The sequence below is a fragment of the Emydura macquarii genome, unplaced genomic scaffold, assembly GCF_026122565.2.
Source record: "Emydura macquarii macquarii isolate MOO-44397 ecotype Brisbane River unplaced genomic scaffold, CSIRO-AGI_Emac_v2 contig_1027, whole genome shotgun sequence".
Taxonomy (NCBI): Eukaryota; Metazoa; Chordata; order Testudines; family Chelidae; genus Emydura; species Emydura macquarii.
In genome coordinates this window covers 12,960,744-13,249,101 of record NW_027131164.1, presented here as the reverse complement: position 1 = coordinate 13,249,101, position 288,358 = coordinate 12,960,744, and the positions used below count along the sequence as shown (strand labels likewise).

The 288,358-nt window shown below is 42.6% G+C and overlaps 4 protein-coding genes and 1 long non-coding RNA gene across 9 annotated transcripts; 4 read left to right on the top strand and 1 right to left on the bottom strand.

The window, feature by feature from the left end:
* The first annotated feature begins 80,496 nt into the window (after positions 1 to 80,496).
* TAF1B (TATA-box binding protein associated factor, RNA polymerase I subunit B) lies at positions 80,497 to 129,473 on the top strand. Its single transcript, XM_067544782.1, has 15 exons — positions 80,497 to 80,702; positions 82,180 to 82,278; positions 84,969 to 85,056; positions 86,972 to 87,069; positions 87,397 to 87,492; positions 89,130 to 89,268; positions 92,550 to 92,712; positions 96,899 to 96,998; positions 114,649 to 114,796; positions 118,042 to 118,219; positions 118,623 to 118,669; positions 120,348 to 120,438; positions 120,887 to 120,957; positions 121,720 to 121,945; positions 126,833 to 129,473. The coding sequence occupies exons 1-15, from the start codon at positions 80,685 to 80,687 to the stop codon at positions 127,029 to 127,031; spliced, it is 1,761 nt and encodes a 586-aa protein (XP_067400883.1). The 5' UTR covers positions 80,497 to 80,684; the 3' UTR covers positions 127,032 to 129,473.
* An 8,243-nt stretch (positions 129,474 to 137,716) lies between these two features.
* On the top strand, positions 137,717 to 193,877 carry GRHL1 (grainyhead like transcription factor 1). 3 transcript variants are annotated; one of them, XM_067544780.1, is made up of 16 exons: positions 137,717 to 138,526; positions 144,090 to 144,276; positions 148,497 to 148,567; positions 149,781 to 150,165; positions 150,999 to 151,075; positions 151,952 to 152,108; positions 152,622 to 152,733; positions 153,704 to 153,798; positions 170,314 to 170,472; positions 177,231 to 177,282; positions 181,058 to 181,197; positions 182,268 to 182,305; positions 182,906 to 182,994; positions 185,210 to 185,295; positions 188,173 to 188,237; positions 191,235 to 193,877. In XM_067544780.1, the coding sequence occupies exons 1-16, from the start codon at positions 138,507 to 138,509 to the stop codon at positions 191,347 to 191,349; spliced, it is 1,848 nt and encodes a 615-aa protein (XP_067400881.1). In that variant the 5' UTR covers positions 137,717 to 138,506; the 3' UTR covers positions 191,350 to 193,877. The 3 variants fall into 3 exon arrangements, with proteins under 3 accessions (XP_067400881.1, XP_067400880.1, XP_067400882.1); XM_067544779.1 differs by having other exon boundaries at positions 177,231 to 177,318; XM_067544781.1 differs by lacking the exons at positions 185,210 to 185,295; positions 188,173 to 188,237; positions 191,235 to 193,877 and having other exon boundaries at positions 177,231 to 177,318; positions 182,906 to 183,041.
* Positions 193,878 to 209,265: 15,388 nt separating this feature from the next.
* LOC137150833 (uncharacterized) lies at positions 209,266 to 217,398 on the top strand. The gene is made up of 3 exons (XR_010919084.1): positions 209,266 to 209,371; positions 215,746 to 215,908; positions 217,045 to 217,398. It is a non-coding gene; the product is annotated as an uncharacterized lncRNA (long non-coding RNA).
* Positions 217,399 to 225,828: 8,430 nt separating this feature from the next.
* Positions 225,829 to 240,887, top strand: KLF11 (KLF transcription factor 11). Its single transcript, XM_067544778.1, has 4 exons — positions 225,829 to 226,178; positions 229,677 to 229,934; positions 231,279 to 232,275; positions 238,173 to 240,887. The coding sequence occupies exons 1-4, from the start codon at positions 226,146 to 226,148 to the stop codon at positions 238,466 to 238,468; spliced, it is 1,584 nt and encodes a 527-aa protein (XP_067400879.1). The 5' UTR covers positions 225,829 to 226,145; the 3' UTR covers positions 238,469 to 240,887.
* Positions 240,888 to 254,253: 13,366 nt separating this feature from the next.
* Positions 254,254 to 277,752, bottom strand: CYS1 (cystin 1). Of its 3 annotated transcripts, none has more exons than XM_067544775.1 (5): positions 277,651 to 277,752; positions 276,657 to 276,741; positions 275,225 to 276,023; positions 263,917 to 263,969; positions 254,254 to 255,706 (listed from the first exon to the last, which is right to left on the bottom strand). In XM_067544775.1, exons 3-5 carry the CDS (start codon positions 275,588 to 275,590, stop codon positions 255,601 to 255,603), a joined length of 525 nt encoding a protein of 174 aa, XP_067400876.1. In that variant the 5' UTR covers positions 275,591 to 276,023; positions 276,657 to 276,741; positions 277,651 to 277,752; the 3' UTR covers positions 254,254 to 255,600. The 3 variants fall into 3 exon arrangements, with proteins under 3 accessions (XP_067400876.1, XP_067400877.1, XP_067400878.1); XM_067544777.1 differs by having other exon boundaries at positions 255,577 to 255,706; positions 263,921 to 263,969; XM_067544776.1 differs by lacking the exons at positions 276,657 to 276,741; positions 277,651 to 277,752 and having other exon boundaries at positions 275,225 to 276,266.
* Between the last annotated feature and the right edge of the window lie 10,606 nt (positions 277,753 to 288,358).

Below are 288,358 nucleotides of genomic sequence, written 5' to 3'. Positions count from 1 at the left end.
CCCACACAAACTAAGATTCTTCCAGGGAACATGTTCAGGTCAGGACATCTGGACCCTGAACAGCAGAGTCTGCCTCAAATCTGTGTCTTAATGAAAACCCAATTCCATACACTCCCACCCACCAACACACCCATATGACTAGGCTCAGTGAAAGGGGAGGAAATGAGCTCCCTACATATAACAGTACTGCTAGTACTGCTTCTGATGCGTTTGAGAGATGCAAAGGTCACTCTTGCCTGGCCACCACTCCACAAAGTTTTCTGTCCAAGTGAGAATTTGCACTGGAATTTTCCAATTAATACTTTATAGGCCCATGAGACAATCCACTGGACATTTAGTAGCCTTTTTACATAGAAATAGTGAATGGAGGCCATTATTTCAGAACTCATACAATTATGTAAAAGTACAGCGTATTGCTTGAGGACGAGCAAAAGCTTTTTTTGTTGTTGCTTTTTGAAATATATTCATAATTCTGCATTTCATCTGTCCAATAATGATTACACAGTTAATTTAGCTTAGTTTATTGTGGTTTCGTAGCACCGAAACACACTTTCATCTCACCAGCCCTCTCTCCTAGCTAATCCTCCTTTAACTTCCTGTTCCTCCCACAGCATCTCCTTTCTGAACATTCCAGGGATCATGGGACATGTGGTTTGATGCAGGCTTTGGACCCTTTGCCCTGGAAGAAAGTGGGAAGGAACCTGGGGCTAGGTCAAACTGGTTGCATTTTAGCTAGAGTTTTGAGTACAGGTATGTACCCCTTCTGTTCCTGGAAAACAGGCCCCTGGTAGGAGGCCTGGGTATGGTCAGTAAAGCAGAAGCAATCCTTACTGTGTGAGAGGAGAATATGGAAAGCACCCATCAGGATTTGGTAAGTGTGGGAATGCTCGTTTTCTTGTTTTTTCCAAACTGGTGTGCCCCTTCTGTCTTTCTGTTGAGGTACGTACACAGCGACAGCGGCAAATTCGCTAACGTCAGATTGATCTTTCTGGATCAATAGAGCAGTCAGTGAAGACCTGGTCAATCGATCCGGAAGCTGACGCACTAAAACCATCCCCTCAAGTGGTGTAGTACTGTGTCGACAGGAACGCATATCCTGTCAGCGCAGCGCAGTGAAGACGCTGTGCACAACAGAAGTTAAGAAGTCAACGGGAGTTAAGAAGCTACGCAAGTTATGCAGGCTACTGCCGCCGAATTTTCAGGTAAGTGTAGACCTAGCCTTAGAGATGCGCCAAGGAGGTAGCCTTCAGATCTGGGCTATGGAGTTTGGGTTCAAGGATGAACCAAGGCTCGAGGTCAGTTTCAGGAGGCTCCAGCATCTCATGATTTTTTTCCAGAATCCACCACTGACTACCCATGTGACTTTGGGTATGTCACTTCACCTCTCCATTTCCCTAGCTATAAAATACAGACAATAATGCCGGCCTTTGCTAAGCACTTTGAGATCTGAGGATAAAAGAAAGCTATGTAATTCTAAGTATTTTTATGCTTATTATATTTATAAAGTCCACACAATTCTTTTTGTGCTTCTTTTCCGAACATATGCTTACGTTTAAAAAGAAAAACAACTCACAAACCCAAGATATCAACCCAAATTTAGCAGCCCTGCATTTGTGAGCAACCCAGTAATTACTAAACAATGTGTATGTGGGTATGCCTGACAGTGGAGAAAAGATACAGCATTAGTAAGAAAGAGATCTTTATTTCAACAAACAACTTGAATCAAACTGGCTATGCCCATCCAATTCTGTCTGGCCTGCTCTGCGAACTCGTCTGTTTCCTGGTGTAAACTGAAATAAGAAGTTAGGAGTTTCTTTAATTACGGTGCCTCCCACTGAGTTGCTTATGGACTGCTCCATGGGTCATAGAAGCAATGTGTATGATGACTCCCTGGCTTGACCCCGAATTTGGGACTTCCCAGAGGTGTGTAGGGCAGTTTATGGCCATCTTATATAGTTCCTGCACTGGAGGAATTCTCCTCTGGCTAGCTCAAAGGCTTTTACTGTTCCTGTATGCCACCACAGTGGCATTCAGGGGCCACAGGAGGAGGGAGAATATCTCTCTCTGACTTAAAAATGAGTGTTGCACATTGACAGTGTCTTTTAAAAAATGAATTCAAATTCCTCTTTAATCTAATTGATCCAAAACCCATCAATGGCACTTTACTGAATTATTTTAAAAATCCTGAGTGGTCTACACACATACCTGAGTTTCCCACTCCCACTTCTGAATCAGGTGGGAATGCCAAGGACTTCATTTCACTTCTCTTATCCCTTTAATCTCATTCTTCTATGATTTTTATTTCCTCTATGCCATTTCAAAGACAGGCAGAGTAATGTATTTTATTTTTTCTATTAAATGTAGTGGCCAATAATTTAATGGGCTAGCTTTGGAAGGAAGTGAGTCTTACACTGTGTCTTGAAGGCATTTAGGCTTATGTGGCCATCTTCATCTCTAAGCTGTGGAAGGGAGATCCACAACTGCAGGCCAGCTGGCAAAAAGACTTTGTTGCAGAGCCAGTGTTTGTAATTAGGTGGGGTGCTGCATTTTGCACTAGTAGGAGGAATTTTTAGGTGTTTTTGAATTCATTACCAAGTAAGTGGTTTCAGTAATGGAGCCTGCCTGGATCACTGTAGCTGGGGCTGTACCTGCTAGCATGTGGTCTAATCTGGCCAGCTGGGTGTGGAAAGAGGAATTTATTAGTTTCTATGGTTTAAGATACAAGATCCACTGAGTTAAGACTAGCAGAGTCACAGAGGTGACTGAGTACTAAACATTATAACTTAAGTAAAGTTTCCTATTCATATTCACTGCAAACCAGGTGGAAATTTAACATGAAATACACTTGATTTTTTATAAACTCAGTTACATGTTGCGGCAGTCAAATAGAGAAAAAAGGACATTGTAATACAATATCCTTATTGCACATGGAAACAACCCCTATATGCACTGTGATCTTAATTTTCCTGGTGCAAAGTCCAGTGCTGGCGATGGAGGTGCCAGATACTGATGGAGATGAAGGGTGTGTGTCACTGTTTTGCATAGATTGTAACATTGCTAAGGAATGAGCCCAGCATGGTAGTACTTTTTTTGTTTGTTGAAAGGGAGAAAGTTGTTTTGATGTAGCCACAGAGCGGCTGCAGACCAGTTCTGTGAAGGCTATTTCAGTTCAGTATTTCGACTAGCCTCTGCAGTTCCTTATGCGGCCCTCCTGTGAGGTTCCACATAGCAGCAGGTCCTCTTGCCATGCCTCCATGTGCTCGCTTGCATTCCAGAACCCTGGCTGCAGAGGCAGCAGCAGGATTTCCCCCAGTCCCGCCTCTCCCCTTTGCACAGCTTCCCAGCCCCCCTCAGCCCACCCTTTTCCAGCACCATCTTGGCTGCAGGCCAGTGCAAACACTGAGCAGCACTCAGACCCACTGAATACTGTTCAGTGTTTGCATTGGCCTGCAGCCAAAACACAGTGAGGAAACACCTTCTACAAGCAGCCTGATTTGAGCCTGCATAGATGACATCTGTAAAGAGCAGGTAAGCTGTCAGCTCTGAGTCTCCTGACCCCAAGATGGGTCAGAGGGACAACTTTACAGGCTGCTACGGCTTTCCTGCAGGGGGTCCCTCCCACTCATCTCCACAGAGTGAAGCATAGCAGTTGTGCTTTGAGGCTGGGGTTCCCCTGACGTGAACCTCGCTGGGTGCAACCCCCTGCAAGTCAGAACCACTAAAAACCGTCACCAGGCCCCTTTCAACTGGAAGCTCCATAGCTCCAAAGAGTTCTTACCTCACTGTAAACCCACTAACCAGGATGAATGTGAACTGCCCTGAGATTGTAAAGTGACGTGATCTAGCTACCTCTTGTACATCTGAAACTATTTCTTACCGGTGTTACTAATAATAACTTAAATAATTTAAATACATCTATCAGTACCTCTCTCAGCTTGTGCAATGATCACACTAGATTGGCTGCTTTTACTGACAATGTCCAACATTTGCTTCTATAGGTCTTTCCCTCCATAGCTTTCAAAGACCTTTACAAAGCTGAGTAAGAATTATTACTCCCATTTTCTGATCAGTTTCATTTTCTGGTTTTCAAACTCATGCCTTGGTTCACAGTCCTGCAATATTTGGGGTTCCAGCCCTGCAGGAAACTGATCAAGCTACAAAAGTCATGAAAGACTTTTTTAAAAATACTTGCTTATTTTCATTTTCACAGGAGTAGTTATGGGCAATAGGCAGACAAATATATATATACAACATACAGTTCAAACAAAATACACAGGTAGATGTAAAGGTTTTCATGGTGGTGCAGATAAGAACAAACATAACTGATGCCCTGACGTTATTATACATAGGTAAATCCACACGTAATTGTTGTGCGTATGCAGCAATAGGAATATGGATATTTGGTTATACTTGAGTAAGTATTCAGTATTTAAATAAGTAGTATAGTACCATATAGTTTTAGCTTGAGCTTGTTTGTTGCAAGTCACACTTGGCTGAAGCCCAGCTCTTCTGAGTGTGTCTAGCCCAAACTGTGATATTGCATGCTACACTGTACTCAATGGGATCTTTAGTGCCATCTTTTGTATTTTGTTTAACCATTTTCTAACTGAAGGGCGATTTGTCTTGGGAGCCTCAGAGCCAGATTCTGATCTCACATTGCAGTAAATCAAGAGTAATTCCATGGAAATCAATGGAGTGCACCAGTGTAAAACTGACATGAGATCAAAGTCAGCTGTAGCATGTGATTCATTTTCTTGCTGCTGCTGGGCCAGATTTGCTCAGCTGTTCTTGATCTGTGTACAAAGGAGAGGAAAGATGCAAGAAACCTCTCCTCTCTCTTTTGCCCCCATGTGAAGCAATTCCTGCACTCACCTTGGTGAACCTACATCAGTTTGTATACAAGAGGGAGATGGACCTATGTGAGAAATGTTGGATTCAGTCCTTGTTGTCTTTGATGATACTGTGCCGGTTGCTGCCTACCAGCATGGAAGGGTTGCCCTGAATTTTGGAATGCTCCCTGTAAGTAGCAGGGAGTTGTTTCAGTTAGGCAGACCCACCGACAGCAATTCTGGGCCCCAGAGCAGAACAGTCCTGTCCACCCTCTTCCAGCCACGGCCCCGCCCACAGTCCAACCCTGCCCCGCCCCCTCCCTAGCTCGGCCTGCTTGCTGCCATGTTCCTCCCCCCCTCCCGCTCGGTTCCCCTTCTCTCTTCCATGCTTCCCCTTCCCCCAGGTGAGTGACAGCCGGGCAGGAGGCTGATGGGGGATGGAGGGGGAAGGACATGACAAGCAGTGGTGGGGGGTAAGCAGGGAAGAAGAGGAGGGATGCAAGCAGAAAGCAACAACGGGGATGCTGAGTGGAGAGGGTGAAGGAGTGACACATGAGTGGCAGGACCAGGCGGGGCCTACGGTGGAGTGGGGCTGAAATGTGGGTGGGGCCAAGGGCAGAAGAGGCCTGGGCCCTTTTAAATTGCCAGGCCTCTGGGCAATTGCTCCCATGTTGGTGGGCCTCCAGTTAGGTCTTGTAGAAATCTGCCTTATAAACCTTTGGGCCTGGAATTTTGCATATTTTTAATACTGTGGACAACATCCTAATAGAGGGAGTGCTGTGTGGCCCACCTCCTTCCCATCTGCAGTAAGGTAGGAGACAGAATTTTCAGGGCTGGCCCCAGACTGCAGAACAAACTCCCATAAAAATGAAGAGTCATCACAAACCTCTTCATCTTCTGCTTCCACTGCAAGGTGCACTTTTCTTGACTTTGCCTTCTCTACCATCAACACACAGCAACTCGATTATTTGTGTTTTAGAAACCTACGAAAAGACTGCACCCAACTTACCCCTGAGAAGGTGAGATAGAAAACGAACCACACCTGACAGATGTTAGTGATGTTGCTTAATGCACTACTGGAGTGTGCCCAGATACAGTGATGAGAGCAGTATAAGAAGCAATGCAGTACAGAATAGTACATTTGTCTTTTTTTGAGAAAAGTTCATCATCTTGGGTAAAATTTTCAAAAGTGCCTAAATCCCATTTTCAAAAGTGTCTTGGGTATTTAGGCTCCTAAGTCTCATTGAAAGTCAGCTGCTCACATGAACAGTCCCATTGACTTCAGTGTGACTATTTGTGCAAGTGACTGCTCACCATTAGGAAGAAGGGACTCACAACCAGGCCCTGTGGGATCTTCTCACTCTCAGTGAGCCCCAATCAAATGGCACCACTCCATAGACCAGTTTGAGAACCTTTGAGCTAAGGGATTTAGTGACCTCTTCCTGTTTCTCTTTTTCCAGTTGTTCCGGGTGAGCTGCTGAGCAGATCAGTGAATTTGGCTGCTATCAGGAAATTCTCTATTTTGTGGGGAGATCAGGGTATTCCTCTTGCTCAGAGCAAAGGTTTTGGCAGTCTCATAGCTAACAAAGGTCATTTCTTTTGCTTTGTTGGCAGTTTCATTGTACCCTAGGTAGAAAATCTGGAGGAATGCTCTGTAACACTCTGCTGCTTCCTCATTTGGTATGCTAAACAATCTGCTTGTTCTAGTCTCATTGTCATAATAGTTTATATTACCAATCCTATTCTGAATAGTTTCATAAATTAAGTATTACACGTATTAGGATGAGGAGTGATTCATATTACTATGAACAGTTTATAATACTGTAGTTAATTATAATGATCCCACCCCACTTTAGGGACCTGGCAGATTTCATAACAACTTAAAATACAATTAGCATCTAATCATCTAAAGTAACAGGAGAAAATTTAAAAAGCCAAATGGTCTGTACAAAAATTGGGCAATAGAGTATTCAATTCAATTCAATTGTGTTGTGTTCTAGAGGTTTAGGTCTTTTGGAGTTGCATTTCTAAGAGTGGACATTGTGGGCCTCAGGGATTTAAGTGTTTCATTCTCTTGCTTTTACTCCTGAGGGCTACTTCTAGAATCTCCCACTCTATCTACCCCCTATTACTCTTAGTTTGGAGGATTTCTTGTCTCCATCTCTATGAAATGAGCATTTCTTAAAAGCCCGTACTCACACTGAGAGTAGAGCTATCCTTCCCATTGAATTTAATGAGACTGTTTGAGTGGTAAAGTTCTACTTAGCAAGGTAAGGGTAGCAAAATCTGGCCCTAGGAATATGTATCCTAAGAACTAAGCTAGGTGTTTCTTTTCAAACTTTTCATGTAAATGAACGAGCAAACAAAGTCATCCCTCAAACTGTTAGTTTCCTGAGTGCAGTTTGGCCAGCCAGAGAATCCATGCCAGGTCTCTTGACTCCTATTCCTGTTCCATATTGACTGCACCATGCTATTTCCTTGTTGTTCACTCGTAAAAAATACAATCTAGTCTCTGCTCTCATTTTTGTTCTGAACTTTGGGAGGTGTTATTCTGGGAGTCACTGCTATCTTTCCAAGGCTGCTGACGTACTTGATCAAACATCTTTTTCAATGAGGAACACAAAAACACTCAATTTTAGTGCTGACGGTGCATGTTTCTTCTGGTGCTGTCTGAACTGGCAGCATGTTAGGGGAAGCACCAGTCCCCTTTTTCCAAAGGAAAATCTCTTATTTGCCTGGGTAACAAAGCACAGTTCCTGGGTCTTTCAACTGACTTCATTTTCTGTCTGCTTTCACCCTTACAGATTTCTGTGTGTTTCACCATTACCCTGTTCAGCTTGACCCAGGCTGAGGGCCCCACTGGGTACCAGTGGAGAATCAGATGATGCATCATAGCAGTACCATATATCAGGTAACATAGCTCAAGGTTTGTTTGATAGAGTTCACCTGGAGATGTCAGCACTTATAGCTGGAGTTGATCTAACTCTTGGCTGCTTTCCCACCCAGAGAGGTTTGTAGCAGATACTCATTTGGAGTGAAGTAGTGTTTGATCATGGGAAAAAGGAGCATAACTAATATAAAGTATAATTAAATAGTGGATAATTGCCATTTTCATTTTCTGTATCTTACCACAGGCAGTAATTACAGCTTAGTCCATATCAAAATGCTTTTCAGTAGTTAAGCAACAAGGGAACAAAGCTTGTCTGCTTTCATACTTATAAAGTCATACGTCAGCAAGATACCCAAGTATTTGACATTTTGGAACATATTCTGGAAGGACTACTCCTTGAAATTGTTCAAGAACAATAATTTAACAGGCGCTATATGTCATCTTTGTCCCAATTCACTTTGGGCCAGGTTGTGAACCCCTAACTCCTCTTGGCAACCAATTACTCAGATGGGCAATCCCACTGACTTTAATGGGTCTACTTGTGAGACCAAGTGGGCATAAGGGGTTTCCAACCTGGCCTTTTATGGCCAATACAGAACAGATACTAATAAACTGATCTATTCCATCAACCAACAGGTGATGATGAAATAGGGCTCTGCACAGCAGAACTGATCAGATCAGACAGCTGATTATTTAAAACAGTACTAGTAGAGATATACACTGCACTTCACAACAGGCTGAGCCTGCTAAAGAAAACAGAACCCTTCCTTCAAGGGATTATATTCTGAAGAAACTATGCTCTAACAACGTAAGTGGGTAAAATACGATGGACAGGTAGCATCTAAGTAACCAGAGTGGCATGTGGTCATTTTAGTTATTTATGTTATCATCATTCATATTGCAGTGTGCCTAGAGGCCTGAGCTAATCACTGTACAACATATAACACAGAGATGGTCCCTTCCCCAAAAGAACTGAGTCTCATGATTTCCATTCCACTCTTTCAGCTTTTCCGTCATATTATTCTAGTTGAGCAAGAAACATTTTGTAATTCAACAGAATCATAGAAATGCAGGGCTGGAGGCGACCTCTAGAAGTCATCGAGTCCAGCCTCCCACACTGAGGCAGGACCAAATAAACTCAGACCATCCCTGACAGGTTTGTTTTTAAAAACCTCCAGTCATGGGGATTCTACAACCTGCCTTGAAAGCCTATTCCAAAGCTTAATACCCTTATAATTAGAAAGTTTTTCCTAATATCTAACCTAAATCCCCTTGCTGCAGATTAAGCCCAGTTCTTGTCCTACCTTCAGGTGACATGGAGAACCATTGATCACCATCCTCTTTATAACAGCCCCTAACATATTTGAAGACTTATCAGGTAATCTCCTCAGTCTTCTTTTCTCAAGACTAAACATGCCCTGCTTTTTTTAACCTTTCCTCATTGCTCAGGTTTTTTAAGCCTTTTGCCATTTTTGTTGTTCTCCTCTGGACTCTCTCCAACTTGTCCACATCTTTCCTAAAGTGTGGTGTTCAGAATTGGACACTGTATTCCAGCTGAGGCCTCACCAGTGCCAGGTAGAGTTGGACAACTACCGTCAGTGTCTTATATACAACACGCCTGTTAATACACCCCCAAATTATATTAACCTTTCCACAACTGCATCACATTGTTGACTCATTCAATTTGTGATCTGCTATAACTCCCAGATCCTTTTCAGCAGTACAGCAGTACAGCTGCCCAGCCAGTTAGTCCCCAATTTGTAGTTGTGCATTTGATTTTTCCTTCCTAATTGAAGTATTTTGCACTTGTCTTTATTGAATTTCGACTTGGTGATTTTAGACCATTCTCCAATTTATCAAGGTCATTTTGAATTCTAATCCTGTCCTGCAAAGTATTTGTCACTCCTTCCAACTTGGTTCATCCACAGACTTATAAGCATACGCTCCACTGGGACTTTGTTCTTGCAGTGAAAAGAAAGATGCTGGCCGTTCGGTCTTGTCAGTGCCCGTTCACTTTGAGCACCACTGCAATGGAAAATTGAATGTAGGCTCATAGTACATAAGGTTAAGTTTTTGTCACGGTTCTTTTTAGTAAAAGTCAGGGACAGATCACGGGAATAAAGAAAAATTCACAGAAACTTATGAGCTGTCCCTGACTTTTACTAAAACTAATTGTGACAACATGGGGTTGACTGGGGGAAGGAGAGGGAGAAGGATGGAAGCCCAAGCATGGGAGGGATGAGAGCCCCTGGCCCAGCTGCAGAAGATAGGTCGATTCAGCACCTGCTGCCCGTGGTGCATGGCTGGGAGCTATAGGGGTCCCCCTGCAGTTCATGGCTCAGAGCTCCGGTTCCCCCACCACTTGTGGCAACTGAGAGGTATGGATCCTCCTGCTGCCAGTGGTGGCTCGGATCTCCAGGACTGGTGACTGGGAGCTCTGGGTCCTCCCACAGCCCACGGCAGCTAAGAGATGTGGGGGCCTCCTGCTGCCTGAGCGGCTCAGAGCTCCAGGGCCCCCCACCTGCTGACAGCTCCGGCCTGCCACACTGGGGCTGGAAAATGTCACAGAGGGCTCCGAAAGTCACGGACTCCGTGACTTCCATGACGTAATCTTATCCTTAATGATACATAAAGATGGATGCCCATCCAAAGCTGAAAACTTGTTTTAACTATGAATGCTTAGGCCACTATAGAATGTCGCAGTCTGAGAGTGGTTATTCATTGATAAGAGTTAGCACAAAATAGATGTCTCTTGAAAATTCTGCCCATCTGGCTTGGTAGCTAATATTTTAATATATTGGTTAGTGTGTGTGAGTGTCATGCCCTCAACTGAATAGAATTAGTATTGATCAGATTTGGTTCCTAGGCCTTCTTACACTTTCAAAAGCTAATGAGGATTCTGCTTTCTGTAAACAGACAGGGCTTTGTGCTTTGGAACAGGAAGATCACCGGGCTATCCCCACCATTGCCATGAAGTTCCAAGTGGCCATGGTTTGTAACACAGCAACAATCATAGAGTTCAAGAAGGCCAAGGATTTGTTACAATGTTAATGAGCAAGAACATCAAATAAATGTCTTTAGCAAGAGATTCAGTATTGATTTTCTGCATTAACTGCAACTTGAGATAATAATTCAAGTTACGCTTGGTGCTACTGTTTTGCTGCAGATGCCCTAACCCATGGTGGTACTGACCCCACTATAATTGTGCTGTTGCTGCAGTTTAACAAAGTTTATACTGCAAAGGGCTTTGAGGGTATTGACTGTCACTTATGTTCAATTTTCTGCAGCTGTTTGAAGGAAGCTTTTACTGCAGTCATTTGAAAAGCCTGGGACTGTGCCTGCAATTTACTGCTGCATTTCTGGCAAGAGTCTGACTGAAGAGATTGGTATAGAACTGGCAATATCTGAGAGGAAAGGCTATCTGTGCTGACTCTTACGGCACCTGTAATGCTGCTGTTGACTGTGCTGGCCCAAACCAGTTAGAAATCAATGGGAGTTTTGACTGAACAAGGGCTATAAAACATGGGCCCTATATGGTTGTGTTCAGTCTACACTTGCCCTTGACAAGTGCTCTGCAGTTTCCCACATCTCTCCCAGTAAAGTCATGTGTCTTCTGGATGTGATCATTGTTCAGATTGCTGGCTTGCTCTTCCTTTCAGTGTGTAAAGCTGAGCAGTATAAGCAGAACAAAGCATCGATGGAGAATCTGGTTAAAATACTAGAGGAATACAGCAAAACAATTCTCTGTGTATTTGCTGCAATTAAAAAGAGACTTAAGTTTGGCCAGGCTCCCTCCCATTTTTCATGACTGTTGGAGCAAGCGACCTAAGGCTTGCAGAAAGTGGATTATAAATTAATGTCTGACTATTCATGCAGGAAAGGGTGTATTTTGTACGGGAGGGGACACTGCTACACACAGCAAGGAACAGCTTTCCTAAATCCTCTTGCTTGGTTCATATTACTCCTATTGTTTTACATTTTTGTCTATCCACAGTAATTTGTCTAGATGCAGTTATAAACATTAAAAACACCAAATCAATCCAAACCCCGTCAAAGAACATGGAACAAAGAGGGCTCCTAAAAGACCACCTTATCCCAGGCAAATAGTGAGGATCTTCTGAACATCTGCTCATGAAAATACCCAAGCCTGGCACCTTCATCTCACACATCTCCCAATCAGCCCCACTCCCCCAGAAAAAAATGGAAAAACAGGTGAGCCTTCCAGTTCTGTCCTGAAATCCACCAAACAGGAACAGGAAGGGAAGTAAATTCTGAAGCCAAGGACCCTGCACTGAAGATGAAATTGATACAGAAAAATTGGAGAGGGTGCAGAGAAAAGCTATAAAAAGGATTTGAGGGCGGGGAAAAAGTACCTTACAGTGACAGAGTTAAGGAGCTCAATTTGTTTAGCTGATCAAGAAGAGGACTGAGAAGTGACTTGATGATGGTGTACGGGTACATTCACAGGGAGAAAATACTATGTACAAGAGGGCTCTTTTTCTAAGTGGTGAAAGGCATAGCAAGAACCACTGGCTGGAAATTAAAACCAGACAAATTCAAATTACAAATAAGGCACTCATATTTAACCAAGAGGGTGATTAACTCTGGGAACAAACTACCGAGGGAAGTGATGAATTGTCCATTTCTTGAAGTCTTCAGCTCAAGACTGGATGCCTTTCTGTAATATATATTTTAGTCAAACCAAGTTATTGCGCTCAATACATGAGTAGCTATGGCCTGTGTTATACACGAGATCAGACTATATGATCCAATGTTTTTTTCTGGCTTCAAAACTCTCTAACCGTCCTGTCACTGGCATCATGCCATTTATACCAGGAAGAAGACGTTAGCTCCAGTGGCTCAGATGATCTCAGCTGCTGCAGTATCACAAGAAGCCAGGTCCCAAACCATCTAAGGCCTTAAAGGTCAAATCGCTACCTAAAACTTCTTGAAATCAACTGATGCCAGACCCAGTACAGATTCTGGGGCCCAGACATAATGTACTCTCTTCATGAATCAACAATTCATATGTAGGCTGCCGTGTTTTGCACTAGCTATGGTGCCATGTAAGCGTGCAGTACAGAAACATAATATTGAAATAACAAAAGCATGTTTCTAAGTTTATTCTGGTGCAAGCCCTCTTGCAACACCTCAGCAAGTTTGTGCTAAGCAGCCCAGCTGACCCGAAGATTGCAGAGCAAAGAAAGGCTAGCAGTGTGTGGCAGAACCAGGAAGAGAAGCCACGTTTCCTCAGGCCCAGGCTGTAATCATAAAAGCATCCTTCCTCTGCAGAAAATTATTTTTAATCCTATAAATAATTACTTTAGGTGAATTAAAAAGATGAGTCACCTGGGGCTACATTTTCAGAGATGCACCAGACTCTAATATGTGCTAAAGACACAATTGTATCCAAAATTCAATGCACAAAAGATAAGTACCACTTAAAAGTGCAAAACCTCTGTAACATGCTCAAATGAAAGAGCAAAAATAAGAGGACTGCTCCTGTTCGTGTTTTGAAGGGTCTGGTGTTGCAGTTTAGAACCAGATGGGCCTGAGACATGAAGGTCTAAATTCTCATTTACACTAATGCCCCATTACACACCACTTGGACGTAACATGACCCTAATGTAAATGAGAATCTGGCCTGAAAGTTCAGAGCTGGCTTTAATCCAAACAATTCCAAACTTTCTCAGAACTCAAGGGGGGTAATCTGTTGTTTTGATTCAGGCTCATCTTTAACGTAAGAGTGATGTGATCTTCAGGATTTCCAGCAGACAAAAAGAACTTGCACTTCTCATGTGGGGAGACTGATGGAAAACTCTCAATGTGATAATTCTGGGATTCCTAAAGGCTTTAGAAGGGAAAGAAAATAAAATGTTTTAAAAAGTAACATTACCCTGGACAAGGAACTAACTTTCTTTAAGGAAATTATAGAAGCAGCAGAATTAAAAAAAGCAATATAATTGAGAGTTCTCATCTCTATTAATTGTTTCCACCTAGGGGATTAAGCTGTTAAGATTGAAGATGAATCATATATTTCAGCCTCTGCATACATTTAAGTATTCTTTTGTTCAATTGGCAGTAAGATAGGGGTTCATCTTGTTGCTACGAGTGGAACTGTAGCCATCGCTGAAAGAACGAACACACACACACACACACACGAAAAGCAAGTTGGTCTTGGCATATGATGTATTACAGAGATGTTTCTATGCTTGGAAGCTGGCATGGTTGCCGAGGATAAACTGTTCAGACTGATAAAGCAAATATCAGGTCAGATTTGATTAGCCCACAGAAAGAGGGTGGTTTCCATGGTGATAAAGAACAGCAGTTATGGGAGGTACTGTGTGTAGGTGGCAGTGAAAGCCAGTTTAGCTCCATGCAAAAGGGCTTTAGTTGCTTTGGTGATTTTTCAGTCTGTGCACCAAAGCCGCTCTTATAAGAAATATAAGACAGAGATGGAAGGATCATTGGATATGAGATATTCTTTAAGTGAGCCAGGGAATAGATAACAAATAAGATAATGTCAAATGTGATGTATTTTGGTGATTAGAAAGGTGGTTTAATCCTTTTCTGTGCTAAACACCAGAACTGAAATCAGACAGCTTTATGACATAACTTGATGAAAGTCAGGAAATTCATGTCCAGGGCAGATTCTCCACTCTTGACTCACATACTTTGAAAAATAGAGGCAAATAGGTAGTCATGAGTTGAGATGAACTCTAGAGTTTTAATGTCAATCCACTTTTTTGGATTTTTTGCTGGACATCAGGCAGTGTGGGTTCAATGCAGAAGAGAGCTTATACCAGGGATGAGTATGAACTCTGAGATTCTGATCCACTTTTTGACACTGATATATAAAGAGAGAGAGAAAGAGAGGTCCATCTCAAAATTATATCAAAGATCTTGGTGAAGTGGTATATACAAAAAAGGCATCAGTAAATAAAAGTGCAAATGCTTGCATGAATAAAAATGACCTTTCAAAGTGGCATGTAAACAGCCTTAGTAAAACTGTCAGAGTGCTACTAAACCGATCAGCTGACCAAATCTGCAATAATTGACAATGCCTGTGCCTACTGAAGTCTTTGACAATATTTACTGACCTCCGTAGGAGCAGAAAATGGGCCTTCATGAGAATGTGGATAGGTGGGCACATAGGACTTGGGTACATGAACATTTAGTTTGCGGCAAGCTGGGCTGAGGATCTACCCCACATTAGCCTGCTGCACGCTAACTGTCCGGGTTGGCCCTGCTGACACGCACTAACAGTCTGTTAGTGCACTTTGAGCTACCCCGCTTGGAAATAGCAGGTTAGTGTGGAGTAGGGTCTCACCCCAGTTTGCTGCAAACTACACTTTTGTGTGGACAACCCCTACGGAGAGTAATTTCCACCCCATCGCCCTGCAAAAGACTTCAATCCAGCAAAGCACGTAAACAGATATTTAACTTAGCATTTCACCATCCCAGGGCCTCACCTAAAGAGACAAAACTCTAGCAGCAATGTTTTAAAGTATATATGGTATATAAAATAATGTAATTAATAAATTGGGGGTATCTGGTTTGGCTGAATATCCTGCAGGTCTTTTGGGGGTAAGGGTATTAAAGAGTCTGCTGAGATCATCTACTTGATGCTGGATCTACCCCTTTACTTGAAAAAAGAGGGATGTGGAGGAAGGAAAACAATGGGCTCTCTTGCACTCACACATCAAGCAAGACTCCTCTGTCTCTGTTTCTTCCCTCAGCTCAGATCTCAGCCCATGGAGCAAGTGGTCTTGTAGGTCTGGTGATGGGGAATAGAGCTGTGCAGGTAGCTGTACCCCACTTCTACACAGAAGCAGGGCGATCCACATATTGATGACCCTCCGTGCACAGATCCAGGAAGGCACAATATAGCACTTCAGACATAACTGATCCTTACAACACAAGCAGTAAGTATCATCGATCCCAGTTTACAATCAGGGGAAACTGAAGCAGAGAGATGAAGTGACTTGCTCAAGGATACCCAGCAAGTCACTTAGCAAAGCCAGGATTAGAACTCAGGAGTTTCTCACTTCCAGCGCCGTGATCAAATGTTTCCATTGCCATTTTGATTTTGGAGTACAGCTTTGCTCCCTGCCCTGAGGTGGAGTAGAATGCTCTGTGTCAGGCCAGAGCAGCAGACAGTGTTAATCTACTGATGTACAGAAATGAACTGCAACACCTGGTACACCTTGCAGGGCAAACGCTGAAGCCTGTGCCACTGTGTGTTCGCTGCTGTTTTTAGCTGTACTAACTAGATTAAATCTAGCACAGGTATACCTTCCTGAGCTGCAGTCACGTCTCTAAGCACAACGGTGTAGGCATACCATAAGTCTCCAGCTGCCTGACATACAGTCCCCGAGAAGGGATGGAGGGCCAGATTCTGAGCTCCCTTCCACTAACCCCACTGTTAGGTCACATAATCAAAGGGAGAGAGTAAGTACAGACCTGAAAGAGAATTTATCAAGGTATTTGCCTGTTAGATTTAACTTACAGGGGGAAGAAAAGAAGAGAAACTCCCCATCACCCCACCCTTATTTCTAGGCAAGAAGCAATAAACCTCTATGTTGATCAACAATGCTGCAATTAATTTGTGGCCATCAAGACTTCCCGTTATTATGCTGCAAAACAGGACCATTAAGAACTTCACATTGGCAGCCGGAATTGAACTGCGTCTTTCTTGTCTAAATTCACAGGCCCCTATGACTGGAGCTAATGGAAAATGTCCATTCATTGTTAGCATTACAGGACCTAATGACAGACAACTGAGCAGTCCTGATTCATGCAATAAAGGGCAATGGTGCACATACATCCCAGCTCAGTGGTTTTCAACCTGTGGCCCATGGAGGCCTGGGGGTCTGAAGACTATTTCTAAGATTTCCAACGAGATCTGCACCTCCATTAAAAATATTTTAGGGATCCGCAGACGAAAAAAGGTTGAACACCAGTGCCTTAGCTAGTTCGTTACATTTTCAAAAGGTAGCGAGATGAGTCTGAGAAATCCACATCTGTATTATAGGTGTGCATAGTGAGTTCAATTCAGAATAACTGCCTAGTCTGTTAGCAACATATTGCTGTATGTAAAGTCCTTTCAAACATTCATCTTCAATTTTATAAATCTTTCCTAATTTCAATAAACTAATAAAAGGGGGGGGGGGGGGGCACGCGAATGAGTCTTCAAAATCTTAAATGAGTCTTCAAAAAAGATCTCATTTGCAAACAGGTTACTGTGCATATATGAATGACAGTCAGGTCTTTTGAAAGTCAGAAAGCTTCCACCAACTGGGAGAGTTAAAAAATATGATTTTTTCCTAAATTGCTTATTAGAAAGAAAAAGGTGGAGATCTTTATTGTACGTAGTGTGGTTGTAGTTGTGTTGGTCTCAGGATATTAGAGGCAAGGTGAGTGAGATAATACCTTGGTCCAGTAAAAGATATTACCTCACACACCTTGTCTCTTTAGTTGATTTTATGCACTCTGGTAAACATGCAGCAGAGTGCACTGTACACACTGAGGTCGATACACCGATTCTTGAATTACATAAGTAGATTGACTAATACTATTTTCATTAAAAGGACTATTACTGCCACAAAAAAATGTATTGAACTTGTGTGCTGGCCCTGCCCAATGAACAGTTCCCATGTCCGTAGGCACTGGAGGTTTAAGTTCACTCTAGTTTTTTCTTGGGCATACTAATGACAGCAATCAGCAAAAATTACAACCAAACAAAAACAAACCAGTAATGAAAAGTTTTATCTTGGAAGCTTTCCAAATGATGTAACTTAGGTGAGATGTTTTCTTTAAAAAAATTATTGCTTTTGTGTTTTGTAATCAGAATAATTCTGTTCCAATACTATACTAGATATTGGTCATTTAATGACACGTGGTTCTCAGAGACTTCTCATGCAGACAGTCTGATACTGTGTGAGCTCATCATTGGACCATGACTGGTCATGGCTGCCTCACTAAGGAAGCTGGATTGTGTGGCAGACTGAGCCCAGGGTTAGAAGTCAGCATATCCTAAATTCTAAGCCTGTCTCTGCTAGAAACCTTCTCCATAGTTTTGGGTAGATCAGTTTGTCTCTCTGATTCTGTTTTTTGGTGACTGAGAAATTTGCTGTGATGTTTTTGAATTTCAAGCCTGAAGTCCTTGTAAAATGAAATTTGATCCCACAAAATGCTGACCAGTATAGATCCATGTGGGCCTAATTTCAACACCCATATTGAACCTGACTGATAACTCCACAGCTGACCCAAACCTCATCTGAGCATTCCTGTAGTATTAACAACAAAACAAAAGAAAAAAAAACAAACGGTAAACTAACCTAACCTAAACTCTGTCCTCTCCAGATGAGAAGTGGATAAAGTCCTAAAGTAAACCTCATATCCCCCTCTGTTTACCTTCAACTATAGCTCAGCCCAAGAGTGTCGACTAGAGTTGTTTTCAGACCTGACCTGAACCTGACACTTCCTCCTGAACCTGGGTCAAGTGCTGCAGCCCCTGCCTTGTCCTTGGAGTCTGGCATGTGGCGGCTTCCTGCTGCCCACACCCCATCCCCACAGTCCATGTCTGGCCATCTCCTGCCTGAGGGTGGCTACGTGCCTTGTTGTTGCCACCCACTGCTGCCGTGTGCCGAGCAGGGTGAGGTGCTGTGGCGTGTCAGTATACTCACCCCACAGCAGACACAGTGCAGTGAGGTGGCATCGGCCTGGAGAAGCAGGCCGCACAGCTGCCACTGTGCCAAGCCCTTATGTGGGAGGAGGTGATTGGAACTTACCTGACCTGAGGGCTGGGTTGTTCTCAGACCTTATCCACCCAAACCCAACACTTGTAGTTGGGTCCCGTTGTGTTCAGGTTGCGGTGCAAGGCTCTAGTGACCACCCTCCACTTCCAGTGACTTCAGATGCTCTGCATCTCACCCAAGGGAGCATGAGGCAAAGAATATCATGTGCCATTGAAACTATAGGAAGAATTCTAAGTATGCAGAATGTAAATGCCAGAACTGGCAAGTGGTCAGGGCGTGACAGTTGAATTAAAACATATCTACTGCTGTGGAAAGTACCACAAGATCGTTATGTGGCAAGTCCCATAGGTGGCAAGTATTTCCGTTCTGCATCACATTCAAAGGAAGATGTCTCCCAGAGCATAATTCTCACAAACTAGGGTGGAAATAAAAGTAACTTTTTAAAATTAGTTTTACTAATTTATGAAAGCAATTACCCACTGAAGTGAAAATTACAGTAATCTTGTTCCTGCAGCGTACATGGGGATGTGAACTACTTACTGACTGAGAAACAGTGTCATCAATTGAAGCCCTGATTCAGCATGTTACTAAGCAAGGGCATAACTAAGCATGTGACTAATCCAACGGAAGTGAATGGAACTACTTACATGCTTATAGATAGACATGTACGTAACTTGTTGAATCAGGACCTGAATGATCTCTTCCTGCAGCCTCTAGCTGTTCCCAGTCAACTATTGATGTGACTCAACCCTACTTAACTTGTGAGATTTAACAGGATAAGAAGATAAAGTGATCTAACTGTTGTGGTTCATAGAATGCTCCTTGTCCTATTCCAATTCCAGTAATGGTTTTATGAGATGTACAGTGTTTTCCCAGCTGCTTGTTTTGCATACTTCCTATATATATTATATATATATGTGTGTATTATTTATATATATATATATAGAGAGAGAGAGAGAGAGAGAGAGACACACACACACACATAGAGACCAAGTATACGGCAAACCCTGTGCAAATTGCCTACATCGCTGGTAGTTTGCTGGATTAAAATGTATGTTTTAATGTATAAGATGTTAGATACTCGAATGGAGAAAACTTTCTGGAGATATTAATATTAAACATGCACTATCAGGATGTCTTATAATGCAACAAGAGCTGTCTGTTTTGAATTATTATTCATGGACATAGAATATGTATTTTTTTAAGTAGCATTGTAGATTGTTAGCAAAATTTAATTTGTAATTTAAATGTAAATCAGAATTGACTCAGAATATAATTAAGCTTCAAACTAATAGGTAGTGTCTGCTAAGTGGACAAAATTTTGTATTTTGCATAAGACTTAAGAATGTATTATTCACTTTAAATGCCCCGATGTACATCACTTGTAGGAATGTGCCATAAAAATGTAAAGAGCACCAAAAGACTAGATTGCACACTGCTGTATTTGGATCAACTTGTTTCTGTGAGATTGAACAATTATTGTTCTATCAGAGTTAAATGGGATTCTATCTCAGTTTATACAGGCTTCAGGAGCTGCAAATATGCTAAGGGACTGTGAGAAAGAAACAAAATTAAGGTCACCATAGCAGCACTGTACAGACAGTCTGATCTTTGCTAGTAAAGAAGCATGTATAAAAATTCCCAGATTTGAAAGGCTATGTCCTGTACCTTGTGCTTGGTGAATTAAAGATCTAGGTCCAGACCTGTTCTTCAGTGAGACGCTATAAATAGAGGCATTTCAGGACAAAAAAAACATAGGCATCTACTAGATTAGGTGAGATATTAGAAGGACAGAATGGAAGACTTGCAAATATATTACTAAAGCATAGGATCTGTCACTCCATCTACAGTATGTAGGTCAAGCATCCTTACCCCACAGATTGATGAAGATTGTTGTCTGCTATCCTGGATGACTAGAGATCTGAAGTTGCCTCTAAACCCAGATCTACGAGACATCAAAATGAGCTGCCAGAACCACACATACGCAGCAGAGGCTGTTTTTTAAAGTGTAAAACTTATAAAGAGTCCTCCTCACATATCACGTGACTTGAGTGGTCACTGCTAATCATCCTCTACAAAGAAAATATTGAGACATCACAGGCAAATTCCGCCTTCAGACACACAGGCCCAATTCTCATTGAGAGGCAGAATTGAGCATCATTACTGAAAGCTGAAATTAAGATTTTAATAGTTACATGGGTTGTTCAATGCATAGACGCATAAGGAAAGCATCAGCGGCCTGATTTTGTGACATGGCAAGTGTCAGTCATTCCCCTTGAAGTGAAGTTTCTCAGTCCCTTATGAAAAATGCTCAGCAACTTTGAGGATTTGACCCTTGTTGTTTTCTTAATACAAATGATGGGCTGGATTTCAATAGGAAATTGGGTCTTGTACAGGCCTCTATGCAGGATACAGAACATGAGGGCTCTATATCCCTACACAGTATGCAGATGCAAAATGATGTATTGAACATTGTAAATGTGTGGTAGAGAGAGAGAGAAATCAGGTACACACAAGAGAGCAGGATATGTTTCAGGTGAATTTTAAACAGAGTTGGAGATTTGACAAGGTGGCTTTTCCCTTAACTGGGAATTTCCATGCGTGTATTCTTCTGTATAACTGTTTTACAATCAAAAGGGTCTTTTCAGTTTGGCCTCTAGGGGTTATACAATTTTAATAATCACGAAGATCTTGACTCAGTGCTTGCCTACACAGAGAAGTTTCACCTGTTTAGCTTAAATGTAAATTTAAACTGATTTAGTTAAACGGGTGTAAAAGGCTGTGTGGACACTCCTCTTTCAGTTGAAGAATGGTTTATTTTGATTTAGCTCAGTAGTTACCAAACTGTGGCTCACGGGCCAAAAGAGGCCAGCGGGGTCTTTCAGAGTGGCCCATGGATCCTCTCCCGCTGGCTGCAGAAGAGAGCTGCTGCCTAAGTACCCAGGCGGAGCATGTTGCTGGGGCAGGGTCAGCGCTCCCCTCCCCCTGGCTGTAGCAGGGAGCACTGCAAAGTGCTCTGCGTGGGTACCTAGCTGCTGGGGTCCGTGCTGGAGCCAGAGGGAGGGGAGCACTGATCTCTTATTCCCCTGGCTGCAGAAGGTAGTCACTGCCTAGGGACCCAGGTGAAGCGCACCATTTCCCTGCTGCATCTGCGGGATGGGAGATCCTCCTCACTGAACTCCTTCCCTCTGGCTGCAGTGGGGGAAGGGGAGAGGGGCTGCTGGCAGAGACTGATGGCCCTTCAGGGTTGTAAAAATGATATTATATATATATTACAATATAGATATATATCTATATATTTAAAAATTATATTAATATATATATATACATATACAAATAATAAAATTATATTTGTGGCCCTCAAGCCAAAAAGGTTGGGAACCACTGATTTAGCTTATGTTTACAAACCGGTTTAAGCTAAACTGCAAAAAAAGCCATTCTACTGAAATAAGTGTCCAAACAGCTTTTTGCACTGGTTTAACTAAATTGGTTTAAAACCAAACAGCTATTACTTTCCTGTGTAGACAAGCCCTGAGTTCAAACTCCCACTGACTTCAATAAGTGTTTTGCTTAAGCTAGGACTTCAGGTCTTGGCCTGAGGGAACACTATCTCTTCTGCAGATTGCAATAAAATAGTGAAGATGAAAAGTTAGTTAAAAATGCAAATGTTGCATGGCTGACTAAAATATAGGATTGGATTGTAGTTTTTGCAGCCCTAGTAACAAACATTAAGGGCAACTAATGATAGCTTGCATTGTTTGTGCTCGTTTATTACAGTTCTGAGCTCTATGGGGGAAGGGTTGCTGGAACACTGAATCAGATTCATTACCCAGCATGCAGCGTATGCTGTGCAACCTTTCTCACGGTTTGCACCTGCTAGAGAGTCTACAAGATAAAAGTGAAGAGCTCCAGAGAGCTTTGCTCACTTTCCCCTTCAAACTAGACCAGTGGGAATAATAATGTACTTATTGGAGCAGGAGTCCCTCTTCATGGGCTGACTATTACAGTCCACTTAACTTTGTGCACTACCTGGTACAGAAAGACAGGAGGAAGAAACAAGCTGAATCAACTGAAAAGCTTATTGAATATGCACAGAATACCATCCTCAGCCAAGCAGAAAATGTATCCCCTCTTTAATGTTGTGTGAACTCCCATGCTCTTATTTTTCTTTAATTAGCTAGTTAGTGGCTAGATTCTGTTTCAGTTTGTTTATTTATTAAAGAGGCATCTACAATACTCATATAGGCACTGATCCTGCAAGGTGCTGAGCACCTCCTACGAGGTACAGAACACCCTCAACTCCTATTGATGCCCTTGGTTAGTAGATGGAAGTGAAGGGTCCTCAGCAGGATTAAACCATCTCTCACAATCCAAATTTTATTCAAAATGCACTATTTCACCGATAGACTAAGCTACTTACATGCACTCTGATTGCTAATTGCATCCCATTATTTCAAAAAATTCAGGTAAAAGAAATTGGCAATTGCACATTTCTCATTCCTGTGTATTCTGAGCACCTAACCAATCATTTTGTCAGCTCAAATGGTCCCATCACCCTGGCTTGTCCTCAAGATAAGACTGGTGCTAATTAGGGGATGAAAATATGACACATTGAGAAGTGCTAAAAAATAGTTTCTCTAGGGAGATTTCCCATTCTGAAGGAATGAGTTGGCATGGGGAAGAGGGTCGGGGTGGGGGAAATCAGCCACCATAAACCATCTGAGGCTTAGTTAGTTTTTATATGCTGACAACATGCTTGGTGCTGTAGAAGACACAAAAAACACACACTTCCTGGAGGAAAAACAGGGTAGACGGCACACTGGGATACTCTGGGGAGGGAATAACAAATTTTTTAAAAATAGAAATTATATTACTATATGATTGACTCACTTGCTGATCACACTAAAGAAATGATTCTCTAGGAGGGATCTGAATAAAGGTAGGGTAGAAAAGCTAAATAGTTCAATGAAATAATATGGGCCACATTGCCCTTGGTCCTTGAATGACAGCATGGATGGGGAGAGGGCCTTGTGATTCTGATTTAACATTGATGCTGCAGGAAGATTGGCAGCCCATTGTGCCAGACACTGAACAGCCACCCACAGGGATGTGGATACCTTCCCGGAGAGCTCACAATTTAAGATAAGTGACATACAACCTCAAGTCCTACCTCTGCTGCAACACCCAGAGGAAATCAGGCAGTTTCTGATGGCCTGAAGAGTCGATGGGGTTAAAGTTTATCTACACTTATTAAATAAATATTTTTTGAAAACTTCATTGAATGGGATAGAAACTAATGGACTTACTAAAATAGATATTGACATTTGTATTAGATGTTTTGTATCTAGATGTCTGATAACTCCATAGCCAAGTGTCAGGGCCTTCAGAAGAGCATTTATGAGCAGTAATTATTTGGATGGGGGAGGAAATACGTTTGAAAATACCCTCAGCTTTCCTTGGGATGTTCCTCTTTTCTTTTTCTCTCCAAACGCACAATATTGAATGATGGCACACAATCCTGTACTGTACATGGTGTGAAATAATATAATCTTTTTAACATCTTAAAATCATTCCACTTTAGACCAGACATCTTTCAAAGAAGATGAATCTCTACCACTTCCAGGCTTCTGATGTCTGTTTCGTTTAAGGCTTCCAGTCTGTAGAGTAAGAGTGGTAGTACACTGGTTTGATACATTTTCACTTTCGTATCAAATAAGGTTTCTCGGTCCATAAGCTTGTCAGTTGATCAAGTGTTAATCTCTTTAGTTTATGCAGATGACATTGTACAAGTGGCAGACACCTTTGAATTAATGACACTCTTTGCTGCTTTGGAAAAATGGTGTTGTAATGGATGCATGCTACGCAACACTCTCTTGCCTCAGTCACTCGCTCTGCAGCTCCTTTCTTGCTGATCAGGAGCTACAGTGCTTCTCCTTTGTGGCTTAGCCCTCCAGCCAGATCACAATCATCCCTTTCCGGGGTCTCACCAGTGCCTCTCTCCACTCAGTCGCAGGCAGTCTCCATATATACTATGTCGACTGCACCACTCCCACCCTGGCTTGTAAGGGACCATGGGCCTGTCCTCTACACCGGGTTCTAATCCAGGGACCCTCGAACCAGCAGTACAGGTCTATTCTCTTAGCCCCCACTGCTCCTTCCTGGACTGCTTCTTACACTCCTATTACAGGCGCCTACTTTCCCCCCGTGAATCAGGGAGTGTGATTGCAGGCTTCCTCACTGCAGTCTTCTTCTCTTTCGCTGTTGCCAGCTCCCTGACTTTATGGAAGCCCTGCCCGTTTCTGCCCAGGTGAGCTTCATTCATTGCATCCTAACTCCCTTTCAGGTGCAGCCTATGCCTAATTGGCCTTTCTTGCTTCTATTCACCCTTCCAGGGCTAGTATGGGGGTGAGAGCTCCATTCCATCACAGGTGTAGTTGACTTGGACTTATAATAAATGCCAAAAAGACAATGTGGTTACATCTTGGAAAAGGGACAATAGAGAAAATGTTGAAAAGAAGCAGCGGTGAAGTCACAGTAATCTTAGGTGTACTTCAGAAGCTTGATCAGTGCTGAGAGTTCCATCAAAAATGAGGTTTAAAGGAGAAGTGCCTTAGCCACAAGTGCTGCACAGAAACTGTGAAATCACATACATTAATAATAATAACTTCCAGTGCTTTATATCTTCAAAGCGCTCTACAAACTTTAGTTAATTAATCTGTTCAACACCCCTGTGGGCTAAGTACAATTATTCTCATTTTATTCTCATTTTATTCTCATTTACCCTAGGCCAGACAGAAAGTTAGTGGTAGAGGAGGATTTAGAACTCAGGCGTTAGTAGCTTTCAGTCCCATGTTTTTTATTCCACTAGACCATTTTCTCACAGGCCAGGGATACAAATGTGTATGTAAAACTAATGAAAAGATTTCAGAAATACTCTAGGGGGAAAAAAAAAATCTAAAGCAACTTCCCTCAGAAATGTGGCAACAACAAAATATATGACATTGTATAGCTGCATAAAGGTTTCACTGGCCCTCATTTGGAATGACCCGAATAGCTCATGCTTTTGCCCTTTGTGCATAATGTGGGTATGCAAAACTCATGCCAATGAAACCATGACACAAGCCCATAACATCAGATAATACTGTGTATAGGAAACGGCAGCATGCCTCAAAGTTTGAATCAGAATCTGAGACGGTGGTTTGGATTTGGTGTTATGGTTTTAGTCTATTATAAAGACAGGTCTTAGCTCCAAAGGTCAGATTCAAATCTGAACTTTCCCAAAGTTTGGTGATAATGGGGTTTTGCACCAGGTATATATGCATCTTTATACATATAAGTACAGAATGTATTGTAACTTCACTTGCAGGAGACAGATCTGTCCTCATCGCTTCACCTGCGTGGATTATATCAATCTGTTTTATCTTTGGCATGTTGTCATATCTGTGCTTACGTATCAGTGGTCTGATTTTCAAAGATGCTGAATTCCTTGCCTTCACTGGCACTCAGCTCACTTTGACAATAAGCGCTCAAATGTATAAACAAATTAATAATTAGTGGATGAGTCATAAAATTCTCATTCCTTCGTGGCAGCATTAAAGCTGCTCAGTGAAGGGGGAAAAAGTAGCTATTATCTACCTCTAACTACATTTAATACATCAATCACAGTCACTTCAATCCTCAAGGAGGCATTAAGGTAACCAAACCAAGGAAGTTATAAACGGCTAACTATTATAGTAGTTTAGGCCACAGTTCAGCGGAGTCTTTAAGCATGTGCCTAACTTTAAGCATATTAACCTCAATGAGACCATTCGTGGGATTAAGTTAGGCCTGCGTTTAAATAGCTTGCTGAATTAGAGCCTTACAGACTTGGCATCAGCAAACTGCCAGATGATTAAATAACCAAGTCCAATGAAAGAAAACCCTGGTAACCTTTTTACCTACTAATAAACAAACACCTGCTGCATTTTGGGTTTGACTCTGATCTCACATCAATTTTACTCTGGTCAGAATCAGGCCCTTAAAGTGAAGTAATATATCACATGTAAGCATGTCATATTCCATGTTTATTGTTTCTTATGGATTCCTGATCAAATATATTCAGCTTAAAGTAATATGGCTGTTCTTATCGCCATCCCTGCAAACCTAGTATCTGTATGACAGCTTCTGTTTTTCTGTCCTTGTGCATTATCTCCAGTAACAGAGTTCCTATAATCAGAACAGATGCTAGCTTCCTTGTCCAGTCCTATGATGCTGTATGTATAATAAAAGGATACTGGAAACTTTCAGAAAATACTGCACCTATAACATTCTTTCTGGTTAGGCTGACTATTAAACATTATAGAATGAATCCATCCATGGTGTAACTCCAGAAAAGCCAGTGGTTTTATATCAGGAATAAACTTGACCCAGTATCTTGGATAACATCTTCTATCAAATCCTCAGAAGTTAAGTAAAAAAATACAGTGAAACATTCTCATTGGACAGTATAAATACTACCTTTCTGGTTAAAAATATTTCTTTGAGGATACAGAACTTTTCCCAAACATACCGGATCCGGGACAATGATACTTCCTCACTGCCAACTGTGTAACAGATTTTTGCCAGTAAAGGATGTGCTCTGCTTTGCAAAGGAAACTCATGTTGACAGATATCATCATAGAAATTTCAGTCCTGACTGTAAATAGACAAACTCACCTACTGTCAAATGTCCTTACCTTGGGAATAACAAAGAAACATACTTTTTTTTTTTCCTTTTTTTTTTTTTAAAGACGTTGGTAGGTCACATGAGAATTGGGCTTCCTGGCCTCCTCTGTTCAAAGTGAAAACAAAAACATAAATGCAGCGCCAGCTGCAGCAGTGCAAAAATAAAAACAAGTAAAAATAATTTCATCTTCTGTGTACTCTAAGTCTCCTGTTCCGCCATCTTTTGCTCTTATTAACCAGGCTGTGTACTCAGAGTGCCACAAGGAACACAGTCATCAGCCCTAACCTGTTGTATTATAGTTTACAGAAATTGGGTAGCACCCCTTTAGAATATGTTACAAGACCTCTAATGGAAATCACTGCATTCTCTGTTTCAGAAGCCACCAGAACCATGCTAGAGTAGCAGTGTGTATAGGTAGCTAGGCCTGGCATGTTGTATATAGTTAGTAAACATAGTTATTTGGACTCCACAAAGTCCGTGTGGTTCACTCATAATAAGTTTGTTGTATAAAAAGCAACACTACATATACCGCCCCTCCCCCAACCTGGCAACTATGGCTTCTGGGTAAAGGGATGGTGGTGGGGTGAGAAGGAATGATAGTTGCCATCTTCTATACTTCCTCTGTACCGGGGTTTGGCCACTGGACCATCTTAGTGGATCTGATCTGCTGGTGTAGGAAGGGCTGAAACCTAGCAGATTTTGCCAACTGGAAATTTTGCCTGTGTAAGCCACAAGGAGTGTGGTGAGAGAGAAAGGAAGCATAGCTGAAGCTTCTATTCCCAGCTGATGGAATTGTGCCATAGGCCCATAGGCAGGTAGGAATAAGTTAGAGCAGCCCAAGAGTGCTTTAAATTATGCAGTGTACTGAACTGTCTGACCTCTGGCTTCAGAACTGGGAAGTTTCAAAACTGGCAAAAAAAAACTACCTCCTCCTCATCCCAACCCCTTCAGATCCTGTGCCACACATAGCTTGGCCAGATCTGAGAATCATGTCCAAAGTCTCCTCCTTCACCTGCTGCCTTAAAAGCACTTCTTTCACCAAACTTTTCTACCTTTCTTTATTCAGAGATGGTATCTCCGACAGCAGCTTCTTGGGTTCAAACTATTGTTCAGGGCCCAGGAGTTAGACTAAGGATTCTTTGGAGAAGGAACACTGCATTTCTATGTGGTCTGCAAAGTGCTTTGTACATTTTCAAATATATTTCAATAGAAAGCCAAATCCTGCTCATCTGATTCATACAAGAGAGCTATTTAGTTTCAGTTGATGAGTGAAATATCTGCACTCTGAGGACGACTTGCCTTTTGTAAGGTATTTTACAGACTTTCAGGATGTTGCGTACCCCTGTGCAAGTGATTACTTTGACACATCTCTACATAGTTTCCAAAAATGAAAGGACACATAGTAATCCATTATGAATAATCAAATATTCTTGCCATCTCAGTGAGGCTGATGAAAGGCTAGTAGGACCTAACAGTTGCCAAATGCTTATTCTGAATTCTAAAGTTTTCTGCGTTCAAATAATAAATTCAGCCTACATTTTTGTCCCACTGTCTCAGTCAGACAGCGGTAATGAGGCGCTATGGGTGACAGACTGTTGAAGGCTGATGGCTATATACAGAATGAAAAATAGCACAGATAAGGCAAGATCAGTCACAATGACTAGAGAGTGGACATCTTGCTGATAAAACAGAGTCTATTAAAAATATGTATCATCCTCTATGTAGTGCCTTACACTCAGTCACTCAGAAGAGCTTTCCTCTACCACTCATGTCAGGGAAAAGATTTTCCCCTTTCACAATACTACACCCAATGTTGACTTAAGGTGAACTGAAAGACAATCTCACACAAATGTCTTACCCCATTTGTTTAAGGGGGGGGACAAAGTCTTCTTTTCTTTTTTATATTTGAGATCCATGTAACATCTCATTTTCCTAGTTTGCTAGAAGACCATGACATCATCTTTGAAAGATCTGAACAATGCTAGTACATGAACTGCTGCTCTCCATCTTCCGAGCTGAAGCAGATTGGGATGCTAAGCTCTTGACAGCAGTTAGGAAGAGGGAGAATTGCAGCGCAGCTCATAACCTCATGCAATATTACCATTCAAGTACACCAAGCATCTTGCCATAGTCTTCCAGGAAAAAAACAAAAAAATGAAGTGAGGACCCAATATTCATGATTTTTAATATAATTTGAAAAAAACCCTAAACCAACCCAATCCACAACAACAAGTAGAAAAAAATATTTTGAAAACGATGTGAGGGAGCAGCATAGGATAAGAACAAATATTTTCATCAATCTTTGTTCATGCATCTGACAAAGTGGGTTTCTGCCCACGAAAGCTTATGCCCAAATAAATTTGTTAGTCTTTAAGGTGCCACAGAACTCTCGTCATCTTGTTTTTGTTTCTCTCTTTAAGTTCTGGATTTGTTAGTGTAATTTTATCTTTTATATCTCAGGCAACATCCTTTATGCACAATATACACTGTACTGGCTGTTGTTGGGCCACATGGATACAGCTATAAATGCTTCTGATGCGCTAATGACCTTTATGCAACATAGAACCCTGTCTCCAAAATTATCTCAATTAATTTGGTCCAATAGTTGGCCTAGTTTTCAGCAAGTCCTCAAATCACCTCAACTTGTATACCCATGAGCAAGTTTGACCTCAAGACACACACCTGGGTTACACTTTCTGTGTATTAACACAGGCATGCAAGTGGCAGACTATTCCCATGCAAGACCATTGTGCATGATAGACTTTATCACTTATACAGGTGTTAGTGTATAAATGTTGTATACACAGATATGTGTACTCATGCACACACAAACTGAAGCCAGATGTAAGCAAGATCTAAGTGTCCGAGTGGCACTCAGCAGCTGAAAGGGGGGCACTTTATTTGCATGGGCTTTGTATTTGCATGAGTACAATTAAGTACTCAGCATATTGCATAAGCACACTAGGTGCTGAGCATGATGGGAAATGGTCAATGCATCTGAAATTGTGTTACAAATCACTTTTGTGTTAACTGCAGGGGTAGTGAAATGTTGTCCTTCGATTGTATGAACAAATGGCATCAGATCTGTGTTTAGCCTGTTCTGATGAAAAATTCACTCTCATCTAAACAGAGCCTAACAAGGGTTGTGGATGGATGTTTCAGCATGGTAAGGCATCAGGGAGAGGGTGAGAAGTTTCCTGTTCAGATTGCCCTAGCGAAGGGCTACCCTCACGTAGGGAGTGACAATCCTCTCCCACTGTTAAAAGGTAAAATTAAGAATTCCTCCTGGAATCTTTTGTTCTGCTAAAAGCAGGGATGTTGTTCCTGTGTCTGCAGAAGGTTTTCCCATAAGCTGAAATTCACTAGAGGAGCTGGGAAACCTTGACTGACAACTAGCTGTAAGAGCCAGGAGTGGTGGGTGCCAGCAGATGGTGGGAGCCAGGAGCAGGGACTTGGCAAGGCCCAGTGGTGGCAGGAGGCAGCAGCGGTGAGGTCCTGGTCAAGCTCACATCCAGCAGAAGCCTGCAGACGGGGACTGGCTGAGCCCTCAACTGTGAGGTGGACACTGCAACTATGATGGTCAGTACAGGGGAAAGCAAGAAGTGAGGGGAAGGATATGCCCATGTACTCTGGGGTGGGTTCAGCTCATTGAGTTCATAAATTCTGTTTGCACAGGTTTCAAAACCAGTGCTGTGTTACTTCCTTCCTTTCTACACTCAGACTCTGTGCTTGCGAGAGGGGAAGTATTGCCTTTTGGGAGCACCCAGGGGATAGTGTGTGATTTCCCAGGTGTCTGGGTGGGGGCTTGAGCTGGTTTGGTGTTGTATCATTGACAGGGACCCCTAGATATAGAACCTGGCACTTTGCTGCTGCTGGCTCTGCATGGCAGAAGGGTTACACATCCTTTAAAACATAGGCCCACTTTGTCTCCTGTATGTGCCAAAGCAGAGATTTGACTAGTGAATGGAATTGTGCCTGCTTCTCCAATGGTGAATTTGAGCTGTTGTCTGCTATAGCCCTTGGTTTCTCTTAGCATTACATACAGTTCCACTGAACGTTAAGATTTACAATGGGGCTTTATGCCTGACATGTATAACCCTTCTGGAACACACACAGCAGTGGTGTCTACTAATCTGTGAAACCCTTCAATACAGTGCATTGTGCAATGCCCCTCCCTAATCCACTGGCCAGCACAAAGGAGAGAAGAGGCAAGTTCTTGCCCTCGCCCCACCACTCCCTATCCCATGGACTATGGACTAGTGTTGCTGTGGATAATAGAGTCTTCCAGTTTTTGTGCATTAGGAATGTAAAGAACCAACACTGGCCTCTGCACAGGGATACAAGTGTGTGTATGTCTTTGTGAGAAATAGTTCCTTATACCCTGTGACAGGGTGAAACAGCCAGGAAAGGGTGATGGGTGACTTGCCTGTCATATGACTCAGCGGTGGATGTAAGGGAAGGATATCTCCTTTCTCTAGGGGCTGAGAGAGGCAAGAGGAAAGCCCTGGGGGCTGCAGCTTGTGCTGATCAGGAGAATGGCTTTGTTTTTTGTTATTTGTTAGTTCTTTGTTCTGAACAACAAATTGTGCAGTGAGGCAAGCACCTGAAATGGACTTGACATATACCGGTTGCGTTATGCAGCTGTTGAAACTAATAATTCTATCCACCCTCTACAGAAACTAAAACAAGGACTACTGAAGTCTCAATTATCTGTTACTGGTGCATTGCCTGCCTAGTACAAAAAAACCTATTCTCCCATGCTGAATATTCGAGTCTTGAAACTGAAACAAATGAACACTTCTCAGATTCAGACATCGCTTCAGTCCTAGTTTCTGGAGGGAAAAACACAGTTTAGATGCAGTCATTTCATGATATGGTCCTGTGGTCATAGCCTGGACAGTATTTATCAAATGAACTAAAGTGTTATGTTATTATATTTTTCATATTCCTCCACATTTTTGGTGCTTTCACTCAGTCATGTGTTCAGTCAGATTATATGTACTTTTTTTTGTCAGAAGTGCCTAGATTCCTTGGCTGCTGTATAGATAAATAATAATTCATGATATGATCATTTTATCACTTTACCAGTGAGAGCTAGACACTCAAAGAACTGGTACAGACTATTTTTTGAAAATAATTAAAATGTTAAATTGATTCGTTCTTATATTTGAATTTATTCTTGCAAATTAATAAAGTTTTAGCAAATCTACAATACAAATAAATAACCCCACACAAAACAGACATTCATCTGTATATGGAGATCATTAATCCCTCATAGAATCGAGCTCAAGAATGAGACCACGTTGTAAATCTTGGGATAATACTTACCTTTCCAATGTCATATGATATGACCTGGAACTTTAGATGGAGTTACATTCCAATAATTTTCCCATTCATTATACCCAAGTTATATTGATATGCAATATTTTAAGTTACTGTTTTTACAGGAAAAGTTTGGGTTTTTTGCTTTACTTTTGTGGTTGCTGTTTCCCAAAAAGTATTTACTTAGGCAAAAAAACCATCAAGACCCAATCAGATATCTACATTAGTCTGAAGTATTATCTGAAAAGTATCAAAAGGCAGGAGACCTGAAGTTCTGCAGTTCTCTGCTGAGCATCTTTGCTCTCCCTGGCTAATTGGCAAGTGCATTCAGTCCAGATAGGGGAGGAACTACAAAAATTATGCAGTAAATCATCAAATGTTTGCATCCTCTACATTGTAATGATCAGGATCTCAGTGTCCAATGCACAGAGGAACAGAATTCCACGAGCTCAGCAGTAGGCAAATTGCACTATATAGGGTAGTATGGAAATTACAAGCATTTTTGGCTACTTTTATAATGAGGCTGAGATATTTTAAAATCTCAGACCCACAAATTTGTTAATATATAATTTTATTGCTTGACTTTTTGCTTATGTGAGAAAGATAGATTTGAGTGATGCTGTAGAGAGGGAGGGAAATAGCTGTATTTTTATTAATAGCATAACTGTGCCTCAGTTTGACCTGTGTGATATTATCTTGCCTGAGTGCCAGAAGTTCAATCCAAGAAGACTGTTGGGGGAGGGGGGAAAGCAAACAGGAAATGAAAGGATGGTAAGGATAAGACACCTGGGATAGGTAAATCCAAAGGAGTTAAGATAAACATGACTGGGCCATGAATTGGGGCAATGTTATTTTCCAGGCAAAGCTCTACAGCTGTTTTGCCAAGATTGAGCCTGAAGTTCAAAAGACCATACATAGTTAAAATGAGCCCACTAGAACCAGTGAGTTATCAGCACCCAGGCAGGAGCTGATTCTCTAACAGAGAGCATAGAGCAGCAATGCAGTCTGTCTCTCCCAGCCCAGAGACAGAGAGATAACTGAAGTGAATGCCTCTTACCAAACCATGGAAGAAAAGATTAAGGTTTAGATAAGGAGAAATATGCATATAGGCCTTTATTGTTTTCACATTTTGCTCTGTACCTTTGGGTGAATAAATAATGCTCTGTTTTGAAGAAGCTGTTTTTGAGTCACTTTACACAGCTCCCCAGAGGAAAGGGGCTTACTAGTGCCAGATTCCAACACCCAGGGTGTTGGGTTGACATGGTTGGTAAAAGAGGTGTCTTGCAAGCCAGAGATTCAGTCTTAGTTCCACCCAGAGAGAAGAGTAGAAAGTCAGTCCTGTCCACATAGGGTGTAGCTAGGAACAACTAAAAAGAGTGTAAAGCACAGCTTGCTCTATAACAGAAGCCACTAGCTTCTCATTTAAGCCTCTTCTTAATACTCCCACCTTCTGCGATTCTTACAAGAAGCAGACTCATTAGAACTATTATCCAACTAATAAAAGCAATTAGCTGAACCATCTAGAAGTACATAGGACTAAACTGAATAACTGCATGATCTTACTGGTATAACTCTCACCCTTCCTAACTCCATCCCCTTCTCACTATTTGTCACCTTTATTAATCATGTCTTGCTTATACTGACAGATGCATGATACAGCTTCCTGCTGGATGCAACTGAGTAGTAAGTATTTCTTGGAATTGCCCCTTACATCATGAGTTCTTTCTAGTTGATATATAGAGTGGCTAAAAATAATGAACAGGGTAACTCATACTCAGAAGAAACTTTTTAGAGCATGGTGAAGAACTCTAGGTCAAATTCTGCAGTCTTTACTCAGAGCTAATTCTTCCTGTCCATGGGAAAAATGAAAATCCATCAAATATTTGAGTTTGAAATTGTCCTACTGTGGGCAGGCAAAATGATTGGCATGGGCAGCCTCAAAAGGTCCAGTTATTGGTAAAATGGTTTCTGTGCACTTGTTGGTTTAGGAGAAAGGAAGAGGAGAGAGACACTGGACACACTGAAGGACCTCATGACATCGTCAAATACCCAGGAGCCATGTTATCATGGGTACTCTGCCTTTGTTTGGCTGAAATCATTCATTAGGAATTTTTCATAAGAAGAAAGAGATTCTGTGCAAGCTAATGGTATTATATCATGTGTAGAAAATCCCTGAAGCTTCTGAGAGATGCCTAGTAAAGAGTAGGTGCTATTGTAATATCAATAACACCAGCCCCATTAGCTCCTTTCTATCCCTGAAACTGCAGAGTCACAAACCTTTCCTTCTAGAATTCAATAGAAAATAATAGGTTTAGTGTACGTTTTTTTGAACCATTTTATAGACGTTAATACAGAATAATGTCCTTGATATAATTCTAAAAACAAAAAGCTTACAGAAATATTAGAATTCTCTATTAAATTCCCTCACTTTTAGATTAATTTCTATACATTCCTAAAGAGTTCAATTATATAAGACATTTCCATAGGGGCTTCCATGAGGTTTAAGGGGATAAATCTGTTTCTGCACCATTCCCACCCCTCCTCATTGCAACCAGGGGTGCTGGAACAATTTTTATAGTGGGGGTGCTGAGAGGCATTGAACCAAACTGTAAACTCTGTATACAGTGGAATCTACTTCATGCCAGGGGGTGCAGCAGCTTCCCAGCATCCCTAGTCCCAGCACCTATACATGCCACAGCTGCTTTTGCCCTGCACTTGTTCAGTTTCTGGGTCCACTATGAACATATCCCATTGGGGATGATCTGACCTTTAGTGCTTACTTAAAGAAAGCTCCCAGTGAAGTCAGAGTGTGAAACATACAACTTAGCACTTTGGATTTCTGTAATAGAGCTGAATATTCACTAGATTTATAGTAGTGTATAGCTAAATAAATATCCCCAATTGTTTTCATCATGTCATATGCACACTCAAAACTTCGCTAGAAGCTGGAAGAAAATACTGGGGTAATTTAATCCAGTGGGGTTTGTAAATCATAGTGCTAACAATGATTTCCACAATATTTATTTGTTTGTTCACAGAATTAAGCCATCCTCACCCCCATGATTCTGGCAGCTGTACAAAACTTTTTCAGAATGCATAAATGAAAATGAAGCTGGGTGCAGTGTCACAGAGAGAAGCCACTTATCTGATAGAAGGACAAAGAAAAAACACAATAGCAAGAGAGCTTGTGGGGGAAGTGAGGATGAAATCGTTGAGATTAATTGCCCCAAACAAGAAGACCTTACGCCTTGCCTCTGAAGACAGTTGCTGGGGTACTCTAGCAGACACAGTTATAGGATAGATATATATAGGATCTCTGAACCAAAAATGCCCTGCCACTAACCCTAACCAGATAAAGCCACAGAACAAAAAACAAGGATAATGGAGCCAACCTCAGATTTGGAGTAATATCGAGGGACAGAGAACTGTCAAGGATTACATGAGCATTATATATCACCAAAATCTTAAATTGAATCTCTTGGCTGATCGTTGATTATGGATGTTTCCCATTGTTGGTCTTGGTCACTTCCTCTGGTTGGTGGAATATTATTTTGTAAAAATGCTGGTTACAGAGCATAATTCTTCAGTTACAGATGATGAAGATAATGAATTCTATTGTGCTCTGATTTTTAAGGACTGGTAAAAATGTTCTTGTTAATGATAAAAATATGCAGTTAGTCCCTTGTTGTCTAATAATCTCTTTTCTGAATGTGAGATTTTACCTTATGGCTTGTCAGAAACATTGTCCAGTTGTCTGTCTTTTTAAATGAAATGTTGTGGCGGGATTGGCTATCCGCTGATCATTTTCATGGATTGTACGTGAGGGTGGAGCCAAGCAGGGGAAAGGCAAGTAAAAGCAATTCTTTGATATGCTTACATCTAGAATCATAGAAATGTAGGACTGAAAGGACTGTGATAGGTCATCTAGTCCAGTCACATGCACTGAGGCAAGACTAAGTATTATCTAGACCATCCCTGACAGGTGTTTGGCTAATCTCTTCTTAAAACTTCCAGTGATGGAGATTCCCCAAACTCCCTAGGTAATTTGTTTCTCTTCTTAACTACCGTTTCAGTTAGGAAGCTTTTCCTAATGTCTAACCTAAGTCTCCCTTACTGCAATCTAAGCCCATTATGTCTTGTCCTATCCTCAATGGTTAAGTAGAACAATTTATCACCATCCTCTTTATAACAGTCTTTTATGTACACGAAGATTATTATCACGTCCCTCCTCACTCGTCTTTTCTTCAGACTAAACAAACACATTTTTTTCAATCTTTCTTCATAGGTCATGTTTCTAGACTTTTTATCATTGTTGTTGCTGTCTTCTGGACTTTCTCCAATTTGTCCACATCTTTCCTAAAGTGTGGTGCTTAGAACTGGACACAACACTCCAGCAGAGGCCTTATCAGTGCTGAGTAGAGAGGAAGAAGTGCTTCTTGTGTCTTGCATACAACACTCCTGCTAATAAATTCCAGAATGATGTTCACTTTTTTTGCAACAGTATTACACTGTTGACTTATATTTAATTTGTGATCCACTGTAACCCCCAGATCCATTTCTGCAGTACTCCTTCCTAGGCAGTCATTTCCCATTTGGTATCTGTGCAATTGATTATTCCTTCCTAAGAGTAGTACTTTGCATTTGTCATTATTGAATTTCATTCTATTTCTCCTGTTTGTCAAGATCATTTTAAATTCTAATACTGATTTTCTAACGTGCTTGGGTTTGGGATTATTTATGCTCTAGCGAGTTTTTTTCCTGGCCTTCTGTTATTGGTTTCTATCAGTAATAACTGACAGTATTTTCTCTGTTCTGTTCACTCCCTCTGAAGCATCTGGCACTGGCTACTGTTGGAAGACAGGATCTTGGCTAGACGGACCATTTGTCTGACCCAGCATAGCCGTTCTTATGTTCTTATGAACTGGGCAATTTATCAAGCAATAGCTTTTGAGGCACCTAATTCAATTGGTATTATTTTTGTTTCTGATTTACATTACACTACACTGAGCTGCCTATGCAGCTCCCCTACTCCTGTAGCCCTGCTCCTGGCTACTAATTTAAGTCTCCTCATCAATAGTGCTCATCCCTATGGTTAGGACTCCTGGGTTCAGTGGCAGCACATTCATCTACTTTCAGTAAACTGGCATCAGAATAATCTTTTCCAAATACAGCACCAGCAGTAGCTGATGCAAAGAAATTCAAGAGAAACAGAATTTTTGTGGCATCATTGCAAATCCTGAAAAGGGTCGCATTTAGAAAATTTAAATTTTTTGACTAATTTTTCAAAATGTTGTATGTATATCCTTTATTAATTATTTGAGTCATCCAGTTCACCACTGACAGAAGAAAATTATATATAACAACTGCTTGATGGCAGACCACACAATTTACAAACATGACCTATACTGTTTAAGCAAAAGGACTAACTCTTAACTAGAAGCAGGAGACTCACAACCTCTTATGAGGACCAGCCACTAGAAAGGAACAAAGACCCACACAGTATTAATGAGAGTTACATATACAAGGATTAAGATTTCTTGCACATCTCTACTTGGAATTACTTTAAAATAAAAAGTATATGCCATGGGAATTGAGAGGTATTTTAAGGTTGCAATGCAACCTTTAAATGTTCACATTAAATAACATTTTCCTGTAGGCATTTTTATACAGTCTGTTTGGTTGTGCTCACTGACTGTAAAATTTGGCAGGCATGTCCTAGTTTCCTGTGTCATGCTACCAGGACTAAAATTCAAGATGTTCCCTCTTATAGGTTGACTGCTGCTCACCTTATTCCCATGAGTCGTCCCACTAACTCTACTTGCCTGAAGGGGATATATATTGCAAAGATAGGCCAGGCTTGATTTTTTTCATAAAAAGAAAATGGACATGGACTGGCAAATCTCTTCTAGTGTTTAGTCCTGAATGGACCTTTTTGGAGCCAAATCCTGTACCTTCTTCAATAACGCCACAGAGGCAACTAAAATGGGGTAATTCCACATGCAGACAAAGGGACAAGGTTTGAAAAGCTGAATTCCTAGCTTCTATGCCACAGCACCCAGCACTGCAAAGGCTCCCTGCATTTCCCAGTCCAGTGAGATTCTGGGGAGGGATTGCCATCTGCTTCAACTTGGAGCCACTGACCATTGCCCCCCACCAAATGTGGTTGCAGAAGTGAGAGGAGCTATTTAATTTCTGGGCTGCAGTGGCATCCTTGGCATGGTTCCTCTCCTGTTCTACAGCCTCAGGGGGAGTCTAGCTACTTAGCTTGGTGCTGGAGACAGGATTTAGCCTCTGAGGACTGTGACCAATCCTTCCTAAACTATTTACTCAAGATCCTTCAGGAGAAGTAAAAGAAAACTCACCAGTGGCCCAGTCCTACTCCCAGTGAAACAAATGGCATAACTCCTATTGACTTCAATAAGCGCAGGAGCAGGCCCTGCAATATTGACTTCACTGGGAGTTTTAACTACAGAAGAACTCCAGGACTGGGCCTAGAATGACTAATGGGACATGGAATGGGGCCATTTTAACAGAAATTAATTGTATGAAGATTTATGGATTTTTACTGGGATTGAATATGTTAATGTTCATAATTATTAAAATGTATTTTATATAATAGTAAAAAAATACTGGCTCCCTCAGACATTTGCCCTAACTATCTACTTCTTGCTCAAATTCGTGAGTCAATTTGACCTACTTTCCCTTAACTCTAATTCCATCAAGATTACATTTTCTAGAGCACTGTTGTATGGGCCACATAATGAGTATCAATTAGGGTAAGTATTTATTAAATTCATGTCCAACTGATTCCCATACTCGAATTAAACATGCAAATGAAAACACTAAATAAAGGAATTACTTTTTCATGTTCTTGGGCAAAGTGTACACATTTAATTAATATGCACATATCAAAGAAGGCTCTAAATACTGACTCTTGGAAAGGGCTGTTAAGGAAGTTATAGAACAAACTGTTCATTTCAGTTTTTTCTTATTTAAATATAAAATATAGTAAGAATCAATATAGTAAAATATTCTGTCTTAAACATTTGACAAGAACTATTCAAAGCAACTTCATCTTTTCTGAATATATATTTAATTATGCTCATTTGTCATTTTAAGCAGTCATTGAAATATAAGCTTCATATCTTTAATGTTTTAAGAGTATTCCATTTGTCACAATTGCCACATTGTGCAAGTGAGTTACTCCTTTGATGGACCACGTCAGTTAAACAGCTATTACCAGCATAAACCCAAGCAGGACTTGGATAGATAACAATATTATTTACTGGAACAACATGTATAGAGACTGATTCTCATTTACATTTATTCACTGCTTGGTGTTAATTACATTTGTATCCATTTTAAGGCCTTTTTACACTGCCAGAGCAGAGAGTAAATTAGAATCAGACCATCTGAGGTTTTTTGTGGGTATCTCCTCCATATCTTATTCCACCTTCTGAAAGAGAATGACTTCATGAGGAGACTCTCAGAGACCATAAATTACAGGCAGGTGGTGCTTGACAACACAACAATATATTCTGAGAGAATGGACAAAAGACTGAGAGTCAGGGATTCCTGAACTTTAAGTGCAGCTTGGCTGCTCATATGGCTATGGCTGTGTGGCCTCAAGCAAGTCATTTAACTGTTCTGTGACTTTATTTTCTCCACTGTAGAACTGGGATAATCATTACCTGCCCCACAGGGAGGCTTTGAGTATTAATTAGTTAAGGCTTGAGCAGCACTCTGAAAATATAAACACATTGTAAGTGCGGAGGATAAATGACCCATAGGAATATAAAAGGCACCTCTATGGGCATATAATACAATGACAAATTAAAATAAAAGATGTTATGTTTTAATGTAACAGAATCACAGAAGTTAGAGATAGTAGAAGATTCTTGTGGTATGCAGTCCATCTCCTTGCCAATGCAAGATTGTTCTATATTGCAGATATAAATATAGTGACATTTACCAAAATTTTTGCCCAGGTTTGTTTTAAATGGCCCACATGAAGACTTGTCTACACTCGCATTTCTGCCGGCAAAATTTGTGTTGCTCAGGGGTGTAAAAAAACCCTTCCCTCTGAGAGACATAAGTTTTGCTGGCATAAGCACGAGTGTAGACAGCACTATATCAGTGGGAGAGGACATAGCTACCGCTGCTCGTTTAGGTGGTTTTACTATTATTAATTTTTATTTTAGGAGTGTTTTTTTCACACCCCTGAGCGACAAAAGTTTTGCCGGCATAAGCACAAGTGTAGACAAGCCCTGAGACATCCAGGAAAATCCATCTGAATTAACTAAAAGGTGGCAATTTGCAGTGGGTTCATTAAACTGCATTAAACCCTTGTGTTAACACCCTCATTCAGAATTAAATTCCAAAAAGAATTAAGATAAACCAAATTAAGTTCACTTTAATTCTAAATATCAGCACTCACACAGGGATTTAATGAGGTTTAACTAATCCACTAGAAAACTTAATTTGGATTAATTTTCCTGAGTGTCTCTGTGTAGACAACCCTCAGTGTAGCTGAGAGTGGTCTTTAGCCTTTTGTTTCAATCCCTGTTCTTGCCTCAGTCTCCTCTATCCCTTTAGACAATCTGACCACTGGTGGTGTAAGAGCTTCTCCTTATCAGCTCTTACCATCTGGAATAATCTTCCTGTATCTTTTAACTTTGTTGCCTTTCCATCGGTTTTCAAAATTCACTTAAAACATGTATCTGAATTCCCTTGCCTATGACTGGTGACCTACATCAGAGCATACTAATGAATGTTTACGGTGCACCAGCAGGGTTCACATGGGGGAGTTAGAGCACACCAGCACGTTTTACTGTACAAATCAGACCCCCATGGTCCAGACTGCGGAGTCATGTAAACAAGCCCTTAGGCTTGCTCCGCACACTGATTTTATACTGGTATAATTATTTTGGTTACAGGTCTGATTTTATTTTACTGAAATACTGTGCAACCCCTATCGTGGCACAGTTATATCAGTTGTGATGCTGGCAGGCCAGATACCCAGCTCTTGCCCAGGCTGTAGGCATTAGCTAAGAACTGACACACACATAGCTGGAGACCTGACCAGGTCACCTGTATGTTAGTTTTGCTCAAAATAGGTATTGGTCTCATAAGAATGTATTTAGTGTTTAGACTATGAAATTCTGGTATGTTGCTACATGCATGAGTCTCACTTATAATATCTATATCCCATATTATAAGGTTATATTTAAGTGTTTGCTCTGAAACTGTAAAACCCCACAGTCAGGAGAGAAACTCTACCAAGTGTGAAATACTAGTTCACCACAGGAGGTGTTATCTCCTGCCCAGCAAAAGAAGACCTATAGAAACCAGAGAAACCATTTTAGAACATCAAAGGACAAAAGACTTTGTTGATTGCTCCCCTCTCAATCATGAAGAGAAGATGTGCATGTGAACTTGTCCCATTATCTTGAATTTCTGGGAAAGGGAATACAAATCCCTGACAAGAAGAAACTGTGTCTTTTGGCTCTTTGAACTCTGAAGGGCCACAGATTCTAAACTGAAGCCAGAGATCCCAACTGCTGCATCCTGGGGCTGCCCAGAAAGACACTTTGACATGACACATCTTTACAACTCTGTCACTCTTAGGGTTTAGATGGTAACTCATTTGTGTGTATATGTTTGCTTGCTATAACCTGTAAATAACTCATTTCTTTTTCCTAGTTAATAAACCTTTAGATATTTTATTACAGAACTGATTACAGCCATTGTCTTTGGTGTAAGTACTAGGGTACCAATTGATCTGGGGGTAAGTGACTGGTCTTTTGGGACTGGAAGCAACCTGAATATGGTGTGATTTGTGGTGTAAGTGATCATTTATCACTGAGTCCAATTGGTTTGGGTGGCAAGATAGACTGGAGAGTCTCAGAAGACTGTCTGTGACTCCATGGTAAGACTGGTAGAACAATCCAGGAGTTCCCCTTGTTACCAGCTTCGTGAGGGTGTCTGTCCTGTTTTTGCACATGCCACGAGCGACCTGGGCCGAGAGCCGAGGTCAAGCTGGGGCCGGAGGCCAGGTCTGGAGCAGAGTTTGGGGCAGAGCAGGGCTGGATGGTGCTCTCTCCCTGCCCCCAATGGGGGCTGGCTCCAGGCTTGGCCACACCCCCTGAACATTCTAGGGGGGCACACCCCATAATTTGAAGACCTCTGCTACCCAGGAATAAGCTATACAGATATAATTGATGTGACCCTTCCGTGCCTAGGGCAGCCACCTGAGATTGCCAAGGTCAGGGCAGGCTGTAAAAGGAGAGCAGGTTCTCCCAACACTGGTGCGTGGCACTGAAGCCAGACTTCCCAACCAGCCACAAGCTGTGCTTTTGATTTCCCACACTGGTTATCAAGAAGCTAGTATACAAATACACACAGCCCCCTTTACTGCATTTCAACCTCTGGCTTCCAATCAGCCACTAGGTCCAGTAAAGAGACCAGTTATTTAAACTCTATGCTCTTTACTAAAAAGGTTCCCTCTGACCCCAAAGGGTCAGCCACAGTACCAGATCAAATAGAAGTTTGGATTTTACTCAAAATACCACACTGCCAGCCAATCCTTTAGTAATTAAAACAAAAGATTTATTATAAGAGAAATGTTAAAGGATTAAAGCCATCAGATACATACAAATGATTTGAAAGTCCATATACATCAGGTTTCTAGAAGAATTGTGGAGTGTGCAGGCTTGTATAGTCCCTCTGGTATACATCCAGTACCTGGATGGGTCTGAGTCCTTTGTTGCACAGCTTCAGCTGCAGATGGCTTGATCCAGAAGTAGATAGGTGCTGAAAACTGAACAGGAATGACAAGAAAAGGGATTCCAGGCTTTGCCTTATATATCCTCTGGTTGCCATGCTGCTTGTGGAATTTCACAGGAACCAAAATGGAGTCCAGAGTCACATGAGCAAGTCCTGATGACTCATCAGGTATATCCCTGGCTTCTCCTCCTGGGCTTCTTGCATCTGTGGATGTCTCACTGGGCCATTAAGCAGGCTATTGTCCCGCCGCCACCCTGTCTAGGGTGTGTCTCAGATAGCACAATTTGAAATACAGATATATCAAATATATCCATAACCTCCATTACACATATAACACATGAACATATGTATTATCATCTTACTCAGCATATCATAGCCTTTCTAACAGCACCTGACATGGCATATCTTACATTAATTATTATGATTTTGACATACTGATGTCACATAATAAATGTCCCCCTTTCCCCCCCCGCCAATCCAGCCAGCGTGACAACTGTATCAACACTCGGGGAGTGATACTGCTATAGTTATAAAGGTATAATTAAAGTGATATGACTTGTGTGTGTAGGCATGTTTATCTTCCTCAAATATTTTATTTAACTTTGTTCTCTGCATATTTGTGGGATACAGTTCGTAGGAAAGCCCCAGCTGAAGGTGTATCATATTCTATTTAGTGCTATCTGCTTTTGCTGGAAGCCATGAAAGAAACATGAGACTCCACAATCAAAACAACTAAAGTTACAATTATTTTCAAAGGAACAGTGTCTCAAATCCTTGCATATGAAATACTTTGTTCCACACACTGTATAGCATAGTTCACTGTGATCTCACATAAATATAGAAAACTATTGCTGTGGGCGGAGGCCTTCCTACAAGAATGCTATCAGGTAAATGTTATTGTACTGATTCACAGCATGACTAACTTTTTAGTCCTGTACAAACATCTTTTGGTTATGTGATTCTAGAAGTCAGGATGTTCCGCTGAGTACAGTATTCTTATGTAGTTAGTGACCCCTGTTGACAGACTGATTGCAATGACTAAAAACTGCCTTCCAGATCAACTTCATGATACTGTGGAGCATCCATAACCAAAATGAAGAGATGTAAATGCAAATACATAGACTTCTTCCCTTGAATTGTTGCTTTTACCTTAACTTATTCTTTTGCAAAAAGTGAGAATCAGATAAAAGTTGAGCATAACTTACCTTTATGGGATTTCTTTCCCTTACTTGCAATCCATGCAATCTCACAACAAATCAGAAGTCTAGTATATTGTAAAAGCTGGATATGCAAATGATGAAATTGATATTAAAAGATAGACAGCGAGTCCCTGGGGAAAGAGGATAGATCTGAGCTTTTGGGGTCCAGTCTCACAGGCTTCCAAGTACTTCCTAAAACATGCAGAGAATAGACTTGAGCTGGAGAATAGTTCTCCATAAGTCATGTGAGCTTTGTGTGTAACTCAAGGCTTTTCAAAATACTGAAAAAGGTCCATTTCATTCCACTATGAGAATGCTAAGGCAGTTCTGTTATTGGGTAAGGGAAGTTTCATGTAAGGAAGTGTCATTTAAGTTTTGTGTTTCATTCTTGTGAGATCACATTCAAGGAGTATTTGAATAATAAATAAAAAAATGGAATTGTGCCTAGTTATAAACTAAAGAAGAATACAGCTTAGTTGCAACAAGGAGAAATGTGAAATTTACAATTTGAGACAGTCAAATCCTCTTAGACAGCACATCTCGGTGGATTGCCTATCATCCTGATTAAGCTGCTTCCCAGAATAAGGGGAAAAAAGCAATTTAAAAAAAGCTTGTAAAGATTTTAAAGGAAATAAGATACTGTAGCAAGGTAAAATACAAGAATACAAACAATATTAACTCAGCAATTGCTACTGCACTTTCTTACTAACAGTTGAAATTTAATCTTAAATGTGGTGTTGGTTATTTATTTAGTTAGGCTGACATCCTGCACAGTGTGCAAAAAGGAGTGTAAAGAAAGGACCTACTAGGCACTTCAGTAATGCAAATTATTAATAATAGACATGAGGAGTGCCTTGGTCCCCTGCCCTCCATTCGGTTGAATTGTGCTTTGAGCCTGGGGTAATGTGTGTAGATCTGGAAGGGGGCAGGAGCTGCAGACCACATGAAGCCTGAGGAGCCAGGAGAAAAAAGCCCTGTAGATCTCAGCTCCCAGACCCTGGAAGCATGGCAGGTCCTGGAAACTACCATGTGCTCAGTGCCCTTCTGTGGCATGTTAAATCTGCAGAGGGAAAGTTGCTCACCACAGCAATAACTTGTGATCATACTGCTTTGTAAATGATGGTGCTCTCAGAGGGCAACATAGTGCATACAGCAGTCGTTCCCTGACTCTGTCTAGCTAGCACCACAGTGGTGAGCTCAATCAATTAACAGGAAGGGCTTTAGGCACTTCTCTAAAGGAATGGGAGCATACACTGCTTGTCCCCTCCCTGCAGCCTCCCACTGCCCTTTCCATGAGACTCCCTCCATACTGTGCTGTGGAGGGAGAACATACGGCTCTTGGTTCCCAAAGAAGCTCCCACTATCACTCACTCAAAACTCCCACTGACAAGCATCCTCAGTAAGTTATAAGCAGAAAGAACTGCAGATTTGGGTGCTTGTTCATGTTTGTTTTTAACTGATAACAATACCAAGGTGTTCGCAATGAATTCTGTAGAACAGTTATTGAACTCTTGTAATTAAATAATCCAGGGAGTCTAGAATATCTCTTTTAGGCTATGTCTGCACCAATGGCAATGTGTAGAGTACATACACTGTACGTCCCCTCACATGGGAATAAATAGCAGGATAGATGGAGAGGCACTGCTTAGGTGAGTAGACTAAAGACACACCAGAACCTTAGGGTATATTCCTACACGGCTCTCTACATGCCTAAGCAGTGTCTCTCCCACATCAACACTGCTATTTTTAGCAGTGTAGTGTCCCACTGCTCCCCCCCACGCCAACCAGAGCATTTCACTGCCATAGGTGAACACACATATTGCAGTGTGGACATAGCATGCTTTTCACTGAAGCAGGTAGCTTCACATACTGGTAGATAAGGCCTTACTTAAATACCCACAAAAGGATATTTAGCAATTATCTGCTCTGGTTAATCAGAGGCTAATTTCTTGTTTTATTTCTTTAGCTGTCAGCAGATGGTAATGATAGCACCTGGTCTTTTCCCCATCTACTTAGACAACATGTTAGCTTGTGAAAAGATGTTTTTCATGCACATTTACATTTATGTTTTATGCAATATTTTCTTTCAGTACTTGCAGATGCTTAAAAGCAGCCTGTTGCAAAGGCAAAATGATTTTCATGCATTTTAAAAAACAGTACAGGAAATAAAAATGTAAAGACTGAATTGCCAAACAATTCTGAATTGAGGCTTATGGGATCTACTGGAATTGGAATCATTTAAAAAAAGTAACAGGACAAATTTTGCCTTCAGACGTGCGTACACAACTCATATGAACATCAAATTCCAGCAAGAATCGAAGCAGTTTTCTTTCTACTCTTGGTTTTATCTTTATACACCATACACAGCAGGACTGTATCTCTAACCCAAGCCCTGCATTGTTGCTAGGAAACAAAAAATGTGTTGCAGTAACACTGCCCAAGTATTGGATTGTGTGGTTGTCTTTTCCCTATTTAGTTAGAAAGTTTTAAGTAAAACATATTTTACTGGGTCTGCAGTAATTAACAGAACCTATCCATCTGTCTGTGAAAACTGTGTGTAAACATACAACACATATACATTGTGTGGGTTTTGTTATTCATGTGGGGCTATGTACATAGACAGTGATTCTCTACTAAGCATAGTGCTTTGACAGCAAATGAGAGCAGACATGTTGCCCAGGGAATACCTCTTAAAGGACGGGGCTCCTTTTCCAGATCCCCCCAATGTAAGTGGCCCAGCAGGGAGAAGGATGTAATATAGCCACAGGGCCATGGTCCTCCAGCTATTCTAGACTCCCAATAGTCTATAGGAAGCAGAGTGTAAGTTATGAGACTGCTCTCACTTTTGCAGGAGGCTCAGCAGGCCATGGACAAAGTCCAGAAGAGTACAGGGAGTGCAATGATGGGTTAACCCCACTATTGCCTCTTCCTCCCCACCCACCTGCTTTTTCTTCCCCATGTTTCCACACCAAGTACAATTAAGCCTATGGTGACTTGTTCAGCTGGGAAGACCATGTTTTCAAAAAGAATTTACTGTGTATGTAATGATATAAATGCAATTTTAACAGAGTAAAATTACATTTTAAACATATGTATGATATAAAATATAAGATCAAATTATTCTGCAGTGTAACTTCACAGTTGTTGGAGTTCAAAGGATGAATTTAGCTCATCTCTAGAGGCCAAATTCTCATTTCAGTATACTGGTGTAAACCCAGAGTAACTTCAATAAAGTACAAGATGTTACTCCAGATTCACACCAATGTAGCTGAGATAACACTCTGGAGCTAGGACTTTACATGTTCCAAGTGAATGATATTGAATTGTTTTCTCTCAATTTTCTTTCTACTATCTAACATTTGGGGCAGAACTATTGTCTGCTGTCAAATGGTTTTGCTATGTACAGTAAACATGGTCAGCAGCACTGCAATCATGGAACCTAGGTAAACAGGCAGAGAAGATCTTATCGGAAGCCCAGGGAACAAAGATGAGCTAGTCAGTGTATTAAATCACTTGACTAAATGAGTAATTGTGGGTTTAAAAGAATTCTTGCTAATTAGCCCTGGGATTGAGATAATAACAGCTAGTACTGGTAGTGTAGTAAAGAGACAGTGTATTAGAAGCTCTCCTAGGTGATAGGAGCAAACAGATGGAAATGGAAAGTAAGACTCTGGATTATAAATCAGCATCAGTCCACAATTACTAGACTGAGAAGATGACAAAGCAATTGTTACATGCAGTGTAGTTGTAGCTTTGTCAGTCTCAGAATACTAGAGACAAGATGGGTGACAAACAGAAGTTGGTCTAATAAAAGATATTACTTCACCCACCTTGTCTCCCTAAGAAACTGTTAGACATATACGATAGCTCCCTAGGAAATAAAGTCATGCTGGTCAAAATCCTTCTGGTGCTGTGAAACTCCTGGGGAAGAAAGCTTTGAAAATAGTTAAAATTTTAATGGTTGTGGGTCCCCCCCCACACACACACACAGGAACTACAACACATACATTGTGTGATTAGGTAATAAACACAACATACTGATCTCTGATCTGGCCAAGAAATATCAGTAGGGGTAGGTAAATGCTGGAGGAAAAGGATCTCTAATCAACTTGCAAACCAGCTAATCAACCTGTGCTGTTCTAACTCCTCCAGTTCCAAAGGATTTATAACTAGAATTATCTTATTTTAGATTTTTTCCAATCAATTTTAAATGAGCATTTACTTTTCTACAGTAAATTATTTTTTTTTAAAAAGTCATATTTCTTAAACTATCACTTTGCACTGTGATCTCTAAGATAGTCAGCCTTACAGTGAAAATAAAAAGTAGCTATAACAGCTCAAGTTCATCATTTTCTGGTACATATTTTTAATGGGGCTTATTAGGGATTTTGTTAAAAGGTCCAGTTAAATATTAATTAAATGATTTACCAATGGTTGACAAGATCAAAGAAGTTATTCAGAGTGCTTCTATTCTCAGAACAACTAAAATCTTGACATCTTTGGAAGTCTAGTTCGCTCTTTATTTTTTGTAGCAGCCAGAACCACTGCATTACATTTTGCAAAAAGGCAATCATTATAGAAAGAGCAGGAGCAACCCCTATATTCAGGTTGTCTAATATTTTACATTATAAAAGATTTTTGGGAATGTTTTCTGAAGCGCTCTAACGTCTCAGTGGTTTGCAGCAGGATTTTGAAATTTGTCCCAAGGGTAGTCCTGGAGCCAGGAAAGTGCCTTTATATCTGGCCAAGTTATGAACTACTGAGAATCACCATTGCCTTTCTGTATTTCACATGCCAAAATCCCTCAACATTCCATTAGCAGGTCATACCCACGGTGGAAGCTCCATATGGGACAGACAAAATGGATTTCCCTCCTGCTTCGCCTCACCCATCAAAATATGGTAGTATAATGGAAGATGTACTGCCCTGGGAACCAGGAAACCGTGCAGTCTAGACACACTTCTACTACCTGATGTTAATAATCCTGTGCCCTTATTAACCCTTATCATCAATCAAGGCCTCACAGGTTACACAAACTGAATATAGAGCCCAGATTTCTAGCATGGCACACTGAAGACCAAGTGACACTGTCTCTCAAAAACAGTTGGTCTCATGTTTGTCCTTTATTATGCAGTCTGTAAAATGGAGCCATTCCTACATAGATAATCCACTAGTTCAGTGTATTATACATCCTCCTCTAGTGGCTGGTCCATTGATAATACTGTCTGGATCTGTCCCTTCTGACCTTAGAGTCTAGGAGATTGATATTATTGAGTGTCACTGGCTAATTCTCTGCATGCTATTGAGAATCGATCCCACAGAAACAGAATTAAACAGACACTAGTGAATTCTCTAGACAAGCAGGTCCTGATCAAATGAGGGGCTGAGCACCTTCTACGAAGTACTGAAGTGAATGGGAATTGAGAGAGCTCAGCACCTTACAGAATTATGCCTGCAGGCCAGCTAAGTGAACTAGCAAAGAGGAGACAAGTTACTTTGAATACAAGGGCTAATGAGGGCAGTAACACAGTACACAACTGTAGCAGGCTATACCTCTTTAGCACTCCCTTGGGGAGAGGCTAGGCACTGTTCCTGCCTCAGAGTCCAGTCCTCTCCAGCTGTGCTCTTCAGGGTATCTGCCCCTTTGCAGGGTGAGTTACAGTCGTCCAGACAAAAGATTTAGCATGCTTCCACAGCCCAAAAAAGGCAGAGTCCTAGGCCTTAGGGAAGCAAAAGAGGAAAAATAACAAAAAAGTCTCCTTTCTGAAAGGGCCCGGCAGCCAAGGCTCTCAAGCTGCTAGGTCTGCTGCCTCTGTTTCCAGGGAGCTCTGAGTTACAGCCGTAGTCCTTCAGGAGTACCCCTCTGCACTGAGCTGGGACCCTCCCTCTTAAGGACCTCCCAATCTCCAGGCTTGACAAAGTGTTGGGTTGAAGCTGATTGTGTCCAAAGAAACTCTTTAACCAGTTCCTGCCCGGGGGGGGGGGGGGGGGGGGGGGGGGGGGGGGCAGGGGGGCGATCTGAAGGCCTCTGGCTGCCTTAACAAAAGATCACTAAGGCATAATTAATACAACTAGGCTAATTGTTCAAATGCATCCAAGAGCAGGAGCACTGAAAAACCCAAATAAAATCACCTGCCACATGCCATTGACTCAAGACACCATAAGCAGACAATGCATAAGTGCAGACAACATAACATATGACCTACTATGGTGTTAAATCTTGACATACATATATATGTGGTGAATGACACTTCTAACAAAAAACTAGGAATCCTATTCAAAGAATGAAACACAGTACAATTCATTGAGTTGTATGTAAAGCTGATCCTGCACATCAAATTAAATCAACATAACCGGTGCAGCAATAGAATAAAAACAATTCTTTCTTTCTTTGCAGAACACATGTCCAAAATGTTATTCATTGCAGAAATCTTATTAAACAGCACTATGCGTAATGGAAGAATAATTTTTTTATTTCCAGCCATTCTAAATAAAAATCCACAAAGCAAACTCTTGATAAAGCCAAATTCTATGTGACCATTTACTATCATTATAAAAGAATCTTCACCTTTGTATTGTACTATTCAACCTGTGTGATAAATCTCACTAAGGAAACCCTGTTGTGAACCAGACCTTAGATATGAGCTTTAAAAAAGAGAACTCCTGCAGTGCTCTCCAAGTAATAAGAAGCTCAAACAAGACTCATCCTGGACATATAAAACTCAGAAAATGAGTTTACTTCAGTACCAGAAAACAAATCCCATTTTTTTTAAATCAAGAGGTTTTTGTGACAATTTATATTTTTCATATACAGTAATAGGTATGTCACAATTTACTTCATCTGAGCCAAAGGTGTCTTTACATCCATAATTTTAAAGCTCAGAAGTTGCTGCAATAGATCAAGCATGGGCCCCTGTGGCTACTGGAATAGTAGAGTCTACAAAGTCTACAAAGCTGCCAAAAGAGAAAAAAATATTAAACTTGACAATGACTTCATATTACTGCTGTTTGGCAAAAAAGGCAGAACTGGAGACTGACATTTGCCACACAACACATTTCAAATGCAAACAAATGTGAAAAATAGCTGGGAATGTGTGCAAATAATGAATCAAGAAATAAACCATTTCAATCCAACAGGAAGCCTCGAGAATGACATTACTGAGAAAGAAAACATGAGCACTGAGGCAGCCCTTTCTATCAATCATGCAAGTTATTCAGGGTGATGCCACTTGTCACAAGGCAAAATGACAGAGGGAGAAAAGTTCACCAGAGACTCAGCTCTAAACACAAGAACACCCTATCCAGGCAGGGTTTTATTGCATGGTTCCATGTTAATCCAGATTGACACCAATTTAACAAAAGTCTCTAGCTTGACTCTTTCCATGCAATTTTACAAGTAGTAAACTCAAAAATAAAAAACAAATGTACAAACTATGCATGGCAGCTTTCTGGGATTCCCCAGACCGCCCTATCCTGGCTTCTGATCAGCTCAACTCCCCCTTCTGGGACTACACTATGACATGTTAGTATGTCTGAACATAGCTATCAACAGGGGCTGACCATGGTTTAGTGGTCAGTGTAGACCACGACAAACCACGTTCAACACTGTCAGCCAAACCTCCTCAACTTAAGGGTTTTAGCATGGCTAGCTGACATGATGCTAAACACAGTTTGTCCTAGACTCCACTGACTGCTAAGTCACAGTCAGCCCTGGGTCAGCTAATGTGATTCTTAACACCTGTGTTCAGAAAGTAAAAATATTTGTAGTGTACACCAGAGCCGAGCAAACACCCTTCTTTTATAGTATTGAATTCTTCCCCCACAGGTAGTGCCTACCTGAACTTCCTCTGAGCTCTAGCTGGAAATTAATACCCCATGCCCCAAGCCATTGGCCTCCTCCTAAGGACACCACCAGCACAAGCCCTTCAGGGAGTGCCAAATATCCTGAACCCCCACAGAGGTTTTATTACCATCCTTCAAAAATCTAAAAGAAAAATAAAATTAGAAGCAATAGAAACCCCAGATGTCTGGAAACTCTGTAGGAAAATAAAACACATTTAGAGAAGTGGCTTCTTACAGCTGCACACTGAAGCAGAAGGTACACAAATACATTATTTTGCATCTGTTATAATTTATCCCTTGTCAAACTCTGGACTGCAATATAAATAAACCAATTATATGTTTAATGGGCCACTGGTGTGACAGTAATCTTGGGATTCTGCAAAAAACCAAGAGGAAAGTCACAGTAGAGAGCTCCACTTATGTTCACATTATATTGATGAATGATCGGGACATTTCCAAGGGGCTCCTGATCCATTACTATGTCAGAAAACAGAAATAAACTAGCCCTCAGAAACATATAATTATGAGTCCATGATCCTGCAAAAGGATGTGTATGAAGGAACCTTAAACTCATACAGACCCTTCACAGCTCTGGGCCTAAAGCTATATACATACACCTGGGTTTTTAAAATATATACGTGAGTTTAATGAGGAATATTTTAATTAAAAACAATGGGCCAAATTATTCTTTGTTGTAAGCTGTATGAAATCAATGACATTGCACCAGGGATGAATCCAGCCTAATTTAATCATTTGGACAGATAATGAGTAATTTATAACCTGTAGCTTTCTGCTTAAAAGCTCAATTAATAAAAACACTTATGCAGCTCTTGCTACTACATGTGGTTTATCAGTAGAACTTCAGTGTGCCTTGAACAATATGAACACATTCCTTTAAAATTACATATTCAAGGCAATACATATGTTTTGTGTGTGAATATATATATATAAATAAATAATAAATACATGAATGCCTACTAGTTTATTGGGCAGCAACCAGCTGCATGAATTTACTGAAAGTGTGAGGCTATATTTATTAATTTGTATTTAACAAAGTCTCATAAAAATTGGTGTTCTATATAAAAAAGTTAGAGTACATTAGTGCCTTGTAATCTTTTGGGTGTAAAAGAAGGCAAAAGTGTATGTGTGGAAATAAACAGATGCTGTTCCCCTTTCTTTACATTATTTTTTTAAATGTGAGATGTAAATTTTAGTATATTGTGGAATATTTTAATGGGTTTTAGTACTGATGCATCATACTATCTTAAAGGGATCTGAGTCTGGGACTGTATTACAGGGTGGCCAGTTCTAGCACCCCTACATAGGAATACAAGACTCTTCTGTTAAGCCATTGTGACAAAGTAGAAAGTCGCTCCACAAGCCCCAGAGCATAAGGGGTTAACAAGATCCCTCGCTTTCACAGGGGAGATGGAGCATGGGGATATAAAGTTTTTAGGGCTTGTCTTCGCTTGCGAGTTAACCTGAGATATAGCTCAAATGTTCCCATTAAGTCAACTCCCATCCACACACAAAAACCCATCACTCTTCTGTAATGGTAGTAATAATATGAGCTGACTCATATGACTGAGGAGTAGGGCAGATTTCAACTAAGCTTTCCTTGAGAGTCATAACTCAGCCTGTCTATAGACTAGATGCAGACTAGCGCTGCAACACTACAGTCAAGTGTTGCTAATCTTCCAATGCCTCCCCACAATTCTCTCAGACCAAGGCTTTTTCTTGCCATCTACTTATTCCCTCTTGCCTAACCAGAAGCCACCTACACCTGCAAATAGGCCTGCTCAGCCTTCTCTCCCCACAGTTGCACACAGCTTCCAGGACCTGCAACTGCGCTTTTTTTAAAATTTTTTTTGAGACTAGCCACTGTGACTCTACCAGCCCCTTTATGCCAACTGGCAAAGGATGTACCAACTGCTTTCAGACCATTTAGCCAAACAGTGTCTAGTACAGTATCACATGGAAACAGGTGATGCACCGATCATGAATATCGTGTGGTTAATGCTACAAGTCTGTCATGGAGATCATGGAGTCCTTGATTTTACAAGACCTCCACAACTTCCTGCAAATTCCAATCATTCAGCCCCGGGAGGCAGGGCTGGCTCTGGGCTTCTGCCCCAGGCAGTGGGATTGGGGCTTCCATGATTTATTGCCCGCCTCCTGTCTGTGACTTTTAATAAAAATACCCTGCCAGAATCTTAGCCTTACATGTGCTGTATGTACAGGTGGTGTAAAAAGTTAGGTATGTGCACTGGAAAAATGTTGATAAATCCACATTCCTTTGTCTAGGGCAGGTTTGTTAAATACCTATCTGCATGGATCAGCCTAACAGATGGATAAGAAAACAGCATGTCTTGATTACAAGCAGAACCAGTACTAAGCATAGCAGACTAAGCAATTGCTTAAGGCCCTGTGTAGCTCATGGCCCCCCCCTTCACTTTTTAATATAAGAACGGGCCTGTTTTAGTATTGGGGTGGGGGGAATATTCCTGCTTACAGCCCCCACTAATACTGGCTCTGATTACAAGCAAGGACAATGAAAGTACATTTGCTTTTAAGGTAAACAAAATGATCAAGCCAATTAAGAAAGCAAATTGACCAAAGAATGAAGAAGGGGCTGGGTCTGCACTAAAAATAAACAAAAAACAAAAAACAACCAACAAGCAGCAGGGGAGAGGAACTTTTTCTGGGTTCACTTTTCGAAGAATACATTTCAAACGCTTTCTGGACTATAAAAGGGGACTCCTTGTTTTCCATCCCTGCACTGTCTGTCTCCTGCCTGACGATGGTGATAGCTTGATGTAAGTGAAAAAGCTGTTTAGGCAACGATTGCAGCTTGCTAAAATTTTAGTCACTAGAAAGCATATTTTAAGCTATACCTGTCTCCTTTCTCTTGCTTAGTATCACTTCAATCTATGTTCTTTATTAATACATTTATTCTGGTTTTATTATAAATTCATTTCAGTGCTGTTATGCTAAAGTAAGGCATGAGTCTTCAGTTGAACCAACAGGCTGGTGTGTGTGTTCAGTCTCTGGAGACAGCAAACTTGATAATTTCTGTGAGTGTCCAGTAAGAGGGACTGGACACTGCAGATAGATGTCTCTGGGAAAGTGGGGTTCACTGAATGTTACCTGCAAGGCAAGGTTAAGACTGGCAGAGTCTCAAGGAGTTTGCTGGTAAGGTGAACAGACTGGTGGAGCAGGGATCTGATTTGCATTTAAGCTCCAGCAAATCTCTCTCTTGCTGAGGCAGAGGGGTAACAGTTGCTTATGGTTCTAGGAGCCTCAAGAGAGCATCACAGCCCCGCAAAGAGACATTGTGAGGGTGATCTAGGGGGAAGAGTGAGTTCTGTCCCCTTCACAGGGTTGCCAACCGTCTGTAAAGTTACAGACAGTCAGTAAAAAATATGTACAATTTTAGCACTTTCCATAAATCTGTAAATAAATGAAAATGTCCATGAAATTGGGTAGAAATAAAACATATTGTATTTTGACATTGATTGTCATTCAGAATCACTTCTTGTATCATAAAACTACACTGACCATGACTTTATCAATTTCCTGTTTCCTATTACTGCACACGCCCAAAGAACCCAATTGATTAATTAACTGCAGCCAAAACAATTGCGTAATTCCAAATTCTTGTGTACAGAATATCGCAAGTGAGTACACACATTTGTGACATTATTGTATATGGTATTTTTAGTGATATCAGTAAAACGTTTACAGTGTCAGTAAAACAAAACAAAAAAAAACCCAACTTCAGATCTTCATGTCAGTAAAAACTAAAATGCAATGTTAGCAACCCTGCGCTAGCTAAGAAGCTAGCAAGATCTCTGGCAACTAGGACCCACTGTTGTGAGTGACTTGGTTTTTGTTTGAGATCCTTTGTTTCTGAATTAAGAAAAGAAAACCCTGAAGAAAGGGATTGAAACTCTGCTGCTGGTGGAAAGCTCTGCCCACGGGCCTGCAGTCACCTTGAACTGAAGTGCTAGAACCCTGCATACTTAGGCACACAACGATTTCTGTTGACAGGTTAATCTTGCTAACTCCTGACTGGGTCCACACTAGGTCATGCAGGTTTGCCAGGGATACTAGCTGTGGAAGATGTAGTGTAGACAGGATTCCGGCATTACCACCAGCATTTTGTCAGAGCAGTAAATGCTTGTTAGTAGCAACATATCGGTGCCTTTTTGCTATGTTGCTCCTAAGCAGCTGTTGCTGTTATGGGGAGTGTTGTTTGTCCAAAAGCAGCCTACTTTTTCTGATATGTAAAACATACAGTACATGCACCCAATCTATAATAGTTACAATGCAACGTTTATTATGATTGCTACAGTATTACTGTTGTATATAGAGTGTACATTTTAAACATGTGCTCTGTTCTGCATTTGTAGCCTAGCATCATATTGTATCAAGAAAGTGGTTTTAATGGAGTTAACATTATAAAAGTATCAAGTTTTACTTTTATGTTTTAAAAACAAACACAACCTCCCGCTCTTACTTGGAAAGATTTTTTGTACTCACACTTAACTGTAATACTTTGTACGCACTTTAAGTCGCCTTGGATAAGGGTGTCTGCTAAGCAAATAATAATACTGTAATAACCTAAATTACACTTCGATGTGGAATAATACTTGAGTCAATTTATACAATGAATAGCAACTTGTAAATTAATTAAGAATGGATAAACTCACTCATTTTGGGTGAAAGGACTCTGTTAATTTGCTCTGCTTCTTCTCACTCACAGATTTTGTTTTGAAGATGGGATTTAGTGTCCCAAAGAGACCTGTAGATCCTGTCACCAAGTTCCTCAAGCTGTGAAAATTACCAAAGTGTGTTCAAAGCCTTCAACAGCTTGGAGTTTCTTGGCGGTGGAACTTCATCAAAATCATCCTCACTCTCGATTATGATGTTTCATCAACACAAGCTCGTTTCTCTGGCCTTGCAGCAGCTGCAGTGCTCGGCAATTCTTCATTGGCTAGCTCTCCAAACATGAGCAAATCCTCATCCATGGCAGCTACTAAGTCTTCTTTTTCCATGTTGACTGGCAGTGGAATGTTCAGGAGGCCATCAAACTCTTCAATATCCTCATCTTGCACGCCTTCCACTGGCGCAACAAATTTACCTTTCCTGAAACAGTTGGAAGTTGTCGACTTTGTATCTTGCCACGTCTCTGCAACAAGATGAAAGCAATCTAGCAAATTGACAGTTTTCAGGGCTGTCTGAACATCTGTGTTGGGGTCCGCATCAAGAGCGACAATCTGGTTTGCAATTTTTGATTGGTAATGTCCCTTCATGTTCTTAATCACACCTTGATCCATAGGTTACATCAAAGATGTAGCATTATGGGGTAAGAATTCGAGCTGAATGTTAGCAAGATGCACTCTGTGGGGGTGTGCAGAGCAGTTATCCAGTAAGAGGCATATCTTATGGCTGGGCTAGCGAAGCTGCTGATTAACCCACTTTTTTAGTCAGTTGATGAAAATCTCACCTGTCATCCACACATTCTCTGAACTGACATAATTGAGAGGAAATTTACTGTTATCATTCATAAAGCTTCTGGGTCATTTTGACTTCCCGATCATGAACAGCGGGTGTTTGTCCAGATGAACAAAAGTTACCCTGTCCATTGAAGCTTTCCCTCCTTCTAGCTTTTCATTTTTTCCCTAAATGTTCTGTATCACAGAGCTTTTTCAGATAAAGTCCTGTTTCATCAGCATTTTAGATATCAGCCAGGGAAAAGATTTCAAGAATGTGAAGAAGGTTTTCTAACTGCCATTGCTCAGCTGCTGGTTTGTCTGCTGACTGTTTTTCATCATGCTCTTTTTTTAAGTGACTTTGGTGTTTCTTCCTCTTAGTAAATCAACTGTCACTTGCCTTAAAATCACTCAGTACAAGTAAAGTGGCAAGATGAAGGGCTTTTTCCTTGATTGCAGAGCCAGCAAGCAGTTCTCTTTTTGCCCTCTTCTCCTTGAACCATATAAAGAGAGCCTGATTGACATCAGGGGCTTTTTCTTTATGCCTGCAATTACAGCAGCTATTTGACTGTCCATCTTCCTATTTGGCCAAAAGCTTATCCTTCTGCTTCCACATTCTGCACACAACCGACCTGTGCAACTCCTGATTGCAACTTCGTTTTGAGTAGCCCCTGGAGTTTGATAATCTCAGGTAATCTGTACTTTTTTTTTTCACTAAGAGATTTCTTGGCATTTTGTCTGTTTTTGCCACAAAAAAAGATGCAAGTAAGCGGAGGATGTGACAACATATCACAAACGTTGCTCTTATGTGGTGGCTATATTGCTATTACCAAGTAGACAATTCATGGTAGGGAGAGTGTTCCCAGGGGAAATGTTGCTCGTAAGCAGTGGTTGCTCTTAGAAGATGTTGATGCAAACAAGCATCTACTGTATTCTTTCCCACGTGGTCTCCAAGAGCAGGTTTGTAGGATTAGATAGGTACATAAGGAGTTAAATTAGCTTGGCTAACAAATATATATGCTTTGCAATTTGTGGAATGGGCAGGTGCTTAGCAGCTGTGGAAAGACCTTAAAAGATGGTATGCTTAATTGGAAACACTGGGCTTGGAATGTGGCTGATAAGATAGGAAGAACAGCTTTGAAGAAAAAGCCCCAATTATCAGGGATGGTTCTAACTAGTTTTAGCAAAGAAAGGAACCCAAGAAGCAGTGACTATAGTCATGTCGATTCTGATGAATAAGGTATAAAATGGTAAACTCTTCAGACTGTTCGTTGCTAGTACCTGTCTGTCCAGTTGGAGACAGCCAACATGGGTTTGAGATTCTTGGAGCTACTCCTGTTGTAAGTACCTGATCAATGCTTATAACTACATGTTACTGTATGGATGGGATGATTGCTTAGTCATTTAAGGCACCTTTGAAGTAGCTGTATAAATACCATTCAGACCATTGGATTTAATAAAGGAATTTATGGTTAAATTGGTGTAATGGCGGTATCCAAAGTTGTCAACTTCTGGGAGCTGTAGGGACCCCAGACCTCTCAGCCAGGTGGGGAGCAGTAGCTCTCAGCTACTGTGGGAACCCCCCATCTCCAAGCCATCATGGGCAGAAGAGACCCCGTGGCTCAGAGCTGCCGCAGATGGTGAAGGGGAACTGGCCCAGCTCCCAGCCACCTTCTTCCTCTCTACGCCGCCCCCCCCCCCCCCCATTATTTTTAGTAAAAGTCACAGACAGGTCACGGGCTTCCATGAATTTGTGTATATTGCCTGTGACCTGTTGGTTATTTTTAGTAACAATAACAGTGACAGAATCTTAACCTTAAAATATCATTTGTTGGGAAAGCTCCTAGTACTTTTGGGTGTAATGAAAATAATAAATATAATAACCTGAGACACTACAGTACAGATATTCTATTGATGTCAATCTGTGTTGTGCAATACATTCAGTCAAGCTCTGCCATGTGCATCTGTCTGGAGAATTTACTCCCTAAGGAGTAAGACCAACTCCCCCAAGCAACACCCATTGAAATTAATGGAAGTCCTACCATGGATGAAAAGCAGGAACATATAGCCCTGATTTTTTTGTAGCACATTAAGCTTTCTAATCTGTCTCTCTCAATTGTTGTGTCCTGCAAAGAGCTGAGATGAGAGTGCAAGGACGCATGATCAAAAACATCTTGTTGGGTAGCTAGCAGACTGATCCTCTTCACCCGCTCTCAAATTCCGGTCCTACTCTACCAGGTTAGAGGAACCACTATTACACAGCAGAATGCACATTTCCTTTTGTAGGGATAATTCTGCTGGACAGTGTTTTTTTTCTCATCTGCTGTTATAGTGCTAATTGCCTGTGTCTGTTTACCTCCACTCACATAAGTAATCTGTGCCATCTTAAACCTTTTGAAAAGAGGGGCTGTGCATGAATATTTACGTTTGTTAATATAAGTTTCACAGTGATTTTTAGACTTGTTTTCTGGGTGGGATTTTTCAACATACTTTATATAAATGTTGTGGGAAGGTTTCTTCTAACAAGTTTAAAATCAATCAGGAAAATTATTTCAATGTATGTTAACCCCATTGGGGTGTCTTAAAATGAATTGCACAAATAATTGTGCTTTGTGGGCACATTTTCAAAAAATGGCTGCCTAGACAGCACCTGTAATATTGGCATGCGCTCACACTGCATGTGCAGCAGTGCTTAACATATGCAGGACTACAACAGGTTATAAGATTTCTAAGGATCTAGCCATGTCACCGAGGGGTGTATGATTTTAGTACAGCCTGGGGAAAAACCCCTCTAATGGGCTGCTTTCCCCTCTTGCCCACTCAGAGCTGCTGCACGAAGCAGGCAGAGCTTTCCCGTCCCCTCAGGTGCCAACACCATTGTCACAGAAAGGGAGGGGGAATGGGAAAGAGGGAGCAGAAAGAGCCCAGCAGCTTGGAGCTGCTCTGGTCCCTCTTCCTACCTCTCTCCCTCTGCAGTACTTGACCTGGGATGCGGGAGTTGGGACCCCTCTGCATCTGCCCCCCAGGCCTGGGAGTGGGGTAAAGTCAACCCCTGAAACTGCAGGAACAGAGATGAGGCTGGGGTGGGGAAGAACTTAGGGTGAATTGGGGGGGGACAGGATTGATTTGAGAGCTGGGGAGCAGAATTAATTGTTGGGCAGGGGGACAAGCAGATGTGGGTATGATGATAGATCTCCTCCACACCACTACCATTTTTTCAGACCACTTTAAGCACTAGTGTGCAGATCCTGCATTTATAACATGTAATAATGCATTTGCTTATGAAAAACAGGCATATGCAGGCAATTTCCCTTCAGCATGCTAAAATGTGGGATATGTGCATGTAATGACACAGTTTTGTGGGCACAATTTCGGCAGCTGCTTCAGCATATTTATGCTACTAGGAAGTGAGAACTAACAATTTATTTGTGAAATTCATACTAGAGAAGTCACACAACAGTCTCAAAGCTGCTGAGTGATACACATCAGCCAGCATGTTGTAATAGTTAGCAGATGACTGTAAACTATATAGATGAGGGTGGAGAAGTATATTCCTAGGCTGGGAAAATACTGAATTTTCAGAGCCTGGGAACAGAGTCTGGGAAAGAAAGGAGGATGGAATATTTCTGACACTACCATCTACAAATAAACAATGCTGAGAACACAAACTTGTTCAGGGGAGTGTGAGTGGATAGACTAAAACAGTTGTACCCATTTGTGGTTACCTAATGCTGCTTCTGTGCATCATCTTACCTTTGTTTATTGTTCTAAACTGCTTAGATGGCATGAACTACTCTGGTGATGGGCAAACAAACACAAGCAAAGGCATACACTGTATATGCCCTTGCTTGTGTTTGTTTGCCTTTGTCCTATGTACATGGAAGACCGTTTTGACCCAACTTTCAGATCCTCTATTTTTCTCTCTAGTGATTACTATTGTTAATTGGGATATAAGGGGAAAAAAATGTCTGTGTGATCAGAAAAATTATGCTTTCCCCTGTATAAGTGGTACTTTTTGAATACACATACAGTGCCATACTGGCATGGCTTAGACTAAGGAATGAACATGTAGATGATGACAATGACCATAATTTGAGCACATATATATACTGTGTCCTTTCGCCACTCATTATTTTCATTGTAGAAAAACATTTAGGGCCCAGTCATCAATGATGAGATAGATTTGTTGGGTGAAAGCTTTGCCCGATTGAAGTCAATAGAAAACATCCCATTATCTTCAATGGATCCGTGATTTCACCCACTGACTACAGCCAGAATAGTGAGCTGCTCAAGAATGCCTTTTTTTACAAACAAATACTGGCCCTTTCCTTGTGGCTACAATTGAATGCTCAGAGTACACAATGTGCCACAGATTTGTATACTGTATCTGGTTCAAACACCTTTTTTCTGAAGCAGCTCATTTGAGAAAGATCCAAGTAGGTATCACTATTGGGAAGTGGAATTAATACATCTTCCAGCATCATCTACATTCACAAAAAGTGAACATCTTCCAATATTCAGAATTATACTGTGCAGTGACGGACACATGAGATGGGAAATGTAAAAGTCTTTGTTACAGATTAAGTTTTTCATATTGCAAGATTGCAAAAGATGAAGCAAGAAACTTCACCCTCCTCCTGAGGCAGGATTCGGTACACCCCAGCCCAACCCATTTGAAGTCCTGTGTAGCTCCAGGTGTCAGTCCCTGTGCTTCCATGAAGGCAAACATTGCAGCTGTCTGTGGCCCTTGAATGAAGTATGCAAGAAGGACTGGGAAACTCCTTACACCCAACCCTTGTGCAGCTGTACAAAGGCCCTGACCTTGAACTGAGAGGTTTAATTGATACAGATGCTCTATTGGGACCTCTGAAGGAACTGGTTTAGTTGAATGATAGTATATAGTAAATGGCAATGCTACTCAATCTGTACAGTATGAGCAAAACTTTGCTTAAGAGGATGCATGTAGCCAGTGACAAAGGATTAAGTGCTGTTTAACCAGGATGAGAAAGTCTAAAGGCCATTTGTTAATAGGGAAGTTACCAAATAAAGATGAGGAGAGCTCTAAAGGTGAATTATATATCATTTTTGTCCAGGACAGTGTTGTATTTTATTTTAAGACTTTTTAGACTGTTTTTAAATGGTGTTTTCTCTTTATAAGGATAGTGGCTTAATTAAGACAAAAAGCTGTCCATCTGTTGGCCTAATTAAAAGGGTTCTACTGTGTTTCAGTATTAGTTGTTTCACTGTTTTTTAACACCAAGTTATTTGGGCGCTCATTAAAGTAAAGGATTAAGGACCTGATCCAAAACCTATTGAATAACACAGAAAGATTCCCAGTGCTGTCAGCAGGCTTTGGCTCATGCCCTCTTACGTAGCATAGACTTGAACTAGATATTTTATTTATATGCTCTTCTGTAGTGCTTATCATTATAGTAATTGAGCACCTCACATATATTAATGAATTTAGTCTCAGATCACCCATAAAACAGAGGATTATCATTGTCCTCATTTACAGATGGATTCATTGCATTTCCACACTTGTAGTACTAGAGGCCAGGAGTTGTCTCAGCAATATATAAAATCATGCTTTTGGTGTGTTGCACATAAGTAACTTATAATTGTTCCAGGTGCCTCATTTCTTTCTTTTATCTCTGACATGAATCAGCAACGAAATGTGATTAAATAAAAGTATTTCTATGTGCTCTCTCTATTTCACAGTATTTTCATTAAAACCCTTTTGTCATAGCTCCCTTCTAAAACTGTCTGTGGCAGGGGTTCTCAAACTGGGAGTTAGGACCCTCAAGGGGTTGCCAGGGGGTCCCGAGCTGTCAGCCTCCATGCATGCCATGGCTGTGGCTGTCAGCTCCGTGCATGACTGACAGCCAGAGCTGGGTGGCTGGAGAGCAGCGGCTGCTGGCCAGGTGCTCGGCAGGCAACGCCACTCCCAGCAGCAGCGGAGAAGTATGAGTGGCATGGCATGGGGCGGCATCACTTTTTTTTTTTTGGGGGGGGGGGGGGGGGTTGTCATAGCCTGAAATATTTTCAAATGGGGTCCCAGCAAAAAAAGTTGAGAACCCCTGGTCTATGGACTTCACAGCTTCTAGAAACGAACCCATTTGACTTCACATTTCTGAATCCTGTTGTTAAAACAGTAATAATATGAACTCCTTCCCTTGGTAGGACTTTGGAGTCTAAAAGAATATTGATGAGAAAATTGGAAGCTATAATAATTGTGAAGTGGGTGGATAGCAAGAAAAGGATGTGTTTGTTACTTTGCTTTCCTTTCTGATTGGCAGCAAGAAAGATTTCCTAGTTTCTGGGTTTACTCATATCATCATAGAGGTAGCAGCTAGGAAGTCAGTCTGTTTTCTTTTCATTGCTTTTATCTTTTCAAGCTGCTCCTGGTTTAGAATAAGGTTTAATCTCATACTTTGTAAACCTGAGTGTGTGCGTGCGCATGCGAGTATGTTTAGGGGGGAGGGGGCCCTGTCCCGTGAGAGCTGTTCCTAGTGGGGTTTCACAGGTGATAGGCCTGAGTCATGAAAATCAGATCTGAATCCAAAATCTGGAAGTGTTCTGATACAGGATTTTGTTTCAAACCCATTTCTAGTCCCTGGATGTTCAGGATAATGATATTGGCCATTGAGCCAATTGTAATGAGGTTAAGATGAACCTACTGCCCAATGTCACCTTCTAAATAGCCCACTCAGGCTGTTTTGTTCCTTCTTAGACTGCTGCTTCATTTTCCGAGCTGGGCCCAGTGCTGCCGGCTTTATAGCACTGAATGACTTCGCAATACATGCTACATTCCAAATCTGACCTAAATGTACCATTTGAAATTATTTCACGTCTGTGCTGACTGATTTCCTGGCTCCTTTACAAGATAACCTTTTTAAATTGTCTATGGGCTCATCTCTTCCCAGAGCTGACTAGTGAGGGATAGGGACAAAGGAAGGCTGGAGAAACAATTCCATGAGGTGTAAGGCACCCTCAGGAAGGAGCTTTGCAGTCTTCTCCTGTAGGAACTGGATTCTTATCTTCCAAACACCCCGTTTATTGTCTCAAATGACATTACATATTCTTCTATCCTTTTTTAGTAGATTTGGCTCTCATTTATCTGCATTTATTTTAATTGTGCAATCACCTAGTATGTCTTTTAAAACTAATGTTGAGACACTGCCCATAGCACAGCGTATCACCTGTAGGTGATAACAGAATCAGGGTTGAATAGATTCCCTGCTATTGTATGGGAGGTGCTGTTCTCATCAAAGTCCCATCTTTTGGATGTCATTTTCCTACCACATTAAAGGAGCTGTCCCCACAGTCCTTGCCAAAGTCTGATTTTGAAGTACATTTTGCTTTCTAAACTCTCTTTTTTTTATTTCAACTGGCTACAGCATATCCTTAATTTCCTTGTCAGAAGCTGCTGTGTAGTGTTTCTATGTGCTATTCAACCATTGCCCCATTCCATCCTACAGGTGGCAAATGATTCTTGATACAGTGAAACTTGTCTGAAATGACCATTCAAGACACTGACAAACAGAGGTTGCTTAATGAGGTAACTACTAAAGGTTTAAAAAAAGCTGTACTCAATATGTTGGAGATGTTTTGAGGTAGTCTCTTGAGTCAAATCCTCTCAATAAGTGTGAGTGATTGTACAGATTTCACTACATATAGCTTGCAACATATAAATTGTTTTGTTGACAGTGATTTAGAATGTGCTGTCTTTCTTCAAGCAGTGCAAGTATGCCTTCTGAAATGCAATTTAACAGAGAACTCTGCTGATGTTTAGTTAGTTAGTTAGTTAGTAAAGGAAGCTCCTGGGGCTGAAATTTAGCTCATTGGAAGCGGAGTGAAAATGTACAAGCCTTGTTCATTATAGCATGATTGATTTCCTGCTGAGTTACAGTAGGCCCATTTATCTCAACATGAGCAAAGGTAACACCTGCACATTTGTGCCACACTTAAGCATTTCTTTGCCATGTCTCTGTAGATAGATGCCCAAGGGTTACCCTTAATAAAGGCATCTAATAGATATTATATACACAGAATATTTCTAAGACATAACAGGACAACCCTGTGTGCTGAAGGTAAAATAGATTCTACTTTAAAAATATTGAAGAAACTGAAATACTCTATTTAGGATGAGGCTATATATCAAACAGACAATCTACTGAATACTACTGTGCCAACCAAAGTGACCACAATTGGTGGAGTCTCACCAGATATCGTGTAGCAGAATTCCCAGATCTGGCTCAGTCCTGAAAATCCACTAGTCTCAGGAGTGGCCCCGTGGGCTGCACCAGGTAGGGTCAGGGCATGCACCCTTTCATGCATTGATGGAGAGTTTGAGAGCACAGTGTGTGGGGTTGGTTTTTCTCCATCCTCGCAACATGACCAAGAGCATGCAGCGCTGCTTTTGAATATAAATGAATGATTGAAGGGAGGCCAGATCTCGGCAACATTGTGACATTTCACACAAAGTCAAGCGACTTTATGCTCAGGATTTGGCACTGACAGCATCTATGGAATGCCTCTAGTCACTCCAAGTCTGCTTTAAGAGGGTTTAGGTTTCTGACCCATCTAGCAGTGCATGTAGTACTCAGGTTTGATAGATCCTGAAATCTGTCTCAGTGCAAAGATGTTTGTGTGCGAGACAGATTTCATGCAGGAAGCATGAGACATTTGTCAAAAAAGATCCAATTTGCTTGATTGTTTGAACTCTGCTTGCAGCCTATGAGGATGAACTTGTCAACACTCCCCACAATACTCAACCCCACTACACTGGGCATTCTACACTCCAAGGTTCTGGACCTTGGTGTTCTGCCATAAGACATTCAACCCCATAGTGCAGGTGGGATCTTGGAGCCCTTGAAGGGTGGGGCTGAAATTCTCCAACTTCTCCACAAGTAAGACCATCATTGGTCAGTAAACACTTCTTGACCAACCTTGATTCCAATCTGTGGAGTGGCAAGTCTTAATAGCCAATAGATAACTATATGCCAAGGTCCAAACCCTGGAACCATCACAAAGCTCAGATGGCTGGGGATATCTATGGGGAATGATAGGAGAAGAATCCTTTTAATCTAGGCTGCTGAACAATAGAGGAACCATTATGGAACTGCTATGGTATCCTAAAGATATCAGCCCCTTTGACTGGTTCTTCACTTCCCCTGAGAAGGACAGAATGGCTGGTGGATCCCTACAGTCATGGATCCAGTGATCTCATCTCAACTGTCCATGTGTACTGGGGCACAAGGAGTAAAGGAAGAAGGACCGTGGCTACATTCTTTGCATGACATACCGTGTGAGTACCACAAATTCTGTGCCTACCCTTCATACAGAGGAACAGCTTCAAGATACTCTAAAGTTACAGAGCATTTTAGGATTTGGCCCCTAGGAATTTCAATACTTAACTGTAACAAATGCAGTTACCATTTAAAATATAACAATGCAACTGAAGTCTACATATGACTAATTTTATATATTAAATCCACCACTGGATTTAAAAGACTGTTACATTTATTTATGCATTGGTGGCTGTTTCTAGCCTCACAAATAAAAACACTGAATTGCCATGGCTCATTAGGATACAGTTAATTCATCACCATGACTCCCTACATCTGCTACTTTCTGTATTAGTCCTCAGTGTTGTGCTCCGGCTCCCCATCATTCACAGATACATTCCTTTTAATTAATGGAGAAGCTGCGTGAGATGGAAACAAGTATGTGCTTTTGTACAAGATGAACTGTATACTTAGGACTTGAATTCACAGCAAAGCTTAAGTGCGCCTGCTGATATCCTGTTGTACTACCTAGTAACTCCCTACTCCACAAGGTGGCTCCCTATTCCTTTTTTAAAAGGGCTCTGTACTCATCTACCCTGCAGTGAGCACATACTGTCAGTGACTTCAAGACCCTGCATTAACACAATGCAGTGTTTGAAATGTAAATCCTCTCCAGTAGAACTTGTTTAACTCAGTTTTCTTACTCTAAAAAGCCTGAGACCAAACAGAATCTGACACAACTAGGATTATATTTATGAAGCTACACTTCACCTTATTGTTCATTCAAATCAATACAAAGCCAAGACTGTTTTCCAATTTTAGTGCCACATTTTGCTTTTAGAGACACACACATAAACATAGCATTCCTATTCAATCCGTATAAAATGAAGCCACTAAGGTAATCTTCCTTGCCTATCAATGTCACTCCTCTCTTCAAATCTGTCCTTTCCAGTCCCATCCACTAGCTCTCAGCCCAGATTAACATAACCATAGGGGCTATGTCTACATTGCAATTAAAATCCCATAGCTGAACCATGCCAGCTAACTTGGGCTAAGGAGCTCTAAACTAAGGAGTTTAACTGTGTATCAATGTTCTGGCTTGGATCGCAGTCTGAACTCTGGGACCCCACCTCGCCAGGTCTTAGAGCCTGGGTGCCAGACTGAACAGCTACATGGCAATGATTCAGTCCCTTAGCCCGAGTCAGCTGCCACAGGCCAGCCACAGGTTTTTAATTGAAGTGAAGACATATTCTATAAATCCACACCTAGGTTCTCACTCCTGGAATCATGAACCCCAACTTTCATTTAAAACAGTTTTAGCCCTTATGGTTGCAAAGAACATCTTGAAAATAAGAACGGAGAATAGCTGGTACAGTGATATCTGCCTGAGCCTGCAGACAGCCTGAAACAGTAGTTCAGAGACATGTGAAATGCTCCATGCATCTCAACAGGGTGTTGACTACATACAGAAGCAGAATGGGGCCTCACTGATGCCACCCTAGCAGAGAACTGTGTGTGTGACAGGAAGAGAAAAGTGTAGTATGCTCAAGCCTTCCCCACAAAAAGATATCTCAACTGCTGGCCTACATAGTGGGTGGGGGCTCTACTGTCACCCTCACATCTCTAGGGCTATGTTCACACTGCAGCACTAATTCGAATGAGCTTAATTCGACTTTCAGCAGCTGATTTAAAGAAATAGCAGCAGACTGTTCACACTACGCTGTTTGAGCTGGTCTCTTGCATTCACACTGGCCAGCCTTAATTCGAATTAGAAAGCAATGCAATGTGGGTAGCTATCCCACAGTGCAACTACCTATAGAGGCTGTTGGGACGAGTGTCATTGTCCCAGGATGCAGCACTGCTTCACCCACCCTTCCCCCACCCCAAACAAACAGGAAAAGGATTTTTGCGCAGTTTTTTTTTTTTTTTTGCTCCCTGCGATCGCCATTGATTCAGAGACATGGAGCCAGCTCAACTCTGCACTATAATTGTGAGCGTGACAAACACATCACAGCTTATCATAGAGTACTTTAGAAATAGAGCAAGAAGGTGAAGCACATACTACATCTACACCATTGAGGCTGCCCTGCTTCAAGACACGCAGCAGAACAATTCCCAATTCCTGCAGGCAATGAGTGATGCATTAGTGATTTCTGTTCCTGTATGTTGTTTGCCTTTGACTATCCGCCAACCCCCACTCCCCTGTATGTTGCTTGCCTTTGATGCAAGCCTGATTTCGGTTCCTGTATGTTGTTTTCCTTTGATGATACCCACTCCTCCCACCACCCTTCCAGATCTGTGCCCGACAAATCCCTCATGAACAAGATTTTATTTAATAAAATGTTTTGGAAAGATGCAAAAGTTTATTTTTGAACAGTCATGTCTTGGGGGGGGAAGGTTCCTTCACTGTATCCAGGGGTAGGGAGTTAGCTTGCTGGCCAGCTATCAGAATGGCCACCACAGCTTTCTGCTCCCCTCCCCTGTCCACAATAAGCCAGAGCAAGTCTGCCTGGTCCCACAGTAGTCTCAACATCTCCTGCGTGGTACTGCGATCATGTTCCTGCATTTGGCCCATGTTCTTGGACAAAGTCATCCTCCACACTCTTTGATCTGTCTCTGCGGCTGCCGAGGCGTTCATGAGCTCCAAAAACATGTCATCTTTGTTTAGTTTTTTCCTTTTCCTAATCTGAGACAGTCTGTCAGCAGCACTACTTAATGGTCGGCCACTGGCAAAGTGTCTACAGAACGAAAGAAAAATAAGATAGCCACAGCTAGATTAGTGAAGAACAAGATTTTTATGTAACAGTTTCAGATAACGATGCCTTGATAAAATGTAGCCATAGTTTGTAAAGTTAGGAAGAAGAAATATATGTATCAATTTTAACAATGATGGCTTGATAAAATGTAGCCATACTTTGTTTATTGAGGAAGAAGATACATATGTTTCAGTTTCCATAATTATGCCTTGATAAAATGTAGCAAGTAACTTTCTCTCTGTGCTTGTATTTAAGTGCCTTACAAACTGCAACTGCGGACCACGTGGTGGTGGGAGGTGTGTGTGTGTGTGTGGGGGGGTAATCTGCTGGCATCCTGAAACCACACAGACAGGAACTGATTAGGGTGGGGGTGGGTGGGAATCTCTGCTTGCATTCCAAACCCTCACAGATAGGAAAAGTGGGGGTCATGGGAGGGTGTATATCTCTACTTGCATTCAGAATCCACACAGACAGGATCGGGGAGGGAGCGTGTGGGGGTGGATTTCTCTGTTTGCATTCCAAACCCTTACAGACTGCAACTGCGGACCGCGTGGTGGTGGTGGGGTAATCAGCTGGCATCCCAAAACCATACAGACAGGAACTGAAGAAAGAAAACTCACCAGATGTGCCTTCCCCGGGATCATTAGTGCTGTCCTGTGTCCCTCTTGTGTCCCTTCTCCAGCATGCTCTAAGATATCTTCCCATAAACGTCCAGATTCCTTTTGCTGGCTCTGAGCTGAGCCAGAACTGACTCCTAGCCCCACAGCCCGATGAGGTCTAAGACCTCTGGTCAAGTCCATGCTGGAGTGCATTTGGGCTTTGCAGTAGCCATGCTGAGAACAGTGGCAAGCCTCTCTCCATGCTGGCAGCAAGCACAGGAAATGGAAATTCAAATCTTCCCAGGGCTTGAGAGGAGGAGACTTTTTCTGCTATTGTGACCACAGAGCAGCACAGCGTGATTGGCCAGAGAGGTGAAAATGGGGCATAATGGGATACATTCCGGAGGGCAATTAAGTCGAATTAAGTTCCATTATGTTCACACTGACACTAATTCGAATTAACAAATTTGAATTAGGCACTACGCCACTTGCAGGCGTGGTCTTATTAATTCGATTTTACAGACACCTTAATTCGAATTAACAGCAATGCCAGTGTAAACGCGGGAGTAATTAATTTGAATTTAAGGGACTTTAAATCGAACTAAGTCCCCAGTGTGAACCAGGCCTAGGAATGAGAAGACAGGGGGGACCCTGCTGCCATTTTTGGGAGGAGTCCCCAAGCTGGTGCCCTCCCCTTCTCTGTGAGGAAGAACCTTCCAGCACACCACTTCAAGCAAAGGGCCTGCCAAGACATTAGGCACCCCACATCATGATGTGCAGTAGCCAACCCCAAGCATTCAAAATCATGAATCAGCTGCTCCCCTGTCAAAAAACAAATCAAAGTTTAGCAGAAAAATAATAAGATTTAAAAGAAATAATGAACAGGGACTCTTGTTACTTGCTGTCTGCTGTTTGAACCATTAGAGTTCATGTTTTCAAGCTTTTCCATAACCACAAGAGCTAGAAACCTAATTATGGTTTAATAAAAATCTGGGATTGTCACATAAATCTAGGATGTAGGGCCTTAAGGAAAACACCAAATAGCACACAATTCTTGAGGGGGGAAAAAAATCACAAGGCTGTGCCTAAAATTCTGGATTGCTGTAATCCAGTCCTGGCTATAGCATCATATTCAAACTACTTGTCACTACCTTCAAAGCTCTGTACAACTCTGCCCCTCCCTTCTTATCTGCTCCTCCCATGGGTCAGGGACCATGCCCTGGGCAGTTTTGCCTAATGGTTGGAGCAGGAGTCAATAGCCAGGAATTGGAGCCAAGGCCCAAGGGTCAGACCTGGAGTCAAGAGTCAGAGCCAAAGTAAGAGGTTAAGAATCAGAGCCAGGTTACCTGGAGTGAGGCAAAGCAGGAGCAAAGGCTGAAGCAGGAACTATTAGAGCCATAGGTAAATGTTTCAAGCAGCCAGCACCCTATTACTGCTAGTTTTAAGAGCAGGTCTGCTGATCCCCTCAGCCAATCAGACCATTTGGCCAATCAGACAATGGCAGCTTAGCTGGGGCCCAGCTGCACTCATTAGATTGCCTGAATGGTACTATTTGAGTACCAGGATGTGGGCAGGCACAAGCCCGCCCACAGCTAAAAGCCCCTCCCCTAGCCTAAGGGGAGGAGCTACTGAACCTGGACTCAGCTAATTATGGAGGACAACAAATGAAAAAACAGGGGTAGGCATGAAAGTCAAAGGGCTAAATGGAAAGAACCTGAAGGGAACACCAAGCAGAGAACCCCAGACAGTGTCACTGCTCCTCAAAAGTAGCCAAGGAGTCAGTGGATGCGACCCAGAGGAACTCTGCTCGGAGACGTGATTGAACAGAGGAACGGAAGTACGCCCCACAGTCGCAGAGCATGTCCTTGGCCATCCTCCTCTCTCTGGTGTTGTAGATGGCCACCTTGGCCAAGGCGAGGAGGAGGTTGATGAGGAGGTCCCGTGACTTTGAGGGGCCGCGGATGGGGTACGTGTAGATCAGAAGTGCAGCCAGAACCTCAAGAGAAGATTCTGGAGGAGCTGGAATAGGGGCTGAAACCTGGTGCATTCCAAATATACATGTGCCAGGGTCTCCCTCATGTCACAAAAGGGACAGGCTTCGGGATGGGGGGTTAACCACACTAGGTACATGCCCATGCTCACGTCTCCGTGAAGGAGCCACCAGCCGACATCCCCAGCGGGCCGTGGAACCAGGTTGGAATACAGACTGGCCCACCTGGGGTCTCTCACCCTCGACAGGTGGTAAGAGGTCCCGCCACTTGGTGTCAGGGCAGGACACGAGGGTGAGAGGATGGAGAGTGTGGAGCATGAGCATGTGGTGATGTGCCCATGGCATGGTTCAGAAGTCAGTGTGCGGAGGCGGTGGTCAGGGGAGCTCACGGGGCAGGAGCCCGATAAAGAGGTCTGGAGGCCCGGGGTGAGGGGTGGGCGGGGAGCACCCCCCCTCAGGACCCGCTCGAGATAGGCCCGAGTAGAGGAGGCAAGGCTGCCCTCACCTCCTGAAGTACACACCAGAGGTTTCGAAGGGTGGAGAGCCCCATGCGCCGCCCCAGTGCTTGGAGATCCTCCTAGTATCCCTGGTCGTAGTCCAGGAGGTCTCCAATCTTGGTGACGCCTGCCAGGACCAGCCTCTGGTGCACCAAATAGGACTCCACCACCTGCACACTGAGATGTGGGTTGTGTGGCACGGGCTCAGCGAGGAGATCCACCCCCGCACGGCCGCCATGGACATGAGACCAGCCTCCAGGTCCAGAGGAAGTCCTGGGTAGAAGACTGGCAGCTTGGAGAGGTCTCGCAGAAGACCCCTGCCTGAAGGGTAAGCTAGCAGGTAAGCAAGCTATTTGCAGATCATAGAATCATAGAGTTGAAAGGGACCTCAGGAGGTCATCTAGTCCAACCCCCTGCTCAAAGTAGGACTAACCTCAGCTAAATAATCCCAGTGAGAGTTTTGTCAAGCCGCAGCTTAAAAACCTCTAAAGATGGAGATTCCACCACCTCCCTAGGTAACCCATTCCAGTGCTTCACCACCCTCCTAGTGAAAAACTTTCCTAATGTCCAACCTAGACCTCCCCCACTGCAACTTGAGACCGTTGCTCCTTGTTCTGTCATCTGCCACCACTGAGAACAGCCTAGCTCCATCCTCCCTGGAACCCCCTTTCAGGTAGTTAAAGGCTGCTATCAAATCCCCCCTCATTCTTCTCTTCTGCAGACTAAACAAGCCTAGTTCCCTCAGACTCTCCTCATAAGTCTTGTGCTCCAGCCCCCTAATCATTTTTGTTGCCCTCCGCTGGACTCTCTCCAACTTCTCCACATCCTTTTTGTAGTGGAGGGCCCAAAACTGGACACAATACTTCAAATGCAGTCTCACCAATGCCGAATAGAGGGGAATAATCACTTCCCACGATCTGCTGGCTTGATCCTTACTCCTGGCACCTGGCTGAGCTTGCCATCACCCCTTATGCTTAACCAATGTTCCCATCCACCTGTCAGCTTCTTGCATGATTGCCTCCCTGTGGTTTCTTCCATGTAGCCCCATCTGCATGATACACCCTCCCTGAGTTCATCATCCACAAACAAACTATGCTTTTACAATGCTGCTTACAGTGAAGCTAGCTGACCTGGATAAAAATACACGTTTCCTGTTCCCCTAATCCTAACCTCTGCCTACTTGTCATCCTACCCTTAGAATGAGACCTGTTCTGGATAGGGACTGTCCCTTGCTGTATGTCTGAAAAGCACCTATCACGATCTGTGTGCTACCATAATCAAAACAAGCAACGATAGTAAAATACATTTTTTTCGAGTCAGAGACCACGCAGTGGCAGCTCTAAAGCTTGGCCATTGTCTCTTTATACTTTTTAGAATTGTTGAGGTTAAATATCTGCACAAACCCTTCATAGTTGGTTCTAACATGGAATTATATTCATGCTGATTTTGGACTTGTGGGAGAAACTCTGTTAAAAATTTCTGGAAAGCTTTTCACATCCTGACGCCCATGTCATGACATTACCTATACTTTAAGAATAGGCTAAGGTAAATTTGCTTCATTTCAAAATATATATATTTGTTCAGCTGCACAAGATCTGGAGTTAAGAACCAGAACTGTGATGCTAGCAATGGAACCCCATTCATTAAAAATTCAAACTGATGGAAACAACAGGACACGGTATTTATCTGAGTTGTGCATCAATCTGACTGCTCTGCATAAATGATCTTAATTAGAAAAATGAATTGAAGCATGAAGACAGTCTGTCTCCTACCTCTGAAATTATCATACCCCATATCATTAGTATGCTTGGGTAACTTGTAATCAGGGATAAAGGTTATACATAATTTTACATGTTGAATAACCGGTTTTATACATATCATTTTGAAATTATTTAAAGACAAGTTACAGAACTTGCCTTCCCCAGTATGCCTGTAATTTTGTAACTCAGCTATCAGGCTGCACTAATTAGTGGATGAGCTTAATAAATAATGAATAATAATAAAAGGTGCAGCCTTTCATAATAATCATATAATATAATAATAATGAATGTGTAACTTTTCATCTGTAGCTCTCAGATCACTTTCCAAAGTTTGGTAAACTCTAATATCCCTATTTTACTGACAGAAGAAGTGAACCACCAGAAAGTGGAGTGATTTGTTCCAAGTCACAGAGTAAAGTCTTGTCTACATGGAGCAATTTACTAGTATATGGGTCTACTGTGTAGACACTCTTATTTTGGAGTAAAAGTGCATGTTCCTGATTTAGCTTATATCACTTTCAAAGTCACGCATGCTCAACCAGAAAAAAAGGCAAATCCTGCCTGGGTTCTGTCAGAACTTTGCTGAAATTGAACTGTCTCCATGAAACATTTCTATTTGGATGTGTTGGCAAATTCTGATATAAAAATGTTTTGTTGAATTTTTCTGACAGCTCTAATTAGAACTTAGAAGTCCTGAGTTAAGCAGGTGCTTAAAATCAAGCATATAAATTTAATTAACTTTATGTACATTGAGCAGTCCCACATATTTACATAGTGTGTAAAGTTAAGCAACAAGTCTTCACATTTGATCATATTTCTGTACATTACTTCCACCTGATTTCTCTGTGATGTTACTTCATCTTACAGATTCATTGAAAAAGTATCACCTCTTTCAGGCAAATGATATGGCCTCATTGTCCCAGACTAGGATTTACACATATTAAAAATATGGAAATTGAAATAACAAGTGGGATCTGTTTCATTAAAGTATTTGCTACATTTCTACAGGGTTGATGATCATCTTTTTAATATGCAAGGAATTTATGGGTGTTACAAGTGTGAATCCCACAGACACTGAGAAAAAGATGAAATCCTTAGAGCTGGTACATAAATTGAACATAAATTGTTCCCCTCTAGCTCCGGGCCCATCCCCCAAAATCGGTGAAACCACAGCTGTCAAAGGAGCTGTTTCACCTGTTTCTGCATAAATGTTTTCATTTTTTCTCATGTTTTCACTTTATGGGCCATTTTTTAAAAGGGGCCTAAACCTGGTTCAGTTTTAATTGCCAGCATAGATCCTGGTATTTAGACATCTAAACATTATCATTGGTAAACACAATATTGGAGACCATTTTCAGACCTCTGTCCCTAATGTTTTTTTAAGTTAAAATGGATTTCAAAAGCAATGTAATATTAATACTGTATACTTCTATAGCTCCTTTCATTCAAGGATCTCAAAGCTCTTCACAGATATGAATGAATTAAGTTCCACAGCACCTTGCATAAAGGAAATAATAGCGCTTGCCCTTCTATACAACCCTGGTACAACCTCACTGGAATACTGTGTGCATACCTGGACACCACATTGCCAGGAAAATTTTGACAAACTGTAGGAAGCTCAGAGACGAGCAACACTAGTGATTAAGAACTAGAGGGACTGATTCAGGAGGAATGATCAAATACATATAGTTTGATTAAGTGACAGCTAAGTGGGTTATAATACTCTACAGATATCATTAGACAACTAGGGCCAGATTGTGACTGACACATGCACAAGAGGAAGGATACACGGAGCCTCCTTTCCCTGCTTGAGCCCTCAATAAAAGGGCTAATCATGGGTCACAAATACAGTCCTGACTGCTCCCTCCTTAGCACCCCAGCTGTGTAAATCACCCCAAAGAGGGTGGGGAGAAGGTAGGGCTATGAGTCTATCCTCTTCCAACTCAGTCAGCTGAGTTTGTGAGACACAGAGATGGGAACACAATGCACCATCCTAAAGGATGGCACAAGACGTGCACTTCCAATGTATGCCTGGAGGCTCAGGGTGGCATTTTACCTCCATGAGGCATGTCTCCTGCTGCTCTTGCTGAGGTGGTGCAGCTTTATGTATAAATTACATGATCTGGCCCTCTGGATAAATAACATAACATTTAGCTCTTATATAACACTTTTCATCAGTATATCTCAAAGTGCTTTACAAAGGAGGTCAGTATCATTATCTTCATTTCATAGACAGGGAAAGAAGCTGGAAAGCAGGGAATTATTGGAGTAATGGAATGCAACTAATAAAAGGAAAATTTAGGCTAAATATAAGGAAAAACTTTGACAGCAAGATGTTAAGCTGGAACAGGCTATCCAGGGATGTTGTGGGAACCTTATCTCTTGGGGTAAGAAACTAGACTGGACATAATACTAGAAAATGTACTGTGGTAAACAATTATGCATTGGCTATAGTGATGGAGTAGATATAACAACCTTGAGGCGGTTTACCCTCCTCTCCCACAGATCCTCTCTTTATTCTCAGGATAACATCATTCTGGGATGTATCAACAGGCGTGTTGTATGTGAGATATGGGAGGTAATCGTCCCACTCTACTCAGCACTGGTGAGGCCTCAGCTGGAGTATTAAATCCAGATTTGGGCACTACACTTTAAGAAGATGTGGACAAATTGAAGAATCCAGAGGAGAGCAACAAAAATGATAAAAGTTTAGAAAACCTGACCTATGCAGAGAGACTAAAAAATCTGGGGATGTTTAGCCTTGAGAAAAGAAGACTGAGTGAAGACCTGATAGCAATCTTCAAATGCATTAAGGGCTGTTATAAAGAGGATGGAGATCAATTGTTCTCCATGTCCACTGAAGATAGGGCAAGAAGTAATCAACTTAATCTGCAGCAAGGGACGTTAGGAAAAACTTTCCAACTATAAGGATAATAGCAATAGGCTTCCAAGGGAGGTTGTGGAATCCATGTCATTGAAGGTTAGACCAACACCTGTCAGGGATAGTATAAGCATAATTAATCCTGCCTGAATGCAGGGGAATGGACTACATGACTTCTTGAGGCCCCTTCCAGCCGAACATTTCTATCATTTTATAGCATCCACTATGTACGGAACACCCATCCGGAGCCACAACAGCAGGCTTCTGTCATCTCTATGTTCAACTCCCTCAACTGAAAAAATATACTTAGCATTTATATATCACTATACATGTTCAAAGCATTGTATAGAGATTAACTACATTAATCCTGACAAGACCCCTGTGCTGTAGGAACACAGGAATTGCCCCGCCAGATTGAAACAGTGGCCTGTCTTTGACTACAGCCAGTACCAGAGGCTTTAGAGACAGGCGCAAGAAACTCTGCAGTAGAAATTTATGGGATAACCTGTTCATAGAGTTTCTTTATAACTCCCAGCAGTTAGATGCTGGTTTATGCCCTGAAGCATGAGGGTTTATAGCTCTCCCAAACTTTGTTTTTTTAAAGCCCTAATTGTTGTAACTCTGAGTGTTTTCCTCATTGTATACATTTCCCAATTTTTTATTCTTTTTTAATCCTGCCACGTCCTTGGCCTCAGTGATACTTTGTGCTAATGAACTCCACAGACTATATGCATATTGTATTACTGCACTCATGTACAGATCAGAAAACTGAGACAGCAAAGCACTGGCAGATACAGGATTGGAACCCAAGGTCAGGTCAGGATTGTGACCTCTTGACACAACCCTACCACTCCAACAAAACACCCATTGCTCATCATATTGTGCGTCAGCCTTGCTAAGTATCCACATAATCCTACTCCTATAACTTCTGCCCTTCTTCTCCTACCCTCTCTGTACAGGGATGCAACCACATACAAATTTAACAGGGATTAGGAAGAACAAAATTAAAGAGGAGGAGGCTCTAGGGTTTCTTCCAGAATAAATGAAATAGCAGAGGCAATTTATGTCCCACAAGAATTTCTCCCTTATGCCATTCATCCTCAGCTTCTGGGAGGTCCAGGCCTTCTTATGCCCCAGGAGCATCCTGTAAAGCTCAGATTTCCGCTTCGTATTCCGGCAGTCCTGGTTTCCAGAAACTCCATCCCCACACACCCCAAATCTCTCCCGCCCTTTCCCCCATTAGTACCCAGGAATTTCTCCCTCCTTCTTACTCTCCATCACTTCTGACCTTCCTCTTCTGGGACCTGCTTGGGCTGCTGCTTCCGTGATCAGAAAAGAGAGAAGATCTTTATGTCACTATTCCTGGCTTCTCTCTACTTCACACCCCACTGCTGGGGGAGAGAAGAAACCATAAACTGAAGGAACCTTGCAGGCCAGCTACCTGATCTAGGCTTGCTGTTGTTGGCTGTAGTTCTGTCCACTGCTGTTGTGCTCAGTTGCCTGGCCCATGGGTGACTGGAGGCCATCATGGCAACAGAGAAGAAGCAAATGCTGCAGACAGAGCCAGCCAGAGTTAAAGGATGGACCTAATGTCAAAGGGAGGCAAAAATGTTGCAGGGATCGTGTCTCCCACAGTGATTATATCTATGCCATTGTAAGACTGTGACAGTGTCATGGCTTCGTGTGTGAAATTAGTTTGGAAGCCCTTTGGGGCATAGACCAAGTCTGCTGATGGGCACTATGAGGCACCTAGTTCATTTTTGGGTGCTGTTAAATAATTAGTAAGAGTAATAGACCTTTTCCATCTCTAATATGGTCCTATGATCATTTTAAAAGGCACTCCATGGTATGGACTGTTGAACAGAATGACAGAAGCATTTCTCAGGTGGCTGTAGAATCCTTAGGCCTTGTGCCACATGGCCCTGCAAAGGCATGTGATTATAATTTATGGTACAACAGTCCATTGCCTATCACGGTATTGCTCAGATACTAGACAAACAAACATTAATAGAATGTTTCAGAATAGTGCCCTGTTTATGGACATGGCATAAAACTGAGCCCTTGACAATTAAAAAGCAAAAGATTTAAAACTTGATAAACAGAAAATCTTTTTTACACAATGCATAATTAACCCATGGGACTCATTGCCACACTATATCATTGAGGACAAGATCTTAGCAGGATTTTAACAGGGATTAGACCCTTACATGGCTAGGGATGACATCCACAGTTACACTGCATAGAAGAAGGACTATAAACTGTCATGGTTCAGGATATAAACCAACCATTAACTGACAAAGGTTAGGAAGAAATTTCTCCTTCATGTTGGTTATATCATGATGTGATTTCTTGCATCTTCTTCGGATACGCTTGGTACAGCCGTCACTCGTTACCTTTAAAACGATTTTTTTTGTTTGGAATGTCACTGAAATAATGGAATTGAAATTTCCATAATATCATTGAGGTAATTTAAGAAATGAACAGAATACCTGTAACCTACATTAGGAGGGAGCGGCGCTGACCTCCGCCAGCGTGGCCTAGAAACAGGTTTACACGGACTAGGTATTCCCTTAGCTCAGGCAGTCGGGTCGCCTGCTTTTTGCACGGCAGGTCCCCGGGTTCAGTTCTCACTGGCGGAATAAGGGTTAAATATTGACGGTAACGGCAGGCACTGGCTGATACTCCGTTCTGTACGGCGGCAGAGCCCCGGCACGGGCCCCGCCTCGGCTGTGCAAAGGCAACTGAAATCGGCTCCATCATCTCCCCGCCCACGGCCTAAACCCTAAAGGAACCCCGGCGCGGGGGCGGGGCTGGAAGGGGGCGGGGCTAGGCAGGCGAGGTTACACGTACACCGTACCGAGCGCCGCCGCGCGGTGGGCGGGGCCAAGGCGGAAGCGGCTCGAGGACGCAGCGCGTGTGTGGCGCGCGTCAGGCGGCACCATCCGTTGGCGGAAGCCGAGCGCGCGCGGCGCCGGTTTCCCCGGCAGCGCTGCGCTGCTGTCTCCGCGGCGGGCTGAGCCTGCTGCTATGGCTCCGGGCCCGAGGCGGCGCGCGGGGTGAGAGGAGGCGGCGCGCGTGGGCCCCAGCCATGGATGAAGAGGACACGGTGAGAGGCGGCCATTCCTCCCGCCAGCAGGCAGCGGCCGGAGCGCCTCCATTGGGGGTTGACTCCCCGCGGGGGGAGGACAGGGAGCGGGGAGGAGAGTGAGGGTAGGTAGTGGGGGGAGGGTGTGAGTTGTGAGGGAGGTGGGGGTAGGTAATGGGATGGTGGGGGGAGGGGTTTGAGGGCATCGGTAATGGATGGGGTGGTTGTGGTGGAAGGGGTGTGAGGGCCTGGGGTGTGTGTGAGGTGGTGGGGGTAGGTAATGGGGTGGTTGTGGGGGGGAGGGGTTTGAGTGCATGGGGTGTGCTTAAGAAAATGTAATGCTTCCCAGGGGTCATTGAAATAGCAACTTTGTGTTTTGCATAACGAAAGGTTATTGACAGATTTAAAATCTACTGTGGGCAAAAGCAGTGCAAGTGACTTTTGGGGGGATCCATGATCCTGCCCTGACTGGGCAGATCATGGGTTAGCTTGTTGTTCTTCTGGTACCTGGACAAGACCACTTGGTTTAACTTGTTTTTACACCCTGTAAATCATGCAGCTGACACTGAGTAAACTAAATTTTTCAGACAGGATTTTATGGTGTCTTTTCCCCATTGATGTTCTCCCATCCTCCCATTTCCTCATTCCTTCCTTTTAATGAGACCTTAATTTTTTAAATCTTCTCTTTTCATGGGTTTCTCTATTCACTTCTTATACTTGCAGGCTTTCTTCCATTCCTTGTGTTCTCTAATTTTTTTTAGTGCTCAAAAACTTAATTTTACCAAAGTTTCCCTTTGCTTCCTTTTTTCACTGTCATCTATAGTTCTCTTCCGTTCCTAATGTTTTCATTAATGCCCTGTGGTGTCATGTATTCTAGGCATAAGATACGGTTTTCCCTTATGATAATATTGCCATGTACAAAAGTTAACACAGGTCAGCTAAAGAATTGGAAAACATACATTACAGTGGTGGATAGACCCAAGGATCTCAAATCTATAGAGAAAGCTAAAGAAAAAGGTCTGATGTCTGGAAATTTAAGTTAGACAAATTAAGGCTGGAAATAAGGTGCAATTTTTTATCAGTGAGGATAACCATTGGAACAATTTACCAAAGGTTGTGGTGGATTCTTGATCACTGGAAACTTTTGAATCAAGGTTGGGAGCTTTTCTAAAAGATGTACCCTAGTTCAAACAAAATTTAATTCAGGGAAGGCCTATGGTGTGTGTCATACAGGAGGTCAAACTAGATCATTACCATGGTCCTATCTGGCTTTATAATCTATGAATTGAAGAAGGGATTGAATGATCCTAAATTTTATGTAACTGTTGAGCCTGTAATTGGTATGATCACTTTGTTGTCTACTAAAATGTTTTGTTAACTACATTTTGTTCTGTAAATATTTCAATCCCAACAGTTTACCTGGTAAGAGAAATTATTTGGTCTCATTCCTTGACTGTAAGTGAAACACTAAAACAACCTTTGCTTTTATTTCCCTTAGAGAGATTACAGTGAACCGTGTGTACAGTGTTCTGAGGTAAACTGGGGTCTTACTGATGAAGGCAAATTTTATTGCAAGTCTTGCCACAATGTTATAGAGGTAAGTAAGTATTAATCTTTTTTTTCCTTTTACATTTCAAAGTGGTGCTGAAAGGTACAGGCAGTTTTGTGGGTATTCTATGTGCATATCTCGCTTATGTTGTGTAAAATAGTGTACCTTCAAATGATGAAGTATGGGGATGGGCAAGAAGCTCAAGAATTCAGTTCAAAACCCAATATATGTAATCTCCTTTATATTTCCTTCACTTACCCTCTCTGTGTGTCAGTCCACAAAAAGGAGTTGACATTTAGCCTTGTTTGTAAAGCACTTCATATATGTGGAAGAAAAGTATTGTATTAGTGCTAAGTAATTTATTCTTTATGTATTTTAGAATTACATTATTTTCTGTCTTTAAATATTTGATCCATAGAACTGTTATTTTGTGTCTTATCCTGTGCATTATGTTAGGATAAGCAACTTTTCAGTATTTCTAGAAAAAAAAAGCAACATTATAACTGGCTAGGCAGTCGTATTGCTGAAAAGATCTGGGGGTTACAGTGGATCACAAATTAAATATGAGTCAACACTGTGATGCAGTTGAGAAACAAGACTAACATCATTCTGGGGTATATTAGCAGAAGTGTCATGTGAGGCACAGGAGGTAATTGTTCCTCTCTACTTGACACTGGTAAGGCCTTATCTGGAGTACTGTTCAGTTCTGGGTTCCATGCTGCAAGAAAAGTGTGGACAAATTGGAGAGTCCAAAAGAGAGCAACAAAAATGATAAAAGACCTAGAAAACCTGACCTCTGAGGAAGGGTTAAAAAAGTTCTGCATGTTTATTCTTGGGAAAAGAAGGCTGGGGAAGGGGGGACCTGATAAGTCCTCGAATATGTTAAGGGCTGTTATAAAGAGGGCAGTGATCAATTGTTCTCCATGTCCACTGAAGGTAGGACAAGAAGTACAAGGCCTAATCTACAACAAGGCAGATTTAGGTTAGATGTTAGGAAAAGCTTTTTAACTATAAGGATACTTGAGCACTGGAATAGGGTTCCAAGGGATGTTGTGGCATCCCCATCACTGGAGGTTTTTAAGAACATCACTGGAGGTTTAAGACCAACACATGTCAGGGATGGTCTACATACTTGGTCCTGCCTCAGTGCAGGGGGCTGGACTAGGTAATCTCTCAAAGTCTCTTCCAGCCCCACATTTCTGTGATTCTATAACTATTGAAATACATCTGTACGAATAATGATAAAAGCCTCAATCCTGCATTCAGCTTTGCATAGGTGGACCCTTCAGCTCTGTAGTTAAGCCCATTGACTTCATACCTTTACTAGTCTCTTGACTTAATCTTGAGCAGATACTGTTTGGAACAGTTACTCCAATCCTATTTAGTTAACAGGCCCGTCTCCTTGTTGGAGTACTAGAATATGTGCTATTTAATCTTCGATGTGAGGGTCTATGATGACTGTTCAGGAAGAAGAAAAGAGATTTTTACCTTTTGCAGATCCTATCTGGGAAATAAGGATACTTCCTTGGAGTCATGCTGAGCATCCCTTCTCTCAAAGTCCTGCAACAATTCCTACTTCTTGAGCTAGTCAGGAACTGCAGGAGTGGGGTTCTTTATATTCTTAACCCAAATTGGGGGGAGGCTTGAGGAGGCAAGTGCTTGTCACTTACTGTGACTTTCATAAAAAAAGATGGACCAATAAAGATAAGAGTCACATTAGATTATTTTTTATTCCTTCCCGTCCCTCAAACCTTGTTCCAGAGAGCATCCCTTCCTGGTTACCTGCCTGCTGAACAGGTCAACATTAGGCAAGATAGATTCTTGAATAATTAGGCTGGTTCTAAAAGGTGCATTGACAATTATCCATATGTTTCAGATGCCCTTCAGACTGTTGAGGTTGCACTGTATTTACATTTTTTTTAAATCCTTTTTTCCTTAACTGTACTGATAATTCTTTAGGATTTTTTTTAAACCTAATAGATTTAAAGAATTATTTCTCTTCTTCATTTATGCTTGTTTTTCTTTCTTGCATTTCACTAATTTTGGAGATTGAAAACAGACTAGTCAGTTCTGCTGTCGTTCTCCTTTGATATACAACATTGCCAAGTTTAAATCCAAGCAAGTGTCTTTGTTCAGTGATACTGCTGGGATTTGTCAAACATAAACTTTTATTTATTTTTTATTTACAGTCCTAAACCTTGGGTTAAAAGTGTCTACTTTTAACTTTAATGTATACACATTTTGGTGATCTAAAAAAGGTGGAAAATTCCAGTGTTTTGTTGAAGCTTAAATATTTACTACATAACTGATTACATGTCTGGTGTATAGCTGTATGTAGATAATTTCACTATACAAACATTTTAAAAAAAATTTTCAAGCATACTTGTCATTACTTCAGTATCTTGATTTAGTGCATGGATCTTTTGTCTCTACATGTAACTGCATATTTTTAAAAAATTGCAGTATTTATCTTACAATAACTTTGACACTTTGATTTCCAATATCTTCCAGCGTTGAAATCTATTTAATTTTTTCACTACATCATCCAGCTGTTCCTGTTTTGCTTGTCATTCTTAAATTTAAGGTTCACAATTTTTTGAGATTTATTCTTTTCTAAGTAAGGTGTAATGATTAGATTAAGTTCTCTAATTAAGTTATACAGCAGAAGCAGCCCATACATGCAAGGAGCTATTGCTCTTTTTTTTGCAAACATTACACTTTTATTAATTATCTTGCAGAGGACTAAAGAGGTTTTAACTTCTGATGTTGTTACCAACACAAAGATCCAGTCCATCTCCAAAGGATTTAGAAAGAGAAAAAAAATTGGTATGTGTACTTTTGTCTATATCTCACTTCTAAGTTTTGTGTAACATTATATCTTACATATAAGTTGAAAAACTAGCAACTGTGTACTAACATTCTGGTACTACTTGTCAACTTGGTTCGTGTGAGCAAATGTTTTTTTCTACAGGACCATACAAACTGAACTGAGCTGAAGATAGCCCTTTTGTTCTTGCTGGGCCTGCTCTAGTCACAAGTTGCACTGGTTTAACTAAAGGTGTGACGTTAAACAGGTCCAGTTTTGTGTTTGTACATTCTTATATAGGTTTAAATCTGGTTTACATTGTGTTTGCTTGCATCTGTAATTTAAGTGAGGCACTAAACAATGCAAGTCAGGTTTAAGCCAGTGGAAAAGAATTTCCATGCACAAAGTTGCACCAGTTCAACTGATTTAAAGTGGTGCAACTTCTGTGTGTTAAGTCTCTAGTCTCATGATGAAAAGCGCTTTCAACAGCAGATGTAGGGATAGTAATTGTTAGTGCCTTTAAGTAATGCTTTTCAGGTCCCTTCCAGTCCTATGATTCTATGCTGTTATACCTATTGTAAAGCTATTGCTGAAACTTGGGTAGGCATACTGTGAAGGTTGTGATAGTCATTTGTTCTGTTGTCTTGGCCACTTACACTGAAATACCTAAAAAATTATCTGATTTTTAAAAGAATCTTAGTGCACCTTTTACCCTATGATATGCTGGCCTGTCTACTTGTGCCAGCTCTTGGTGCTGCTATACTGTCTGCTGTGCCAGTGGTGGTAGAATACTGTGTTCAGAATGAAGTGCTGAAGATTAGGAAAGGGAACAAACAACCCTTGTGGCTCCTAAGGCCTGATCGACACACAATTTTCGTACCAATTTAACTATTTCTGTTAGGGGTACGGTTTAAAAAAAAAAGGGTTGTTATAGCCCCTACTGTGGATGCAGTTATACCAGAATAAAGGGACCTTATGCCGATACAGTTTATTCCCCTAAATTTACAGGAGTATGCCATATTGCTATAAACACCTTGAAATTATGGTAGTTAGTGGTACAATCCTGGGATAAAACTGACATAGTTAAAGTAGTATAAAAATTACGTTTAGATAAGCCCTAAGTATGGGTTGTGGAGTAAGGGAAGCTGTTGGAAGGGAGAAGCATTTCTAGGTGAAGTACATGATAAAGAGGAAACTGAGGCAGACTCCTGCCCTTTCTTTCATCTATATGTCATTTACATAGCACTAATGTGGAAGAAAATAAAAAAGTGACCGGCATAGGTGGAATGAGAGAGTGGATAAATACAGAGCAAATTCAGACGAACAAACTCAGTGTAGGAGGAATGAGTGCATACAAAAGTAAAGGAGCAATGAAAATATGTAAGATTTGAATTCAGGAGATAATGAAAAGAGAAAACTATACAGAACGTACAAAGTAGGATAACGTGGGAGAGAGTCATACAAAGTGGGATAATGTGTGAGAGAATCGTACAGAACAAACAGAATGAATACTGTTTTCTACCCCATTCACACCTGCAGTGAGTTCTCGTTTTTTCATGCTGAAAAAGGGAGAGGAGTAAGCACACCTTCTTTTCTTCATGACTGGTATCTTGTGTTTTATTTTAAAACTCAGATCACCTAACAAACACCATATTGATAACTCTCACTTTACTGTAACTGTTCTAGTTCTTGAGAAATGTATGGGAAAACTGTTATAGTTTGGCTGTTTGGTTTTTCTTAATTTAAGATTCTAAACGTCACTGATTTATTGAGGTTCTTTCATTTAATTTAGTATGTTTTTGGCCATTGGCTCCAGCATTTGGGATTTCCCAAATTAAAACAATGTCTTAATCCCTGCACCAAGCGATTAATATATTAAAGTGCAGGTATGTAAAACCAGAACAACCAACACAATATTTATTTGTTGCTATTTAGATAAAGGCTGGGAATGGTATGTTTGTGAAGGTTTTCAGTACATACTCCAGAAGCAAGCTGAAGCTCTGCAAACTTTAGGAGTGTGTCCACAGATGAAGGTATGTTGTCCTGATAAGGTTTTTTATTGGTACCTATAGTCTATATGATTTGTACTTCAAGAATATAATTATTTTAAGGTAGATAGAATAATTCCCTCTTAAAAACTGACAGGAGATGGGCCAATAATGAGGGGCAGAGGAAGAGAACCTATGCAAATAAAATCTACCAGATACAGTAGAAGTAATTTATAATATTATAAACAGGGTTTTCGTGAAAACAGGCACAGAACATTTTTCGATAGTCTTGAATTTTAAAGTCACAACTTGTTTTTTCAGACATATGATTTTATCAGATATAGACTAATAATTCCTTTTTGTGTTTATCAGGATGAAATTCTGTGCAATTTTTGGAGACGTTACCTTCAGAAGAGCAAACAAGCATATTGTGCCACACCAATTAGTTATGCTAGCAAGGCATTATCAGTACGTGAAATTCATAGCTGATAAGCAAGTGATTTTTCATTGATCTTTCAAAACGTTGTTGTTCAAGCCATACATGAACTTGCTCATTTAATGTCTTAATATGTTTTCCTATTTTAAGAAAATATCTGCTGTTGTGCTGATGGAAAATTGTTCATTTTTAATATCTTGCTTTGCTATTATATAGCCAGCCAGCAGATGGAGTACAAATTACAATGCACTATATTTCTAGAGCTGAGTTGACACTGACATAATTCACAAATGATGGCATAGAAGCAAGTATGTTATGGGTATGTCTACACTTCAGTACATCATCTGCGGCTGGTCTGTGTCAGCTGCCTTGGGTTCGGGCTACAGGACTGCTTAATTGAGGTGTAGATGTTGGGACTCAGGGTGGTGCCCAGGCTCTGGCACCCTCCCCGCTTATGTGATTTAGCAGACCCTGGGTTTGCTAATCTATGGCTTGAGCATCTACACTCTCTTGTAACCCAAAGTTAGCAATTGTTGAACCCTGGAGCTCCACCTTGGGCCCCAGTATCTATACTTCCAGAGGAGTAGCCGTGTTAGTCTGTATACAGCAAAAACAACGAGAGTTCTGTAGCAGGTACCTCTGTATCTGATGAAGTGAGCTGAGTCTCACGAAAGCTTATGCCTACAAAAATTAAATTTGTTAGTCTTTAAAGTGCCACAGAACTCTCGTTGTTTTTGCAGTATCTATACTGCATTATGCAGGCCCGAATCCAGACACCCATATCCCAGATTTCCTAGTGCACCCTCAGTATGTGGCTGCTCTAACCCTTTGTTCATGGTACAGAGTGGGAAAACTTGAGTGTCCACCACACTTGACTATCCAGAGGACAAAGAAAATCAGCCTATAGGATGCTTTTGGCGGACTCCTAGACTGCAAGTCCAGTGATGCTGTGTGTACACTACAGTGTAGTAGGGCTTGGACCCTCAGTCTTGGCTTGATTCAGGCTCAGACCCTTCCCCCCTGTGGGGTCCTGAGATCCTGGGTCCAAACCCTGGGTTAACATGACTTGTGTTTCGATAGAAGGGGGTTAAGCTTGTGCCTGAGTTTGAACCCTGGTGCAGACATACCCTAAAGGGCTATCTTAGCTTGTGATGCATAGGAGAGACTGTGTACAGATATGAACCCCAGTGGGCGGGCAGGTATTTTCTGTGGAGAGAGGACCAAAAAGAACCAATCTTTGAAATTCTGTTCAGAAGAGCCACTCCTGTGGAGTTAACTGATTTCACATAGGTTATAGAACTGGTCAAAAAATTATATATAGAATTTTCCTGTCAGCTCCAAATTGAATGGTCTTCCTCCACTCAAATTGCATATTTCATGAATATTTATGTTTCTATGTATTGGATACCTCCTGGGTAGTATGGGAATTTGGGATGGCTAAATGATCACTGGAATTATTTTGTTCTTCATTTTAACAGAGTGTTTGTCAGAGTTTTTTGAAAGGGTGGTTCCTAATTGTATGAATTTATGTGATTAAAAGAAAAAACATTTTGGGTATGACTTGCTTAAGCTTGCACCTAGATTGTCAATCTCATGTTTGCTACCTGAGACATTGAGGTTTTTCTATTACATTAGAACTAACATAGGATAAACTTATTTACAAAAATAGATATCTGACGGCAGTACAGATGTTGATGACAATCCAGAGAGAATAAATCTTCATGGCTTGTCATCTTTCTCTGAAAGCGATGGAGATTTACAGACAGAAAGCAGCTTTGGATATGTTTCTTCCATTGGCAAAGCCTCAGGTAGGAGCAAATATAATTACTTGAAGTCACTGTTCCATAGCATTAGGACATGTTTTAAAAATGACTGTTCATTAAGTGCTAATCAGAAGGATTCATTGCTTATGTAGAGGTAGAAAATGTAGATGGAGGATTTCCCTCTTATTTATCAACTGTATATTTTGCACTGTACTAGTCATAGAAATAGTCATGGTTCCTCTCCAAGGATTTAAAGGTTAGACAGGCACATGAAACATGAGGGTCTCTGAAGAAAGTTCTATTTTTACAGTATGTTTCTGTGGGGTTTTGTTGGTGGTGGTGTGGGAGGGGGTTGGATGGTGGTGGTGGTGGTTATGGAGAGGGTTAAACTTTATCTGATGACTGCTACTCAAGATAGAAAAATAATGAGCTACCATGCCCCTCAAGGCCATGCCTTCAAAAGCACTGCAGTTTTAAGATATAAAAATTTTGTGTAGTTAATGACAAGATTCTCAATCATATTTCTGTTAAGTTTGATATTTATAGCTTTTTGTGTGCCTTATTTCTGTTATACCTTCTTTCAATTTCTGGCTTTAGTTAGCTTTTTTTCTTTCCTGTAGGCATGGAATTTGTTGGTTTCAGTGTTTATCTTTCCCATTTTCCCTCTACATTATGCTCTCTGATCTGTCTTCTATATTTTCTGTCTCTGTGTTCTTTTCCCCCCTCCCCCCAACTTCTCTCTATCATAATTCATTTTTTAACATCCTATCAATCTCCCCTATCCATCCACAAATTCATAGACTTGGACATTTCACCAGACAGTTAGTAGCCAGAGTACCAACCCTCCTAACGAAAACCTGATACAAAATTGGAGGGGTGGGGGCACTGTCTAGATAGAAGCCAGGAATACCACAGTATCTGATGCTGGACAGATAGGTAGATTTGAACTCTTACGTCAACTTCAAGCTTGTCCATAAACTATCTTCATGTATCTCTTTGCTTGCATTTCGTTTTGCTTCCTCAGTATCAGCTCTGTTTTGCCCATGTGACATAATACTGCCCTGTTTGTTCTTGCTCCCATTCGCATTTTTGTCTCCTTTTTACACAACCTTTTATTCCTGGAATCTCATTCTTTCCTCTGCTATTCCATCTGATCTTCTCCTAAAATGCAGTTCTTCTGAAACTTATAAACGCTAGTGCTCACCTCAATGAAGAATACCAAGAATAACAAACTTAAAGAAAAAATCCAAACAAAAATAATGGAAACAGTTAAACATGTGCTTAGCTTCCACCTTCAGTAATTCCCTGTCCTTCATCTGTATATTCTCTACTTAGATTGCAACATCTTCAGAGCAGGGATTCTTATCTTCTTGTGAATTCACATATACACAATAGCATACTGGAAAATACAAATAATATGCAGGGCAAATGTTGTTTTTTTTTTTTTTTTTTAAGTGAACATTTCCTGTTATAAATCTTCCATCAAGTTGTTTTACAATTCACATTGATTATAATGCTTTTTTATCCATTTAAGATGGGTCCTTTCTGCAGTAATATTTGTCTTTTGTAGCAGTTGTGGCGTAACCGATATAATCTTAGGAAAGGCAAGTAATTAATCCTAGCCTATCATTGTTTCACACTGTGGATTACAAAAACTGAATCCCAGATTTTTTTAAGGGATTGCACCTGTTTTAGTAAAAGCACTTTTAAAATCAACACTGTTGAATTCAGCAACCTGAAATTACCTGTGCATTTTGGACATCTGTGTCTATGAGATCATATGGACAGAGTAGCTGCCATTTGTATAATAAAAGTTGGTGCAAATGAGCAGTGCTGCATTTTTTCTATCCATTGGCTACTCATAAATTATATATAAATACATTTTTTTTCTGTGTTGTTTCATTGAATTTTTGATGGCTTGCTAAGGGGGATTTTAAATGCTTTTCTAATTAATAAACATTTGATCATTGTTATGTTTATCTGGGGATAATAGCTAATTATTCATCAAGCTAGTAGGCTAACAAATTCCATTTAGTATAGTATAAAAACATTGTTTGAGAAGCCTATTAAATTCTTAAGTTGTTATGATGTTTAATTGTATGTTGTGTCAGGTTTAGTGCTGGCTGAGTAATGTCCTGTATAACCTGGAACAAATGAAAGGAAAGTTGCTATGTCATCAAGAGAGCTACAAATAGAACAAGAAGATTATTTTAAATCAAGCATATATAAAGTTAGCTATGAAGCTTCAATCATGAGGCCTCCTTTTGTCACAACCTATACATATAAAAGGTGAAGCTGGTGATTGAAAGGATTACCTGACATTCATACTTTTGTTTTGTGACTCGCATGTGCACAGTAGATGTTCTAGAATGGCTTTTGTGTTGACTTCTCAATGCATGCATAGCAAAAAAAATTGGAGGAGTGAGTTCCTTGATAACTCTATTGTTAATGTCTTCGCCTTGTCTTTAATGCCAGTGATAGGCATTTGTGGACCAGTATGTGCCGTCAGAGACCAGTGCTGGTTCAGGAGTCTAATATTTGTAGTTTCACACTGGATAATATAGATTAGTGTGTTTTCAATTTTTCAGATTGAGAACAATTTGATTAATTGGAGTTTGAAAGCCAATACAGAATTATGGCCAGTGTTTTACATGTTATTGCTTTTGTTATAACGTGACAACATATCACCTCCTTTTCTTGTCCTGGCTGCTGAGGTGGGGAAAGAGAATCGTTCTTTTTTTTCTCCCAGCATTCTTAGTGCTGAGAAGGTTCTCATCTCAAAGAGAAGAGTTAATTTCCCCACCTATCCCATGCTCTCTCCATCTTGACTGATGGGGTGAGAAGAAGGGAGCATTCTTTTATCCCTTGTTTCCTCTCATTATCTTGGCTGCTACGTAGTGTTGTTTTTTTCATCCTTCCTTGCCCTCCATCCCCTGGGTGCTACATTTCTGCTTTGTTTGAACCAAGTACATATGCATAGAGAAATATTCTAAATTGAGTCTTATACCTTTACGAGTTATGTTAGTTTGTTTGGTAAAGCCCTGGCTACACTGAGATTTAAAACTTCATTAGCCTGAGAAAAAGTGTAATCCTCTAGTATGAGGACACTTCTGAAAGCCAGGAACTGCTGAGTTCTAATCCCCAGCTCTAATACATGTAGTTTTGGCAAATCTCATATTCTTTCTTCCTTGATATCCCATGTATAAAATGATTTGATTTGAAACAACCAGTAATAGCTAAACACAGCTTGTTGAATGATCAGTTTCTCTTGGTCTGTATATATTTTATTTAAAAAGTTACTTTATATGTAATTTTTTTATCATCAGCAAAAGAAACCACATCTGTGTGCTCTGGATCAGTAGATGGTGGCTCATATTTACTTAAGAGGAAAAAAGGGAATTTGAGGATGTCTATGCCAATGACCCTTTCATTCTGCTATATGGCATTACTCTGGCTGAGGGAACCTATGACATTATCAGATCTCTTAAGGTATGAATAGTCTCTCTGAAATATTTGCTGCTGCTGTTGTAAGTAAGGAATATTTTTAATTTGCATTTTACCACTGCTTGCTTATTAATTAGTTGAATCATAGGTAGAGTTGGTAGTAATCCTGTACTTAGGTTGCCTCGCACTTTCCGAGATAGAAGATTCTTGTAACTATTTATTTTTTTTAAGAGTCTGATAGCTCCATTGTTTGTAGCAAGTGTTTGAAATTTGTCACGGAGAAAGTCTTAGTGTTAGAGAAGTGCCTTTGTTTGTCCCATGAAATTATTTTCAGATTTAATTGAGTTGCAAATAGATAAATATTGCAGTTTCACTTCACTCATTTGTGTTCCTCAGGAGAGTGTTGGTAGCCTGCCTAATAACTGAATGAATACTCTAAAGATCCTGGCTTGTGCCACTGCCAGAACATCAACAGCAATACAAACCATTTTCTAGCTTCCATCTGCCTGGCTTATATAATTGTCTTTTTAACACATTTTTGTATGCAATAAAATATAGGCATCAACTCAATGACAGCCCAAATTGAGAAGAAAAAAATGGGAATTGTGATAATATTCAGCCTTGCCATTTCGGTTCTTTATAGGTAGTTAATGAATATTTAAAACAATACAATTCTAGTTACGCTGAATGCCCCACCTTTTTTTTTTTCTTTTTGGTTTTCCACCAAAGTAATGGTCACCTGACTGACTACTGCTTCTCCTCTGTGATACATTCTTGGGCACCAGCCAGTTTCTAAGGGATTTATATTACATACCAAAAATATTCTGGTTGTTGCTAATTGGCACATGCAGCACATCTTGCAATTAGCTCAACTTAAAGGGACGCTGTGGTTAAATATTTTTAAAAGATTTTACATATGTTTCAAATAGCACAATATATTTTTCTAGTGTCATTAAATTAACATTCAGTGTGCTGTTTTTGTTTTTGTTTTTGTTTTTTTGGTATTCCTCTCATAGTAAGACTACAGTTTCAAAATGGTAGCCTTCACATGGCTGTTGAAGGATACAGTAATGCGGTCCAAACAAGGCTAATTCTAGCTTTGCTGGCAAGACCAAAATTGTAACCAGTTTGTGGCAATACTGTGTTGTGGCCTTGGCATATTATATTTTTTCATAGTATACATGGGATCTAGGGCTTATCCACACTTGGATAACCATATTTAAAAGGACAGAGACTAGAAGCCCCATCTGTTTTTGTAATAGGAAAGTGTTTGAAAACCTTGTTTAAACACTGCTTATTCTAAATTGGGTACAAACGACACTTTATAACGTGAGTGTGGATGAGCCAAAAGATATTAGAACTGCTTTTAAAAATGTTCTTGAATCTGGGCGAGTAGGGATCCTAAGAAAATTTGATGTTTTTCAACAAAATGTTTACCTTCTTAGAGAATTCTTTAAAAACAGTTGTAGCATAATTTAATCTGGTAGAACCAAGTTTAGTGAGTACTGTGTTTAAACTGTATCAAAATACATCTTGCCCCATGCAAATAGATTGGTCCTGTAGTTCAGTTATTTAACACAGCTCTCCGGGGGGATAGGGTAATTACTTTCCACACTGGTTAGGAAAACTATGCTATGCAGCATGCCAACCCCAATGTAGACAGGACCTTTCAGTTCCATTTTTAATTCCTTATTTGTGAATAATTGATATCAAATTGAGGGAACAGTGCACAGAGCAAGATATCTTTCTAAAATCATGTAAAAACTGTTACAAATGTTGAGATAATTCTAATTTAGAGGAACACATTTTTAATGTATCTCCATTTAAAAATCACTTTGAATCTAGTATTTCTATAAGCATTCAGCATAAACTTATAACATACTGTAGTTCTAACTAAACTTTGAATTTAAATTCCAGATCTCAAAAGTCAGAGTGCAGTCATAGGAAGTGATTGACGTTCTTCTTAAATTGAATGTTTATCAAAATTGATAAACAGCAAATAATATACAATAGGTAGCTTCTTTTCTATGACTTAAATCTTCTTAAGGATTGCCTGTTTAGTAATTTCTCTAATTTTTTCACTTATAAAAGTGAGTTGAAGGGGGGATATTTTGTCTCTGCCCTCTAGTATGTGGTGTTTCTTTTACTTCCTTGACACTGTCTGCCAGGGCCTGTCTGCCAGGGCCTAAACAAAAAGAAGTACTGCATGTTTGTTCAGGGAAATTTTGCAAACAGGCACTGACTTTTTAGGAATATGTCATCTGAATATTGGGCCATCCAAGTTCCTGGTGCACTTGCCTAAAATCAACTTTGCATTTTCTGCTACAACAGTGACTTTAATTTCCTTTTTTTTTTTTTCTTCAAAGCCACTGCTGTTTGCTGTTTTTGTTCTTGCTTATTGAATTAAGGTAACTGCCCAGATATTTAGGTATATCTTGTATGACTCCAACTCCTCTCTAGAGAGACTAAGGGCTTGTCTACAGTACAGGTTATGTTGGTATAACTTATGTTGCTCAGGGGTGTGAAAAAGCCACCCCACAGAGAGGTCGGTGTAATTTATGTCAAAGTGCCTGTGTGGACAGGATTATGTTGGTGAGAGAGCTTATTCCGCTGAAACAGCTACCGCCTCTTGTGGAGATGGTTTTATTATGCTGACTGGAGAGCTCTCACCCGTTGGCATAGTGTCTTCACCAGATGCACTACAGCGGCGGAGCTGCGCTGCTGTAGCGCTTCTAGTGTAGACTAGCTCTTAGTATGTCTTATGTACTTGGTACTGGTATATTTTTAAAATAAACAAAAAATCTCCCCTCACCCCACAGCCAAAACCTATGCTATATCTTACTATGTCTTAAACCAGTGGTTCTCAACCTGTGGTCCGTGGACCATGTCTAAGGGATCCATGGAAGACGAGTGTAGAAAACTGACTGAACAGAATTAAACTATATATTCAGACAATAAGCTTGCAAAGGGGTTTGCACCTCCATTTGAAATATCCAGAGGGGTCCGCAAATGAAAAAAGATTGAGAACCACTGTCTTAAACCTCCTACAGAAAATTTAATCTTTTTACAAAGAGAAAAACAACAAACATATTGCAACACTCATACCAACCACAATATTACTTTCTACCAGAAATCCTATTTTAAAAATCCTGGGATTTTAAAAAAGGGTAGTGAATGTAGGACTAGAAACGTCTTGGCTTGATAGCCTTCTAGGTTGAAGGTTGCTGTCTATCCTCAGTATGGGCAGTATAAAGTTTCCCACTAACATGTCTTAATTCCTCCCTGGAGGGGCCACCTCTTAGAGTGAGGATAATTCCGTCTCCCTGTCGATTCAGAACCTGATTTCTTTGCTGATAATGTCAAGCAAGGTGCCAAATATTGGTATGTGTTATGGTGTTTCTTGTGATGTAAACACCTGCCTGCTAAGAGCTAGACTGAGACCACAACTCATTTCATGTGAGCTATTGAATAGCCAGCAGATGATGCTATTGCAATGGGCTGGATTTTAACTGGTAATCTGTACGTGAAAAGGCCCATGTTATTACCACTCTCACTCCCAGCTGTGTTTTTAAAAAATAAAAATTTGAAGTATGTGTTGACTAGACATTAATATAAAATAAATGCATTTTATATATTGATGAATACATAATTGTATGGTTTTCTGATTTGGTTACATAAAAGCTAAGCTAACAGTTCTGACCCTGGTTGCACTAGCTCTGTATACTTACTGTGAAAATATTAAAGCCTTTCATGTTTAGTTAAGTTTGTTATGGATTTGAGGAACAAAATGCCATAACCCTTTAACCGAGTTTTATCATAAGTGTACTGTCTCTTTAAGAGCATAGCCCAATATTGAAAATATTCTTCAAATATATTCAATATTCTACCTATTTGAAAGGATTGACTATATAGAGAACGTCCAGCTTTCCATGCACATAAACGTGTCTAGAATAAACTTAGTGCCCTAAGTTTATCTGTGAGTCACATTTGAGCTTGAATTTTAATAATCTAATATTCTCATGATAAAAAACAGGCAGCTTTTTAGTATTAAAGCAGCATTTTAAAGGACACAGCGTTAGCTGGAATTATTTGAGCATTTCAATTCTGATGCTGTTTTAACTTTGAAATTAAGACGTCAATCTTGATTTTTTTTTTAATGCAGTTTTTTTTAAAAGTACATAATGGTTTAGTTAAATTAAATGTTGATGTGACTTAACTTTCTTTTATTTAGGTTTGTTATAGATGGTCACATTCCTTACTTGAATGCTTTTCAGTATTTTCCAGAGGAGATGAAATTGTATGGAGTTGATCTCAAGATCTTTCGTGTAGAGGTAACATTTATCCTTTCATTTTTATTTAATTAGCTACATACTTTATGGTATATTCTACCCCTTGGTTATGGTATTGAGATTTTGGTTGAATCTACCTTTTGTTATGACATTATTATTTTCCTTCCTGGTAGTCATCTAGGTAGGAGTCAGTGAGCAAATTACTCTGATTACTTTTATATTTAAATTAGAATTATTAGGTTAATAACTTGATAAGTACTGAACAGGTTTTTCTCATAGAGAAAGGGCTAGGAGGGACCATTGTTATCATCTATTCTGACCTCCTATAACACAGGCCATAGAACTTTGTTTGTTTGTTTTGAAATCAGCTCTAGACACTGCAGTGCATACTTTCATTTACAGTGTATTTGTGCTTCTAGTTCCATATCATTTCAGAGAGTGAGTAATGTGCTCAAGACCTTGATTTGTATCCTCATTTGGCAGCACCAGTTGCTGGGCTATCTCCCTCCTAGTTTCTAAATGGTTTATATAAGTTAAATGCCATTCAAATGTCTACAAGATAATGGACAACACTTAGATATACACCACAAACACATGGCCAAACTCATCCATTTCATTCTCACCCATGACAGTTTTACATTCAACAACAAACACTTTGTCAAAACCCTGGGAACAGCCCTGAGTACTAGGCTGGCTCCCCAATATGCCATCTTCTTTCTGGGGTATCTTGAGGATGAATTTCTGGACAAATGCAGTACAAAACCTGTGATACATAGATTAAATTTTCATCTTCTGGACAGACCTAAATTCCCTCGTGGATTTCTACTCAACTTCAACAACCACCACCCCATCCATCAAACTCTCTTTAGAACACTCCTAGACCACAATCAGCTTCAACAAAGGAACCCTACAGACCACTATATACAAGAAACCACAGATCTCCGCATTTATCCACAGGTCCACTAACCACCCCAGACACATCAAGAAATTCATTACATACAGCCAGGCAGTCAGATAGCACAGAATATGCTCTGAGGAAATAGTCTGGGATGTACATCATAACATATTCAAATCCACCTTCACCAAACAAGAACACTTCACCAGAGAAGCGGATTGCATCATTGAATGGGCCACCCAAATATCCTGAGGGAATCTGCTTCGATACTGGAAAAAACCCTCTGACCACACACCCCTGCTTGTCACCTACCACCCCACACAAGAAACCCTGCAGAGTATCATTAAATAGCTACAGCCCATACACAATGGGGACCACATCCTGAAAGACATTTTTTCCAAAGCCCCTTCTTCTGGCCTTCAAGCAACACCCTGCAACCGTGTCAAGCTCATCATCAGAAGCAAGGTCTCCCTACAGACCAGGATACACCAATTCAAAGTGGCACCAGACCCTGACAGAACAACAGATGCAAAACCTGCAGACATATCTGCACAGCTACAATGATCAGTGCCCTCCACAACAAACTTTTAAAGATTCTATCCTTTTAAAGATCCTATGGTCCTATATATGCCTATCTCAATATGTGGCGTACCTCATCCAGTGCACTAAATGCTCCAATAACAATTGTGTGGGTGAAAACACAACCATTACGCTCTCAAACCCTCATGGAAAAATGATAAAAGTCAAAAACACCATATGGACAAACACATTTCACAAAGTGATAACTCCATGTCCAACCTCAGTCCTTGTCCTCAAAGTAAACCTGTGCAGCACCTTCAAAAGACGAGCCTGGGAACTTCAATTCATATCTCTGCTAGCCACTGAAAATCATGGATTTAATAACACTGGATTTATGTCTCCTTTAAGCAGTCTGTAACCCACTACCCCTCCTTTATTCTAGCATGGTAGATGTGTTAACTGCCCATTTCATCTTGAATGGTCTCTTGCAACACATTATCTCTTTATCTGTTCGACCTTGCATTTAGCTGTGGCACTCTGAGGGTATGTCTACACAGTGTGATTAGACATGTGACTGGTCCATGTCAGCTGATTTGGGCTCACGGGGTTGTTTAATTGTAGTGTAGACATTCAGGCTCAGGCTGTAGCCCTTGCTTTAGGACACTGTGAGTTGGGAGGGTCCCAAAGACGTCCCTGAATGTCTACACTGTAGTTAAACAGCCCTTTAGCCTGATCCCCAAGAGCACAAGTCAGCTGGCAAGGGCCAGCCAGCCACAGGTGTCTAGTTACAATGTAGACATGCCCATAGTATCTTTCTCAGACCTGAAGAAGAGCTCTGTGTAAGCTTGAAAGCTTGTCTCTTTCAGTAACAAGAATTGGTCTAATACAAGGTATCTCACCCACCTTGTCTCATTCATATTACGAATAGGGCTGCTTTGCAAAATATCACTGGGTTTTCCAAAGTTTTGAGTGTTCAGAGGTCTGCCCTTGGATTTTGCGTATCTCTAATTTACATATTTGTAGTCAAAAGTACAGTTGAAAGATTGCTGTGATGATTGTGGCCTGTGAATATTTACTTTCTTTTCTTGTGACCACCTAATACCTTGATTGCTCAATAAAAATGGCTTGCATTAAACAGATGCATGCCACAAATATGCAGCAGAATCAATTCAGCATTGTTCAAACAAAACAAAAGACGTAAAAGCCATTTTGTTTTGTAAAGCTAATGGTCAAGTTTTAGTATGGTTTAAAAAAAAAAAGCAGTGGGAGTCTTATTTTCCTTGTGAGTTTTGGGTGCAGAATAATTGCTAGTTAGCCTGAAAGAAAATATAAAATCAGAAAAATTCCAGTGGATTATGAAGAGAGACTTCCACAACAATTTTGATAACGTCTTGCCATCCATGTCAGAAACAAAGATTGGACTGTGGGCCTACATGTTATGGTTATGGGCTAAATTTTAGAAATTATTATCTTATATCAAATCTTTAGTGATTTCTAATAATTTGTTCCTTTGGTCATTATAAAATTTTGTTAGATGATTGTCAATAAATCTCCTGTTAGGATTAGATTTGCTGTACCTAATTAATCCAACGAGTAGTAATAGCTCTTCTACACACTCCTTCAAAAAATAGTTTGTTGCAGTTGCAGCACTGAATCTACTTTATAGAAAACTACATTAATGTGACTAATAATGAAAACTGATCAGTTTTTTAGTGTATTCTGGCTTTCTATCTGAACAAGTTTTGTTTTTCTTTTTAGACATTTTTAAAAGGTTGCATTGTTTTTTGTCCAGTGCTTGCAATAGGCATGTATTTCAATTAGATTTTAAAAATACTTGAATGCAAAGCATTTTGAGTTTCTAAAAATCATCCATAATCTTATTGCTTTTCTTTCACTTCGTTAGCACACATTCCTTAGCTAACCTTACCTACGTTAGTCTGTATTTAAGATAAACGGATTACTCTGTCCTAACAAAAGAAAATGATCACTGTAATACACTAGTAAAGATGACTTAAGGTTTTTAAAGTGACAATTTTCTAACTACAAGGATAGTTAAGCTCTGGAATAGACTTCAAAGGGAGGTTGTGGAATCCCTGTCACTGGAGTTTTTTAAGAAGAGGTTGGACAAACACTTGGCAGAGATGGTCAAGGTTTACTTGGTCCCTGCTTCAGTGCAAGGGGCTGGAATTAATGACCTCTTGAGGTCACTTTCAGCTCTACATTTCTATGATTCTATAAAACAATATTGAACTGCTGTTTGGTGGCTCAATCCTACAAAGATATGTATGTGAGTAGTCTCATTGAAATAAATGAGAACAATTCATGGGGGGAGAGATACTAACATGCGTAAGTCTTTGTAGCATCAGGGCAAGTCTACACTACAACATTGTCGACTTAAGTTATGTTGACGTGCAGCCACTGCAGTAATTAAATTGTTTTTTCATATCCATTCTACACTCCTTTCTGTTGGCCATGCGTATCCTCAGTAGGAGTGCTTCCACTGATTTAACTGACATTGTGGGGCACTGTCAACCCCAGATGGTGGGGCTCTGGGCTGTCAGCGACCAGTGGTGGAACAGTCAGCGCAGTGTCTACACTGACACTGCGTTGACCTAACTACATTGACCTAAGTGCTACATCTCTCGTGGAGGTAGAGTTATTAGGTCAGTGTAGGGGTGATTTACATCAATGGAAGCAATATTACACTTAGACACTTGCAGAGTTAGGTTGACGTAAGCTGCTTTATGTTGACCTAACTCTGTAGTGTAGATCAGGCCTCAGTCTCTTAAAGTCTGTTATTAAATAGAGCTCTGAGGTGTTCCCTTCAAGTCAGGTTTGAGGCACGGGAACAGAGCATTATGGGGCAGTTTGCTAATGCTGTTCTGTGGATTAGAGGATTAAGGTTCCTAGCTCCTACTTCCCTCAGTCTACTAGAACACTCTGCCTCTCCTGGTGGTGACTCAGAGGGGGGGGAAAAAAGTGAGAAAAAGACCTACTGAGTCTTACTGAATCAGTGCCCTAGCAAGGTGTCAGTTGGCACTGATTTGCTGGAGTTTGCATCTTTAGGTGTATGTCTCTACTGCAGAGTTATCTTGGGCTCTTACTTGGCTGATGCCCCAACCTCCTTCCCCCTCCATATACAAAGCCATCGTACCCAAGTTTGGCGATACTTTAATCCCAGGCTGTTTGGCCTGTTTGGGAGTATAGGCTAGAACTTGGGTGTTGCTTTCACTTAGGCTGGTAACCCATGTACCTTGCAGTGAGGAGACAGGCCAAATCACTTGAGTGCTGATCATCCAGTGCTTTCCCAAAATTCCCTCTGTGCCCAGAAGGACGGACACATTGTCCTACAATTCACTGGCGAAAGCATCAGAGCAGCTCAGCTTATTGCAGCACAAAGAACCAGGGATGCATTTATGTGTGCTGCACCAATGATGACAGTAACAGCATGTAGGTGTGAGCAGCCACTGTGCAAAGACACAGCCAAGTTAAACAGCTACCATGTTTCATCTAAGAAATGGGTGCATTTCAGTAATGGTCTAAGTCAGCGGTTCTCAACCGGTGGTACGCGCGCCGCTGAATCCGCCGCCGCCGGAAGGGCCCTCCCTCCCACCCGCCCGTGCGAAACCGTGCCGCCGAAAATGGGGAAACGGCGGAAGGGTTTCGGCGGCGGGCATTGTTTCCGCCGCGAAACCCCACTGCCCGTCTCTTCCCGCCGCCGCGAAACCCCACCGCCGCGAAACCCCGCCGCAAATCCCTCCCGCCGCCGCCGCGCAACCCTGCCACAAGTCTCCTCCCTTTTTTTTCCCGAGTGGTATTCGGGTCAGGTACAGACGGGTCAAGTGGTACTTGACCTGACTGTACCTGGCCCGAGTGGTACTCGGGAGAAAAAAAGGTTGAGAACCGCTGGTCTAAGTGATTTCTGTATATGTAGTTTATCTGGGATCTTTTGAAAGAAAAGATTCTGTATAAATGTATTATTTCCTCAACTTCAATAGCAGAAAAGTTAGGAGCTGCTTAACATTCACTGTTTGGGCAAGCTGTGAAAGTTTATAAACTAGATCATATTTCTTTAGTTGTAGGTGTGGATTTATTCTTCCTAATTATAGTACTTTCTAGGAGGGGCTGATAAAATGAATCACTCAGTTTTAGAACTGTACTTACCTACCTTGTTACGCCTACTAAAGAAGAATAACATTCCTTTTTATTTCTGGTGTTCTGTTTGACTCTATTGAAATTCTTACCTTCAGTTTGACTGAAATAACTTAGCTAAATGACACAGATGTAGGCTACTGATTTACTGGATTTTGAAATATGAAAAATGAACACCCTAACATGCTAAACCATTTCCTTATCTTTTTGGAGATTTTAATATGTAATAAGTTCCCCTGTTTTTAACTTAGACTTGTAAAATACTCATTGGGTTGACTAGTGCTTGCATATTTGCATATGTCATTTGCTATTACTTCATAAAATAGCTTGGGGTGAAGATCTGAATTTCTCAATCCATGTTTCTGAGTAAATTTGTAACCGCTGGTCAGAGAGCACATGTCCACATCCCTCCATCCCCTTCTGTTCCCAAACAGCTTGTGAGTCTGTTAGCTTATGCTGAAGAAACTCAAGCATTTTAGCTCTGGATGTCCCTAGTTCAAGCCCCAGTGTTGGCCAAGATGCTGACTGTCAGATATACACATGTTGAGACCATAGAGCTGCATCATTAACTAGATCATTTACAGAAATTGGATGTAGTGAAGTATTTAAATATTCAGGATATTTAGTTTCCTTTAATTCCTGGTCTGTCGGGTCAGAAGTAAGTAAACAAGTCCTATAAAGTATGGCACTGCAAAAATGTCATGGTCATGGTGTAAGACTTGAGATTGTTTTCAGCTAAAAAGTTGTTGGTCGAAAATCCTTTAAATGGCTAACGAGCATACCTGATCCTCAAGGCCAATGGCTAGTGTAAGCCTCCAATGGCTCAGGAAGCCAGATGTCCTCTTAATGATTTTAATTCTAATGAGAATAGCACATTTGCTTTTAGAATTTGTCTCATCTGCCACCTATCTGTAAGGACCCTCCCCCCCTTCTTCCTCCACCCTACCCCTGCCCCGAGTGTAGCCCTAGGATCCTTGATGTAAGTAGAGTGATTAAAGTGTCTCTGCATGTATGCAACGACCATTATTACTGTTGTTCTCTCCAGATGGGACAATGTCTGTATGTGTAAGTGAATAGATAAAAAATTTAAAACGTACTATGTAATCGATAAGAGAGCCTATATAATTGACCACTGTAACACCATGAAGTTGAAGCTGCTTTGTCAGACTTCCCAGTATCATGAATAAACCTCTTCGATATTGTCTGTGCTGCCTGATTCTTGGAGAAAGAATCCTTCATGCTTTACAGTTTGGCGCAGCGAGCAAGGTGTGACTGGGGTCCTCAGAGTGCTTCCCACGACCGGGCGGTGGGGAGGGAGAAGAGGCAGAGCAGGAGTGGGGAAGGTTCCGGCACTCTGTCCAGTTTTCACAAATTAGAAAATTGGCTACCTACCCTGCACCACCCACTCAGCCACCCTTCCTCCTCCCCATCCCCATTTCTTCCTGCCCCTGTCCCTGTATGGCCCTGCACCTCCACTCAGCCACCCCTTCTCCTCCTCCCTGCTCCTGTGTGGGAGCAGCTGCTTTCTGTTCTGGCTCCACAGCAACTCCTGGTGGATGAAAGGCGTAACTGCAGCATTTCTCCAACAGAATGTATTTTCTGTGGGGGGGGTGGCATGGGGAAAGAGGGTTTAAAAAGGAGTTGAGTTACAGACAATGTTATTTTCTATATGGAATATTTTTTGGAATTAGTATTACAGTAAAAAGTTTTCATTTGGTTTATTTTTTAACAAATCATTTTATGAAGATTCATTGTTCTAACACAGAAAGGGGGAGTGTTTTTTCTGACAGTTACATGCCTTATGCTGCAGCACACTGCGAAGTGCATATGTTAACAAGTGAACAGGCACAAACTATTGCATGGTGTTTGCTTACATGTTCTTTGGTTTTTAGTTACTGAATTTTATTCTGTCGGCATGCCCTATTACCAGGTCTGTAGAGTTGACCAAAAAATGGAAATTCCTTCCCACAAAAAATGTAGTGGTAAGAGATTTCCTGAAAACCTATGATTCAGGAGAATCAAAATAAATTTTTCAGCTTCTGGCTGCCTGCCTGGGTGAAAGTGAAATTGACAAAAAGATTTTGAGATGGGCAACCTAGGAGCCATCATTTCAATATTTCTGACAGAAAAGACATTTTTCAGCAGAAATTGAAATTTTCCTATGGAAAACTTTAATTTTGTAACACAGGCATTTGCTGTTTGGAAAATCATTATAATGGAAATTTCCTGACGAGCTCTACTTGCCTGCTGCTTTTTTATCATTTAACCAATTTTACCAGTAAACAAGTACTTTACTGAATGATCCTAGTCATGACAGTGTCATTGTAAAATCAGTAGCTGGCTCTGTATCACTGTTTGATTTGTTCAGTTAAGAATGTACAGTAGTAAACAATGCATTAGAAGAATAACCATGCTCTTTAGTCTACTCCTTTTATGCTGAGTATCTTTTCCTCAAAACATAGAACTGTGGACTCTGAAAATGTAGTATCTCATTTGAATGTTTTATGCTGTGAAAGGCAGAGGATAAGTATTCAGAGACCCTTGAATTGTTCATGTATATATTTCATTTGTGTAATTCAGAACAATGCTTAAATATACTTTAAACCTATCTCAAGCGTCCAGCTAAGACTTGTGCTGTCCTCTGAAAGACAGAGTTGCATGAGAACATGTTAATATATAAATCTTACACAAAGAGCTCTGCTTGGCCTTAACTATGGTAGGTGCTACTGCTCCTCCATAATATTATTTTAGAAATGAAAATAAACATGCAGGTGTTGCACCTCTGTTTACTAAAGATGACTCAGAATTTGTTTGCTGTCAGTGGTAAAAGATTTAACAGAACACTTAAATCTAAAACTCTTATAACTGCAAAATGGTTAGATGAATCTTTTTTCCCAAAAGGCGTGGAGGCTGTGTACATTGGATATAGCTTAATGTCATCTTTCTAGGATTTCAAGTGGACATTATGACTTAATGTTTCTTCTCTTCAGATATATATTTTTAAAAAGTGTGTCTTTGTTGAGGGGAGACCTAAGTTACTTTACCATGGGCTAAAAGTGGCCCCATTAAAAATAGATGTATGCTAAATCTTTGCTTAAATGTTTCTCAGGTTTTTTTGCTTTGGAGGATGAGTTGTTAGGACAGCTTGCTATGAAAGTTTATCTCTTCAGTATGGCTCACCTTTTCATCTTGACTACCAAGTCTCTCCCATTGGTGAATAGTGTTGGCACCCAGCACCAGCAGAGGGAAGGAAAATTCACAAAAAGTCTGATGGGCAAAAATGCAGTAAAAGCAGAAGCCTAACAATTAATGTTAGGTTAATGGAAAGAGCATATGGTAGCCACCCTGGAATAGAAGACATGACAAACATGAATTATTCAGTTTATTTCTTCCTAATATTCCGATTCTTCTTTCACATGAAACAGATTGTTTACCTGTGTATTTCCAGACAGTTTGAAGGAGATTTCTGAGCATTGTTTTGTTCAGCTCTTACAGAAAAAGCAGGGCTTTGATTCATAGGTAAGTTAACCCAATATAACTTGTATACAAAAAAAGCAACATTTAGAAGTTATTTTGTTTGCAAAGTTAAGCCCTTAAAAGTTAGGAAAGCCAGAATGGAGGTTTTCTTATAAGCTTTAATTTGATTCTCTTGTGTGTATGCATTATGATGCAATCTTTAATTACTTGGTCACATATTGTTTTTAATACAGGACCCATTTTTAGTGCATAGGATTGATGGTGTTGGGGAATGAAGCAGCTGTTCAATATTTATTTTTATCCTCAATTCCAATGTGTGGTTCCATGCCTTATTTGCTATATGCAATCCAACCCCTGTACTGATAACAGAATGATTCAGTTCCTCATTGTCTCCTCTTTGGCTCTCATCGTTATAATATCAGCATGCCTCTGTGGATTAGTGAATTTATCTTTACAACTTCCCTGTGAAAAGAATATTATGATCATTGTACAGTGGGGAAACTATGACAGTGACTTGCCCACAGCTACACAATGAATCAGTGGCAGAGGCGGGATTGGAACTGGGAACAACCTCCTCCTCCCATTGGGACTTGTGCTTCTAAATCTCTTTGGTGTTTTTTGAAAATCTCTCACTTTCTTTTTTTAAAATTAATTTTGAAAAATTAATTTCAGGACATATAATTTAAGGGCACTCTCTTGAAATTAGACAATAACAAATAATTCCAGTTGTCAGCATCCCTTACAGGAAACTGCCAGCATTTAAAATATCCCAGTCTCCCAGGTTTGTTGGATTGAACATTTGGATTTTTATTGTAGGCGGCTTCCTGATTGTAGGTAAATCTGTTAACTAACCCTTTAAGACTGAGCTGTTGGGAATTAAATTGAAATATTCGTTCTAGTTCTACAAAATATTCCCCACTCCAGTGACAACTGTACATCACTCTCCACTTCCATGGAATTTGTATCAATCCCTTTGTGAGTCTTTAGGCCCTGTTGCATAGTTGGATCTGCACAGCACAGGCAGATTCTTGCATCCACAGAGAGCTCTATTGAAATCAGTATCAGGGTCTTAGTTTGTAAACTTGATGGAGTAGGGATCCTCTTCTTTGCCTGGCAAGTTGGCCCAAATTTAAAGTGCTATGCACGCTTTTTAAGGTAAAATTTTGTATTATGTAATATTATGGTAAAATTATGTATTGATTACTGAAGAATGCATTGTTTTTCTTTGAAGGATAGTGTGACATGCATATTGTGGAGGTGCCACAATTAAGATTACATTGTGTTTAAAGCACATATTACATCTTTTTAAACATTTATGGTTTGCAAGAAGCAAACTTGATTGGGCAGTGAATAAGAGACTATTAGTATTCTTTTTGGAGTTATAAATTTTAGAATCAAATAAACTGGTTTACACCATAAAAAGTAAGCACAGAACAGAGATGGCTACATAGTGATAGTTTCTAAGAATGATGGCAAGTGAGCTGCCTCTTATTTTTCTGGCTACTGCAGTTTGGATGTGGGCCAGTGGGAATCCACTGAGTGACATTTCATAAGACCCTTACCTCTGTTCCCCTTCCCCAAAGATGTTAGAATTGGCACAGAAGCTAGTTAAGGCTGTGTTCATTTTTTTAGAGCTTAGCAAAAAATATAAATAGAGCATATAAGTTCTGCAAATCAACTCTGCTGCCTTCATTTTTTCATTCCAAACCATAAACACCAGTTCCCTCCTCAGTCCTGTTAATGTTTTGAGGTACTTTTTAACCCTTCTATTTGGTGGGATTTTTTGTTTCTTTCTTGTTAAAGTTCATTGCAGATATGAAATTTACAGGTGCCAACAGCCCATCTTTCTCTTCTGAAACTACTTCAGAATGACATTAAGCAAGGGTGAGGCTTTTTAAAAAGAGCTGAGGAGGAAGTTCACCTCTGACAGGGTTATGGTAATCAGGTTTATCACGGGAGCCTGCTGTTGTGTAACAGAAACTCTAGCTTGTCTCTACCTGTCTTAAAGCATTGCTTAATGAAGAAGGAAAACAAGCCTAATGAAATATTTGTGAAATTCAATAAAACTTGTTCGCAAGCTTTAAATTTTAATACTTGTTAGACAATTCAACACAACACTGGTTAGCCTTTTAAAACATATTAGACTTAAGTGTTGTAATAATAGAGATCATTATCGCTCAGATTTGCCTTGTGAGCATGTGCAGAGCAACACTCAACTATGTCTCTGCCAGTTTAATAATATATTAGAAATCATTGATCCAGAACTTTCCTATCCAAAAACTATTCAATAATCAAAGTCATGTTATGCACCCCCAAGAAGTATTGGATTGAAAAGTCCTCCAGATAGAATGGAGACATGGAATGTATTTGGTTATCTAGCAAAGCAGGGTTCTTCTGTATTCAGTATTCATCCTCTGATCCCTGTCTTTTTATTCCTTGCGTGTGGACAGACAGCAACCAGTTCTGCACTCTTCAAATAGATGTGTGATTGACTGCCTAATGGTGCAATCATTTCTCAATAGCATATCAAGGATTTGCTCAGAAAAGTTCATTGATCATTTTCTATATGTTGAAGCTTTTTAAATAAAACTTTTTCTGAATAAAGAACATTTCTTTGACCTCCAGCACAGCCCTCTGGAGTAAGTTTTGGCTTCTGTAGCAACATTGGTAGCTTTAACTGAGAGTTTAAAAAATGTAGTTATTATAGGTGGTGGACAGAGTGCCAGTGTTGCTTTTCATGTGATTTGATAAAGACGATCTTGGCTGCATTTTTTAATATCCATGGAGTTTAGGAAATGACCTCAACAACACACGTGCCAGCCTTTTCAAGGTGAACAAGTCTAATGCTTTGTTCCTGTGGAATCTTGTAAAAACTATTATTTTAAATGTGACCTTGATCACTGTATTTCTTTTTTTTTTTTTATTTTGGTGGAGGAATCCTCACAAATGTTTTGTCTTCCTTGGATATTGAACAGTTATCTAAATGGAGGTGTAGGATTTTCACCCTTTGTTCTTTCCCGCCATTTGTTCGCCTTTAGTAATCTCAGGCAAGCCCCTCCATTATTATATCAGCAGCAACATGTGATTGATAGATATTAGGGTTGGAAGAGATGTATGCAGTCATCTAGTCCAGTGTTTTTAATGACTGGTCCATGGACTAGCACTGGTTCCTGAGATCTCCCTGATAGAGTATAGTAAGCCTGAGGTCTCCCTGACACAGTATAGGAAGCTGGTCCCTGGTATCAAAAAGGTTGAGAAACACTGATCTAGTCCATCCATTACATGACTGCTCTATAGTTCCTAAATGTTCCTTATAGACCCAGTACTTTTTTTGGTGAAGTCTTTTGCTGTGGAAAATGTAAGCACGACACATTAGAAACAATTACAAAACAAAAGTAGCTATGCTATTTTCACTGCCCAAGTTGAATGTGGTGCAAAAATTAAAAAATGTGATTGGTGGAAAGTAAATTGGATTTTAAAAATCTTTTACTTTTAATAATCTACAGTGTTAAAAACATATTTTATATGATGATTGCTTAATTGCTTTGATGACATTTCAGAAGGATGGTCCTTATGCAAATGAACTGGCAGTCTGACAGGTGGATAGAGATTGGGGAACTGGAAAAAATATTTCATATACAAATTAACAAAGCTCACAATAGATAGCATTGGCAGAAGGCGGTTTCTAAGATGTACTTAAAATGGGGAAAATAAGGGTCTTGTGGATGATCTCAAGGAGATAGAACCACAATGGAGGCTGCATGGAAGAAGGCTAAGATGATTGTTTGAGAGGCTGATAAATGGGTAGAGAAGGGTGAGAGGACTGACTCATCTGAAAGCAACACAAAGCAAGTAAGGAAATTCATTTTTAATACAGGAATTTTAAAGCTGACAGTCTTATTAAGGTCATCTGTCTAATATAAAGTACTGAGTCACCAGTTTATTCCGATTCAGTTTCAAATATCAGTTTAGCTGTAAATTTCTCAGCTGGCACTGTTATTGGAACTAGTTTCAGCTCTGTTATGAAACCAGCTAGTGGTTTCTAATGAACTTCTACATCACCCAGCAGCTACTGCTCCTGACTGCACCACATGTCAAATTAGACACATGCAGGTTATTCTAGTTTACAAAGTTGGTTTACTAGTTCTTTTACAATAAATAGCTTACTTTGTTTTGTATTTATATCTGCCTTTATAAGGCATATATAAATTTTGTACCAACTTTTGGGTGTTATAATTTTTTTTAAATCCCCCAAAATCATAGCTTGATCTCCTAAGCTTTCATGTTGGAGTAATCAATATCCTATCTAGTCAGTGGTACTTGTCAGCCTACCACATTTTTCCAAACTGGAGTCTGGGGAGAGCTGACTGGTCATAGGCTGCTTCAGATAGGTCACAGTCTTTTCCGATAGATCCACAAGCATTGAATCTCTTCATTACAAAGAGGCATCTGGACACATGTAAAAGCAAGTAGCAACTAGGAGGTAGGATCAGCCCCTCCCAGGTACACTTCTACAGAGGAGATGGAAAATCCTCTCAGTAACAAGATAGCCAGTCAATGTACTTGGAGGAGCATGGGAAGAAGATATCATGGTATCTAGACTGCATGTCCAGGAACGAAGGACTAGGTGGAAGCAAAGCATTGTCAAGAGGAAAAGTACAAAGCAGTACAAAAATATACCGGGGGAGAGAGGAATAAAACAGAAGAATAGATCCTTATTACATTCAAGTTGATGACATATATGCAAAACAGTTGCTACTGGAATGTTATGTAATCACAAATGAGAGAAGTGTTCTGTACAATCGTGAGAGAGAAGTGGTCCATCAGCTTTCTCTATTGAGATGTGATCCATGGTAATAAAAAGTTTGATAACCCTCAGTCTAGCAGAAACAGGCAGAAAATGAATATGAAAAGTTAGCCAATGTGTTCTCAGTTTTCTACATGCTGATCAGCAACATTCTGATACTGTCATAACAAGTATGAGAGGATGCAATCTGGGCTCACCCCAAACAATTACCTGTTTCTATGCCCTGATTATTCATGTTAACAATTTAGATCCAGCTACTTTTTGGAAACTAGTTTGTCCTCTTCTATTACAGGGAAAAAAATTCTCCCAGAGAGCTCTGAATGATAAAAGAATTAGCTTGTTGAAACAACCCAACAAGTAGCAATCTGGATACCATATTCCAGGTGCTAATTTTCTAATTTAACAGTGAGAGATGAAAGTATATAGGTATTCTCATGTTCTATTAAATTCCCTTATGACCTTCTAGATTCAAAGTATCTTGAAGACATTTCAGTGCGTGTTTTATAATATGTGGGGACAGGAGATAAAGGACCTTTCAAAGACCAAAAGAGCTGCAAAGAAAAGAGCTCTCCAACAGCAGACACATCCACATCCAGATAAGTCACTGAATCTTCCACAACAACTTGTAACTGAGAATTACAAACTGTTTGGGTGACTCCCAAGGGCTGGGAACAGCAAAATAAAAGCGCCATAATTCCTGAAAGAGATGGACAGGGGAGCCATTGTAAATATTTAGCACAAATACATCTGAAAATATGTAATGTGAAGATACATTTTGAGATTAGGTAACAAAAACAATTATATATTAGGTAATCTGAGACATATGATCTAACATCATCTCCTCCTACCCATCCACTTCTTCCCTGAATTTAATCATGAAGTGCTGGAGGCAGGACATTCTCAGTTGGGAGGGCGGTGACTCCAAAACTTGCTTCCCTTGTTGGTTAATCGAAGCTTATCTTGGTTGACTTTCAGGATGACTTGTTCTATCAGGCTTTTTCTGGGGAGGGACGGATAAGTAGACGGATGGAAGGTGATGAGTTTTGAGGCAGGGCAGTTTGTTTGACATTTGCTATAAGTTTGTCTAGATTGAATACGTGAACCCAGATATGGGAATGTATTTTAACAACTGAATGAAATAAAAACCCTCCTCTACTGCCATAATATGAATACATTCTTTGTGCGGTAGACTTTGCAGAAATAGGAATGAAACTTTTCACATGAAGACTCTATTGCAAAAGCGAACAGCTCTTTTGGAATTAAACCGTGTGTAAAATGTTTGCTGCGGTTGTTAAGACATTTCAGTGCTTTCTGAATGATAGAGTTCTCTACAGTCATTGCCACTGCCAACTAACTAGGGTAGTTCCCAGTAGAAAATGATCTTGTATGTTATTTAACTTTAACTTCTACCTGCTATTTACAGACAAGAAGAAAACAGAATCCCTAGTATGTGCTTTTGACAATTCTTAAGTCAATCAATCTAGCATTGTGGTTATCTATCCCTTTGCAATAGAAAAAACACTTGAGTGTTATAGGAAATATAGACAGGCTGTTAGGGTATAAATCGAAGGAGGAACTAGGAGAAGGATTTGGTTGGGGAGGCCTTGTCATAAATTAGTGTGTCCCTCTCAGTGTATTGCAAGTCCCAATTCTGCTAAATCCATTGTGAATACATACGTAGGTAGAGCACTCCTGTCTATTTATACACAAAAACATCCTTAAAAAGATACAGTAGTATTTTATATTTGCAATGAAAAAAAACAACAACAAACAAAATACCATTGTGTGTAGGGAGTAATATTTTACCTTACTTAACTCAAGCGGGTAAAGATCAGATTTTTATCATAACATTAAACCTTGAATTTGGTTTTAAAAAGCTGAACTAAAGCTATTTATAACCTTTTGTGAACTACCGTGAATGCTTAAGTAATGGTGGTGTTAGTGTAGTGACTGAAAAATAATGCATTTAAGCTGCTATGAATTCCTTATGTACCTCACTTTTAATCTTCGACACGGGGCCTGATTGATATTTAGCAGATCAGTATTTGCATTTCTTATTCTCATGGGAAAGTTCCCACTCCAGTATATCTTATTAAGTATATTATTTGTGCACTATATTTATTTGCATTATCTGTTGAGTTTCCAGTGTGCTCTTTCAGGGCATCGGAAATTATGCATAAATTTCAAAATCAGTGGAATATCATAGTAATTTCAAGCTTGAAATCCTGACTGTTTGAATTTTGTTCCAAGTTTATGCTGTTGTAAAGCTTATGAATTGCTTTTTAGAATAATTGGAGGGGACTGTAAACCTTGATTTTCTGGTAACACACACATTTCTTGTTTCTCAAGATAAGTCTTCCAAGTGAGTAGGTTACTTTTCATCACTGTGTAGAAAAATAATGAACTATAATAGAACTTGTAAACAGTTACTAAAAGTTACTCTGTGTAACTTTTAAGTGACTTTGATAAAACTATTCACATGCTCATTCTTAACAGTTTTCAGGCTTGGGCCACCTTTTTAAAAAATGGAAATATTGTTAGCAATCATTCAAAACAGTTAAATGTGAATGACAGTTGAATTGCCTATATTCAAAGAGTTAAAGATCATCTAATGGAACAAAAAGAGACTATCTGAATTTCTGTTGTAATTGATAGCATAATTATTGGGCTTTTTTTAGCCTGAGTTATAAGAATTCAAAAATAGAGGCCCAGTTCAGCAGTTCATTCCTATTTAGCAAACCAATAAAGCCTGCACTGAATTAAGCAAGTACTTAAAATTGACACTAAAGTAATGTATGAGCTTAAATGCTTTGCTAAATACAAATAGACATAAGCACATGCTTTACTAACTTTCCAGAATTGGGGCCAGAAACATTAAGTAGCCAAAATTATTACTACTGCATTTAACTTAAAAACTGAAATTCCACCGGAAGCTTGATTGTCTGAAAATCACCTAATTTATGAGTAAAATTCAAATAGTTATTTAAAATTTTATAACTTAAGAAATAGTAAGTGGAATCTAATTTCTAAGACAATCTGAATTACTAATGCCTCAAGAAATGACGTGTGAGGTGGTTTTGTAGCTCTCTCCAATCGGCATAACGCAGCTACACAGTCTGTTTCACTTTTTTTTTTAGCTGTTACACTTGGCGTAATTTTCTCAGACCTGAAGAAGAGAGCTGTGTAAACTCGAAAGCTCATCTATCTCACCAAGAGAAGTTGGTCCAATAAAAGATAATACCTCACCCACCTTGTGTCTCTGGAGAAACGAGGTCTCATTCTGCTGCTCTTTATGTTCTTTATTCCTTAGGTAATCCTGTTGAGTTCATTGTGAATTAGCAACACAGAATCTTACCATAATTCTGAATGAAAACATTACTTAATGTTACAATGGAGGCTTGGAGGTCTTTCTTCATGTGGTTAATAGATTTGAAAGGAGATAGTTGCAAGATTATTTCCATGAATTAGTATGGAAATTTGAAAGGGGCTTTTGCATGAAGTTACGTTACAGAGCTAAAAATTCATCTATTTATCTGTCTGTCTTTGAGATTTCATGTTCCATTTGCAGTGATTTAGTTTTTTTTTTTTTTTGAGAAATCAAAAATATGCTTGTTGCTTCACAAATATAAGTCATGAACAAGGTTCCAGCTCCAAAGAGCATCCTGCATAATACCAATGCTTGTATAGGTGGTAAAAGAAGGGTGTGAACTTTTCTATATAATAATAATAATAATAATAATAATAATAATGTGGAATTTGAATTTAAAAACTGATAGCTAAAGATGTTGGCGTAAAGTAGAAAAACAAAACAAAAGAAACATTAAAATTATTTTGTCTTTTAGTCATGGCCTGTGTATGAAGATGTACATAACAAGATGTCTGAACTTGCAACATTTTTAGATTTGCCTCGTTTTCCAGCTATAACTGATAGCTGCTTTCTTCATCCAAACATCTTGTGCATAAAGTATCAGATGGAAGCCAATTTACCTGGTAAATACTCTCTAAAACTGACTGTCTAATTAAATCTTAGTTATTGCATTCTATAAATCTGGTAAGGCTTTAGGAAAGGAACTGATGAACTATTCACATAATTTTCTTAGTCTTATCATAATGATATGACAGGCTTTCCCTCTTCCTTCTAAGTTGCTTTACATTTAGATATGTACCCATTTACTATAATTACTACAGAAATAATTTAATAAATTGGCTGAACATTTAAATAAGTATTATGGGCTCGATCCTGCAAGGTTCTGAGCACTCTGGCCGCGACTCAGCAAAGCACTTAACCATGTGCTTACTTTAAGCATGAAAATAGTTGTGCCAATGTCCTTAGGACTATTCACATTCTTAAAGTTAATCATGTGTTTAAGTATTTTGCTGCGTTAGGGGACAGCGCTTTGCAGAATCGAGCCCCGTGTGTGGTACTCATTTTTAATTTAGGAGACTAGATGTTCATTCTATATATGAATTTTTAGCATAAGGTTGTTCTTGAGTGCCACGGTAGTTAACGGACACTTCATGATTTCTACTTTAAACTTTTGTTTTTAGGGAGTTCATATCGCAACTGCTTCTATTGCTTTATCTCAATATAAACATGTTTTGACATACATTTGAATAGCTAGTATTCATTTTAAAAAGTGACTTTTGAAACTCTTATTTTCTATGCAAAGTTGTAACTAATTTGTGAGTTTTGAGTTGAAGCTATATTAAAAATATATAAAATCTGGTCACAGAATTTAAAAAAAAAATCCCATTTCTTAGTTGTATACAACTATCTGAAGCTCATCTAGAGACATCTCAATATGTACAAACTAAAATGAAAAATACCTTGTGATCCTAGTACTCTGGGGTCACAGTGTCAGGGAAGTAAACCAGTTTTTGACCTGCTCAATTTCTGAGTTAACATCAGAATTACTGCTGTGTAAACATTACATATTTTTTGTTTAAATAGTAAACGTTCAAGATTATCTAACAATGACTATAGAAACTAGTATATATGCTATATATATTGGGCTTCCATGCTGCAGGTAACTCAAATGTTCCAGTTAGTCAAAATGGCTGTTTCCACCAAATAGCTTAGAAATGGTAATTTAATTTTTTTCATATACAAGATATTTTATTAGTATGCAATTCTTCTCACTGTGTAAGCTTGCAGTTCTTATTTAAGGTCACATTTGAATGTGTAAAGGGAAAAAACTCATATTTAGGGCTAAAATTCCAGACTGTTTATTCCATCTTTTAATCATTCTGCGCCTGTGTAGCAGTACGCTATGTGTAATCTCACATTGTTTTGAAATCTTGAAATATCAACTAAGTGACTGAGGAAGGTCTGTAGGTCTGCAGTTTTCAGATTTACTACAAAGAAATTCAAAGTTGTCAGACCTTTTTAAATTATTACAAAAGAAGAATAGTTACAAAGGAACAACAAATGGAACCTAAAATAAAACTTAGTTACTAATTTTTTTTTATGTTGTCATCTGAAAAGGAATAATAGGATGGGAGAGGGATTTGGACAAAGAAATTGATCTGAATGATTGTCTCTCTGTATGGGAAAGGAGATATACATCTTCAATTGTGTAGCTCATAAAGAAAATTCTTATAAATTACTGTATAGGTGGCATTTGACTCCAAATCAGACCCATTCTGTTTTTGCTACTAAGAAAGCACTCTGTTGGAGGGGCTGCAGGCAAAGGGGAGCATACTTGCACATGTGATTGTGTCCAGGAATTAGACTTTTTTGGGAGGAAATTGTTAAATAAATTGATTCTATGACAGAATGCTGGCTTCTTAGGATCCCCTGGTCTGCTAATTTATTGCTCCAGTAAAGGATCTACATTTTAAACAGAACGACAAAATTATTTATTTGATTGTTAGCAGCTAGACTTTGTGTTGCACATTATTGTAAATAGGTGACGCTTCCTCCTTTTGGAATATGGTATAGTAAAATATGGACTGCCCTTGTAATGGAAAAGCTTTTGTACCACGTATATACACAAGAATCGCCAAAAAGAGGGATAGGTATTTAGAAATTTGGTCTCCCTTTCTAGCATTCTCAGAGGAGGAGGGCTTTCCAATCTGGAATCCAGAAGCTTTAGTCAGGTTCTTTGAATATTAACCTGATCCTGAATGAGTAATGTATGCGGTAATATGTTAACATTTTATTGTAACTTTGCCTTAATAAAAAACTTGACCAACCAAAAAAACAAAAACAAAAAACGTAGTTGGGAATAATATATTATGTGACAACAGTGAATTGATAATATCCCCTTGGAACAGTGTTGAATTAGGAGAAGTCATTTTTCTTTTATTATTCACTATTTAAATATATTAATGAAACTTTCTTGTGTAAGAGATGGTATTGTTGGAAAAATTTTATTTTCAAAGATATTAGTGGTTTGATACATACATATTCTTTGTTGTAATTTTTAGTATTCTGTATGAGGGTGAGGATTGGAAAGTTAAGATCAGGTCTTGTACTAATTTAACTCCTTGCAAGCAATAGCTGCTTTGGGAATAGAAGGTATAGCTGGACTAGTGTTGTACTTAGTCAGAATATAGCAATATATTGCTAACCTTTCTGGAATCTGATGATGTAATCAGTTCAAGAGTTTCTTGCTAAACTGGAAAGGTAAGAAATTTGGGGATTTTGTACCAGTGAAAATAAGTATACAGTAATATAAGACTGTTCAGGTGCAGTCTAACTGGTGTTGGAATAATATTTGTGTCTTTGAATTTCTTTCCTTCTGTGGTTTAAAGAAAGAGTAAAGTTTATAATGCTATTCTTAACTAAACAATGAAGCTTCAGGCCCTGTTTCTGCAAACACTTATACACATTTAATTTTATTACCCGAGTAGTCCTATTTAAATCAACAGGACTATTTGTAGTAGTAACTTTAGACCCTGATCCTGCAAATGAGTTAGTTTGTACAACGTATAAGATCTGCCATACCTAGGATATGACCAGGCTGGCTTAGCAACATTATCATTATTACATCCAAAGGATCTGATGAGTATTTTATTCAAAGTGTAATTTTTCTTCCCTATTTCATTGTATATATTTAAAATCATACTGGCCTAGGTCATAGGAGTGTTCTGAGGGTTTGTTTAATTAATATGGGTAAAAAGTCTTTCTGTGGATTTATAAGGTGTTAGAAACTGGCACGTTGCTAACCAGTGTATTTAGCATATGTGAACAGATTATTTCATAATATTTTACTTTACTTTTTCTTAATTAGATGAATTACATAATTGGACTTGCAGAGTGGTAAAAAAGATCAATGTTGGAGAAATAGACTTTCTGACACTTGATCCTGTGAATAAATCAGCGAGGAAAGTAAAATATGATGTTCTTGCTGCAGCTATCATTATAGTGGTGCTCAAAGTACTGTTTTTACTAGATGATCAATATGAATGGTAAGTATGTATTATGGATAAATTTTAACTTCAGAAGGGCCCATATTTTCTAACACATTGCACTAAAACGTTTTTTAAACTACTAACTCAGGCCCGAAGAATGGAAAGCAGATTCAATAATAGGAAATGTCAGTTTCTTGTTACAACTCCTGATCTATTACATAACACTATTGACTGTTAGCAAATTAATAATTTTAGTTTAAAAGTAAGCAGTAGTTCACATCTCAGCTGACTAAATTGACAACCAAATCTGATTTTTTTGAAGTTAAGATTAAGGTTAAAATGGGTGGAATTTTTGGTGTCAGCAGTTTTGTTTTTAAATACATTTTAAAAAGTTTCAGAAGTGGAAAGTATGATTCTAAAAACAATCCATCTGATTAAAAATATATATATATATTTTCAGGTTGCATGCAAACTTTGCTGGAGAAAGAAATCAAAAGAACAAAGAAGGTACTTAATATGTCAGCAGAAAGAATCTAATATAATTTTTAAAAAGAAATTTTGTAATTAAACTAAGTAGGGCATGGACTTATTGATCTTAAGAATGTGGTTTTCGGCTTTCATCAGTTTTTATGGTGCATCAGTTATTCCTTTGCGGTAAATTTAAAAATCTAGAAACCGCTTCGCACACATTTGTTGCATCTGTATTAGCATGTGCATTTGCAGTATTAACTGTTTACTAGATTTTAAATGTTAAATATTTTGTAATGTTGAGCTAGACTAGATGGAAATGTTTTAAATTTCTACTTAAGACAAAACATATATAAATTTCTTTCTGTATTTTTCTGAAAATTTTTTGAAGTTTGAATAGCTTCTGTTATTTCTGCTCTTGCATCCTTTGAATACAACTCAAAATTTTTTGCTATATCATGCATATTTGTTCTTTGTGGAATATACACATCACTGCTTTTTGAGTAAAAATATCCTGTGTGTTCAAAAATGAGTTATTTAGGCAAGTTTTATTGAAAATATACTCCACACCTTGGTTCTGTTTGGAATTCTTATAATTATTGTACAATGCTTTTTTACTAAAGTCATACTTATGCCTCTCATCTTGGGACAGCAGGTGCTAGGTGTGTTGCTTAAATGCATATGTGATATAGTTCAGGCATAAATAGAGAGGTACTTTATTTTCAAATCACAGAACAGGCTTTTTTGTGCTTTGTTTCATTACTCTGTTTGCTCAGAAATATGGAAGGATGATATGAGTCTTGGAGGGGCAGGCGGAATATGCTTGGCATTTCGTTTGCAGGATGCCCAGCAAGGAAGGCTATTTTTCATTGTTCTGGGAGCTGATTATACATTTCAGAATCCCATGACTGAGATTTTAAAAGAATACCCTAAAAGTAGCTAAAATTCTTGACTGTCAACCTTCATCATTCTTTTGAACAGTTCATCTTCCAAATGTATGGAAGCCAATTCACATTGTAAAGGTGACTAAATCAAACCACCTCTTTGAGAATAAATTATGGAGCTTGGGGGGGGGAGGAGGAGGAGGAGGAGGAGGAGGAGAAGGCCTTATTTACTCCTACTATCCTTAGTGGCAGGGTAAGGGCCAAAGAAGTGGAAAGTGTTTAGATGAGCTGAGCTAAAGACACGCAATTCACTTCCACTTAGGTGGTTCCTCCATATCTCTGGTGGTTAAGGATATGATTTGGTCACAGAGGTTACAGATTCTGTGACTTTCTGAGACCTCCGTAACTTCTTGGGCAGGGCTGGAGCATCTGATCGGCCTGGACCACTGCTGAACAGCGGATTGGTCAGGTAGCGATGGAGCAGCTGCAAGCTCTGTCAGCTCTTCCCCGGGTATTTTTAGTAACAGTCAGGGACAGGTCATGGCTTCTGTGAATTTTTGTTTATTGCCCGCGACCTGTCCTTGACTCTTACTAAAAATACCTGTGACAAAATCTTAACCTTACTGATGATATCCTATAGGTTTCTTCACTGCCTGCTGTTTTTCATTCCTTTGTATGATTTGTTTTTAAGGTACCTAGAATCTAGGATATGCACTTTAATACACTTGTTTAAAAATAAAGCTAAGGGTCTAACTGCTGCTACCTTTCCAACATTCTGTACTTTATTGTGTTCTATCACTTTTCCTAAAACTAAATTTTGGATTTTACTTTAGGCTGCTTGTGGTTTGATTTCAAAAAGTGGTACAAGGTTATAAAGAAGACTATGGATGTGGAGCAAAAGAAATTAGATGAAGAAAGAGCCCGGTATGCTATTGTTCAACATTTTTTAAAAAATGAGATACTGAAGATCTTGGGTGAAATCCTGGCCTTATATGAGCATAGAGGAGTAAAGCAAATTAATAAATCCTTATGCTCTTTCTCCTATCACACTTAGAATTTTGGCCTGACATATTAATTAAATGGCAACTTTTTGTGACCAGTGACTGAATTACTAAAGCTGTCAAAACTGATTACAATAAATAGTGAAAAATTGATGAAGAGCAGTTTTACCTCCAGTTTGAAGAGACTTTTCTGATGCATGGTGGAAATAGTGGTACTAGGCACTTGCCAATTTGAGGTTATTCCTAAAATGTTAGATACTTTTAGTAACAATTCTGAGAAATGATTGCTTTTTCTTGTTTATTTGGCTATGATTGTGCTCGGGTATTTTTTTTTTTTTTTTTTTACCAGGTTGTATTTCTTTCACTGGTAGGTGTCTGTGGAAATGTGAAAAACCACTATTCTACTCAGCCAGGGAAAAATCTGTAGTTCTTAAGAAAAGACGTGAGTAAAATTTTCTTTGGCCAACAATATGAGCAATGCAATACTAATATTTTCTTGTCTTTTTTTTTCTCTGTTCAAGTTTTTGTTTGTCAAAGGGGGCTAGAATGAGAGTACCAAAATATATTGTTTATATTAAAAGGGATTTGAAATGGATTTTTTAGTAATTTAATTTTTCTCTTTTTATGCTATTTTATTATGTATAAAGGCAGACTGTATTTTTTTAAGCTTTCTTTTTACTGGATTTTTGTCATGAAGATATTGGGTAAGTCTGTTTGGTCTTCACTTATTTTGCTGGAGGACCTCTTGGGAGTCTTAGAGCATGTGTATTGTGAGCTCTGATAGCATAACTGGAGGGGTAGTGGTGTTTGAATTCTTAAAACAGCCTTTCTCCAAAATGTTCAATAGACAAAGGCATTGAATGTGATTTTTAAAAAGAGCTCTAAACAGTCTGATTTAAAATTACTTCCCCCTCAGGTCCTCTTTAACTTTGTCTCTTTACTTATGTGGGGTCAGAACTTTACTAATAGTTTCAGTCACCCATAGAGGTTTTTAGAATAGACAGACTGGAATTTCAAATGTAAAAAGGATGAAGAAAAATAAACATTTCAGGCTTTCTCTGTATATCATGCAGAGGTAGAAAAAAGCACAAATTCAAATTACCCTTTAAAAACAGGATTTTAATGTACTATGTAGAGAAAGGTAAACTGGGGGAAAATGTGATGATACATTGTGACTTAGGTGTTTGTTCCTCTGTTTGTACAGAAATGGTGGTAGACTTACAGAGACAGTTCCGTGCACTGTCTGGTTCAGTGCAAGCTGCTGAAAAGCAAAGCCCTTCAAGTTTCCAGTTAAATTGGGCTGAAGAAAACACAAATGGGGATTGTTTTCATGGACATAGCCTAGAGGGAATTTTGCAAGAAAAAGGCAATTCACTTACAATCATGAACACCGAGTATTGGCTGGGTACAGTTAAACTATGTAATGAGAAGTGAGTATTTGACTCTTGTTGGAAACGTTGAATATTCATGAAAAAGGTTCTCCTTAAAATTAAATTTTTGTAAGATATTTTATTTTTGTTAAACGAGATATTGAGTGTGCAAGCTGTGCACTGAGGCTGGGCATTGGCTGGTGGCTTAGGTTTGCTGAGCTCGTGTGTGTATTTGGTCTTGGGTTGGAAAAGCCATATTATTGTATGCAATAGATGCTGTCAAACTAACTTGATTAAATTGGGACAGAATTAGTTTGGTTGATAAAGTTAATTGTGTTGATGTAATATACTTAGACTTCTGTAAGGCATTTGACTTGTAGCACAAAATATTTTGATTAAAAAATTAGAATGATATAAAATTTAAAATGGCACACATTGTGGATTGAAAGCTGGCTAACTGATAGATCTCAAAATGTAATTGTTAACACAGAATCATCATTGAGTGGATGTGTTTCTAGTGGGATACTGCAGGGATTGGTTCTTGGCCTTATGCTATGTACTATTTTTATCAATGACTTAGAAGGTAAGTAAAATCATCATGGATAAAGTTTTCAGATTAACCAAAATTTGTAGGAATAGTAAATAATGAAGCGGACAAGGCACTGACAAAGCTTGGTAAACTGGGCACAAGCAAACAATATACATTTGAATATGGTTATATGTAAATGTATATTTCTAGGAGCAAAGAACATAGGCCATACTTACACGATGGGGGATTCTATCTTGGAAGCAGTGACTCTGAAAAAGAGTTGAGGGGGAGAATGGATAATCAGATGCACATGAGTTCCTAGTGCAATGCTGTGGCAAAAAGGGCTAATGCAGTCCTTGGATGCATACAGACGGGAATCTCAAGTAGGTGTAGAGAGGTTATTTTACCCCTGCATTTGGCATTGGTGCGACTGCCGCCAGAATATTGTGTCTAGTTCTGGTGTTCACAATTCAAGAAGGATGTTGATAAATTGGAGAGGATTCAGAGAAGAGCCATGAGAATAATTAAATGATTAGGAAACATACCTTATTAGCTGTAGACTCAGGTAGCTCTGTCTATTTAGCTAACAAAGAACGTTAAGGGGTGACTTGATTACAGTCTGTAAGTACCTACATGGGGAACAAATTTACTAATGGACTCTCCAGTCTAGCAAACAAGAATATACCAGGATCCAATGACAAAAAACTAGACAAATCCAGGTGGAAATAAAGATTTAATTTTTTAACAGTGAAGGTAATCATTGGAACAGTTTAACAAGGGTCATGGTGGATTTTCAGTTACGTGCAATTTTTAAATCAAGACTACATGTTTTTTCTAAAAGACGTGCTCTGGGGATTATTTTGGGGGAGGGTCAGACTAGATGATCACAATGATCCATTCTGGTCTCAGAATCTATGAAAAGTGACTGAACTGAGTTTTCCAAAAGGTAAAAAGATAGCAGATGAAACACAATCAACATCTGGAATCTCATGGTGACAGAAGAGGGTAAATAGAAATGTTCACTCTCGTGTTTATAGTGTCCTGGACTAAACCATCACATAACCATCAACAGAATGGATGTTTTTAAAAAAGTATTTAAAAAACAACACTGAAAACCTGTTCTTGATGCAACATGCTTCAGTTGTGCCCTTAAATCAAACAGCAGTATTAATTTTAACAATTGGAAATAATTAATGCTTCCAAAGGATATTTCAGAACAACAGAGCAGGGGGGAAACTGAGTTTAACAACAAGCAGAGCCTGTTTATGAACTAAGTAATATCAGTCATGACATCTCTTGCAAGTCAGTTGGAAAGCTAAAAGAAGAGATCAGGGAAAAGGAAATACTTAAATCCTACTGAGAGCCAAGCTTTTAATGTCTGTCTTTACTGTTCCCAAATCCTGTCTTTGGTCACAAGTGAAAATGAATTTGTTCTCCTTTTAGTTTCCATTTCAGGAAATTCCAAAACAGCCACACAACTGTTGGTATCATTTCACAAACTGAAAGTATAAAGGGTGTTATAGTTCAAATCTGGGATGCATTGGCTAAGATATTTATGGGTGATTAGTGTGTGCACACATTGTGAGACACAGGCCAGTTGTGCTAATGGTTCACAAAGGTCTGATCTCTACTTAAAGATCTGCTATTTTGGATCCCTTCACCTGTATATTTTCCTATTAAAGTCAGTGTGGACTCTGCATGGATGCAGTCTACCCTGGTGGATGCTGATGCAGGATCAGGGCCAATATGTTTAAATGAAAGATGAGGGCTAAATTTCATCTGACTGCAGAAGACTACTCAGGAGAATGTAAGAGCATTTACCTCTTGGGGGGGGAGGGGGCAGGAAGAGGAATTTACATCTTAAATGATATTTCTCTCTAGCCCTCCATAATCCTGATTCTTTAGACAAGGTGCCTGGCCTAAGGCCAGTTTACTGTCCTACCACTGGGTCATGCCATGAAAAACAAACCCAGCTCTTGTTCAGCGAATGGATTTAGGTGGGGTGGGGAAAGGACACTGAGAGATTGAAGATCATCTTGGATTCACACTGCGTTTAAGAAAACAAACACTACAATACAAGCAATATTATTTTGATTTTTAAGTTTAATTTATTTAATATTCGGTTTGAAAATGACTGAGTGTAAAGTGTGTGCACACTTTGTTGTTTTTCCCATGTACTTACTTACTTCACCTACCTCTTTTCCTTTTCACTTTGCCTTTTATACATTCACCATGACAGCAATGGGTTGGAATAATGTAAACACAGTATCATATCACAAGAGCCTTTGTTCTGTAGGTTTTTTCTCTTGTATGAACAAGAAACTTTTAAAGTAGGTGGGGGAAGAATCCTCTTTACTCATATATACATAAATCTTACAGACACATTGGATAAGTGTTTTTTTTCCATGTATGTTTGCAAGAACTATGTAAGCATGTATTTACATATGTAATTCATTAAAACATAATGTGAAATGCAAATAATATAGCCATCAGAAGTCAAGGATTGAGTTTAAATTCTTATTCTTTAGATTTCCTATTGTATCCTCTATAGTGCAAGTAGTTAATGTAGTTACAAATATGGCCATTTGTTTAATCTTTTGAAAATCTGAAAAGAGCATTCATTCCCTCAGGTATGATAGTTTGTGCAATAGACAGAGATTCCATAGAGCTAAAAACAAACCCCAAAAATGTTTCTTTAAAAATCAGTTTATCTGGGACCGCTGAAATGCCTTATATATATATGGGTATTTCATGGCCTCACTACTGAGCAGAGTTAAGGTTGCTTTGAATTTCCATATGTTAAAATGTTTGGACTTTTTAAGCTTATCTTAACCAAATTTATTGTGTTTTAAAACACATTGTTTTTGAGATAATTATAATATACCTTTAATTAATTTTACCCTACACTTTTGAGATGTACACTCCATTTTAATGTAATTTTTGTCTGGGAATTATTTTAAAAGCACAAGGTCCAGAAGTCTTATCTCCTTTTAGCTATTCTTGGGGAGTAGATAATAAGAAAAATTGCCTTTGGACAAGAAAATGCAAATTCTGTGTATTTGATGTCTGTATGAAAACTCTCTCTCATTAAAATAGGTGTCCTGCAATGTCACTTGAACACCTATTTGCATCAAATCATTAGTTTTAGTTGACAAAATACATTTGAAAAGAAGTGTTACTTCATGGGGCTTTGTATTTCCAAGAACCAGCCCCATAAAAAATACCTGAGGAGTATCTTTCCTTCAGCTCCATTGATGTGTGTAAACATGATGTTTTGATCTCCTACCAGTTCTGAATGCAGATTTGAATTTTTTTTTAATGATCACGGTCAATCTTTTCTAGTCCATACCACTTTGTATGTTTCTCCCTTACAAATGTTTTTATTCATGAGCACTGAATTACAATAAAATTTTTGTGTAACACTATAGAATAATTTTTCATAAAATTCAAATGCCATGTAATCCTGATTTAAATTCTTCCTATTTTAAACACTTGAGGCTAATGCTTCCTAAAAACAAAAAGAAGTGCTAAAAATGTCAATGGAGTTTTGTTTTAAGTAGAAAGCTATTGTAAAATATTGATCCCAGGAAGAAGAATTTAAGGAAAATTCATGTAAAGATAAAATGCAATGTACAGTAAAGGTCCAATCAGTGTGCACAAGGGCAGAGGTGGCTTGACATTTGTTTTTTATACTGAAAAATATAGTTCTCCACTGCAACAACATTTGATAGCAGGAAGCTTGCCCCAGTACCCTCCACAGTAACTACCCCGGCAGCTATTGACAGTGGAATAAGTGCACTAGGTGAATGTTTCTGCTAAAAATGAATAGTAATGAAATAGTTTAATAAAGCTGATATTTAAGTTGTCATCAGCAGATTCAGAATTACATCAGTTGTGATGAATAAGAGCAAGTCACACGCCTTGGAGCTATTGTCCCAGGTAGTCTGCAGACTCTGGAAGACATCATGACTGTACCTGATACATTCTGTTCACATTTAAAAGGTTTTGCTCCTCATAAGCAGGGAGGGGGGGAATATTTTCTTAAGCAATACCTTAGATTTGACAGCCAAATTGTCTCAATCTGCAGCAGCAGAATCATGGAAAATACAGGGTTTTAGTTAACACCAGTGTGTACCTGGTTTTGGGAAACATGGACAGGAGGATACCATCTTCCTTATCCCTAGAACTGCAACCTAGCCTAATCTGTTTGTGGCCCCAATCTTGCAAAGGAATACTCCGTGGAGGTTCTGTGTGCGTGGGTCCGTAGATTGCAGCCGTAGATCAGTGAAGATACTTATGATAAAACACTCAAAAAGAAATTAGAGGAAAACCTGAGTATGTTTTAATATGAACAAGATAAATATGTGATTTAGGACATACTTATCCTGGCTGTTTTTTTTGTTTTTGTTCTTTTGTAGATTGTGTGGGCATCTGACACACTATAAAGAATCTGACTTTCCTCAGAGCTATCAGTTTGTGTTAACCCTGTTCTCCTTCCTCCTGAGGGTACCGGCCTCTCTCATCCATGAAGAGGTGTGTTTAATAGAACATAAACTGTTTAAAACAAAACTCCACAGAAAGCAACACAAAACAAAACATTCATGTCCAAGAAAATAGAAAATCCTAAAGATCATGGAACTACCAGAGGGTAAATGAAAAAATTAAGAACTGTGGCCCCAGTCTGCAACTGGATCCATGCATACAGATTCTTATGCTTGCATGAAGCTCCCTGATGCTGCATAGGGGGATCTGCCACTGCCAATCTGACTGCCAGATCCATGGTTTCAATGTATCTACATTATAAAGAACAATGTGAAACTACTTGAAGGAAGAGTTACTGAAGCAACTGCTTAGCAAAGTTTACTTTGTTGTATTAAAGGTAATGGGAAGTTATTAAAGTAATAGTTTTTTGGCATTCATACATACATACTTGTGTGTATCTTGAGTGCAAAGTGCAGCAAATAGGCATCTAGATTATATTAATTGTTTTGCTGAAGGGTTTGCAGTTCAAAATAGTCTGTATCTTGTTGGTTTTTTTAACTTGTATAAAAGTAAATGTTACCTATTTCTAAAAAAACCCTATTTGTTTACATTAAAAATAAAAAAAATCTGCTAAAGAATAACTGGGAAAAGTTGTTTAACAGAGGGTTTTATGAGGGTGATCTGACAGTTTGGTGGCAACTCACAATTCTGAAATATCAGACTGAGTGGAAGGAACCTTGCGATATTCTCTCTTGGACCTCTTTACATTTCTTCTCTTCCTACTTCTCCTCACCCTTTGCTATGCCCAGCTTCTTACCTAGCCATTATTTTGTATTCTTCTCCCATTCCAGCCTTCATGGTTTTTGTGCTCCCCTTTAAACCCTGGAACTCTTCCCTCTCTTTCCTGGTACACCAAGTGCTGGGTTATCTCCATCTTTCTTCTATGAGGCTAACTGACAGCGACCATGATAATTAAATTATGCCACTCTTCACCTGATGATGTGTTGCGCCTCAGCCATCTAGTAGCTGTTCAAGTCCTAGCTTCATTCGTGCACTGAGTAAGTTGCTCAACTACACCAGCCAGAACAGACAAGGTGGAGAAAAAGCAGGGTGCCAACACCATCATAGCCCATGTTTTCTTATTATGCTTCCTAATGGCCTTAATACATTTGAACAGTAGCTACCGCGTAGATGAGAACTTTTGTGGCAGATAAATGATCACCTAACACCATTCTTTGGGCTCTCAGCTAAAATTAATAAAAGCCAGTACTTCCAATCCCTAATAAGGAGCACAAATGTTACCAAACTCGATGCTAAAGTCAGCTGACAGATCTAGAAGGATTACCAGGGACAGCATGTCCCTTCTGGGAAGGATGGGCAGGGAGGCTCTTGAGGTTTGTCTGTACAGCAAAGAAAAACCTGCAATTGGCCTGTGTTAGCCGACTCGGACTTCCAGGGCTCAGGCTGTGGGGCTGTTTCATTGCTGTGTAAACTTCAGGGATGGGGCTGGAGCTCCAGATCTGGGAACCTCCCACCCCACCAGGTCCTAGAGCCTGGGTGTCAGCCTGAGCCCAGAAGTCTACACAGCAATGAAATAATAGCCTCATAGCCTGAGCCCAAGTCAGCTAGCATGGGTCAGCTGTGGATGTCTAATTGCTGTGTAGACCTACCCTTAAAGAGCTTCCAACTTCTCCAATGAGCAAGAAGCCCAGGCGTCAGTGGTGCCGTAATCCCAGAAGGTGGCAAGCGCAGTGGAGCCTCTCTGAATATGGTGGTCAGGTCCCTTGTTAAAGGGTTTTTAAAATCAGTCATAGCTTAAAGAAAATTATAAAGTTGAGATATGAAGATTGAGAATGGATTTTGTGGGTTGCAGGAATGGAGAGATACCGCCATAACTGTCTGGAACCAAGTGAGAAAGCAACACTCAAACTGTGAAGATCACAGGGAGAGGAGCCCAGTGATGGTTAGGAAGTCAGAGCTAGGTCATAGAAAGCACCTGGAAAAGGTTGCACACCAAGAGGGACACTGATTCAAAACTGAGCAGAAAGTCAATGAAGGTGATGTCCTGCTACCTACAGACAAAAATCTGAGATTTTTGCACTAAAATTTTTGAAAGTTAAAACAGGGAATCCAAGCAGTCGGTGTGTGATTGTGACATGCTCCAATACTTGGGAGATTATATAGTGCCAACAACAACAAAAACAAGTGTATGTTGAGGGGAAGGGTGGAGACTGAGATGTGACTTTTGTGTTCATGCTCAATGATTCATAACGCTTGTATAGTGCTTGCATGCCTTAGGCATATCTAAGACCTAAATAGAAATTGTACTGGGCACTTCAGACAGGTATGAAGAGAAAACCCTATCCTGATGATCTTATTATCTAAATTGACTCAAAGATGTAAACTTCATGCATGTGTTTTTAGTTCTCCAATTTTTCTGATTTTAAGATTTGTTATCTATGTTGACCCTTCCTCAAGGCCAGGACTAGAGTTTTTAGGTCTTTTGGAAGAAATGTCTGACGTGGTTACAAGTTACGCAGCCTCAATTGCTATTTTTATCAGCAATTAAAATTCTCATTAAAGAATAATGTACATTTCCTTGTCACTTTTTTAAAAGTTTGCAAAGACCTTCTCTTTTTATACACTGCCTTAATTGTAAACTACTTATCCCTTTATTAGTGGAAATGCCTTATTCCTGTTACTATAGTATTTATCATTTGTTTCAAGTTCACTCGCTAAAAGACACCTTATTATATACAGTCATAGTATTTAAAGTAATTCAAAAGGCTGTATTTAACTTCATTTGAAAGACTACATACACTTAATTACAGGCACAGCTTTCTTTTAAAACTACTGTAGTGGTAAAAATACTGTGTTATACTCAAGTCTACGAGTGTAACAATGCTCCTTTAGATGTTGGAATAAATTAAAGTTGTGCTTTAATAAACAGGAATAAAGCTTGCAATTCATCACCAAGCAGTTTGTGCCTCCTGGACATACAAGGTAAGAGTCAGATTTAAAAGTAAAGGGTGGGTCTCTAATGTGCTTGATGTCAGTCCCATCCAGTTTAATCAATCAACATTTACCTTGGTGTAATGATAGTTAACAACAAGCTGATGAACCACAGGGTGACTTATCTTCACTCAAGTGTAGTTGTGCTCTCTTGGGACACAACTGCTTTGAGTCCAGTCAACATTGCACTGAGGTGGAGCCACATTTCTTAAGTACACAGCTGCGGCTGGATAGCCCAAGGCTAGGGTGTCCACCTGAGCCCAAAAGTTTTAACTATCCTCTCTGCTTTTAAGTTACAACGTCTTTTTATAATCATTTGCTGACAACATTCAAGGAAGGTCAACATTTTTGCATTGCTGTTTACTTTAAAGGGGTAAATTATACAAATGAAAATATTTGATACCTGCTTTTGACCTTTCTCATTAAAAGATCATTTTACAGTACATAGATTAAAAATGCACAAAGAATATTTAGCAATTTTAAATATTTCACAACGTGAGGTTATTAATTATTGATCTGCATGAGCTTGTGAGTACTTTAAAACTTATTTCCTCTTTCCTTATAGTGCATAAGTATAACCTGGTTTTGTGTATTGTTGTATATTAATGCATGTTTCCAGCTCCAGGAACACAAATACAACCTCATGATTTAGAAGAATTCACAGAACTCAACTTGCCCTTCTGTTGACTTAACTAAGAAAGAAAGGACAAACGAATACACAAAAGTATTACCCTTTCTGCTGAGCCTCTTTCAATATTTAGTTGGAAACATTATATAATAGGAAATCTTTTATTTTTTGAGTGGAACTTTTTGACTTTAGAAAATTTGAATTGTACCTCCACTTAATTGCCCGTCTCCATTCAAACACTTGACAGTATGTTAAACCAATAGTCATTCATTACACACAAACCCATTGAAAGCAATTTATTAATTGAACTTTTAAAAAAAAACTTTTGCCATCCTCTAGATATAGTCATAAAGATTGACTCCATCCTCTTCTGCCTCTAGAGTGGTCTACTCTAGAGAATTGAACTGGGGGGTTAGTATGTGTCAATGGTGCAGTGTGCTGGTTCAGGATGGTTTGGATTTGTTGATTACACATCAGTGGTGGTCTTCACAGTTGTAGTAGCATTTTTCATAACCCACAGTCCCCAGCACAGCTTCCTAAAGCAGTGGCTTGTGGAAGATTTTTGGAAAGCTGCTTGGCAGAACTTGAGAATAAATCAAACTTCCTTAATCCCCCAGAAAACTCCCCTAAATTCCATTTCCAAAATGGAGGGCTAAATAAACACTGCTGTTTCCTTACTTGGCAAATAAAGTTTCTGCTGAAGCTCCCAAAAAGTACTTGTGAGGCATCTCCAGGAATAGTGATGATTTGGTGGAGGGCAGTACTGGTGGAGATCCATAGACTAACTGGAGTAGCTGGGGCAAATTAAGGCCTGGAATTATTAGATATCTCAGATTGTCTTTTTCCTACCACTCTCTGCCTGGGTGAGTCACCCATCAGCTGGATTATTAAACGTCTTGTGTTGCTTTAAAAATACTAAGACTGAATTTGTTTAGGATATTTTTATGCATCTTTCATTTCAAGATGGAATGAAATATGTTTTCAGGTAGGTAAGGGTCATGTACTATATAAGTGAGTAGGCTTGTGTGTGGGCCAACAGATGAAATGTAATTTACCCTTTGGCCATAGTATCCCATATGGAATTTCTTGCAATAGAACTCACCTGTTTGCTCCTGTTTCAGCTTCTGTGTTGTTTTCTGATTTCCCCAACCCTTCATTTGTCCACCATTCTGGACTGTGACATAGCTCAGCCAGCCACTGCATGCTGAGTGCGGCACTTCTGCCCTAACTGAGAACACTGACTTTGCAGTCGAAGGGGAGAGCTGAAGGAGATGCAAGAATTTGAAAATTGAAATGGTAGTGCAGGAACCAGTTCTTGTCACCGCTGCTTGTGCTGGTACTATTTGGGTTCCTGCCTGCCTAGGGCTAAAAGCCCTCCCCCAGCCTAAGGGGAGGAGCTATTGAGCCTGGGACTCAATTGATTATGAGGGACAACAAATGTAAAAACAGGAACAGGCATGAAGGTCAAAGGGCTAAACAGAGAGAACCTGAAGGGGACACCGAGCAGAGAACCCTGGACAGCACCCACTGCTCCTTAAAAGTAGCTAAGGAGTCAGCAGCCGCAGCCCAGAGGAACTCTGATTGGATGTGATCAAACAGAGGAACAGAAATAGGCCCTACAGTCACAGAGCAGCACCACCTCCTCAGCCACCATCCTTTCCCTGGTGTGCTTGGGCTGGTGAGAGGTAGAAATAAGGGGCAGAGTGAGGTTAGCAGAGCAGAGAAGAGGTGAATGCTTCTGTCCTCATATGACCCTGTAGCTGCCCTTTTTACAAATGCTAATGGCAACATTCATAAGAACCAAGAAAACTCTTCCCCTGCCCGCCAAATCTGAAAAATTAGCTCCTAGCAGTATATTAGATAATGAAAAGCCACATACCTGCTCATCCCAGAGTTCTTTCTCCTTCTGTTAAACCAGCTCAGCTGCTGTAGGCAGGGTTGTGGGTCTGTACAGTTGGCAGCTCTCTCAAAATTTTGGATCTGCCCAGAGATCCTACGAATGCAGCAGTGTAAGGAGCATCATCTATTCTGGCTCGTTATACACCTGGGCTGCCCATCCCTCATTACCACACCACCAGGTGCTTCCATAGGGTATCTGACTGAATGGAGAGCTGGGTACTGGGGTTTAATGCAGCGTCTCAAACAGTGGATAAGTTTCAGACTTTGAATCAGACTGATTGATTATTATAGTCCTGAGCTGGACTTCAGCTCCTCATAGAATCATAAAATCATAGAAATATAGGACTGGAGGGGACCTCAAGGTCATGAAGTCGAAACCCTTTTGGTCTTCTTAGAGCCTGGCTTGATGCTCCTGATGATGCCCATTTCTGCCAATTGCTTGGCTAACTGGGTCCCACACCAGGGTATTGAGCATTACTTTGTTGAACTGGCTGTGAATCCTCCCCTCTCTAGATTGACCCTAGTTCCTGAACATCAGCCTAATAAGATGAGCCATCCCTATATAAGATTGTGGTAGGAGTTGTTCACCACAAAAATGAATTACAACTGAGATTTGTAGTGTGCATCGCTGTGTGTACAAGAAAGTAGCCTCTGGCCAACTTAACCCTGTGTGGTGTAGTGCAGAAAATAGATCAGGCAGGAACACTAAATAGTGACTAGTGTGCTGTGAAAAGATGGAGCAGTCCCAATGGTACAAACAATCTCCATCCACACTGACACTGCAATGATGGAGATTGACGCAGTGGAGGACCACATGGTAGTTAAATTTGCACAAAGCAAGTTTAATCCTAAGTGCAGTTGAAACACCAATACAAAGGTGGGAGCACTTTTATGGGTGCATGGGAAGAGTGTGTTCATAGTGACTGCCAGAGAGGTAGTGTGCCAAATTCTTTCCTAGAGACAGCGCTCTAGACTGTAAGTTGCATTAACAAAATATCAGTAAATAAAAGGTGTGCCAATGAACATCAGATAACTTTGTATTACACCCCTTTTCAGTATCATATCTAATTTAGACTGTTGGAGCCTGGCCTCCTAGCCCCTGACTCAGTCTGGAATAAAGTGTCAACCATCCAAAGCTGTGGGTGAGTGAACACATATTTAAAACAACAGATCAGCGCCTTAAAGGATGCCCATAAAACACAAGTTAGCATGTAGGGATATAAATGAAGTGAAAAGTAAATTTATTACTCTACTACTTTCCCATTCTTTCTTTCATACTTTCCATATTTTCCTTTTCTTCTTTTATCTACATTTGTCTCTTTTCTCCCCTTTATTATTTTCTCCTCTCCCCTTTTTCCTCAGGTACTCTCTACCTCCCATCCCATCCACCCTCTCCACATTCCCTGGGTCTCCTTCCTTATTCACTTTTAATTTATCCTCTTTCTTTTTCTCTTTACACTCACTTATTACCCAGTGCCTTTCTTTTCCAATTCTTTGCCTTGGGGCTAGATATGAGGGAAATTGGGATCCAAACTCAGGGTCTTCCTCTTCCAAACCCATGCTCCAGGAGCCACAGGGAACCTTTTGGGCCTGTTGAACGAAGAAGAAGGAAGCTTTTACTAAAGGGTTTGGGAGACAGACTGTACAGAGTGCTGAAATCCTTCCTGTGTTCTCTGTTGTCATACAGACTATATATAAAGCTCCTTGAGCTTCATGCTCCACTGCCTTGTACCTTGTGGAGGCATTTATGCCTTTCCAAAGTTGGTGTAACATTTTATTATTTTTTGTTTATTAGGGTAGTGCCCCATTGTGATAGGCACTGTACAAACACAGTAGTAGACATTCCCTACCCAGAAGATCTTACAATCTAAATAGGCAAAGACAGATAATGGGTTGATCAGTTTATGCACAAGCAGAATGGTCAGTGTGATGGTGGCAAATGGCAAATTCCACAATTTTTCTTTTTTTTTCCTTTTGGGTGGGGTTCAGTTCAGAGGGGATTTTCTAAATAGAAAAACAAGGGAAGAGAGAAGGAAAAGTGAAGCAAGGGGGTGAAAAGGACAGGACAGCGGAGAACAGAGAGGAGAAATAAAGAAGGTATGAAGGGCAAGAGTGGAATGAGGGTGACATGCCGGGAATATGTGAGAGAGGAGGCTGGAGCAAACAGCCAATCAACACAGGGCAAAAAGTGTCCTGTCAAAATGCTATCCAGTCAAAGTGGTATAGCTATGCACCACTTTGCACAGGTGTAAATGGCTCTAAGATTCAAGGTAGTGGAGAACCAGAACTATGTCTCCAGGATCTCACCCCATCGCAAACAAATCCACTTGAGCCTCTTGCATTCAGTGATTATGCAGTCCTGTTAGTGACACTGCAGATATATTTACAGTGGTTTTACAAAGTCTAGGTTCTGACTGGCAGGTTAGTCAATAGGTTATGTGTACACTTGGAGCGAGGGGTGTGATTCCCAGCTCCAGTAGACATACATGTGCTAGCTATGACTGAACAAGTGTGCTTAAAAATAGTAGTGTAGGTGCAGTAGCATGGGCAGTGGCCTCAAAGGCTAGCCATTGTGAGTATAAATCTGTCTGAACCTCATGGATATGTATTTGGGACAGCTAACCTATGCCACCATTGCCATGGTCCTGCAGCTACACTACTATATTTAGTGTGCTCGCTCAATGAGAGCTAGTGCCAATGTCTATTTGAGCTGGGAATCAGACCCCAGGCTCTAAGTGTAGACATAGCTAAAGTGGACTGTCATCAGTGAATCAATCGGGCAAGAAGAGCAGTTCCATTTAAAAAGCAGTAACTTCTATTTAAAGTTTTAAAAATAAACATAATTCTTTTTGGAAAGAAATGAAGAACATATATGACACTTGAATGGGATTTTATCAATTCAGACCAAGTGTAAAGAAGGGTGACTCCTGACTTCAGGAGTGTGACTCCCACTTACACCATGCCTGAATTGAACCCATATAAAGTCTGCCAAGTATGGTGGTATTTATTCTTATTAACGATTATGCATAAACACCACAGGGAGAATAAACTCAAATGAAATTTGCATCTGTGCACCCCCTGGCACTTCGAGATAGAACAAAAATGAGGAGTGTGAGAATATACAACACCTAAGAAAATTGGAAATCTCTCCCTATCCTTTTAATTTTGAGTTGCTTTTGTGATCTATATAAGAAACCAACCAACACAGATTTTCAGAGAAATATCCAGCATTGTATTATATAGTTAGGTCTTCCGTTATATAGAGAGAATAAGGAATTATCTTCTGTTTTTTTCTGGGCTGCAAAAGAGGAATATTTTTCTATGTATTTTTTTTAAATAAAGCAGACATCTATTTTGTGGCATAAAAGACCATCTGAAGCAGTTTATAGTTCACTTTGATAAGGCAGGGTCTAAGTTAGATTACAGTATTTAATATTGTCTTGAAGTTTACCAGTCACAAAAATGTTGGTTGCTAGAGTGCTAGTTTCAAAAGAGCCAATGGAAGCATAGGATGCTAAACACATTTCAGAGGCAGGCCCTTAGTGAGGATTTGTTCCCTTTTGTTTAATATTTCCTTTGGTTGGTTGAATTGCCTTTCTATAGGTTTTATGAAGTAGTGTAGGGATTTTTACCTGGGAGAGAGGCCTTCTTAATGTACATTTTTAAAATTCCATTAGCTATCAGAAGCATCTTGACCCATAGCATTGTCGCTCCATGTGTTTGGTTAACCCAAGCAAGCAGCCTCCCCACCTTTACTCCTCCAGGACAGCTTTATGGTGTTTCAGAGGTGAAGTTTGTATGCATCTTTTGGGGGTATATCAATGTATTTGGTAGTTTGCATCAGTGGTGGAACCCAGAAGACTTTGAACCTATGACTACTGCAGTTCTAGTTCTGTCTTAAACCTTCCCTTCCTCTGTGCCAAAAAAGTTCTGTTATCAATGGTCTGTGATGAGGAGTGTAATTGCATTTGGATACAGTGTGATTTGACAGCATGTGCAGGATTCACACACATTTCTTGTCTTCTAGATCTCCTCTAGACTAAATTTTTTTAAACATGGAAGTAATGCAGAAAAACAAATTACTATGAGGCTAAGGTGGCGTGAGGGGGGAGAATGGGAACCAGTGTGCAATGAGAGAAATGTATTTATCAGTAACTGCAATAGTGTCTTAGGAACCTTATCCAGTCAGGGACTGTCTTTGTATAAGGGGCTCCATTATACACAAAACCAACAGTCCCTTTCCCAAAGAGCTATATATTCTCTTGTCTTTTTTATGACAATATCAATGAGTTTGGCTTAGGGTAGGGAGTGCATAGGTGTGCACGCATACCTATGTATAATTAGACTCAGCTTCATACTGGTAAAGTGTCTAACATTAAAGGGTTTCTTGCCATTATCCACCAGGGACATTAAGTGATACCATCTCCAAAAGCTCTCTGATGGATCAACCTGCCACTCCAGAGCTCTTCAGCATTACTTCTGGGTTTGCTGAAAGGGGTTGCTGGAGGGGGAGAGAAGACTTTACCTCCCCACCCAGGCAGTGTGGGTGCTGCCTCTGTGGAGAGTGAGATGCCATGTAACAGGTTGTTCCTGTCCCATCTCATTTACACCACTGTAAATCTGAAATTACTACACTGAAAGCTAAGGCAAAATGCTAGGTTGATACTAGTAGAGGAGATCAAAATAACCCTCTTTTTAAAACAAAGATGGTCCACTGCTTCCTTATATCCAATTATGCTGTATTTTCACCAAATATTTTCCATAATTTACCTACTATTACTTGTCCTACTGAAATAGTTGATAAAATGTAGGTGGTGTTCACGGTTCAAAGTTTGTGGTAGACAGGAGCCCAGCAGGATTTACCCAGTACTGGCTGACATGAAGATTCCTGTCCACACAGACTGTAACATTGTCTTTAGCATAGTGTTAGAAGAGGACCTTAAAGAGGTGTGCTAGGTAATACAATTTAACATTCTACTAAAGACAAGAAGATTCATTCTGTTCAGACCAGACCTGAGCTACATGAGTGCTCTGGTGGGAAATTTTCAGAAGACTGTCAATAAGCTTGTGAAATTATTCACAATGAAATAGAGCGATGTGCCCAAAGGCTTACTATGCTTTGTAACATGCAGATTATAAAGTGGTCTAAAGCAAGCTTCTACTTCAGGGTTTGTTTGGGGGGGGAGACGGCAGGGGGAAATGACTTGCCCAGAGGAGCGTCACCCTGAATAAGAGGTGTGATCCTAGTGTTCAGAGGAAACAGGAAAGGTGGCCCCTAAGGAATTATATGCCATTTGCTGTCCAGGGCCAGGTGTTACAGTAAACTGAACTATTCCTGGAAAACAGCTTTCAGCTGTGACTGGACCAAGTCCTAGGCCCGGTACTGCAGAGGCCAATGCGAGTCTAGCAGGCCGAGGACCTAGATGACTTCCCCTTCCAGCTGTGTCATAGGTAGCTAGCCTTTCCCCGGTGTTGTAACATAAGCCTACAAGACCCGCATCATCCGCTTTCCTCCAGCTCGGGCCTGGGCGCTGCTGATGTTGTAGCGGAAGCAGCTGGGGGGCAAACGGGGAGGGAGAGTCTCTGGGGGTCTGTGTGGTGCGGCCGGCCACATGCAGCATCCCATGGGTGCTGCTGCCGTGGGAGGGGGCAGGAGGCGTGTCTGGGACACCCGAGGTTGGTGGTCGCCCGAGGCTCTAGAGGCACCTGCCCCGCCAGCTTGGTCTCAGCCTCTAGCCGCCGAGATTCTATTTAGAAGCCTGTAACGTTGCCAAACCCCGCCCTTCCCTCGAGCCGCCCAATGGGGCGTCTCCCTGGGAGTTGAGCGGCTGAGGCCCCGCCCCCAAGGGAGTTCTGCGAGCCAATGGGAAGCGGGCGGCGGGTGCGATCCACCTGCGGATCCTGGAGCCGGGGAGTGAGCCGAGCTAGCCAGAAAAGCCGACAAAACCCGTTTGTGTGGCACTGGCAGCCTGCGCTGCGCGCTGCTCTGCGCCCCCTCCCCAGTGCCCGGGCCGCCGCCAGCCACCGTCCCAACCCGCCGGGCCAGTTCTGCCGCCCGCTGGCTGCCAGACATGACACAAGACTACGACAAGTAAGTGAGCGAGCGAGCGAGCGGGGAGAGTCGGGCCCGGCCGGGCCGGTGCTGCTGCCCGCATCTTTCCACCACCGCAGGACGGGTGCACGGCGGGGAACGCGAGGGAGCAGCGGCTGACTGGGGCTTTTCGTGCCGGCGCTGCCGGCTCCCTAGCAGGGGTGGCCGCGGAAGGCGGCAGCTGCCGGGGCTCCTGCTGTGACCCGCGGCTGGCTAGTGTCAGCCCCTCCCTGCCGGCGGTTCGGGGCGAGTGTCCCGTCGCCGGCCCGGGCGCCTCACCCCTCTCGGCCCTTGGTGGAACAGCCCCGTTCCTGCCCGGCGGCCCGGCCCGACGCAGCCAGGGAGGCTCTTCTGGGCGCTGGGCAGAGCCCTCGGGGGCGGGGTGGGGGTGCGTGTTCCCCGGGCAGACTCCGTAGCACCTGTTCCTGCGGCTGCCGGGAGCCAGGTACGGAAACTTCAGCCAGTCCAGCGCCGCCTGCGCTCCGTCCACCCCGCCGCCTGCCCGGTGCAGCGCGGGCCTCCGACCGGCAGCTGGACCCGGGATCAGGCTCTCGCATCTCCGGGCTGCCTGCGGCAAATCCGCCAAGACCCCCCGCTTATCACCACCTTTCCCGCCCCTTCTCTAAATAATGCGCTCTCCGGGTCACAGCCCGGCGACTTTAACCGCGAATCACGCGCTGATTTCTGGCCGGGGGAAAGCTCGTGTCTTCCGCCTGGGCTGGGCTGGGCTGGGAGGAGAACTTCTGACTTAGCCATAGGTTTCTGCAGGGGCCTCCCAGCTTTAGCACGCATCTTTGGGACTCATCCGTCCCCCGCCCCTCTCTGCGTGCAGCCCTGGCTGGGATCTCGACTGGCCCGCTTGCTGCTGGGGGAAGCTGGGAGGAAGGATCAGCTGGTCTCCAGGATCAGCCTGTGTCTGAAGTTTAGCGCACTTCTTTTTTTTGGAATCTCTTCCCCCCCCATCAAACTATCGAGAAGACAGCCCGACTTTGAAACTCGACACCTGTTCTGAGGCGTTGGTCACCGTCTTCCTCCTCCTCCTCCTCCTCCCGTTCTCTTTAAATGCTGAGGGCTGCAACAATCAGTCCGCGTCTGTCAGGAGGAGCCAGGCTCTCAGCCTTCAGAAGTGCACAGGGGACTCTGGCCGTTCACCTGGCCCACAGCACTTGTTTCGATGGTCTTTTCTAATGCAGGATCTTATGGAATCGCTGTGTGGGCCGCTTTTTTCTCCTTTTCTTGAAGATTTAAGGACAAAGGCTGGGAACTGAGAGCAGCATTAACTGGGGCGTCGTTATTTGAGGCACACCTAGCTTTTTTAATGACTGGAACATTGTTGCTCTAATTTAAAGAGATTTACTGGGTTTGGTCTTTGGCAATATTTGACTTTGATGCACGGATTTGTCAAAACTGTCTTTTAAAACACTAGGAGCTGCTTATATACTGTAGATCCAAGATCTCATGGATTTTTATGAAACTCACCCTACTGGAAAAATGGACTTCTCCAGGTAATCTGGTGTTTTTAGCAGTCAGCTGGAGAATCTATCAAAAATCTTTACCATAATCAGAAGTCCAAAATATTAGATTGTAAACTCTTTGGGAGCAGGGACCTTGTCTTTGTGCCTACATGTTATAAAGTCACAGTTGCTATTTGCTCTTTGCAAGTAGGTGCTTTGGTGGAGCTCTGGTAGCCTTGTATATAGGCAGACTCTTGGACCGGTCTTTGCTGTATGTGTAATATGCAAATATTAAATACAAATAAGTGTTAGTTACAATGAAATATTTCAGAATTACTTGATTTCTTGTAGCATTTGCAGCATGGATAATGTAGGTTGTTTTCCATTCAAGAATATGGAATACTGGGCAATACCTAAAAATTACATTTAAAATGCCTTTTTTCCCCCCACCAAGACCTATTTTACATGTTCATAACTTTTACAAACTTTTAAAAGATAATGTGTGCTTTAAATCTGTCATCTCAAATTTGGAATGTATGCTTGATATTTGAAACAGTGCTTTTTATTACATGTGGAATGCCCCTGGTTTCTGAGAGAGAAATGTGCATGTATGTATAATGTCAGAAGTTTCAAAACTAATCTGATGCTTAATCTCTGCATGGTGGTTTGGCCAATTAATTTTACTGGGATGTATAACAATCATCAAAGAGACCCTGTACATATTTGCAGAATATTTTGAGGTTCCTGTTAGTGCTTTGAGATCCATCAGTCATTCAATTACTACTAGCTCTAGATCTGACACTCTATCTGTTTAAACAGGAATAAGATCGCACTTCAAAAGAGAGTATTTAGCAAAAACTTATGTTCAGATGTCTGGGGTTTTTTAGAGTATATTTTATAAACAACACAATATAGTGGTGCAAAATGTAAATGTTTCTATTAGAACATATTTGTGCTTAAAGTGTTGGATGCTAGTAGTTTAACTGCAAATCAGTTTGAGTTCAATTGGCAACTTTTATCATTGTTTGTGTATCTAGGTGTGTGTCCTGGTTCATGACTAGGGCTCTTGGTGCAATGATAATACAAACAATAATACTTATTCAAAATGTTCAAGGTGCTCAAATAATAGGATGATGGGTGCCAGATAAATACAGAAAGAGAGAGAGAACCTTGTCAGTTCTCAAGATTGACCTGGAGACTCATTACAAATGACTACATTTTTTGACTTGATAAACCAGCAGCAAATGTAAATCAATGCATCATAAAATATGCTTTGTTCATTTACTTGGACAATTGTAGGCTGGGTCTTTTATAAGTTGTCCTATTATTCTAGTAAGTGGACTGTATGCTATTTTGTAAAAGGAATAGTCTAAAAAATGGGAGGCCTCACTAAGGCCCTCTGTGTCACAGGGAATCTTGTTGAGCATTTCTCTAAGATAGACGAGGCCTAACAGTCCCCCCATGTCTAAACCTCACTCTGTCTTCTGGACTGTAAACTCATTGGGACAGAGACTGCCTTTATCTCTCTGTTTGTTTGCTACAGCACCAAGCACACATTCTGTGTAAAACAAATAATAAAAAGCACTCTTCTGTTGAGAGTGTGCTAGCAAATGGATTGTGACAATGAGTTTTTTTTTTTTCTTTTGAGAGTGAGAATTATTGGTTTTGCAGATTAGCAGAATCAGAAATAATAGGTTCTAGTGCATGAACAAATTGCACACACAAAAAAAGTAGAAAAATATTACAAAAATAATAGATCAGGACTGTGCTATTGTTACACCATCACTACAGTACAGAGAACACGCACGTTCCTGTAATGTTTTCCCACTTTTTTGCAATTCGGTCAAGCAGAAAACAAACCAACTCATTTGAAGTATTTAAATGAACAATAGAAGATTTATTTCCAAAACTTGCTAATAGCATCCAATACTTTATGCACAGATCACTGTGCCAATAGACATATCGAAATCTAAAACTCATCGCAGGTCAATCGTCAGAAAAACACATGTCTGACTGTCTTTTATAAAAATGTTCTCTTTTTTCCTAAAAGAACCTGTAATCCTGTTAAGGGATTGAGTTACTGCCAAACCCTACACTTTGTTGATAATTCTAAAGATAATTCTTTCTACACTCCTTTTAGAGGAGGTAGGTTACCTTTAGGGCAATTGTGCATTTTATTTGGGTGTTGCAACGAGAGACGAGGCTTACAAAAAACATGTAGTTTCTGAGTTTACTGGATTTCAGATAGTAGGCTGCTCAGTTTGTTCTGAATGTTTTTGCGTTTAGATTAATTTTCCTTCCATGTGAATCTTCTCACCTTGCTGAAGGGGACTGAACATCACATTTAAATGCCAAGCGAGGTTGACTCAGCCCTTAGTTCAACTTCCAGAAGGTGGATAAGATGAGTTACTACAGGTGACTCAATCTGATCCATTCTGTGTGGACATCTAAAAATCCCTTGTCATTTCCATATGAGTGAGTGGGTGTTTGTCCTGTGTCCTTGGAGAAAATTCAAACTTTTCCCATTGTTGGGCAATTTGCATTGTGCCAATTTGCGACTCTACACCAGAGATGGCTCCTTTTTAGTGGCTGTATGTCAGTCTATGTATATGTATCTGTATAAATCCCCCTTCATCCAGAACCTGCAAACCCTTACTCACATGAGTTGCCCTTAAAACATGCAAGTGGTCCCCATGACGTCAGTATGCCCACTTGAGTGAGTAAGGGTTTACAGATTCAAATCCATAGTTTGCAAAGTACTTAGTAATTTTCCTAGATGGAAGGAGTTATAAATGCGGGATATTTATTAAGATGTCAGTAATGTTTCACTTCTTCAATATTCTAATATGTTTCAATCTCTGCATAGTCCTGGGAGTAAGATTGAGAAAAAAAGTTGTTCCTTTTTCTTAGTTGGGGTGTGTGTGTGTGTGTGTGTGTGTGTGTGTGTTTGTGTGAGGGGGGGGATTCTTTTAAAAAAAAAAAAAATTGATGGTATCTTTCTTTTCTTTCAACTTCTGAAAAACAAAGAGTCCAAAGTCTGTAGTAAACATCAACTAGGGCTCCGTGCACATTGCGGGTGGAAGAACTGTTTGAACTGGTTTTAAACCAGTTCAGGCTAACTTGGTTTAAACACTGTTTGCTTGACCAATGTGGATGGAACCTAAATTTTAAAAACTGAGTTTTAAAATGTTAACTTATCTAGACTCATAAAACTGTGTGCTGCAAACACCATCTTTCCCCTCTTCCACCCATGTGTGCTTGGAGTTTTCTCCTTCACAATAAGAACAAAATGTTTTGAACAAATCTAATTATTTTTCATTATTTTCCAAAGTGTGGGTCTGTGGTGGGTTTTTTTTCTTATCTTTCCTGGTAGCCCACTGGGGTTGTGTCTCAAGACATTGTCCCAGGTTATTTCAATGGTAAACATACAATAAATAGCTGGGCTTCTATTGCCAGAAATTTGCACTGCCTTGTTGATCTGTGGTCTCCTTTGGCTACATTCCATGTATAGCATACAGGTAATCAGCAGCTTTTCATAACTTTCAGATATACCCCAAGGATTAAATAAGGTGTCTTTGAGGGAATTGTAAGACATAGAAAAGCAGAGTTAACTCTGTCTTGCAACATGACTGAGGTATTTGTTAATACAAACTCTCTAGTCCTGCATGACAAAGCATGAAGAGAGAGCTTGAATGAATCAGTAGCAAGCGACTGCTTTACAATACCCTAACCATTTTGTTTAGTAATATGCTAATAGTCCTGTGGCTATTAGGCTAATAAATTCAAAATAATTTTAGCGTTCTATGTTGGATTCCAAATATTTGCTCGCAGGGCAGTTATCATCTTCAACAGTTTTGTGATCTCACTTAGAGTCATGTAAATCCATTGAGTTCAGTGAGGTTACTCCTGATTTCTGCTGACATACATGAGATCAGAATCGGATTCCTAGTATTGATCTGTTGACTAACCATTGTGTCACATTAAATCATAATATTAACACAGTGAAAACCTGACTGCTAATTCTAAAGAGTTACAGAATTTGTGAAACTTGCTTATTATATACTTTTTGGATGCATTGTAACAAAGATTCATATTTTTTATGACCAAAGCAAAAGACCCGTGTTGGTTCTTCAGAATGACTCTCTCTACTCCCAGAGGCGTCCATACACCAGCGAAGATGAAGCCTGGAAGTCCTTTCTTGAAAATCCCCTTACAGCGGCCACCAAAGCCATGATGAGCATCAATGGTGACGAAGACAGTGCAGCTGCCTTGGGATTGCTGTATGACTATTACAAGGTAGTTTGGCACCAGTAACACTTCACAGCCAAAGGTGCACTTGTTTTGCCTGCATATAAAACAATAATTTGCTAGGGAATGTAAAGTAGCTGTTTGTGTAGTTGCTATTGATAGTGCAATTGAGGAGTCTGAGTTTCTGGTTCTAACTCTTCTTTTAAAAAAAAAAAAAATTAAAAACTTTGATTTTTCCAACAATAGATTTATTTTAAGCTAAGTAGAAATCAGTTCTGGAATTTTTTGTAATAGCTCAGGGTACTTGTGTAGCCTACCGACTCACATTTTTCAGGATGCAGTTTTTAATAGTTACTGGTTGAAATGCTGGAGTGTGTGTATATGAATATAAATATGTGAAGCAAGGATTGTCTTTGTGTTCTGTTAATACCGTGCCTAGTCCTATGGGATTCTGGACCACAACTGGGCCTCACAGGTGCTACCATAATATAAATAATATGAATAGAGATTTTAGGCTGGGATTTTCTAAGGAGCCTAAGAAAGCCAGGTGCCTGAATCCCATTTACTTTCACTGAGAACTGGATGCCTTACTCCTTTATCTCAGTCTGGTATCCCATTCTTGTTCATCAGATCACACTCCCTCTGCTCTCAAAGTCCCTCCCCAAGACTTACCCCTCCCAGGATGCACACAACAAGTGAACCAAAACAAATTCTTCCTTTCCCTGGATTTTGCTATCTTTTCTATTTCTGTCTTTATGGAACCGATGTAGCAGGAGTAAGTTCCTGCTTTGATCCTCCAAATAGATCCTGTCTTCATTTGGTGTCTGGAAGAGCACTGAGAGCATTGTTAATTATTGACAATCACAAATATATTCTCCAGCCTTTAGAACTACTACACTTGTCATATACAAAGAACATGCTTATTATTAAGAGTTGAACTGATTTTTCAAGCTTTACAGTAATATAAAACTGCATGGTGTGTATCTGTAAGTATTTTGTAATCTCTGATGCGGAGCTTAGTTTAGTCTGTAATGCCTGTGACACAATAATTGGTGTAAATATAATTATAACTGAGACACTTGTAGGAAAGCTTGCTTTCTGCCTTAAAAAGCTAAACCCCTCTGTGCTTCTTGTAATGGCACTGAAAAGGCTTTCCTGTCAGAGGACTTTAATCTGCTAAATCCATTTTTAAATGTGAAAAATTGTAAAGAGAAATTTGATGGAGGCTGTAGTGAAGAGCTTTTAGTGAAGTGCAAAGAATTTGCTGACATTGGTATTTTATTCAGGGTTTCCTTCCCTATACAGGGTTTCTGTGGACTATATGAAACATTTGGGGAAGGCGGATGTTCATGTGAAAAAAGTATAAAATGTTGGAAGACTTCATCTGTCATTTTCTGAGGTGAAGTTAAAGGGGCAGGTGGGAGCTTCTGATGTCTGGAGTAGAAAATTAAAGCCTAGTGGGGCTTCCACCCATAAAGGTTTTTGTAGAAAAATTTAAATTTTTTTCTTCTGAGCCAAGACTAGCCTAACTCTGAAAATGCTGCTAAGAAAGCCTTACAGCAAGAGTTTCAAAAGTTACTAGTGCTTTTTGGGTGCTCAACTTGACACCTATAAAGGGCTTCATTTTCAGAAAGTGCTGAGCACCTGCCTTCTGAAAATTGGACCCCTTTTTAGCACGTCTTAAAGTAGGCACCCAAAAATGGAGGTTCTCAAAATGACTAGTCACTCCAGAAAATCTTGACCTGTGTTCTTCTGGGGCTCTCTTATATCTCTATGCTACTTAAAAACCACTGGATTTTGAAGATTTTAATTGGAAGCAATTTAGAAAAGTACTGCTTTTACTAGGGTTTTCTGTCATCAGTCTATAATTACTATTACAAAAAATTAGGCGTTTCCAATATAATTTAAATAGCTTGCATTTGTCAGGTAAAGGTGCAGTATATCATCATGCTTACGCAGCATGTTTCAGTGCTGTGAGGTGTGGTGCTGGACGGAATTGTCCTTCTAATGTATGAATGCATTAGTTCTTTATCATTTAAATAGTATGAGCTAGGAGTGTCTCGTAGCTTTCATGTTTTATCAAAGTAGCTTGAGCCTCAGAATAAATAAAATTTAATGACCAAATAACAAGTAAGGTGTCTCCATTTGTATTTTTTTAAACAATTTATTTAGGAAGTTTTAACAAGTTTACAAATCCTTGCCATGTAAATATCAGAAACAAAATAATAATCATTACTATATTCCTGTATAATCTCTAAACAAAAGCTCACTGTTGTAATCTGATCTCTCTTTAAGAGTGTGTGACTCACTCTGTAATATGGTATCATTACACTACCCATGACATGTTGTCTCTAGGGATTTTTATTAAATTGAATGAACTCTCATGGATCTGTATTTGTAAGACCAAGTGGTGCAGTGCGCTAAGATGATATCTTCCAAATATAAAAAGGGGCTATATTTTTATATTTCACCTTCCTCTGCAGCATGTGACATAGATCAGTTGCAAGTTTAAACTAGTGTAAATGGCTGATTCTACATAACTTGAAGTCTTTTAAATCAGAATTTGAGGACTTCAGTAGTTCAGCCCGAGGTTCGAGGTCTATTACAGGAGTAGGTGGGTGAGTTCAGTGGCCTGCAATGTGCAGGAGGTCAGACTAGATAATCATGATGGTTCCTTCTGACCTGAAAGTCTATGAGATTGAAGGCAAATATCATCCTGTTCACAAGTATCCTGACTTTAGCAGATCTGTTTAATTCCTAATGCACATCATATCTCCCTCACAGCTTTATAAAACTGTCATTCTCAACTCTGGAATACTGGTTGGGGCTTTGCAGGTTAGGATGATAATGAGGCTTTATTTTTAAATAGTAAGATGTTGTGAAGTGGAGAACTAGATGGCTCAGATGGTTGGTAATAATGGAATATAGAGCATTTTTTCTCTCTCCAGGTTGCTGCTTCATATCTGGTCCAAATCAGTAATTGACAAACTATTACTGAGAACTGATCAGTGACTTATGTCAGAGGCATCATGGTCTAGTGCATAGAGAATCATCCTTTATGTTAAGGGTATATTTAAAAATGTATTAAAATATCTTACTCCTGTATTAACTCATTATAAACTTAATAGAGTCCAAAGGGTCAATAGGTTGCTTATAACCATGGTTTATAGTCATCTATAACACCTTCTACTGATGTGGATATAGCTATCTATTAATCATGCTTACTCTTTCATAACTGATAAATATACCATTAATATAATATATATAATATAGCTAATATAAAGTGTGACTGAACAGAATATGGGACTGCCTGTTAGGAACTCATCCAAGATCTGCTGCTGTTTTTTTGTTTTTTGTTTTTTTTTCTGTGGTTTGGACAAATTGCTCAGGGCCTGATTTTTTCAGAGGTATTAAATATTCACTAACTTCACTTGGAGTTGTGGGAGCTCAGATCCCCTGAAGAGCAAGCCATCAGCCTCTCTGTCTGCTTCCCCAGGCATAGAATGGGGATATCATCTACCTTATAGGGACACAGTGAGAATTAGCTAATGTTTGCATATTGCTTTGTGAAAATAAAAGGCTCTATAAAGGCCAAATATTGTCATTATTAAACAAGCTTAGTGGTTTCATTCTAGTTCCCAGGGAAAGTGTCCAGGACCAGTCCCAAAAAATACCCTACTAAAAGTCTCCGCAGAGGCAAGGTGTGAATGGGCAAGAAGAAACTGATCTACGGAACCCCTGTGGGTAGACGGAGGACGTCACTCTTCAGAGCTGTTGAGCTGATCACTTTCCCAAGCAATAAAGTCACCACACAAATTGAACCTGTTAGTTTTCTCTTTATCGGAGCTGTTAGTTTACAACTCTGTATTTTCCCTCCAGTTCCATTATTCCAGTTGCTGACACTTGATAAGAGGAGATGATCTTTCCAGTCAGGTTGGAAAGTTGTCCCTCTCCAAGGTTTAAGCAGTTTCTATCTTAACTTTCTATGCAGGAATCTAAATTCCAAAGCACCTCCCCATTGTATTAGTTTGGGTTCCTTTTAGCAGTGTATGGAACAAACTTGATTGCCTAAAACAACAGTGGGGCTGATACATTTTGGCATTGTAAAGACTTACTGATGTTAACTGTGCTTTAAATAATTGATATGTAACAGAGTGATACTTAGCTTGCCAAACCGGGGAGAGGGGGAGAATGGCACATTCTTTTGGATGAGCTAACTTTGTTTGGATAGGAACAGTTAAATTCTCCACATATGTCTTAACCTCCAGGTTCCCAGAGAAAGAAGGACTTCAACAGCAAAACCAGATGTAGATCACCCTGACCAAGATCATGGCAAAAGGTACTGGATTCTACTGTTGCATGTTTGCTTTAACTGACATCCTGATACACCACTCAGGCTGCTTAAATGAAGTTTGCTGCCATACCTGCAGCAGCGCGCCTGCATTTGTAATGGAGGTTGAAGTCTCTTCTGCTGCACTGTCAAGGCACAGCAACTCTTGAAACAACCCGAGGGCTAGATTGTGGAGTTATCACAGGTTTCGGAGTCCAGGAGAGCAGGTAGTTGAGCTGCCCCAGGATCAGACTAGGGAGTGAATTTTGACTTGGAAAGTCAAAGTTCCGCCCACTTCTCATGTCTGTCCATTTGTGCAAGAGCCGGAGTAGTAGTACAGTGGAACTGGTCTCTTTCCCCCTCCCACACCTGTGTGAACTAGTGACAATACTCCTTTCAGGGCAGTAAGGAGGTGGCTGATAACCCTTTACTCCCCAGTGTTTGCACAAGGTTGATTGAGCCTTAATGGGCGGGTCCTGATCCTCCAAGCACCCTCAGGATTAGGTCCTTACATAAATCCCATCAGTTACTAGGCGCTACAGCACTGGATGCATTGGAATATGTAGTCAGGACTAATTTGAATGGGGTGCCATAAAATGTTGCAAGGTATTTGTTGTTTGCAGAACCTGTGGTTCTGATTCATTAGTTTCATTTGCATACATTTTGTGGGCTTTCTTTTATTCGAGGGAGGGGGGAACACCAACAAAACCATGGGCTCATAAAACATCATAAATATAAATTAACCTTAAGTCCCACTCCTTACTGCCCTCTTTCTGTAACTCTAAGCTGAGCAAGACAGGTTTAAATTGCTCCAGTTCTCCTAACAAGCTGATGCAGTCTGTCAAGGGAGACAGAAATCAGTGTGGTGGTGTAGTATGTAAACTTGTATATAAGCTAATCACGTGACTCCCTCAATGCTTGATGCCCTGACAGCAGGGCCCCTGGTGTATTGCATTTTGGGTGGCTGAGTTTGTGGGCTGCTAATGTTTTAAGGCCAGGTGTGTAGTATTCTAGCTGAGAATTAGGGTCATAGTAATCAGAAATGGAAAAGATTTTTATAAATTCTAGAGCCCTCATCCCTGGATATAATTGATCATCACCAATACAGGAAGCTGTTATTCTGCTTCACCTTAGCCAAAAGCCCAATAAACATTTCTAGTCCTGCTTAACCAGAGAAAGGACTGTTCAATGCTGTTTATTTTGAGCCTTTTTTCTCTTAAAGGAACAGCATCCCGACGGAACAATCGCTCATTTCTGCTGGGGAAAACAGAGTGCAGGTTCTGAAAAATGTGCCTTTCAATATCGTTCTTCCACATGCTACCCAAATGGGCATGGACAAGAGAGGCCACCTGACGACCCCCGACACCACTGTCACTGTTTCCATTGCAACAATGCCCACGCATTCGATTAAAACAGAAACGCAGCCCCATGGCTTCACTGTGGGCATCCCTCCCACTGCCTACCACCCTGAGCCCCCCGAACGGGTGGTGGTTTTTGACCGAAATCTCAACCCTGATCAATTTAGTTCCAGTGCTCCACCTCAGAACTCCCAGAGGCGCACGCCAGACTCCACCTTCTCAGAGACCTTCAAAGAAGGAGTGCAAGAGGTACAGGGATCACCCGCCATCTTCTCTGTGCATGCGTGTGTGTGTTTGCGCAACCCCGTCAGTGCATGGATATCATGTTGCATCTCAAATTGTTATGTAAACCTGAAATCTCAGTCCAGTGGATTAGAAATAGAAGACTTTCCCAGAAAGGTCCATAGGTATAATTTAGTGAATTCAATCTATAAAACAAGAAATCGTTTTCAAAAGCAAATGGCTAATCTTACAAATGACGGATGCTTTGGCTAAATAGCTTGTGGCAATAATCATCTGTCAGCAGCAACAGTGAAATTAACAGTGTGCCAAATTTTCAAGAGCTCTACACCCGAAAGCTCCTATTTAGACACCTAAATAAAATGGCTAGATTTTTCACAAGTGCTCGGCTTCCATTATCAGTGGGAGCAATTGGGTGCTATGCACTTGTGAAAATCTGGCCACTTTCTCTAGGTGCCTAAATGAGAGCTCAGCGCTCACCAAAATCTGTTTTTGTTTTTAATTTGTTTGATTGTATCTATTGAAATCTACAGGGTCACCAAAGCTTCCTTTTAAATTCTCAGTCCATATTAGTGAGGGGCATAGCTTCCATCCATTGGCAAGCTTCTGGAAGGCTTGATTTTAAAAAGTTACCACAAACTGGCCCAGAGTGGGGTTGCTAGATCTGGTGCTTAACTGGCATATAAAGCATCATTTGACGGGGGCCCATAAAGAGTATACTCTATGTGCTCACCACAATCCCTAGTTGTCAGATATTCAAGACATCTGCCTGAAACAGGGCTGTAACCTGGCAATTGTTCAATCTTGATTCTGTTGCCTGAATAAATTATCGGTATTTTCAGGTTTTCTTTCCTGCTGAACTAAATCTGCGGATGGCCAGCATGGGTTCGGAGGACTACGTTTTTGACAGCATTGCTGGGTAATACTTTAACTGCCAATTTGTTCATGACTAATGGGTGTGGCTTGCTCATGAATTCTCTTTTGCATTGACTTTCTTTAGGCTTGATTCTCAGAGGTGCTGAGTGCACCTGCTACTCCCATTGATTCTCAGAGGTGCTGAGTGCACCTGCTACTCCCATTGATTTCAGCGGGAGTTGTGCCCAACAACCTGGAAAGTCATGTCTGCAATTTTTTAGGATAACTACCTTTGTTGGGTTGATAATGGCACTGTACTGCCCTCTGGAAGTGTTACCTTGGCTTCTAACTGAGTTTGTTAGGGTGAGATCCATCCAGTCACTTAAGAGAAGAATAATTATTGCAGAACCCTCCTGGGGCTGGCTGCCAAGTGCCTTACTCCAATAGACAGCCAGAGATGTTTGCTTGCCCTCTCCATGCTGAGAATCTGTAGCAGGCACAGGAAGTTTGCTGTGTGTGGATTTTGTGTATGGAGACTTACAATGGGGAATGGGTGTGGGGGTTGTGTTTTTTTTTTTTTGGGTTGGAAATGAAACACTGGGAGGTGGGGCAGAGCCTAGCAGCCTTAACAGCAAATCAGTTTATTTTATTCATTGATACAAACTTTCCTATTAGATAAAGGCAACATGTTGCAGTAAGTCTACATAGGCAGCCTCCGATCCTACATGCTGTCTGTCTGTGGACTTCAAGAGCAAAGAGCTTTTCTAAACATTTTCTCATGAGGGGAAATGATGGTCAACAAATGGGCTAGTCTTGCTTCTCCTTCCCTTTTGAGGGTTTAGGATCTCAACTAAGAAGTCTGGAATTTCTCCAAATTAAATGTAAAACACTTAGCTTCCTGGCAAACTCTTTAGCGATCAATGTCCTTTTTGTCTCCTAGGAATAACTTTGAATACACCCTAGAAGCTTCCAAGTCACTTCGTCAGAAGCCAGGGGACAGCACAATGACATACCTAAACAAGGGTCAGTTTTATCCAATCACCCTTAAAGAAGTCAGCAGCAGTGAAGGAGTTCACCACCCAATCAGCAAAGTCAGAGTGAGTGGCAACTCTTACTGCTTCTCGGAAGAAGTGTTGTGGGTAGTATTGCTTATTGGAGGTGCTGGCCTGACTGCCTGAAATCCCCTAGTCACACAACAGTCCAAACTGAAGCTCACACCAGCAGGCCCAGCTTTTCCACTCTGTCATGCCAACGAAGAAGGTTAAGTCGGTTTCCAGGCCTGTTTGCTCGCTGGTGTCTCTGAGCCTGCCAAGCAAGCGAGTCAGTAGTGATGATGGGATTTATGCGATGTGGACATCTGAAAGGAGGGCATCCAACTCTCTTTGTGGGGGCGACTTCTGACCGCCTTGTTCCTTTATGGCCTTGAAGAACATTAGCGTATTTGTTTCCATTCTAAAGAGAATTCTGCATTGCCAGGCACAACTTGGCTTTTCCTAAGCTTTGAAAGCCAAATGCAGGAAACCTAATACCAAGTAAAAGCTTCCAAAACAAATTTACTCTGTGGCCTTTAAAGTTTTTTCTCTCTCCCTACCCCCTTCCTCTTCATGAAGAGCGTCATCTTGGTTGTGTTTGCCGAAGACAAAACAAGAGAAGATCAGCACAGGCACTGGAAGTACTGGCACTCAAGACAACATACGGCCAAACAAAGATGCATTGACATTGGTAAGAAATGCTCGAGTTACGGGTGTGAAGCTCTAAACCTGATTTCCTTGGCAGGGTTTGGCCTTCTACTGGTACTTCATTTTTAAAGGAAACCTTCAGACCAGGCTGACCACTCTTCTTAGCTTTGTGGCAAAACCAAAGGGATGTTTTTTGGCCAAGATATTTTCAGAAGGGACTAGGGATTTTGGTGGCCTCAATTCGAGGGGGGAAGGGGTGGCTAAGGTTAGATGCCTTGAAGAGGCCAGATTTTCAGAAAATGCCACGTGGCCCCTGAAAGAAATGGCCATTTTGGGGTGTCTCAAATTGGGGCATCCAAAAATTTGAGGTGGCCCCCAATCACTAGTTGTGTTTAAAAAGCTTGGCTCATATAGCTAAACTGCACTTGGGGGGCTTTGCGAGTTTTCTAAACAGTCAGTGTATTCAGGGGACAAACTCCAGCGCTCCTTGGTTTCTCCTTCCTTCTGCTGCCCTTGCAGTGAGTCCTCAGTTCACTTAAAAAGAAAACACTGCAAATTTCCACTTGCCTACAGACAAGGCTGTGACTGGCCGGCTTCCAGATTTCCTTAGTTGAAGGCTGGGTTGTGCTCTCAGCCTTCTCCTTCTGTGAATAAAGGCAGGGATTAAGCACTTGGCACTTAAAGCTGACGTGCATGCAAATCTTCATTTATTATTGAAGGAGATTTATTGAGAGCTTATACCCTCGTCATGCAATATGACATTTCTCATACGTAACTATAGGTATGGCACAGACACATACCATGCTTGGCATTGCTGCTTTTCCCGCTTCAGTTTTTGGTTTAATTCTCCTCTGTCTCTCTCTTTTTTAATAATGCACTGCTTTCAACCTTTATTAATGATCCATTCCTGAAAGCCTTTCAAAGTCTTTAACCCTTAGCGTACTATGGGAGCGCTGCAGTTGCTATTCAGTTTGCTTTGTATGATTAAGATGCTCTCCTCTCCCTCCCACCAGCTGACTATAAGGAGAGCGTCAACACAATCAGTAACATTGAAGAGATTGCATACAATGCCGTATCCTTCACTTGGGATATTAATGACGAAGCAAAGGTATGTGACCCAGCTTATGTTTCCTGCTCTTTCAGCATATGGGGAAAGAAAGGCGGTGTGTGTGACCTGATTAGCATGTAATGAGTTTGTTTACAGTCTTGTGTTAAGAAATAGGCAAAATCTTGCTGGCTAAGAGTGTTTGTGTGACCAAATATTAAAAGCTGTGCAGTGACTAAGATTCTGAGCAGGGAGATCTGTCCTGCTGGGCAAATACTGACACATGGAAGCACCAAACTTCTTCCTAATTAGTGCTAGAGATGAGATTTAGTGTCATTGGGAACCAATATGTAGAACACTAGTAGTTGCCAGTAATTTTTTGGGGTGCTCCAACAGAAGGGTCAATTTGGCAATTTGCCAGGAACCTAGACTGCTGCACCTACATTGCATTAAACAGAGTAGATTGCAGCTGCCCTTATTTGTAGAGAGAGGTATGTTCCACTGAGACTACAGATTCTAGCGTGCAATGGTGCATTTTAATCTGAGTGGCATCCAGGTGAACTCACTGAGCCACCATCTGATCCTCAGTGGACCACTGTGTTAGGTAGTGGATGTACAGTGTCAGCAACTTTGCCAGCTGGTATGTTCGTTAATTGCAGCTGTTGCTGTTTGAAGCCATAACCCAAGTAGGGAGGATTTGTGCATCTTCAAAGGGCTAGAAAACCTGGCTAAAGAGAGCAAAGAGGGTCCAGTTTTGTTTGGATTATACCACTGCTAAGATAATATAATTGCAGCTTGCAAAGTGTTGTTAGAGGATTTTCTGTAGTTTGCTGACTCTTGCTGGTGTATTGTGTAATTCACCAAGGTTCGCCCCCATGCTGGTGGCACAGGGCTTTCTCTGTAAACTGGAGACTCCGTTTTCCTTCCTGTTTGAGACCAGCTGATCATATCCATTCACATCCTGTTTGATGCTGTAACTAACAAAATGGAGATGACTACAGATGCATACATCTAACATCCAGAATGACTTCCAAGTGCTGCGCCTGGAAGTAGTACTAATGGGGAAATGGCAGAACTCCACACTGCAAAGCATTTGACTGTTGTCTGTCTGGGGCTTTAAATGTCACAGTGCTTTACAGAACACACAGAAGACAAGGCCACTGCCCTGCTCAGTGTGTCAGAGAGACACTGGATGACCAGTGGGGATGTGTGAAGACATTGGGAAGGAAACCGCGTTGGGCAGCTTAATGACAGTGGGTTGTGGAGACTTAGGGGATGGGCAATGCGAAGCTGTTCCAAGTATTCTACTGCTAAATAAAGTAAATAATATCTACTCCTCACTGCCTAGCCATGATGGTTTTTATGCCTCCAACCTGAATAGTTTTGTAGCAGCATGTGTTCTCTGAAGCGACGTTACCAGTGAGGCTGGTATCAGATGCCAGTCTTTAACATTCATTGAACTGGGAACTTGCTGTCCTGGCTTTGTTCATGCCAAAAGAGATGGTTTTCCATTTTACCCTGGAATTGGGCAACAGGATGCCTTTTCCATGCAAATGTGCTGAAAGGTTTTGAATGTGTTTTGGGTCATGGAAGTGCTGGACTGTTCAGGCAGCTGGATGGAATAAGAGCTCCCATCAGTAGATTGTACAGGATCCAAGAGTAGAGAGCTACACACCATCTCACTGCTGCAGAATAGATTAATAATATTTCTCCCCAATGAACTCTGTTCTTTACAAAGACGAATTAACTGAGCTTCACAACAACCAGGAGATGTAGATAAGAACTTTTTCTGTTCAGACTGGGAAATTAAGACAATCTGTTTCACTGTTATGAAAAGGCTAGTTTAGTTCCTGAGGCAGCTGTAGCTGGTAAAGGCACAAACAGGAGAGCAGACAAAGATATGAACTAAAGGTTCGGTGTTGATCTTGGATACGTAAGTGAGTTTTATTACAATCCTGTGAAATCTGCTGTGCACCTGCGTGAGCAGAGAGGGGGAGAGTATTTTCTGGAACAGTGATGTGCATCCTGGGTTTATGAAAGTGGGATTGAGACCTCAATGTCTAAAAATAATTTTGGAGGGTTAGGTGGCTCAGGGAATTAATTAGTAGAAAGGGGAACAATTCTCCTCTAAGTCACTGATTCATATCCAGTGCAGGATAGTAGAGACTAAAGTCATTACTGTCGAATGGGTCTATGACGTCCTGTGTGAAATAAACAGGTGGTCTGGATCCATTTTTCAAATGCATGGGTGTTCACGTCAAAATTACCACTGACATAATTGGCACCCTTATTTGGCAATCTGAGCAGAGAGTCCAGGGACTGAATGCAGAAAGAGAGAGAGAGTGTAAAGTACCTTCTCTCTCCCCCCTCTGCCACCACTATGTATGGTTCCTCCAGGTGGGGTTGCGGCCACATGTTGGAGGAATTGTGCGGGGAAGCTTGTTCTATGCTTGCTCTGTGGGTAAATGGAGAATGGCAGCTTGAACCAGGGGTGTCAGCTTAGCATTAAATCTACACACGCAAGTAGCTTGAGCTGTAGGTTAGACAAACCCCCAAACTGGTGCTTTTGAGCCTGAGTCCTGACTACTGGAAACTTACAAAAACAAGTGAAACTGGAAGTCTAAAAAACTTCAATGCAGAATGAAGGAAGCAGGGGACATGTTGGCCTGAGTCTGGTGTTAGGCCTGTGCTTATCACTCTGTGGCTATGTCTACACTGCACTTGGGGGTGAGTCTCCCAGCTATCACTCTAAAAACAGTAGTGGGGAGATGGCAGCTCCAGCAGAGTCTTGCGCTAGCTACTCAAGCTCAGACCCAGTGCAGCCTCCGCATAGCTACTTGTACTTCACTAGTTTAAGCCCTGCTAGCTTGAGTCTGTCCACCATGGCTGCGAGGCTCATTTCTAGCTGCCACATACCCTGAGGTTTTACACAGCGGCAGATACACAAAGGGTTGCCTTTGTAGCAAGCACACTGGGTTTCTAAATCTCCTCCTATTTAAACCTTTAGTGTTTTTTTTTTTTTTTTTCCTTTGAGCAAATGCATTTGACAGTGAATCTTGATCAGCTTACTCATTGCCGGAGCTGTAGCTCTTTCTCAACTCTATGATCTTATCAGGAGGAGACTGAGCCAATTTCAACAATTTTTATTGCATGGTTCATTTACCTCACATTTTTTGACAAAAGCTTGTGTGGTGCAGTGTATGGAGAGGGTGGGGAAATGAGGCAAGAGTTGAGATTCCCATAATACAGGGAAGTTCTTCAAAGCAATAAGTACAAAGCTTTGTTTTTAATAATGACAGTGATCTTACATTGATAAAGTGTTTAACGAACTGATGTACAGTGGAGCCTTGATTATCTAGAGGGTGCTTACTCTGCCCTTCTCTTATCTGGAATAGTAGGCCCACAGCCAAGGGATTCGTCCTGCGATACTGGTTTTTCTTTTATTTCTTTTTCTTTCTCCCCACTGATTCTGGTTTCTAGTTACCTGTGAGAATGGCTAGGGCCGTTGCTGAATGTTAGAGATTTTCCTGCACTAGAGAAAGTGGTGGCAAACGGTGGGTGCTGGGCATTCATACCAGCGGTCGTGGCAAGCTCAGGCCTTTGTTCATGTGTATGATGTAACTTATGGGATAGGCACCCCGAGCACTGGATTGACGCCCATGTGTCTGTGTTTTAAAATTGTTAAGGTTAAAGTAAAAATCATCCCATGATACTGCTTCCATCTACTGTGATTCCAGTTCATTGTCGGTACATAGCTTTCCTTCTCAGCACAAATCCTTGAAGCAGGGTTTCTCGGAGTAACAATCCACAGCTGGGGAGAGGCTTTGGAACCCCCCCCCCCCCCCAAAAAAAAAAAAAGGGGGAGGGGGAAGAAAAGTCAGCCATGTAAATGAACATTTTCAAATGGAGTTTGTGTAATGAGTTTTGTAAAATATAATGGCACTGTTTTAGGTCATGAAAATATTCCTTTCTCTTAAACATGAAAATTGCTGCACTGCAGCTTATAAAACAGAAAACTCCTATTTCCTGAAACTGAAGTAGCTTGAAATGAAATCAGGAGTTTAGGAGACAGTGTGCATTGCATAGAGTGGTTCTCAGCAGTATTCTGCTGGGAGAATGCCCTGCCTCTGTGCAGCTTCAACCCTAGAGCTTTCCATGTGCATTGGCACTGATGCATCAGTAACCTGATGCAGGATATAGTGGTGCCAAGTCTCGCTTTGAGCGAGTACAGTGACAATGCAGCTGACCGTGTTTGTGCACTGTCTGTGCACCCATGTATGTAAACGTGTGAGAGGAGCCACTCCAAAATCAAATAGTGTAGACAAGGTTTAGAAGCAGTGCCCTGGTACTGTACAGCTATCCCTGCAGCAGCTCCCTGATGCCCCCTGCTGGCTACTCTGAGACAGCACAGGAGTTGGAGGGTAGGTGGGTCAGTATTTGCTGGGCTGGGCTGTGCAGGGGATAGTTAAATCCTATAAGGGCTGGGAACTGCTTTCCCCTAAGATGGGGAGAGCTGAGGGTGTTCCAAAAGGGTAGGAGGAAGCCTGGTCTGAGGGGGAGGGGAGAATCTGTTCATAGCAATTTCCTTTTTGGAGTCAGGAAGAGAGTGGGGATTTGGGAGGAGGGGGTGGAATGAAGGAAGATTGAAAGATGTCACGGAAAATGCATTGATACCGGAGAAGGGGAGAGGAAAATACTGAAATGGGGGCGGGTGGATAATGCCGAAGATGGCGCTCTCAGTTTGTATGAGCCAGTGATAAATGTAAGGTGTATGACTAAGTCATTCAGAAGTGCAGACAGGGAAATATTTAATTTGGGAGGTGGTATGGGAGAGGAAGAGAGTGACACGGATGGGGAAAGATGAACGTGGCTTAACCAGTGCAGCTGCTTGGCAGTGCTCGAGGTTTGGAGCATTGGGGGTGGCCTGGTGGGGATGGGTGAGTGGGCAGAGTGCTGGTGAGGGCATCAGATCACGATGGATGCCATAGATCGCATGGGAGGAGTGGATGGTCTCATGATTCACCTGCTGGGCTAGGACTCGGCAGATGGGGGGGGGGGTCCAGCTCTTTGTTCTGCCCCAGATTGCCTGTCACCTTGGACGAGTGGCTTACTCTCTTTGCCTGTGTTCCCTGTCTGTCAGTAAGGATAATAGTACTTCCTTGCTCCTTACCTTTTCTGTGCCTTATCTACTTACACAGTAAGCTATTTGGGCTAGGTCCCCTTTCTTCTTCTGCATTAGGCACTGCACATGTACATAATCGGGCTCTGCTCTCAGGTACAGCATCTAGTTGCTGGTTTAATAACAATAATGAAGATCACCACTAGCGCTGTCTCACTCTCAAAAATATGGTGTCTGTCTATATAAACATTTTATGGCCTCGCCCCAGCGATCTCCTCCTTTTTTCCATCCGTAACAAGCACCACTGTCCCATCACCTCTACTGGTGTGATAACAGACCTGCAGAACAAACCTGCTGTCCCTTAAATTTTGGGGACATGGCCTGGTTTCGTGTTAGTGAGAGTTGGATAATGCAACCAGCCTGGCTTCCTCAAGGTTGGCTGGCTGAGTGCAGATTCAGCGTTGCACTCCAGCTGAGATGATGCTTGAGTCCCTGCTCTGCTGGTATCTGAGACCCGAATTCAGCTGAGCTCGGTGTCTAATCAGGATTAGCCACTATGCTTTGAAATCTGGAATCTAAGGGCTCTGAAGTGGCTCCCCTGATTTATTCAAATCTTCCATTATCCATAAATTGTACTGTGTAAGCCTGTGACAGTATCCAGGAATCATTTCCCACACATGGAAATGTGGCTACGTGTGGAAAGATGATAATGTTTAATAGTACTAGCCAGCAATTTGGGAGAAGGAGGTGAAGGGCAAGGGAGCCTGCTCAGCTCATACTGTGGGCGGGGGAGATGTAGCTAGACAGAATGGTCTCACCTAGTTTGGAACATGATGAGGATATAGATATTAACACTCCATCTTATAAAGATTCCCTGGGACACTTCAATGAACACAAGTGATTTTTACCTGGATTTCATATCCTGTACAAATGCTATCTGTCTCCCTAGAGAGAGAGGTCAAGTGTGAAAAATCGGGATGGGGGTGGGGGTAATAGGTGTCTATGTATAGGACAAAGCCCCAAATATGAGGACTGTCACTATAAAATTGGGACATCTGGTCACCCTACCTCTCTAGCAGCACAGTGCCTCAGTGCGATTTTGTGCTGGCTAAAGAGACCCACCTACTGACTCAACAGCATAGCATCCTGCAGTTCCTAGGTAGATCCTTAAGGGACATGTCTACATTGCAGTTGAACACCCATGGCTGGCCCATATCAGCTGACTTGTGCTTGCTGGACTTGGGCTTGCAGGGCTGTAAAACTAAGGTGTAGGCAACTGGGCTCACACTAGAGCCCAACTCTGGGACGCTGGGCTCCAGCCCAAGCCAAATGTCGCACCTCAGTTTGTCTGTCTGAGCCCCATGAGCCAGTCAGCTGACCCAGGCCAACCATGGGCGTTCAACTGCAGAGTGGACATACCCTCACTTGTGTTCATTAAAGCTAGGGTATAGAAGGAAATAAAATGTATAGCACTGACATTCGGTGCCAGAGGACCTTACAGGAGTGATCCCTAAAACTGGAGATAGCTCTGGGATTTTTTTTTTTCTCACTCTTTCCTGCCTAGGAAAGTTGATGGGAAACCTGCCTTCAGAGACCTCTTAAATGACAGACAATCAGCTGTTTAATTGCTCTACTAAAGGTGGTGAAGAATTGTACCCAAACCCTTGGTAGATACAGGAGACTGCCTAAGAAGAGTGGTCTCTATACAGCGGAACCTGCCCCTGTATTGCAATCTTTATTAATGATCTGGAGGATGGGGTAGATTGTACCCTCAGCAAGTTTGCGGACGACAGTAAGCTGGGGGGAGTGGTAGATACCCTGCAAGGTAGGGATAGGATACAGAGTGACCTAAACAAACTGGAGGATTGGGCCAAAAGAAATCTAATGAGGTTCAACAAGGACAAGTGCAGAGTCCTCCACTTAAGAAGGAAGAATCCCATGCACAGCTATAGACTGGGGACCGACGAGCTGGGCAGCAGCTCTGCAGAAAAGGACCTGGGGGTAACAGTGGATAAAAAGCTGGATATGAGTCAGCAGTGTGCCCTGGTTGTCAAGAAGGCTAATGGCATATTGGGCTGCATTAGGAGGGGCATTGCCAGCAGGTCACGGGAAGTGATTATTCCCCTCTATTCGGCATTGGTGAGGCCGCATTTAGAATATTGTGTCCAGTTTTGGGCCCCCCACTACAAAAAGGATGTGGACAAGTTGGAGAGAGTGCAGCGGAGGGCAACCAAAATGATTAGGGGGCTGGAGCACAGGACTTATGAGGAGAGGCTGAGGGAACTGGGCTTGTTTAGTCTGCAAAAGAGAAGAGTGAGGGGGGATTTGATAGCGGCCTTTAACTACCTGAAAGGGGGTTCCAGGGAGGATGGGGCTAGGCTGTTCTCGGTGGTGGCAGATGACAGAACAAGGAGCAACGGTCTCAAGTTGCAGTGGGGGAGGTCTAGGTTGGACATTAGGAAAAAGTTTTTTACTAGGAGGGTGGTGAAGCACTGGAATGGGTTACCTAGGGAGGTGGTGGAATCTCCATCCTTAGAGGTTTTTAAGCTGAGGCTTGACAAAGCCCTGGTTGGGATGATATAGCTGAGGTTAGTCCTGCTTTGAGCAGGGGGTTGGACTAGATGACCTCCTGAGGTCCCTTCCAACTCTAATATTCTATGATTCTATGATAAGCAGGAGTCTCTGCTTTCACTGAACTGACTTTTCTGAAGAGGGTGGATCATTTACTGTGATTTGAAGCAAGAGTTATTTTTGTCTGGGTGGTTCTGAGATACTATTTTAATAAGTTCTAGCATAATTTTTGTTTGGTATTCACTGTAGGAACAATGTTAACTTTCTCTGTGTGAATATTGCATGTATTTATATGGATGCCAGTCTAATGAACCATCAGTCATGTCTCATTAAAATAAGGTGTTGCCATCTTTAGTTGCACTAAGAAGGTACAGGTTTGGTTAGTTGGAAATGAAACCGTGAAATATGAATGGGTGGGTTGTGAGTCAAATGTGTATTTGCATTGCCAATAAAAGAGAGGTGTCAGGTTGAAGCAAAGGCTGTAGAACCACAAATACGTAGGGCATAGGTGAATGCAGCATATGAAGTGTGGAGAGGAAGTCATATGAAGGTATACGTTAACGAGAAATGGATTTTTAAATAAATCATCCTGGAATTCCGGAGCACAAACCCAAGTTTCACTTATTCTTAACCACTGCAAGCGAGAAGCAAATTCTTGACTTCTGTTCCAATGCATCAGACCCTATCCTGTGAAATAGAACATGGACTCAAAGTTTGAAACTTCTTGTTTCTATTGGAGATGTTACCTTGTGCTGTTCAGTGTTTATAGTCAAATACAGGTACCCACAGCCTTTCGGATGCTCCATTAGAGGAGGAACTAATGGAATGCCTTGAAATACCTACTTTTACTGTGGAATATCAACTGTTTTCCCCCTCCCCAATCCATTGCTGTCACACTTCAGCTAACCCACTCCATTCTATGGCAAGATTTCAAGCTTTGGAAATATCCTTATGTTTCCGTCTCATGCTCTTGCTGGAAACTCGGTCCTTTTGGGTTTTTTTCCTGTTGCCATTTTCACCAGTCCTAGCACTATGGATTCTGGATAGGCTGGTGCTTCAGATATACAAATTGGAGCCATAGCACATGCAATAGGTCTGCACATCTACCAAACAATCCATATTTTGGGTGTTGGAGCCCACGGATGCATGTATTGCCCAACTTTTATCTCCATGCCTGCTCCCATGGCTCCCCACCCTGTGATACAAAAAACCATGAAGCATGTGGGAGGTAAAAGAATGAGTATTGTGACAGCATCAAAATTGGCTACACCTTGTTTGATCTTCATCAAGCACCGTCTTTTTAGAAGTGAAAATGTTCCCAGCAAGAGTTGTCCGTTTGTCTTTAGAGATTTCCCTTTTTGTTTTCCCAACCCTTACTGAAGGTGGTCTTAGGAAAACAATGTACTTTGGGCTGTCTGTATTAAATTAAAAACCTCTTTGCTTTAATGCAGCTCTTCTCTGGCAGACAATGAATGACTTGGATGTAATCCAGGCCCAGAGCTGCTTAGTCAATCTTTCATCAAGAGAAGTTGTGGTAGAACCTTTTGGCGAGTCCTTGAGTTGACTCCATGAATGGAAGGCAAAGCTACCACTGCTCTCTCTGTTGGAATCTCACTTCCGTTCCCAGAATACCTCTTTTTGTGTCAGGATGCTGGCAGAATGTCTCAAAGTTGTGGTGTTGTCAGACTAGACACGTGTATGTCTTCCATCTCTGTGTAGTGAGAGCTATCATGTACTACGATCACAAACATGGTAATCTTATGAGTGAACCAGTGGAAGTAGAATAAGAAATTGGTTGGAGTACCCGTACCTAAATAGTCCTCAAACTCTTTTATTTGGACTGGACAAATCCTTTTCCTATTGGCTGTGCTGGCTCCCGTTTCAAAAGTGACGAGGGGCTCTAACAGCTTTTTTCTGCATCCTCTGCTGTACCCTTTTAAATTTGGCCCAATCTGGGGTTTGCCATTGAGTTTGCATCCCATAGTAGCATGGCAAGAAATGTACTGCAGGCATCCTAGATACGTTTGTGCTTATCCATTGAGCCATGCATATCTGCAGATATCCACAGACCATTTTTTGCAGATCTCAAAGGCGGGGAAGCAGCTGGCTGCAGCTCATAGCCTTTGGGGCTGCTTTCCTGCCTTCAAGATTGGGGGGAGAGGGCTGACTGCCAATCAGCTGTTCAGTGGGGGTTGAGGGATAGCCACAGAGCAGCTGATTGGGGGTGGAACAGCTGGTCAGCGGGGGATGGGGAGCTGGCCTACAAACAGCTGATTGGGGGCCTCTGGCCTGTGGGGCAGTGCAGATGCCTATAGACTTAAAAGACTATGGATCGCAGGTTGCATACAAGTTGATTCTGGCAGATGAGGATCAACATTTTTGTATTCACACAGGGCTCTACTTATCCAGGGATGGCTTTAGTGTGTTGAAAGCCTCTTTCTGCAGCCCAGCAAAGAGACAATATAAACTAGTGCAATGCCTCCAGAGAAGGCAAGTGAAGGCCTCCTAAGCAAGCTAAGTTAAGGCAAGCTAAGGCCCAGTGGGCCCCTCCTTATTCAAAGACAGTGTCTGAGGCTTAGCTTTGTTCCTGTGAGCAGTATTTGGTGTGGAGACCAATCCAAACAGAAGCTGTGGTGGCTTGTGTTAGAGACAGGATTGGCAGAATTCAAATTGTTTTACATAATTTTGACAGATAATTTCAATGTTTGTTGAAGCACTTTTAAAATGGATAAAAATACAAATTTTCACAGTTGCAGGATGTTATGGGAGTCAAATTTGTTTAATGACAGACGGTGAGATTCAAAAGTTAGCTTTATAAACTGTTAAAGCACAAATTGTCAACATCACGTGTCAAAATACCCCAAGTAAATATCCTTAAATCAACAAATCAGACCTGGTTTTACTATTCATTTGCTAGTTCATTTGTAACGGGCCCAATTCAAAAGTCTAAATCACTGGATTTTGACTCTAGGTTCTCAAGCAACATTTTTGCTACTTTGCTGATCTGTACAATATGATGAAAATATTTTTTGGTTGGTTTGTGTGTGTGACGAAACCAACATTTACCAATAAAAATCTGATCCTTCCAAGCTTAGCTATAGAGACTGTCCACCCAGAGGATCCCAAGATACTATGTCAGGTATACACAGGAGTTCTTTAACCCCCACTGAAACAGTCATTTAAGAAGGCTTAGGAACAGCCCCTAACGTTTTAGGACTGGAAGTTAAGAAGAATAAAACATTCCAACAAAATCCTTAAGAAGGTGCTTGTTACAGTTGAACCTGCCTCTAGCTAATGTGCTAGAAATGGCATAAACTCTATCACATGAACTTCAGCTACTTCTGCGTTGTTGCAAGAAGACTGAATCAAGCCAAGAACTGAAAGCGTCATGGGTGAGTGGCATGTAACCAGTGATGGCTGGGCCCTGGGCACAGGTGGTGCATTGTGTGGCGCCACACAGCTGAGCCCAGGAAGTGAACTGGTTGCCTGTGTGCATTCCTGTGTGCAGGCTGACCCAGCGTGTGGCATCTGCTGCCCCTCCCCTCACTTAGTGCTCGCTGCTGCAGCCAGCCCTGCTGCAAGAGTGTCCTCGCTGTGTGAAATGTGCTCGGAGCACAATAAAACACTGACTAGACAGATCAGCTGCTAGGGGAGGGTGCTTTGCCTTCAGGTATTATAGAACTGGAGATTTATCTGAATGCTGACGATAAAAACAGTACCCAATGTGTTTCTGAATTGTTGGACTGAGTTATAGTCCTCTGGGTACAAGAATAATGTAGCACGAATGGAGATAATAGGATTTGATTTATCTGTAGTATTTCAAAAAATAAAACCATAGTGAACATTAGAAGCATAGGAATTGCCACACTGGATCAGGCCCCGAGGTCCACCTGACCAATACCCATGTGGAATAATCTGCTCCCCACACTAGGTCCATATATCTATCGCATGAACTCCAGATACAAAACTGATTCAAACCAAGAACTGAAAACATTATGTGAGGTCCACCTAGTCCAATACCATTTCTCTGATGGGGGCCAGCTCCAGATGCTTCAGAGGAAAGTGCAAGAACCCCATAGTAGGCAGATGTGGAATAATCTGCCCTCCCACACTACGTCTATCCTGGCCTCTTATGGTTAGAGATTGATTTAAACCCTGAAGCACAAGGTTTAATAGCCCTTCCAAAATTTGAGTTGTTCGTTATGTCAACCCTGCATATTCTTTATATTCATATAAATATCTCTAAACCCATTTTGTTTGTTGCTTTTCAGTGACTCCTGCTTTTTAATATTATGTAAACAGTGAACATAACTTACCTTCATTTGAAAGCTCCAGTGTTTAGGCATCTGAGTAAATTAAATTGCAGCTATCACATGTGGTGCCAAGATAAACCTGGAGAGAAGGGATTTGAGTACACAGGGCTTCATTAAGAAGCCATCCTTCACCTCAATGACAGGGAAGTTTCTGCAGTACTTTGATTGTGCTTTAATTATACTGTCTCATTTTTCCTGGTTTTGTTTGAGAAGCGAGTCTTGTTAGAAAAAGCTGCTGTGTGGAAAAGTTCTTGGTTGCATCTGCTGCTCTTCCTTGAGGGCACATCGCAGATCTTCTGGCTTGATTTCTCTTAGCTTTTCTTTTTAAAGATCCCTGCGTGTATTAAAATTAAAGATGAGCTTCTTGTAGACTTTAAGGTAGGTACAGCGAGTTTCCTTAAATTATGAGAGAGGGGAATGGATGGTCTTATGGTTAAAGTACAGACTGAGAGTAATCAGATCCAGATTCTCTTCCCTTCTCTGCCACAGACTTCCTCTCTGACCTTGGAGAAGTCACTTTAATCACTTTGCTGCAGTTTTCCACTTCTGTAAAATAGAATAATACTTAAGGACCTCAGAGGGGCATTTGGAGGCTAAATTAACTAGTGTTGGTAATGTTCTTTGAGAATCTCTAATGTAAAGGAGTATAGAAGGGTAAAGTATTAGAAAAAAAGTTAACACATGCATGCCCCTTTGTTACCAAATTGTATGTGTAGTATTGCCAACACTTATGAGTCTTTCAATATTTGGTATTATTTTCCCTCAAATCCCTAGCTCCAGAGCCAAATGATTAGGGGAGAATTTCAGCTTTCATTTAAAAAGAAAAGTAAGTTACTGGCCCTCTTGGTTGTGGGGAAAAGCTTTAAAAAGTGACTCATATAACCTAAAGTCTGAAAACCAGAAAGCAAAAATAACCCAAAATGTGTATCTTTTTTCAGTAACAATCTCACGCTTTTTAAGCCAGGCTCATGGCTTTTTTGGGGCCTGACCCATGAGTCTTGAACATTTGGGGTTGATGATACTGTGTGTGTTTTAAGTGCCATCTCTTTTTAAAGCTGAATCCTGGGAAATAAGATAAAAATGAAAAGTTTTAGAAAAGTAACAAGCAAATCTTAATATAGCCAAGAATGCGGAACTACCCTTAGAAAAATAGGTTGAACATTTGAAGAGGAATCTTGCTCAACAGGCTAAAGATGCTGAGTGACTTTTGTGGTTGCATATTTCTTCTGAAAATGTTGGGGTGGGGATGTGCCTGAGTCAGTCACTCACCCTTATGTTTCTTTAAGAACTTGATTCAAATCTGTCCTGAACAAAGTGACTGAAAGAAATCAAGTTTACAGTGAACTGGAAAAACATTTCCCAAGAACAGAGCCATAGACTCGATTCAGGTGGGTTTTAAAGTAGTCTGTTTGGCATCAGAGGTAGGGTAATGCCATGGAAAGGGTGAAACTCTCACACTGGGATTGGACGCATCATGTTGAATTTAGGCTGATGCCTGTTGTATCCCAGAGAGGTAGAGAGAAAAGACTAGATTAGGATTTACACCTCTCTCCCCCTCTTCTAGAATGCAGAATCCTGAATGATAGTATTTAACTTAGAAATGAATTCAGCTTGTAAAGCCAAATCTAATCAGATGAAGGCTATTTTCAAGTGGAATAAGAATTCTTGCCACCTGCTAGATGAACAATTCCAAATTCACATGGAACTTGTAGATTAAATAGGGGGATGCATATATTGAAGTCCCTCAGTGTTGTAAATGTCTAGCATCTAGGCAGAAACTTCTAATTTCAGAGTACGGCATTGGGGAGGCTCTGCATGGCTAGTCAATTAGAATTTATATAAACCTTTCTCTCCCCTGCAAATGCAAAGATGACCTGAGATAGAAGATGCCAAGATCTCCCAACCAAAGGGAAATGTCACAAAGGACTAAGGAATGCCTGCCTATTCTAAAGACTTCCTCCCCCACTTTGGAGCTTAGAGGTGTAATATAAAATGAGACAGATTTTCAAAAGTTCCAAGTCTCTGTTAAACCAGTCGTGTTGGTTATATCTGCACATGTATTCTTGAGGGAAAAGTCCTTGCTTTCTTTTAAAGATTCTTACTTTGTTAAAGTGATACAGGCACCAGGGACATACACAAATAAACATTCAGCGTTGTCTGACCATAATGAATACATACAACCAATAAGAGACAGTACTAATAAAAAACCAAAACCACGCTTCTACTCATAAGGCAACATTATCCATTATACAAATCCAAAACCAGAGAGAAGTCCTCACTCACTCCTGTATGCAATGCAGAATGTGTCTCCGGTGTCCCAAGACAAAACACCTACTTGAAGTCAGAGCATTCTACCTGAGTACAGTCTGCATGATCAGGCCCCAGATCTACATTACACTAACTTTCTTATAAATAGCTTGATACTGACTATGTTGATAAGTTTATACCATCCTGTGGGGGGGAGGTGAGTGATTTAGAAACTGGCAAACCATCCTGGTCAATTTATTTTAGGCTATTTACTTTTAAAACTCTTAAGACTTTTTTTTTTCTAGCAATGCTCTAATGGTTTTAGCTACATATTTGCCACCTTTTAATCAAAGACTTGAAGCATTGTTGCTTTAGAATATTGCACAAAAGTATATAGAATCAATTTGACAGGACCATAGGGCTTTAGATGCTGCTTCCATGCAAAATCCTTTCAATGCATTTCCAGGTGCCAGCTGCACAGCCTAAAATGTCAGGTAGCCCTCGTTTGTTTGTTCTTATAAAATTCTCAATACAATAGTGGGACTAGTTGCTGCCATAGTGATTCATAGGTATTTATTGAAAAATGTGCAAACAGTTCACACACAGCTAGATCTTTTCCCAGAGATTGGGGGCAACCAAATAGACAGACATTAAGGGACTAACTCTCAAAATTACCTGGATTTGTGTGCTCAGTTAGAGTGATATTGCAATAGTCTGGTAAGTGTGCATGCCATTAGCTACCTTCATAACTGGCCATTGGCATGAAACACTCCTGACTCTGTCACGTTCACTGTGCATCTTAATTGTGCATGCAGTTGTTTATATTAATTGCTATGCATTTTTTGAAAATTATGCTTTAATAAATAACAGTTTAATCAGGCAACTCAAATCTAGTGCAAATATGCACCTTCTTTCATAATAATTAATCTACCTTCTCAGTACTGCAGACACTATTCTGATTAAAAAAAAATCTCTTGGAAACAGGAATAACGTGTGTCTCTAACCTGTAATACTTACTAGTTTCCCCCTTTTTATGATACTTGTAGAGCATGTTGCAACACCTATGCAAAAGATACTGCACAAAAACACCTTTATTTTTTTAAACATCGTAAGCTGTTGAGAACTTAACTTGCAAGTTGTAGTACTAGTCAAATACCAGCAGGGGTCCCTCCCTCACTACTGGTATTTGGAACTTCAGTTTAGTATTATAAGAAGCAAAACCCACTAGCGGTTAAGTGTTGGAGCAATATTTCTCAGTCTTGGTTAAGGTACCCGTTGTGGCTTCTGGATCTGAAATCTTTGTTTTCTTTAGGGGATGGGAAGGGATTCCTATCTTTTCTTCTTGAAAGGAAGAAGAGAGGAATCCACTCTAATGCTTTGGCTGATCTTGATCCATAACTTACTGGTTTTCATTGCTTCTAAGACTTCATGGTAATGAGGACTATCCTAATATAAGGGCCTGGTATTTGAGTAGGTGCACATTTTGGGGAAGTAATACTTTTGTTGTCCTGTCCTTTTTAGAAGCACACTGGGGAATTCTCTTCCTCTGTTACTACTAAGATCTTACATTATGAAACTGAAAGTGTTTATAAAAAATCTAATTTACTTTTCCCATTAACGTTTTCATTCTTAGTTTGAACTTCCTTCTTTTGAGCGTTAACAGGATGTTGTAAACCCTGCTGGGAAGCGTTCAAGACCCTGATCCCATAAAGACTTAAGCACGTGCTCAACTTTAAGACCCATAAGTAATCTCACTAAAGTCAATAGGATTGCTTGCATGCTTAAAGTTAAGTATGTTTTTAGGTCTTTGCTGGATTGGAACCTGTATTAAATATAGATATTTAAAAAGTGAGTAATCTCAAAGGTAGAATTTGATTGTGGAGCTAACATGGTTTTGTCACTGTCCAAACTGATATAAATTGGGCTTGCTGCAAGTTTTAAGTAAGGTTTTCAAACACTGTTCTTTGGGCAATGAAAATGGGGCCTGAAAGGATTTCTGTCCCTGAAGAAGGGTTACAATAGGCGATATATCACTTGGGACATAAAAACCTTGAAGTTATTTAGAGTCTGCATAAGGATTGATATTTGTTGCTATAATCCACACTAGAAGGATGGGTCTTTCTACCCCCATTAGTGGCTGGTCTGCGTAAGAGATCTGCTACTGCTTCATGAGAATGTAGTCCTTTAGCTTAAGTAGTAGAAGCTCAGAGTTTTAGTTCTGAGGATCTAAGATTCAAATCCTACTGTCAACCCAAGTGGAGTAGTTACATTGTGACGCAGTGTGGCTGGCTGAAGCAACCACTAAGAAGCTTTTTCCTTCTTTTGCAGGTTTTTATTTCTGTAAACTGCCTCAGCACAGATTTCTCATCTCAGAAAGGAGTTAAAGGGCTGCCCTTGAACATTCAGATTGACACCTACAGCTACAATAACAGGAGTAACAAGCCCATCCACAGGGCCTACTGCCAGATTAAAGTCTTCTGTGACAAGGTAAGGTCAGACCAGTCTGCAAACGATGGCTGCTCGGGCAAGGCTGTCCCTCCAGCTCTGTTTAGTATAAATGACCTTGTCTAAAATTGCATGACACAATTGCAAACAGCAAATAACTCTATATACTTGGTCTTCAGTTCAAACTTGAAATTCTATAGAAGCAGGGGACAAACAAGTCTGTTTTTTACCAAAATCACTAAATGGATTTTTATTTCTTTGTGTGATTTCTTATTGTGCTCCATTATCAAAATATCTGAGCATTTCAGAAGACAGTAATGCATTTATTGTTTTCCTACTGCCCTCTTGAGATAGGGAAGTACCATTAATATCATTTTATAGATGGGAAACTGAGGCACAGATTTTAAGACTAAAATTTTTATGTCGCCACTGCTTTTGGATGCCTCAGTGTGAGCGCTCCACTTGACATACCTGGTTTGGTTTTCCCCAGAGGTGTAGAGCACCTAAAGCTGTGAATGCAGCATTGTAGGAGGTGGAATAGTGCCTGAAACTGTGTGAAGTTTTAAAAACTCGACCACATTTTCACAAATGACAATTTCCCGTGGCTTACGTCTCATCCAAATCAGGCTAGACTTTCACAGGAATGGTGAAAAGCACATCTTTGAGCTCAGGGCTTCTCCCAGCCAAATTCAGAACTCTCAACCACAAAAGTTTAGGCCACAGTAAAAACTTAAACATGCAGTGTTAGGCAACCTTAATGTGTCCAGTTATAGTGCAGGCATGGATACTTACCCAGCGTTCTTCTGCCCTGCTGCAGGGTCTGTACTGTAAGCAGGGCCAGAATAGTGTCTTAGGGTAAAATTTTCACAAGTCCCTGAGTGACTTAGACTCCCAAATCGCACAGACTTTCCGAAGCACATAAGTTACTTTTTAAAATGGGACTTTTGGCATTTACGAAAATTATACCTTTGGTAAAAATTACAGAGGGTTTGCAGACTTCCTGAGAGTTTCTTTTGCTTGCTCTTTAATCAATAATTAAAAAAAAAAAATTAAAAATAGATTCTCTTAGAATGCTTCTGCTGTATAAAAGTGTTTCGCAATCTTTAATATATTTATCCCTCCCCAACACCTGCGTGAGGTAGTGAAGTGCTGTTATCCTCGTTTTACAGAAGGGCAACTGAGGCATAGAGGATATGTCTACACTGCACACTAAGCCTGGGTCTCTGAGATCTGGACTTGTGGACTCTGTGCTTCCAAGTTGCACTTGAGCATCCACACTGCATTGTAAATCTGGGTTTACAATTGCTGGACCCAGGTCTCACAGCCATGCTAGCATGTCCATACTGCACTGTGCGGATCTTCTGACTCGGATCTGCAGCTTGACCTGTGTCCAAATTGGACAGGACATGGACCAGAGTCCCAGCAGGACTTGGGTTCTGACCCACCCCCATACCAGGGTCTTAGGACATGGGTCCTGAGTGCTTGCAGACCCAAGTCAGACTGTTTTATGTGTGAATGGAAGGTATGGTTGGGCTCAAACCTGAGTCAGCGCCCAGGCTTCGTGTGCAGTGTAGACATAGCCAGAGAGGATAAATGACTTGCCCATGGTCACATAGGAAGTCCTTGGCAGAGAAGAGAATTGAACCCAGGCTAGTGCCCTAACCCCCAGACCATCCTTCCTCAATTAGTTACAAGCTTAAAAAACCAGACTTCCAAACCCCCTTGCTTTTAATAAACCAGTTGTTAATAATATGGCAAATCCACACTCATTTGATTGGTTCAGAGGAAAGTGTTTGTCTGCAAATTTCAGCAGAATCAGCAAATCTAGTTAAACAGTTGCCCCATTTATATCATTTTATTTCACTTTGCATTTTGTCTTGTGTCTGTCTTTGCATGACTCTCCCTGTACATCTCAAACTTGACCTGCATTGTGGGGAAAAATATATTTGTCGGATTTAATCTCTGAGCACCTCTTTGCACCCCAAAAATATTGTCAAGTTGAGGATGCAATTCCCTAGCATGATTCTTGCACGTAGACTGTCCCTCAGCCAGATTCTGAAGTGGGACTCACACATGGAACAAGTCTATAATACAGTTCACCCAAATATTGACTCAAGCTCTGTTTAAATAGTATAAAAATTGACTTGACCAGACACCTCTATTGGTTGTGTGTCCCAACCTGCAGCAGTGCCTCCATCTGACTGCACAGAATGACTCATCTGTCATCTTACCTCTCCTCCTATCAGTACATCCCTAAGAACTATTTGTAAACAATGGCCAAGGCTTGAATCTTAAGTGATCCATCTATTTGTCTTCAGTACTTAAGAGGTCACTTTTACCATAGTTTCTGAGTGCCTCACAATCTTTAATATGAGAGACAAGGTAAGTGAGGTAATATCTTTTATTGGACCAACTTCTGTTGGTAAGAGACAAGCTTTCGAGAATACACAGAGCTCTTCTTCAGTCTGGGAAACTTACGCTGAGTATCACAGCTAAATACGAGGTGGAACACATTGTTTAGCATAAGTGTAAACACATTTCAAGATATTACCTCTCCCACCTTGTCCTTTTTAATATCCAAGGACCAACATGGCTACAACTGCACTACGTACAGTCTTTAATGTTTTATCCTCACAACACCCCTGTGAATAGGGAAGTTCCCCATTTTACAGATGGTGAGCAGAGGCGGAGAGACTAAGCAATGCACAGGAAGCCTGTGGTGGAGCAGGAAGTTGAACCTGGGTCTCCCAGGCTGGTGGTCTAACCACCGTATGCAGTGAGGGGTGCTGTTGGCATTTTGGGGGGTTTGTGGGTAGATGGGGACAGAGTGAGAGGAGAGGTTCATGAAATGCTAACTTTTCTGTAAAGACCTGCTTCCCAGATCCCCCACTTACTCTGCTTACTGGGTCAGTCCATGAAAGAAGCGCCTGGAATGTGTTGCACGTGGGTAGCCCCACTGACTTCAGTGGGGCTCTGCATAGGCACCCAAGTCTGCCTGTGTGCAGCATGTCGCCGGATGAGGGCCTAAACTGTCAGGGTGTGGGGAGGGGGAGTTAGGCTCCTACTAGGTCTGTGTGTAACAGAATAGAGAAGAACCCTCTTCTGTCCCCAGTTACACAGATCTTTTAGCCCTCGATTACTTCAATTCAAGGAGGACATTTACAGTGGATCTTACCTGCAGCGAAACATCACTGTGAAACGAATGCTCCCATGCAGATGCATTGCATTGCCAAAGGTTCAAACTGGGCTTCCAGCCAGAGGGAAGCTCTTCCATGCAGAGAGAGCTTGGATCTGTGTAGTCCACTATAATTAACCATCTGTTTGGAAGTCTGGGCAGTCTAGAATAGTAACAACTCACTTCATAGCTGAAATGAGCTGTCCATAAACTTCAGAAGGACTGGGAGCACAGCCTTGCAACACACACATGCCCTGTCTTGTTGCTTGCTTGCTAGATGCTCATTATCTCATTATTTAATTCACATTTAATGAGACTTAACACAGCAAGGCTGCATCACACACACCATGCAAGATTGTTCTATTACCTCTGAATGGAGAAAAATCATCCTACTCAGACGATCAGAAAAAAAACTCTAGGCAGTTGCTGGCGGTGTACAAGAATTGCTAATAATGAAGAGATGACAGGTCTTATAATTCACACTGGGCAAATAGTTTGTTTGCTGAAAACTGCAGTTTTGGTTGACTCCATGTTATTTGCAAATTTGACACACCTAGCGTCAACCATTCACAAAATGGCCAAAGGAGGCGGAAGTGCTGCTGCCCTCTACTTCTAACCTTGGGCCTAACACTCAGCTACTCACCTGGCATATGGGGGAGACAGGTTTGAATCTCTGCTCAGGAACAGACTTGACATTTTCATTTAGCTGAAAAGTCTGAAAAAGTTCCAATTCAGTCCGACCCAAGACATTGCAATTCCAAATATTGCCTTTGAATAACAGTAAGTACTTGACTTAACCCTGTGTGAACAAGAAAATGGAGGGCTGAGGCAAAATCTGAACTGACCCCTCTGCCTTTCACGGACTCTACTGCTGATGCATTCTAACACTTCTGGTATGTTAAAGTTGCAGGCTTATGTTGTGCCCTTTCAATCTGAAGTTACAGTGGTTTGTGTTAATGGTGGCATGGCAGCCTGGATATTTATTTAAATTCCATCTCTGAATTCCCATTCTTTAGGGGACAAAGTCACACCATTAACATAAGCAGGTGTTACCCATGATAGAATATCAGCGTATCCATGCCCCACTTATTGTTTTCACAGCATCAAAACGTTTAGGTGCCTTACAACAAAGATGTTGGTTGCAGCCTTGAAGAGCTGAAAATCTAATATTAGCTGATCTCTTTCCCCCTTTGGACTGATTATTTCTGAAGCTGGCTGGTCTCCGTTTCTAATTTCCTCTCTCCTCTTCTCCTTGTGGTGTCTGCTCTGCCATTCCCCCCTCCCATCATCTCTGGTGAGATCGACCTTTACTCTTGCCACCTAGCCAAACAGTCATTCTGCCTCTCTGATTCCACGTCCCATCTTTATTAAGGAACATACACTGGTCTCCCTCACTGAGACACTTATTAATCAAAAAGCCCACTGCTTGTTAATAAAAAAGCTCGCTACCTGTTACAAAGGTTGATCTTAAGCCTCCCTAAACAGACAGGTCTCATAACCCACAGCTCAAAAGCCCTCTTTCCTATGCTACTGGCCAGTTCCGCATCTTGGTGCTCACTATCTCCAATCCCTTGAATTTACTTACAGTGACACTAGAATGCGTGGCGCCATGTATAGCTGTATATCTTCAAAGTGCCACGTAACCATTAATGAATCCTGATCAGAACTCAGGAGTGCGTGCATTCTGATCAGTAGACAATACTGCCTCATGTCAGAGCCTCGTTGTAGCTGTGATGTGTCGAGGGTTGTCTGAATGAACACCGTTATTAACCAACATTACATTGTGTAATTGTTTCTTAATTTATCAGATTTCTAGTATTATGATTTTTTTTTTTAAGTGATTGCTCATTTGTCAAGCCCAAAAGCTCTTTGTTGGTTCTGCTACAATGGCTTAGCCCAGCAGATGAAGTTATGCTATTGGCTGTCAGTACTGCAAGGGAATTGATTTGTGACTCGCTGAACTGGGATGGGAAGAGTCAGCACTTTGAATTCTGGCCTGAAATCCAGTCATTTGGAAGTGACTCTCTTTGCTTAGCCTGCATGTTTTCTTACACCGTTTTTTGTGGGTGAGAATAACAGGAGGATTCTAGATGACTGCAGCTAGCTCTCATCAGAGTTGCTTTAACACCATGTGCAGATAATCCCCCAGCGTTACAGAGGTTTGCTGTTTGCGAGAAGCTGGGAATGAGTGATGGGATAGATCACTTGATTACCTGTTCTGTTCATTCCCCTCTGAAATACCTAGCATGGACCACTGTCAGAAGACAGGATACTAAGCTAGATGGACCCTTGGTCTGACCAAGTATAGCTGTTCTTTTGGTGTTTACAAGCCAATCAAAGTTTTCCTTTTACAAAGCAAACCATCAAATTTTCCTCCCAACACATACATTTACCAGTGCACCCTCTGTTCTGGGCAGGCCATCAGCTGTTTGGCACATGCAGATGAGCATAGGGATATTGCCACTTTGTCTAGCCAGTTCTTTGGTTATGATTGCTCTGAATCCAAAGTTGATAGTCAGGCCTATATGTGGCTTACTCCTAGGGTTTAGACTAATATAAGGAGACTCCAATACTGTTTCACTTTGGATTACTGCAATAGAACCTAGAGGCCCTGTAGAAGCACCACCTACGCACTCTGTGACGGGCTCCAACTGAAATTAGGGCCCTGTTGTACTAGGTCCTGTACAATTATGCATTAAGGAACTCCCTGCATCACAGAGCTTACTGTCTAAATAGACAAGACAGCCAAAGTCTGGGAGAAAGTAAAGGGTTACTATCGCCGTTCCACAGAACTGAAACACAAACTAAGTGACTTGCCTTGAGGTCACACAGGAAGTCTATGGCAGAATTGGGAAATGAATCCAAATCTCCCTGAGTCCTGGGCCCAGGGCCTTACACCATCCTTCATCCTGAGATATCTGCATACTTTATATATCATAGAAACGTTACTATCTACTTTTTTTGGTCACTTTTTTTGGGGGGGGAGGAATAGAATTCTGTAAACATGAAGTAGGTTCTGCTTCCATCTAATCTGTATTAGCTGTGTGTTGAGCCCATAGCAGCTAGCACTACTGTGAAGGATGAAAAGTGATGCTTATATTATTTTAGTTCTGTGAAAGCTGGCACAGTCATTGCTGACCAAGACTCTTTGACATGCTAGTATGTCTTGCTCCATCCTTGTAAAACTCTAGATGATCTGCATGTAGCTTGATTATAGAATACAGAATATTTTTAATTAAAATTTCAGTAAATATTAACATCAGAGGAAAAAATTCAGTGATCACTGATTAGCAGTGTCTAAGATACAATTCTTTTAAGTGTATGGCAATAACTGTAGTAACAGTGTGGTAACTTGCCAGTTTACCTCAGTCCCATGCTTAAAACAAATTCAGGTGCTTATGATACTTTCATTAAATTTGATTTGATAGTACTTCAGAATAAATACTGGACAGATTTCAAGAGAGGTATTTTCTGGCTGACCTGATGAAGCAGTTAGTGTGAGACTGACCTCCACGTGTTCTACTTTGTGAAGATGAGTGCCGCTGACCTGAAGGTAGACAAACAAACAACTGAGGATACTATTTTTATTTCTTTCTCCCTTCCTCCCCAATCTCTCAACTGACAGGGAGCAGAGAGGAAGATCAGGGATGAAGAACGAAAACAAAGCAAAAGAAAAGGCAAGTGCAATGACCCCAGCTCCCAGTTGAATGCCTGTAAGTAGAAATTATTCCACCAAGTGTTTAAATCTTAGATGTCATTTCACTTACATGGTATAGGTTGTTTTCAGTACAATGGAACTCTCCTATAAATGATTCATTGCTTGCTTTTTTCCCCCTCTCATAGAATAGCTTCACTTTAAACCACTGTGTATGGGATTGTGAACTATATTTTGCAGTGCCCAGGATCAGTTAGGGACTTTAATTTTTCTTCACTTGAAGAGAAACTATGTATGTTCGCTAAGAGTGGGCTACACTGTAGATCCAGTCACTTCATGGCTTTTAGCAGCCAGATAGAGCAGAGGGGAGTAGGCAGTGCTATTTGGATCCAGCATGGAATCACTCTTGGCACTTGCAATCTAAGATGAAAAGTGTTGTGCAAGGTATTTTACAAAGCTGGGTAAACATTATTATCCCTGTTTTACATGGGTAACTGAATGTTAAGGGCCTGGTGTTGAGAACTGTTGGAGCACCTACAACTCCACCTGAAGTTAATAGGAGCTGGAGATACCCAGAACCTCTGCAAATCAGACCTAAATGACTCCCCAGGGCTATGCAGCTAGTCACTGGCAGAGTCTGCAATACAAACCCAGATCTCCTGATTCCCAGCCCTCATACTCAGCCACTAGAGCTGAGATGTCCCTTTTAGTTAATAGTCTAGTTAGACATTGTTTCTGTGCATGTAAAAGTAAGTGCGAGGCGCTTGGCGTGGGAGTGAGCAAAAGGCATTCTATCTATATCCTTCCAAATGTGTTGGTTTCTCATTCTTCATTCTCTCCTGAAGATCATATTTTTATGTTGATTCCTAGAGAGCCAGTGTTTTGATCGTCAGTTATATGTAGGGCCCTACCAAATTCATGGTCCATTCTGGCCAGTTTCACAGCGATAGGATTTGACAATTAGTCACTTTCAGGTTTGCAGATGGTTTACATCTGAAATTTCAGTGTTGTAGCCATGGAGGTCCTGATCCAAGATGGGGGAGAAGGGGGTGTCACGGGATTGCCACCCTCTCTTCTGTGTTGCCTTCAGAGCTGGGCTCTGAGGCCTGCCGCCTCAGGAGGCTCCTGGAGGTAGGTCTGATCTCCCATGTGCTGCTGGGAGTGCCCCAGCTGGGAGCTCCTAGCTGCTAATCTCAACTGGCCTGGGGAGGAACAGGACTTGCTCTTCCCCTGCACGGCCATTCTTGGGGACAGATCAGACCCGCTTCTGGGTACCTCCCCCTGCTGCAGGAAGTCTTGTGCTGCCGGGGAGATCAGACCCACCTCTATCTCTGGGAACCTCCTGCGGCTGCAGGAAGTGAGAGGTACCCGGAGCTGGATCTGATCTCCCCTGGAGAGCACTCTGCAAGGGAAGAGCAAGTCCTGTCCTCTGCAGCCCAAGGACTAGCATCTGGAGCCCAGGGAATAGTAGGAGCCCCTGGCAGGGGCACTCTTAGCCCTGTCCCTCCCTCTCCTTCAATAGCTGGATTTCATGTAGATGTCTGATTTCATGTTCCAGGACATGTTTTTCACAGCAGTGAATTTAGTAGGGCACTAGTTATGTTAACAGAGTTGTTTGGTATAAAGTTTATATCCTTGTTTCGCTTTCACATTGTGCAGCAAGGAGAAGTGTGTTCCTTTTCTCTCCCCAGTGCCGTTTGAAGATAACGTTACCTCCACTTGATGTGCTTGTCAGAAGCTGTGCTTTTAACAGACTGACTGTTTCAACAAGCATTAACCTCACAGCGTGTTAAACAGGATTTCCTGACATAGCAAGTGCAGGCTGGTGGTATGACTTCAGAGGAAGGCAATGACACCGGGAACCCCAGTTGCTCAAGGGCAGTTACGGGGAGGGCAGAGTTTTTAAATGTATCATAAAAAGAAGGCTCAAGTCTTTGCTAGCATTTAACAAATGTGAGGGGGGGAGTGTCTCCTATCCCAAGTACATTAGCCCAAGCAGGATCCAGAAAGCACTATGTACTGTACTAGAGTTAATGGCTGAGAAGGGCAATCACATGCTAAACCCCCCATTTGTAGCGGCTCATAACTTTCTTCACAAATGCTGCTTTTGGGGCTAAACTTCCCATGTTTGCCCTTTATTTCCCCAGTAAGTTTGAACAAATATTGTTTGGCTGTTTTTCAGTTGTAAGCATTACACCCACTTCCAGATCTACAATTGTATATACGTGGATTGCTCCATAGTAGAGCTGGTTGGCCATTTTTGGTTGAAGGTTTTTTTATTATAGAAAATGTAGTTGCTGCAAAATCAGTTTTCCTGCAGAAAATTTTGATTTTTGATTAAATGCTTTGAAATGTTTCAACTTTTTTCAGTGGGAAACTCAACATGAAATATTTCATTTTGGGCAGGCTTAACCCAAACCAAAACACTTCAGTTTGTCAACCAAAATTAAAATCTTTAATTCTGGGTCAGTTTGACATTAATCTCTGTTCATCAGAGCTGCTACAGTGCCTCATGGGAGCTGTAGTTTGGGTGCCTCATACCCCATTCACTGTAGGCGAAGCTTCCTGGCTGAACTACTCCTCCCAAGATGCACTGTGGTCTCCTCACTGGTTGAATTGATGTGCTGCTTTGTGGGAGTCATGTGACCACCGTGCTTTATAGTAGATATGGTCTACCCCAGAAGCATAGCTCATGGGGGAGAACGGGGCATGAGACACCTAAACTACAACTCCATGAGGCACACAGTGGCTCACAGGGGCACAGGTTAATTTTGGACTAGACTGAAATGTTTTGTTTCCGTTCAGAATGGTGAACCAAAATTTTTCACAGAACTTTCTGTTCTGCAAAAATGTTGGTCTCTTGATGAACTCTACTCCAGAGTAGTAGCAGTACTTCTGTAGTGCTTTCCATCTGAGGATCTCCAAATGCTTTTCAATACTCAGTGACAACAAGCCTCACTAAGCCCCTGTGAGGTTGAAGTACTCCCCCATTGTGCAGAAAAAGACTCTGAAGTACAGCGAGTTACACAGGAAGTCCTGTGGCAGAGGAGGGACTAGACCCTATATGTGACTCTCCCAGTCCTGTGCAGTGGCCATAAGACCTTCCTTCAGAAATGTTTGCACATGTGAAACAAATGTTCGTCAGCTCTGTGTGCTTTTAAGTGGTGATATGCTATCAATATTGAAACAAGGGGCTCCCACAAATATTCCCCCCCTGCAGTTTGTGAGCCCCACATCCCAGGGTGCATGAGCTCACAGGGAAGGGGTGAACTACTGGGGGGAAATCTATTAATTCATTTGTTTACCTGTTTAAACAAAAGCCCTTTCTCATAACCCCAGCCAAGGGGAAGCCACTTGGCAAATGCTTCCTGCCACTCACTGAAAAGGCAGGAGTGTATGGAAAGTATAGCACAGTGTTCATGCTCTGCCACTTGAAATTGGGGTTTGTGCAATGAACCAAATGGATCTTAGTTATCCTTTAGGAAGATTTTACTGAAACATGGGACACATTCCAAAAGGAGATGCAACCTAAGAATAAACATCTCTGGCAAAGGTGATTTAGTGGCCCATAGAGTAGATGATTCCATCAGATGCTGGGAAACCGCCATTTCCCTCTACTCTTCCCAAAAAAAACTTGGCTGAGAAATTTTAACAGTGGGGTCCCAAGACCCTTCGCTTCACACCCACCCCAGCACATCACTGCTTAACAGCAATACATAGCTCTTAAGGAGTAAGGCTACAACCATGTCATTGTTTTAAATATCCATATGTTACTCTCTTTGATGTCTCTTTTACAGTTCCGGATGTTAAAGTGCCAATGCTTCCTTCCCACAAGCGGACAGATGTCACTGTCTTCAAGCCGTGCCTAGATCTCGACACTCAGCCAGTTCTCTTTATCCCCGACCTTCTCTATCCCAGTCTTCAGCGTGGGGCTCATGTATGTGAGGCCACTGTGTGCCCATAATATAAAATTGGGTCATTGTTTGTCTGTGTGATGATACCGTACATAGCCATTGGGCTGGTTCTTAACTGTGTAACCACTGGGAGCAAGAAGTTACTATCAAGTGTGATGATATAAAACTTCATGTTTCATGGCATAAGCCAAGCTCTAATAAATAGGGATTAGGAAGAAAACTTATTTTGTGGGCTAGCATTTGGTGCAGGTCACAGTCTGGAGACAGGATACTGTTCTAGGAGTCCTGCTCTCATCAGTATGTTCCTGTTGTTGGCTTTTCAGGTCCACCTTAGCGTCTTTTCCACCACCGTATATATAATGTATTAGGATTTTGGAAGCACAAACTTCAGTGAGACTAGAAACTAGGCAGCTGTTAAGCATCTCTCTGGGTATGAAGGGGAAGAGGAGGAAATGAATTTCAGCTCCTAAACCAGGAGAACTGGATAAAATTCACACACCTTTTTGAAGATTCTAAGCAAAGTGTGCTCATTTGTTGATTTAACAAAGGTACAACTATTTTGTGGGCTGGACCTTGGTGTTTATTCTTAACACATTATTGCCATCCTGCCTGGCTACCTATTTCATAGCTTCTCTGCCCTGCACCTTAAGGGTGAGCTGTTGTCAATGTCACTTAGGCAGGCAGAGGTGGAAGATCCACCTATCCCTGGCTCCATCTGAAAATGGCTCCATGCATTGGGCCCCATCCCCTTTAGCACTAATTTGATACCACTAGAGTTTTGCTGGAGGTGATCACGTTAAACCCCTTACTGCTGAATTAATCACTAATGCAATCAGAGCCATTATTAACCAATTCACTTCAGGCAAATATCCTACAGAAAGGGAGGGGAACAAGACTGGTAGGGCCATATTGCAAGTGCTGATGGGGCTGTCTTGACATTCTTCCTGGTGCAATTGGTGCCTGGCTGATATTTTAGAGAATTAAACACCGTGGTAGATTCCAGTTAAGGGTCCCATGTCATTTACTATCCAGTAGTCTAATTTAGAGCACCTTTCTCTGTACACTCAAAATCTTTTCTTGTTTTGCTTTAAAGGTCTTGCCAGTTGCATCAGAAGAACTGGAGGGTGAAAGGTAAGAGACTTGCTATTTCATCCATTCTGTAACACCATTGCATTGCATGGTGCTGTAAAATCAACTAGGAAGGGGAGATCCCTGCCCCAAAGAGCTTGTAGTGTATTGTAAATACGAAGTGTTTTACTCCTCCCCTTATATAAGCCCCAGACCTGTAAGCTGGCAGTGCTGTCTTCTGGAAGAATTGCACCGCAGGTACTACCCATCACCATGCAGCCAGCTTAACACTCAGGTTTGCTGCTGTGGGCTTCCAGTGTGTGCCCCAAAATACTCCCATTCCAAAAGGTCTTGCCCAGAATCTCCAGGTAAATAGCTGATTTGGAGTTGTGCTTAGCAGCACAAGATGGCTCCATGTTGGAGAGAGACAGAGAAGCAGCGTATGTACAGAATCAAAGCACCTGGACAATTTTTTTAATAATGTGTCTTGACTTGTGTAAAGAGTAATGCCCATTGTAATTAAAGTAATCGTTACCCAGGTCCTGAAATGATGTTCATCCTAATATCCTCATGTGGTGGTTTCCCTGCTTCTAGGCAAGCAGGCTGCTCCTGCTGATGGTGCTACTGCTGCTAATACATTTTTTTTATTTTGCCCTATTACAGCTCTAATATGAAGAGGGGGCCTTATATAACTGAAGATGATTTTATTGCATCTCCTAATAAGCTGGCCAGAATAGAGGAACCAAAACGAGGTATTTTTTTTGTTTTTTTTTTTTAAGTCACATGTGTTGGATTGCCAGGTCATGAAAGAAAGCCAGGTCGGATAGGAATGTTTTTCTGTGGGTGAGTGGGGAAGAGTAGTGTGTGCTCCTTTTCAATGTGCCCAGCTGATTCCCATCAGTGCTAGCAGGAGACATGCCTGTTTTGAAAGGAAAATACTCCCTTTTGTGCCTCAGCAGGGGGGAGCCAACTAAACTTGCAAATGCATGAGTTTGGTTGTAATAACAGTCTGAGAGTTTTGTCTCATGGTTAGGACTCCTGGGTTCTATTCCCAGCTCAGACACTGACTTGCTGAGTAAACTTTGGCAAGTCACTTAGCTTCCCTTTGTCTGTTTCCCCCATCTAGAATGCACCACTTTCTCAGGGGTGGGATTTTTTTTTTTTTTTTTTTTTTTTGAGGAATAATTTAAGTTTTGAAAAGCTTTGCGATCCTGTAATAACTTGCATTTCTGTAGCACCTTTTATTTAATGTCAAGAACTGGTTCTGTGTATAAAATTATTTCCTGTCTCCAGCTTTCCATTTCTTACATCTCCCGTGATGGCAAATAAACCATTCTCCAATGAATGGCTCTCCCGTGAGTGTCAGGTTCAGTGAATAGTCGTCTTTTATATTAAACCTGTCGATCTTCAGTACTGGAGATGGCCCTCATCTTTTTTAACACGTGTATCCTCTCAGCCCCCTGTTGAATAGAGAAGTACCATCATCCCGTTTTGTAGATGGAGAAGTGGGGCACGGAAGGATTAAATGACCTGTCTGGGCCACTCAGGAAGTTTGTAGCAGATGAGGAGCTGAACCCGTGTCTCTGGAGTTACAACCCAGTTACAACCTAAACCACATGGCTGTCATTCCCCTCTGGCTGCAATAAACTAATGAAGAGAAATATGTTTGCTGAAGGGAAAATGAGAATTAATGGGAGCTTGGTTTCTTTCATTATAGTAAATCATAAAATGGGAACTTTATTCTATGAGTAGCTGCCATAGCATCATATCTGTGCTCTATAATAATACCTGGCTTTTAGATAGCACTTTTCATCCGTAGATCTCCAAGCACTTGACAGAGGCGGCCAATATAATTAACTTCATTATACAGATGGGGAAACTGAGGCACGGGGGTGAAGTGACTTGCCCAAGGTCATCCATTCAGTCAGTGCTCTGTGCTCGAGACCATACTGCCGTGTCTGTATATTGCTGTGTTCACTTTTAAATCCACCCTCCTCCTCCTGCCTTCATTTGTAAACCCTCCTACATCAAAGGAAAATTTCCAAGCTTCTGAATATCCTTTAATTCACCCTACTTGACCTAGATGTTACAGTATTCTGTTCTAAATCACAGGTGTGTCAGAGAAGTGAGTTGTCAAAACAGTAAACTATATGTGCCGCAATACCTAGTTATTAGAGGGTGAAGCTGTTACAAGTCCACATTTCCCTGCTTTCATTGCTCAGCCTTAATGTAGTTTTTAATGGGGCTGTTTTTCTGCGTAATGGCTCCATCTCTATGAGCTTGAGGACGCTGTGGATGATTAGGTTGTCTGGCTTCTCATTCTTTCCGTCTGGTCTTTGGAGGGCGGAAGGGGAGGAATCAAATTGATATCCTACTAGATGGAGCAACATGATTGCTAATAAATATTACTGAACAATAGCAAGGAAGTAAAACTGGGAAACAAAAAGGGAGAGAGACCAGGCTAAAATGGGGGGAAAGTATAGACAGTTGCAAGAAACTAAAGAGAATAAATATAAGGAAATTGCAAGTTCAGCATGAGAAACTACACTGGTATCTGCTGCATTATTTTATTTAACAGTTTTCGTGGCCACTGGATAGCATGGGCCATAGCCGCCAAGACACTCTGAAAGATCTGTGTTTTACTTGCTCACCTATTCTGACTTCTCTAAAAGCATTTTAGCATTCTCTAAAATGCTTCTCTAAAAGCATTTCCAGTGTAGCATTTTATCTCCTTAACAAATGGAGACAAATGCAGGACGGTTCAAAGGTAAAGGTGTTTAGCAACTGAGTTTGGGACACTTCTGCCTGCCCCTCTTTCAACAAGCAAAGGTACATTTTTTGATTGAGCTAAGTTTATGTACATCTTTGCTGCATTATTTTAATGTATGTTACTCTGTGCTTATTTATGGCTGTTCCTCAAGGAACAAATGTATATTAAACCACTCTCTGTCTCTGATTTGCATTCAGTATTGTTGTATGTCCGAAAGGAGTCGGAAGAAGTCTTTGATGCACTTATGCTAAAGACACCATCTCTGAAAGGTCTAATGGAAGCTGTAAGTACCAGGACAGTTTAGAGAACTTTGTGTCTGGTCTGTGAAACAATGAATATGATACCTGGTGCCCTAGTGTTGGACACAAAATACTTATTGCATGGCTGAGCTTGAATCATAGCAGCAGGCAGGTTCATCTAAATATTTCTGTTGCCTCTAGTTAAAAAGGTGGGGAACCAGTACCTTTGATTAAGGGGGAGAACACTGCAGTTAACTCCTTAGCTTCTATTTAAAGCTGACTTTTAAAAATAAAGCAAGCAAAAATTTATGGGCATCCTTCGTTGGTGCTGTGGTGGACTTAGCTAAGTCAGTGGTGGGCTCCATTCTAAGTAGTGATCTCTCCATCAAGAATAGCTGGAGTCCAGAAATATTAAGCATGTTTGTTCAACCTCTGAATTCTTAAGTGTAGAAAAGTAAATCCCAGGCAAATAAGAAAGCAGCTGAAGCTCAGGGCTTAAATTTTCAAGTAACTAGTTATTTTGGGAGCCTCTGTTTTTGTGTGTCCAACTTTGAGACCTCTTAAAGGGGCTTGATTTTTGAAGCGTGAGTGCTGCTCAGCACTTTCTGAACGCCATTTAGGTGTCTCAGACTGGATGTCCAAAACCTTGAGGCACCCAAAATCATTGGTCACACTTGAAAATACACATTCCTAGGTTTATTTTTCATGCAGGTCCTTTCTTCGCTGAGCTGCAGAAGAAGCTTTTTAAGGTGGTTCCACTGGTATCAAAACTAATCAGTAGGGTCCTACTTTGTGTCTGTTTTTTGTTTTTGAAGGTAGTGTTTTAATTAATTGCTGGAGTGGTTTCTGTAGCATGCTGAAGTGACTTATGTTTTTGTCAGTCTCTTATTACTTTGTTTTCCCTTCATGCCTAGCAAATTATATCCTCCTTCCCAGTGACTATTTTAATGTCAGATTACAAAGTGTCTTTGAACAGAGTTGCAGCAAAAATATCTGGTTTTGCAATGGGAAAAATGCTTGCGCCTTTTTTTTAAATGGCTGGCGGGATTTTGTTTTAACTTTATATAGACGTGCCCACATGCACACACACACAAAATTCTTCTTCAGTCAGAGACCAAGCCTGGAAAATGTAAATTTAAAAAAAAAAGTGAATATTCAGGAAGTTGTGAGCATGTGAAAACAGGGAGGTTAGAATGCAAACTGCTGTGCACACTAAACTGTAGCTATCGCTACTGGCTACTGCTACAATCGTGTGATTTTTAAGCTATGTCTACATTGCACCACAGTGTGGATTACAAGGGTGTTAATTGCAGATCACACCAAAATTTCGTGCTCTAATTGCTCTGTGTGGATGCTGCTGGCACAAACTAAAAAAGTACCTGGTTTCAAACAGACTAAGTTAACACGAGCTAGGTACCTTTTCAGTTTGCACCAGCAGCATCCACGCAGGGCAGTTAGAACATGAAATATTGCAGTGCAATATAGACAAGCCCTTTAATTGCAAAATATCTCCCACTACGTCAGTTGCCTGCGTGGGTGCCGGGAAAGTGTAGAGGCTAACTTTGGGGAGTGCCTGTTGAATTGACAACAAACATTGAAACTCTTGGTCATTTGATTTTTGCTTGCTTGATCTTTGTCCAACTAGTGTCTGGTTAAGCTTGAAGGGTTTAGGGCGGTATAAGTGATAGCACTCATTAGCCATAGTCTTGGGATCTAAAATCCATTCCCTTATCTGAGATTCCATCATGGCTGTTGTGACTAGCACTTACGATGTGTTACAAGGCACCTGCATCTAATCTTTGGGGGTAGAGGAGGGGAAGAAGAGGAGTTTATTGACCCAATAGTATGGTTGTAGCATGTTCCATTCAGACCCTAATGTAGGAGCAAGCAGAATGTCTGAACTAGAACAGATCTAAAGCTGGGAATCCCCCAACTGTTACTATTTAACAAAAACAAAAGTGTAGATTAAGCAGCTTGCCAAAGAAGATTGAACCCAGCACAATAACAACCACTTGATGGGTTTTATGGTGATTTATGTAATAAAATACTGAATGAGGTGACTGCTGTTTTATACTGAGCTTGTTTTGCCAGTTACTCTAGGATTTTTGCATTTGGCTTCTTTCCTTAGCATAGCATGCAAGTTCCTCTCCTCTTAGCCCCCCTCCCCCCACACCTCTGAGGAGCGATCATGTCTCTTTCTTCTCCCCAGAAGCTCCTCCATTTATGCTTCCCCTCTTCTAGAACATGCCCACCCACTCTGAAACTGAAGTTAACACGTATCTATTAATGGACTGGTTGGGGTGCCCAATCCCTTTCTCTTGCACTGACAAAGAGCAACACTAACTTCCACTGGTGGGCTGTAAAGTAGCTCCTGAAATTGGGAGTCTTGTGCAAACCGTATGTAAAAACCAGTTCAGCTGGCAGTGTTTTATCTTGAGTGCAAAGAGGGCCAAAGCATGATCAATGCGAGTTTTCTTTAAAGCCCATTCTGCAATACATAAAGCTACCATGGTGTGGAACCCAGTTACTACTTAGCAGATGCAGTCATGGTTAAAACATGATTTGGTTGTCATTGAAGTCTGAGGGCTTAGTCCCTCAGCAGATGAGAGCACTTCTATTTAGTGGCTTGAATATGGCTGTTTTAAAAATTGGGCCAGAAACGTCAAAGTGAAAATAAGAAAATTAAGCATTGAAACCGATTGACTGCATGCCTGTATTAGTAAACTGGCAATCACAATGATTATAAAGATAGGCATGTCCTATTGATGGGGCTACATTTTAGGAATGTCCGTATCAGTCTTGCAGGGCAGGGTTTTTGTTTGATTTACGTCATTGTATCGTTCCTCTGAATAAAAGTGAAATACAAACAGTGGCCTGCAGTCTCCCTGATTTAGGGACTGAGTTTTCTCTTTATATTCTAGATATCCGACAAGTATGATGTTCCTTTTGATAAAATTGGAAAAATCTTCAAGAAATGTAAAAAAGGGTGAGTATGTCTCACGTAGCGTCTACAGCAGCTTTCCAAAGAAAGGGTGATATCTTGTTGTATTATCAGGCCTTCAGAAAAAACCAACACATTATAACCCCCAATACACACACATGCTCCCTTCGTACACAGCACAGATGCTAAATCTTCCCAAATTCATAGATTACAAAACCAAAAGGGACCGCTGTGATCATCTAGTCCAACCTCAGGCATAACACAGGCCACAGAACCTCCCTGAATTCATTCCTGTTTGAACTAGAGCATAGCTTTTTCTCTCCCCCCTCCCCCCCTATTTAAAAAAAAAATTTTTTTTTGAAGTTGCTAGTAATGGCAAATCCATCACAACCCTTAATTCCCTCACTGGTTTTAAAAAAAACTCTGCACTTTATTTCTAGTCTGAATTTGTCTAGCTTCAGCTTCCAGCCATTGGATCTTGTTTATATCTCTGTCTGCTAGATTGATGAGCCCTCTACTGTCAAATTTCTGTTCCCCATGTAGGTATTTTACAGACTGTAATCAAGTCACTCCTTAACTTTCTCTCTGGCCTTGTCTACACTAGAAAAATAAGTCAAGCTAACATAGGTTGACTTACAGCCACTACTGCAGTAATTACTGCATTGGCTGTTGTCCATACTGACCTCCTTAGGTCGGTGGAGTATGTCCTCATGGATACTTCCACTGACCTAAGAGGGGCAGTGTGGGGAGCTGAGAGCCCAGTCACTCAGCCAGCTCCTCCCCTTTCCGGCCAGGAGCCAGTCCCAGGCTGAGCCTGAAATTGACGAGGCCACCTGGCTCCCAATAGAGAGTGGGGGGCAGAAGCAGCCAACCCCAACCCTTCTCGCTGCCAGGAGTGAGAGGAAGTCACTTTGGCCTTCTCAGTTCCCCCCTCTCCGCTGGCACGGGCAGCCATGTCAGCTGTGAAATTGACATGGCTGCCTGGTTCCCTGTGGAGAAGTCCTCAGGGGTTCAGCTCTCAGGGGGGCTTTCTTCTCAATTTCACAAGAAATTGACAAGAATGACAGCCCCACAGCCAATGTAAGGGACGCAGTGTCTACATTAACACCGTGTCGCCCTACTTAAGCTGACATAATCCCTACGCCGCTCGTTGAGGTGGCTTTATTATGTTGGCGTAGCAGGGGAGTTACATCGGTGGGAGGAGCATTTCAGTGTGTACACCTCCACTGTTTTGTCTACCCCCTCCTCTGTTAAGCTCCTTGACTCTTTCACGATAAGGTTAATGCATGTTTTCCAACCTTTTAATCATTTTGTAGCTCTTCTCTGAACCCTCTCCAATTTTTTATCATCCTTCTTAAATTGTGGACACCAGAACTAGACACAGTATTCAATCCTTCAATTTTGTGTGCCTTTGGAATGTGCTGTAAAGAGCTGTCTTCACTGGAGTAGAAGTACTAAAGCAATACTGCCTGGGAAAGCTTGAATTGAAGGCCTTGTGTTTTGCTGACCAAACCATCTTCTAGGGCTCTTCCATTTATGCAGGCATCTGTATCCATAAAGACCAATTCAGCAAAAGAAGAAGTGGTCTGATGTGTCTGGATTGCAGCAATTGAACTGCCATCCCTGTTGTGTTTTGTTGTCCCTTACATAATTGTCAGGTTGTGTGCAGTGTTGTTCCAGCTGTGTTAACTGGCCACTTCACCCAGAATGGTCCCATGAAATATGTGTTAACTATTTATGCTGAACAGTGTGTTCCACCTTGAATTTAGCCGTGTCACTCTAGGTGTGTCTACACAGTAAAGAAAAACCCACGGCTGGCCTGTGCCGGCTGACTCAGACTTGGACTGTGGCGCTGTTTCACTGCAGTGTAGACTTCTGGGCTCAGACTGGAGCCTGAGCTCTGGGACCTCCCACCTTGCAAATCCTAGAATCCAGGCTCAGTACAAGACCCATTTTCTACAGAGCAGTGAAATAGCCCCGTAGCCCAAGATCCATGAGCCCAAGTCAGCTGGCATGGGCCAGCCATGGGTGTCTGGTTGCTGTGTAGACATACCCTCTGCATACCTTTCCCAGACCTGAGGAAGAGTTCTGTGTAAGCTCAAAAGCTTGTCTCACACCACCAGAAGCTGCTCCAATAAAAGAGTCCCTCACCCGCCTTGTCGCTATAGTTGTGAGGTGTCCAGATGAACCAGGTCAGAGCTCTGTGAACTGTCCAGGTGTCTTGAAACTGATTCAGTTTCATAAAGTCTGTGTGTCAGGAGTGCTGTGCTGGAAAAGGGGTTTCCGTCCCTGGAAAATTTTCAAGATTTCAAAAAATGTCCTGTTCTGCAGGGGGACAAACCTTAGACCTGTTGATATTTTCTGCAAAAATGTAGGGAGGTCTCACCCCAAAATAACCAGTAGCCCAAAGTTATGGCACTTGCCCGGGGTGCCTCCAGCATCCTGATTCAGACTTGAATCTGGGTCTGCTGCATCCCAGGTGAGTGTCTTATTCACCAATCTATTCTGGGATAGGGGCCTGTCTCAGTCTCTCCTGCTTCAGAAAGCAAGAGACTGACCTATAGCCCTGTGGTTAGGGCATTCACCTGGGATGAGAGACCCAGAGCCTTGCTCCAGTGGATATTTAATTTATTTATACAAAGTGGAATCCGACAGAGCAGGGTCTTGAACCTGGTTCTTCCATGTATCTTGCATCCAAGTGAGGTCACAACCAGGCACGCGTGTGTGTATGGGTGCACATGTCGCACTCTCACTCTCCCAGCTCTGTGTGTCATTTCTGAGATCATTCTCCCTCCCTTTCCCATGTGCTCTGGACTTGCAGCTCTTTCAAATCATGGACAACGGTTTGTAAGTGTGGTTGCAAGCCACAACAGCAGCTTTTGAAGCATGTTAAAGCAGATCAGGAGATGAAGGGTGAGAGGGGTAGCAGAGTTATTTCTGGGCAATCCAGAAGTGTTCTCTTCGCTTTAAAGGAGCAACACTTCATGCATTTTCTGGGCACGTCTGCATTTAAACTAGATACTTACCTGCCTTATTTCCTAGAATCCTGGTCAACATGGACGACAACATTGTGAAGCACTATTCGAATGAAGACACCTTCCAGCTACAGATTGAAGAAGCCGGAGGATCTTACAAACTCACTCTCACTGAGATCTAAAACCGAAGCCATCGACCCTCTGTGGATTTTACCTGAAGGTCTCAGATGAACATTTTTCTATAATTCAGTCTGCAGGGTCAAACGCTAATTGCTTTCTCTGGAAGAAACCCAATGTGTGGGGTTCTTCCAGGGATCGGAGCAGTGTTTGTTCAACAAAGTTGATGCAGTCACGTTTCTGTTCTTCCCAAAAGACGAAGCAATGCTCAGTAACTCAGTGCACTTGAAATAAGTGAACAAAGATATCAGGAATTATACAATATTTATGTACAAAACATTAGCAAATGGGGAGGGGGGGGGCGAAGCCCTGAAATGTGGCCCTTTGTAGTGGTGATATACTAACGTCTATTTATCTAATTAAATATTAATTTGAGCCTATCAGCTAATAGTGTCTTTTTGGACTGCTCTCTGCTAGATACAGCCACATGACTCCCATTGATGCGTAGAGGAGCTGCAGGGGCATACGGGAGACTAGACTCTATAATGTTTACTGATGAGAACAGGGCGTGTTGCTGAAATCCCTGGTATAATTTTGGGGGGAATGTAAAACTGCCTTGCTCATGAAGAACTTACCTAAGTTACTGTGTGAACTTGTTTGAGATGAAGCTGTATTGTGTATATAAGTGCAATATATTTTTGAAGGTATGTAAATGTGTATATATGAGTCATATATAATATATATATATATATAAATATACTATTCATGTATGTACAGTGAATATATGCAATGAAGCCTCCCTAAAAGGATACCATATACAGGCAAATAATTATTTAAAAAACTAGTATGCTCCAAACCTGAGCTCATATTATATATTCATAGAATGCACAGAGATGATTTATTTAAAGAGGATTTTCCTAAACAGAAGGAATGATGCTGACTGTACATCAACCCCCACTGCACAGTGAGATGCGGGTTAGGCTTGTGTTATACACTACCAATTAAAGTTCTGCAATGGCTGTGTTCCTTGTATTCTGTACCTGCAGTGAGATTTGTGTATTCTCAGTCTTAAACCTAAGAGAAGCTGGGGGCTTGTGTTTCCAGGACATAAGCCAACCTCTTGGAGTTATGAAGAAATGTTCCCTATGAGCAAACTATTCTGTAACTGTCTGCTGCAGGATTTCTCACACCTTCTGAATCCGGTGCTAGTTACTGTCACAGCCAAGATACTGGACTAGATGGGCCACTAGGCTGCTCCAGTCTGGCAGTTCCTATGATCCTGAGAACTTGACCGTGCAGGATTGAGAGAGGAAGGCCCAGACCACCAGAAGGGCCATGTAGCACGGTGCTCACAATCCAACAAGGTGATGTAAATTGTGGGGAGAGTGGGCCCTGCCGGCTGGCAAGCACACAATGCTCAGTGCACATCATGAAGCATCAAGCCTCTGGCTGTGAGAAGAGAAACCAAGCAGTAGCAGCCTGTGACCGAAACTGTTAAACAGTCAGTAGCTACTGCTCCCAGTTGGCAGCAGAAATTAGTGGAAATATTAAATATTGCTGCTATCCACTGGATTTTACTGAGGGGCCTTTAGTCTGACTATGCCCCATCTTCCAGCACCAGGCCTGTTTCCCCCTATTACTCCTCAGTGCTCAGTTTGGTGCAGGGACAGAGATTTGCTGACCTACTGCACACTCTGTATTCTCCACACTGTACAGGTGTTCAGCAAACACTGAGTGTGCAGTGCTTTGCCTGACTGGCTGCAGATAGCCGGGAGGACTGAGCCCTAGAAAAGAAACGTATGTAATGCAGTGGGCATATTGATGAGACTGCCCCCAACATGTAATCTCTCTTAAGGACATCCTGGTTTGAAGAACAAAACAGAAATCTGCCATATCGCAAGTTTATATGAATCAACTGCAATTTGGGCTTCCATTCATGAATTTGTGGGGAAAATGTTACTGTGGCAAGGGAATTCTTTTATATGCATGTAGAAATACAAATATATATACTCATTTTTATTGGAAGTGGAAGTTTTATTTCAGACAATCAGTGTAGGGCTAGGGAAGTAGATTTAGGGAGTTTCTAGATCTAGACTTGACATTAATGTTTTTTCTTATTACTGTTATCTTCATGAAGTATGTAATTTAAATTACAGATTGTTTTTCATTATAAAATACTCTGGGACACGGGTCTTATAACAATAGCAATGTTGTATGTTTTGTGAAACTGAGTTTTTGGTCTTGCCTGCTGTTTTTTAATTGTATAAAAAGATGTATTTTAAACCAAAGCTATTAAATTTTATATGTCCATTTCTAATTACGACTCTCATATGCAGTTAACAAATTTTAATCTCCCTTCTGTAATGACTAACTCTCACACACACACACACACACACACACACACACACACACACACACAAAAGAACCCAACCTTGCCTCCTAATTTCTCTTACAGATATTAGAAATAAAGCAAATGGCCCCTCCGCTGGGTGTCTCCTCCTAGCAAACACTAAAAGTGTGTTAATATCATTCATCAGTTCATTCAAGCTAAATAACTCACTTGAGAGAGTGTGTGCGCGTACACACGTATGCATGTATATTGGGTGACTATTGACATTAATGGCAAAACTCCCATTGATTTCAGTAGGGTCAGGATTTCACCCATTGTTTTTCTAATGATGGTGGAGTTCTGCTGTAACGAAGATATTACAGTTATTTAATTGTAGTGAGAAGTTTTTAAAAAAAAAAAGTTCAGAAGATGTTTTTTTCAGTATAGCCTCTCGTCATATATGAAGCATTTTCTAAACTCTCAGCCTCTCCTTGAAGGCAATCTGTACTTTAAAAAAAAAAAAAAAAAAAGGGGGGGGGGGGGGGAGAAAGAAAAAAACTTCTGCATCATGAGCACCAACGTGCATAGCCTGATTGCATGTTGGTAAACGCCGTTGGCCCATTGTTTACAATTTGGTACCTCTGTTCGGCTGGAGACTTAACAACACCGTAGCCCTGAACAGAACGCTGGGTGTTACCAGTCACGCCGGTTCTCAAGTGATCCTCCTCTCCGCACCTCTGGCTGGAATTGTGTATCATTGGGTGTCTGAGGGGAGATGACAGAAGCTTGTTCAGAATTACAGTTAAGGAGCTGAATAAGTGGATCCTTCCTTATCTCATCGGTGAGGGGGCAGTTGGGGGAAATATTAAACTGTTTTTTTGGTGGAGGTCCCCAACACTGTGGGCTGGAGCATGAAGATCTGTGCTTAGCCGTAGAAGAGGCACTGTATGGGCAATGGCAGCACAAGTTCCACCCCCTTGGCTTGCCCTATGTTTGAGCCTTTAGCTGATTCTTCTTATGAGGGTGCCAATGGAGAGAGGGGGCTTAGGGAGGGGATATGGCTTGTGTGAAGTGGGCACCTGTCCCTGCAGAAAACCAGACTCATGTCACAAGCTGCTGTGGGTCAATACGAACTTGGTCAGTGCTTGTTTCCGACAAGGTGAGTGTAGAGGCCAAAAGCTCTATAACCCACTGCCACTCCCCCAAACTAGCCACTCCCCCAGTCTCTTCTCCTATTGGACACTTGCAGTGTCACCAGCTTTTGTCTGCAACCGTTGGCCCAGAATTACGTTACCGTGTTTCCTCCCAGCACTGCTGTGGTGAAGGCTATTTGTAAAGAACCTCCTGTTTCTCTGTGTAGTATTTGCTGGGCCTTGCAAAATTCCAGGTCCCTGGTTATGCTCGGATTGAAAGATTACTAATTTAAAAAATATATAAACAGTTTTGAGAGAAGCTGGAATGCTGCTGGTGCTTCAGTAGCTCTTGGAGAGGCATCTGATTTTTCTCTGGTAACCTCCTTACTCGTTTGGAAGACACTTTATTTTTTTACAGCCTGGGCCCCTGTTCCCCTAGGCTACACAGTCTGTGGTTAAGCACAGCCTTAGCAGAATTTGAACTCGGCACTCTCCCCTAATGGAAAAGAGGCGCCTCTGCACAGAGGGCTCCCATGGGGATTGGGAAGGAGCAGAATAGATGCCAGAATGTCTCCGCTACATCTATAGCATTTGTATCCCCATCCCTCAAGGGCGAGTGGATCAGCATCCCTGGCCCTAACCTGCTGCATGCTGGGGCATAGTAAGACCACAGCGACAGTGCTTAATTTGTGCCTGGGCTGAGCCCTGGCCCCTCTAAGCTTGGTAGTTCATAACTCTGACACCTCTGGACTTGCCATGTCCGTTATGAAAGGTAAAATAGTGCTTGAGCCCCAGCACTTCTTTCATTACAAATTAAGCACTACCCAGAGTGTGCATACTAGCATGCTGGGGGGATGCAGAGTCGTGAAACCCTGTACCCACCTCCCTTTGAGCCAATTTGCATTGGTTCCATTGCAGGCCAACTCTTCACCCAGCAGAGGGACCGGCTTGCCTGCAGTGATCTGCCCAGTTGTGAAGAATGCAACTGCTATGGATGGGGGAATTGAGCAGTTCAGCAGATTGCGAATGGATGCAGAGCCTTTCATCTAAGGTGGCTAGATCAAATTCAGCCTACAGAGGTAGTGTTAAAACCCTCTCTAATGGCTTTTTGGTCTACATGAAATAGGTTTGATTTCAGGGCCGATCACAAAAATGACCACAACTGGAACGCTTGTGCGCTACGGAAAAGCTGGCTCTGCCGTGGCTCATGCTCTGTGTTTTGCGTCATTTCGTTCTCTAAAGATGTTTGGTTGTGGGGCTAATCCTCTTATCTGCAAAGGACAGTCCTGATGGAGCTGATCTGATGGCAAATCACTTCCAGAGATTCAGCACATGTACTTTAAACCAGCCAGCCTAAAGTAGGACCTCCGTTACCGTTGGGAGATGTGAGCTTGAGCTTTATACCGTTGGGGTTGGCTGCTCCTTTGAATTTGATCCATTTTTTAAAAAAAATCTGAACTCTAAATGTGCCACAGAGTCCCTCAGACTATTACCAGAAAGTTCACAGTGATCACTCTTTCCCTGGCTGGTCATTATGTGCATTGCTCATGGTGCAGTGAAATGTATTTCAGGACTTTTTAACTAAATTTATTTTTGGTAGTTTAAATATTTGCCATCAGTGGGGTTTTTTTATTTTTTTTTTTGACAGTTTCTTGTTTGTACAGGGTTATATTTCCTTTGTCCAACTGATTTCTTTGCCTATGCACACAGTTTGTGAACTGATGGCATGCTCAGTAGATTAAGCTTGATTTATTTTGCAACATATAAAATATGCCCATCACACAGTCTCTGGATGCGTGTACAAATAAATAAAAAAAAAAAAAAAAAACAATCTGGTGCCCAATGTCAACTGTACTGAACTCCAATACTCATTCTCTATCATCAGTCTTCTCTGGCAACAGCCTGAATAAATAGATGAGCTATGCTCTGCCCTGTAGGTAAATGAACTTGGCCTTGTGTTTGACCAACAGGTGGATTGGGGGAGGGGGTGTAAAAATGTACTTTGGAGTAAAGGGCCCTGTACTGAGACTGACTTGGAGTTCAGCCCTAGCAGATCTCAACTGCCATGATGCTACAGAAGGAAAAGGCAGTCTTAAAGGAATCCAGGATCCAAACCACAGGGGGCTTTTACATCTTGATTTGCACCTGAAATCAGTTCTGGCTTTGGATAGTAGGTGTAATGCATGGTCTATGACTAACTCTGTAGCACAATCCACACATGTGGGGCTGTGCAATACAGTGTGCCCAACAATTAGCTGCCCTTGGTAGCCACCAGACGCACAATGAGCCAAGTTGGTCAAGAGGTCTGAATCCATTCATTTCAACAGAGTTGCATCCACATGCACCAGGAGTAGCTCTAGCCCCAAACGTCTGAAGACTAGCGCTCTAGTTTGCATGGAGTTCTCAATAGGAAATGTGGTGTGTTCCCAGTCCCCCCAGCTCGAACGCTCCATGGAAAAGGTAGGTGTTCAGGCGTTGGAGCGAGGCGCGTGATGGGACTGCCTGTACATTCCATGGGAGGTTGTTCCAAGTAGGTGGGGTGGTGAGAAAGAAGGTGCACGTCTGGAATGGATGGAGGACAAAGCAAGTGTTTAGAAGAGAAACACTCATGAACCCAGCCATCTCTCCAGGCACAGCTACCTAGGAGAGTTCCTTCAGCCCTTGGGCTGGGGGCAGGAAGGGAGAGTTTCAATGCCCAAGAATCAGAATGTGTAGTAGCAGGATGCTCAGTGGGAGACTCTGCCTCCAAATGGCTCAGCTATTTGCCACTTTGGTTCTGGCTTGAAAGGCCTGTCCTGTACATGCTTAATGCTGGGTTTCTCCCAGCAATCAGCCACCTTTAATTTTATTCTTTTTCAAATAAAGAATTGCACGGACTCTGCAACCATTAATCATAAATAAAGTCCAGTAGGTCACTTCTTGAGCCAGCTGACTTTGGTAGTGTCTCCAGGATCTCCATTTCTTAACTCTTCTTCAATGACACTGTTAGAATGCTGTGTGCTAACGTGCTTGGCAATGTCTTAAATCCAAAGTTCTCAAAGCTCTTTACAAACGGCCCTATCATTATACCCATTTTGCAGGTGATATACGTAACAGCAAGCAACTGACAAAGCTGGGCATAGAATCCAAATGTCCTGAGTCCCAGCCCTCTGCTCAAACTATTTGACCCCACTTCCACTCTTGTTCACATTTCTTACATATAATAGAAAATGTACATTTCAGCCACTGGTAAGGAGGATTGATTTAGACTTGCTGTTCCAAAAGCCTATCACCAAGGTAAAGTTAGTGCCCCAAGACCGAAAGCAAATCATTATAACAGCAGTGACAAGACAACAAATGCTGTAAAAGCGATTGCTTTTTACCTTCTCCATCATATCACCAGATTTATCAGGTGGTTGGTTTGTTTTCCCCCTGTGGGACACCTCTGTCTGTGTTCCTGCTATTCATCTTTGTCAACAGACAGCTGCATAGAGGCAATGTGCGAATAGGAACCGAGTCAACACGCGTTCTCAGAGGGGATCTCCAAGGGATGAAACACCCTCTGGCATGACTTCTTGTTCTGAGTGATCTGAAGAACTGAATGAATTTCATGTATTATTGTTTCAGCCAGACGTGTCTGAACTGGTTGCTAATTCAGAGCTGGCTCATGGTTTGGGCCGTTTCTGCTTTCCCTGGGTTAGGCTGTACCTGTTGTGCTTTGTGAGTAGGGTCAGGGGGCCGTGTTGGCTGCCAGATCAGGCAGAAGGTGCATGTTGTCATGTGGGTTTCAAGGATGGCATGAGTGGGCTGGCTGGATGCCCGGTGTTAGGGCTGGAAGCTGATGATCTGGCAGTGTGTTTGGCCACAAGTCAGGGTGAGAGGTGAGAAGCTGTGATACAGTTGCGATGTGGTTCTGTTCCCCTTGTTTATCCCCTCTTCTCAGGAAGGCTCTTTGTTCCCCTCATTCCTTTTGCTGCTTTGACTGCGTAGATCGGTCGCGGATCTGGTGAATGGTTGGTAGGTTGCTTCCTATTATGAAGAGTCTCTCATGTGTATATAATTACCTCCTTGGAACTATACGCTGCCAACTCTCCTCTCTCCTAGCCTTGCCATTGTATGCCACTACCCAGCTCCTCCCACGCCTCCATCCTCGTCGACATTTGTTGCTGGCTCTCTCCTGCCCCCCCCCATCCTCGGGGACTTTGCCCTCTATGCTGATGAGCTCCCTGCCTCTTCCTCTTCTCACAAACCTACCCATTCAACTTGCTGCTCTGGATCAGCTTCAGTCCTCACTACAAGGGTCACTCCCTCAACTTTGCCTTTGCCAACCTGACACTTTAGCTTAACTTGTAGCAAATCATGCCTTTAGCTGTGGTTCCCTCCCCAGTGTTGGCCAAGATGGTGTCTGTTGCACATGCATGCTAATTCCTGGGCACATCAGAGAGTGGTAAAGCAGACAAACCTCTTATTTGCAGAGTCCCTAGTTGTGATAAGCCCAGCCCAGGCACACTATATTTATTCCGGTTGTTGGTGCCCTTTGCGTCAGGGAGAAACGTGCAACGTGCATTTACAAATGCAAATGAGAAGGGGCGGGGCCAGACAGAAGAGACGTTGGTACCTGAAGAACTGGCTTTATAGGTCAACAAAACTTTTCAGAACAGGCATGAGCCAGTGTTTGAGAAGGAGGAGCTAAGAAATGTCAAGTGCTTCAGACCCAGCATTGGCATCCTGCAATACAAATACAAATGGTCAGGACTGTTAGTGCCTGGCTCACCACTCGCTCGACCCTAAATATCTTCAGGGTATGTGTTCAGATTTCCAGCCCCCATGGCTTTCAGGGGGCACTGTTGGCCATTTTCCCCATGGCCATCTTCTTGGGGGTTGCCAGGTCATGCTTCTCCTTCCCTACCGAGACTTTTGATGTGGGTGGGAGGAGCTGGTATGAGTCTCACAAGCACCTGGCCCCAGGGAATGGCACAGCTCACTCCCTGCTGCTGCCTTCTGCATAACAAATCCCAGATTCCATTGCGAGGCTCTCCACTCTCTGGTGCTGAGGGTGGGGAGGGGGAGACATTGCATAAGCTAGTCCCCCCAGATGACCCAGAAGAAGGAAAATAGAGGCATAATGGTGAGGCAGTGGGGTGTGGTAGGGGTAGCCAGAGCAGGGAGTAGGTGGGGCAGCTTTCAGAGGCCGAAGTTTTAGGCCTGCTCTCGTAGACTTTTGATCTTGGTTGAGTCCCCAAACCTGACATGTACTGCTCATATCTGTGGGTGGCAGTGATGTGAGCAGTACAATGCAGAGTCAGTATCCTGTATTTCAAAAAAAATCAACAAAAAAACTAATGAGAAAAAGAGAGTGCTCCAAATGAGAGCCAGGTTCATTACATATGTATGAAAGGTGGGGAGGGGGGGGGGGGCGCTGGTGTGCGCATGCCACAAAGGGTATTTTGTGTCTGGTGAAACCTGGGCACGATTGAGATACATTTACTATATGAAAATGCACTAAAACTAAATGCAGTTGTTTATTACAGCGGTTCCCTAACTCTACCACATTGTGCACCGCCAACATAAAACACCACCACCTGTAGTATCGCCACCAATTTTTTATAAACAGACTGTGTATGAAAACTGTCTTAAAACCTAACTGTTGTTAAAAGACATTGTATCAATAGCATAGCTACGTATATAAAAAGCTGTAGTCTTGCAAAATATTAATAAATGCATTATAAACTTACCGCATCTGAGATTTCTGATATGCCTTTAATGAGAGGGATTTGCTTGCTTGACAGATCAAAGTTGGTGGCTATCTGGTGAAATCTTGGTCAGTTTCAGACGAAGGTCTGGTTCTACATTTAATTTTGTTCTGTGCTTGTTTTTGATGGCCATCATTGCCGAAAATCCTGTCTCACACAGGTAAATGGTGCAGAATGGTATAAAAAATGTTAATGCCTTGTCTGAAATGCAGGGGTACTCCTCTTGTCTCTTGAGCCAAAAATCACTGAGATGCATTTACCTGAATTCCAGTTGCATGGTGCCATCACATGAAAGTAACGTTTCATGTGCACTTCCCATTTCATCACACAGCAGAGAAAAGAAATGCGAATTGAGTGGCCGTGCGTTCACAAAATTGACCACTTTGACTGCCTGATCTTAAAACATTCTTGAGATCGGCAGGCATTTTCTTGGCTGTGAGCGCCTCATGGTGCATGCTGCAGTGGGTGAATTGGGCAACGTTTTTTACTTTTGCCAGTCATGGCTCCAGCCCCATCGATACACTCGCCAATGCAGTTTTGCCATGGTAATCTGTTATTTGTTACAAAGTTATCCAGTTTCTTAAAAATCTCTGCTGTTGTACGACTCGACAGAGCTTCACAAAACAAAAATTCTTCCTTAACTGACATATCTGCTTCAAATCTTATGTATGCATGTAGTTGGGCACAATTAATTACTCTTGTCTAATTGCAAAGAAAAGTACTTACTTCTCTGAATGCTTTTACTTAGCTTGCCTTTCACCTGGCAAGCCATGTCTTCAATTCTTCTTGATACTGTATTGTTAGACAAGGAAACAATGTCCACTTGTCTGGCAGCTTTTTCTCCAAGAACCGATGAAACTATGTCTTTTGCAGCAGGTAGCACAAGTCTCCCCTATCGTACGTGCACTCCCAGTCAGAGCAATCCTCAAGCTTACTTTGTAGGATGCTTCCAAAGTCATTGCATTAGTGCCACTTAAAGAGTTTATTGCTTTCTTAGACTCTTGGAACTGACTGAGTTTTCCTTTAAAAAAATCTATAGGTTTGTCTTTAAAAGAGTTGTGTTTTGTGTAAAGATGGTGCTGAAGAAGGGACAGCTTCATGCAATGATTTGACAGGAGTTCATAGCAAATAACGCACTGAGGTACTGGTTTCACTTTCCTCACCACTTCAGGTAAATCCAAATACTAAATAGCTGGGATCATATCATCGGTTAACCTGGTGTTTGCTGGCTGTTGTAGCTGCAGGGCTTTTAGAACTGACAGAGGCCTCCGTGCTTGCTTGAGCTACGATTGATGATGGTGTCATCAACCTGCAACTCCTCAGATTCATCGGAGGTCCTTTTTGTTTCAGTTTGCTTTCGCTTTCCATAATTTAGCCACCTTTTCATTTAAATTTTAATTATAAAACGATGTTTGAATGTCTGATTATTATGAACTGAAATGATGCATTGCCTATTAAACACAAAAGACGTTAAGATGGCAGCGTGAAACGATTTTTAAAAAGAATTCTGCGGTCTTAATTAGTCAGTGGACTTGTGCCATGGGGAGGGGGCCTGCGTACCACTGGTGGTGTGCGTCCTACAGTTTGGGAACTGCTGGTTTATTACAAGAGATGGTTGAAAATTGGAATTTCCATCCTGTGTAAATACTGTAATTCCAGAACTTCAACATTTGTTCTCATCCTGAATTAGGGCAAAAAGTTCAACCAACGAATTTTTTGTGCAGGGGGAAGTTCTGCATGGAAATGTTGCTGAACTACTGAGACGCTTTATTCTGGCTCAGTTTGATGTTGCTCTGCATTCACCTGAACTGCTGTGGTTCCTTGTGGTAGTTACAGGTCAGGTGCCTTCTCTCCACCCCGTTTTTGTCTATGGGCCAGGCTCTTCCACTGACCCATGTCAGAGATGTGGTGGGGTGCCTCCTGCAGACTACTCAGCAGACTGCTCTGAGGGGGAAACCCAAGCCCCTGAGTCCCTGTGGTGTTTTAAGCCTTCAGAGCCCGAATAGAGACCAACCACTGCCCCAATCTTGGGGGTTCCTAGGCAGGCTCTTGGGGTGCAGTCACTTTGTTGAGCACCCCATTTGAGCACTTGAGCCCACTGTCCAGCCTAGTCACTGAGTGCAATTAGGGTGATGAGATGTCCTGATTTTATAGGGGAAGTCCCAATATTCAGGGCTTTGTCTTACCTTGGCACCTATTACCCCCCTCCTAATTTCCCACACTTGCTATCCGGTCACCCTAAGCACACTGCTGACCCTTCAGGCTCCCTGCTAGTTAAACACACCCTCTCCCAGGGTGTCTATGCAACAGCTAGGCGCGTGCTTTCCAGCATGGATAGACAGACAAGCGCTAGTTCAAGCAGAGCTCCTGTCTTGAAAATAGCAGTGTCGCCGTGCTAACACGTGATGGCTTGGGCTAGCCACTCAAGTTGCATACGCAGGAGGAGGTCTGGGCAGGTTTGCATTCAGGTGGCTGGCCTGAGCTGCTGCCCATCCGACCCCAGCTACAAGCTACACTGCTCCAGCAGAGCTAGCATGTGTCTGCCTATCCATGCTGCGACACATGCTCCCAGCTGTGGTGCAGACATGCCCCCGGAATCGCTCCCCAAGGTGTGAGCTTCTGGTTTACAGAGAGAGAGAGAGATTGCTGCTTCTACAAGGAGCTGGATGCCATCCTTGGCAGCAACCCCACATCCACCAGCAAGAGCCTCACAGGGCCCTGTGGCTACTCCGGAGGAGCTGAAGACAGTGGACAGTAGAATCAATCCCGAGGACAAGGTGGTGGATGAGGAGGTTGACTTGGAGATGAGATGGGACAGGCAACGGGGTCGTCCGGTACCGTGGGGAGCCAGGACCTCTTCTCGACCCCAGAGGGTATGAGCTAGTCCCAGCACTCTGTCTCTGGCACGCTTGATGCTGGCAAGAGGAACCCTGGTAAATGATCACTTTGAGTTGATACTGCTCGGTTACATGAAGTAGAGCTGTCCTTCGCTTTGTTATATGCTAGAAGTGGATTGAGGGACAGAAATGTATAAGACTAGCTGTGTTTGCATTTGCTTCACATTCGTCTGTGCAGCTATGCAGGGGGGCAGACCAGTGTGTTAATGCACACTCAGATTTCACTGGAATCCTCCAGAGAGATCTCAAGGAAACTTTCATGGAGGAACTCGTCAATCCTCTGCAAAGGTTCCTTGGCAGAGCTGCTTCCCCTGTTGTAGGAAACAGCAATTGCTTGGGCAGGGGCCAAAGCAACACACAGGCGAGGAGCACAGAGACCCAGTCTGAAGCTGCATGCATGCATGCAGGAGATGAACTCTTGCATCCTTGCTTACCCTCAGGAATGAGATATCGGCTTGAATGACCCGTCTGTGGAAAATGGTAGCAGAATTTATAATTTTGTCCCTAGTCGCTTGCAGTGATTCCCTTAGAAAAGGGAATCTTTTCTTTCTTCTCTATCTTGAATGCGCCCCCCTCCCTTGGGCAAACTCACCATGTTTAGGGCATTTGCCAAGCTGTGTATTTGCCAAGAGACAATGAGAAAGAGGTGTATTTTACTATAATGACTTGATGCTGTGAGTGGACTAACAATCATGCTTCTGTTTATTGTTTCTTGTGTGTTGGCAGATGTGGCCTTCAGGGGAAGCCTCTACACACCAGTGGAGCACCTCCACCAGATAAGGACGCGACCAAGGAGGGGCAAAGAGGACATGTTTTGAGAGGTGCTCCAATCCTCATACACTGAAAAACAAGAACACACAGCAATGGGGAGAGACTGAAAATGAAAATTTCAAAATAGATAGGAGAGGAAGGAGAGCCAGAAGCAGATGATAAAGGTGGTGGAGAAGCAAATGGTGATGTTGAAGTCTCTAATCGCGCTGCAGGCAGAATACATGTGTGTTCACCCACAACATACTGTCTATACAAAACTGCTTTGCATGCCCTCCCCAAACTTCTCCCACACATTCCTTGCATCTTCCAAGCCCATCGTAGTACCTCGTTCCCTCCACCCCTTTGTACAGCTTCCAAAATGATAGCTGGGGTTACACACAGCTATGAGAGCCTATATCAGGAGAATGCCTTTCACTGTTATCTCCCTTTCCAGAAAGCATTTCTTGTATGTTGTTAATTGTTATTTAATAACAATATACACTCTGAAAGATAATCAATCTTTATTTGTCTCCTACACACAGTGGTTACTGCTGCAATTAATATACTGTGGCAATTGGATCATTTGCAGACTACAAATCACAGTCAGGAAACAATCATCCAAATTTTCATGCAACATAGCAAGTAAATGAAGCATGGCAGAGTGCTGTACGGAAAGACACATTACTGTTGCTCATTGTCAAAATGGTGCCTCAAAGCCTCTCTGATTCGAATAGCCCCCTGTTGTGCCCCTCTAATAGCTCTGGTATCTGGCTGTTCAAAATCAGCCTCCAGGTGCTCCACCTCTGCACTCCACCCCTGGGAAAACTTTTCACCCTTAGCCTCACAAATACTATGTAGCGCACAGCAGGCTGCTATGACCATGGGAATATTGTCCTCATTGAGATCTAACCTGCCATAAAGGCAGCACAAACAAGCTTTTAATTTGCCAAATGTACATTCAACCATCATTCTGCACCTGCTCAGCCCATTGTTGAAGCGCTCCTTGCTGCCGTCCAAGTTTCCCATGTAAGGTTGCATGAGCCATGGGAGTAAGGGATCCACTGGGTCTCCCAGGATCACTATGGGCATTTCAACATCCCCCATTGGAATCTTCTGGTCTGGAAAGCAAGTCCTTGCCTGCAGCTTTCTGTATAGGATTGTAGTCCTGAAGATGTGTGTGTCATGCACCTTCCTTGACCAGCCTGCACTGATGTCAGTGAAACGATCATGGTGATCCACAAGTGCCTGCAATACTCTAGAGAAATATCCCTTTCTATTGATGCACTCCATCGCAAGATAGTCCAGGGCCAAAACTGGGATATGCGTGCCACCTATCACCCCGCCGCAGTTAGGGAATCCCATTCCCGCAAAGCCATCCACTATTTCACGCACATTTCCAAGACTCACAGTCCTTCATAGCAGGATACGATTAATGGCCCTGCACACTTGTGTTAACGCAGCCCCAATAGTGGCCTTCCCAACTCCAAACTGATTAGCAACCGATCAGGACTCCGGCAGAGTTGCCAGCTTCCACACAGTGATCGCCACGTGCTTTTCCACTGAGAGGGCAGTTCTCATTCTGGTGTCCTTGCACCACAGGGCAGCGGCAAGCTCCGCACACTGTTCCAGGAAGGTGGCTTTGTGCAGCTGAATGTTTTGTAGCCATTGTTTGTCATCCCAGACCTGCATAATGATGCGATCCCACTATTCAGTGCTTGTTTCCCAAGCTCAACAGCGACAGTCCACTGTGTGCAGCTGCTCCGTGAATGCCAAAAGTAATCTGGTGTTGTTTATTTCTATGGCACACAGCAGGTCAGGCACCTCAGATTCCTGTTCAGATGGGGAGCCTATGATACACTGCATGATCAGCTGCGTTGTGTTCATAACACTGATCACAACAGTAGAGAGCCGTGCTGGATTCATCCTTTCAGGCAGAGACAGTGGGCGCACAGTAAACAGGGACTATTGAAAAATGGCACGAAATGCAATTGAAAGCCCGGGGAATGATGGGCCAGAAAAAACTGCATCATAAGATATTGAGCCCATACCCAGGATGCACTGCGATCCACTCCGCCTTCCCACAACTCCTAGCTGCAGAAGGTGGCGAGTTGCACAGTGGGATAGCTACTCACAGTGCACTGCTCTCACTGTCAGTGCTAGCACACCAACCGTGGACGTGCTCCGCTGACAGAAGGAGTGTTGTGTGAACATGCACATGTGATGTACTTACAGCGGTTTTTGATCGTCGGCGTAATTTGGGTTGACAAAACTCTGTGTATAGTAGACAAAGCCTTAATCAGCAGACTTGGGCCAGCTGGGCTCATGCTCACATTCTAAAACTAGTTTGTATAGACCAGAGGTTCTCAACGTGGGGGGCGGGCCCCTGGGGGATGGGAGGGCAGCGTGGAGTGTATTCTGAGGGGACATGAGAAGCTTTAGGAAAAAAATCTTACTGCACACAGTTTATCCACTGCCATGAATAACTAGCCAAGCTGATCCCTCCAGACAGATCAGGTCCTCAGCTGGTGCTGTGCATTGGATTCGAGATGGCGCTGTGCATTTAGACAGATTTCTGTTAAGCTTGCATAGCATTATACAAAGTTGTTGCCATCTGTACTTCAATCCGTTTGCTATGACACGGTGCGCACATTTAATTGCAAGCACTGAGCACCAGGGCAGTTTTGCTTTTGTTCTTTTTACAATGGATCGTGGGCTCAGTTTCAATCAATGCCTTGCTGCTTTTCATATTTAGTGAGAGTTGAATGTTGGTTTTTCTTTATCGGTATATGTAATTGTATGGCAGGGGAGGGGACGTAAACTACTCCAGACACAAAGAAGGGGGGTGCCATCAAATAAGTTTGAGAAGCACTGATATAAACAATGCTTTAAAGTTATAGCTCAGGTTGGAACTTGGGCTCTGAAACCTACCACCTATCCCACCTGCACTACAAATAATAATTTTAAAATGTTGCTCAAGAGAATAAGCTAACCCAGACACCTTAGGATACATTCAGAGCTGATGTAAGTAGATGTAGCTTCTCTCACTCCCACCAGCTCTAAAGTTAGTTCTCCTGCAGCAATCTACACTTTAGATTCAGAGGAAGCTTCAAACCTAGCCACTTAACTGTCAAAGAAGTCTGTTAACTTACCAGGAGAAAGCACTGAAGAAATATTTTCCATGGTGTACCTGTTAGCTGAAGGAAGAGAAGTGGGCAAGTACTAACATTGACTCAGCATCTTTCCACCACTTACTTATGGCCATTTAGGATTAAAATAATTCTGACACAGAGAAGAGAGACAAGGTGGGTGAGGTACAGCGTTCTCCTTCAGATCTGGGAAAGATCCACCTTGCATTTTGCTTTGATGCTGGGAGTAACATATTGTTTAGAATAAGTAGTTAGCACATATTGTAAGACACCATTCAAAGTAGAATGGCCCATTAATACCTCTGCAGTCCTGGGACAAAAAAAGGGGGTTAGTGGGTTACAGATTGTTGTAATAAACCGTATGATCAGTCCATGATTTTTGGTGTCTAGCAGAGTTATGAATTTAAGCTCCCAGGCTTATCTTTTGAAAGTGTTGTGCAGGTTTCCCTTGAGGATGAGGACTGATAGGTCAGATATAGAGTGATCACTTTGTGAGAAGTGTTCACCCACAGGTGATAGAGTATTTTTGTCTTTTATCATTTTCCTGTGTGAGTTCATTCAAAAATATAGTGATTGTCTAATTTCACCACATAATTGTTATTGGGGCATTTAGTGCACTGGATGAGGTACACTACATGTTGTAATAGGCAAGTGTAAAATCTATGGATTTTAAAAGATGTGTTGTGGGTGATGTTGATCATTGTAGTAATTGATCAGTGTAGCAGTTGAGATGGCTCAAAAGCTTGTTTCTCTCACCAACAGAAGGTGCTCCAATAAAAGATATTACCTCACCCACCTTGTTTCTTTTATATTCGGAGACTGAAACAGCTACAACTACACTACATACAACAAAGAGGAGAAACAGATTGGGAATTACTCAGTCCTGGTGTGTCTGAGGCCTTGTTTTCTGGCTAAGCTAAAGCCTTGTTCTTGGGCTAAAGAGTAAACAGCCATATTAGGAGAGACAGCAGCCATAAGCTAAGAAGCATGTGGGCACATCGTCACATCACCATCTAAATTACAGCAGACAATGTAATATTGGGCTGTTAAGAAGGTGTTACTGTCCTAATAGTACTTACCACCACCAGATAAAGAAACAGATCTTAAGTTGTTTAAAGAAAGCTTTATTTGATAGTTTTCTGGCTGACAAGGAATCACTTATCAACAGTTGTGGTTGTAAAATCTACACTTATTGTTTTGTCTTTATGGTACCCCTTTACTGAATGATTTCTGTCTGGTTCTTTGATTGTTTCTGTCTGTTGCATAATTAAGTGTGCAAAATGTAAATCAATTCAGGTGGTCAGGTATGACTGGTCAAAGAATTATTTCGCAATATTTTAGTAAAATGATTGGTTAAGGTATAGCTAAGCAGGACTCAAGTTTCACTATAAAACTGGAGTCCAAGAGGGAGACCAGCTGGGGAACAAGAAAAATAATAAGGAAAGACCTTGAAAGAAGAAGAAGCCACCTCTAAGATGGAGTCCAAGAAATTCAGAGCTGCTAGAATCATCTGCATGACCATAACATACAGCAACCAGAACCCAGATGAGACTGACCACCAGGGAAAGTCTTCCTGCCTAATCAAGATTGGTGAGCACAGCATTGCATGCTTAGCATGTGTATTAGGTTTGGTAATTGTTAATAAATAGAGGGTAAGGTTATTACTGTGTAAAACTCTTTTACTGGTAAAAGGTCCTGCAAACCCGCAGTAGAATACACTCATAGTCCTATGAATTAGGAAAGGGTGTTGGTACTTAAATTAACCAGGTTAGTTTCATCCCAAGCCCTACGCATTTGGTACAGGTGGCCCTGAAGCCTAGGATGTGAATTGGGTAAGCGTAGGTGCCTTTCCCTGGGAGCCCTATGGACTAGGAAAGGGTAGGGGTGCCTAAATTAACCGGGTTATGCCTGGAGCCCTACGGACTGGGAAAAGGTGAGGTGCTCTAGTGTGTGGGTAACACTTTAGCAATAGCAATTTGTGATGTGATCTTCTAGGTTTCATCATCTAAGAAGAGTTGGACTGGATCACTACGTAGAAAGGCAGAAGATAGTTCCAGAGAAGACCCAAGAGATGCAGAAAGTGGTGATGGCGATACATGGGTGAGTAGCACCACGTTAAGGCTGCTCAACACTTCCCATTATAAGACCCTGTTTTCAAGTCAAGCTTTAACCATTTGGGCCGAAACTTTCCATGCTGGTTGTCTGCCTTATGCTGAATACATTTTTGAATGTTTCATGAGTGGGCTGGCTGGATGTCCGGTGTTAGGGCTGGAAGCTTTGGTGGCGGGGGGAGGGGACACTGGGACCTGTTGGGCAAAAGACTGAGACTGGAAGTCTGAGAATGGGGGAGGGGAGCCTGGGACTGGGACCCCGTGAGGGAAATGGCAGGGGGTTGGATGTGGAGGTGGGGTAGATGAAGAGACTGGAACTGGCTGGACAAGGAGACTGCAAACCAGAAGGGGTATGGAGTGGGTGGGGAGACAGATATGACAAGGAACCATAGTGTAATGGGAGAACTGGGACTGACTGGGCAAAGAGCTGGGGAGGGAGTGGGGCACTGAAGTTGGATGAGGAGTCTGAGGAGGGAGACTGGGACCGTGAGCCAGTTGGGGAAAGAAACATATGGTTCATCACTGGTGGCCGGGTTGGGGGGGGGGGGAGGGGAGACAGATCAAATACGGAGCTGGGAGGGGGCAATTGGGACTGGCTGGGTAAGAAGACCGGGGACCTTGAATCAGGGTAGGGGGACTGGCTGGGCAAGGACAGTGGGACTGGGCTGCAAAGCCTGAGGAGTGGTGACTGGGACCGGTAAGAAAGGAGAATGCAACTGCGATGAGGCGCCAGGGACTGGGAAGAGACAGGACTGGGAGGGGGACAGGATGGAAGAGATGGGGCAGAAGAGGTCAGGAACCAGGCAGGGGCATCTGAGCCAGTAGAGTACACACCCCTCCAGAGCCTGGAATGGAACCCAAGATTCCTGAGTCCCACCCTTCCTCCGCTGTCAGCAAATATCTGAACATATCTAATTTAACTGTTTCATGACGTCTTCCACCTACAATGAGCACACAGATCTCTGTGTTTGTATTGTACCTGGCTGTGCCTCTCGATAGGAAGCTCTAGGGGGCAGAGGAAGTACAGTATGCTACAACTACAGAATATTGCGTGGCCATAGCTCTATACACAAGTGCTCTATTAAGGTTGCGACATCAAGCACTCCAAAATTAGGCAATGGCAGAATTAAGGTTATCGGTGCACCTAGATGCTTTTGAAATGCTACCCCTTGTCTACATCGGGGCTTTTTCACCTACATGGGAACAGCTGAATCAGTGCAGACTTTTGGTGTAGATGCATTACCCTGGCACAAAGCACTTTTTATACTAGTGCAGCTCATCAACACTATCCTAGAGCCTTGCCCTAGTGCAGCTTTGTTAGTGAAGAAAAACCAGAACCACGCCCCAGCATGCATAAGACCACAGGCAGACAACAGCTCTGACAAATGTGCTTTCAAGGCAGTATTTGTTCCAGATGTAGTGCGGGGCACTATATACGTCATACAGCTGGGAGTCAAAGAAAGGGACAAAGGGAGCAGTTAGGAGACAGTCGGAGCACAAGGAGTAAGAGCTGGAGGAAATGGGATGAAGGAAAGAACTGAGGGCGGGAGGGGGGAGGGCAGTGCCCTGAAGATGAGAATGGTGAGCTTGACTGTGATGCTGAGACAGTGGATTTGGGGGAAGGGCAGTAGTTTTGTTTTAGTTCTGAGTTTATGTGAATTTGTTGGTTTAAATCAGAGCATTGAAATGATACAATTATTTACGTTATGTTTTAATGCCCAGACATTAAACTTGTGGCCTGGCTGAGCTGTAAAGATGCATCCAAACACACATCTTCACAGTTTCTAGTCAGCCTAAGTGGACAGCCTGAGGCTCCCTTTAGGGCCCATCAACATGGGTTTACTCAGCCAAAGGATTCACTGGTGGAAAATATGACATATTTCCTCCCCTGCTTTCAGGGCTGAGTAATCTCCCCATGAACTCTGAAGAATTTCCAGCTCCTACCACCCTGATATTAACTAGAAATAGATCCAAGCCACAAAGTTTGGTTCCAAAGTCCCAAAGAGTTTGGATCCAGGCTTTTAATTTGGGCCTGTCTGTAATGTTGTTACTTTCCCCCCCTCCTTCCAAATTTCTATTTATTAGGCTGAAACACAAAGTGCCAGGAAAGAAAGTGACAATTTTTAATACGATATCAACTGGTTTTACTTATGGATTTGATTAAAACCAAGCCAAACAAATGAGGGAAAAGAAAACAACCCCGGAGTGAAAAGCAGCCCAAGTAACTGCGTGTGAATAGGGTAAGCCATCTGGTGGAAAACATCTTATTTCACTACTGGGAACTCTTTTAAGTTATTGCACTTTTCTCATGGCTGCATACCAAAGTAATTAGAAAGCATCTCATGCAAAATATAGTAAGGAGGATATTGCTGTGCTTGAGAGTTTTATTTTTTAATGAGAACAGAACAATCACATTTTACTACGAAGTATAAAGACCACAAAAAAGCCCAAATGACAGAAAATTGTACTTTAATAAGAAGAATTCTATACTATGGACTCTGCTGAGTTTTTGTACTTGATCTAGGCCCCAGTCATGCAATGTGCACCACCCAAGTAAACGCCTGGGCATATACAGAGCCCCATTGGTGTCCACGGGGCTCTGCTCGGGCACAGCAGAGTTCTGCCTATGCCAGGCACTTTGTAAGGTGGGTGCTGTCTAAATAAATAAATAAATAAAGCCCTCACAATTTCCACCCCCACCCTCCCCAACAAACCAAAAACTGCCAAAAGCTGCAGAAAGTCTCAACGTGCTCCCAAGTGGTTTTATTGTAGCACCTGAAAAATCAAACCAACTTAATCTAGCATAAACCACATCCCAGAACAAACTCAGACTTCACTGAGAATCCCACACTCCTGTTACTGTTTGGTCTGTGGAGTGGGCATGTCACACACGGCATCATTATCACTTCGTACTTCTTTCCCTTTTCTCTTTTAGCACCGTGGTTCCCAGCCTTTTGCGGTAGCTATGATAATCTCTTACAATTGATTTAGCACTGTACAGCCTGACTACAGAAGAGCAACTCCGTCGCCTTCCATGGCATTGAAGGCGTGTAACTGAGAAGAGTTTACTTCTGTGTCTTCAAAGCCCTGTAAAAGCACTAACTAAACAAGCCTTCACAGCGGCCCTGCGTGAGAGGGAAGTAAGACGTATTTCCCCCCCGGGGGAAGGCTAAACTTTTCAAATGTGGGTCCCTAAATCCATATTGTAGGCACCTAGACAAAGGCCTGCTTTTGACGTGCTGACCATCCACAGCTCCCATTGACTTTGGGTGCTCAAGACGTCAGAAAATCAGGGGCCTAAACATGGATTTAGGCGCCCGTGCTTGAAAATTTTGGCTTAAGGGACTTGTTCTAGGACAGTGGTGAATGTAAGTGGCCAGTGACAAGTGTAAGGGGACTGTTGGCCCCTTACTGAAATGTAGTGGGGCTTTTTGTTGTCCATCTCTCAGCACCAAAGGAAAGGGGAAAGATGGATGAGAAATCAGGACCCTGAGACTGACAGCCTTCAGGTCAGCCTGATTGACAGGGTGGACAGGCCAATAAGGGAGCCAGGAGGCTGGGGTGGAGGAGGGTGTGTGTCCTGTGAGCTGGAGCTGGCTAGGCAGAGCAGGGCCGAGCTAAGGAGAGAGCTGCACCCAGAGCCGCAGCAGCCAGAGCCAGAGACGCTGCCCAGGGAGCAAAGCCAAGCAACAGCAGCACCCAGAGGGGCCAGAGGAGCAGCCCAGAGAGCTGAGCTGGAGGCAGAGCAGCAGCCGCACTGAAGCAGAGTGGCGCTGGAGCCGGGTGCGGTGAGGAGCCGGGGAGAGCGAGGGGCAGGGCTCGGCGCAGGGAAACGCCACCAGCCAAGAGGCCTCGCAGGCCAAACTTGGAAGGGGATCATGACACGAATGAGGAGGCTGACGCTGGGGAGAAGAGTCCTGCCACTTAGAGCCTGAGGATGTGTGGCCACTGCCAGAGCAAGCGTCTGATTCTCTGCATCCCTGCAGCACAGCCAGGGCCTGGGCAGGAGGCCTGCAACGTGTGAGAGACAAACTGTGAACGTCCCTTGCACCCCAGAGATGCTGTGTGTGGTGCCCCCGGGTGTTTTCTTTTAACCTTTCTCATTTTTTCCATATTTTGTAATTGACAGCAGTGTAACAAACTGTGTGCAATGATCAGTGGATCAAGGAAGCGTCCAGTGCGGAGAGACTACCCCGGAGTGGGGACACCCTAACCCCTGCCCTAAGGGAGCACGACAAGGCGGGTGGTTGAGCCCTCCAGGGATCCTGGGCCCCGCCTTGTCGGGGTTACGAGGACTCTGCACACAGGATTGTGGAAGGGGAGCCCTCGAGCTCAGGCAGGCCTCTGGGTAAAGGGGGTGAGAACGATCATTTTGCTAACCAATTCCCCGGGGTAGTGATTGAGCCAGGAAAGTTCCGCACAATAGCGGGACCATTCCCCCGCTTACACCAGGGCAGCTGTTTGCAGTAGCTAGTCCCATGCACAAGCCACTAATATGTGCTGCCTCTTTGCTGAATCTACTTGCCAAAGAGGCCTAAATTGGCATAGCTCCATTGAATTAAATGGGCCAGATCCCAAGCTGGTGTAAATCAGTATAGTGCTACTGAAGTCAATGGGGTGATCATCAGCCGGCATAAATCAGCACAGCTCCATTGGAATCAGCTGGCTATCTGGCCCAGTTTGTAATGGTTTACTGAACTAAGAGCTCAGATACACCAGCCGGTCCCCACCACTGAACTGTGCATTTGCCTAACCGTCAGTGGCATATGAGCTGCTCCAAACCTCAGTCTGATATCTGTTTGTGCTCTGTTGTGGAGTAAACCATTCACTAAATGGGAGGCATCAGTCATGTAACAGGGGGGCCCAGAGGCCCAGGGCCAAGACTCACCATTATAGTAGGAGAGAAAGACTGTCTCTAGCGTATCAGCCATAGAAGCCTTCAGTTCCAGTTTCCAAACAGCAGGAAATCCCTGCTTTGGCACACATCCCTGGGTGACATCAGGGCATGCATATAGTGCTTTCACTGCAACAGAAATCATACCGCTGCAAGCTGAGAGAACAAACAGGACTTTTGAAACCAACCCCACTTTTTAAGTGGTGGGGGTGGAAAAATGAAGTTCCTGTTCTGTTCATATCACTCGAGGACCAGTGCTGCTGGGGATAAATCATTCACGCCCCAGTGGAGGCAGAATGTATCCCATGTTATGTTTAGATTAAGTATCCAGACGCTGGGCTGTCTGCTTGACCCCTCTATTCAGGAGAACATCGCATAGAAGGTACAGCACGTATTTGCAGGGCTGAGAACACTGAGCCTGCTGACTTCACTTCCAAAGCCTGCCAGTAATCATTCAAAACCACCTCCCCTTTGTCAAGAGACAGCCTTCCCTGTGCCCAGGTTCATTTCTACTTGGCTGCTGCTGAGGCAGCATGGCCGCTCAGCTCTTTGCTTTGACCTTTCCCCTACTTTTAAGCTGTACACTCAGTACATTTGCTTTGGTAGCGTTTACGGGAATCACATGTCACAGTTGACCTGTGACCTCTTTATTTGTAACTCTCTCCATGTCTCTGCATCTGGAAAGCTTAGCTGGGAGTGCCTGAGCTATCTAACGGATCTGCCATCTGGTCTATCTTTCCTATTTCAGCCTGCAGGTTTAATATATTATTACTTGCAGAGTAATTCACTCCATGTTTCCTGTAACTATGTTATGAAAATAGTAGGCTAATTCTTGAATATGCTGCTTATTGGTTTTTGGATGTAAATTTAAATCACGAAGCAAAATGCAAAGTCGAGCCAAGGTAATAAATATTGCACTAATGCTGTTCAAAATAACTGATTACAGTAATTTGCTACATGTAATCCAATTTTTATGATTAATGGTATGATTAAGTTTTAAAAGTGTAGTTCTGAGAAATAAGCTACTCAATGCTCAGGCTGAAAAATCTCTCCAGAGAAAATTAGGAGCTCAATTCAAATAACACTTCCACTGGTGCTAATCAGGCATAACTCCACTGAAATCATTCAAGTTGCATATGTGTTTAGTCAGAAGCAGGCCTCACAAATGAGTCCTCACACATTCACAGGCAGCTAAATAAGAACGTCTTTAATAGCAATGTAACAATAAGCTATTGTTAGCTGGGTGCAATCATCTGCGACCAGTTACTCTTGCAGCTGGATCAGAAGCAATCAGTCTGAATATTTAGTAGTAAATGGAAGACTATTCTATTGGGAGCTCCTTTACTTAAGATATTTAAAACAAGACTGGACAAAGGTCTAGGGAATGTACTGTAAGGTTACAATCCTGCACTGGTAGGGGAAAGGACTACAGCATATAATCTTGATTAATTTCTGTGCTTTATTTTCAGAGATGATGTGAAACCCCACGTACACCTTATGTTAGAGCTGGAGGCACTGTTTAAAAAACACAACTGATGACATCAGGTTCTGTTGCTGGTGAATGGATGATGTCATGAACAATATCATCCTGACGAAAGGCCCAGCACCTTCCAGTTGTGCTATGTAATGGAGGTAAAAGTGCTTCATTAAGGAGAAGCCATGTTTCCAGAACATTTCCCCACAACATTTACTATGTCCCCTGGTTCCAAGGAGACGGGGAGGATCCTGGCCTGGTTCACTTGTGACCTGGAGAAAATTTTAACCATTTCAAGGTGGAGGAAAAAGCAAAGGGGAAAAAGTATAAAAGGCCACCAGTGCAAACTAGCCGTATGGCATATCACTAACCATGTCGAGTCCTGACAGTGATCACTGTTGATCCCCAGGGGAGCTCCACCCAGGTCATTATTTTTTATTTTTTCTTCTGGGCTGTTTTGGGCTTTCAAATAGTTGCTCATCTTGTGACTCAAAGGCCACATACAGACTTTGCTCTGTGCATTTTGCATAGATGTAAAGGCCAGAAGGGACCTTTATGATTATGTGCGCTGGCCACCTGCATAACACAAGCCATAGATTTCACTCAGTGATTCCTACATCTTATTCTGATTGACATCAGTAGAAAGACATTGTGTGGCCAACAGGGACTCTCAAACCGTGGTCCACGGAGCACTCCCCTATGGTGCACGGAGCTGTCTTTTTCACAGTTCTCATTCTTCAAAGTGACTTTTTCCTGTTAGTTGTAGCCTAGTCCAAAGCTCTGAGAGCCAGCTTCTGATAATGTTACTCACACGGAGAAGCACCTTACTCCACAAGTGATCTCAGTGATTTCAACGAGACATTAGTAAAGTAAGGAACTATTCAACGTGACAATGAGTAAGAGTATCAGAATCTGGCCCAGAGGTTTATAGAGGTTTTGAGCAAAGAAACACTCTGCTCGGTTGCTGCCCATCTCATTTCGGCAGCATGTTGGGTGGGTTTGGTGTAAATTCAACCATGATTACATTTCTCACTTTGAAATTGGGTGCCAGTAGGAAACACAAACACACAAAAAGATAGAACTGCGATCTGGAGAAATTAGAGCAGAGAGAACTACATGTAACAAAGGGAGGCCACAGCGCTTACATATGTCAAGTCCTGTACCCAGGGAGAGGAAATAAACAGCATAGATATGCATTGAGGTGGATGTAACCCATCCTATTAAACTGTGTTTGTTTTTAAAACGTGCCCTCTTGTAATACTGTCCTCATAGCACTTTTTCATGTAACCAACAGCTGCCAGGGTGCTGGTGTGGAATCAGAAGTGGGAAAAGGAGATGCCCATGTCAGAATCTGTATCATGAGTTCCTGAATATAAAAATAGTGCTGTACTGGGAAGTAGTGCAAAAAGTACCACTTATGGTTATACAGTATGTACTAACCCCCTTCTACAAATGATCCAGGCCCAGTGCTTTCAGGCAGTAAGAAGAATTTTGACATCTCTTCATTGAGGTTTCTGAGAACCAAGGTGCCACTATAACAGGATCTTTTGATTTGTATGAAGACATTGTTACCCCTTTTGACACGCATGGTTGGCCAAAATTTGGGGTCTTGTGGGTAGTTTCCTTTAGGAGAAGATGGTAATGATGGAGTCAGATATATCTGTGATGCAATTTTGTTTATGTACAAAGACTGCACATAAAGTCATTCCCCTGTACATAATAGGACTCAAGCAAGAGTTTCTTTGCTCACAGTTTTCTTTCCAGTCAACACTCTGCCAAAAAGCTCTCTCTCTTGTAGCTTTTGCTCAGAGTCATGTTACAAGTGCTTCTCTGGCTGTGTGTCAGGCCTCTCTCTCTCTCACACACACACACACACACACACAAATCAACCCCTGTCCCTATGTTTTTATCAGACTCCTGGGAAATGCCATTACCCAGACTGGCTTGTGCTCTAGTCCTTAGATGGTGGTTTTCCATTGTTTCAGTTTCCCTAATCAAAGGGGCATTTAATTATTCTCTCATTTTAGCCTGGATGAAAGGCAGCTATCATGTCCAATAGCTTCAATGAGGCATTGTGATTACCCACCTCTGAGCATTACTATCTGAACCCCAGTGTTTTGAACAAGCTGGGTGAAAAGATGTGAAGTTTGAATCAGGATAAATCAACATGTGTTTGAGCATATATGGATTTTGCCCAACAAGCAGCCATAAGAAAAATCTAACAGAGTTGTTTATTGGAGATTTAACAATTAAGTAAAAATCCCCAGGTGGCAGGTTGTAGTGGAAGGAGTCCAAAGGGACTGAGAAAGAGATTAATGTAGCCAAGCACCAGAAGCAGTAAATAGTCACAGATTTCATTATGTTTAAACTGTAACACATTATTGTTAATAGCCAGGTTTGGCAGTCACTAAAACAAAGAAATTGAAGATCAATTAATATTCATAGAATTTTAAGGGCCATCTACATAGCAAAATTCACCCTGTCAATGAACAGTTTGCGGTTTTGTCTGCCCAATCACCTTATAATCACAGCAAGGGTGACTTAAGAAACACAAGCTCGGATGAACTTGAGGCCTTTTTAATAAACACTCAGCAAAATTCTGCTTTTAGAGCCACATGGCAGATCTCAGCTCCAACAGTGTGCTTTCCCTACAACTGTAGATCTTTCGCACATGTTCTTCTTATCCCAATGGAAGAGAGATCTGCTTGGATACATGGACACATATTGGAGTTGGGAATTACCATGAGGGTCTGAGGACAGAGTTTTTCTCAGACTTTGTCCTGTCCCCGCACTCCTCAGTATAGACTCTTTGCTCTCATATTCTCCAAAGGGGAACTTCCCTGGCCTAACGCCTTACTGGGGTTTTCTCAGCTCCTTTATGCTTGCCATTGTCCCTTTCAATTGCACAGCCTCCTCTGTATTAACTGCAGAAGAAGATGATTGAAATTGGCATGGCTCCTTATCTTTAAATTGCTGCTACAAGAAAGCTGAGATGGAGGGGGAACATTCCTAGAGTTGGGGGGAGCAGTGGAAGAACAAGGTGATGTTCATTTCTCTATTCCTAGAACTTGGAGAGCCCAAGAGTGGGAGAATGATGGGAAGCTGAAGGTGGGGTCTTTATTACCCAGCCCTGGAACAGGGGAAATGGAGCAGAGGCGTGCAAAATGACCAGGGCTTTGTGGGGAGGATAAGGAAAGCAGGAGGGAGGCTGGGGCATTCATGGACAGGAGGAGAAGGGGGAAGGAGTCATTAGTAGGGTGGCAGGGGTAGACAGCAGGATCGGAACACCAAGGAGGTAGTAGGTAGCTGGCATTGCCCAACAGAATGCAAGAGATGGAGAGAGGGATACAAGGTTTAAAGTGGTCTGCGGATCATAGATCCAACCCAAAAGAACAACAAGGGCAATTTTCCTTATTGATTCTTGGAACAGGTTGAGTGGCCTCCTCGTTCAACCAAGAAGAGCCCATTTCTAAGGAGAGATGTTGGGGAGACCTCTCTGTGTGTGCTCACTACCATCACCTGAGGTTGTCTAATGCTGTGGGGAAAATTGGGAATGTGGGAGAACATTGTGTGTTTGTACCTCTGCACAGAATCTGGGCACGGACACAATGGTACAGTGATGCAAAGGCATTCTGTGTAATGGGAGGGAGCAGGATTTGCTGGGATTTTGAACAAACTAAACTGGGTATCAAAACAAATAGCCTGTGTAAGTTTCCTAGCAATAACTTATGTGGGAAGGATGAATTGTCCATCTCTGTGAGCACACATGGACCTTGACCAAGAAACAGGCCAAAGATAACTAAACAAAAAGCAGACAGATAGGAGCCTGGGAACACACCCACATTTTAGTCAGGAGTGAGTTCAGTGACAGCCAAACAGACTGAACAAGATGAACAGACTCAGCCTTCCAATAAACAGGGGTCTTCACCCTTTTACACCAAGGGTGATTTTGGCCTTGTGCTGTTTGAATTGGCATCCCACATAGTCACTAAAATTAAATCAGCGCTAAAGTAACCTGGAACCTGTTGCTGGTGCAGCGAGGCGTATCCATGTGTCCTTAGCAGCCAGATAAGCCCTTGCCTGTGTAAAACTGGCAGGAGCAACCCTGCCCCACCAGTGTGATGGGATAGGTTAGCCTATATAGCCATCCACATCCGGTTGCCAATTAGTAACAATGGCGTTGGTGGTGGCTTTTGGGAAGTGGCTGCTTCCCTGAGGATGGAGCGCACCAAACGCATCTCACAGCTTCCACCAAACAGCCATCAGAGGTTTACTGTTTACAGCCACTGCTGACCTAGGTGGGAACGCTGAGCCACCACTCTCAAGGTGTAGCCATGCCCTGAGCAGTGCAGTCCACTAGGACAACACTTTTATTTCTGACGTGCTATCAACACAGGGTTGTATCCCATACGCACACTCTCCCCTTGACATACACCTGCATGTCCCCTAACTCAGTGGTCCCCAAATTTTTTAGATCGTGCCCCTTCTTACCCATAATGGATTCTGTCCGCACCTTCTCCTCTCCCCCAGAGCCAGGACTGCGGTTGGGGCTGTGGTCAGGGCTGGAGCTGCAGCTAGGGCTGGGAGAAGGAGCATGGCTGGGAGTGGATCTGTGGCTGGGGCTGCAGCTGGAGCCAGAGGCCAAAGCTGCAGCTGTGGCCTGGAGCGGGACGAAGGCTGGGGCTGGAGCTGGGGCTGCATCCAGAGCCATGTCTGGGAGCCAGGGGCCAAGGGCGGAGCTGCAGCTGGGATCAGGAACAGGGCTGTGTTCGGGGCCAGAGCTGTGGCTGGGGCCCTGTCAGCAGCCAAATCTGGGGCTGGAGCGGGGCCATGGTCAGGGCCGGAGCTGTGTCTGGGGCCACATCTGGAGCCACAGGTAGAGGCCACGGCAGGAGCTGCCGTTGGGGCTAGGAGTGGAGCTAGGTGGCGCTCCCTCCCCGCGCCCCCTGAGGGGGCTGGCCCGGGCCCTGCCACACCCCCCTGAATGTTCCTCCATGGCCCCCAAGGGGTGTGCCTCACAGTTTGGGGACCACTGCCCTAGCTAATGTAAATTGTGCTGCCTCAGTGGCAAATTGAAGTCATATTCAAAGGGGGAATATACCCTCCCTCAATGTAAGGACCGGAACTTGGATTCTGTGGAAAGGGAAGGTGACCAAATCCATGATTTCTCCATTTCTTGATGGGTTGATGTCAGCTGGGGAAGAGAAGGAGGTGTGGGGAGGGAATTAGTTTCTGTTGTAGCATAAATTCAGTGCATGAAAGAGATGGAGAGTCACTGATCTAATGCAAGGCTCCTAAAATAGCTCTGACTCCCTCCTCTTGAAGGAAGGGATTGGATGGGATAGCTGTGGCTGGGATCTCATGGCCAGCGATGGAGTCTTCCCCCACCAGCCATTTTCATGGATATATAATTGTTTCCATGTGCTTCTATTAGCATTTTACTTATTATTTGTATCCAGTTAGCACCCAGGGGCCTTAGTGGGTTCAGGGCCCCATTGTGCTAGCTACTGTAGCAACACACAGGTGGACCTGATCCCTGCCCTAAAATAGCTTTCGATCAGCTGTGAGATAATATGCAACAAATGACTGTAACCAACAGTAGGAGTGTAGAACCAACACAACTTGGTGTAACCCACCAGGAGATTACCTAGATTCCTGGGGCTCTGTCTGCCGGTAGCTCAGGGAGATGCCGGTCAAGGCAGACTCACAGAGTCTACACAACAACCAATATGGATGGAGACGTCCCTCCCAGGGAGCTCAGGAGAGGGGAGAGGCCATTTTGGGAGCAGTCTGGAGCTAAGGGGGAAAGGGGCAAGACAGGCTGTGTGGGGAGCTGATAAGCCCAGGCCTGTATGCAGGGTTCCCCCTGAGAACTGGCCTCTGGGAGTGGAAAGCAAGATCCCTCAGTTTGAGCCCCTCCTGCTCAAAGGTGTCTCCCAGTTTGTAGGCCGTTGTTGGGAAAACTTCGCCCAGCAGGCTGAGTTAGCCTGCCAGCTCCCTAGGTGGGGGAGGCACCACATGGCAAGCTCTGCTCTGGCGGCTAGTCTAGGGCCAGGGCCCGCTGTGAGTGTGCCTGAGCACTGGAGTGGGAGACTGAAGTTTGGATTGTTGCTGTAGTTTTGTAATCTGCTGGTGGAGCCCTGCACCCCTTAGTGGTGAGGGGAAATCCTGGGACCAGAAGCAGCTTGATGCTTGCGTGAAGAGGATCCCTGCCAGCAAAGACCAGCCCTTCTGTAGTGACTGAGGAGTCCAGAGTCATCTCTTACCCTGAGGATCATTCCTGGAGTGTGTGAGTGCACTTTTTAGTTAGTTAGTCAGGGAAATTATTTGGGGAACCCCTACTCCCTGCACGGCGTCCTCAAGCCAGGGACTAAGGATGTGGGGGATTTTGATAATCTGCTGCCTATTAAACCTGCAGAAGGACTGACCACCTCATCCCAATTGTGAGCCTTTTGGACTGTGCTGAACCCAGTCAGCCACACTGCTAAAACACTGCCCAGAAGATACTGTGGCCACAGGTCATCAAGGGCCCCATCAAAGTACAGGTACCAACGGGACACTAATTTTACAATTGCTACATCAGTTCATGGGACTGGTGATCCTAAGAATAGTGTTTTACCCTGTTATGTTATATTTATCTCCTGTTTAATATGATGGCTGTGTGGAATATATTATATGTGTTTGTGTTATTCCTTGGGAGTCTCCAACTATCTAGCAAATAAGTAGGAGTTATCCTGTGGTTAGAATTTTCTTCCCAAGCTCCCCTGGTGACCCTGCCAGGAAGGAGCGAGGGGGGGCGTGAAGTACTGCTAATTAAATTCACAGGGAAAAAAATAAAGCAGATACACCCTGCTGAGTGGGTGGCAGGATCCATAAGAACCCAGCCCTGTCCATCAAAACCTATAAGCAGATTGGCATTAAAGAAGGTGACAGGGTAGAGAGGGGCGCTACATTAGTTTGATAAAATTTCCTCGTGCAGACAATCTGACTCTGGGGTTTGAAACTGTGTTAGTGCCTTTCAAGCAATCACCATTTCTCAATATGGTTTTGACTAACATGGTTTGAACTCTAGTGTTGACAAAAAGTCCCAGCTGCATTGTAACAGCTACCTTACTTAAAATCCAGCTGCAGCCCGGTAGATAGCTATAAACAGTTCAGACTTGCATTGCAGATAGTACCAAACCACAGCTTTTAAAGCACATTCCCAAACGGGGCTATATCTCTGCTAAAATCTGCAGCACAGTTTGTAAATAAAGTTTACAAACAAATTCAATGAAGGAGCCATGAGCGGATGTCCCCGACAGGCAATGGGACCAGGGTGGAATAGAGGCTGGCCCACCGGGGTTCCTTGCTCTCAACAGGTGGAAGGAGATCCTGCCACTTAGTATCAGGGCGGGACCACGAAGGTGAGGAAGTGGAATGTGTGGAGCATGAGCATGTACAACTGATGTCTAGGCGCAGTTCAGAAACGAACCAGCTGCAGATTATGCAGCCAGCTTGGATTATGGAGGGGAGGTGGCCGGTGAGGGGACTCACGGGGCATGGGCCTGATGAAAAGATCCAGAGGTGAGGGATGGTGCGGAGCACTCTGCTGCAGGACCTGCTCAAGGAAGACCCAAGAGGTGGGTAGTAAGGCCACCCTCACCTCCTGAAATACACGCAGGGGGGGAGGGCATAAGGGGTGAAAAGCCCCAGGCACCGGCCAAGTGCCAGGGGATCCATCCAGTCCCCCTGGTCATAGTCCAGGAGGTCTCTGATTCTGCTAGTGCCTGCCAGGACCAAGCTCTGGAGCACCAAAGGGGACTCCGCTACCTGCACACCAAGCTGGAGGTTGTGTAGCAGGGGCTCTACAAGGAGATCTACCCCCTTGGCAGCAGCCATGGACCTAGTCGCTGAGACCAGCTTCCAGGTCCGGAGGAGGTCCTGGTAGAAGACCGGCAGCTTGCAGAGGTCTCACGGAAGACCCCTCGGATGGAGGTAAAAGAGCTGCCAGTCATCTTGGAGACAGTGGAGGAAGGCAGATGCCAGCGTGCTCCACACTAGACTACCTGCATCATAAAGGAGTCTCTGCAGGGTCTGGAGACGGAAGACATGGACCTGGGTGCGAAGGCAGAACAGGGCAGCAGGGAAGTAGAAGCAGCACTGTAGGAGTGGGGGGAGGAGGAGCTGAGCTGGCAGTCACCCGCTCTGCTGCTTCCTATACATAACAGGTAATGAGATCTGAAGTGTAAGCCATGGCAAAGTTGTGCAGATTCTTAAGGTGAGGATGAGGAGAAGAGGAAATGGGTGATTAAATTGCAGCAAGGGCAGTTTAAGTTGGGCATTAGGAAAAATTTCCTAACTATCAGGGTAGTTAAGCCCATACCTCTGCTTCCCCCCCCTTAGAATACATTGCCTAGTGGGATCTCTGTCACTGGAGATTTTTAAGACCAGGTTGGATAGACATCTGTCAGGGGTGGTCTAGATAATGCCTGGTCCTGCCGTGAGTGCAGGGACTGGATTAGAAGACCTCTCAAGACCACTTCCAGTCCTATGATTCTATGATTCCTGCCTGCTGCCAGGGGGAGCCACTGCCTCTTTGCATCCCTGGCAGAGGCATCCTGAGAAATCTGGGAGGGGATGCCATGCGAACCTTTCTTTTGTGTGTGTTTGCTGCGCCTCTCCAAAAATGTTCATGTTTAAATTCCTGTGCACGCCCCTGCCTACACTGCAGTTAGACACCCGCAGCTGTCCTGTGCAAGCTGACTTGGACTCATGGGGCTCGTGCTGCCAGGCTGTTTAATTGCAGTGTAGATGTCTGTACTTAGGCTGGGGCCGGGGCTTCAGGACCCTGTGTGGTGGGAGGGGCCAAGAACTCAGGCTGCAGCCCAAGAGGGAGCATCTACACCACAATTAAACAGCTCCTTAGCTTGAGCCCCTCAGCTGGAATCAGCTGACAAAGGCCAGCGGTGGGTGTGTAACTGCAGTATAGGCATACCTTAAAGGCTCAAAAATCCATAGGTAGAAAGGACTCTTCCTCCCTCCCCCATGCACTAATGTTGAAAATCTCATGATTTTTGAGGGCCTGACTCACGATTTTTGAACATTTGGGGTTGGCAATACAGTTAAACCTCATAGCAGACGTTGTAACTAAGTGTCACCTCATGTCTCCCAAGCCGCACAGCTAGGCACGGGATGGAACCTCTGCCATCAGTCCAGGGGGCAGAAGGGGCTTTCCAGCTCCCCTGGCTGGCCCCTAGTCAGCACTGCTGCTTTCCTGGGTGCTGGGGAAAGAAGGAGCCCTTGCCATCCTTCAGGAACGAAGGGCCCTGTGAGGAACATTAGTTGCCACCCAGCCTCCTTGGAGAAGGGTTAATAGTGGTACTGTCCGTGGTGCCACAGGCCTGGGTCACTCAGTGCAGCTCGGAAAATGACCCTTCCTCGTCTTTGATCAGCAGCGAGAGAGTTAATGCTATTGTTGCAGGCAGGGGTGTGGATCCCAGGACATTAGCGAGACAAGCTGGCTGTGGTAATATCTGGTTTTTGGATCAACTTCTGTTGGTGCCAGAGACAAGCTTTTGAGCTTACACAGAGCTCCTTTTCAGGGCTGGGAAATCTGTCCCATCTTGTATTTAGCTGCCACAGGCTGAGTGTCTTTCCGAGGCATTGCATGGTATACTGGGGGGCGGGAGGGGGAGAAATGCACTCTGCGCAGGATTGGGGAAGGGAGCGGGTGTGATGTGCTGTGTATAATTGAGGGTACACTCTGCGTTGCACTGGGTGGGATGCAATGTGCTGTGTACGTTTGGGGGTGCACCGTGTGCTGGATTGCGGAGAGGGTGCAAGGCGCTGTGTATATCTGGGGAGCGCTGGGGCGGGGAGGAGTAGCCCCTTTCGCTGGCTGGGGGCTGTTCCCCTCCCTCGCTGGGACGGGAGGGATCTGCAGCCCGGCTCGCGGCAGCTCTCAGACACACCCCCGCGCGCAGGCATTCCCTGGCTGGCTGGCTGCCGCTCACTGACAGGCAGCCCCGCCCCGCTCTCCCTGTGCTGACCTTTCCCCTACTTTCCAGCGGGTGGCTCAGACTGGGCCGCAGCCGCGAACGTGCCCACGCTGGGTCCTTCCTGCTCTCAGGCAGTCTGCACGCCCCGATCACGCCGGCCCCGGCCGCCCATTGGTCCGACGCGGGCCAGGCCGGCCTGCGATTGGTGGAGAGCTGCCTGCTCCTTCCTCCCCCCGGCCGCCGCCCGCCTGGTGCATGGACTGAGTCTAGCTGGTGTGTTTATCTCCCTCCCTCCCCCCCGCCCGGGCTGCTGGCTGCGCGGCCGGCCCCGCGGGCGGGGGAGGAGGCGGAGGCGGCGCTGCTGGCTGGCTGCTGCCGCCTTTGTCACATCGCTGCTGCCTGCAGGAGCCTCGCCATGCCCGGCTCGGAGCGGGGAGATGCCCACGCGGTGAGTACCCTGCCCGGCCGGCCGCGCTGCGCCGCGCCGCGGGCTGTCTGCAGGCGGGGGAGTGGGGCGCTGCCGGGAGGGCTGCCCAGCCGCTCGCCCTGGTGCACTCGCTCTCCCCCCAGGGGCTGGTCCGTGCCCAGACGCCAGGGTGATGGGCGCGTGACGCCCGGCTGAGATGCGGGGCGCTGGAGGCTGCCAGGCCGGGGGCGCTGGAGGCCGCTCGCCCCAGCCCTGCCCTTGGCCCCGGCCGGGGGTGGTGCGTGCCCTGGGCTGGAGGCGTTTGTGGCTCGCGCTGTTGGCCCCTCGGCAGCCGGGGCGGGTGGAAGGGGGCCGAGGCTGACCCACGGCGCTGTACGTGCCCCGCTGCAGCGGCCCGGCCCAGAGCGGGGCCTGGGGGGGGGGGGGGGATGGGGTGGGCGGGCATGGCAGCTCGGCTGCTGTCCCAGCCTGCGGGTGATGCGGGGGCTGCGCTTTGCGCCTCCCCCCAGCCCGGGCTGCGACGCGTCCGCTCCCGCTGCAGCCTGGCGCTCGGAGCCCGCGGGCCCTTCGCACCGGGCTATTTGGATGCATGACGTCGGCCCGGAGTTATATTGGGAGTGGGCGGCGGCTGCGGGCCCCGCGGGGTGGGGAGAAGCCCCGCCACCCTCCTCCCCTCCAGAGGTGGGGCTGGGGCGGGCTTCCCAGCGCGCTGGGCTTGGGCTCGGCTCCTGGGCTCCGTCATGCAGAGCCTGGTGTGCGAGTAAACAAGCCTAGTGAGACTCGACACCCATTCCTGGCTTGGCCCCAGCCCCAGCCCGGGGGATCTCCCGGGCCGTGGCGCAGCTGCTCTTGCAGATGCCCAGTAGCTGGTGTGCCCTGCCCTGCCCGGGTAGCTCGCTCGCTCTGTGGAGGCGCCGACTTCCTCTGCGGTGCCCGCCTGCCTGCGCGCCGCCCGCGGGGTGAGTTCAGGACACGCTGTCAGGCTCCTCGCGGTGCCGCGTGTGAGTTCAACCCAGCCTCACAACCTTCGTTTCCTGAGTCCAGCCTTTCAACGGGAAATACCGCCCCCTCCCCTGGGGTGTCAGAGCCGAGCGCCTCTTTGGTGCTGATCGAGGGGTTGCAAAGCTGTGTGTTGGGTGGAAGGTACAGACTTGGAAGGAACAGTGGCCAGCTCCTGTCTCTTCATCTGTTTGCCCAGTGCCTAGCACAGTGGGGACTGATTGGTGGTCTCTGATTAGGGTATGATCAGTTAAGAATTATGTAAAGCAGTTAGATGCTTTTTCTAAAACTGTCAGAGCAGTTTGTCTTTTTAAGGGCTCTTTAATTTGGGTTGGTTTTTTTTTTAACTTTGAGGAATCCTTGGGATGATTTGTCATGTGGATGAGTGCTCTATGGATTTGATAGATGCCTGCTTTTCAGATCCATTGTGCTTAATTTATCTGCCATGCACCTGTAATAAGTACAGTGTATTGTGTACACTGTTGTATAGCTGCATGGCACTCTGGACCCAGTGTAATCAAGGGCAAAACCCTCACTGACCATCTGTGGGGCTGTAATTTCATCCAATGGGATCTAATCTGGTTTCAGTTTTTTGATAGGACCTGTCAGTGCAGTATCTAAGCATTTGTCCTAATAGTTTGCCACCTAAAGAAAGGCCTGATTCTACTTCCTCATGTACCCAGAATTCCAGATTGAATTTAGAGTATTGGGTGTGCAAGAAGGGGAGAAGTGGACCTCTTTGTTATTACTCATCTGAGGAAAGGGGATAGAAGTGTTAGAGCAGCAACATGTGGCTGCTGGGGTCATTACAGCACACGTGGTGAACATTTGCAAAACGTGTGTATATGTTTTCACTGAAGGAAAGATCAGGATTTTTAGCCCAAAAAAGTACAGTAGTGCAATATCTGCTTATGTAAACAAATCGATGTTTGGGTTTCCCTTCCATCCCAAAATGCCCCAAAGATTAGGGTTGTCAAATGGTTTTTTAAAATTGCAATTAATTGTGAGATTAAAAAAACCCTCCTGATTAATCACAGTTTTAATTGCAGTGTTAAACAATAATAGAATACCAATTTAAATGTATTATAAATATTTTTGGATGTTCTACATTTTCAAATATACTGATTTCAATAATGACACAGAATACAAAGTGTACCGTGCTCACTTTATTTTATTTTTGATTACAAATATTTGCACGTAAAAAGATAAACAAAAGTAAAAGTGAAAAGTTCCAGAGGGGTAGCTGTGTTAGTCTGAATACAGCAAAAACAATGAGAGTCCTGTAGCACATTAAAGACTAACAAATTTCTGCGGGCATAAGCTTTTGTAGGCTGCAACCCACTTCGTCAGATGCAGAAAAAGTATTTTTCAATTAACCTCATACAAGTACTATAGTGCAGTCTCTATGTGAAAGTGCAATTTACAAACGTAGTTTTTTTGGGGGGCGGGGGGGTGTTTTAATTTTTTACATAGCTGCACTCAAACTCAAAACAGTGTAAAACTTTAGAACCTATGAGTCGAAGCATGAAGGGGCATACAAATGTTTTGCATATCTGGCACATAGATACCTTGCAACACAGGCTACAACAGTGCCACGGGAATGCCTATTCTTACTTTCAGGTGACATTGTAAATAAGAAGTAGGCAGTATTATCTCCTGTAAATGTAAACATATTTGATTATCTTAGAGCAATTGGCGGAACAAGAAGTAGGACTGAGTAGACTTGTAGACCCTAAAGTTTTACATTGTTTTGTTTTTGAGCACAGTTATGTAAAACAAAATAATAATCTACATTTGTGTTGCACTTTCAGTCACGACTAATGCAACACAAATTAACTAGATTAAAAAAAAGTTGCATTCATTAACTGCAATTAATTGACAGCCCTACTAATAATAATATCTGCCTCTTGCATAGTGCTTTACATATTCAGAGGACCATACACACATCCAGTTGTTGCAGTGCCTGCGTATGTATAAATCTGTTGGCCTCAGTTTCTTCCATCTGTAATATGGGGGATACATACTGAGTGAGCAGCAGACATGTGTTTGGAACTTGGGAGGTCTTGATTCTCTGCCCTGATCACATTCTTTTAAACTGTAGTAAATATTAGATGGATGCTAAATAAAACCCTCCTGTCAATCCAGAAAGTGGCTCTCACTAAACAAAGCAGGGGGTGGAGTCACTTTTTTGGGTTCAAAACATGTTTACTCAGAACAATAGTAATCCAAGAAAGTTAGTCTGGAAACTTGAGCTACATACTATTATGTGTGTCAATTCCTTTCCACCAAGTCATTTTTCTTCTTCAAGGATAGTTAGGGTGAGAAGGGGGAGAGCTACGATGCACTCTGGCAGGAGGGAGTGGAAAGGTTTGCATATTGAATAACTGAGCTGATTGGTTTAAAAAAATAAATCTGGAAATATGATGAGTTTCACATGGTCTCTATTATAAGCAAACAACATGTGGGTGGTGGTAGCTTTGTTTTCTGACTTGTCCTAACTAGTAATCTGGTTGCCTTTAGGTTGACATTGTGGACATATATGAATCTATACGACAGCGTCACGACAGCGAAAGGTCTACGTGTAGCACCTTAGAGCAGAATGACATAGAAGCAGTTGAGGCGCTTGTTTGTATGAGCTCCTGGGGTCAAAGATCTCAGAAAGGTGACCTATTAAAGATAAGGCCACTCACGCCCATCTCAGATTCAGGTGACTTCACAATGCATGCTGAAGCAACGACCTCTGAATTACCAAAGGATTATCACTTTTTGTCTACACTGGTAAGAAAAAAAAAATTCAAAATGAATATGCATGACCACAGATACATTTACTATTATATTGGCTAATTTTGCTGTATTTGGGGAGAGAACCGTATCTTTGTTTTTTAAATGTGGGTTATTTTCAAAAGTAATTTTTGCCTCCGAACTTGTCTGTATATGTAATTACTATTTGCATGTAAAGTATACTTTTCTCAGTTTGGATAATTCTGTTCTCTCTTCAGTAAATAGATATGATGACATGAAAAAAATGTTTTGATCTGTTTAAATCCAAGTAGAAAAAGTGTTCATTTTAACTGATGTCCTGGGGAAGCTTGTTTGGATAGTTTATTGTAGGTGTCTCCTGAGTACTTTGAGTAAGAGGATTGCATCACTGAATCTCCCTGACTCTGTATTGATTTACCTGCAAAGATAATAAAAAAAAGAATCCTAGGAATGCAGCACAGATGTTGTTAGACGCTATAATAAAGAATAAAAACTAGTTGAAATTAAACTTGCCGCTTCATAATGAGACTTTCATGGCTTGTGTGATTGTACATGCAGCTGATTATTTATCCAAAGTGCAGGTCCACTTCAGATGACAGTTAATTGATTCTCACGTATTGTTGCAGTTGATATCCAAGAAAAACTTTAAAACAAATTGGCTTTTCTTTAAACATTCTGAAAGATTGAAGAATTTATTTTACCAATAGATTTTTATTATGCAAATGACTAAGAAAAAGGAGGAGGAGGAGGAAGACAGAGATCATAGGTCACATTCCTGTCTCCCAACAGTGGCTGATCTCTTCTGCAGCAGCAGAGGGAAGAGGCATGAATTCTCAGGAGCAGTGGAGGGGGAAGAGGGAGAAGTGCCACAAGAAATTAGGGGAGAGCAGTTCCAGTCAGACCCATTCCAAGATGAGCTACCAGCTGATATTATTTATTATTCTAAAAGATTTCGATCTCTGTGCGAATCTGAAGTTAAGCAGATATAATGTCATTATGAATTACTAGACTATTTTCTAAAAACCGCACATAGGATATAGCATTTAAATAGATGCATCCATTATCTGAGGAGTGAAAATCGTTGGCACTGAAAGAGCTGACACGTGCAGCATAGCAGTGTTAGGAAAGTTGACATTTGTGTCACTGTGTACTTGATACTAGCAAGCTTTTGAACTTGTTCAAAAGAGCCACTCTATAAGAAATTAATGTTTTAGTTATAGCTTCCTGAAATATGGCTTTTTAGAGTCTTCATTACACTCTAAATCTTCCTCTCATGTACTTTAAAAATAAAGTAAGGTTGATAAGCACTATGAAAACACATTACTGTTTTTATGTTTGTATACTTTTGTTTTATTTTTCTAGTGTATGACCCCACCCCACAGCCCTGATTTTGTTGAGCCATCAACTACGATGCTTCTTTCTTCACAAGTCACTTTTTCCAAACCAAGGACAGTCATGGCAAATACATCTGTTTCTGTCGTCACCTCTACAAACTGTACATCTGCCATAGCCAAACCTTCTGTCATAAATATGGAGAGGCAGTCCAGTAGGAAGTCAGCAATATCTGAGCCACCTGCCCCTCAGCCTTGCAGGGCCATGGCAACCAGCGTGATACGTCATACAGGCGATAGTTCTACTTACTCCCACATTCCTGCTGTGCAAGTGAAAGCAAAGGTAACTTCAGGCAAATCCAGCACTTCCACAGACTGGTGTGAAGCACAAGACCGAAGACATTCCAGCATTTCACAGGATGTGTATACTGCTGATGGTTTAATTAGTGATACTTCACCAGTACATCAGCCTTATTTGCACAACTCCACTTACAATGCTACCAATAAAGGGCAGCAGCCAGTATGGCCTGTTTCACCACAGACTTGTTCATCAAAGAATTGTGAAAACTACCTACAGAAAAAAGCGACCCAGCTGATACCTGCCGCTGTTTCAAACCCCCAAGTCCTCTGCCAAATGATCCCTTTAAACAGGCAAAGAGGTATGATTTCTGCCTTTATAAAACCCCCTACACAGACAGTCACAACTACTGTCAAACCTATTTTACCCCAGACATCTCCAGTTCCTCAGCCTGTTCTCATGGGATCTTCTGTGCCTCAGGGGACTGTAATGTTGGTTCTTCCACAGACTGCTGTTGCGCAGGCACCACAATGCCAACAAACTGTAATGACTGTTGGAAACACCAAGTTATTGCCTCTTGCTCCTGCACCAGTTTTTATCGCTTCTGGTCAAAGCTGTGCACCTCAGATGGACTTCTCTAGAAGGAGAAATTACGTCTGCAACTTCCCAGGCTGCAGGAAAACATACTTCAAAAGTTCCCACCTCAAAGCCCATCTTCGTACTCACACTGGTGCGTATGGAGGGCAAGTTCTTTGTTACAAGAATGTGCACTTGTATTGTTGGAAGAATGTTGTTCTGCATTGAGATTCTGAGAGGGGTAAGCGGGTGGCATAGAAATCTTCCCCCATGTTGTGGGAAAGTGGAGGACATTCTTGAAGGACAGACAAAAAAAGGGACACATTTTTCTCTAACTTAGACCCCAGATTTGCTCCATAGACATCAGTGGAATTTCACATGGTGTAAGTTAAAAGCATAACTTGGCCCAAAATATTTTTGTTTTGTTTCTTTGCAGGGGGCAGGATGTTGTGGCACATCGTCAAACAGTTTTTGTGTCTCTTTTGTTTTTTTGGTTCATCAGGTTATACGTAACAGAATTCACTCTTATACACCTGTTAAGTGAGTAGAGAATGATAGGGTTCTGACTTCATTAAATGAATGAGCACCAGGTGCTGAGCTGTAATGAATTCTAATGTGGTGGGTAATAGAATAAAAGCACTTTAATTTGTGACCACTATGCAGGGTGGATTGATTTAAATCAAGGCGATTTAAATCATGATTTAAATCACTAGGAGAAAATTATTGATTTAAATCAAGTTTCCCACTGATGCTTCTTCACATATTTCTTAAACAATGGTGCAAATTTGGTCACTAAAACATGTTAATTTACAACTCAGTACAGCATTTTACAACATCTAGGAGGGTATACTTCGTGTAATTTTTAGATAACTTGATTTTTATTAATTTAGGAAATAGTACATAATACTCATTACCTGTGTCAAGCTGCAGATGCGGCAGCAGTACATTAGGAATGGTAAGAACTAAATCACACACACAAACACAATAGCACTTATATTTTATTAAACTAAATCTTAAATGTTACATAAATGTTTCACATTTGCAATTGCAGAAGTCTCCTGAGTTGCCAGCTGATGGCTGTCCTTAAAACTTTTTTTTTTTAATTTTCAAATTTTATTAACTCTAACAAACAAGTCATTACAACATTAAATGTACTCTGTTCTTAAAACTTCTACAACCAGCTCTCATCTTCCCCACTCCTACTGTCATAGACTGAAACAGAAATACGAGTTTTCCTGCTTTTTCAACTCCCAGTCGATTTCTTAGCTTTGAGTGAATAATACCAAACGATGAAAATATTCTCTTTGTGCCTGCAGAGGAAGCTATTGCTGTGACAAGTTGGCTTAGCAAATGAAGGAACTCTGTTTCAAAGTGCCTGGCTAATGATTTCCACCAATTCAGGGGAATGACTTTGTTCAAAACATCATCAGTAAACATGTACTGCTTAATGCTTCCGCTCCAGCCCTGAAATTTATTATGACTGGCATAACTGAGGAGTGATTTTGAGATGCCCATGCCATGGCAGCAGCATCTTCTTCAGAAGTTAGGCATCTACCTTTATATCTGGGGTGAAGAATGTTCGCAAGAAAATGAGGTGGAGTTAGTGCTTGATCCATTTGCTTCTTTATTGCCTGCAGTTAAACTGTCTGGTGAGGTATTTCTTTCTTCAATGTCCCTTGAAGTGCCTTCCAAATGTCGACAGCATCAGCAATGCAGCAACAATCTGAAGTTTGTTTAAGGCTATGGGTATAGGCTTCAATATACTGAGCATATCCTCTACATTCCTCTTTAATCCAATGTTAAGATACTTTGGATGAGAGACTTCCATCTATTTTATCATGGTTTTCTTCACAAAGTTTTATGAGACTAGGCCAGTTCTTAATAAATTGTTCAAAACATTCACCCACAGAATTCCATCGAACATAGTGAAAGAGAATTAGTTTGGATCCTCCTGCTCTCTTCAGTGAAGCTGAAGCAAATGGTTGTTACGGAAGTATTTTGCGACTTCATCGTTTTCTTTTATTCCTGGAGAAGACTTACTTAAGTCTTTGGCTAAAAGATGCATTAAATGGGCACTGCAGCCATATGTTGTTAATGAGCATCCATCCATTTCTTCTAAGTAGCTTCTTATCTTTGTGACGTTTGCAGTGTTGTCTGTGACAAAACTGCGCACGTGACAGTTGAATTTTTGTTCACAGTTGATTACAGCTTTCACTGCCACTTCTTTTAAATATTCTGTTGTGTGAGCATTTCCCGATGTATCTATTGTTTCTGAAAGATATGCAACAGGTACATACAACTGGATCATTGGGTACATTGCTCCACCCATCAAGGCTTAAACTGGCAAATTTCCTCTCAGTATTTCTTGCACACTGTTCAAGTTCCTTCTGATATACTGTATGTAGCAATCTTCCACCAATGTCTGCTCTACCAGGCAGAGTGTAGCCTGGTCATAAGGACTCAACCATGTCAATGAAGTGTTTATTGTTAACAATGCGAAAAGGAGAATTTGTGGCATAAATGAGCTGAGCAATCTTTTCATCTATGGTGTCTTGTTGGTATTTGCTGGTTCTTACTACAAACCCATCCATGGTGGTGGTTTTACTGGATGATTGAAATCTTTTGCTTGCTACTGATCCTTTTGTTGTCTGAAATACGTTTAGTTGCAGCACTGCTGCTAAAAGTACCAACGGTCAGATGACTCTGAAGTTGTTGCAGATAAAACAGTCACAGTCAAAGTCTCTTATGCTTAAATGGAATCCTGAAACAAAATTCAAAAATGGTTTTGAATAGTCTTTCTTCTCAGTTCTTCTCTCTCTGTTATTCAGTTAATCATTTACTTTTTTTCAGCAAGGATGCGGATCTGATTCCAAATTACCAAAAAAGGCATGACTGACTGCATTTAGAGTGCACTTAATTTTGGAGTAAGCCCCATAGAACTCACTGGCACTTCTGTTTTTTGATAAAACAAGTATAGGATGGGGTTCCCTTGGGAAAGCTGAGTTATGCTGAAGTAAAATAGGGAATAGACTTATGGCATCACCATGATGTTCCAAAATAAGGGGCATGTATTATGTAATATAAAATAAGAAAATGATACCCAGTGGCAACTGGCAACTCTAGATTTCTCTTACTGCAGCTTTCTGTACCGTATACTTGGGTGATTAGATTCTAAACCTAGTTAACTAATTAAACAAGCCATAAGGTTTAGCTAAGCTAAACTTTTTTTTTTTCTAGCAACATTCACCATAGCAAACAGCTTGGGAATTTACTTGTTAAATCACACGTATACTAAAAGGCATAGAGAGAGTCTTGAAGAATGATGCATTGCAAAGTGAATTATTTAAGTTACTAACCAGTTGATCCACATTGTTCTTCAGACAAATCCACATCTTCATCCACATCATTTTCTCCCAATAAGCAGTTTTCATTATGATGTTTCCTTCTTGCAACTAGGCCCTGCATCTTCTTCTTGCACTGCTTACACTTGACACGTTTTCCTTTTTTACCCAGGGAAGGAATTTCTTCAAAATATTCCCAGATAGGGTCTCTCTTACGCCCAGAAACCATGACAGTTTTTCTGTGGCAAAAGCGTGGGGGAATATAGGAAACTGTGTATGTACTGAATAATGTCTTCCCTTTTTCTTTCCAGTTCACTCCACTGTTCCTTTCTACTCTGCCTCCATCCTTTGTCTCTCTGTCTTTAAGACAGTGTCTTAACTAACTCCTCTGCCTTGCTTGGCCCAGCTCCACCACCACATAAGCACAGAACAACAACAATCCTATCCAGCCTGTATCTTTCTTTGCACATGTGATTTTAGACTGCTGAGAAACTGAAACGGAAACTGAAAGTCCAGAACTTTCAAGAAGCAAGAACTGGTAGTTAGGTTGGACAGACTAGAGCCATTAATTCATTTTTATGAGACTGTAAGAGTAGGTTTAGCATGTTTGTGATGAGATTTAATTGTAACTGTTTTTTAAACGAGAGAAATTTAGTATTTTATTAATTTTTTTTTTAAATCATTGATTTTTATTCATCCTGCCACTTTGTGCATGGAAAATGAATTGTTAAGCTAAATGAAAATTAAACATAACAAATAGCTGTGGACTGACTGTCTTTAACCAGATTTTGGGGAGCAGTCAGGGAAGAAATACATTTTACCAAATGTATTTTAATAGGTTTCCCCCCTCTGAAATCCTGGTCTGCTGTAAGTCATGCATTCTGGGTTCTGGTTCTCCCACAGCCTGATCTATGGCAGGGATTCTCAGTCTTTTTCTTTCTGAGGCCCTCCTCCTCCCAAGCATACTGTAAAAACTCCACGGTCCACTTGTGCCACAACAGCTGTTTTTCTGCAGGTCCAGTAGATTAAAAGCCAGGGCTTGTATTAGGGGGTAGCAAGCAGGGCAGTTGCCAGGGGGCCCAGCCCACAGAGGGCCCCGCAAAGCTAAATTGTTCAGACTTCAGCTTTCTGCCCTGTACACCAGTGACTCTAATGCCAGCCCTGCTGTCTGATTTTATTTTGGCAGACCCCCTGAAACTTCATAGCCCTCCAGGAGGCCTCAGACCCTCAGTTGAGAACTGCTGGTCTATAGGACATTCAGCACATAATTTGGTGTTAATTTCCATTCAATCTGACTATTTTTTTAAAATCCCGTATTGGAAAAATAACTTTAAAAAAGACACATTAAGGGTGTAGATATTCTCCTAAACTAGAATTTAACGGTAGAATCTTATCCTTCCTCCTTGTTGCCCTTTAGGGTGTGTGGGTGAGTGGAAGAGCTGTTATGGCTGGTGTGGTGGGTTCTGAGCTATCCTGTTGCAGTGCAGGATGGTCCAGAGATAAGGGCAGTGTGCTTTACAGCTCATCTTTCTGCTGATGGGAAAAGAAGCTGTGTGCTTCCCTTCTAACACAATAATGACTGCGTCATTTTTACAGGGAGCTGGAGCACACTGGCCTATCCGTGACCCTTAAGTAGCAAACTCAGCCTGCGGGAACAATAGCTGACCTACGTTTTCCCAGATACTCCTGCTTTTAGAGAAGGGTAGATTATCTTGTGCAATAGGGGAAGGATTTAGTCCTTAACATATAAGAATTCTTTTTAGTGCTTCCTTGTTGAATGGAACACATTTTCAGATTTATCTGTAAGCATATGTTGGTTATTAAACCTTTATTTCTGGGCAAAAGTGGGTAGCAGATCACTTAATATTAGAATGGCTCTAAAAATTGTGCAGTTGTGTAAGTATCTCTCTCACACACGTGCGCGCGCACATGCACGCGCACACACACACACGAGTCATCAGAAACTAGCAAAGGTGATATTAAAGCTCTGAGCACACTCTTAACATTCCTTGAGCATCCAAAATGCTCATGAAGCCAATGGAAATTTCCAGTTGTGAAAGGAAGATAGGATCATCCCTGGCATTAGTTCTTTTACATACCACACGAGCAATAAAATGTAGCTTTTTTTTTTTTTTTTGGTGGAATTGATGAAACTGCCCAAACCTAATAATAAACATAGCTTAGTAAATGATCCAACATCTTAGCAATTATGTTCTTAATTATTATCAGCAGTTGAGGTGCAATGCTTTTTTTTTTTTTTTTTTTAAGGAACTGAGCATTTTATTACACAGAGATCAAATCCAAGACTTTATTTCAGATTATAGTACTTTCTAATGACATGGCACATCCTTTGACTTCTAGTAGTGCTAGAGGGGTTAATTTCTCAAAGTTCATGGTCAGAAGATATTGTAGCTTTATGAAAAAATATTCTTCCCTAGATTCTGAATTTCCTGGCAACATTTTTTCTTTTTAAAGGTGGTTGAATCAGAAAATTAACAAAAGCAATAAACATACTGTACTATTGTCTAATGGTCCAATACAGTAGCCATTTAAGCACATGCTTAATCTTATGGGACTACTCATGTGCATAAAATTAAATATGTGCTTAAGTGGCTGCAAGACTGGAATCTAAATTATTAGTCTTTAAAGCCATTTTCTGCTTTTATCAGTAAAAATAACCTTGTTTTGCTTTTTCCCCATATCTGTTCAGGAGAAAAACCTTTCAGCTGTAACTGGGAAGGCTGTGACAAAAAGTTTGCCCGCTCAGATGAACTTTCTCGCCACCGAAGAACTCATACTGGAGAGAAGAAGTTTGCTTGTCCTGTGTGTGACCGTCGTTTCATGCGCAGTGATCACTTGACAAAACATGCCCGTCGTCATATGACTACAAAGAAAATACCCAGTTGGCAGACAGAGGTTGGCAAACTGAACAGAATTGGTATAGCAGAGAAACCTAAAAGTGGTGGTTCATTGAGTATGCTCATCTCCATGCCAACCTCTGCATAAATGGGCTAGTTGGACAAAGAATTTGCTCTAAGAACTTTCCAAAAGTCAGAAAGAGCTACAATGGTTAAAACTGTATTGACAGTGTCGTCTTAATTTCTGTTCACATTTGCCTCTTTAATTGGGGGGGAGGGAGGTATATAATTATTTTCTTCAGTTTAGACTCTGTTCTGATGATATTGTGTGAGAACTCGATTGTGTGTATCTTTTTGTTTTGTTTCTCTCTTCAAGACTTGGGCCTCCACAATCACGAGCACTTCAGGAAAGCAGAACTCTTTGGAAACAATTTGGGTACTAGACTATTAAAAACAAAAAAAATGCCCTCACTTAAGTAACAGTTGCTGTTTATATTTGATAGAAAGTGAAGCGAGGTGATTTTTAATTTTTATATATTAGTATTTTCTATATAAAATATATTTTGTATTTGTTCAGCTAGGGCTCAGCCTGCAGTCATTGAAAATACTTGCATAAGTAAAGGTGTGCAAAATCAGGCCCTTTGTTTGGAAACTGCTTTTCACTAAGCCTCAAGAAACTTAATTAAAAACATTTTATAAATATGTTAACACTTGGTTAACTCAGAATGTTTTGGAACTTTATACGTTTAGACCCTGATCCAGCGATCAGTTTGCACAGTTGGACTTTCATTCAGATGAGATTACAGGAGTGGGACTTAAAAGCTGGTTGCCATTTACAAAAAAAAAAAAAAAAAAAAAGCTTCCAGGAATAAAAATAGGCTTCTTGAAACCCACAACTGTTAATTGAATTAGGTTCTTCGAAGGAAAAAATTGCACTGAGCGTGTTTCATAAACTTTGCAGTGGGAATCCTTTTGACTCCATTTAAAAGCTTGAAAGGCAGTGTATTCCTGATTAGTTTTTCTTCTAATTGAGCAAGCGGATGCACAAGCACAGCTACTTCTGAATAATTTTGCTACCATTAAGAGATTTTTACTTAAGTCCTGCTGAAGCTAGTATACTACGATCTACTATAAAACACAAAATTGGTAGGTGGTCACATCTAGTAAACTGGATCTTTGATTATAATTTTAAACGTAGAGGAAATATAAAAGAGATTTTTTTTGTATGCTGTTTAGGTTATGTAGACTCTTGCACACCTAATGAATTATTCAAGGTTTCAGTTTACTTGGGTCAAAAGCACACCCCCAAAGTCTAATTTAAAACACTGTCACTTTATCATACTGATGAGCCTCTTCCTACAGCCTTATACTCCACACTATTTTGCATGCAGTATCACCCTTTTCTATTAAATGAAATATTCTTCCTGTTGAATGGACTTTTATATCAAAGTACATTATGACTAAGATGAATTGCAAAATGGTCAGCTGCAGCACTGCTCTGTTGCAACTTTCTTTAGTAGCATGGTATGATTAACAAAATTAAATGTGTGTAGCACAACTCAATCGCTCAGCTTTTATGTCCAGAATAGAACACACACACACACGTATATATTAGCAAGCAAAGATGTTGGCTGTAGTGCTGAGATCAGACCTGGTGTAACAGCTGACATTTCATTAATACCCAGAATCGTTGGCTCTAGAACAGATTAAAAATAGCTGTTTGACCAACCCCATACCTTCCTTAATCCAAATATTTCTGTTCTGTTGGTTCCCTGTGCAATGAGGCAGCTTCTGTTGCAAACATCTTTTAAAATTAACAACTTTATATATAAGGACTTTGCCTTAAACTGATTGATTTATTTCATTTGGGTCTAAATTCCCTAGTGTGAGTAACCTCCTCTTTTAAATGTGGTTCTAATCTGAAAAGTAACAATATAAAAATGGCATCTTCATACTCCAGGTAGTCTGCTTCTTGTGTGTATATTCATTTACATCTACCTCTTTTACTGTCAAAGTATGTTTTTACTACTCTTTGCTGTTATAAGCCTGGTACAGCTAATACTAGAGAACATGAGCTGGATTCTCTTCCTTTGCAAGATAATTGCGTACGAAGTTTGGTCCATTACTCTTTTTGAAATCCACTGTTTAGCATCCATATGGAGCAAAATACGTGGACTTTCCTACTTCTAGCAAATAATACATTGAATGAGTGAAACATGGATAATTGGATAATAGTTGCATTGCTTCGTTAGTCTAAAAACCTTGTTTGGTTGTGCAGCATGTCGGTCCAATTCTGCTCTCATCTGGACTGGTGCAAACTCACTGAAGTCAGTGAAGCCCATGTGTAACTGAGAGCAGAATATGCTCCTATATTTAGGTTTTTATGCCTAGGGTTATAGTTATTGGTAATTAGTTTTAAGATTGTTAAATTGAAACATACTCACTGTACTAAATTTGTGCCTAGCCTTTAAAATGTCCAATCCTTGCTCGTTTGACATTTATTGTGACACTGCTGACCATCATGTGTGTATTGATATATATATATATATATATATATATATATATGCAAATATTTGATATATATATATATATATATATATATATGCAAATATTTGTATTTTTCAAAGGGCTACGTTGTAATTCTTTTTTTTAAAGTGGATACTTGGACTGTAACTCTTGTGGTGTTTGTACCCTAACGGCCAGCGCTCAAGCTTAGTTCCATGACAAAAAAAAGATTAGCGCTGATCTTCATGCTCTAAGGAAGAAAGGAACAAAAACATCTGCCTGTGTGCTATAGTGTGACAGGTGGCTTGTTACTTGACCCTGACATGCCATATTAATTTCAAAACCAATTTTGGTAAACTTTTATTTAATTTTGGCAAAATATTTTGATATTTCCCTGTAGCAAAACAGTTTTGGAAACATCCTGTAAGTAATGTTGTAAATGATCTTGTTCTTTTGGTGATCAGAGGGAGAAAAAGACGCAAAGGAGAGTATGGGATAAAATTCTGCCCATAAATGTACAGGGGTGGTTGGTATTGGCTCCTACGTCCTATTTGCAATGCCTTCATCTCCCATTTACTTAGTTGTTGGGGCCACTTAGAAGTAGTGGGAGTTCTGTGTGAGCATCTTAGGGCATCATTAGACTCATGATTATTTAGAACTCTGCCTGCGAAATGCTGAATAAGGCTGAGTAAATAATGGATTTTTTGGTTTAGATGCTGAACGCTTAAAAAAAATCCAGTTTGAGTCAAACCAAACCAATTTTTTGAAACCTTTAATCAAACCAAGAAACTTGGAAAACTTTAATTTCAAATTGATAAACATTTCAGGTCGACTTCAGTCTTTTTGTTTTTGTATTTGTCTTTTTAGCAGTTTTTTTCTCCCCCGATTTGGCAGTAGCGGGGTATTTTTCGCCCTCTTTTGTGGTAGTGTGAGGGTTTTTTGGTTTATTTTAAGTTGGCCAAATTTGATAATGAAATGCCATTTTGAAACAAGATGTCAGACAAACATTTCTAGTTGGTTGAAATGAAATGTTTTGACTTTCACACACACAAAATTCAGTTTCAGCCAAAACACCCTATTTGTCAAATTTTACCCAAATTTTGGAATAATTTTGAAGCTCTGAAAAATGCATTTTTCAGTGAGATTTCTACTAGCAGAAAATTTTCACCCAAGGCTAAAGCTGAACATATCCTGTGAAATGTTTGAGGGCAGTCATATGATTGGGCTCAAGGGAGGCAAAGTACTTCTGTAAACGTGCATGTAACTAAGCCAAAATTTGAAACTTTTTTTTGCTTGCACAGTATAAGGGAGTAGAAACAGAAAAATGGAAGTCTTATTTGTGGATTAAGCATTACCAGGTAAACTGTCCCAGTGCACTTTATTGCCTGCGCAACTTTGTTCAATCTTTTTACTGTGAGACTATAAGTATATTTCGAAATAAATTTTAACATTTTCTCATTTTTGTAACTTTTTAATTTATTTAATAGAACTATAATGTGGCTTTATTTTAAAATCACACATTTTGAATGTATAAGTTGAAGTGTCTAGCTTGTTCAAGCATGTGTAAAAGTAAAATGGTATCCAGCATATATTTAGGCAGATGTGTTATCTCAGCTGGTGCATTTCTCTGAAAAGACAGGATTATATTTTCCTAGACTAGATTTTTTCAGTGCTTCATTCATTTATTAATTGTTACATAACCCTTCTTTTGTATTTGGTATGGAGGTGTGCACTTCCTAATCAGTCATTCTTCGAGTGCTTGCTCATGTCCATTCCACTATCGGTGTGTGCATGCCTCCGTGCATAGTTCCTGGAACTTTTTTCCCTTTAGTAGATCTTGTAGGGCCAGCTCTGGAGCCCTGCGCACATGCCCCCTATTTCCCCTATATGAGGCGCTGCCGGCTCTATGCCCCCTATTTCCGCCCGTGACGGTTGCTGGAACTAAGCCTTACTCTCAGCAAGTACTATTCCCCTTGTTTGAATTTGTTATTCTAAGATTAGTTTTAGTCAGTTAAGTAGTTAAGTGTAGTTAGAGATAAGGCAAGTCCCTGTGGGGCTTAGAGTGGCCAGGCCATGCCCCGGTCACTGGGATTCAAGCCATGTGCCTCCTGCGGGAAGGCCTTCCTGCTCAAGTGACCCCCACAACCACTGCCTTAAGTGCTTGGGGGAAGCCCACAGAAAAGAAAAGTGTAAGGTCTGCAGGTCTTTAAACTGAGGACTCAAAAGGACCGAGAAATCCGGTTGAAAGCCCTGATGATGGAGGCAGTGCTCTGCCTGGCGCCGGCCCGCTCCACTTCGGCACCAAGCGTGACCTCAGTGCAGAGCGCACCGCCGGCACAGGCCTCGACTTGACACTGCACAACATTGCCAGCAACAAAGAGGAAGAAGCGGAGCGCAGCACTCCCCTGCGCCATTGGTACGGGCAGGGTCGAGTATGGAGATGCACCGGATCCGGCCCGTTGAGTCTTCTCCAGTGCCTGCATCTCTGGCCAGGGAGCCTCCCCCGACTCCTGGGAGTGGGAGAGTGCCCCTTCCGGCGCTATCGACACCGGAGGCTTTTCAGGTGGCAAGAGCCTTGTTGGCCTTGCCTACACTACCTCCGCCCCCTCTCCGCCAAGGGAGACGGGGCCAGTGTCACGGGGGAAACCCGCGTTGGGCCCCCGTGAAGGGTGGTGGAGGTCCCTGGTACGGGGAGGAAGATCTGCCGGATGGCTTCCGGGGGTAGAGCAGAGCCGCTCCCCCAGCCGTTTCTCCAGGTTGGCGTCGTCGAGCCGACCTGCACTGGCACGGGACGTGGAGTCTCCCTCTCGGCACCGGCACCGGAGGCAGCACGTGCCAGGAGGCAGCACCGGTTGAGGTCTGCCAGGTGGCGCTTGGACAGCTCCCATTCCAGATCCCTGGCACCAATGAGTTCGCCCGCACTGAGGCGGTGCAGAACCCGGTCACTGTTGGAGGACCTGGCACTGCGCAGTCCACGACGCGGAACCCGGTTGCCAGAGTCCGGCTCAGCACCACGGAGTATGGAGTGGCACCGACCCCGGTCACTGAAGGTGTCTGCAGAGCCGCAAGGCAAGCGGCATCGGAAATCATCGGTACCAAGATGACGCTCCAGTACCTCTAGTTCTTCAGAGCGCACCTCCGTTGGTTGGCACCGCTCGTGGCAACAGAGGCAGTCCTCATCTTCCTCCAGGTCGGAGGCACAAAGAGGGCGTTCCCCCGCATGGAAGGGCGCCCAGGACCGAGGATAGACATGGCACTGCCAGTCCAGTGACTCGGGATCTCCCAGGGGGAACAGTCTTTGGGAGAGCCAATGCCCCCACAAAGCATCACAGCCTGTAGCCCGTCAGCCGCGGTTTGGCCCCAGGGACAATGGCCGCAACAATGGCCTTATTGGGCCCCTTGGGGTATCCAGATGGGGCTCGGGCCCCAATCCTTTGTCATTGGGGGTGCAGTCTGTGCCTCCGGCACAGGAGAAGGCCCATAGACACCACTCCTCGGACGAGGAGTCAAACCCCCTCAATGGGTGCAACCCTTCGCCACAAGGGGGCGCACCTGCAATATGTGCCTCGGCAGTCCTCTTCCTCCTCACTGGACGAGGCAGTCTCCTGGGACCACTCGGCGCCACTGGAGGATTTCAGGGCGCACCAGGAGCTGCTCAAGAGGGTGGCCTCCAACTTGGGGCTGGAGGTGAAGGAGTTAGAAGAGGCCAAAGATAGCCTCTGTAATGTGCTGGCGGCGGCTGCCCCAGCGAGAGCAGCCCCCCCAGTCCACGAAAGGGTCCTTAAGATTGTAGAGGCTCTGTGGCAAACCCCTTCCTCAGTCGTCCCTACGTCAAGGGTGGCTGAGGAAAAATATGTCCCGGCTAAAGGGTTTCATTATTTGTTCACTCACCCCACTCTGGGAACCCTGGTGGTAGATGCGGCTAACCAGTGGGATAGGCAAAGTCAGCCAGGGTCCGCTCCCAAAAACAAAGACAATAAGAAGCTGGACTTGTTTGGGAGAAAGGTTTATTCCATGGCAAGGCTGCAGTTCAGGATTGCCAACCATCAGGCCCTCCTGGGTAGATACAATTTCAACCTGTGGGACTCCCTCAGGCGGTTCGCTGAGGCCCTGCCCCAGGACCAAGCTGCAGACTTTTATCACCATCGTGGAGGAAGGAACCATGGTGGCTAGGGCAGCGCTCCAGACGTCCTGTGACGCTGCTGACTCGGCAGGCAGTGCCATAGCCTCCGCCATCTGCATGAGAAGGTGCTCGTGGCTGCAGTCCTTGGGCCTGTCCCAGGAGGTGCAGCAGTTTATTCAGGACCTCCCTTTGATGGGTCGGCCCCATTCTCCGACCAGACCGATGTGAAGTTGCATGGTCTGAAGGACTCCAGGGCCACACTTCGCTCCCTGGGCCTGTACACGCCCCAGTTTTCCAGGCGTCAGTCATGGCCCCAGGTGCAGCAGCAGCCAAGGCCGACCCTATAGGGATAGGAATAGGGAGTTTAGAAGGAGAAATTGGCCCCCAACTCGTCCTCAGCTCCCCAGCAAGGGCCCCCTGGAGGATGGGCAACCAGAGGAGGCAGTTTTGATGGTATGCCCGAGGGTGGCACCCCGACTGCTCCCCTGAATCCGCCCCGTCCCTTCCTAAACAGGTTAAGGCCCTTCTATCCCTAATGGGCAAAAATCACTTCAGACTGTTGGGTCCTTGGGATAGTTTTAGGGGGCTATGCCTTACAGTTTACATCTACTCCCCCCAACAACCCTCCCCCTACATCCCTCTTCAGGGACCCCTCTCATGAGCAACTCCTCTTGCAGGAGGTGGACACCCTCCTCAACATAGGAGTGGTGGAAATGGTCCCCCAAAGCAGAAGGGGGAAGGGGTTCTATTCAAGGTACTTCATCCCCAAGGCGAAGGGGGGTCTGAGACCCATATTAGACCTGTGTCAACTAAACAAATATGTCAAATGACTCAGGTTCCGCCTGGTCTCCCTAGCCTCCATAATCCCTTCCCTGGATCCAGCAGACTGATATGCCGCCCTCGATCTCAAGGATACATACTTTCATGTGTCTGTCCTCCCCAGTCATAGGCGTTTTCTCCGTTTCACAGTGGCTGGCTCCCACTACCAATTTACAGCCCTGCCCTTTGGCCTATCTTCAGCTCCAAGGATGATCACAAAGTGCCTGGCTGCCCACCTGAGACAAAAGCGTGTGCAAATTTTTCCTTACCTGGACGATTAGCTGATCAGAGGCAGAGGCAGGTCCAGGTCCCAAGTGCAGTAAAGTGTGACCCTCACTTGCTCCATGTGCAGCAGGCTGGGACTGCTCATAAACGAGCAGAAGTCCACAAAAACCCCAGTGCAACGCATAGAATTCATTGGGGCCACCCTGGACGCTTCCCAGGCCAGAACCTTCCCGCCTCAGCCACGTTTCGAGGCGATGGTCTCTATCATCTCCCAGCTGCACCGATGCCCCACGACAACAGCCAGACACCGCCTAGAGCTCTTAGGCCACATGTCGGCCTGCACGTACATAGTGAGATTAACTCGCCTGAGGCTCAGACCGCTTCAGGCATGGTTGGTCTCGGTATATATGCAAAGCAGACACCCATGGACCGGGTGGTCACAGTTCCCCCACCCATCCTAGCCTCCCTAAACTGGTGGTGGACTCCCATGGCTGTGATGAAGGGCATTCCATTCAGGGAACTGGTCCCATCAGTCACCCTAATTTCCAATGCTTCGGATGTAGGATGGGGAGCCTACATCAGCGCCAACCTAGGCACTCAGGGGCTCTGGTCGGGGGAGGAGAGGCACCTGCACATCAAGGGCCATTCGCCTAGTGTGCAAGGTGTTCCTCCAATTCCTGACAGGCAGAGTGGTGCAGGTGCTGATGGACAACACCGTTGTTTTACATAAACAGGCTGGGGGGAGCACGATCCTCAGCTCTCTGCAAGGAAGCTATTTGTCTGTGGGACTTTGCCGTGAGGCACAATCTCCACTTGACTGCCTCTAACCTCCCGGAAGTGAGGAACGACAAGGCAGATTGCCTCAACAGGTCATTTCTACCCCGCCACGACTGATTGTTGCACCCAGAGGTGGTGGCTATGATCTTCCAGAAGTGGGGTTCTCTGCAGGTGGACCTGTTCACGTCGGCCTGGAACAAGAAGTGTCCGAGGGTCTGCTCGCTCTGGGGTTGTGAGACTAGGTCAATTTCCGACACGTTCCTCATGGACTGGACGGGGACCCTCATGTACGCGTTTCCTACCATTCCGCTCCTGCTCAAGGTCCTGCTGAAAATAAAGAGGGACAGAGCGGACGTTATACTCATCGCTCCAGCCTGGCTGAAACAGCACTCATTCAGCATGCTGCTGGATCTTTTGATCGCCCCACCCCTGCAGCTCCCGAAGTGGCACGACCTCCTTTCCCAGGACCACGGTCGCCTGTTGCACATGGACCTGGACTCCCTGCACCTCACGGCCTGGAGGGAGACAGAGCCTGCTCAGTGCAGGTCCAACAAGTCCTGCTTGGCAGCAGGAAACCTTCTACACCGGTCGTGTATCGGGCTAAGTGAAAACGGTTTATCTCTTGGGCGGAATCCCAGGGCATTCCCTGGAGTACCTGCTCCAGCTAAAGCTCCAGGGTCTGGCGCTGGCCTCGTTGAAAGTTCACTTGGTGGCCATTTTGGCCTTACATCAGCCCCTACAGGGGAGATCCCTGTTCTCCCATCCCATGTCGGTCAGGTTCCTCAAGGGGGTGGAGCTGTATCTGCAGGTCCGCGACCCGGTGCCTCCCTGGGATCTCAACCTGGTCCTCTCGAGACTCAAGGGGCCCCTCTTTGAACCCATGGCTTCATGCCCTCTGCTCATCCTTTCATGGAAGATAGCCTTCCTGGTGGCCATTACCTCAGCCAGGAGGGTCTCCGAGATTAGAGCCTTGACCTCAGAGCCCCCTTATACAATATACTATAAGGATAAGGTGCAGTTGGGTCCACATCCAGCCTTCCTGCCCAAGGTGGTTTCCCAATTTCATTGTAATCAAGATATTTTTCTCCCTGTGTTTTTCCCAAACCGCACGATTTGGAGGAGGAGAGGAGATGGCATTCGCTGGATGTGAGATGAGCCCTGGCCTTTTACATCGAGCGTACAAAGCTGTTCCGGAAATCGACGCAGCTCTTCATCGCACCGGATGAAAGGCTCACCTGTCTCCACCCAGTGAATCTCCTCGCGGATTACATCATGCATCAAGTTCTGCTATGAGCAGGCAAGGGTGCCACTTCCGGGAACCATCACAGCACACTCCACCAGAGCTCAAACCTTGTCTACAGCCTTTCTGGAGAAAGTGCCCCTGCAGGATATCTGCAAAGATGCCACCTGGTCATCAGTGCATACCTTCACATCCCACTACACCATCTTCCAGCAGGCGAGAGAGGACGCGGGATTTGGTAGAGCGGTGCTGAGGGCAGCTCACCGGTAACTCCAACCCACCTCCAAACATATTACTTGTTAGTCACCTATAATGGAATGGACATGAGCAATCACTCGAAGAAGAAAACAAGGTTACTTACCAGTAACTGATGTTCTTCGAGATGTGTTGCTCATGTCCATTCCACAACCCACCCCATCCCCGCTTCTGGAGTTGGCAGAAAGAAAGAACTGAGGGGACATAGGGCCGGCAGCACCTCATATATCGTGGCAAGTGCGCGGGGCTCCAGGAAGTGCCAGAGCCGGCCCTACGGGATCTGCTAAGGGCAAAAAAGTTCCAGGAACCATGCATGGAGGAGTGTAGGCTCCGGCAGAATACTGCTTGTCCGCTTGGGGCAGGAGTACACATACACCTAAGCTGGACGCACATCTCAATGCTGCCCCTCGCATTATTGGCAGATGCCTATGCCCCACACCATCTTACGAACTGCCCATTCTGTCTGGTGTTCCACCCCACTGCCTGAGATGGCTGGCTGCAACCAGGCAGGCAACATTCAAAGCTGCTAACGGCCTACTCCACCCCCTTCATGAAAGGATCTTCCAGCCTCTGCTGGCTCAACGCCTCAGGAGCTGTTGGCCTTTCGGAAGAGCGGCTCAGGCCTTCATACAGGCAGACAATGGCCAAAGCCGGCATGAGTGGGTCATGAGTCAGTGGAGGAAGGAACAATGCCTGGCAGACAGCAACAACTACCTCCCATCTCCACCTCACTCATAGGCTGCAGCCTGCTGTTATCTCTTATGTTATCTCCTATTAATGCAGCATGCACAACAACACCTGCCATGAAAGGAGTGGACCAGCTTAAACTGCCTCAGGACTGGTGTCAGGCGCTTTAACTTCTGCATGCACAGCTGGAGCCTTTGTGCTACTGCGAGTGTGGAGAAATACAAAGAGCGGACCCTCTTGTGGAGGAATGCCCCATTCACCGCCTCAGAGGATGGATCTCCCTCAACCTCTTGACTGACAAAGCACTGGAATGGCTGAGGTCTGCCACACACAATTGCTGAATGAATGCTTGAATGGAACTCTACACCACACGCAAGAAGAAGAAGAAATAGTGATCGGAACTCATCTTATTTTTCCTTCTCTGCCATGATGTCTCCCTTCCTAACTTTTGCCTGGATCCCCAGACTTAGAAGGAAATTCTCCAGCACTCGTTCGATGTGCTCTAAGGGCTCTGACCACATCTCGCTTGTACCGAAGGTTTTAGGAAGTCTGATCTTGCCATGCTCTTTGAGAGAAGGACCTCAAAAAAAGGATAAAGCTCTAGATTTTATTCTCTCCTGTGGGGTCTTTTCTTGTATGCAGTTTTGCTTACTCTTCTGCAGGGTATCTTTGCTCAGGTGGACCCTGGGCTCACTCCATTAAAGCAGTGGCCACCTCCTGGGCCCAAAGAGAGAAAAGGATCTGTGGATTAAGTTTATACCAACTAGCTGGTATCCTGTCCCTACGTATACCAAGAACCATAGTCAGCCCCAGCAGTAGCCAACCGGAGAGTGGTCAGGACAGACTTCTCTCAGCAGTCTTAGGGCTGCTATCTTTTTAGGAGGAGGGAGTGGTTTTCTCAGCCCAACCCCATTTCCTTTAGGACTGAATTGTTCATCTTTTTTACATTTCTGCATACATGCGTAGTGTGTGGTCCCACCCCTAGGTAGGTGTTGGAAAAAGATTTTCTGAAGCTTGTTTTCCTGCACTGATAGAGACTTACATAAATTTAGTTAGGACAGTCTCCGTACAAGTAGTTTATTTTGCAGAGGTCAGTCTCCAAACCCACACGGGGACAGTGGAAAAAGACCCCGGATTAAAAATTACAGAGTTTTATACTTTTTTGCTACTTACATACATATGACAATAACATACATGTCTCTGTTACAAGGGCATAAACTTATATTCTCTACACTTATTGGTCTATTATCTGGCATACATTATTTATAAGATACTTTTACAGATGTTTTGCAGCTAACTCCAGCTTATTTATCAAGGTTGCATAGCTTGCTGAATTTAGCCGAGGCTTATTTCTTTCTGCATTTTAAAGAACTTTCCATGATCTGTGCACAGAGTGGAACGGCCTTGCCTTATAAACAAAAAAGCTGCAAAAATGGAGTAACTATAGTCAAGCAACTAAAAATCAGCTTACATAGGGCACTACTAGTCAGGCTGGATCTACATTGGTGGCAGCAATTTCAGTGGAGAAAATTTCCTACCTTCTAGTTTGTCTTCTGTAGCATAGTAACACCAGCATAGATTTCCACCCTGATGGAGACAAGCACACCTGAGCAGTCTGGGTCAGGAAGCCAACTCAGGTATTATAATCCTTATTTCTGCTTTGGAAGTTCTCAGGTGGAGAACCAGCTGGTGGGAGGACAGGGAGACTGGTTGTGAAAAACCTTCATCTGGTTAACCTACATGCCTGAGTGACCGCTGAGAAGATGTACTATAAATGTAGTATTATAGCTGTGAGTCGTGGTTAACAGAGTACAGAAGACACACTTGAGTCTGCCAACAAAGACTATTTATTGTTGCACCAAGCATATAGATAAATACAGAGCAAATATCACTGCTTATAACAAGTGAATCCTCATGGTTTGCTTTGAGCAATTTCCATGTTAATATTTCCTATCATCTGCCTACACATTGTCACAACTCCTCCCCTTTTGAGTCTTCAATTGTTAGCTCAGTTTGTCCCTACCCTGACCAATTTTAAAGCCCTCTAAAAGGATCAACCCCATAGCCAGCCTATGAGAGGGCAGTTCCCTTCTTAAAACTGCTCTAGCGGCAACCACTTTTTCTAGTTGTTTTCAGGAGACAAAGCAACTAGTGGTTTCCTCTCTGAAGGTCTTGCTATCTTTGTGCTCCTTCTTGCACAGGTGGGTACCTACTCCAGGAAAGGCTATAATGCTACAACAATCTACGTTTTCATTGCTACAATGAAAGCAATCAGCAGGTAAGAAAAAAAAATACTTCCGTGCATTATAACTTCAAAGGTGCAGTTCTGTATGTGCAAAACCCCAAGATGTATGTAACTTGGGAGGCAAATTGAGTATGCACAAAAGTGGCTTTTGTTCTGTTTTTGGAGGATTTTGGCTTAGTTAACTAACTTCTAAGAATTGTTTTTAGGCTTGTTATATTTCTTATAATTGCAGAGTCTTTCAGTGTTAATCTTTTCACAGACCAATTAGTGAATCTTGTGAACAACTCCAAATTGTCTTCGGTTAGATTGTCATGCTGCTGACTAGGTTTTCAGGGTTTTTTTGGTCTGCTGTCCTCTGCACATGACTGCTTTTCAGGAGACAGATGGTCAGTCAGCTAAAAGCTCAGACATTTGCCTCTTAGTTAATGTTTATATTAAAAAATCTCTAATGAGCTCTTGGTTTTTTAGTTTGTATGGCATGGTCCGAAGGCTCAATTTTATTTTTTTATAAACATCACTATGTTCAGTGAAAGCTAAGTGGTTGCAGCTGGTAATCTATTTAAGTGTTAACAACAGAAAATGTAACCCTTTCCTTAACTGTCTGCTGGAGGGTGGTTTGGTTTGGTGGTTTTTAAGGAGTTGCTGTTTATAGAATGGTTGATAGTCAGCAAGGCACTAAACTTAAGGTTAGTTATACTGCATTTGTATAATTTTATATTGGACACCTAAGTGCTGCTTCTAGACTGGGGAAGATACCATGTTAAGTTGTTGAAAATTATTTTGTTTGCTTGGAGGAGACTGCTTGATTGTTTTTGCACTATGTACCATGCACTACTCCAGGTATGTTAGGCTGTATATTTCATGTAGAAGGATAATGACTGAAATGACAGGCCAGCTACTCAGCTTGTGTGGCTCAGTGCAGTCCCACATGTTTAGGGACAGGTTAGATGAGATGCTTTCTAAAAATAGGAATGAATGTTGTCATCTTATGAACAAATGGCTGTCATAACGGGGGAAATGCCCGGCACAGACTGAACTGAAGTATCATGCCACCCCAAATGCTAATAGAAATGAAATGGGGAGAAAATAAATCTTCTTGCCAGGCAGGTTACATTTCAGTGTTCAGCCTCTAGGTGTTTTTCATAATAACCAGCTAGGGATGGCTATTTCTCCTTGCTTTTTTATTTTAATATTTTCTCTTTTTGTAAAATTGCTAAAATATACTCTTTCCTTTAAGACAACCTGAAATCGGTCTGAGCTGGAGCAGTTATTGAATGGAGCTGCAGAGAGAGATACTGAACTCTGCCCTCAGTGGGCAGAGCCTGGAGTAAGGAACAACTTGAGAAAGAGGTCTCGATACTGAAAGAGGCTGTGATCTCTCTGCTCACACAGGAGGGTCTGGAAAGCTGGTTGATTTCTCCAGCCTGAGATTCCAGCTAATGGTTCCCCAGCTGATATAGGCGCCAGCCTTCTCCAGCCTCCCCAGTGTTACATTGGGGTGTGGCTGGAGTGGTACCTTCATCCAGTTATCCACAGCTGGTAAAATGAACCCTGGAGGCCCCAGCCAGCTGCTATAGTTAAAACAGCTTGGTGGCTGTTCTAAAATAGGCCAGGCCCCAGGACATAACTGGCCCCTGAATCAGAAAGTCACAATCAGTTCCTCTGCAGCCTTCTCCCCCTCATCTGTGCCTATCACATACTAGGCACCCCTTAGAATCTGGCCCTACATGTCCAAGACCGGACCCAACCTAAAGGAAGAAACCTGGATAACGTAGAAATCTAAACTTTGCCTAGTGTCAGAACAAAAAGGGGCACACTGTGCCTGCAGTATCATGGCTATGTACAGCCGCCAGATTTCGAAATCTTCAGATGCTTTTTGTGTTCTCTACAAAAAATGTACAATGTATTCTTCTCATTCTGGTATAATTTTGTTTGCTATCATGGCAGGTTATTGGAGATTAATTTTGCTCTATTCATTTTGGCCAATAGAATACTGACCGTGGCCTGGCCGTGTAAATTCATGTTATTACTTTTGTGTAATTTTCAGACATGTTAATATTATTGAACATGTGGTTTCTACTCAAGCACTGGTTATTACCACGTATTTGTGTGGTTCTACTCCTGATATGTTAAGCTACCTCCCCCAACCACTGTACATATATCTCTTTTGTCTGCCAGCTGGGTATTTCTGGGTATACCCAGCTATTCAAGAATCAGCGTGCTGGGAGCCCTAGCTATAAACTTACATGGCTTTCTGAAAGGCTACCTTCCTTTTTTCATCCCTCCTATTAAGGGTGTACGTAAAAGTGGTGGTGGTGGTCATCCCACGTTAGCTACTCCTCACTAGCTCCCTGCGTGGGCACTTGTATTGTGCAATGTGTGCCTATGGGCACAGGAGCACAATGCACTTTGGCTCTCTTAGTATGCAGTGTTCCCACATGGTGAGCTAGCGTGGAGTAGCTAATGCAGAGCACCTAGTGCACTTTAAAGTCACTTTCCAGCTTACTGTGCACTAATGTCCCCATGTAGACATGCCCTAAGTATTACTTCTGCCTGATTGGGTACCACACCAGACCTCCAACAGGAACATTTCTGTCCTCCATGCAAGATTCACACCACAATGATACCCACCATCTGAGCACATGAGCCAGACATCTTTTGGAACACTACTTCTTATCCAGACTGGGTTTTTGTGCCATCTGCATGATGCTCTCCATCCTTCTAGAACTGTGCATAGCCTCTCAGAGATGTACTTTGCCTCTACTATCTTCATATTCTGGGATGATTCATTAAAAGGCTATCAGTGTGTGGAAGAAGCACTGAGCAGGGGAGGATTATGAAGCAGTATATAGACATCTGTGCTCTGTCACATTGGCTAGGAGAACATGGCAACCTGGAGATAGCCATGGGTTCCTCATTATGTAATTTGGAGGAAGAACTAAAAGTAGATGCCTCATTAGGAAGAAAAAAATCATATGCAGTGACAACCCATTAAAAATCCCAATGGATATCTCCATGGAAAAAAAACAGTTGGCGTGACAGACGACTGATTGCCAGTCTCTTTCAATTACTTTTGCCTTTTATTGAGAGTTATGTGGAATATAGATATTTTTGAAATTGGTGTATATTTGTTTCTAAGTACAAAGGGAAAGTCAAACCTTGACATCTTAAGGTGTATCCCTGTTCCCATTAGCATTTGCCTCATCAATTTGCATAATTCCCCTTGAGATTTCATCTGACCTGTGTTATGTTCCATCAGAGGACAGAAAGAAGTTATTTTTCTATTTCTGATAATAAGCAGCTATGCAACATTTTATTTTTAATCAATAAAAGGACAGAAACCTTAATAAAAAGAATAAGGCTTCACTGTCAGTCATACTGAAATAACTTATGAATCTGGGTTTACAGGGTTTTTGTTTTCTTTTTTCATCCTTAGTGATAAATGTGGTGGTTTTTAATTTTAAATTAAGCACTAATCAAAATTCTTGTGTAAGCCAGAAGTGGTAAACGTATACCTAACTCGAATGATGAAGTGCTGATTTGTGAACTACTGCTCTATAATAATGTTAAAGCCCATCTCAAAGTGGGAGACCCAACAGGCGCACACATGCGGCATTGGATCTGTGTGTGCACGTCACTCCATACTTCTGAGTCCTCCAAGCAGGACTCTTGACAATTTCAGTCCCATGCATCTTTGGAAAAGAGGAGCTAGAAGGAAAAGAGTCACGTCCACAGACAGAACAAATCCCAAACCTATTGTTTGGTGGTGGTGGCTCACCCACCTAGAGAACTGGGATTTGAACTCTTTATTCCTGCAGCCTAAGTTTGGAATGATTGATTCCCTTCCCTCCCCTTTTCTGTATTGCGGAGTATTAAAAAAACAACGTGGGAGCAAATTCATACCTGATATAAAGAGTTGCAGGCTGCTTACAGTAAGTCTGAATTTGATCCATAACTAAGTGGCAGGAAAGGTGAATATTGGATATATCCTACCACGTGAATATTTAGTCAGATGATTGGCTGCACTTCTTCTCTAAAGACTGAAATCGCTAATCCAAAATGGCACACCTCAACCTTACAATACCATTGAGTGTTCATACACAAATACTACTTAGAAACCGGCTTTTAAATATTAATTTACAAGATGAATGTAATAAGATCTTATATTTTCCCCACCGCATTGCTTTTGGTCACCAGTTAGTTTGGGTTCCTTCATTAATCAGTACTCTTGCTCAGCACTTGCCAAAGAGGACTTCTTCAAAGTCCTACGGTGCTACCAGCCTCCTGGGTGGTCATGTTCTCTCTCATTTCATTCTCTTCTTTTCCATTTCTTCAGAACAATCTCATTGAGTGTGGGGTTATTTTGTTGGCGGCTCCCTTGCTCATACGGGCCCTGGTAAGCTGTCAGCGGCAGTATTCTCGTTCAATACTTGCCATTAGCTCTTCTTCAGAGTAATCATACGATATTGTAGATTGCATCTCGGGCTTCTTGTTACTTCTGACTGGAAACCTGCAGGATAAGACAACAAAGTATCTTTACTGGAACAGAAAATCAAGCTCTGTGATACATAGTAAGCCTCTTATCCTTAACAGAGGGAAAGAGAAGCCGAATTATTTGTGTGTGCAAAAGTCAAAACACACCCACCCATCTTACTTGACGCATGGATTCTCTAATGGTAAGCCTCAGAGTTTTCCAACCTGAAAGATATGTGATGCTCATTAGTGATCGTTGGGTAACAGGGATTTCTGAAACAAGCCCCAAGAAGAAACCAGAACGATTTTCGTTGGTATAATTGGAAATGGAACGTTCATGTTATGGACGCTGACAATCCCAGGGATCCAATCCTGCCCTTTCCTGCCTGAGCTAGAAGGGCTGGGAGAAGACTGGAGAAGTTTTGACTTTGCAGAAGTTACCACAGACAGTTAACTCTAACAGGCAGGCCTGTTTTAGCACTCCACAGAGCAGACAGCAGCCTGTCAGGCAGGCAGTTTGGAGCCTCTCCAGGCTGCAGATCCACATACTCTCTTGAAGCTGTGGAGTGCTGGAGGGCAAAGACCCTGAGCCTCTAGGCTTGTGTTCTCTTGAGTGCTCACAATCCTGCACTCCTTGTGTCCTCTTGCCCACAGAAAACATAGGGGGAGACAGGGCCAGCTTTGGCCCTAAAGAAAAAGCTCCATCTTGCTCATATTTAACAGCATAACCATTATTAAATACTTAAGTAACTGTCTCCCTAAATACTCCATGTAGAGTTACCCCAGTGATTCAGGAGCACAATTCCTGTGTCCCTAGTATGAGGGTGTGTCTGTGTGGGGCTGAGCCTAGGACTACATGCAGCATGGCAGAAACAACTTCTTCCTCCGGGCCCTCTTTATTTGAGTACTGGCCTCACGCTTCCACCAGAGTGCTGTGCTGCCCATGAATGTCACTACTGGGGTAAAATGGTTTAATCCACAAGAGATGACAAAGTGGATTAAACCAACAAAGACTTTGTTGTTTCTTGGGGGTTAAATCATTTTACCCTAGAGGTTTGTTGAACAAAAATCTTCCAGAGTTCCCAATTCTGACAATAACTGCAGCTGAGATTCTGCTGGGCCCTGTGTTTTGTTCTGTGAAACTTGGGTTTTTGTAGCCCTCTCTCATAGACCTCTAGTGGGTTTGTTTTTTGGTGTTTTGTCCAAAGATGGAGGAAAAACAAGCAGGAAAGAGCTGATTTCTTCATATCCTGTGTATTTGGTACCTACGTAGAGAGATTTTCATATCAACTAGCCTGGCTCCAACTACATCCCAGCACATGGGACTTGCTACCTACCGTCTATATGTTTACGCATGCAGGACTGCTGGTAAGTCTAAGGGTATGTCTTCACTCACGGCGGCACTGTCTGTGCTGCCGGATCGATTCTTTGGGATCGATTGAGCGGCAATGGAGACCCGCTCAATCAATCCGGAAGTCGACGGCATTAATCCACCTCCGCAAGAAGATTAACACTGCGTAGATGGGAGGGCATTTCCCGCCGGCGTAGCATAGTAGGGACGCTGCGCTATGTAGAAGTTAGGAAGTCAACGGAAGATGCGCAAGCTACTCTACGTAGCTTGCGTATCTCCCATCGATTGCTGCCAAATTTTGCTGCCAGTGTAGACTAGGCCTAAGTCAATGGTGTAAAAGCAGGGATGAATGTATTGCAGAGACCGACAGCATCTTTTGGAGAGGATAACCGAGGGTATGTTTGCCAGAGGAAACCATGTGGGTGGTTCACATGCTGCACGGGAAGAGGTGCGTAGAACACATGGAATTGGAACTGCAAGTGAGTATCCCTGAGAACTCTTCTCTAACAGAAACGTCTACCGATTCAGTGTTTTTGTAAATTAATAGCTTTCACTGGTAGACAGAGTTCTTCGCTAAATAATGTATTCACGGTGTCTCTGAAAGGTGCATGAGCAGAATCCTACAATAGTTACCTTGGAGCAATTTGACCCACCCTATTCCACTGATTTTACTTCAATCCTTCTAATGCAAAAAATTCTCATTCGCCTAGTTGTCCATTTGAAAAAAATGTCCTACTGAGCTGATCTGGCTGTGTAAATGTCATGAGCTGCAGATGTCAACAACGGCTTTATTTTTTCAAACTGGTCAACTGGCATGGCAGACAGGTCATTCATTTACTTTTCACAGTTTCTTCATCCACACGTTCTATTTGCAGCAAGTGGAGTCTTTTGTTGATTCCTTCAGTCAATTTTCTTCTTCTGACAGGGGAAATCATTTGATTTTTTTCATACAGTAAATAAGCGATGGGACTAACACTTAAAATCAGCATACAGGGCACAAATACTTTGTAATAGTCAGGAAAGGGAAATGTAGAAATACGACTTAAACCCACAACTGGCACATGATTTATTGATTATATCCCGTCACTTGACAGGCCCTCTGCTAGTTTTACATGAATGTTGAATGACGGATAAGAAACCCAGCCCCTGGCAAAATTACCAAGATTCCACTTGGAAATCTACAAAAGCTGAATTGTTTCCATTAGTGTTTATATAACTCTCTCCTCCTAATTATTCCTGATGTCTTAGTCTTCACAGTGACCTTTAGGATGAGAGAAGCTCTCTAAATTAAAAACCCAACTTACTGCAAAATATATCCGCTGACACCAGCTGTCAACTGTTTTCTTCTTAAACAATCATACATGCCAGCAGTGAATGAATGAACAGGGTGGAGCATAATGATGGGCTAGGACAATGGCTGGAAAAATCAAACAGCCCCATAAGCCTTTATTTTCTTCCTGCAACCGTCATGGAAATGTTCTGTAGAATTTAATAGGGATGAAACCTACCGTCCTGCAGAAATGGAATATGGTTCCTCAGAAATTACTCTACTCTAAATGTCTGAATTTGCTGGTCTGCTAAGGCCAGTTTGTGCTGCTTAAAACAACCAGCAATAGCTGGTAGAGAATGCCCCTTGCATAGGAGAACTCTCTGCTGGGAGAAAGCTGGCAGCTTCAGTAATAACAGCCAGCAGCCCTAGCATTAAGCAAGAGATGGGGTATATCAGGGAAATGTTGGGGGTGGGGCATGAGTGGGACTGGGTCTGCTGAAGCAGAGCTCTACTATGCCCCTGATCCTGCATTGCTATAACTAGTGATGCAGCAGTTAAAGTAGGCCCCCATCTGCTCTAATTTACCGGGGGAGGGGGCGCGCAGGTAACTGAGGATCAGGGAATTGCAACTGCTTCCAGGCACTGTCTGAGCTCAGCCTACTCTGTTTAACTGATATACCTCCTGGCTTGGAACGGGGCAGCCCCAGAAATTTTTCACCTGATACATACAATGGCACTCGCCCCTCCGCAGTGGCTCAGCTCCTGTCCCGTGGGGCTGGGCCCAGCTCACCGCTCCAGGCATTGTGACCTGGCGATTGGGGTCACAGCACCGCTCAGCTTTGGCCCGGCAGGAGCCGCTCGCTGAAACTTGGCCCAGCAGCCTTCCATCACAACCTGGCCAGGTCACAAGGCCATTCACTCTGGGGGGGCCCTGTCAAACGGACATCCTCGGACAAACTGTCCCCTTTTCACCCTCCCCCCAGGGAGCTCTGTCCCCCCCAATGGGCACCCCTGCCAATGGTATGCACTGTGCATAACGTACGCATGGCCGCTGGCTCCATTGACTTGGAAAATAACGTGGGGGAAAAGAACTCAGAACACTGCTATTCAGTGACAGGGAGAAACCTGGAAAGCAATAATACAGAAGGGAAAAGGGCCAATAGTGTACAGCACATAAAACAGGAGCTTGCACTGTAGCAAGGCATCATAAAAAGGCTAATGCAACTCCACCAGGAACACTGTGCTCATTTCTAGTCACCTCATTATTAGAAAAATATGAACAGTTTGGAGAACAGCAACAGCCCCCGAGCAGGGGGCCGAGTGGACTGACTGACCGAGAGAGAAACTAAAAAGAAGCAAATGTTTAATTTAACTGAGGAAGGGGAACTGGGGAGCAGATTACATATATTTTAAGGGTGTTAAGTCCAAGGAGGGAGAACAATTATGGATAAACAGTAAATTAGATACAATTTAAACTAAATACAAGGAAAATGTCCTGTCCTCAAGATGCATTAGGCTGTGAATTAATCTCCCACAAGCAAAATGGGGGGAGTCCCTTTGCTTGAGAGAGACACTGGGCAATATACAACAGGGGAAATCCTGCACTGGCACAGGGATGCACTAGAGGGTCTACTAAGTCTTTTCCTTCTTTAACGTCTGATTCTGTTTTGTGCTGTCAGATCTAAGGAAGCCCTGTTTTACTAGGGTCACCGCCTGTTTTGTGACCCTTGCCACAGTCCAGTGGGGAGTTGATGGTCACAGCAGAGAAGACTTAGTAGGGAAGCTGGTACTGAAACATGGTTGGTGTTTTTTTTTAAGACCGATTAATCCTTTTTCTGAGGATGGGAAAGTAAAGAATAAATCACTAAAGCTCCTTCTTAAAGCAAATATGACTGATAAATCAAGACCAAATCAATGCCTTACTTAAACACTGTATTAGAAATATAAACTTCAGGAGCAGGCAAAAGATCATAGTAATTTGAAAAGGAAAAGACATATTGGGTCATCCAGTCCATCCTGCTGCAGCTAGGTCACCAGTGCCTAACAGAGGGTCTCTGAAATACTGAACTGATTTAAAAATGTTGATTAAAGCTAATGTTAAAATGAGCTAATACACAGGTTAAGGGAAAAGTTTCTATACATCTGGGTATCTTTGATTTTTGCCAAAATGCTAAGCAGCTGTGATTATCCTATTCCAAACCAAGCCTCCAGGGCTACAAGTTCTTATACAGCCCTTCATTATTTTGTGGATGTGCCTCTAGCTGGATGGCTCTCATCTCCCCACTTTTGGGGTTATGGGTACAGACTGATGCAGGACAGCAGCCAAAGTGGAGTGTCTTTCTTCGTGGAAGTGCTGTCCATGCCAGGATACAGCAAATGAGGCTGCATTTTCTTTTTTAGCTTTTCCACTTTTCTTGACATTTGTTTCTTCTTTTCATTCTTCCTTGTTTTACTGGATTTTCTTATTTCTTCAGTGACTGGCTCAATCAGCGATAGACCTGAATAGATCCACATGGGGCTGATTCTGCTCTTGGGCACACCAATGTAAATCCAGAATAACTCCACAAACGTTGATTTATACCAGTGTGACAGCACAGAATCTGATCCAGTGACAGACGAGACAACACCAGGAACTCAATATTACTTAGCTGGCTTGATTTTTGTCCCAAAAACTGAAATTCTGTATAACAGAACAATTAGTTTAATAGATGCTCTCACAGTAGAGTTCTTGATGCTAAAGACTACAGTCTTGATTCTCATTTACATTGAAGTCAATTTACACAGTGTAAAGAGGGAGTAAATTTATATTTATTGCCATTTTAAGTCCTCTTGAAACTGGCAGAGCAAAGTGGCCTCACTGTAAATGAGATTAAGGTTCTGCTTCTTCAGGTTAGCTGGCTCCAGCCTGCTTTCTCTTTTATCCAGATGTCCTTCCAAATTATCATTCTTTACCCAAGTATTTTCCAGACTTTCCTTTGAGAGTATGAATTTTCTACTGGTGAACCACTCTCTATATTAGCATCTCAATTATTTCCTTTGCATTTCAAAGATGCTGAGATAAGCAAGTTTTCACAGAGGCTCAGGATGGGGTGTGGATTAGCCAAAGCCTACAGCAGTTATGTTCATCCTGGGAATCTTTTGACGCACTCTTTGGCATGATCAAACTCACCAAAAGGCTCAGCAGGCTTTCTCGGACAAAGCAGAATAACCAAATCATGGTGCATGAGGGGGCTGGAAAATATCAGAAGAGGTTTTCATTGTAAGCGCTTGCCTGTATGGCCATTCTGCCTAACCACTGCCCTCCCTTCTTGTCAGCTGTCAGGGGACTGAAACTGATAAGAATCCTGCTTTCTGAGCAAGATTCTTGTCAATTTCAATTCTCTACCAAAGTAGGGAGCGGGCAGGGTCACCGACAAGTGTGCTCTCGTCACATCCATCAGTGATGTCTATAGTTAGTAGGTTACTCAGCCTGAGGGCCAGGATTTTCATTCACACTGATCTACACCTCCTTCTGGAGGGACAAGGCTGCTTAAAATCCAGAAGTCACCGTCTGGCATAAGGAGGTGACATTTTAGGTCTTTCAGTTTCATCTGTGCCTCTTTAACACACACATCTTACTGTTCCCAGTACTTCTCCCTGTAGGCAGTTATAGGGGAGCAGTCTGGGATCCATTGCTCTTGCTACTGGAAATATTATTTCAGATTTTCTTTTCCTTTACTGCTAATGAAAACACGCCCCATTTTAATCCAACCAGCCTTCCCAAACTCTTGGAAGAGGTTGATTGGGCCAAAAAGTTCTGTGTCTTCTCTGTGTGACTGTGAAACAAAAAAGAAGGAATCTCCCTGCAACATGAAGAGGACGGGGTAGCTCAGCTCACCGGAGTGCCGTTATCTCAAAACCTCATCGACCCAACAGAGCTGAGCCACTGCAGTTTGCCCCGCTGTGACTCCACTGGTGCACGTAGCAATGTCCCCATGGTGCACATCTACTCACAGCAACCCTGTGTTCTGTGGACCTAGCCCACAGCTCTCTGTAGCCTGTTCTAGACAGATACTGATGTGGTCCTTGTCATTGCTGTCTCAGAGCTCCTCACACTCAGTCATTTGTGGTATCTATGAAGTACAGTAGCATTATCCCTGCTTTACAGAGGGAAGATTAAGTGACTTGCTCTAATTACACAGGAAGCCTGTGAGAGAGCCAGGAATCGAACACATCTCCTGTGCCCCAGTCTACTGCACTACACCCTAGGCCACGCTTCCTCCCCAGGGCCCTGCATACCTGCTGGGAGGTCCAATGGCTTGCTGCCATAAGGATGAGGACCTTCCAAAACCCACACTACCCATCTCCCTTCCTCTGTACCCCAGACTGTTCAGGATTGAAACTCAGTGCTGTGCTCCAGCTGAAGCCTGGTTCTCCTAAGGGAACATGGCCCCTGGGTGCAGAGGAGCGTGTGGGTGGAATTTCTTCTGACGCCACTCCTCTTTTGTGCAGACCTCCAGAGATGCACGGCACAGGAGCTCTTTGTCTGTGTAATATAGGTGATGTGCAGCAATAGTCTTCTTTCCCTGCTGATCTGTGCTGCCTTCCACCTGCCCCCATTACAACCTGTACTCCCACCTCAGGTCGTCCCTCCAGAGGTTTCCATTGCAGGGCCTTGCACACTGTTGCACCACATTCCATCCCGTTCCATGTCTGTGGCAGAGACCCAACGAACAGTCGAGTCTCCTGTGGGCTGTAATGCTTTGGTCTCATTTTAGTTGTTGGGTGGTGGTGGCGGCGGCCTGTGTTTTACAGGCAATCAGACTAGGTGATGTGGTGTCCCTTCTGGCCTTAAACTCCCTGACTCTGAGATCCTCGCCCCTTCAGCTGTGGGGCACTGCTGGGCCTGAGCTACTTGGGAGGGGAGGGGAGGCACATGGGGGTCACTTCCCCCCCAGTTTTCTGCCTTCCATTCAGCACAGATGTTTTCAAACAGTTTGAAAACCATTGCTTCCTACCAGGAGCTGATGGATCGGGAGCTGGTGGGAGCTGCCCGGCCCACTCGGGCTCCTGGCTCTCTGTGCTGTGGGAGGTTGGTGCTGGCTGGCTGCCTGGCAGCCCTCCCTGCCCTGCTTCCCGAGCCGGGCCACCTCTGAACAGCCGGGTGCTCCCCAGGGAGGGTGGGCAGCACAGCTCCATGCTGCACCCCTGACGGGCTCTTGCTGCTACCCTGAAGGATCCTGGCGCCACCCCTGGAGCTAGCTCCTGCCCACAGAGCCCAGCTGCCATGAGACGCTCTCTGAGGCGCTCGCTCGCCACTGCCCTAGTGCTCCTGGCTCTGCTGCCGCTCCTCAGAGGCGATGCAGGGTAGGCGAGGAGGGGGTGGTCAAGTGCCCCCCTCCCGAACCTTTAAATTGTGTCCCCCCACCATCAAGAGTTACACGTCATCTCCGTTGGGGAGCACTGGGGCACAGCAGTGAGGGGGAGCCGCGTGGCAGGTTACAGAAAAGGAAGGGGCCTTCTCCACCCTGAGACGTGCAGTATGTGCTAGTCATGAGATTTGCTGCTGACACAACCTGGTGCTGAAGATGTAACGTGAAAGGAAAATGCACCTTTCTGCCAAACCTAATAGCGACATGCTACTTACTCACTGGCGAAGTGGTTGTTCTCTGGGTCCTGGGTGCATCTTGTTAAGGAGGCCTTGAAAACAATAAATGGAGCAGTGTTGTCATATTTGCAATAAAACTAGTGCAACTATTTAGCTACCTTTGCATGGGAAGAGCCACGTTGCCCCGGCCTTAACACTCCACACAAGCTCAATGGGCAGTAAAGGTGCCCAATGTGTGAGAAACAGGCCTGTGGTCTTTTTGTTACAAATGCCTCACTAGGTCATCTTCAGCATCCAAAGAGCCTGAGTGTCTTTGATCTGGGGATCTGAAATCATTTAACATTAACTAATTAAGCCTCCTAATTTCCCTACGAGGCAGGTGAACATTATAATGCCCATTTCAAAGATGGGTACATTGAGACACAGGGAGGTGATGTGATTAAAGAGAAGTTAAAAGAAAACTGCCCTGATTCTTCTCAGCTGACTAGTCAGAAAACGTCCCGGAGGAGAAGCACTTCTCACCATGTACAAACCGTGCATCGCTCCTACAAATGGCACTTGTAGTTACAATTGGTATCGTTGTGCCCCTTGCTGGCACCAGCTGTCACACTGAGATCTGACTTAAGGTGTGATCCTTGGAAATCTTGCCTCAAGGCCCAAAATTCATTGTCTGTCAAAGGATGAAACTTGGCTTACACAAATGTTCATGAAAAGCAATTTAAAAGGGCAGTGGATACAAGAGAGGGGAAATCCCACTTACAAATATTCTTTTCCTCATTATTTTCCAGCTCTGGCTAGTGGACACTTTGGGGGTGTTACTACCCAGAAAGAACAGAGAGCAGAGTGGAACCGAGCAATCCATGAATAGCACAGGAGAACACGCTCTCCAGTGCTGCTGTCAGACTGATCGTTTCACTCCTCAGTTTTACTTTGAAAGAAGCGCTTCCATTTTTAAGTGTTACTGGCTATGCAGATTTACTGTTACAGAGTGTTCACTGCTGTGATTGCAGGAAGCTACTTTGAATGGTCATGTTTTCAGTGGAAAAAAGAAAAGAAATGGGTGTGACAGAATTCCCTATTCTCAGTTCATCTTTTCTTTAATTACAGAGGGACTGGAGCCCTGCCCTCCACAGGAAACCTACAAGAGAGGACAAAGGGGAGGAAATCTCTGCAAGGCTCCCTCCCACTTGTTCTGTCAGGGCCAGGGGGCAGCGTTTGCTCTCCTGCGGTGTAGGGAACAAGCTGTGGGGCCAGCCAGCCTCCGACACTGCATGGATTGGATTCTGGGAGAGGCAAAACCATCCAAGCAAAGGCCTTGTACCTCTGAGCTGTCTGTATTTCTAGTGACCCTCCCATGTTCTCTGTTGTTGTCATTTCAATGCATAGGGCTGTCAGTACTGGCAGCTACTCCTTGAGCCCTTCCTTTAAGGGGGATCCTCACCATGGGAGCAGAGAGTGGGCACTGAAATACAGGGCAGTATCATCCTTCTGGGGAATCTCTGAAGGGCTGGCAAGTTGGACAATGAATACCCTTCTTGGTCCTACCCCATCCTGCATACTACCTGCTCTTTATCCTGGGCAGATCTCTGGGGGGTCCAGGAAAATGCTGCCACACCACGTTCTAAGTCTCCACTCTTTTGCAGAAGGGCCCTACTATCCATGCACAGATCTTGGAAATACAACACCAAGGCCCGAAGTTTGGATCTGGATCTGAAAGTTTCCAGAATTCGAAAGTGTTTGAATCACAGAGTTTACCGAAGCAGAGTTAGAGACCAGCCAAATCTGGATGTAGTTAAAACTCAGACATGATCAGCTCTGGGGGTTTGTTTAGGCCCAAAGACACTGATTTTTAATAAAATGAAAATTCAGCAGCCTCGCCAGCAGCGACATGCTATTGAGAACAATAGTGAGTATTTTCCTTTTCGTCTTTCTTCTCCCAATTCCTGCTGTCTCTTTGCTCTCACAGGAGGGCGGTTTCCAATAACACTCACACCCTGCCAGGTCAATTTTAATTTTTAATTTAATTTTTTTTTAAATGATGGTCCTGAATCTGCAGACCCTGACTCCCCTGAGTTATCCTGATTCATGGGAAGGGTCCAGTTAATGTTAAATGGACAAACCTGCATAAGGTGAGCAGGCTTTGGCCCTGGCTTTCATTGCCTTTGCAGGAAAATGGAAAGTAGCGTTGTCTCCAGAGAAGGAAAGAGAAAAGGATTTCCTTGCAAAAATGAGACTGTCCGGTCCCATCCAGGTCACACCCTGTGATTCAGCTGGGCTTGGCGTTTTCAGGTCTAGATACCTTGCGAGATTACTTAATGGGGTGCAGAACCTCACACGTCTTCGGGTGTGGCTACACTGCATGGGTGGCACATGATTCCTGACTTTGGGGAGGCTGAGCAGGGGGGCACTGGTGCTTGGACCGTAGCCCTGCCCCTCCCCTTAGGTCCCGCTCTTGCTTGGCTCATGCCGGTCCGCCCCTTCCTACCTGCCGCTCTAGAGGGAGAGGGCAAAGAGGCGTGAGCAGCAGGTGGGGGAGAAGTCTTGGGGGAGCGGGCCACATGGGAGTGTGGCCTGGGGCGGAGTGGGGTGGTGGTTGTTTGGGCAAGCCTATTATCTCTGCTGCCTATGCTACATTGCAATCACAGGGTGTAGACCTTCGTGAGCTAGCTTTAGGCCTGGTCTACACCTAAAACTTCAGGTTGACCTAGCTACATCACTCAGGGCTGTAAAAAATGTCCTGCCTTGTGCGACACAGTTATGGCGACACCCCCTCTGTAGAAGCAGCCAGAGGAATTCTTCCAGCGACCTAGCTCCCACCTCTCAAAGGGGTGCAGTTACTACAGCCACAGAACAGCCTTTCCGTTGCTGCAGTAAATGTCTCCACCGTGCCACTGTAGCGCTTGTAGTGTCGATACAGCTAGCTGGCATGGGTAAGTGAACAGTGACGCTACAGAAGTATGGGCTGTACCAACCTGCCCAGAAGCCTGGGGATTTACGCCATCTCCTGGGGCTAACCCATGCTGAAGCACGGACTCTGGTGCCAAGCTAGCTAGGTTAACGCGAGCTCGCATGATGTCTCTTTGAGCTGCACTCGCATGCCATGATTGCTGTGTAGTCATACGTAACCTTAGTCACCTGTTTAATCCCAGCCCCTGTACAGTAAGGATTGCTCTATGTGCTGTTTGGCACCAAGTTAATTAAATTGATCTCAAACCCAATTCAGTTAGATATGTGCAACCCCCTTGCATGGAGGCAATTACAGTGCTAGAAATGGGTCCATATGGGTGTAGCTTCATGTCCCATGCTAAGTGGTTACACTGATTTTACTACAACTGTTTTTATACTGATTTAGCTACACTAGTCCAAAAAGCGTGTGTAGACAAGTTCTGAGTAATTACCACCTCACAGGCTGGGACGGATGTCTGGTACCTGTGCCCTTGCAAATCCTTGGCCTCTTTGTTACAACTGTTTACAAGGCAGGCAACTGGTGATGGGGACACTGACTCATTAGCAACCAGAGGCCAGATGTTGAAAGGACTTTAGGTGCCTAAAGATCAGCTAAATGCCTGAAGACCTTTAAAAATCAGCTTCTTTCACACAGGCCACCAGGAAGGTTAAACATTTTGTTTTTTCTTTTGCAATGTTCTGTTTGACCTGAGAAGACTGACTCGAAGTCGTCGTTTGGGCCAGCGAAAGGCCCATCAGCGGGGGTTGTGTGGGGGAAATTGAGAATGTGCTCTGGTACTTTGGCACCATCTATACATTTTATGGAGGAAAAGAGAAACCGACTCCCCCCCATGAATCTGCAAAGGGATGAGGTTCTAGTGGGAGTGGTGTAAGGAGCAGTCTGACAGGAAGCTGTGTCTCAAAGAGTAGAGAACCGGAGTGGCCCTTCCTGTCTCTGCTGCCTGTGGAACACACCATCTTAGCATACAGGAATTTCTTAAAGACAAAGGGCCAGAGCCTCCCACTGAACTCCAGGTGTAGGGCCGCAGTCTGCCAAGGGGGCACTTCACATCACATCATCCCCTCCACTACAGAGGACCAGAATAGCACTGGTAGCACTGTTCAGGGATGGGGAGCAGAAGGGTCCTGTGACCCCACAACAGCACAGAAAGCTGACATCCCCTGCAGTAATCCCTGTGAGAGGGCAGTACTGCAAACACAGCTTGCTCTCTCTCAGGCTGAATCCCTCCCTTGGGTGTACAGAGAAAGTGCAGCTCCTTGCACAGGCAGGGATGAATCTTGCCCCCAATGGTAAAGCTGCTATGAGCACTTCATTCCAATGACGGTATTAATCATGAGCACTGAATGGGAATATACACTTCTAGGGGCATTTGCTTCTGCTCTTAGCTCCGAGAGAATGTAGCCAATGTTCTCAGCTTCCGACCCTTTTCTGAGGCAGGAGGATGCTGGATGTTTTAAGGGTGTGTTTAAATTATACAACAGATTTTTTTCCCCCTGCGGCTAATCCTCCACACTGTGAAATGTACGTGTTACGTGGGTGGAAGGGAGAATTAATTAGTCATCAGGACTGGGTGAATGTCTCTGGTTAGTAAAAACTGCTTCACCGTGCAAAATTAGCTCCTACCTTCTGTAAGGATCTTTCTGCAGCAGCAGCGCCAGCACTTGTTTCCCAAGAGAAATGTGTATTGGTGTATGTAGGTACTTACTGATCTGCAATCTACTGCCTCAAGAAAAGTTAGGAGAACTGAAAAGAGAGGAAGGTAAAGTATAGTCCACAGCTGCCCTTGCTTTTGTCTGCTCTCAGTTTATCCCAGCTGGGCAAAATGACATGGTCGGAGTGACAGGAGGAAACTATTTTAGCAGCAGTTCAGGTCGTACAGCATGAGATGTCACAATGAATATGGCATGGACTAGACACAGAATGAAATCTAACCCCGCCCAGGAGTGCTCATGCTAGTTGTAATTGTGTCTGGTGCACATGCAACATGTCATTTACGTTAATGTTTTCTGTGGGTTAACGTGAAGCACAATGCTTGAACACCAGTGGGTCCCTATCCTGCAGCTAAATGCATAAGCACTGGCTTGTTTGGCACCTCTCCTGTTAATGGTGAAGTGAAAAGTTAAATCAAGTCAGCATCTCATGATGCAGCTCTCAGCCAACCCATAATCTCCTTCTTGTTTTCTTTCCATCCCATTTCCAGGTTGGGAAGAAAGCGTTGGCACATGGTGCTGAGTTTTGCTTGGATACAAATCATTACAACTCAGTAGGTCAGATTCATCCCTGCAGTGCAATTCCACTGAAGTCAGAATAGTTACTGTAGCGCTGAATTTGACCTAATACGTAACCAGGCTGTGACACTGTGGAAGGGGATCTCAGGCAATAGGTACAGCACTCAAGCCCTGGGAAGGGGCACCTCTCACCAGTCTGCAGCGGCATCCTCTGGCCAACCCAGGAGTGTTACTGAGAGTTACTGAGCGATCTTCGCTCAGGAAATGAAGAATGTGGGGCGCTCCTAGAGAATCCTTCCTCTACCAGAAAAAATTCCAGATCTCAAACAATTTACACCTCCTCCTTCCCACCCTCCATTTTTTTTTGCTTTAGATCAGCAATTGTTTTCAGCTTAGAAACAACTAAGTGAAGCAAACTCTTTGTAAAGACCAAAAAGTGATGTTGGTGGAAAAAACACCTCGGCATCCTGCTGACCATTCTGCTCAGTTGTGAGAGTGTGAATGCAGCACAGCTGTGCTGGGATGACCTTAGCTCTTTGAAAGGAGCACTATTTTTAGTTAAGATTACAACACAACTAACAGTTTGTTCGTTCATTGGCCAAACTGGAAACTTGTGTTTAAAATTAGTGGTTTGTGATCCACACGCAAGCAAAGTGAAACATTTAGTTTGGGATCATCAAGATCCAACCTTGGAAATTAACTTGGGGAGTTGCACAACTTGAAAAATCTGAATTCATTTGGATTTTCCATCCGATCATTCCCCCAGCTGTAGCTAGGAGTTCATAGGATCACAGATGTTAGAGCTGGAAAAAAATCTATATATTAGGTCATCTAGTTCATCTCCCTGCCAATGCAGGATTGTTCCTTACAGTATGTTTTTAGTCTTTTGGATATGGAATGAGTGACTTGACCTGAGGGCACTTTTTACCACTAACTGTAATTTTTAAATGTTGAAAACTACATTTAATAGTGTTGAATGAAAGACATTGTTTATTTCCACTTTTTAAAGAAAGTATTTCAACAAGAAAAGGAACATTATTTAGTGCCAATGTAAAAGTATCTTGGTATAATCTTATAAAAGGTGGCATTTGTGTTTTGTGCACACACGCATGCAATGCAACAATGTCTCTTTGGACCATCCATACAAAACAACAAATAAGCATGGTTCAGCTAACTAACCACAAGGTGACACTGTTCCACACAAATCTGTTGAAAGGGCACTTATCTGGATGTAAAAAGCATGCACTACCTTTCTGACCAAATTAGATTTTAAAAGTACATTACAATTCATTGGACTATGACTACTATGCACTGTATACTATCATTAGCTATACCATCCCATATGCACAGCTATAATATAATTATTTTATGTCTCTATTAAGAAGGTGCTATAACACTGCACAGAAAGCTATTAAAAAAATGTTGCCTCCACATTTTTGCATGTTAGGAAGCCAGGAGCGTGATGAATGAGGCCATGGCATCACAGTCCTTTCTGGTTTCCATAGAGAGCTGCCACCATGTACTGTACTACGGCAACTTTTGTAAAACCACAAATATTCTTTTTGAGCTGAGCAAAGAAAAGTAATACAGAAAAACAAGAGTGATCTGTCTCTTTAGAGAGGTGAGTGGGTGGCTGAAATTAAATGGATGTTTAAAAAGGAATGATTGATGCTGTCAGAGTGGTCCGGGGTCCCAAAAGAATAAGAATCCGGAGATTAGGGATCTATTCCAAATTCTGCTGCTGGCCTCACTTTCCCCATCTGTATAACTGAATATTTTTTGAAGCTGGCATTAGGATTTGATAACACTTCTTTTAAAATTCCAGTGTGTCTCTCTTCCCTCCCCCTTGTCCCCGGCCTGCCTGGAGCAAAGTTAGTATTGCCAACTTTCCAGTCGATGACAGAATGAATCAATGCTCAAACACCCACTGATGGAAGTTATGCCTCTCCCAAGGTAAATCCAAGACACTGATACTTAGTAGTCAAGTTTTTCTTGTGGCCAGCCTCTCTTCTCTGGCTGAACTCTCTCCTCTCCACTTACCTAACCCAAATTCTGACCTATCTTCTATTTACCCACTGGGCTCCCTTAGGACAGAATTTGCTCGTAGGATGTTCATTGTTGCATTTGACTTTATTTTTTTCCTCTCCGTTGTGCCATCTTCTCATCCTTCTTCTTCATTACTCATTCCCACTTGCTTTGTCTAGCTGCCCCCACACCACACCCTCTCCACCTTTCACTGTCTGTGACTAGCATCCCTCTTCCTCCCCATCACCCTGTTCCTGCTACGGTTTGGTTTACCTCAAGCAAGTCAAGATTCAGAAGTTCCCAACACTTGATAGAAAGAACCAACCAACAGGTGAGTAACCAACAAGATCAGGAGAAGTTACACTCAAAACCTCTGATGAGGAGCCAGTGGTGCATGTACAGTGTTCCTAGGCAAGCAGTCAAGAGGCAACCAGCCATGGTAATCCTTTCCAGAGACTTCTTGTATGGCTGGCAAAGGAGAGGGGGGGCTTTGCAGTTCACACGATTAACGGAGTGCTCGTCAGTCAAATAATCAATTGTATTTTATATTTTGTGGGGTTTCACTTGCTTTTCTTTCTGGCTATCTGATTTCTTGGGCCCTGAGGAACTAGGCCCAGATCTTCAAAAGTATTTAGGCAAATATTTGGGAGTTAGGCACCTAAATACCTTTGATATGGGCCATACAGGTCCTTTTACTGGGCCACTGTTTCCTCAGATTCTACAGTACTACAGAATGGGTACAAAACTATCAACAACAGGATAGACTCCAGGTTGGAAAGGCAAAAAAAACCCAAACCCGGACCTAACCTGTGAGTAATTCTCTTTGCAAAGCCCTTGTAATTGTTTTTTCTTCAAATGACTGGGGGGGCAAAGGGAAGCAGAGAGAGGAAGGGTGCTTTTGTCAATTGTCTGAGCTCATTTGAGTTAATTGAAAACCCTTCTTTCCACCTGAGTAGACATAGGCTGATACCTTTGAAGTCATGGTAGCTGACCATGTTGTATCCTAGGCTCCCCACTAGTTTAAGTCAATGGTGCACAAGCCTCTGCCCAGGGGTGCTTCCAACCCACTGGGGCATTTCTGGTGGCTCCTCACTGTCTGCAGAATATATGCTGTAACTGAAAAATATTCATTTGGAACCAGTGCAGCCCTGTCTTAGGACTGTGCCATCCTCTCGTACCCTGAGTACCACCTCACTCCTCACGATGTCATTGTCATACAGGTCTCATCATGAGTCGGAGGATCAGAATCCAGCCTATACTGAGTCTGTAGGGAGTTAACCTGAAACTACTGCTTTGAGCGGTGTAAACTGACCCTGATTCATCACGGTGTGGTTCTAACTCTGAAGCCTAATGATGATGGTGTAGATGTCAATATTCTTCACTAACATTCACGCGAAATATCCAACTGACATGAATACCCACTTGAGCTGGATATCAGAAATCATAGAAAAGATACAAAAAAGATATATTAGGTGAATAACTAATACCTTTAGAATATCCCTTGCTTGAGTATATCTCTGGAGGAGAGGAGTACTGGCAAAAGTGAGTTGGGGAGGGCAGAAAGCTACTGTGTTTTGATAAGTAAATTGTGCAAGGAGTTTCAGCAAAAGCTTGTAAAAGGTTCAAAATAGCGCATGGTATCACATGTCACATAGTATGTGTTGTGTCTACCTAGCCCCAATTAGATGAATTAAGATGTGTGTGTGCTTCAGCCTTAATTCCTAATTTCCTGGACCTTTATTGATTTGTCAGTTCAGCATTTTACTAATACCCACTCTTACAATTTAACTGTCTCTTGGTTTATTTTTATAAAAAAAGTAACACTGTTATTAATAAGAATTTACAGAATATTAAAAAATATAGTGACTTAAAAATAACCCTACATAAAACAGCCAATTTCAACATAGCTGTCTTATTTTTAAACACCACCACCAATATTTGAGTGCACATGCTGGAACAAAAATGTAGAGCCTTACCCTTTAATCTTCACATGAGTAAAGATTAACTAGTGAAGTTAGTGGGATTGCTCATGAGTGAGAATTACTTATGTGAGTAAGGGTTATAGAATCAAGCCTTAATTTTAAAACTGAGTGTGAGTTATAGAAGAAAGGAGAGCATACAAAACCACAAAACTTCTGTTTTTTCCACTTCCAAAACTCATGATGTCGAAATAAGGCTCTTTGAGGCTTTTAAAAAAATATTGTGCCCATGCTGATTCCTGACAAGTTTCCTAACAGAGTAAGGAATTTTATATCAAAGCTATCATTATCCCTTGGCAAAATAGAGTTTTACAATGGAAATACAAATATAATCTTAGTGAGACTTTCAGGGTTTTAAGTTTCAATTTAGCCTAACCTAAAAAGTTGTTAGGCATCTGATGAGGAAAGTCCTCTGAATTCTAAATATTTTTTAATCTATCAGTTTATTCCCACACGTTTTGTAGTCCCTCCTGCAGCAGCATCTAACTAACAGATCACTGTTCCTCGAGCTGTGCTGACATCAGTCACAGATGCTGGTGCCCTTGGCATCATATAAGGTGATACAGAAGTTGAAGTTAATGTTGTGTTTGTTAGATAGGAAGAAAGCCGTGTTAATTTCAGCTCTGTTCCCAAGAAAATTCAATAGTTGCTGTAAAGAGACTGAGATTTTTTTGTTTTTGTTTTCTTCAGATTGTACCATTGTTATTACAGTGGACTGGCAAACATTAAAATGTATTTTTTATATATATATGTTCAGATTTTTAAATTATTGCTTACATGACTGAACAAAGGAAAAAATGTGAGCCGTGCTTTATGCTTTATTTCACGACGCTGGGATACTTTTACAAGGAATTAATTGAAGGAGGAAAAAACCTTTAATGGAGCACAGAAAACTCAGACTGGTATGACCCTTTCACGACTATACTTCCTCTAAAAGAGAGAAGAAATTCAGGGAAAAGCAAGCAACAGAAATGATAAAAGGGCTGCAGGGAATGATTTGTCAGGAAAGATAAAAAGAACTGAATATGATATCGCTTGGCAAATCAATGGCTACATCAATTGATATTACAATGACAGACCTTTCTAAAGTACACAGGGTCTAAGTAGAGAACCGGCAAGGGAAAGAGAACTAGAACCGGCAAGGGAAAGAGAACTAGAACCGGCAAGGGAAAGAGAACTATCCAAGTTTAGCTGATAGACAAGAGTAGGTGAAGGGTGTAAACACTTAAAATGCATGGGGGCCTAGGGGCTATAACTGGGATGCTGAAAGCTACCAAAATCACCAGACATAAGAACCACTTCTGTATTGAACCCAGGGAACTGGGCTGGTTGGGACACCCCTTCCGAAGGGGTGGACTAACTGGGATGCCCAGAGGGATTAAATAGGGGGTCAGGTTGGCCAGATCCCCAGGTGAAGGGTTAGATGGAGAGCCGTGGGATAGGTTAGTTGGCTCCCTGGGCATGGGGTTAGATGGGATTCTGGGGGCATGGGTTTCTGGGTTCTTGGGTCAGAGGTGGTGCTGGGGACAGAGTAGGGCAGGCTCGCTGGATCCTCAAACTTGGGGCCTCGTGATGGGGGTTAGATGGGATCTGAGGGGAATGGGCTGGTTGTGAACCCAGGCAATGGAGCCCCCAGGTGATGAGGAGTAAAATGGGGGCCTGGGGGAATGGGCTACCTGGATCCTAGGGGGAGGAGACCCTGGAGCAAGGGGGTAGAGGGGAATCCTGGGGAGGAGTGGGGGGCTGGCTGGGCCAGAGGGGCCCTGGGGTGGGATGGGTGAGATGAGGAACCAGGAGGCTGGCCTGGCTGGATCCCCAGGCAGTGGGGCTCCAGGGGATGGGTCCCATGGGCCCCCAAAGGTCTGGGCTGGCTGGATCCCAGGGCCATGGCCCTGGGGGGAACGGGCGGGCTGGGCTTCAAGGGGACAGGCTGGCTCGAGGCCAGGGCGATGGGCCCCGGGGGAAGGGGTGGCTGGGCCCGTGGCCGGCTGGATGCCAGGGCGATGGGCCCCGGGGGAAGGGGTGGCTGGGCCCGTGGCCGGCTTGATGTCAGGGCGATGGGCCCCCGCCTCTCCTCCGTCTGCTGCCTGCAGCTCGCTCTCACTCCCCTGCCGCCGCCCTGCGGTGAGAGAGGGACTGTCACTTACCGGCTGGTCCGTGCCGGCGGCACCGCTGCCCGGGCCGCTCCCTGCTGCGGCCGCCCTTGACCCCCGCTCGTGCCCAGGCCAGGAGTCCCCGGCGAGCCCCCAGGCGGGCGGGCCCGGGACCAAGGGGGGCAGCGCGCCCGGCTCCTCGCACTCAGCCAGCACCTCCTCCAGCAGCTCCCAGTCCGAGTCCTCCGCCTCTCCGCCCGGCCGCGGCCGCCGCAGGCTGCTGTCGGGTAGCTCGGTGGCGGCGGGCGCCCTGGTCTCCTCGCCCGGCCCGCGGGGGGCGCTGCTGCTCCTGCCCCGCCGGCCGGGGCGATCCGCGCCGGGGCTGCAGCTCCGCTTCCTCCGGCTGCTGCCGCTGCCCATGCCGCTGCTGCTGCTGCTGCCGCCCCCGGGGCGCGGGGTGCTGGCGGGCTCGGAGCTTCTTAACGGGGTGACTCGCCCGGCGGGGATTCCAGAGCCCGGCTGCTGCCTAGGCTCGGAGCATCCCGGCTGCTGCTGCTGCTGGGGCAGGAGAGGCTGCTCCCGGATCCCCTTGCTCCCTTCCCCGCCTCCCCCTAGTTTGCCTGGCGGGATCAAAGAAAAACACTTGCCTGAAAGGGAAGCGTCCTGGGGAAGGTCCAGCCCGGCGGCAGCCAGTGAGCACAAGGGCAGCGGGGAGGGAAATCTGCCCTCCCCGCAGCCGGCTGCTTGGAAGTTTGCGAATCCCAAGAATTTACCCTCGAGGAAAGGAACCAACTGGGTGTAACCTGGCTGCGACTGTCAGTGCGTGTGAACATGGCGCCAGTTCAAAAACAGCCTGGAAAAAAAAATCTTCGAAAAAGGAAATACCACAAAGCAGTGCTCACAACTTCAATCTGGTTTTGGGTCTAGTCGCTGGAAACCATGACAAATAAACATGGGGTGGTTTTTTTTGTGAGCCTGCACTGTGAAGTGAAACGAGAGAAGAACTCAAAGCAAAAGCTGTCGATTCAAACTTCAGTTTAGTCCAGAGAAACACAGCCCTTTTCCTTTCGCTCTTCCCTCAGCAAAATGTTTTCATCCTCTCTCATGCTTTCAAATTCAGTCCCTTTAAGGGCTGGACAACAATCAAGCTACTTACATAACAGTTTTGGACTCTTGAAATTAACCAGGGCCTCCTGGTTGGATTAATTGCAGAATAATTATGGATTTTGGACTGTAGGAAAGGACTGTGCTCTTTCGAAACTGCCCTGAACTGCACTGAAATGTGAATCAGATAGTTACCACAAAGCCAAACAGGCTGAGAAAATAAAACCACACAGTAACGCATAAAAAGAACATAGTATAAATTACAAATCAAAATAGGCATTGATTCACATTTCTCAAGAGGACAATATGTTGCTTAATATTGTCTCCTTTTTTATTATGTGCTGTGATGTCCCAGATGTATGAGATGTAGCCAAAAACTCACACTTTGGCTTCATGTGGTTGTTCTGTAGCTTCAGATGTGTAGTGTACAGGCTAGTCATACAAATTCTTCTTAAGCCTGGTCTGCCCTAAGAAATTGAACATTACGGAAAATGGCTTTCAGTAGCAGCTCCCCTGAACTGGTATCAAAAATAGCTTACACTATAGAAAACTCTAATCCTGTTACAATTTGGCTCTGTCCTCTCTTCTGGATGGACACCAGTCTATAATAAATGGACCCAAATCCTGCCCCACATGCTTTTAAGCCTCTCACTCTCGGGGTAGTGATTGGTACGGTTCCCAGTTCTGGGTCTTTTAGGTATACTCCCAGTAGGGTGGCCAGATAGCAAGTATGAAAAATTGGGACGGGGGGCGGGAGGGGGAGGATAATAGACTCCTATATAAGACAAAGCTCCAGAAATCAGGACTGTCCCTATAAAATTGGGAATCTGGTCACCCTAACTCCCAGGAGCACACCCCATGTTTGACATGCTTTTAGGGCAGTGGGATCCCACAGTTCAGTTACCTCTATCCTCTAGACCAGTGTTTCTCAACTGGTGTTCCGTGGAACCCTGGAGTTCTGCGGGAACACTGTTAGGGTTCCGCGAGAAAATGACATTGCGCCCCGCCGAGAGCAGCTGTTCTCCGCGCCGCCGAAAAAGGGAAGATGTCCTGGATTTTTCAGCGGAGGGTATCGAGTATGAGTGTAATTTCCCTGCGGAGCCTAAAGGGTTCCACGGGGAAATTTAATTGAGAAACGCTGCTCTAGACCAATGCCCCAGCCCTTCTGAGCTCCCAATTAATTAGACATGTTTCCTCCCAGTGATCACCTGACTCTGGGAACTCTTTTTTTTCTAGTTAAACCCTTCAGAGCCAACATGGCAGGTAAGCAAAGGAACACAGACTTAGCAAAGGACTTTCTTAACCACACTTTACTCTTAATAAAACACACGAGCAAGTTACAGAATCTTTGAAAAACAGCAAAATTCTCAACTCACCCTGCTTAGATTGATCTCACTCCTCCTGTGAGTCCTGGGTTGGGTCAGTGTCTTGGGGCTAGGCAGTCCTTTCTGCCTTCTCTCTCTTTAGTCTGATCTTCTTGCATGTGGTAATAGTCTGATCCCTTTCTCAGAGATGCACTCACCTTTTAAAATATTGTCCCTTTTTTACCCATGTGCTTCAGCTGGGGGAATTTCAGGCTCCAACCCCACTTTCCCCCCAATCAGCTTCTGTGTATGTAGAGAGTCATTTAAAGTCAGTGTCATAGCAGTAGAAAACTCTTTTCTTCAGTAGCGAAGAGCCATTCAATGTTGATAGTCCATGATAGCTCTCTCAGTGTTAGTTCTGAAGTGTACCACAACCCACCATGATCAGAACAGTGTTTAGAATCAGCCAGATTTTCAACACAGACTGGATGTCTTAATCCAACATCAAGGTTACAATACAAAGCGAAGGACAGAGTGAAGGTTACAATAAAAATGGCATTCACAAAACCAAAGTGGAGTTCACAAATACCATTTAAGAAAGTCTGATAGTGGAACTTTCAGGAAAACTGTTGTCGTGAAACAGCTTTACCCTCAGCAAAATCCTGTTATCAGAAACCACTAAGTAACATTCATTATTGAAAGAGAAAAATTCCACATGTTGTTATTATTCCAGTAGCACCTACCATTCCCAATCAGGATTAGAGATCCATTGTGTTGAGTACTTTACAAATACAGAATAAAAAATGGTCCTTGCCCTAAAGAGTTTACAGTCTAATCAGACAAGACATATAACCAAACATAAACTTCATAACACAAACATAAACATCCAAGCAATATCAGCAACATGCATGATTTGATGCCTTGCTGTATAGGGTATCTTTTATAATCATGTAGATGCTTAGTTACTGAAAACTTCAGATTAGTTTTCTCTAGTATTTTTAGTGGCCTCACCCCCGATATAGACTCTAATATGAGAGAGAATTGAGTAAGGAAGATCAATCTAAATCAGTGGTTCTCAACCTATTAACCACTGTGGGCCGCATATGTAGCCCACAATGTTTACGTGGGCTGCATTCAATACTACCAGTATGATGCTGAGGATGTCACATGGGCTGCAGCTGTATGATGATTGGGCCTCAGATTGAGAACCACTGGTATAAATAGAAAGCAATGCAATCTGGAATGTGTGCTGGTGTAGCAGAGAACATAAACAGAGAAGAAAATTCAATAATGGAATAGCTAAACCTAATACTAAACTTTCTTATAATTAAATTGGATTTATGTCTACAGTCTTTATGCTCCTGAAGCTCCAAATGACTTTAATGGAAATTACATATGAGATCAAACACAATGAACTCTAATATAGCAAATCTTCATTGATAAAATCTCTATTAAGAATGTAGAAGTAGAATGAAAGATCCAACTTGGGTCAATGTACAAATTATAATGCTGTAGAAAACAGACCTCTATTTATGTGGCCAAATCCTACAGATCTCTCACTGTCCAAGTGTCCATTGATTCACATGAGAGTTTTGCTCAAGTAAAGATTGAAGGATGTAGCCCATAGCCAAGGTCTATGGGGGAAAAAAGTGATTTCACTGGAAGTGGGTCCCAAGGTGTATGCAAAATGGCATGTGTGAGCAAACCAGATCACATCTGAGTAAACTTTTCTTCGCTGTGTCTCCCTGAAGCGTTATGAACTCAGAAGTCAACAGACTCTTTTGTTTTCCACTGCAGTGCTATAGTGTATTTGTTCATAAACTATGTAGAAGTTCTACTGGGATGTCACAGTTCAAAGGAGAGGACAGTTGGACATTTGTTCCCAAGTAAGTTGCAACAAAAGGCATTCTCACTACTTGCCATTGGATTACTTACCACCACCCTGCATCCTCCACAGCCTGGTAAACACAGTGGAGTTTTCCAAGTTCTGTACTATGAAGATGGACTGGTGTGAAATGCAGACAATTCTCAGTCTGGGGCTGAAGTGGCCGTATTCTAGAACAAAGGAGACCAAAAATACATTTGCATAAATGCCCATTTTACACAGACCCATTTGAGAATGAGGACCCAGGAAAGACCAAAATATGTAATTGTATATCCTCTAGCCATGGATTTCCCGAAGTTCTCATTTCATTCTTTGCTGCTGGGAATGTAATGTTTGAGCAATTGGTTGACAAACCACTAGGTATCATTCAAATTAAAATATCTTTCAAGGGCAAGATTTTCCCTCCCCCTATGTACCAGGGAAGGGAAGTAAGAGGGTGTACGCTCTAACATGGTATACCTGTATCACAAGGAACAGAGTGTGGGTAGGAAGGAGAACAACCTCTGTGAGGCTGCTACCTCCCCTCTGCAACAAGATGACTGCCCCTTAAGGGTAGTAAGGACAGCTGTTCTGTGTTGTGTCGCCTTAAGTCTTGGTACTTTTAGACAAGGAAGAGATAGTTGCTGGGGAAAAGAGAGACAGCAGCAGGGGAAGGACTGCTTCTTGTGAATCTCTCTCAGCTCAGGTAAGTAAGGGAAAATTATCTAGTGAGCTGCTGAAAGGCTCCTGAAGGAAGCAGCTGGAGAAACTTGTTGCTGAGCGTCTAGAAACACAGAGAAGGAGGGATGTACAACTCCCTGAAGCAAAGGGGAGAGACTGCATGCGAGAGTTATTATTTCAAGTTTATTGAGACGTAGTAGAACCTCAGCAGGGGAATTTTGTCTTTACCATTGGACTATGTGGAGTTCTTAAGGGCACTGAAAGAAGGGAAATGAAGGCAGGGCACTGACTACGCCATGTGTACAGGGTCTTGCCTGCCTGCCTTGTAGCATCCCCTGCTGGCCTAGTGGGTCCCTGCGGCGCCCTGCCTCAGAGGAGGTCTTTGGGACATGAAGAGGGCCTGGCTCGAAGTTTAATAATGCATGCAGACAAAGAGAAAAGGCCAGATCTTAGTGATGTGATGAAGAAAGAAGGGGCAAAATTTCTAGAGGGCTTGGATGTGTGTGGCAAGAGGTGGAAGAGTTGAAGATGAAACTCGAATCCTGGGCCTGAGTGATGGGGAAGATGGTGGTGTTGTCACCAGCTGGGAAGAAAGGAATACATCATTTAAATACAAAACACACAGTATAAAATGGTACAAGGATTGATCCTAAACATTCCCATCATGTTGCCTTTCCCTGAAAGCCAATGGGTTTGTGAAGACCTTCCTTTTGGCAAAGAGGCTTGGATGCAGCTCCTGTTGGCTTCTGTTATCACTGATCTCTCAGCTGGCTAGAGGGGAGTTAGTCTAACCTCTGGCTTGAGGTTTACTGCACACCCAGCTCTTACCAGTGAGGCAGATCGAGGTCAAGCATAGACATTTTAGTATTCTAGGTAACATAAATATACTATATTTGTACTGTGCCTTTAAGAATTGGGGTCCTAGGTAAACGGTCCTTCAAGACTGTAACTTCCTATTGATGAAAAAGATCTACTGATGATCTGCAGTCACTGATCTGCTACTCCACTTTATCAGAAAATAGTAAATACAGGCTTCTTTTATAATATTACAAGCAAGCGTGTGCGAACTCTCTATTAACAGTCATGATTTGCTAAAGCACAGCTTTATAGGACACAAACTCAGCTTCCCTTCCCTCCTTGCCCACGAGAAGATGGCTGTTAGGTGGGCTAGAGAGTAATGGGGTGGGATTCTGCTGCACATTGTCAGGGCGGGGAAGATGATTAATTTATGTTGTCACTTGGTTTGATCTGGGGTAAGTGATATGTCTGTTTGTTTACTCACCCAGAGCAATGGATGGGCGCTTTTTCATTACAGTCTAGCAAAAACGTGAACGAACCAATAAATAAGGCATTTTACTCTGTTCTTCTGTTACTGTGAATTCATCGCTTTATACCAGTGTGTGGTTGTTTGTAGTGACATAGGCTCTGATCCTGTGAGGTGCTGAACAGCCTTGCAGACTATTAATGTCAGGGAGCCAAACGCCTAGGTCCTTGCTTAGGGGCAGATCCCCTGCCGACGTCTGATGGACATTGTTATAGCTCCACTGACTTCAGTAGAGCCATGACAGCTTATACCAGCTGTGGATCCATCCCTCTATTTTCACCCAGGCCTTGTCTACACTAGAAAAATGTGTCAACTTTCAGCCACTGCTATAATTACAGCGGTGCCTGATGGCCACACTGCTCTTCTGTGTCCTCAAGAGGAGGCTTCCTGTGGACTCCCCCCCACACCCACTCCTTTGGTTCCCCCACCCACTCATTGGTCTCAGTCAGGAGCTGGAGCAGCCTGTGAGGACTTCTCCCCGCCCCAGTTCCAGCTGGCAGCCAAGCGGCAGTCGCTTGCACCCCTGGCTCGCAGCCAGGAGAGGGCTTGCAACAATCCGCTGCTTGCCTGGTCCCCGCCTGCAGTCAGGAGCCGAGAACCAGCCACCCTGGGCGTGCAGCAGCTGCGGCTTCTTGCCCAGCTGCTAGCCACTTTCTTGTCAATTTCACCACTCCAGCGGAGCAGTTTGACAAGCATGACAGCCCCTCCACCATTCGAAGGGGACACAGTGTCTACACTGACACTGCGTCACCCTAGCTCTGCTGACAAAGGCCCTACACCTCTCCTCAAGGTGGTTTTATTTTGTCGAGAAAACAGGGCAGTTTTGTCAGCGAGGGGTGACTGTAGTGGGTACAACGGCACTGTTTTCTTGACAAAAGCTGCCTTTTGTCGACAAAACTCTCTAGCGTAGACCAGGCCTTAGTCCTGGCTCAGGGAATACCCCTTAACCTGAGTTAAGAGTAATTTAAAAGCACTTCGGTATTTGGGCTCATAGGAGTTGTGGATGCCCTGACCCCATAGGACCGGGCCCATACATACCGTAAACGATGTTGCCTGGTTCTTTTACCTTCCGTAAACACGCTGCCAGGAACCCCTGCTCTGTGTACTTGCTGGGACGTTGTGCTCAGCTGTGTTCTCTTGATCCATTTTATTGACCAGCAGTAAAGAAGCGTTTCTGTCCCTTTCCAAATGTAATTGTTTCTCTGGCTCCTTATGGCTGCGGATTGAAATTCCTTTTGTATGGTGCTAACGGGGTGCATTCCTCCCTGAGTGGAAGGGCATCCCAGAGATCAGGGACAAAACCTGTCTTTCAATCTTTTAACAAGAAGAAGTGAGCAAATTCCTCCTTCTGCTCCATCTTTTCAGCCAGGGTGAGTGCTGTGCCAAGCTGGGGCTGCTGTTTGTTGACTCTATCTCTTTCTTTCCAGCTGAAATGTACACATAGGCACACAAAAAAGGGGATTGCTACTAACCTCCCTCTTCTGAGGCTGTCAGTGGCGTGTTCAGGCCCAGACAGTTAGCAAAACTAACATTAGGCATCTTCTAACTCACAGCAGTTATTAATTCAGAGACCTCCTCAATTTTCTGAAAGACTGAAAACTCCTGGAACATTCCTCGTTACCCCTATGGAAACAGCCTACTCTTTACTCTAGGGCAGTGATTTCAGATTCATTTGGATGGGATGTCTATGCAGGTAAACTACCTGTAAAAAGGATTACAATATGTTGTATTTTGAATCCATTTGCTGCTTATTATGTGGCAAATGATAATATTCCAGCCAAAAAAGTACTTCTGTATTCTATAAAAATGATCCGACGCAGCACTGCATGTAACTGCTGAATACCATGATATTTCCTTTCCATAAAGACCTTTTCTTTTTCTTTCCACCAAGCCTTGAAAATTAAGGGGTAGCTTTTCAAAGACACGAAAGGCAGTTAGGTACCCAGCTCCCAGCGAAAGTCAATGAGAATCGGCCATCTAAGTTGCCTTTGTAAATCTCCCCCATGTTCCATTGCTAATATATTGATTGACCTTATAGGCATCACTTGAAATCTGATGTTCGTTTCATCTAGTAATGCAATCATGTATATCCTGATACACATCGGTGTGCGTGGTTACCTCCCTTTGCCTAATGCACCTATGAGCCTTGGAGTGACTGTTTTATTTTGCTGTGATACCTCAGGGGTCGGTCCTAGGGCCGGTTTTGTTCAACATCTTTATTAATGATCTGGAGGATGGGGTAGATTGCACCCCCAGCAAGTTTGCGGACGACACTAAGCTGGGGGGAGTGGTAGATACCCTGGTGGGTAGGGATAGGATGCAGAGTGACCTAAACAAACTGGAGGATTGGGCCAAAAGAAACCTAATGAGGTTCAACAAAGACAAGTGCAGAGTCCTCCACTTAGGAAGGAAGAATCCCATGCACAGCTATAGACTGGGGACCGACGAGCTGGGCAGCAGCTCTGCAGAAAAGGACCTGGGAGTAACAGTGGATAAAAAGCTGGATATGAGTCAGCAGTGTGCCCTGGTTGTCAAGAAGGCTAATGGCATATTGGGCTGCATTAGGAGGGGCATTGCCAGCAGCTCACGGGAAGTGATTATTCCCCTCTATTCGGCATTGGTGAGGCCGCATTTAGAATATTGTGTCCAGTTTTGGGCCCCCCACTACAAAAAGGATGTGGACAAGTTGGAGAGAGTGCAGCAGAGGGCAACCAAAATGATTGGGGGCTGGAGCACAGGACTTATGAGGAGAGACTGAGGGAACTGGGCTTGTTTAGTCTGCAAAAGAGAAGAATGAGGGGGGGATTTGATAGCAGCCTTTAACTACCTGAAAGGGGGTTCCAGGGAGGATGGGGCTAGGCTGTTCTCGGTGGTGGCAGATGACAGAACAAGGAGCAACGGTCTCAAGTTGCAGGGCGGGAGGTCTAGGTTGGACATTAGGAAAAAGTTTTTTACTAGGAGGGTGGTGAAGCACTGGAATGGGTTACCTAGGGAGGTGGTGGAATCTCCATCCTTAGAGGTTTTTAAGGTGAGGCTTGACAAAGCCCTGGTTGGGATGATATAGCTGAGGTTAGTCCTGCTTTGAGCAGGGGGTTGGACTAGATGATCTCTGAGGTCCCTTCCAACTCTAATAGTCTATGATTCTATAAAACTAGTAAAGCCAAAGTGGCACTTGACAAATAGGCTCTGTTGAACTTCCAAGAATGAAGAGCAAGATGATGAAGGGGAGTACATGAGTACATGGACAGATGGCCACCTCATTACCTTATTGCCAGGGCTGCTTTGTAGAGAGTTTGGGGATCAAACAGAGGGGATTTAAACCAAACACCTCCGGTCAGAGCAGCAGAAGACTGTGACTGCCAGCAGGACTCTAACCTCTCTGTGATGGGAGTCTTCCATACTGGAAAACACTGACTGGGGCTTTTATTTTAAAATAATAATCAGCTCCCCCCGGATTGGCTGCTCCTCCTCTTCCCGCAGCTCCCTGCTTCCAGTGTTTCCATGCAGACTGATATGGGGAGAGGTGGCATGTGGCCAGCAGAGAGAAAAGGCAGCTGCTTAGGGCAATGATGTGCTGACTGCAACGATCCCCTATCCCAAATTTCAAGTGCTGTTGCAGTAACAGGTGACTATAAAATCGATATATATTGGGCTTGATCCTGCTCCCCGTTGAAGTCAATGATCAAACTCCCATTGACTTTAATGGGGAGCAGGATCTGGCCCCACATCTCTTTCCTGTGAGCCAAATCCAGGAGTTCTGACTCCATCAGATCAGGCCTTTGGGCTCCATGCTTGGAGGGGCTCCTCTGTGCCCAGAGTTCCCTGTGTTCATGCAGGAAGCAGGGATCAGGGTCAGCTGTGTCCACGGCAGCACTGCACTTTACTCAGACCCAGTGTGTGTGGGGGGGGCAGGGGGGGAGGGAGAGAAGGAAGTCAGGTGGGAGCACATGAGCCAGGCAGGCATCACCTGAGGAGTCCCGGACAGCATGGCTCAGGTGCCTTTTGGCAGCATGGAGGAGGAAAAGGCACTACCTGTTTGTGGCACCAAAATGAGAGGTCACTCAGGGTCGCAGTACTATCATTTGTATTACCGTAGTGCCTAGGAGGCCCAGTCCTGGACCCCATTGTGCTAGGTGCTGTACAAACACAGAACAATATAACAAGGGTTTGTCTGTTTCATAGAATAACAGGTCTGTCACCAAGTAAAGTGTGATTCGATTCTGCATAGCCAGGGTCAGAGGTTGGGAAGGAAAGTTAATATTCACCACTCTGTTTTTTTCAGGAACTTGGTCCCACCAGAAGATTTCTGTTTTCAGTCAGAGAATCCATGGGAGAAGCTTATCTCATGACAGCGCTCAGGTAACTAATTCAGTGTTCATGTCTGCAAGGCCACCTTGTGAATGTGAAATTCTTCTTCTTCTGTGGTACTTACAGTATTTTCAACAAAATGCCAATAGAGACAGTGCACTTCGGGTTTATGAGTTCTGGGTACCCATCAATGTACAGAAACTCTGGAATGTTAAGGGGTTTTGTTATCAACACTGGGAAGCACTGAAAATGTCCTTGATATTAAAGGATTGAAAGGAAATCTCTCCTTGTTGCCCATTAAGAGTCTCTTCTTGAAATGTCCCTCTCTTCAAGTTTCTGAGTCGTTTGACCAAGAATGTTTAGCTGTCGTAGACTAAAAGTTATTTATAGAAAATAGCCAATTGAAGGACATTAGAGGTTAAACGGTTTATTTAGTCTTTTAAAAAAAGACGTATTTTTAGCTTGAACACCCACCCTTTTCTTTAATAAAAGACTTGGACCCCACAGAGTAAGCAGAAAAAATTTCAGCTTTCCTATTGCAAGCTGCCTGGACTAGCGTCATCCTTCAGTGCACAAGGGTTAGTTATTAATCTGCCTTTCTAGTATTAACTTGTGTGTACATAAGGCAGCTCCTAACTTTACCATCATTCAGATGAGAGTGATTACATGAGAAAGGCAGGAGAATACGGCATCTGGTCCTAGTTTTCAAATCCTGGTGATTTCAGCTGAAGTTGTAAGTGCATAGTATTTCTGAAAATCAGTCCCAAATTTGTCAGTGATTTCCAGAGCTCTGTAGGCTGTTGCCTAGATCCTGGGACTCTGAACATTGTCCCAACCCGATGTGTTTTAAAATACAAGGCACAGAAGAAGTTGTTCCTGAGAGCGAAGCAAGTGTCATTCTGCTGTGGCAAGGAAAAGGATTTGGCTTCACTGATACAAACTAAATCAAGAAACACAACTGTAGAGGAGAGAGAGAGCAAGCCAGGAACTCTTGAGTTAGTGTCATAACTAGGTTTAAGGCACCTCTTTTGATATTTTTGTGCTGCCATCTTAGAGTCTGATCCTGCAAGGTGCTGTGCATTCCCATCTTTTATTGAAATTAAGGGGAATTGCAACTTGTCAGCTTGCAAGATCGGGTCTTTTTACTGAAGAGCAATTCTAAAAAAGAGTTTAGGACAGGGAGTGAAGGAAAACTATGGCAGGGCTTAAGAATGTAATTATTTGGGCTGGAATTTGACCCTGGTGCTGGGGTTTAATACTTCAACAGAAACTGCTTTATAAATTAGTACAGCGAAGTTTCAGATATTCAGCTGAGGCATAGTCTTTACAGTATCTTTCAGTGTGCTTTGGATATTACTGCACCCACAATGTTATTTTAAACATCTATTTTTCCCCTGGCTCAGCTCTTTAAAAGAAGAGATTTGTTTTGTTTAAAAAGATGGGATCTAAAATCAAACCAGGTGGCGTTTTACATTTCATGCATTTCAACACAATCTCTTCCTCCCTTCTTCCTTGGGGAGGGAGAGCTGTGAAAGACCCAAAAACTCGAGTTGTGAAAGTATTTGCGCCAGCAACAGCATCTGGCTCCTTGGCAAGCTCTGCAGTGCACTGGGCGGGCAGCTTTCAAAAAGGCGGAATACGGTTTGTCTCATGTGATGAAGCTGTTTGCTAATAGACTGTGCAGTTGATCTAGTCCTGCTGGGCTACCCTTTCCATGGGGTTCCCCTTTCAAGTCTGAAAAATTATATCCAAATTGTGAATAAGGCCCTGATGTGGTGCACAGTACCTGATTAGGCCTTTCCTAATGTAAGATAAAGGCTTTGCATTGCCACTTCTATGTGTGAAGTCTTAAGAGCTGCACAGTTCCTGAGAAGCTGGACTCTCCTGCCAGCATACAGCTGTCAACGCTGCACAATTCAGAAACAGTGGGAGAAATACAAATGAACTGTGCAGCGCTCTAGGTGCCTGACTTGTATGCAGGCATACTTTATATCCACAGGAGCCGGAGATGGGCTAAAACTACAGCTTTGAACTCAAGTCCCCCCATTCAAGTTTGGTGTCAGAGAGGAAGGTGTTTGTTTCCCAGGTCCAGGGTGGAAGTGGCTGAAAGCTCTCCAGAACAGCTGATCTCATGAGACTTTTACCATTCAAGATAGCCAGAATGTCATTGGCTTAGGTCCTCTCATGAGATTTCAGCTATTCAAGGTTGAACAGTTTAGACAGATTTTAGCACTGTGGAATATGGATTTGAAGAAACCTAAACCTCTAAACCTACTCTGGATTTGAATATGATTTCCACCTCATCTCTTCTCATCTCTTTTACTGGTTGCTATATAGCATGGTCTAGTGGATCGGGCCCTGAACTATGACTCAGGAAACGCGGGTTCAGTTCCTGGCTCTATTATAGACTCATTGTGTGACTGTGAGCAAGTCAATTTACCCTGTGTTGCACTTCTCAATCTGTAGAAGGGGGATAATACTTCCCTACCTCACAGGAATATTTTAACAGCTCTATGGCCAATTTAAGAACCACCCGCAAAGCCGAGGAAGGCCAAATCTCTGATACAGCAACAGGGTCTTGAGAAATTCAGCATTCTCACTGA

What these genes read in the sequence shown, in the direction of transcription:
- GRHL1 (XM_067544779.1), top strand. Translation starts at nt 138,507, where the DNA reads ATGACACAAGACTACGACAA. An exon ending in TCAAAGAAGGAGTGCAAGAG is followed by an intron (nt 150,166 to 150,998) that starts GTACAGGGATCA and finishes CGGTATTTTCAG; the next exon opens with GTTTTCTTTCCTGCTGAACT. An exon ending in ATATTAATGACGAAGCAAAG is followed by an intron (nt 153,799 to 170,313) that starts GTATGTGACCCA and finishes CTTCTTTTGCAG; the next exon opens with GTTTTTATTTCTGTAAACTG.
- KLF11 (XM_067544778.1), top strand. Translation starts at nt 226,146, where the DNA reads ATGCCCGGCTCGGAGCGGGGAGATGCCCACGCG. An exon ending in AGCGGGGAGATGCCCACGCG is followed by an intron (nt 226,179 to 229,676) that starts GTGAGTACCCTG and finishes GGTTGCCTTTAG; the next exon opens with GTTGACATTGTGGACATATA. An exon ending in CCATCTTCGTACTCACACTG is followed by an intron (nt 232,276 to 238,172) that starts GTGCGTATGGAG and finishes ATATCTGTTCAG; the next exon opens with GAGAAAAACCTTTCAGCTGT.
- TAF1B (XM_067544782.1), top strand. An exon ending in TAGAAAGAGAAAAAAAATTG is followed by an intron (nt 85,057 to 86,971) that starts GTATGTGTACTT and finishes GTTGCTATTTAG; the next exon opens with ATAAAGGCTGGGAATGGTAT. An exon ending in TGTAGTTCTTAAGAAAAGAC is followed by an intron (nt 120,958 to 121,719) that starts GTGAGTAAAATT and finishes CTGTTTGTACAG; the next exon opens with AAATGGTGGTAGACTTACAG.
- CYS1 (XM_067544775.1), bottom strand. Translation starts at nt 275,590, where the DNA reads ATGGGCAGCGGCAGCAGCCGGAGGAAGCGGAGCTGCAGCCCCGGCGCG. An exon ending in CCGCCGGCACGGACCAGCCG is followed by an intron (nt 263,970 to 275,224) that starts GTAAGTGACAGT and finishes ATTGTTTTCAAG; the next exon opens with GCCTCCTTAACAAGATGCAC. An exon ending in AACAACCACTTCGCCAGTGA is followed by an intron (nt 255,707 to 263,916) that starts GTAAGTAGCATG and finishes CTTATCCTGCAG; the next exon opens with GTTTCCAGTCAGAAGTAACA.